This window comes from Sus scrofa, chromosome 6, assembly GCF_000003025.6.
Source record: "Sus scrofa isolate TJ Tabasco breed Duroc chromosome 6, Sscrofa11.1, whole genome shotgun sequence".
NCBI classification, from domain to species: domain Eukaryota; kingdom Metazoa; phylum Chordata; class Mammalia; order Artiodactyla; family Suidae; genus Sus; species Sus scrofa.
This window is the reverse complement of record NC_010448.4, coordinates 168,905,724-169,194,081: the sequence shown is the minus strand read 5'-3', so window position 1 is coordinate 169,194,081 and position 288,358 is coordinate 168,905,724. Positions and strand designations below refer to the sequence as shown.

The window sequence follows — 288,358 nt, the reverse complement described above, 5'->3', positions numbered from 1 at the left end:
GCTTTCATTTTTCCCACCCAGGCAACAACGCCGATGTTTGCTGGACCTTTCCCCACATGACCAGCAGCGGAGGACTGAGTAATAAATGTTTGCTATGCATGTGGAATTTCTCAGATTAAAAAAAAATGACAACCGACCCTCCGTCTGACTTGGAGATTTTACCATTCAGGGGAATATGTGCTCCAGGAACACCTTCCTTAAGCTCTTGGGACGCTGTGCCGCATGTTTTGCCTAAATATGAACTAAGCATCCAGGCCTATCTGTGTGACCCCTCCACCTACAATTTTCCCACGGCAAAATCAAGATTTGACACTTGCCATAAATTCTGAATTGCCCACAATGATATCAGAGAGAGGAAAAATGAGCTAGTGCCATTCACATATTTTTCCAGAGCTTTTGTTTCAGGCGGAACCACAGACCTCCTCTCTAGCAAATGCTAGTTGCAGTTTCCCTTCTTCTTATCGGGAAAGCAGGAAGGGCGTTAAAGTCTCCGCTTTAAGGAGAGTGGAGCTGTTTGGGATGTGAGGAGCCCAAAAGCAAGATGCGCCAACAAGAAGGCATAGAGGAATCGCCGTCCTAGCGTTTCATCACCTGGGAGTCTAAGAACTGACCAGAAAAAAACTTGAAAAGACTTGGATGAGGAGGCTGATTAACAGATAGTTACCAGGAAGCTGATGCAACTTAAATTTCAGGGCCACCCCTTATGAGTAAATCCCTGTGAGAGTGGCAGGTGTTGGAAGTAGCAGAAGGTTCCAGAAGGGGAGGGGAAGAAGGGTGATCATCAGAAACAAGTTAAAGGTATTTCTGGTCAATCACCTGAAGACATCTCAGAAGAAAGGGACCTACAACTCCTGGACCCAGCAAGTTGTTATGACTTTTTTTCCTTCTAAGAAAACACTTCGTATTTGTAAAGCACTTTTAGTACTTAATTTTATAAGTCCTTTTACCTAAAAAGGGCAGCCTGAATGGTATAAACAGAGGCCCCATTTGACGTGCATTGGTGACTGCGCTGACTGTTAGGATGTGCACTGATGATGGGGACTCGACATAAACCAACTGTAAAGTCCTCCTTTCACCCGTCCCACTTGCTCCCTTCCCACTCCATTATTCTAACTGTCCCGACCTTGCCAAGGTCAAGCTCCACCCCGTCTCTACCCTCACACCCTGCAGGTCTTCTCATGTCTCCTCATCAAAACCAGCAACCTGTCCTTTCTCGTTCTCTTAGGACTATATTGCCCCACCCATGAGTTTCCAAAATGACAAATTAGTTTTCTAATAAACTAGAGTTCTACCAAGGTGTTACAGACTGAAAAATGGGTTGAAATAATGAATTATATTGAAGATACAGAGCCCTAAACCAAATGAACAAATTTCAGTTGAATTAATTTCTTTTCTTAAGTTTCATGTTACCATGCTCTTGGATTGGAAGAGTCAATCAATATTATCAAAATGACTCTACTACCCAAGGCAATCTACGGATTCAGTGCAATCCCTATCAAATCACCAAGGTCATTTTTCACAGAACTAGAACAAAATATTTTAAAGTTTGTTTGGAAGCACAAAAGACCCAGAATAGCCAAAGATATCCTGAAAAAGAAAAATGGAGCTGGAGGAATCAGGCTCCCTGACTTCAGACTATACTACAAAGCTACAGTCATCAAAACTGTGTGGTCCTGGCACAAAGTCATAAATCTAGATCAGTGGAACAGGATAGGAAGCCCAGAATTAAACCCACACACCTACAGTCAACTAATCTATGACAAAAGAGGCAAGAATATACAATGGAGAAAATACAGTCCCTTCAAAAAGTGGTGCTAGGAAAACTGGACAACCACATGGAAAAGAATGAAATTAGCACACTTCCTAACACCATACACAAAAATAAACTCAAAATGGATTAAAGACCTAAATATAAGATGAGGTACTATAAAACTCTTTGAGGAAAACATAGGCCAAACACGCTCCAACATAAACCATAGCAACATCTTCTCAGATCTACCTCCTAGAGTAATGACAATAAAGACAAAAATAAACAAATGGGACCTAATCAAACTGAAAAGTTTCTGCACAGCAAAGGAAACCCTAAACAACACAAAAAGACAACCCACAGAATGGGATAAAATCTTTGCAAGTGAATTGACGGACAGGGGATTAATCTCCACAATTTATAAACACCTTCTGCAGGTCCATACCAAAAACACAAACAACCCCATTAAAAAATGGGCAGAAGATCTAAACAGACAGTTCTCCAAAGAAGACATACAGATGGCCAAGAAACACATGAAAAGATGTTCAACATCACTCATTATTAGAGAGATGCACATCAAAACCACGATGAGGTACCACCTTACACCAGCCAGATGGCCATCATCCAAAAGTCTACAAACAGTAAGTGCCGGAAAGGGGGTGGAGAAAAAGGAACACTAGTACACTGTTGGTGGGATTGTAAATTGGTGCAACCACCGGGGAAAGCAGTATGGAGATTCCTCAGAAAACTAAACATAGAACTACCATTTGATCCAGCAATCCCACTCCTGGGCATCTACCCAGAGAAAACCATGACTTGCAAAGACACATGTACTCCAATGTTTATTGCAGCACTATTTACAATAGCCGAGACATGGAAACAACCTAAATGTCCATCGACAGAGGAGTGTATCAAGAAGATGTGGTACATACACACAATAGAATATTACGCAGCCATTAAAAGGAACGAAATACCAGCATTTTTAGCAATGTGGATGGACCGAGAACTTATCATGCTAAGGGAAGTTGGTCAGACAATGAGACACCAGCATCAAATGCTGTCACTGACATGTGGGATCTGAAAAAAGGACACAATGAACTTCTTTGCAGAACAGATACTGACCTCCTTTGAAAAACGTACGGTTTTCAAAGGAGAGAGATAGGGGGGTGGGGGGATACACTGGGGGTCTGGGATGGAAATCCTGTAGAACTGGGCTGTGATGATCATTGTACAACTATAAATGTAATAAATTGAGTAATATAAAAAATAGATTTTAAAAAAAGCAAGCAAGGGAGTTCTCCTGTGGTTCAGTGGGTTGAGGATCTACCATTGTCACTGAAGCAGCTTGAGTCATTGCTGTGGCGTGGGCTTGATTCCTGGCCCAGGAACTTCCATATGCCACAGGAGTGGCCACAAAAAAATCTTTAAAAAAAATCACTAACTATTGCAAAAAATTACATCTTGCTGAAGGTTCAGGTGATGGTTAGCATTGTTTAGCAATAAAGTATTTTTAAATTAAAAAATGTTTTTAAAGCAATGAGTTCCCTGATGGCCTAGAGGTTAAGGAGTAGGCATTGTGACTGCTGTGGCTCAGGTTCAATCCCGGGGCCAGGAACTTTTGCATGCCATGGGTGTGTTCAGGAAGAAAGAAAGAGAGAGAGAGAGAGAGAGAGAGAGAGAAAGAGAGAGAAAGAAAGAAAAAAGATAACTTATAGAATGAGAGAAAATATTTGCAAATCACATATCTGATAAGAGATTAATATCCAGAATATATAAAGAATTCTAAAACTAACAACAAAAACCAAACAACCCAATTCAAAAATAAGCAAAGGATTTAAATAGGCATTTCTCTTAAGAAGATATACAGATGGTCAGTGAGCATATGAACTAATGCTCAATATCATTAGTCACTGATGCAAATGACTGCATTTGTAAATGCAGATGAAAACCACAATGATACACTATTTCACACTTGCTAGGACAGCTAGAACAAAAAAAAAAGAAAAAGAAAAAAGGTGGAAGGAAGAGAGGAAGGGAAGGAGGAAAGCATTGTGCGAACGTGGAGAGATTTGCACCCTCGTGCACTGCGGGCAGGAAAGCAAAGTAGTGCAGTCACCGTGGAAAACTATCCAGCAGCTCCTCAAAAGGTTAAATGTAGAGAGACCCGAGGGCCTGGCAATTCCACGCCTAGGTATACATCCAAAAGAATTGAACGGAGGGACTTAAACCATTATTTGTACACCAATATTCACAGCAACATTATTTGCAAGGGCCAAAAAGTGGAAACAACCCGTGTCCATCAAAAAATTAATGGATAAACAAAATGCGGTCTATACATAACCTTGAAAATTTCTGCTTAGTGACATAAGCCAGATGGATGAGGACAAATACTGCATGATTCCACCTGCATGAGGTGCCCAGAAAAGGCAAATTCATAGAGACAGAAAGTGTGACAGAGGTTGTCAGGGGCTGAGGGAAAGCAGAGGGGATTTACAGTCTAATGAGTACTGAGTTTTCTTGGAGATGGCAACAAAGTTTTGAGTGTAGATAGTGGCAATTGTTACACAGCACGGCAAATGCATATGCCACTGAATTACACATTTACAAATGGTGAAAGCAACAAATATGATACGTACACTTCACCAAAGTATTTTTTTCAATTAGTAACTTTCATTCCTCACCAAATGCCATTAAAAGAATGAAAAGGAAAACCACCCAGTGGGAGAAGGCGTTTACAGACCATGGACATGACAAAGAGCTCACGCCAGTAATAACGAAGAATTCTCACCCATCAGTAAGAAAAAAGACAGAGAGCACAGTAGGAAGCTGGGCAAGAAACTTGGAAAGGCACCTCACAAGGAGCTAAACAAATGGCCCTCATAAACCTTTAAAAGGATGTTCAACTGCTTTAGTCATTTGAGAAATACAAATTCAAATTACAATCTCAGGGGGACTAGTCTACATGCTCACCAGGGTAGCTAAAATTAAAAAGGACTATTACCACGTATTGGCAAAGATGTGAAAAAAACTAGAGCTCTCATACACTGGCTGGGGAGTGTGAAATTGGTGTCATCATTTCTGAATACTATTCAGCAGTTTCTAGTAAAGTTGTATATACCAGGACCCAATATTCCCATTGCTAGGCACACACAACAGAAATATGTACACACGTGTACCAGAAGACATGCACAAAAATGTCTGTGGCACTATTAGTCATACCCTAAGTGGGAAAAAAAATGTCTAGAGATGGAATGAAAAAAATAAGCTGCTTCAAGTCTTACAGACACGAAAATGAGCAAATGATACACAACAGCCTAAATGAGTCTCACATACGTAATGCTGAACAAAAAAAAGGTAGTCACCCCCCAAAAATACATATTATGTGTTTCCATGTATTTGAATTTCAAAACCAAGCAAAGCATAATCAAAAAGAACACAAGTATGGAGTCCCCATCATGGCTCAGCAGAAAAAAACCTGACTAGCCTCCCTGAGGACGAAGGTTTGATCCCTGGCTTTGCTCAGTGGGTTAAGGATCTGGCATTGCTGTGAGCTGTGGTGTAGACCAGCAGCTGTAGCTTCAACTCGACCCCTAGCCTGGGGACCTCCATGTGCCGCAGGTGCAGCCCTAAAAAAGACAAAAAAAAAAAAAAAGAAGAAGAAGAAGAAGAAGAACACAAATAACAAATGTTGGCGAGGACGTGGAGAAAAAGGAGCCCCCATACCCTGTTGGTGGGAATGTAAATTGGTGCAACCACTATGGAAAATAGTGTGGAAGATTCTCAAAAAACAAAATAGAACTACCGTGTGACCCAGCAGTTCCATTCCTGGGCATGTATCTGAAGAAAGCAAAACACTACTGCAAGGCGATACACACAGCCTAATGTTTTGTTTGTTTGTTTGTTTGTTGGTCTTTGTGTCTTTTTCTAGGGCCGCTCCAGCGGCATATGGAGGTTCCCAGGCTAGGGGTCCAATCGGAGCTGCAGCTGCTGGCCTACGCCAGAGCCACAGCAACGAAGGATCTGAGCTGCGCCTGCGACCTACACCACAGCTCACGGCAACGCCAGATCCTTAACCCACGGAGCAAGGGCAGGGACCGAACCCGCAACCTCATGGTTCCTAGTCGGAGTCGTTAACCACTGAGCCATGACGGGAACTCCACACACCCTAATGTTTACAGCAGCATTATTTCCACCTGTTGAGGTATGGACACTAAGTGTTCACCAACAGATGAGTGGATAAAGAAGAGGTAGTGCACAGCCGGTGGAATACTACTCAGCCAAAAACAAGCATGAAATTTCCCATTGGCATCAGCATGGAGAAGCTGGAGGGCATTACGCTAAGTGAAATAAGTGAAAGAAGGACAAATACTGTACGTTATCACTTAAATGTGGAATCTAAAAAAAATACAACATACTAGTGAATGTGACAGAAAAGCAGCAGACACACAGACCTAGAGAACAGACTAGTGGTCCCCGGGGGGTGGGGGGCAAGATAAGAGTAGAGGAGTGGGAGGTACAAACTACGGGGTGTAAGGCAGGCTCTCAGGAGATGTTATACACTATGGGGATATAGCCAATAGTTTTTAACAGCTGTAAATGGAGTGTCGCCTTTAAAAGGTATTAAAATTTTTTAATTTTTTAAAAAATTAAATTTTTTAACTTTTTTTAAAAAAAACAAGCAAAGCTATCTCTGGTGTTAAAAGGCAGAATAGTGGTGGGTTTGGGGGTGAGGGGCTGGGGACTGCCAGGAGTCAGGGCCGGGATCTGCTTCTTGGCATGGGAGCCACACAAGAGCATTCACTTTGGGATGAGTCCCTGAACTGTACCCTTAGGACGCGTGTGAGCACACGCTAAGTTTCTCTTCAGTGGAAGGGCTTGAAAAACAAAAGTAAATGTATTTGCCTACAACGGCATCTTCACCCCAAATCCATCCCGGTGGGGTGCCCCTGGTATCCACGGACCTGCTTCCTCTGGTCTAGAGAAACCCACTGACCAGCTCCTTAAAACCCACCGAGAGCCAAGTACACACTGAGGTTTTGGCTCACAGCCCCAAGTCCTCACTGCCCACGTGCCGCGATGCCTACTCACGAGGTAGATTTGGGGCTTGGTAGTTGAGTCCTGCCACATCTTGCCTTTCCTTGGCCCCAAAGCCCTCTAGATGGACGGCTTCTTGCCTCTCCAACCCTGCCTCCTCCAATCCTAAAATCACACATGATTTCCCACCGAAACATCTAAGCGTTTTGGCCCCCGTGCCCGAAAAAGCTTCCCACCTCATTAACAAGGAGAGATTATCGCAGATGCCACACCCCAGCTCCTAAGCAGCAGCATCCTGTATTTGAATCCCACCCTGGTGACTTACTCGCTGGAGTCGTGGCCTTGATTGAATCACATAACCTCTCGGAGGCTGAGGATTAAAAATAATACCTGCTTTTCAGGTTTGTTCCACGGATGAGATGATATATACGTAAACACGAAGCACAGAGCTTTGCGCTTTGCTTGATAATATTCTATGTTTGCTAAAAAGCAACAGCAGAAGCAAAAAACAAACAAACAGAACCACCCCCTTGCTAAAACCCTGAGCTTGTCCCCGGCTGAGGAGTTACCTCCTTATTGGCAAGGTGAGGAAGCCCGTGCCAGGGCTGAGAGGGAGCAAAATAAGAGGCAGGAGGGAAAGGGCAGCACCATCTGGCAGGTCTTCCCAATAAAGCAGGGCCCTCGTGCCAGTGCACCTCAGGGACCACCTGCTTCCGTGCTTCCCATCACAGGAAACTGCCCTTCCCACGGCAGCCGGCTCAGCTTTATTAATGTCAGTCATTTCCTTCAGCAAACATTCATGGAATACGCCGGACCCTGGCGGGTGTTGAAGACGCAGGGATGAGCAAGACTCACCAAGATGGGGGCGGGTGGGGGCGCCACCCTGTGCTCTGGGCACTTAGGACCCAGAGGGGTGAAGAACGCTCACGTTCGGAAAGTTCTTTACGTACCTGTGTTGAACAAGCCGGACGTGTGGCAAAAGCAGCCGGATTTGTGTTTCCACTGTTCCTTCAGGTTCTGGCCTTGGCTCTTGGGTGACACAAGGTCCCCCGTGCATCAGTAACGCCACCCCCTCCGTGTGGCATAGTTAGCAGCCCGCCTTACAGCTCCTCACTGCCCCTCTGCCTGGCTCAGGCCAGCCGCAGCGAGAAAGCCCAGCTTCTCTCCATCTTCTCCCTCCCCCTCACCAGCAGCTTCTATTGCCTCCTGCTGAGGCTCGGAGGTGGGGGGCCGGGGGTGCAGAAGGGAGGAGGGGTCCTATTTGAAGGGCGCTGTGCATGCTGCCTCTGGGCTCTCCGGGGCTCGCCAGTGTTTAACGCTGACCCTTCCTCTCGTGGTGTTTCTGTGGTTCCTCCAGGGATGGAGGGGCCTCACCTGACATTTTCTTGGTCCAGTGTCCCTGGCGTGTTTGCGACTCCAGGGAACCTCCCACGTGGGACTTACCTTGACGCCATGGCCACAGCTTGTGCGTGAGGCCCAACGCTGGTCTCTGCAAAACGCTCAAACATCCTTTGCCCCGACGGCGGGGTGGGCAGGCGGGGGATTCACCTCCTGCGCCTGCCTCTCTGCCCGCATCCGTCACCGCTGAGCAGCCAGGTCCTTCCCCTTCGCTGGAGATTTCTCAGGTGGGAATCCGACTCTACTGCCCTGCCCCAAAGGGCAGGGGTGGAAATTAAGTGTCTGAATAGCCCCTCTCTCTTACGTCGAGGAAAGCAGAGAATTGTCCCAGCAGCTGCTTATTAACATGGGGGGCGGGGAGCAATTCGCCACAGCTGAGTCAATAGGCGGTGCAGTGATTGTAAGAATTTAAAAATCACAGTAAAACCTACCCAAGGTTGACCTAATTTTTATTACCAACAAGCTCTGACAAGGCTCCACCCCACCTGTGATCAACCCTTCTCCCCGCCGGGGCTGCCCACTTCGGTGGTTGGCCATTCTTTAGTCTTCGCAGTCCCTGGCTCTCCCCTTGGCCTTGGCGGGCCACTCAGAGCACACCTACAGCCCTCTAAAAATCTTCTCCACCGAGGGGTCCACAGTCCGGCCTTTGAGAAGCCTGGATGGGGGTGAGGACAGCCTGGGCCGTCCAGCCAATCCTGTGATGTCGTCTTTGGAAATGAACGTCTTCCACTGGCCTCGCCTTGCGAAATGGGTCCCGAGGCCTCCCTTGAAACTTCCGAGTTAACAGGACACTGCCCGCACGTCAAGCTGGAATACAGCTTCCTGAACTCCTACCCTATCCTGCAGATAGTAATACCTCCCGGGGGGCAGGAACAATCCGAGGATTCAGAGTTAAGAAGCACCTGGCTCAGGGTTTGGCACACAGCGGGTGCCCACTCCCCCACCCCCAGCCTCCAGGGACTCGGGGGAAGGAGGGCCAAGTGGTACCTGTCTCACCTGTGCTTGGGTCTCCCCCAGAGTCTCACCTGTCCGCCCATCTGCCTGCCCACACACAGATGGCCTTCGTGTTCTTTCCCACTGGTTTAAGCATCATCTATTCTTTTATTTTTAATTATTGGGCTAGAAAATAAGATAAAACCAGGAGTGTTTTATAGAAACTTGGAAAATACAAATATAAATAAAGAAAATTAAAGCACATATCTCACACAGAGAGCCAAACGCTGTTAATAACAGCTGGGGCTATGACTTTCCCGGGTACTTTTTGGGCATTTATCTGTATTGATAGATTATATAGATAGAGATGGGCAAGTACCCACCTCTCACTAGAATCAGATTGTGCACAGACGCTTATGTTCAGGCCATTTGCGTGTAATCTCTCTGCTTCTTCTTCAGCCTCCCTCGCCTGCTTCCATGCTGAATGCCCTCTCGTCCCCTTGCGGTATTCTGAGGAATCCCACAAGGACTCCCGTAGTATTTTGAAGTAAGACTTTTGGCACCTAGTCACATTTCCCGTGATGATGTTTAACCGTTTAGTGTCATCAGATGTCCTCTTTTTCAGAGGTCCCTCAACTCCGTGTCTTTTATTGCAAAGGTGATGCACGCTCATAAAAAACCACGCACAGGTACAAAAGGGAAAAGTGAAGACGGCTCCCCCCGCTTTCCACCTCTGCCATGCCCTGGAATCACCTCGGCTACACTGCAGCCTTTATGCATTTCCCACGTATTGACAAATGACGTAAAGTTCTCTCATGTAACACCTCCGCCTCCATTACCGCAGGCGAGGTTGCCCAGACTGCCCTTCTTGCTGTACACAACCAAAGGTAATAAGCGAAAGATTTCTAAAAATTGCTTATGAACACGGCAGCACCACCAAGGAGAGGAACGGGTTATTAGGCCAAAACCAAAGGAATTGTCAGAACCCAGGCAAGTAAGTGAAGACTGAAACTTCCATTTTAAAAAGGCATTTTCAGGAGTTGCCACCATGGCTCAGCAGCTAATGAACCTGACTAGCATCCATGAGGATGCGGGTTCGATCCCTGGCTTTGCTCAGTGGGTTGAGGATCCCGCGTTGCTGTGGCTCTGGTGTAGGCTGGCAACTACAGCTCCGACTGGACCCCTAGCCTGGAACCTCCATATGCCACGGGAGCGGCCCAAGAAATGGCAAAAAAAAAAGTTACTGCTTTTTTAAGCCACTAGGGCTGAGGGTGGTTTGTTATTACAGAAATAGATAATTAACAGAAGCGATATACTATGTGCACGGAGAGAAGACTAAATAGTCCAAAGATGTCAGGTATCACCACGTTGATCTATAGATTCGATACAACTCCAACCAAAATTCCAGTGGGCTACTTTTGCAGTGAGCTGATTCTAAAAATTATTTGGAAGTGTCCAAGGCCAAAAATATCTGTGTCACTTGTAAAGAAGAACCAGGTGTGACAACTTCGTCTCTGCGATATCAGGGTTTATCACACCCCTGTGTTAATGAAGAGAGTTTGGTATTAGTACAAGATTAGATAAAGCTACGGAAAAGATTAGAGAGCCCAGAAACACACACACACACACACACACACACACACACACACACACGTGATTGATGATAGTTACAGAGACGCTGACACTGAAGAGAATAGGAGAAAATAGCTTTTCAAATAAATGGTACTTTGGGACTTGGACATCCATAGAGGAAAAAAATCAACCTGGATCCATACCTCCTAATGGGCACAAAACATGAATCACAAGTGGACTGTGGCTCTAAATGAAAAAGGCAACAAAAGTACTTTTAGAAGATGATTCAGGAGAAGATCTTGTTGCCAAAACAGTCTCTGTCTACCGGGGCCAAATAGAAACATGAGACAGAATTTGGGGTGAAGGAGAAAAAAAACAGCTTTATTGTTTGGCCAGACAAAGGAGGCCACAGCCGGCTGATGCCTTGAAGACTGCCCTCCTTTGGGAGAGATGGGAAGTGGGGTTACAGTTTGGGAGTGGAAAATAGGGCCACAGGTAAGGATCAGGATGGATGCCGGCCTGTATTCTCCTTCACGGTTGGTGTTCAGTGGCCCCAGGACTGGTTGTGGTGGTCCTGGAATAAAGGATGCCTCATGACATTTGCACTTTGGGGGGTTCTCGTTCTGCAGAAGCGCTCGAAGACAGTACGTATATTCCGTGAGGAGAAACCAGGGCCCTGTCCCAAGGCTGCCCTGTTGTTCCTTTCTTTTTTCTTTCTTTTCTTTTTTTTTTTTCTTCCTGTCTTTTTTTTTTTTTTTTTTTTTTTTTTTGTCTTTTTGCCATTTCTTGGGCCGCTCCCGTGGCATATGGAGGTTCCCAGGCTAGGGGTCGAATCGGAGCTGTAGCCGCGGGCCTACGCCAGAGCCACAGCAACGCGGGATCTGAGCCACATCTGCGACCTACACCACAGCTCACGGCAACACCGGATCCTTAACCCACCGAGCAAGGCCAGGGATGGAACCCGCAACCTCATGGTTCCTAGTCGGATTCGTTAACCACTGCGCCACAACAGGAAGTCCCTCCTTCCTGTCTTTTTAGGGCATGTGTGGCTTACGGAGGTTTAATCAGAGCTACGGCTGCCGGCCTCCGCCGCAGCCTCAGCAACGCCAGACCCTTATCCACTGGGCAAGGCCAGGGATCAAACCCCTGTCCTCACGCATACTAGTTGGATTCCTTACCGCCAAGCCACGATGGGAATTCCTGCCCTGTTGTTTCTTGGCTGCCCGCTCTTGTCTCTGTCTCCTCCCTTCCCTGATTAGCAACTGTTTGAACCTGCCCTTTGAACATCAGGGCAGGTCATGGAGGCTGAATGAGGCCTGTTTCCTACAAACAAGAAATGGGGGACCCAGAAAGGCTTCTGTGCCCAGGAGCCCCACCGGGTCCTGCTCAGTTCAAATCTTCCTAACGTCAGGGTGGAGAAAGCTTAAGACGTAGGACGTGCAGAGGACTGCCCGTCAAGAAAAGAGTTACGATTTGACTACATTTCTAGAAAAGCATCTCTTCCTTGCTGGAGAGGAAGACTTTCCTCTCCCCTTCTAGGTTCTTCTGGCTCATCTAAGAATTAAATTTTCATGAGACAGATCAACACGATAAAAATCACACAAAGGTTTAATAACACATATGCGTGGGAGAGAACCAGAAAAACTGAGTAATTTGCCCCAATGGCCAAACCCCTCCATTCAAATACTATCTTCAGCCAAAGACAACAGAGGATGTGCGCGCGCGGGGGGGGCGGGGGGGGGCCTTCAAACTGTAGGAAGGCCGTTCATAGGGAGATGGAGGAGTTCCCATCCTGGCACAGCAGAAACGAATCCGACTGAGAACCATGAGGTGGCTGGTTCAAACCCTGGCCTTGCTCCGTGGGTTAGGGATCCGGCGTGGCCGAGAGCTGTGGTGTAGATCGCAGATGCAGCTCAGATCTGGTGCGGCTGTGGCTGTGGTGTAGGCCGGCAGCTGTAGCTCTGATTAGACCCCCTAGCCTGGGAACCTCCATAAGCTGCAGGTGCTGCTCTTAAAAAAAGGGGGGGGGGCATAGAGAGATGGAAAAGTAAGTGTTTGGTAAATAAATTTTCCCGCTCCCTGAAGAGACCATGAGACCAGAGTGGACTCCAATCTCTAAAATTCTCCCCCACACACCTGGCGCATAATCCTTGCCAGGACGTGTGGTGACAGCTCTCGTCCAAGAAGGGGCCCTCTCCCTCAATTCTTTCAGGCAGTTAGGGAGAAGGTCAAAGTTTCTTCCCGAGTCTTTGGGTCTCCACTGCTCTTAGATCAAAATAAACTGCATGCCAAAGAGATATTGGGGCTGGCAAGTTTTGTGCAGCCATCCCCGCCATCCATCCCAATGATTTAAAACTAAAATGTATCTTATAAAACTAAAATTCTGTACCTACTGAAGGGCCACTTCCCCTTCTCCCCTCCCCCCAGCCCCTGGCAACCACCATTCTACCCTCTGTCTTTCTGATTCCGACTACTCTAAATATCTCGCCCACATAAGCAGAAACACTCAGTGGCTTTTTGTGTGTGTGACTGGCTATTTCACGTAGCCCAATGTTCTCAAGATTCACGCGTGCTGTGGCACATGGCAGAAGTTCCCTCCTTTTTAAGGCTGAATAATATTCCCTTTGTGTATATACCATATTTCGCTTGTCCATTCATCTCTCAGTGGACACTTGGGTAGCTCTTGTGAATAATGCGGCGATGAATAAGGGGGTACACCTATCTCTTTGAGACCCTGCTTTCAGTTTTTGGGAGAAGGAATTGCTGGGTCACGTGGAATTTCTACTTTTAATTTTCCTGGGGAAACTTCACACTGTTTTCCGCCGCAGCTGCACCATGGCCCATGCAGGACTGGGCCCGTTCTTACCATCCCTCCACCACGGGGTGACCTTTGATTACTGTCTGTCTCCACCAGGAGACTCTAAGGCACTGTGAGGGCAGCAGTGACGCAGGGGTTTTTGTCCCTTTTATCCCCTAGTGCCTGGAACAAGTGCCTGCCCTGTAATGGGTGCTCAATCGCTATTTTAGATCCGTCTGATGATGTTACTGCCTGAGCTTCTGTGTTTCTATGTCCTGTTTTTCCCGATGAATGTCAGTCAGGTTATCAAGGTCACGCTGATGCTTGGTTAACTTTAACTTTGCATCAGAAAAATTGTTTATGGGCATAACTTGGTCTCTGATGATGACCTCTTCTGATAAGCAGATAGATGTATGTTTGCTTTTGCCAAGCGTGTGTTTCGGGGGGGATGGTGAGGAGTGGGTACCAGGAATCCAGGACCATCTTGCCCCAGTTGCAGAAACAGATTTTCAAGGCCTTGGAGATGGGGTGCAGTGCCTGGGCAAGAGCTGGCTTATTCCTCCAGTACAGCAGACTCACTTGAATAAGTCCGGCTTTTTCCTGTCTTTAGCAAGAGGATTGACCCTCACCCTCCCTCAATAAATATTTGTTCAGCGAGACACTGGATAAATTTAAGAGTCTTCATTCTTGGCCTTTTTGCAATATTTAAACATTATGGGAGGAATGAAAACCTTGCAGTTTTCCAAGATGCCTGCGGCTGTTTCTGCATACTCTAGTGGTGGCAGCAAAACTCACCTTTGGGAGAAGACTGTTCTTTTGTTTGCAAAATGTTTTAATGAGCGTCTGGGGTATGCAAAGGTGAGGCCCAGAAATTAGCCTGGAAGGAGAGGTCAAGACAATGAAGACACACCTGCACTGCCAGCAGGCGTAAAATGTTCCGGGGTGCAGAAGTTGTAAAGATGCAAACTAAATTCTTGCTTTCTTGGGTGGGAACAAATGGAGATTTGGGTGCCCTGGGGCTGGAGAAGGAGGATTCTGGGTGTAGCAAGACTCTGCAGGAGGGAGAACTTGAGACCCCCTATGAGAGGGCACGGCTGGTCCTGTACTGTGATTTCTCTGTGTTCCATTCAGGTCTCTGCTTTGCTATTTCTGCAGCCTGCTGTCTGCGGCACTGAAGGCAACGGACTGAGCCACACCTGGGGCAGCCTGGGTGGAGCCGCATCTCAACAGAGGGGCGGAGCCCCCACATTCCGCCAGCCCCGAGCAGCCGTTCAGAGCTGGCAGCTGCAGATGGACCCAAGTTACACGTCTCGGTCACTGAGACCCCTCGTCACCACCCCTCTATGCACCACATCCAATTGCTCTCCGAATCCTGGTCATTTTACTTAAATCGCTCTTCAATCTTTCCCCTCCTTTCCAGCCGTGGATCCTGCCCTTCAGACTTCGCCACTGTAACCTGGACAATTGCAGCAGCCTGAAGCCAACCTCCACCTTCTTCTGCCCTGGGTCAGCATCACAGCTGCCAAGGTGCTTTTTCCCAAGCATGGATCCGGTTGCAAACCCTCCTGTGCGGGGCTCCAGGGTGAATTTCAGCTTGAGCCTGAGGCAGACAAAACTTTCCACCATCCACCCCCTAACATGTGTTCCGATCCTGTCCACATGGCTTTCCTCTGCCTCTGAGTCACCTGCTCAGGCCACATGGTGACACAGTGTGGTGGCCAAGAGCACAAATTCAGAGCCGGCCCAAAAGGGTTTGAATCCCAGCTCTCCCAGTAACAAACACTGACCATGGGTAAGTAACCCCATCGCCTCTGTAGCCAGGGATGTAGGGATTAGGCGAGCCCCTAAACCTGAGAGGACCGTCTAAGGATAGGGCTACGTGAGGGTTTGCTGATGTTACAGCCTCGGTACTGTGGTCCCTGTAAACTCACCGCTGTTTCATGCCTTTCCTTCCCTGCCGCCCACCCCATGTCCTTTTATCTCACATACGTCACAAATTCCTACTCATTGTCAAGGAATGACTCTGTCCCCTTCTGTCACCCCCCCCCCAAAGCTATTTCTGCTCCTTTGAGCCCCTGGCATTCGCTTCTCTGGTCTCGTGTCTGTCTCCCGGTCAGGTCACGGGCTGCTAGTGAACAGGGCCTCCTGGTCGTATTATCTCTGTTGCGTAGGCCGGGCACACAGTAGATGCGTAACAGATGCTTCTCATGGTGACGGCCACCGCCTGTCCCAAACTGCAGGATACTCAATGCGCAACAACGTCTCAGTCGCCTGCTTCAGTTCTTTTCTGTCTTTTCTAGGGCCGCACCTGCGGCATATGGAGGTTCCCAGGCTAGGGGTCTAATCGGGGCTGTAGCCACCGGCCTACGCCACAGCCACAGCTACTCGGGATCCAAGCAGCATCTGCGACCTACACCACAGCTCATGGCAATACCCGATCCTTAACCCACTGAGCGAGGCCAGGGATCGGACAGCAACCTCGTGGTTCCCAGTCGGATTCGTTAAGCACTGCGCCATGACGGGAACTCCTGTTCCTCGGTTCTTAACCCAGCACCTTAGGCTTCACCTTCCAACCTGTGAGAGCCCCAGATCTCCAGGCAGTCTGAGGAATTCTGACCTAAGATACTGGTTCTTGCCTGGTAAGTGCCAGAATAGGTCATGTGTGACCTGTTATCCACTCCTGCTATGGGCCAACCCTCGTGCTCCTTTGCCCATAGCTTGCAGCCCTAGGCAGAGAAGTCAGAGAGTGTTTTGAGGAAACAGGCCACTTTGGTTGTGACCCCAGTTTCCACGGAATGCCCACATGCGCGTGACTTGTTCACACCAGATCTGGTTTAGCCAGAGTCTAGAGAATTCGACGGGAACATGGAAACAGCCAAATGGTCATTGACCACAGAATGCCTCATTGCAAAGGAAAACCACCACTTAAGTAAGAGAGAAAGCAGCATGCCAACTTCATGGTCTTGAAGATTTCTTATTTCATGATACGTCGGAATTTGAGCACCACGCATGATCTCAAAAGATGGTCAGGGTACCCATTTCTAACACGTATTCTTGGTCCGGATGGAACTAAGGAAAGAGACAAGTTCAGCAGATGTTGAAAATAATAAGTCCTTTGTCCTGCCAAATGGCCTGACTGTAACGTAGACCACCCACCGTCAGTGAGCTTATGGAAGGCACACAAGCCCCCAATCCCAGAAGACGTCTTATTGCTGGTGAGAAGAATCCATCTGTATTTTCTATCACGTAAGATTCAGAGGACTGATTACTCTGGCTTTCCACCCCTGCCCCTTTTTTCCAGTTTTTTTTTTTTAATTAAGGCAATATTGGTTTATAACGTTTTATAAATTTTGTGTGTACAACATTCTATTTCTATATCCCCTACCATGTGCTCACCCCCCAAAATTTCCTTTCCATCCATCCCCACACTGCTGATCCCCTTACCCATTTTGGGAATCACTGCTTCCCCTTCCCCTCTGGTAATCACTACTATGGTTGAGGATTTGGCGTTGCTGTGAGCTGTGGTGTAGGTCGAAGATGCAGCTCGGATTAGACCCCTAGCCCGGGAACCTCCATATACTGCAGGTGCGGCCCTGAAAAGACAAAAAGACCAAAAAAAAGAAAGAAATACAACAGATTTTTGTAGGTTGATTTTGTACTTTGCAACTTTACTGTTTCATATGTTATTTCTAATGGTTTTTTGATGGAGTCTTTAGGGTTTTCTATACATAAAATCATATCATCCATGAATAGTGACAGTTTAACTTCTTTCTTTTCCAATTTGGATGCTTTTTATTTCTTTTTCTTGCCTAATTGCTCTGGCTATGACTACCCTGGCTTTTCTTAAAAGCGATAGCTCAATATTTCAAATATCTCTTACCTGCATAAAAACTGGATAACAGAAAACTAGGGCGTTTTGAAAAGCCATTCGTTGAAGTAAAACAAGCACCAATTCGGAGGAGAACTGGCTGCTCCCAGGAGTTGAGGGGACCATGCTCCCTTCCTGGGTCTTGTCCCTGCTGGGGACCCTCTTGCCTGAACATCAGCTCCCAGGTGGTCGCTCCGTAAACCAGAGCAGCAGGACCCACAACGTGGCCCAGAAAGCCGGCCGATTTGTTTCCCGTGGGGACTGGTCTTTCCAGCCATTGACCTGGCTTCCCAGAGTTTCTGGAATGTAGGCTTCATGGAAAGAAGGTGGCCCATAGAAAGGTGGCTTAGTCTAACTCGTGGAACTATTTTAGGATCCCTCACACTTCAGCAGCACAGTCTTACGAGCCCTCCATCTTTCTTTGTCTATCAAGCATGGCCAGCCCATAATATCTCCACCCCCTTTGTCTTAGAATCCCCTCCACCTGCACGTATGAGAAACAAGGAACTCCGTTTCTCAAGGAACCCCGGGAAGGGAAGGGAAACTGGGTGTCTGGGGCACCTTTCTATTGTAATTCTTTTTTTATTTTATTTTTTTTTTGTTTAGGGCCACCCTGGAGGCACATGGAAACTCCCAGACCAGGGGTCAACTAGGAGCTCCGGCTGCCAGCCTATGCCACAGCTCACGACAACACCGGATCCTCGACCCACTGAGTGAGGTCGGGGATTGAACCTGCATCCTCATGGATATGAGTCAGATTTGTTTCCACTACACCACAACGGGAACTCCGCAACTCTTTTTTTTTTTTAACTGCTTGATCTTTGGGTCATGCGAATATATAGCATGTTCAAAGAAGAAAGTGCAATTACAAAAAGAGTACCCATACCCTTGGCCTTGGGAGCCGTTCTGGGAACTCACATGCCCCCATGGTTCCTGGAGCCCGGGAGGGAGCCCTGCCAGCCCTCTCCGATGATCACCCACAGGCCACCCCCGCGTGGCTGGGACTGCCAGGGGGAGGTCCCGCCAGAGAGGGAACCTGACGCTGGGGACAGTGTCGGGACATCCCCACCCATGCTCCTCCGAGGTTTTCAGTACAGAAGCCTTGTCTGCTCCAAAAACAAAGCAGTCAAAAGAACGTGTCTGTCTTACAAGTCCTGAAGGACTCTTCAGCTGGCATAGCTGTCGGCCCAAACTTTGGGGGCCATCAGCGCAAAGAACATGCATCTTGGCGAGGGAGACGTTCTGGAGTCAGAGCTCTCTGGACCCGGACGTTGGCCTGATCAGTTCCTAGGATCTGGGTAAATTACTGGGCTTTGCAGAACCTCACTTGTTTAAATTACCAGTCGGGGCTGATAGTGGTGCCTATCCCTGGAAGGTAAGCTCCAGGAGGGCAGGGACCTGTCCCTCCGGATCTCTCTGTACCTCGGGGCCTGGGCAATGTCTGACACGAGGAGGTGCCCGGACCGTTTTATAGTGAATAACAGTATCTCATAGGGTTGTTGTCAGGATGAAACAGGAAAATACAAGCCAAGTGCTGGGCAGCGCATCTGGCCCTCCTTGAACACAAAACAAATGTTGCCTTTTGTTGCCATTCTTGATTTGAGTAGCAGCTTGTCCAGATTATGTCCTTGTCCTTTTTTTCACTGCTTTGCATTGTTATGGAAGTCAAATAACCCAGGACTATTTGAATTAGTTGGCCACAGCCCACCAGGCTTCCCTTTGTCTAAGGACCCTCTGCCACACGATCCCTCGGCAACACATTGTTTCTGATCTCCTGTGCAAGGGTCACCCCTCAAGCTAACTGGTCCGTTTAAATGACGGCCAGTTGTCTTCCACTTCTCCAACTTAGAAGCCGAAGTAGAAGTCTCTGTGCTCGGCAGGCACCCGCCACAGCCGATTGGAGCTGTTCGGTAACGGGTCTATGTCAGCGCAGACACTCCAGAATCAAGAGCACATCTTACTACTGACGTCTTCTGTGGTGTCTGAGTGCTGCCTGCAAATGCAGCCACAAAGACAGCGGTGCTGTCACCCCCTCTCGTAAATGGGGTGCCTGCGTTTCCTAATGATGGTGCCCAGAGCAGCAAGCAGGCAGCAAGCAGGTAAAGAAAACCTAGGGCGTGTGGTCTCTCAGGTTATTGCTCACTCATTCATTCCCTGCTCTCCAATTCATTCAGTGTTACCGCTGGGTTCCGAGAGGAGGATAAAGCCACACACAGGCATGGGCCCTGACTCCACGGAGGTCCGGTCAGCTGAGCGGATACTGAAGGGACAGCTACCGGTCCAGAGCGTGTTCTGAAAGTAGAAGGCTGGTGTTCTCTGTAGGTATACGAAGGGAAGCCAACTTCGTGGAGTTGGATGAGGCCTTCCTGCAATGTTGAGGTTGTCCAGGCAAAGCCGAGGGTGTGGGGCCAGATGAGGCTGCTCTTGGACGCCTTTCTAAGGAGTCTCCCTCAGCCACTGCTCGGCAGGTCCCAGGGAACCATGCAATGCAAGGCTTTTCTGGGCGCCCTGGCGTTGCCCAAGCAGTTGGAAGTTCTGACCTTGAGGGGAAGCCAGGACGGTCCCATCTGAAGCCCATCCCGTCTTGCCTGCCTCAGCCCTAGAGGGGCCTTCCGCAGCCCCGTGTGGCCAACACGTTCCTGGTGAGAGACCTTCCTTGTCCTTCCGACTCTGAGCTAAGTCTTCCAAGCTTTGGATCTTGATAAGAAAAACTCCGCTTCAGATGTTCCAGGAAAAATGCCCCTCTCTCCAGAGTCTGCCTCTCTAGACTAGGTGGACAAATTTTCCTATAAAGGACCAGCTGGTCAGGCTCCTCAGGCCACAGAGTCCTCATCACAACGGCTCAGCTGTGCTGCTGTCATGCAAATGCAGCCGCAGAGACCATCAGTACACAAGGGAGCAGAACTGAGCTCCAACAAAACTTTACCGAAATAGCCATCGGATTTGGTCTGCATGCCGTAGTTTGCTGCCCCTCTCCTAGACTGTCTGGCGACGGATTTAGAAAGTCTAGGGTGACATTTACAGCTAGGAGAGTTCCCAGTACGGAGCAGGGGATTAAGGATCTGGCTTCGTCTGCGGCAGCGTGGCTTCGATCCCTGGCCCAGCGCAGTGGGTTAAGGATCCCACACTGCAACGGCCGTGGCATAGGTCACAGCGGCGGCTCCGATTTGATCCCTGACCCCTGGAACTTGCATACGTCCCAGGTGCGGCCAAAAAAGAAAAAGAAAAGAAAAGGAAGGAAGGAAGAAAAAGAAAGACACAGCGAACAATGATTGCTTTGTTCTAGGGAGTATCTTCCTTCCGTTCTCCTGGAGCAATGAACTCTGTCTCCTGGCTCAGCTTTAAGGGCAGCTAGGGAGCAAAAAGTAAATTACGAAGAAGGGAAATGAGTCTATCATGAGGTTCTTTGGTGTTTCCCTGTGGCTCAGCAGAAAACTAATCTGACTGGCATTCATGAGGATGCAGGGTTTGATCCCTGACCTCACTCCGTGGGTTAAGGATCCGGTGTTGCTGTGGCTGTGGCGTAGGCCGGCGGCTACAGCTCCGATTTGACCCCTAGCCTGGGAACCTCCATATGCCGCAGGTTTGGCCCTAAAAAGACCAAAAAAAAAAAAAAAAAAGTTCTTCAAAGCGTTTTCCTGCAACATAGGAAAGCCTATATTAAAAAAAAAAATTTATAGCAAATAGAATGAAATTCTATCTGACTTCATTCCCCGTTAGACAAGCTCGGACAGCTTGGAATTGATCTCCTCACTTCTCTTCTTGCCTCCTTTCAACCCCTTCTCCACTCTCCTGCCAGACTCTCTTCTAAAAACACAAATCTGATCATGTCCCTGCCTTGCTGAAAGCCCTACAATGGCTCCCCATTGCTCTTAGGAGAAAGACTCCGCGGGACACCAGAGCTCCCATCCACCAGCCGCCCTGCTTCCTCCTCGCCACCAAGCCCAGTGCCCTGACCCAGGGCGTGAATGGTGGCTGATTGAAGCCAGTCGCAGCAGCCCCACACCAGCGACTGTCTGGGGGTGGACTCGTGACACAATTCTGATCAATACGGCGTAAGAGGAGGTGTGCTGGGGACCTTGGAGTCAGTTCTCAAAACTGCCCCCCACCTCTGACTTAATTTCAAATCCCAGGCTGTCCCCCGTCCTTCTGACCCACTGGCTATAAATCAGGAGTCCCCACCACCCCCTTTTCAGGTTCAGTAATTTACTGGACCATCTCAAAGAACTTCGAGAAACACTCACTTAGTTTACTGTTCGTTACGAAGGATATTGCAAAGGTACAGATGACCAGACAGAGGAGCGAGGGCATAGGACAATACGTGGGACAGGGGAGCGGAGCTTCCATGCCCTCCCTGGGGCACCACGCTCCGAGCACCTTCCTGTGTTCACCAACCCAGACGCTCTCCATAGTGTAGGGATGTTATGGTGGCTTCATCGTGTAGGCACAATCAATGACTAGCAACCTCCAGCTCCCCATCCTCCTCAGAGGTTAGGAGGGGGGCTGAAGGCGCCAAGCTTTCCATCATGGCTTGATCTTTCTGGTGACTTCTGAAGTTATCTCGGGGGCCTCAGTCACAAGGCATCACCTTAATATTTAAAAAAAAAAAAAAGGCACTCATCACTCTGGAGACGCCAAGGGTATTAGAAGCTCTTCCGTCGAGAACCAAGGTCAAAGACCAAATATTAAAATAAAAGATGCTCCCAGCCTCCCATCACTCAGGAAATTATCCGGGTTTTAGGAGCTCTGTACCAAGAACCAGAGACAAAGACAAATGTATCTTCCACTACACTACAGCAAGCAAGGAGACGCTGTCTGCAGCTCTTTCTGTTCTGCTTGGGAAATTGTCATAGGGGATGTGACACCTGGAGCTGCAAGAACACACTGGATCATTCCACCCCCTGGCTCTACCTTAGAGAGAATGAGGTGGATCCAGAATCCTTTGGAAGCCCTAAAGGATCCAGCGTCCAAGCCCTAACCCAGGGTGCGGTAAGTTTCGAAGAAAGTTGAACCAAATTCAGTTCTTTTTTTTTTTTTTTTTTTTTTTTTGGCTTTTTAGGGCCATGCCCACAGCATATGGAGGTTCCGCAGGGTAGGGATCAAATGAGAGCTACAGCTGCCGGCCCAAACCACAGCCACAGCAATGCAGGATCCCAGCCACATCTGCGACCTACACCACAGCTCCGGCAGTGCCAGACCCTAAACCGACTGATTGAGGCCAGGGATCGAACCGGCGACTTCACGGTTCCTAGTCAGATTTGTTTCCTCTGCGCCACAGCAGCAACTCCCAAATTCAGTTCTTGATGGTTAGGGAACAGGGTGAATCCAAGACTCCAGCTGCCGCTGGTGCACACAGCAAACCTGCTCTTGAGGTGAGCTCAATGGATTGTCACCAAAGCTGGCCACTGATGGCAGGTCAGGCTCGTGCTGAGCACCGTTAGCAAACTTCTTCTGGTTGAATGAACATGCAGAGCTGCAAAAGTACTTGCTTTTACTTACCCAGCTCAGCACCCAGATGGATTTTCAAGATTTTGAGCCCTTATGTATACATGTCAGGCTGCCAAAGTTGCTGTAATTCCCCGGGCGATTTGCAGTATATCCGAGACCCATCCTGGCTCCTGGGGGTCACCCTCCGAGAAGGCCCTGCCGGGTTCTTGGAATGTGGTCAAAGAACTTACCAAGGACTTTTCCAAATATGAGCATGAAGTTGTGAAAGCCGGGCCTTCTCCCCGCCGTGGCCCAGCAGCCTGGGCTCTCCAATGGGCAAGAGCCAAGGGCAGGCCATTTTTCTTTCCCTTCTTTCTACAATAGCACCTCTTTTTCAGACTGACTTTAAAAGGTAGCCGAAAACCGTAAGGGAGCCGCTGCTGGAGAGAAGTTGAAATCACGGCTCCGAGGGGAATTCTCTCCCTGTGTCCCTTGACGGCCTCTCAGCTTCTTCCTTTGTGTTCTCTGGGTCTCCATGTGCCAGGACCCAGGAACAGAAGGCAAGAATTCCAACAGAGCTGGCGTTTCCTCCCGGGAGAAAGACAGAAAAACACGAGGCGTATTTGTACGTGCAGCCAGAATGAGGGAGAGCCAAGATTTCTAAGGCGCCATCGTCCCCGCACACGAGGTCCGCAGTGAAAAGCCCGAGGGGTGCTCGGCGCCCAGCCCTGGGCTGCCGTGACCCTCACGTGATAACCCGTGTGGTCACCGCCACAGCCCAGTGAAGTAGATGCCACCGCCGCCTTCCCATCTGACAGGTGTGGCCATGGGCACTAGGCGTGTGTTACTCGCCCACCACTACAGAGTGAGTGAGTGACAGAGCTCTCAGTGGGACACAGCCGTCCTGTTCCAGAGCCCTCTGTGGCTTCACAGGCGTGGAGATAAAATATCAAAGACGGGAGGTCCCTGGTGGTCTAGCAGCTTTAGGACCTGGCATTGACACTGTTCATCACCGGTCCAATCCCTGGCCCAAGGACGTCTGCACGCTGCAGGCACAGCCAAAAAAAAAAAAAAAAAAAAAAAAATCTAAGGCAGAGTGAGTTTTTTAAGGTACAAATTATGAGTTCCCATTGTGGCACAGCGGAAACGAATCCTACAAGGAACCATGCCGTTGAGGGTTTGATCCCTGGCCTCGTCCGTGGGTTAAGGATCCAGTGTTGCCATGAGCTGTGGTGGAGGTCGCAGATGCAGCTCGGATCTCAAGTTGCTGTGGCTCTGGTGTAGGCCGGCAGCTGTAGCTCCGACTGAACCCCTAGACTGGGTGGGAACCTCCATATGCCGCAGGTGCAGCCCTAAAAAAAATTTTTTTTTAATTAAATAAAATCCCTTCCATGGCTTCCCACTGCCTCCAGGACGGAGACCAGCCCCTCGCCCAGCCCACAGAGCGCTGTGTGGTCCAGCCCTATGCTCCACATGCCCCCTGTACCCTGGGCACCGTGCTCACCCCCACTGCAGCACCGCGGCGATGGCCGTTCCCTCTGCACGTGATGCTCTTCCTGCCCCTCCTCGATCAGAAAGTCTCCCCTTCATCACTTCCTCAGGGGAGCTTTCCTGACCCCCGACCCCGACATCCCGCAGTCCACGCCCGCATCTGCCACATCGCTTTCTCAGCCAGGGTTCTCTCACGTCGACGGAGTGATTCTTTGATGAATGTTTGTCCCTTCGCTACACAGACTCTAATAGAAGCACGGTGGGGGGCACGTGGGTTATTTCAGATTTTCTCACAGCCACATTTTAAAAACCAAAAAAGAACTGGTGACATTAATTTCAATCGTATATTTGATTGAGCCCAATGTGCCCCGAGTATCCTTTCAACATGTAAACACTATGAAAATCACTAGTGAGATATGTCAACCCGTTTTTATGAAGTAAGCAAGTCTTCAGAATCCAGCCTCTGCTTCACACGTGCAGCGCACCTCAATTCTGACCAGCCATGTGGCAAACGTCGGAGCCACGAATCTAGTCCAATCTCCTGCCCTCGGGAAGGTCAAGTGTGGATGAGCAGTGAGATCCCGCTGTGTAGCCCTGGGAACTATGTCTGGTCACTCGTGATGGAGCCTGATCACGTGAGAAAAAAGAATGTCTGCATGTGTGTGTGACCGGGTCCCCTTGCTGTGCAGGAAGAATTGACAGAACACTGTAAATCGGCTATAGTGGAAAAAATAAAAATCATTATAAATTCAATTAAAAACAAAAGATGGTCAACTGAGGCCATTTTGCAGGTGATGCAGCTAAGATCCAAAGCGGCTGGGCTGGTCCCATGGCTCTGGACCAGGGGTGATTTCTCCCTATATCTTTCCCTGGGTGGGAGGTTGGGGTGGAGGCCAGGGACGCTGCTAGAGACCCTCCAAGGCAGAGCGGAGCCCCTAACGATGAGCAACGACTCAGCCAACAGTGTCGGTAGGGCCCGGCAGACGCGGGCTCCGGGAGTGCACCTTGAGGGCTCATGGTGATGCCCTCATTCCCTCCTGCTCCTGGAGCCTGCTCCTTCTGTACCCTGGCCGCCGTGTCTGCTTGAGACTCATGGCCTCAGGTCCTGGGGAGGCCAGACTTTACCCATCAGTCCTTCCCAAGCCAGGAGAGGGACTTTCACACTCGTCTCCTGCAAGAGGGTAGGCAGCCAAGTGGCACTTGCCTTGGGTTTGAATCATACCCCCCCCCCCACACACACACCCAAGATGCTGGAGTGGGATCTGGTGGTGAGTTTCACTGCAAACCGTTTCTTTCTTTTTTTTTTTTTGGTCTTTTTGCCATTTCTTGGGCCGCTCCTACGGTATATGGAGGTTCCCAGGCTAGGGGTCCAATCGGAGCTGTAGCCACCAGCCTATGCCAGAGCCACAGCAACGCGGGATCTGAGCCGTGTCTGTAAACTACACCACAGCTCATGGCAACGCTGGATCCTTTAACCCACTGAGCAAGGCCAGGGACCGAACCCGAACCCGCAACCTCATGGTTCTTAGTCGGATTCGTTAACCACTGCGCCACGACGGGAACTCCACTGCAAACCGTTTCTGAGCATCATTTAAAAGCTCAGCTTGGGCGTTTGGAAGGATGGCGAGAGCGCCAGACCACGAGCAGATGCACTGTCTCTGCCTTTCCCGATCTGCCTGTGCGGTTTGCCTCCTCGAGAGACAAGCCGGATTATGCAGGAGACAGCGCCACACCCCTGGGGAGCTTAAAAGGGCAAGCACACAGCCTGGGAGAGAGAACAAAGCCCCCGGGGCCCTTGCCTCTCTTAGCTCAGAGACATGGGGCTGTGCTGCCAACTGAGGGCTTCGCAGAAACACACCGAGGCCTCGGCTCCCTCCCATCACTTCAGGAGAAGTTTAAGGAATTTACTTTCTCACAGGGCCCAAACTACCCACTTGGAAGGTGGAAAACCGGCTTGAGATTTGAAGGACGTCCCCAAGCCCTCCCCATGCCCTCCTGGGGCACATGTCCTCGCACAGACTCTACCCCGGTGCTGGTAGAACAAAGTGAAAAGCCCTGGTATGGGGCCTGCCCTCCACTGGAGGTTTAGTTTTTAAAAATAATTTTTTTAAAGGTGGCATCATATGGTGTCTGTCTTTCTCTTTCTGACTTACTTCACCCAGTATGAGAGTCTCTAGTTCCATCCATGTTGCTGCAAATGGCATTATTTTGTCCTTTTTTATGGCTGAGTAGTATTCCACTGTGTATATGGGCCATATCTTCTTAATCCATTCATCTGTGGATGGACATTTAAGTTGTTTCCATGTCTTAGCTATTGTGAATAGTGCTGCAGTGAACGTACAGGTGCATGTATCTTTTTCAATGAAAGTTTCACCCACTGTAAATCATTCATAATAAAAAAATTTAAATAAATAAATAAATAAGAGGCAGCACCTTAGCAGGAGCCTGAGTTGAATCACTTTGGCTCCTCTAATAACTCCCAAACCCTCATTCGTCACACCTGCGTTTCTCTCATCAGTGTATTGAAGCATAGTTAATATAAAAACCTGAAGCTATTGATAGCTTACAATTTGGTAAGTTCTGGCATATGCACACACCTGTGAAAGCACCGCCAGACTAGACATAGTAAACTGGTCCATCTCCCTACACTTTCACCTGCCCCTTTGGGGTCCACGCCCCTCTCCCCTCACCCCCAGGCAACCAGTGTTCTGCTTTCTGTCACTATGGATTCCTTTGTAGCTCTGACAGTTGGATGCAGACGGAATCGTGGAGAACCTGCATGATTCTTTTCAAGCTGGCTTCTCTCCTTCAGCCTCGTTAGTGAGAGATTCATCCGTGTTGAAGAGTACGTGCCGAAGAGTATTCCATTACACACACGTACCAGAGTTAATCCTCTACCACTGGATGAGCTGTTACAACCAAAGCTGCTGTGAGACCCAGTATGTCTTCCTGTGGGAATGTCCCTCCATTTCTCTTGGCTAAATATCCAGGAGTATTTACCTAGCAATGGCTGGGATCTTAAGGTAGGTGTAAATTTAACTTTTTAAGAAATTGCCAAAATGTTTTCCAAAGTGGTTATACCCTTTTATGTTCCAAACAGCAGTGTTTGAGAGTTCCAGCTGCTCTACAAACGTGCCAACACTTACGACTGTCAGTCTTTTAAATGTTAGCTATTCTAGGGCACGTAATGTGGTATCTCAATGTGGTTTTCATTTGCATAAAACCACACCAACTGATGCTAAATTTTTTCTTTTCTTTTCTTTTCTTTCTTTTTTTTTTTTTTTTTTTTTTTTTTGTCTTTTTGCTATTTCTTGGGCTGCTCCCGCGGCATATGGAGTTTCCCAGGCTAGGGGTCTAATCGGAGCTGGAGCTGCCAGCCTATGCCAGAGCCACAGCAACTCGGGATCCGAGCCGCGTCTGCAACCTACACCACAGCTCACGGCAATGCCAGATCGTTAACCCACTGAGCAAGGGCAGGGATAGAACCCGCAACCTCATGGTTTCTAGTCGGATTCGTTAACCACTGCGCCACGACAGGAACTCCTGATGCTAAATTTTTTCAATGTGCTTACTTGCCATTCATTTAGCTTCCAAAGTGTCTGTTCAGATGTTTTTGCTCATTGTAAAAAATTGAGCTGTCTTTTTATTATTGCCTTTTGCATGCTGTTTATGTAGTTTGGATTCAAGTATTTTAGCATATATGGAGTTTGCAAATATTTTCTCCCAGTCTGTCCCTTGTCTTTTCATTTTCTGAATGGTGTCTTTCAAAGAATAAGAGTTCTAAATTGTTCATTTAAAAAAATACTCACCTTGGAATTCCATCCTGTCTTAGTGATAACAAACCCACCTAGTATCCATGAGGATGCAGGTTCTATCCCTGGCCTTGATCAGTAGGTTAAGGATCCGGTGCTGCCATGAGCTGAAGTGTAGGTCGCAGACACAGCTTAGATCCCACGTTTGCCGTGGCTGTGGCTAGGCTGGCAGCTGCAGCTCTGATTCGAACCCTGGGAACCTCCATATGCTGCAGGTGCAGCCCTAAACAAACAAACAAGCAAAACCCTCTGGACTTTTTTCTTTAAAAGCCCTCATTAAGCACATTCTTTTTGCTGGTGCTGGTTTAGGCGTTTGAGAGACACAAAAATGAAATGAATAAAATATAGACCCTGACCTTGAATAATTGGGGCTCATGCTTTTGTAGCTTTCAGCATATGTCAGGCTCTGCGAACATGCTTTGTGTGTGTGAACTGGTTCATTCCTCAGAGCAGCCCTACGAGTGGGTATTCCCATAATCCCCATTTTATAGCTGAGACAACGGAGGCAAGGAGACAAGAAGAAATCTGTCAGAGATACCACGTTTGCCAAGGAGCAGGGCCAGGCTTTGGACCCAGGGAAACTAACTGCCCAGCCCGTCTTCTCACTGGGGGGCCACCTGAGAGCCTGAGCTGGGTGCAGGTCTCCACGGCAGCGTGGGTTCCGTCCCTGGCCTGGGAACTCCCACATGCCGTGAGCACAGCCAAATAAAAACAGAGGGGGGAGCTTGAGAGAAAAGTGAATCTACAACTGGACAGCATCCGTGGAGGAGAAGCGGGTCCCTCCTAGGTCCTCCCAAGCTCGGTGGTGTCCTGTTGCAAAGCCTTGGTAACCCTAGTCCAGAAAAACGTCACCTACAGCAGCCCATTTAGTCAGAAACACTGCCTGAGCCTGTCCCGTGTGCCAGCTGTGTGGCCCAGTGGGAGGGTCCCACCTCGAGCGCCCAGGACAGGTTCCTGCCTTGTGATGGAGAAGCCACACCTGGGCTGGGGTCTCAAAGGCACTGAGTGCCAGGAGGACGTACACAGGGATTTGGGACCAACTTGACAGGGGACTAGTCTCCTCTGAGAACTGGAATAACCTTGCCAGAAGAAGGGGCGGCATTTTAGGCCTGAGTTAGCTATGCCATGTGGGGAGAAGGGGAGTGCTAAGCAGACGGGAATGCCCATGAGATAAGGCCACAATTTTGGACACTGCCTGAACCACTCAAGGACTTGAGGGAAACCCAGTGCCACCAGTGCGTAGAAAGAGTCAGGGAGAGAGGAGCCGGCTGGAGCTGGAAAGATTTTTCTGGATCCTTCAGCCTGAAGCAATGGACACACCATGCAAGCAGTGAGGTGTTTAAATCACGGTGAAGTCAAACTTCCTTCACCAGACAAGGGTCTCTCATATCACGGTCAAGACATAGATTCACTCCTGGTTGGTCGTGCCTGTCACCTAGTGCCCTGATGCTGCGTAACAAGCACCACAAAACTTGAGTGACACGCAAGAGGAAGTCCTTAGTGCATGGGCATCTGGAGTCAGGTGGGGCTCAGCCAGATGGCTCTGCTGATCCTGCTGGGCTCCTTCACATGTCACAGGTTGCTGGTCAAAGATGGTCCAGGCTGGGCTTGCCTGCACAACTGGGGCGACTTGGCCAACTCCGTGCGTCTCTTCTCCAGCAGACCAGTCGGGAGTGTTCACGTGGAGACGGCAGGATGCCAACAAATAGGCAGAAACACGCGGGTCTTAAGTCTTCTTAAGTCTTAGGCTTGGAACTGGCACACCATCCCTTCTGCCTCGTTTTCTTGACCAAGCACACACACACACACACACACACACACACACACACACACGTATATGTTTGTATAGGTATGTACTCGGTTGATTTGACCAGTGGACTCCACCTTTACCGGAAGCACTCCGAGTTCACATGACAGTAGATACAGGAAGCGGTAAGAAGCAGAACCATGAAATGTACTTTATTCGGATGTGGCCCCTATCCTGAAGGCGCTGATTCAAGGACCCTGGCTCCTCCCACCCTGCGACTCTGCCAGCCTGCAGAGCCTTGTCAGCCTCTGCACCCAATCAGCCGAAGGGGGAAATCGGGATGGAGGAGGCATGAGGCTGCTTAGGAGACTCCAAGTGTAAGGAGCCGGCATTACTCCTCTCACATTTCAGTGATGAAGGCTGGTTCTAGGACCAAGCCTCATTGCACCTGGCCGGCCAGGCAGCTGCTTTGCAGCCAGGACTGCGCAGCATGAGAAGGGAGGGAAACGCTGATGGACAGCCAGCCACCGCTGCCGCATACTGCGCGAAATTCCTAAAGGAATGAGGAGAGGAAACACCTCCTGCATCACAACGCTGCACCAGGTAGAGCTGACGACAAGCCCTCTGATGTAACCTGTCACCAACCAGATGTTGCAAAGGGGCATCGGACAACAGCCTATGTTCTGGGGCATCCGTCTGTGGGTTTGCAGCCAAGGTGCGAGGCTTTGCAGATCCCAGGGCAGCAGATTGAGAAGTAGAGACCAGACGTTTCTTTGTCCCTGGGCTCCACCAACTCTCCTGAAGCCACACCCGGGCTCCAGCACCAGCGCCGCTCATGTGAGGGCGTGTGGCCCTCCCTCTCAGCAGACCACCCTCTCCCACAAAGAGGCCGCCACCCAGGTAACCCCAAGCTCAGCAGACTCAACCCAGGGGCGGCGGCGGGGGAGGGGGGTGCTCCCAGCACCTTCTGGCCGCCCCCTCCCGGAACGGTGCCCCAGGGGCACACGCCTCTAGAAAGTGCGGGTCAGCTCGTCAAGCCTCCTCCAGAAAGCCGAGACAACAAAGCGAATGCCAGCGATCCCCCACACCCACAAGGAGGGAGACGCAATTACAGCAAATTCTGCTTACAGTTCAGATTCAATATTTGGAAGGGATAATCCTGAAATAAGAGATTGCCTGATTTCTCTCCCCAGCCCGTGAATGGTTCATTAGCTCCTATTTGACATTTGATGGTTGAGTCTGATTGGCCTTATTGTGGGATTGGACTTTAAGAAGTCCCCGAGACAGAGCAATCAAGTTTCACAATGATCCCCAACTGCAAATTTCAAAACAGAAATGGCAGCTGCGCCTTGGACATCAATCCCGTGAATGCTGCGGGGAATTTGTATCGCATCCCCACTTAATGAAACTCAAGCCTGCTCGGCAAAGCGGGGGCCCTGACTCAGCACTTAGGATTTCCTCAGCGGCTCAGCCTGGGTGCTGCGAACAAAGAACTCCCGCTGGGGCGTCCGTAAAAGTGAGGTGTGCCGGGCTTGTGGGGCCACCTGGGCACAGGGTTCTCTGAGGAATGTGAGATGGAGGTTGTGCCCTGGAGGGGGCGCAGTCTGACTGGCGATGGGTTCCTTGCACCCAAACCAGAAACGGTGACGGTAGCAGAGGCCAGGTGCCATGGGGGGGAGCACCCGGCCCAGAGGGCTGCAGGAGTTCCCAAGAAGAGGAAGCACCAGGGTCTGGGCTGGCTTCCTGGAGGCAGGGTGCTGGCGCGGGACATGGGAGAGGACTGGCAGAGGCAGCCCGGGCGTGAGATGTGAGCAAAGGACTGGCGGGCCACCCACAGCTCCCCCACCTCTTCGCTGGAGGCAGGTGTCCCCGCCTCAGGACTCCTGCCCCTCCGGGGCTCCCCCACTCCCCGCGCCTCACGTGTGCCATGCGGCACGGACCTCGCCCGGCCCCATCAACCATGAACTCCTTGAGGGCAGGGGCTGTCTTGTCCATCTCTGAGCCCTAGTGCCCAGCAGAGAACGGGTGCCCAGTAAATGCTGCCTGCAGGAAGAACCACATCTAACCGCCTCACACGCTCTCGGGTGGTGCCACGTTGCTGGTGGCACCGCGACATGGACCGTCATCCGCGTCATTTCTTTGAGAGATGAGGATTCCGGCATCCGAGCCTCTGCGAGGCCGCGTTCAGGAGAACGTGAAGAGGCCTCCCTTCCTCCCTCCATCGTTCCCTTGAACCCCTGGGAGGGACGGGGGCAGAGGGACGAGGGGACATGCGGGTCTAGGATGTGCCCAGCACGGTGAGGGATGACTTACCTCCACTCCCTGCCCGTCCAGCCGGCTGTATAGTGCTTATGACCCAGCTCGGGAGCGCTGCCGTGTGTGAGCTGTGTGTTCTCAGGCAAGTTAGTAAACCTCTCTGTGCCCGGGCATTCTCTACGAAAGGAGAGCTTTCTACCACTGAGGGTTGTGTGTTTGTGCTTGTAAAGCCCTTAGAGGAGGGCTGGCTTGTCGTCGGCCCCCAGCAAACACTCACTGGCACTCCTGGGCCCTTACCACCCCCCTTCTGCGGCCATGGTGTGCTGTTACCGTCTCACCATCAAGAGGGCTGAACCCAGAGAAGCGAATGAGGTGCCCGGCAGCGTGACCTCGGCTCTGCCTGACTTCAAAGCCACAGCATCTGGGCGGCTGCTGGAGGGAGCCAGGGGAGGTGAAGAAGCGAGAACATTCCGATCCCACTGCCCTGGGCTGGACGCCTTCCCGGGCCCCCCATTAATCCCCCAGCTTCCAGGCCGCTGTGCACAGGCCTGCTCCCCTCTCCGCGACTGAGCCCCCCACGCCCCATCCGCTCAGAGGGGACCCTGGCGGCCACCAGCCCCTGTCCCACAGCCAGGCACGAGGGGCCTCCCTTCCAGCACCCAGCACACACTTACACACCCTCGCTTACACACTCGTGCAGACACAAACACATGCACATGCTCGCAGGCCCAGGCTACACACACTCCCACACACACATCCACACGTGCCCACACGGACACAGACGCCTTCCCGTGTTCGCTCGCACCCACATTCATGCCCACGCCAGCGACAGACACAGACCCAGCGAGCCCCCACGTACACTCGTGCTCCCACACCTTGGGCCGCTGGGGGAGGAGGGCGGAAACGCAGGCGGAGGCCAAGGTCAGGGACTCCAACCCCCTCCTCCCAAGAGAGCAGCCCAGCTCGGTCCACGCCCGACGCTGGAGGCCCCCCCGTCACCCTCCCTGCGTCCTCCGGCTGCTTCAGGCGGCCCCTCGGCTGCCCCCAAGACCCCTTCAGGGCCAGGTCCCCCCGAGACCCAAACACTCTCACCCTCTCAGCCCCGTTTCCGGACTCGGACACCAGCCGGCGAGCAGGGGCCCTTCCCCAAGGACCGCAGGCGGGTCCCCTTCTGGAGCCCATCCAGATCCCGTGGGCAGGACCCCCACCCCGACCCCTGGGCAGAGACCTGGGGACAGCGCTTCCCGCTGCCCCTCACATCGGAGAGGCTGCGGCTCCTGATCCATTTACGCCCAAGGGCCTCGCCGGAGCCGGGAAGGACCAAGGGCCGCGGGCTTCCCCTGCCTGCAGTGCTCGCGGCCCATCACCAGGGGGCGGCCCCGATCCACTTACTTGCCTTTAAACATCGTGTCCAACCCCCAGTCCATCAAGACGAGGCTGCAAAGGGTATAAACCTGAAAAGGGAGTGTGTGCACGCGGGCGTGCGTGCGTGCGTGCGTGCGTGCGTGGGTGAGGATCAGTCAGTACAATATGGGCAGACGGGGGACAATGAGTCAAAAGGGAAGACAGGCTGAATGAGATCCAGTGTCCTTCCTAATGCTGGGCACCAACGCGGTTCTGCGTCTCCCTTTGCCCACAGCAAAAGCACAGCCATTCACTAAGTCGTCCACTGCTTCAGGGAAGAGCCAACACTTCATGTGGGGAGATGCTAGAAAACCACCTTAGTTTATACACCTGCTTGTGTTCTACACCCAGTTGGCTGATTTGTCTTTAAATTTGCCGTCTCTTGGAGTTCCCTTCGTGGCGCAGAGGAAACGAATCCGACTAGAAATCATGAGGTTACGGGTTCGATCCCTGGCCTTGCTCCGTGGGTTAAGGATCTGGCGTTGCCGTGAGCTGTGGCGTAGGTCACAGACGTGGCTTGGATCCCACCTTGCTGTGGCTGTGGTGTAGGTCCCTAGCCTGGGAACCTCCATACGCCGCGGGTGTGGCCCTAAAAAGCAAAAATAAAATAAAATAATAAATAAAATAAATGTGCCATCTCTCCGTTTTACCCTTTAATTTAAAGCGAAAGTTAAGAGCCCTGGCTCTAAGTCGACCTCCCCTCTCACGGGTCTGCCCTCTGTGCCCCTCTTCTCTCTTGATCCCCCTCCCATCAGGCTTATCGCCACTGCTTCCCTGAACGCCGTCCCGCCAAGGTCAGCAGCTGCTTCCAAGTTGCCGAATCCAGGGGCAGTTCTGCCGCCATCGCACCCGAGCTAACGCGGTGCTCGACCCTGGGGAGCCTGCTCTTGTTCCTGAAACACTTTCTCCACTTGGCTTGAAGACACAACTCTCTTTTGGGGCTCCATTTACTGCTCCTGCTCCGTCAGCTTCGCTGGCTTCTTGTGCTCTGCTTTTCCTCCAAATGCTGCAGGGCCCTGTTAGAACTTGGCCCTGGGACCTGGCCTCTTCTCCATCCAGTCCCCCGCTCAATCCAGTTTCAAGACTCTAAGATACTCCATGGTGACAACAACATGTCCAGGGAGTTCCTGTCGTGGCGCAGTGGTTAACGAATCCGACTGGGAACCATGAGGTTGCAGGTTCAATCCCTGGCCGTGCTCAGTGGGTCAAGGATCCAGCATTGCTGTGAGCTGTGGTGTAGGTCGCAGACGAGGTTCAGGTCCCATGTTGCTGTGGCTCTGGTGTGGGCCAGCAGCTACAGCTCTGATTTGACCCCTCGCCTGGAAACCTCCATAGGCCACAGGTGCAGCCCTAAAAAGACAAAAAAAAAAAAAAAAAAAAAAAAAAAGCAGGACATTTTCCAAGGCCAAATGCATGAGTGGTTGGTGGAGTGAATATGTGAATCGTATTCAGCTCCTCAACTCACTGGGTATTTATGCAGCACCCGTTATGTGCCCAATATTGATGTTTTGAGGGAGGACAAAACAGACAAATTCCTTGATTCTAGTAAAAGGAGAGAAATGCAAGCAATGACGTGTGTGTCCAGGGAGGTGCTGCCAGAAAGCCGGTTAAAGGCCCAGGAGTGAGGGAGAAGCTCTCGGAGGCAGCACGGTCAGGAGAGATCTCTTTGGGGAAGCGGCGTTTGAGCAGAGACCTGGAGGAAGTGAGGGGCTGGGAGCCACACAAGTAAGTAGGTGGAGAGGGAAGCCTCTTCGGCCTGTTTGGCTGACAGCACAGAAGCTCGTGTGGCTGGAAGCCAGAGGGTGGGGGCAGAACTTTTGGAGATGAGCCCAGAGGAACCTTGGAGGCCAGGGGAAGCCTGTGGATTTTACTCTGAGCGAAGTGGGACGGCGTTGGGAGGTTTCAGCCGAGGAGGGGCGTGTTCCGACTTAGCTTTTAACAGGATCTCTCTGGCCGCCGCCTGGGGGCCTGAAAAGGGGCAAGAGCGGACGCAGAGCGGTCCACTTGGCGAGCGCCCTCGGCCGGCCTGTGCTGCCCGGGTGCTTGGTCAACCACCCGTCCAGATGTTGCCGTGAGGACAGCTTTTCTGACGTGCTTAAGTTCCACAGCCGGTAAAGTGAACAGTTGGGGGGGGCGGGGCTTTATCCAATCCGCTGAAAGTCTTAGAACAAAGACGGAGGGGTCCCAGAAGAAGCAGAAGGAATTCTGCCTCCAGACCACCACAAGGGAACCTGCCTGAATTTCCCACCTGCTGGCTTGCCCCGCACTTTTCAGACTCATGACGGCACCTGAATTCTCAGCTTGCCAGTCTGCCCCACAGATTTCAAACTTGCCAGCCCCGACAGCCTTTCAAATAAATCTAGAGTTCCCTGGGAGTGCAGCGGGTTAAGGATCCAGCATTGTCACGGCTGTGGGTCTCGGGTTGTTGCTGTGGTGTGGATTTGACCCCTGGCCCCGGCACTTCTGCATGGCATGGGCATGGTCAAGATAAATAAATAAAATAAATCACAACAGATAGAAATGATAGGTAGGTAGGTAGGTAGGCAGATGAGAAGGAAGAACAGAACAGACAGATTATCTACAATAGGACAGGAGATACATACGTATATGTCCCACGTTAGTTCCGTCTCTGGAGAGTCGTGACTAATACACGGCGGTGGCGATAATCCGTGGGACCCGTCATCCGAGGTGATGGCTTGGACCTTGGCCGTAGCAACGGAGATGATGAGACACGACCGGAGTCTAGAAATATTTCGAAGGTAAAGCCAACTGGATTCGCTAATGAATGGAATTTGGCAGTTAAAACAAAGAGAGGAGTTCCCATCGTGGTGCAGCGGAAACAAATCCGACGAGGAACCATGTGGATGCGGGTTTGATCCCCGGCCTCGCTCAGTGGGTTAAGGATCCGGCATTGCTGTGGCTCTGGGGGAGGCTGGTGGCTACAGCTCCTATTGAACTCCTAGCCTGGGAACCTCCATATGCTGTGGGTATGGCCCAAAAAAGACAAAAGACAAAAATAAAAATTAAAAAAATGGGAGGTATCGAGGGTGATCCCCAGATTTTTGGCCTGAGCAGCTGCGTGAAGGGAGTTCCCACACAGGTTCTGGGAGATGCTGAGGAGCCAGAGAAATGAGCCTGCCGCTGAGAGGAGAGGCCGGGCTATGGAGCGAACAGCGCTCCGGTGGCAGTAGCGTCCTTGAGGCTGGATAAGATGCCCAGGGGGTGCCTAAAGACAGAGGAACGTGGCCCAAGGACCGACCCCTGGAGCCCCGGGGGCATCCCAGGCTCTAGAGGCCCAGAGGAGAAGGAACACAACACGGAATTCGAGATGATGGGCCCGCGAAATTGGCAGACAGTCCAGAGAAGGTTTGCCCCGGACGCCAGGTGGAGAGGGAGGATGGCCTGGTCAGTGCAGACCAAAGCTGCCGGGGAAATGCGGGCTTACGGGGCAGGGAGCTTCCACTGTGGTGGTGGGCCCTGGGCGGGGAATCCTGTGCAGAGAGAGGAGCAGCCCAGCTACGCACACAGACAAACTGCCACCCGCTCTGCCTCCGTGTTCGAGGCTGCCACACGGAGACCGGAGTCCAGGCTGGCATGACAGTCGGTTCCCATGTCCCCGAGGAAGGCCGTGCCCTGAGAAACGTCAACAGACGCCTGCTGAGCAGGGGCAGGAGCAAGGGCTGCGTCTGTGCCTCTGGGGTGTGATGGATGATGGGTCATTGCTGAAGAGATTAGGAAGAGAAGGGCCGCGATGTGAACTTGAGTCAGATGAGGCAGATAGGGAAGTCAGACCTTGTTCCCAGGGAAAGGGTGACACAGGATGGGCCCGGCCGGCAGAACCAGAAGACAGAGATGGGAAGGTCACGGCCACGGGGCTCCAGACCCTCCTCGTCTCTTGGACTTGGACCAAGGGGGCTGAACTTGACTGATGGAAAGAGCAAGGATTGGAGATTCAAAGATCAGGACTGGGGAGCTCCGCTCGTGGCTCAGCCACAGGAACCTGACTAATATCGTGAGGATGTGCCTTGGGTCCCTGGCCTCCATCAGCGGCTTAAAGATCCGAGGTTGCCGTGAGCTGTGGTGTAGGTCGAAGAAACAGCTCGGATCTGGCGTTGCCGTGAGCTGTGGTGTAGGCCAGCAGCTGCAGCTCTGATTGGACCCCTAGCCTGGGAACGTTCATATGCAGCACAGCCCTAAAAAGCAAAGCAAAAAAAAAAAAAAGATCAGAACTGTTTCCGTGGCAGGTTCTGAGAAGGGGCACGTGGGGGTGGACTCCGTGGGGCAGGAGAGGCGGGGAGCCCAGCACGCGGGAGTGGCCCCCAGGGGGCCAAGCCCTTTGTGCAGGGAAACCGAGCTGGGGGGTTGGGCAGTTGGGGGACGGGGCGAGTCAGGGTCCCCCTGGGATGAGACAGTCCAGTTGCTCCTCACAGTGGCCACCGCGAGGTTGCTGATACTCTCCTCCGCTTACGGATGGAGACGTGGGGACTCGGAGAAGCCACCCCGGCCACGCCGTTAAGAAGCGCTGGAGTCCAGGCTTGAAGCCAGACCGCCTCACCTGCAAGGCCTGGGCTCCTCTTCCTCCCAAACGGTCCGCTGAGCAGAGGCAAGGATCGCGGAGAGAACCCGCTTTGCTGGGTCCGTAATGCGAGCGCCATCTGTCATTACCCAGAGGAGACGGGATTTGCGCCCAGAGGCGAGCGTGGCGCCCACAGCACGCACTGCGCCTTCGGGGCTGCGGGTTACTGTCACCCGTGACTATTTCCCGCTTGCAGATAAGAAACCACAAACAAGAGTCTATCAGACGTTCCGTACTTGGAAGAGCAAAGGTCAAAGTTTGGATTCAAACCAAAACAAAAGAGAGACCATAGTTCAAGTGAGCTTTAATCATTTCGCCCCAAGATAAGAAAGGAGATGAGCATTTCAGGCAGGTGCGAAGCAAAAGCGAGAGCATATACGGTGGGCCTCTGCCCGTGCAGGTCGCTGGGCCGCAGGAAACACAGGGGCCTCAGATGTCCGCCACAGCTTGGAGAGTGGGCTCAGATACCCACAGAGGCCGGCCGAGCTTCTCTGCAGTGTTATTTATGGGGGGCCTACCTCATGCCAGGCCCTGTGCCTGGTGGAGCAGAGCCTGGGATGGACGCCGTTGACGCTTTGCCCACTCCTCCCTGACCCAGCCTTCAGCCACGGAGGAGGTGGTAGGTCAGGCACTGCCGCAAAGGTCAGCCGTGAGAGGGAGGGCCCGCTCTGGCAGGCCTGCCCCGTCCCTTTCCCAGCGACCTGCGGTGGGGTCCACTGTCACGTCCATTTGACGGAGGAGGAGACGGAGGCACACCTCAGAGTTGGTGTGACCTGCCAAGATCAGGCGGCCACAGCCTGATCAGGATTCGAGCCCGGGGCCATCTGTCTCCGCAGCAGGTGCTCTTTCACCCACAGGCAGGGTTAGGCTTCTGAAAGACACCGACAGGTGAAATGGGGCAAATGACCAGCGTGTACCCAGGTGCCATGGGAGGTGGCAGGCAGAGGTGGGGGCGAGGATCTGGGCAGGGACTGAAAGAGGATGGCGCTTAAACAGAACTGAAGAGAAGGGAGCGGGGGAGACATGGCTCTGGGGGCACAGGGACCCTAGGTCAGCCTTGTACCACCCGCCTTGTCCTCCGCCAACCTATTTGCGTCTGTGGACCCGAGAAAGAACCCGAGGCGGGTCTGGGTCAGCGGTCTGAGCCCCTGCTCTGCGCGGACTGGCTCTGGCACCTGGGAGAAGACGCCGGTTACCTCCGGAGCGTCCCCCACCCTGTCTGTGAAGTGCTCCCCTCTCCCTCCACTCACAGAGCATCGTAGGCGCCAGGCAGGCGTTTAACACACAGCATCGTGCTCCCCTCTGCTCTGGGGGCCTCCCCCCATCCCCCCCAGCCCCTTTCCTGGGAATGGGCTCTGGGCTTGTCAGGTTGCCAGCCAGCTGTCAACCCCGCCCTGCCTGGCCAGTTAATGAGTGACCAGGGCGCTGGAGCCTGGCCTATAAAGAGCTGCTGGCTCAGGAGGCAGGTGAGGGCCAGGTGGACGGCAACAGCGGCGGCAGGATACAGCGGGAGCGAGATGGCCAGCAGGGCGGCGGCAGGGCTCCTCCTGTGTGGGGTTGCCCTGGTCTTCCTGGTGCTGCTGCAGGGCACACAGTCCGTCTACATCCAGGTTTGTCCCTCCGGCACCATGCCCTTGGCGCCCCACTGTGAGAGGCTGGGATGGAGAGGGAACCCTGGGAAATTCACTGAGGACCCCGGGCTCAGCCCAACACCCAGTCTCCCCAGGTGGGTGGGAGCAGCTGGAACGCGAATGCCAGCGAGGAAGGGGAAGATGACAATGGACTGAGCCCCTTCCGCTTTCCTGTCCAGGAAGACCGATCCCCCTCAAGCGCAGAGCGCGGAGGAAGGCCTGGTCCGGGCCCTTGAAGCGCCGGCCGGGCGAGGGGGGTCGGGGTGTCACCAGAAAAAGTTCTCCTGACATTGCAGGAGGAGCAGGAGGCAGCCAACCAGGCACAGGGGCCAAGGACTGCTCCAGGCAGAGGCGCAGCCTATGCAAAGGCCCGGAGGGAAGGCTGCAGGGGATCTGGGTCTCCTTTCAGGGCAGCTGCGAGGCTGGAGGCAGCGCCTGCCCGAGGTGTGGCCGGATGCACCGGGCTCCTGGGTGGCAGGTTCCTGACTCTGTGTGGGGCCTCCTTGGGAAGGAACGAGGGAGTCCCGGGGAGGGGCGTCAGCCTCCCTGCTGCAGCCTTGGCCTTGAAGCCCGGCCGGCTAGACTCGGCATGGCCATCATATTGCCGTGTCCACTCAGGGGCAATCGCGCAGTTCTCAAGGGTGCCCAGGGTGCCAGGCGCCAGAAAGGAGTGGAGTTTGATTATCTCCATTTGTCAGATGAAGCTCAGAGTCGGGAAGAGACACGCAGCCAGTAGAGACGAGGGCGGATTTGAACTGGAAGTTGTCCAGTCTCCAAAGCCCACCTCTTTAACCACTGTGCTCCCGGCCTTTCCCAGTTAGCCTGCGGCACTGTGGGGTGTGACGTGTCAGACGCCACCTCCTACCTCCCAGGCGGTGTGGCCTTGACTCTGCAGCTCCGTGAGGACAGGGAAGCTCTGTGGGGTCCGGGGAACCCTGGTCCTGGCAGTGCCCCAGTCCCTACCCCCCGCCCCGTCTCCTCTCCCTCCCTCCCCCAGTACCAAGGCTTCCGGGTCCAGCTGAAATCAGTGAAGAAGCTGAGCGACCTGGAGGGACAGTGGGCGCCCAGCCCCCGCCTGCAAGCGCAGAGCCCCCAGCCCTCCGTGTGCCACCACTCGGCCCTGCCACCGGACCTCCAGCCCATCTGCCAGTCTGAGGAGGCGGCCAGCATCTTCCAGGCCTTGAGTGAGTGCCCCGCCCCCGCAGAGGCTCTTGCCTCTCATTCCCTCTCCTCCCCACACGCCAGCTCCTCTACCCACGTTGCTTCTGCTAAGCCTCCGGGCTGAGAAGAGGAAGACTCAAGAAGCTCAGCTCCTGGCCTCCCTGGTTTGGGCCCTTGGCATCAAGCATGTCCGCCCGGCTGGGGTGATCACCTGACCCGCCGGACTTCGAAGATGCGAGGGAAGGGGGGGCCCTGGAAACTGACCCCGGAATGACCGCACTGCAGTGGGATGGCAGAGGTGACACGATGGGGACACAGGAGAGAGATGGCTCCCATGTGGGAAGGCAAAAGAGAGTGTGAAAGGCCCCAGGAGCGGGTGATGACGCCTGAGCCGAAATGGGGAGGATGGAGCAGCAGGCCGGGAGCGCGCCGGCACCGGCTAGTAGTTACTGAGCACCACTCAGGGCCAGGCCCTAGGTCAGTGCCTTTGCCTGCAGCAGCCCTACCAGGGGCTCACCGAGCAGGCGGAGAAACTCAGGCACGGCGTGGAAGTGACTCGCCCGGTCACTGCCAGGAGGACGGACCTGGGGCTTGAGCCCGAGCTGCTCACTCTGCTTCTAAACGTCCTTGCTCTTCATCTGTAGGAAGAGCCCCGGCCCCTCCCTCAGACCCTGGCGGAGGCAGGCCTTCTCTGGCTGCCCGGTCAGCGGCTCCTGGGACCACAGACCGTTCGGGCTCAGGGCCAGCTGACCGGTGCTCCCCCCTCCCAGGGACCATCGCTGGCGACGACTGTGAGCTGTGTGTGAATGTTGCCTGTACCGGCTGCAGCTGAGAGGACCCCGGGCGCCCCGAGCCCACCCTGGACCCCTTGCCCCCCCAGCCCCCACCCCCACCCAGGCTCTGCCCCCCCGCAGCCCCGGCAGGGCGGGCATCCCTCCCCTCCCAGGGCCTGAGCAGCTGGGTCTGGCACGAAGCCGTTGGACCCAAAGTTGGAGGAGATTCGGGGCCCCCCAAGGCAGCCTGGCTGCTGAATAAAGATTCCCACCCACACCCAGAGTCAGGTGTCCAAGTGTTTCCCCTGCGAGCTATGGGCGGAGCTTCCTGGGAAGCTGGGTGGGTGGCAGAGAAAGGTCAGACTGTGAGTCAGGCCATCGCCTGGTTTCCGCGCCTCAGGACTTGTGTTCTGGAAGCTCTGGTTCACGTGGAAGGAGCGACGCTCTGGGTGGGAATGAGTCACCTGAAGCCCAGGGCGTCGAGGGCCATCTGACCCCCAGGCTCAGCTCCAGACCTGGCCTGGCTGTGGAGCCAGAGCTTCTGCGCCCCTGCAAGGGGTCCGACAGGGCGTGGGATGGGGAGATTCTCCTGCAGGCGGGACCTCGGCCGGCAGGTGGGAGGAACCACGCGGCGCCCTTCCCAGCCCGCCCCCCCTTGTCAGGGCTGATCCTGCCCCAGGCCCACCTGAGTTCACCTTTACCCCGCTTTTCGGGTCCCCAAGACCCCGTGGCCGGCTCCAGGTGGGAGGCCTTGCTTCCCTCTCCGTCCTGGTGGCGCCGAGGAGCCTTTGCTGGGCCCTAGGCGCTGTTGGACACTCTGCACACAGCAAGTCACCGAGTCCTCGAACAGGGCGGTGCGGCAGGTGTTAGGGTTGTTAACATCCACGGTGTGAATGAGGAGACGCAGGCACAGAGAACTAGAGGGTCCCGGGTCACAGGCTCGGCAAAATGGCAAAGCAGGCTGTTCCCCAGGAAACGTGGGCCAGAGTCCTTGCTCCGAACTGTCATGTCACTGAGGCCAGGCCTTGGTCCCAAGGGCCTATGCCCTGCGACCTCCGCCTTTCCCCAGGGGCCTTCAGTGCTGAAGTCAAGGCCAGGAGCCACGCTGGGCATTCCTGGGAGAAGGGCTTCTCCAAGGGTGGCCTCCGCCCCGCCTCCATCCTGGGCAGCCAGAGAGCAGAAAGGCCAGGTCCGAAAGGACTGTTCTCTGATCTCGGCTCCCAGAGCCCAGGCCGCGGTGACTCCCCAGACCCCAGCTGCCCCTCCTGGCTGCCCAGCCCTGCTCATGAGTGCTGCAGCCTCCCAGGCCACACACCCCAGAGCTCTAGCAAACCTGCTCCCCCGCTCCCACAGGCAAAGCTGGCTAGGGGCCTTCCACGACTCTCCGGACACCCCCCCATCCCTCTGTCACCACTACTTCTCTCCCCTCCCGTCCAATCCCTCACCCCCAAGGCCAGAGCTCCCTCTTGGCCCTGCATCCTTCAACGTCTCCACGACCAGAGGAATATCACAGCAGTGCCCCGACAGTGCTCCTTACCCTTCCGTGGCTCCCCAGTACCACCTCACAAGTCTAAATGGAGCCCATGCACCATCTGGCCTGGTCCCGCACCTGCCAAGGGGGGAGGCAATAAAGGGAACTGCCACTGACCGAGCACCTGCTGTGGCTGGACACAAGGCTGGGCTATCTACACAGAAGCAATAATAATAATAATAGTATTAATAATGATGGCAGCACTGGCGACGTACTCACGCGGGTTCTGTGGAGCTCTAAGGGATTTTCCTCACTTAATCTTTTTTTTTTTTTTTTCTTTTCTTTAGGGCCACCCCATAGCATATGGAAGTTCCCAGGCCAGGGGTCGAATCAGAGCTACAGCTGCCGGCCTACACCACAGCCACAGCAACTCAGGATCCAAGCTGCATCTGCAGCTTACACCACAGCTCACGGCAACGCCAGATGCCTGACCCACTGAGCAAGGCTAGGGATCGAACCCACATCCTCATGGATACTAGTCAGATTCATTTCCACTGCGCCATGATGGGAACTCCCACCTCATGTGGTCTTCACTTGTTCCCCATGAAGTAGGGATTCTTGTCATTCCGTTTCACAGCTGAGGAAACTGAGGCACGAACAGGCTAAGCACCCTGCCCAAAGTCACGCAGCTGGTTGTTACACAGCCGGCAGCGCCCCTGGAGTGACACGCAGAAAGATGGGCTCCAGAGTGCGGGCGTTAAATGACTATGCAGCCCGCCCATCCCACCGAGTCCCCCTGCAACCTTGGGAGGCAGGATCTGTTACCACCGCAACCTCAGACGAGGAAGCCAAGCCTCCGAGCGGGGTCCAGGGCTTCTCAGTGACGTGGTCGGGTCCCGTCAGCTCTCCCAGGCTCCACCCGGTCCAGGCTGAACCATCTCAGTGCCTTGGGCCTTCGGATTCCGCATCTGCACCCAGCGCGCCTTCCGGAATGCCCTCCACCTCCCTCCCTTCACACCGGTTTTGAAATTCCATCCATCTCCATGCAATTCCCGGGGGCAGAGGGCAATGCCCCCCATCCCCCAACTCACGAAGCCTTCCGACCTGCCCCGAAGACGCCTCACCCTCAGAGTCCTGCCGCCCAGGAGGCCTGCCTGAGTCGCCCTGTGGCACTTCTCCCGCTTTGCCCTCCGCAGCGAGGACCCCGGGCGCCTCCTCCTTCCCTGGGCCCTGGGCACCTCCACCCCTGCCTGAGCCGCTGACCCGCATCCTCTTCCTCCTCCCTTTATTCCTTCCCATCTTTCTTTCCTTTCCTTCTCTTTCTTCCTTTCTTTCTTCCTTGGTTTTTTTTTGGGGGGGCCATGCCCACAGCATATGGAGGTTCCCAGGCTAGCGGTCCAATCGGAGCTACAGCTGCCAGCCTATGCCACAGCCACAGCAACACGGGATCCGAGCCGAGTCTGCAACCTACGCCACAGCTCACAGCAACACCGGATCCTTAACCCACTGAGTGAAGCCAGGGATCGAACCCGCAACCTCATGGTTCTGAGTTGGATTCGTTTCCGCCACGCCACAACAGGAACTCCCTTTTCTCTCTCTCTCTTTCTTTCTCTTTCTTTCTTTCTTTCTTTCTTTCCTTCTTTCTTTCTTTCTTCCTTCCTTCCTTCCTTCCTTCCTTCCTTCCTTCCTTCCTTCCTTCTTTCTTTTTCTCTTTCTTTGTTGTTGTGGTTATTTTCACAACCTTTATTGAATTCCCACATGTTTGTGCTTGGCCTGAACTTTGCCTGCACCACACATTTACCTGCACTACTTTCACCTTGCCTGCCAGGCAGCTCCCATCACTATCCCAGTTTCTCAGGGGAGGAGAAGGAGGCTCAGAGGGGAAAATGTGACTTTCCTAATGTCACGCGGTATGTGGCAGACCTGGGCAGGAATGCAGGGCTGGATCCAGGCTGCTCTTGTTTGCCCCTGTCCACGTGTTATGGAGGATCCGTCTCGTGGCGGGCTCCACCTGCCCTGGGGTCAGAGAGACGTCCCCAGACACAGAAGCCACTCCACCACAGGGCAGCCCGGGCGGAGCGGGAGGTGCGGGTGATTGACGTGCCCAGAGAGTAGCAAGGATGGGGGTGGGAGAGCAAAATTGCTCCTCCAGGGAGGGTGGGGGAGGCCACCCTCTGAGGAGAGGCAGGTGGGGAGGCCTCGCGCCTGAGCCGGAGTCACGTGGCCAGGAGTGTGGGAAGTGGAGCAGAGCAGAGGTGAGAGGAGCGGAGGACATGCTGAGAGCTCTGGGTGGGGGCGTGAGCCCTGGGGGAGGGCAGGGGGCAGTGCTGAAGTGGTCAGCAGCGGGGGCAGATCCCGAGGCCCCTTGAACACTCTTCAGCTAGGGGCTTGTGTCAGAACCCCTCAGGGTCGGTGTTGGTCATTCAAACCAGCTCACATGTGGCTTAGTGGCCTTGGGGACCCCAGGGGTCATGAAAGAAAAGCAGAGGTTCCACCTGCCCCCTTGGTGGTCTGTGAATTCAAGTCCCCTCCGTGTCTGTGCCTGGGGACCTCCCCCGGAGGTAGTGGCTTAGCAGGAACAGTGGGATCCTGGCACTTGGCACAGTAAACCCTGAGCTGTCGAGGGCGGGGCAGGCATCCATAAAATGGGATGATGATAGACGGATGGAGGAAAGAAGGAACGAAAACCACACCAGCAGGACTCTAGAATCTGGTTTATTAGCCATGGGTGGGGGAATGGATCTTGGGAAGCACCGGCAGCTCGGATGGGGGCAGGGCCTGGGCCGCCCCAGCCTGCCCCCTCCTCGCTCCTCCCGTCTGGGCAGGTGGAGCTGCGGGGATGCGAAGCGCCCTGCGGGGGTGGGAAAGAAGACAGCGAGCCCTGGCCGTCCTAGCATCCCGCGCAGGCAGCATAGGCACAAATTTCACATGTGCTCGGGTCCTGGGCGATGGTCTCTGGACCGGAGAGATGGAGGCCCCGTGAGAAGAGCGTCCCCTCCCCAAAGCTGCCGCCCTCCCTTGAGCCAGAGGTCGGGCATCCGCCACCCAGGAGACACCCAGGCCCGTCCTCTCTGACCAGCGGGGCTCTAAGTGCCACGCGAGCCGGCCAAGCAGAGCGGAGATGCTGCCCTGAAAGGTGCTGCAGCAGAGACCAGGAGAACCAAGACCTGACAGCGGGAGGCTTCGCAGACCCACCAATCCGAGCAGAGCCCGTCCTTGGCACCCACCAATCAGATCACGCCTTCTCCTTGCAGTGCCGCCAATCAGGGAATTCCCGGACCACACCCTTCAGAGAGGAGGCGACTCACCCAGCCTTTCGAGGATCTCCTCGGCGTTGGGCTTCTGGCAGATGGGCTTGAGTTCTTCGGGAAACTTCGGGGAATTACAGAGGACGGGAATGATGGGTCCATCAAGATTTCTTGGGTTCCTGGGCTTCTGGAGCTCCTGGAGGTCCTTGAGCTTCTTCACTGACTCCAGGGAGAAGGAGAACTCTCCATCCTGAGAGACATGTCGGGAGGGTGAGGCCAGGCTGCAGCCCGCTCCCCGGCCACTTCCCCGAGGACCGCCCCTCGGCAGCCCCAGTGGCGCTCAAGCAGTGTGTGCAGCACATGGGAGTCAGGTGCTCCCCTGCGAGGCGGTGGGAGGTGACCCGCGGTGGGTGGGCAGAGTTGAGGCCTTAGAGTGGGACACTGGGGTCTGAGTGCCGCTTTGGCTCTGCGACCATGACCATGGGTAGGGCATGTGTTCTGGGAGCCTAGGTTCTGCATGTTATATGAGGAATGAAGAAAGCAGATGTCAAGTGTCAGGGAAACAGCAGGTGACTATTAGTGGGCACTGTGCTGACTTTGGGATCAGGCATCCTGATCCCACGTGGCCATGCCCAGTCTGTCTTCACCCTGCCTGAGGGCAGTGTGGGCGCCTCACCTGCCCCCCAGCTCCAGCCTGTGCCTGGGTGATGTTTGAGAAGCAGTAACAGGCCTCCTGGAGCCTGGCTGTGACAGAGAGTGGGGACCCTGCCAGGTACCAGACTGGCCTGCCACCCGCCCCAGCGGGCACACCCTTCTGTCAGGACCTCCAGGATGTCCAGGTGATTCCTGAGATCCAGGCCAGTGCGCTGGCTGAGGGCAGGAATGAAGAGGAAGATCTGGAGCTGAATCTATAGCCCCTCGACTTCCCAACCAGGTGCCTACGGCCAGTTACAGAATCTTTCTGAGGCTCTGAAAAAAAGGGATGAATAACCCTCTTCCTATGGCTGCAGTGAGGTCCTGGAGGAGCCTGACCCAGGGCGAGCCCTGTAAATTGGCCAACCTTTCCACGTTGTTAGTTCTCTTCTCTCTACCTGATGGTCTTTCTCCTTAGCAAGATGGAAGTGGAAACTGTAAGAGGCAGGACTGCGAATAGGGCCCCTGAGGAAGAACCAAGCCTTAGCCATATCCCCCCAACTCCAGCCCCCAGGAAGGGGTGTTTTCCTCTGGGCCTGGAGGTAGAGCCGGCTGGGGCAGAGAGCCAGCTGGGCCACCTTAGAGGCAGAGAACGTACCTTCACCGTGACTCCACCTGCCAGGGCAGCCCAGACCCCGAGGAGGCACAGTGTGGGGAACAGGAAGGTGTTCATGGCAGCAGCACCCGGGAGAGAGGAGTGGCCAGGTCTGGCTGCAGGGGAAGGCAGTGGGACTTTTAAAGCAGGCGGGGTTACTGAGTAACTCAGCGGTCTTTGTCCGCATCTCATCTGCTGGCTTATCAACTCCACTCTTATCAGATAAGCCTGGAGACAGCCCTGGCTGATAAGGGATCAGAAAGTGGAGGCTGGCAGAGCCCCGGCCCCTCCCTGGGCTCCCACTTTCACCCACAGCTGAGCTGGGTCCTGCGTTCATCCACTCCCTCACGGACCACTGCTCTGGGCTGGGCCAGGTGCCAGGTGCCAGCCCTGCTCTTAAGGAGGGAGGCCCAGGCAGTGGCAAAAGGCAGGGTGCTGAGCAGGGAGCCCATGGGCACGGGGAGTGGAAGGGCCACTCACCCAGCCCCGGGGGCAGGGCAGTTCAGAAAGATTTCCCAAAGGAGGGTGTGCCAGGGCCAAATTTGAGAGCACGGGGGCGGGGCGGGGGAGCGTTTCTTAGAGAAGGGGCTGAAGGTGGAAGGCCGCTTCGCGAAGGATGCTTAACAGGCGGACAGCAGGGAGGTGGGTAAGCTTGGCATGATCAGGGAAATGGGAGCACATCGGCCTGGGGGGAGGAGGAAGTTGCAAGGGGGTCAGGAGCTGAGAGGTGAGATGACCGACCGAGGCAGGTACTAGGTTTGGCCACCGGGGCTTTGAGGGAGGACTCAGCTCGGCACCCACAGGCCTGGGTTCAAGTCTCACCTACCGCCCCACTTCGAGGTGTGTGGGTTTGGCACACTGCCTCCCTCTCCGAATGTCATCCACACCTCTTGTGTCCTCTGGGGGAACCAATATAATGATACACACCTCAGGGGATTATGTGAGAATGAGTTGAGGTCATAAAACTGCTTTCCCCGCCACACAGAAAGCGTTCCATAAAACATCCTTCAGTTATGATTACTTTGATCAACAGCGGTGGCAGCTCCTGGTCCCCGTTGGCCCCTCTGTGGACCACCTGCCCGTCTGAGCCACAGCCTGTGCTCATCCTGTGCTGAGCCTACCGTCTTGCCTGTCCTGCAGCCTCAGATCATCCTCCAATGAGCCCTGCCCCCCCCAATTCCCTTGCCCCTGGCACCTTGAACACCCCCCTTGTGCTCCGCCTCCCCCAACTAAGCCAGCCTACTCTCTCCCACCCTGGCCCTTCCTGGGAGGCTCGACTCTCCCACCATCCCTGCCTTTGAATATGCTGTTCCATCTGCCTGCAAGGCTTTTCCTTCCTTGTCACGAGGGGAACTCCTACTTAAACTTTAAGACCCAGATCCAATAACCCCCACTGCATCCTCAGCTAAATGCCCTTCATTCCCACGGAACCAGATACAGTCCTCTACGGGGATGTTGCTGAGTTGGGCGACTCGCGCGTGTGTCTCTGCCCCTCTAGACCCGGCCTCCGTGAGGACCGAGCCCTGCCTGCCGCCTGTGTCCTGTGTGCTCATCGTGTTCTTTTGCGAGCAGAGCCCCAGGACAGGGAGAAAGGGAAGCCTGGGAGCAGCTCTGTTCTAATCCACAGACCGGTTTGGCTGGAGGCCAGGACACCTCTGAAGAAAAGGGCTCGGGGTGGGAATGCCCGAGTGGGGAGTCAATCCCGAGGGGGAACGGGAGGCAGCTTCCAAAGGGGTCAGCCCAAGGGAGGGGCAGGGAACACCTGGCCTCCCTGCTCTTCTAGGCCAGTCCTCAGAACCAGCCTGCGTTTCCCCCCCTTCTCGTGTGTGTGCGTGTGCGTGTGCGTGTGTGCGTGTGGTGTGTGTGTGTGTGTGTGTGTATGCTGAGGGCTACAGGTCCAGTCCACACATGGTGGCCTCTGCTGGCCGAGAGTGGGTGGGCGTGAGCACCCGTGGAGGGTTAGGGATGGGGTCGGGCATGTTAGGGTTACGGATGGAGTTTGGGTTGAAAGCGAGGCTAGAGACGTGTTTAGGGTAGAATGTACTGTGTTCGGGATGGAGGCAGCCAGGTATCGCTCCGGAGTGCCGCCGCGGTGGGTGCTGGGACTGGACTCGGACTCGAGCTGGGTTAGAGGGAAAGCTGGGCCCAGGTCAGTCTTAGGCGACGAGCTGGGATGAGGGTTATGTTAGGGCCAGACCAAGGAGCAGATAGTGACTGGAGTTCAAGTTGGGGTTCCGGCTGGGGCTGGGGCTGGGGTCGGGGTCAGGATGGAGCTGAGCTCGGGGATGGGGCAAGCGTCAGGCTGGGGTTTGGAATCTGGGGGTGCCGTGAGATTGGGCCGACGTGGGAATGTAGCCGACGTGGAGGTTGATTTGGGGTCCGGTCAGGATGCTTTGGAAGACTGAGGTTGGCGTCAAGTCTGCGGTTGAGCTTGGAGGTGTGGGTGGGGGCGGGTCTCTGGCGGGTTGGACCTGGGGTTATGCGCGAGACTCGGGCTGGATTGGGATTTGGTTTGGCGTGAAGGATGCGGCTCCCTGAGGCCGCTCGGGGCTGAAGGAGCCCTGCCTCTGGCTCCCTTTGGTGTTTCAGTCCTTCCACTCCTGAGGGACAGCGGGATTTGGTTAAAGGGCAGGGGCGCTTGGGTTCTTGAAGCTTCTTTCTCGCCTACCCCCTCGGCCGGGCTCACCGGGTGGGGGGCAGGGGTGGGGTGGGGCGGGGGTGTGCGCAGGAGTGACGTAACTCCACACTGTGGGAAAGAGGAAACGGCTCCTGGGCCTCAGCCCTTGAAGGCCGTGCCCTGGCCAGCCCTCCCTCCAACACCTACCCTGGGAAATGGGAACTGGCACCCCTCCCTCGCTGCCTCCCCCGCCGATGCCCTGGCCCAGCCGGGGCCCAGGTGTGCGTTCAGGCCCCCTCCCTCCTTTCCTGCATCGAAGCTGCTGGATCGTGGGGCCTTCTCGAACCTCAGGCTTCCGGCTCCCTGGCCCACACCTGAGTCCCGTGGCCTTGGTCCCCAGCACCCCACGCCCCTCATCATTCCTTACGGGTAGCAAGTGGGTCTGGGTTGTCTGAGCTCCCTACACCCAAGACCACCTTTTTTGGCAAACCCTTGAACCGCCAGAGCCTTCCAGGCCGGGCCTCCTCTGCCTGCCTTTCCACCTGTGAAAACCCTTTGATGGTTACCCAGTCTCCCTGGCCTGGCATCCACGGCACATCATGGTCAGACCCTGCTCGCCCTGTAGCCAGGATCCCAAAAGACTCCCCAGGAGTGGCCAGGAAGAAGGGGCCCAGACCCAGGGTGCTGTAGCGGGGCAGCTTCAGCTCTGGAGGGGGGAGCCCCGGGTTAGAGTGCCGGCTCTGTCCGTGCATAGCTGTGGGCCCTTCCCAGACTCAGTTTTTGCAGAGGGACTCTGGAGACAATAAAAACTACATGGCAAATTTGGGACTGTCTAGAGAGCTTCCCTCCCTTCCAAGACCAGCAAGCTTGTGTCAAGACCAGCCCAGCTCCTCTGGGCTCCGCCAGCCTCCTGTGCTCTCCCATTCTAACCCTTCCCAAACCGTGTCCTGCCCACCCTCCTGGGAGCTCCTGAAGGCCCAGCCTGGCACGTGCCCCGTCCTGGCCCCAGGCCTCCCCCAAGGCCCAGCCCTTAGCGGCTTCCGCCGAGCCCTCCGGAGACCAGGAAGGGGGCGATGTTGTAACAGTCACAACATGAAAAATAGCAGGGGACGTTTCTCAGGCGCCTGCTCCAGGCGAAGTGCTTCCCAGGTGTGGAGCCCAGACTCGCCCCTGCAGCCCCGCCACCCCTCGCCCACTCCCGGCAGCTGCCGAGGTGCTCCCTGCTCTCGGGGTGCCCTCTGGTCTTGGGGAGGATGCTCTTGGTCTGGAGGCTGTTGAACTCTTGGGTTTGGGTGACCTTGACCTGGTTCCAGCGTGTCCGTTAACGTCGGGTGACGAAGGGCCAGGCCTCCTGGGCCTCGGTTATGCTTCCCTGCAGGCTGGAGGCCTCAGCTGACCCCAGAAGAAAGGCCTGGAAGGCATGCGGAAGTTCCCAGGCTGGGGGTCGAATCCTACACCACAGCCACAGCCACAGCCACCAGATCTGAGCTGCACCTGCGACCTGCACCACAGCTCACAGCAATGCTGGATCCTTAACCCACTGAGTGAGGCCAGGGATCGAACACGCATCCTCACAGACAGTAGTCAGGGTCGGTACTGCCAAGCCACAACGGGAACGCCTAGAGCTCCGTTTTCGAGGTGGGTGCACCGAAGCCCAGAGAGATGAAGAAATCGTGGCTTTCCTGGAGTTCGCATCGTGGCGAAGCAGAAACGAATCCTACTAGTATCCATGAGGATGAGGGTTCAATCCCTGGCCTCTCTCTGTGGGTCAGGGATCCGGTGTTGCTGTGAGCTGTGGAGTAGGTCGCAGACGCGGCTGGACTCCCACGTTGCTGTGACTGTGGTGTAGGCCTGCGGGTGTAGCTCCAATTCAACCCCTAGCCTGGGGACATCTATATGCTGTGGGGTGGCCCTAAAAAGCAAAAGAAAGAAAGGAAGGAAGGAAGGAGGGGGGAGAGAGAGAGACAGACAGACAGACAGACAGAAAGAACCCACAACTCTCCTGAGGATTTGGACAGAAGCCCAGGCCCTTGTTGTACCCGTGGCATTGGGCACCAGGGCACCCGGCCAGCAGAGAGGGAAGTAGAGATTCACACGTGAGGCTGGCTCAGCCCATAGGGAGGCACAATCTTTCAGACCCATTGCCAGGTGGACTTGGCACCAGCTGTAGTCACAAAGCTGTAAATTCCAGAACAGAGACCAGTTCTCACAAGTGCCAAAGAAAAGCTTAAACTTCTCCTTGGTTCATACCTCCTGCCCTGTCTTCTGGGCGCTAGAACCCCGTCTCTGGGGAAGCGGAAGGCGAAAGGCACAGCCACAGAGTCAGACAGGACACGGGTCTGCGATGCCCCATTTTACAGAGGAGGAAACTGAGTCTCCCGGGAGAGCGTGCCCAGCACCACAGAGAATGTGGATGACTGAGTGGGAATTGGAAGGCTCCTGGCTGGTGCCCAAGTCCAGGTGGCGGTGGAGGGTCCCCTCCCCTGCCCCAGGCGCTGGGGTGGGCAGGTGTTTCCCTTGATGCTCTGAGGGGCAGCTGGGGAGTGGACAGAGGGCGTGTCTGACTGTTTGCTCAGCGGTGTCATCTCACATCCCTGTGGCCCGGGTGGGACAAGGTGCTGGGGAGCCCCGTTCACCATCTGCTCCCCACATGTCGGGGCAGCAGCTGCCTCCCCCTGCCCCGCCCCCAGCCGGCCCTGGGCACTGGCCACCGAGACAGCCGACTGCACCCGAAGGCTGTCAGGGAAGGAGGGCAACCTGCACAAGCCCTGAGCCTGCCGGCAGGTGGGCAGATAGGACACGGGCACAGGCTCCCTGAGGCTCTGGGGAAGCATGGGAGAGCCAGGAGAGAAAGTCCCCAGGCCTTGGTCCGGGGATGTCACCAGATGAGGTGGCATTTGAACTGGGCTTTGGTCAGTGGGAGGATCTGAACCCACAGAGAGGGGAAGGGAGGGCGGACAGGCTGAAGCAGGGAGGGTGTCGAGAGGGCTGTGGGTGAGCAGCCAGGTGGCTTTAAAAACCAGGAAGAGGGGACTTCCTGTCATGGCTCAGCGGGCAACGAACCTGACTAGGATCTATGAGGATGCGGGTTCAATCCCTGGCCTCGCTCCGTGGGTCAAGGATCCGGCGTTGCTGTGAGCTGTGGTGTAGACCAGCGGCTACAGCTCCAATTAGACCCCTAGCCTGGGAACCTTCATATGCCATGGGTTCGGTCCTAAAAACACAAAAGACAACATAAGGGGAGGGGGCAAGGGCCTTTTGCCCTTTTCCTCGTGACGGGGAAGCCGGCGAAGGGGGTGCGTGCATGGGAAGAGCTGGGATTTAGAAGCTCCGCCCGGGCCTTGGTGTCGGGAGCAGGGAGCAGATCGTCGGGGCGCGGCAGCCGCCCGGGGCCAGGAGGGCAGCGGTGCGCTTGGGAATGTGTGGGTCCCGGCCCGTGGGAGAGGCGTGGGCGCAGCCAGGGAGGTAGCTGGGTCCTTGGGACCTTCCACATGCCAGGGCCCTGCTGGCTGCCTCCGTCTGATTTCTCACGGCCCTTCCGTCCACACTTTGAGGGATGGCCTTTCATCCCATTTTACAGACGAGGAAACCGAAGCTCAGAAAGGGCCATGTCTTGCCCAAATGCAATTCTAGATTCTTCTGACTCCAGCGTCAGTGTTCTTTCCATTGCCTCATGTTTTGTTGTTTCGTTGTTTTGTTTTTCCTGGCTCTGAAGCCAGCAGGGGCCACACTCCGCCGCCGATCGGCAGCTCACAACGGACCGGCTTCTGGCCAGGCCAGGAAGCTTGGGCGACCTGGGGCAGAAGCAGGTGTGCATAGACGTGGGCCTCCAAAGGGCCACGGGCGGAGGGGCAGAGACCGGGCAGGGCCAGGACGTAAGGAGAAAAGGCAGGGGTTCATCTGTGCGGGACTCACGGGCCCCGATCTTGACAGCTCCTGGGAACCCAGCTCTGTCCCAGGCAAGCGTCTCCGAGGGCCTGGGCCACTGGGGAGGCTCGAGTGGCTGACAAGGCGAGGGAGGGAGGAGGCAGCCTGCGCCCAGTGTCGCGCCGTCTCCCACCCTCCCTCCCGGCAGAGTGCTTCCACTCCGGTCCGCGGCTTACGGTCCCTCGCAGACGTGCCAAGGCGCACGCCGCAGTCACACCGGTGACCCAATCACACCGCCAGGCACAGACACACGCGCTCACACACACTGACACCCAGTGCTGTGTGCACGCAGGACCGAGTGCAGTCACACCAGCACCTGCAGTTACCCTGACTGCCAGGACACGCACACACACAGAGCTCACGCGCTCACACACTCGCACGCAGAACCAGAGGACTGTTCCCAGGAGGGCGTCTGCCTGTGCTCGTCACTGAGGCACAGAAAGCGTGGGACGTGTCCTCTGCTGTCTTTACTGCCACTGTCTGGGACAGGAAGTGGCCTCTCTGACCTTTCGGGGGCTGCATCATGAGAGGGGTGGCATTCACCCACAGTGACGTCAGCGCAGGCCCTGTGCCAGGGTGGGGTGGGTGGGTGGGGTGGGGTGGGGTGGGTGCGACGACTGGTCCTGAGGGAGGTCAAGGGCGCTGGGGAGGGCGGAAGGGGCCGTGGGCCTCGGGGCGAAGAGCAGCCCGCAGCGAGGCGGCTCTGGGTTCCCATCCCCTCGCCAGCCGCTCGCTGTGACCTTGAGCAGATGACTTCACCTCTCTGAGTGGCCATGTCCAGCCGTAAAAGGGAGATAATGACACCCACCTCCAAGGCAGCTGGGAGTGTGCTTACTCAGACCAGGGCTGGCAAAAACCAGGCACAGGGCCTGGCAAATGGTGGCAATAACCATAACGTGCACGGCGGCCGCGGGAGGTGAGGGGGCGGGGGCGGGGGGCGCAGCGGCAGGGCTGGGAGGACAAGGGCAGCCGCCCGCCGCCAAGGTGTGTGGCTGGCCCGGCCGCAGTCCTCCCCACACCTGCCTCAACGAGGCATCGACCCGTCCTAGCAAAGCAGCGCCTCAGGAGACTCAGAGCGGGGTGGATGGTGGGGCGACTGTCCCCCCGACCTCGGAGTAGGTGGCCGTGGGCCGCGGGAGGGCTGGGCAGCAGCTCAGAGGCCCCTCTGCAGAGGGACCCACCAGGATGTCCACTGCTGAAACCTAGAGAGGCTCCTCGGCCCCTCCAGCAAGCCCTGATGCGGGAGCAGATTCGGAGCGCTGGCCCCTGGGGTCCCTTCCCGTCTGTCTTTAGGAGCCCCCGGCTCTGGGGACTGCGGAGGAGGGATCACAGCCCCGGTGGGAAAGGACACCTTCCAGGGTGCACAGCTGGCAGCCCTGCGCCCTCTGGTGGCCTCTGATGCTCACTGGGGCCTCACGGCCTGGTCCCAAGGCCTCGTCCTCGGCCCGGTGGGGACTGAGAGCACGGCGCAGTGCAGGGTGTAGACACTGGGGCTGGATGGCCTGGACCTGGAATCCCAGCTCTCCGGCTCCAGCTCTCATCACCTCTACCCCTTATGAGCTGACGGCCCAGGACAGGTGACTCAGAGTCTCTCTGCGGCTCAAGACCATTCACTTGCAACAGGCTGATAACAACAGTAGCACCACGCAGCTGATGTGAAAGGCAGATTTGATCACCTCCATCGAGCACCTGGAACAAGGAATATGAAGCAACAAGGAATACAGGGCGGCTGTCCCTCCCTGGACTTCTGGGATCCGTGTTGCTCCAGGGCACGGCTTGAGGGCTAGGGTCCGAGCAGCCCTGGCCTGGGGTTGGACTCTGGCTCTGGTGCAGATGTGTGCTTTGCATATGTTGACTAGTTGTTTTATCACGTGGAGGGAGAGACACAGGGAATTAAGTCCAGAATTTTCTGGAAAACCTTTAGGAAGGCAGCGTGTTAGGATACACATGGCATCTCAATAACCCCCACGCGGCCACTTGCCCTGCTTCTTGGTTAGTCCTGCATCCAGGGCAGTGTTGTACAGAACACGGCATCTTTATCCACTGAAAGGACACGCGGCGGTGAGACGCTCGGGGGCGGAGAGCTGCACGGAAGCAGCATCAGCTACAGCCTCGGCTCTGAACCCTCCCCCACACTCACCGAGGGCACGTGTTCATCACGGGCGTACCTCAGTTTTCAGATGGTGCAGCAGGTTAAGGATCTGGCATTGTCACTCTTCTGCGGCTTTGGCACAGGTTTGATCCCTGAAACTTCTGCAGGCCTCGGGTATGGCCAAAAAATATATATACATACTTATTTATATAAATTTGCATATATATATATTTCCATTTTTCCTCTTTCTGGCCAAGACTGTGTGTGTGTGTGTGTGTGTGTGTGTGTGTGTGTGTGTGTATTTTTCGGTCTTTTTAGGGTTGCACCCACGGCATATGGAGGTTCCCAAGCCAGGGGTCAAATCAGAGCTGTAGCCACTGGCCTACACCACAGCTGTGCCAGATCTGAGCCACCTCTGGGACCTACACCACAGCTCATGGCAATGCCAGATCCTTAACCCATGAAGCGACGCCAGGGATCGAATCCGAGTCCTCATGGATACCAGTCGGGTTTGTTACCCACTGAGCCACAACGGGAACTCCAAGGTGGGTATAATTAAATTTGCTGCTTTGATCGAATGCCTTCAGGATGCCACCCCCTCCCTCTCTGAAGGGTTCCTTCTCTGTAAGACGGAGCAACAGCTGCAGGGACCACTCCCACAGCCGGTCCTTGTGTCCGTCAAGTAAGACAATGCGGGTAGGAACTTTAAATCCCTGACAGGGAGAGACATTCCCCACTTCTCCCTCCCCCCAACGTCCCCAACTAGATGCGTGATTAAGCAAAAGTCACTTCCCTCTCTCGGTCTCCGTGTCCTCAACAGCAAAGTGGGGTCCTCTATTAGAGGATTTCAAAGGCCCCTTCCAGCTTGAGGCTTTTGAGGTAGTTCTGTGCTTCTGGGGCGTTTCGATGCAGTCAACCCTTCTACCAAGGCTGACACTCAGGACTGGTTAGTTCCACAGGTAAAGCCACATCTATAAAGAGCAGCCCTTAATACATGGTAACGCGGTAAAGCCTGAAGAATTAGACACGCATCTTCACTTTTCTCACGTGATCAGCTCAAAGGTACACTTCAGCTGGGCCTAAATCAGCCCCAAGTGACCAGATCTAACTGTGCCCCCACTACAGTCCTTCAGAGGCACTGATTTACATGTGACAGGAGAAAAGCAGAGCTCCTCCGGGTCTCTCTCTCTCTCTCACACACACACACACACGCGTGCGCTTGGTGCGGAGGCACTATCCCTGCCCTTTTGGAAGGCAGTGGGGGCAAGAGGAAAGGAGTTTTGGCCGGAATCGCCCCAGGTCCTCTCCGAGCTATGAGCACTTGGGCAGGTTAACCTTTCGCAGCCTCGGTGTCCCATCTATAGAACTGTACGGAACAGGTTAACCCGACGGGGTTGTCGGGTTAGGTCAGAAAGAGCCAGAGGTCTTGGGCAGGATCACGGGGTTGGTGGGAAGCTCTCCCCTTCGTGAGACAGGCTGCAGCTTCGAGTCCACTTCCACCAGGGTGGTTGGTCTGCCCACTGTCAGCCCCCCGCGCCTGTTTCCGCATCATTCAGGTCGGGACAGCGCCGCTCATCTCATAGGACTACTCGTCCTCGGTTCTTTTTTTTTTTTTTTTGTCTTTTGTTGTTGTTGTTGCTGCTATTTCTTGGGCCGCTCCCGCGGCATATGGAGGGTCCCAGGCTAGGGGTTGAATCGGAGCTGTAGCCACCGGCCTACGCCAGAGCCACAGCAACGTGGGATCCGAGCCGTGTCTGCAACCTACACCACAGCTCACGGCAACGCCGGATCGTTAACCCACTGAGCAAGGGCAGGGACCGAACCCGCAACCTCATGGTTCCTAGTCGGATTCGTTAACCACTGCGCCACGACGGGAACTCCTCGTCCTCGGTTCTTAACTAGCAATCCATCGATCGCTTCCCGTCCGCCATGCCAACCTAGCTTCCGTGCCCGGCTCAGAGCAGCAGTGGAAGTGGAAGTGCCTTCTCCTGTCTAAGACCTTTGAAGACACAGTTGGAAGAGCCCACGCCCACCCCGAGGCTTTCCTAAGCGAAGGCTCCAGCCTCAGCCTGACCTCGCGGCATGACCTAACTGCTCACCCCCAGAGCCCGGCCTTGCTAGGGTGCACCTTCGTTGTAGCTTCACTGGGCCGGGGAAGTCTGCACCCCCGCCAGAGAGCAACTGGGGTTTCTCATCTCTGGGTCTCTCGTGGGAAGGCCTGACGCAGCGTGGACGCAGCCCACGTTAAGAAGTTCCACTTTCACCTTGGAAGGAGCGTTCTTGGAAGGCAGTGCTGGGAGCGAGACTGGGGTCTAAGGCGAGTCCTCTAAGTAGGGAAGGTGTCAAAGCCGTTGGGCTCAGAGGACCTGGATTCAGACCTCGGCTCTGCCACTCGCCAACAAAGGACCTGGGGTGGCCACTACCCTACGCCTCTCCCTGACACGCGTGCGACGAGGGCAACAACACTTGGCACAGCACCTGGCGCACAGAGTGAGGACTTTTCATGTTCCGGCTGCTGTTTTAAATGCCTTAGTTAATTTAACCCTCTACAACTCTAGGAGGTATTATTCTCATTTTACAGGCACTGTAAACGAGGAAAATGAGGCTCAGAGCTCTTCAACAAATAGCAACGTGACCGTTCCGAGGAGCAGCACATGGGACACAACCTCCAAGATCCCCAGGGATGGCGGACTGCAGGCGCTCTGCATCTGGACAAGCTCCAATCTTGTTCCCTCAACTGCGGCAAATGACTCAGACCAACTGGTGTTGTGAATAGAGTTAACATGATATATTTATTTTAAGTGCCATTCATGCATATCACTGGCAGCAACAATCCTAATGACACTTGGAATATTTCTTTACAGCACTAAACAGTTACAAAGAATGGGTGCCGTTATGAAATCGTGCAATAGCAAAACGGTAGAAACATTAAAACACTGACTGTCCAACAGCAGTACAGAGAGCAGATTGTGTTTGCACAAAAAGCCAATGCATTTTCATCACATATATACAATATAGATATGTACACATCACCCTCTGAATGAACAATATCAAAATACTCTATTCCATTTGAAATAATCCCCAGATTGATTCCCTCCCACTTCAAAGGACATCGGAGAGACAGGTATTTACAAGAACACACATGAATACATTGACGTTTCAGAAACTGCCACAAATGCCAGTCGGATTATTCTCCTGGACAGAGTACCCCTGTTTGATTATATGCAGTTATGATTCTTCCCCCCAAAAGTCTTCAGTCAATTTAAGCCCAGGACAGAACTTGCTCTGCATTAGCATCACCACTGGGACTGATGCACTGCCTCACCAGGTAGCCCGGCTGGCTGGAGCCCACTGAGAAAGGCCTGTCCTGGGCTCCCCGGACACCACGTGCATCACAAGGGAGGGATGGGTCTGGCTGGAGGCTCTGCCTCCAGGGCCATTCATGCTAAGTTTCAGTTCTCACAAAAATACTGATCCCTGCAGATCAGTAAATGATTGCCAAATGGGAAATGAGCTTCACACAACTTGTAGAGTCTTCACCAGTGGTTTCTGCTGGAGTCACTCAGCACGAGCAACTGCATTCTAATACCAAACTGTTTAAAGTGCACGCTGCTATCCACACAACGGAAAGTTTCACAACAGCTATTTGGTATCTAGAGAACAGTGACTTAAGCAGACTACTGAGAACCACCCCCCCTCTTCAAGCCTTTACTCTGCAGGCTGCTATCTCATCTCACCTCGGATCCATCTGAGAAGGGCCTATTGGCTGCCTTTCCAGAATCTTCTGATATTCGCTGATCCAAGGGGCTGGAACTGAGCTTCCTTCTTCACACCAAGCAAGGTCCCAACCACAGGAACATAAAGCCCTTCCTTTCTCCCCAGCTCGCCGGCCTTTGCCATGGTTATAGCTTCCCAGTGATTCATTCAAGGCCACCCTCTACTAAAAAAATACCCACACGCATCCACAAGCACACACACGCACACGCACACACACACACACACACACACAGACGTCTGTTTAGTTCAAGTCGAGATTACTCAACCACGGAATCACTAAAGGGTAATTAAAGTGACTTAAATAAGCTTGGCTGATCAAGACCAGAGATGCTAAAAAGCAACCAGTGAGCAGTTATTACTCCTTGATTTGATGGAACATACCGTTTCCTCACTAGAACTGGGAAAAAAAAATTTTTTTTTTTTTTTTTGTGGTCTAAAGAACAAATTCAAAATCTCTTCATTTAAAAAAGAAATCCCATTTCTAGAAAACTAAGACAATCAATCCATGCAAAGTAACTGTGATACGATATAAAACAAAACAAAAACAACTAATAAGAACCCCGAAGAGGCAGGCTGCATTTCAAAGAAAGGACCCAAACGTCATGCACACACAGACACCCAGGACTGGAGAAACAGCAGGTCTCTCGACGGCAACTACGCTGAAGACGGAGGCAAACACAACCCACATGCAGCTCTACCCTCCTTTCAGTGCTTCCTAAACGGAAACCGAATGAGTGGGAAACTTGCTGTTCTGCTGACCAAGTGAACTCTGATTCAAATTCCAGAAAATCCTATTTAGCTAGTAAGTCTCAATCAGCAGGAAGATAGAGAAATACACTCACATGGCGGAAGAGTAACGATAAAGAGAATGACACAATCTCTCTCTGATTGTCTTGTCTGTAAACTCTTATCAAGAAAAATAATTCTGTGCTTTCAGACACTGCATTTCTCCTCAATATACCCAATAGGCGCTGAGTATTCACAGAAGACAGCAATAAATATTAAAATAACACTTCTGAATAATAAATACATAAGTGAATGTGGAGACATTGATTTGTTTTAAGTGCCAAGCGATGCCCAGCTTCTAAGCAAGCACACCTTTAGAACTGTCACACGATGTGGATTTCGAAAAGCAGCCGCTGACAAAGCACAACATCGACTCTAGAATCCTCCGGGCATCAAAAAACATTCGGTCAGTTTTTGTGCTACCAGGAACCACAGCCCCTTTGGACTGTCTGGAGACTATCCAAGCCTGAGTTCTCCGACCTGCTGCGTAGAACTCAGCACTCCTACTTCTGAAAGAGATTAAATAAGGGGACTGGGCTTTGAAATAATCTACGTCCTTTCAGCTGCCTCCGTCAGTGAAAAGCATCCTGCAGAAAACAGCCTAACAAGGAACCCAAACTCACGGTAACTGCCTTTTCCAGACATAATAATCCAACTGGAAAAAACTGAAGCCTCTCGGTCATTTTTGTACATGTATTTACACGTAGGCATCTATAAACTGCTGGGAGCAAAACAGGCTCTGTCTGAAAAATCAGTCTGGCACTTGTGGTCGACATCAAACTGACACAAATATGCAAAAGCCGTTCAAACCACACAACAGTCCGGAGCTACAGAGGGCAGCTGGCAGGGAGACGGACACGCAGTACTCGTCTGGGTCAGATAAAAGCAGTACGCCATCCGGCTAAACTCTTCTTGATTGTCTTCAAAGAAACTTCACTAACATCGGTAAAATGATGAGCGACTCTGTCTCCTCAACTGTGTTCCCCAAACGTCCCTCCCCGCACAGAAAGGTGGCGCTGGGTCTGGCGCCTCGGGAAACAAACTCTACACGATGGAGTCCCAGTCAAAGTCATCCTGGATGTCATCCGGGGGCAGGGCGCGCCGCATCTGGAAGGCTTGGGACGGCATCACGTGCTGCTGGTTCAAGGCTCCGTGATGGCCTGGAAGGAAGGCGGCGACGTCAGCGGCGACGTGGGCAGAGGAGGGAGGCAGACGGAAACGGAACACAGGCCCAACACGCGCACGCTTCCGCGACCCACCGGAGGATTTCCCTTCCACAGGTCTCCGCATCCCATCCCTCCGAAGCAGGGCGTTCACGCCTGCGGCCGCCTCCGTCACTGCCGGGACCCCTGAAGCCTTTCAATATCCCACTCTGCGTACCCACCACACCACAGCCCCAATTACCTGCCATCGTTGTTCCGGGAGTGCTAAGTGCCTGTGGGATGTGAGGATATCCAGGGGTTGGCATCACCGAAGGAGGGAGATTTTGCCTGGAGTCCATGTACAGGTTTCCTAATCAGAATGAAAACAAGGAAGAAGCAAAACCTATTACAAACAAGCATTAAAATCTAACTGCTACCTAAGATTAAATTAAGCAGGGAAAGAGAGGAAGAAAAAAAAGGAAAAAAAAAAAAAAATCACTCCTTTCAGATGTTAACACTCTACCAAAAGGGGGCGCTGGATTTTCAATACGGTGCCAGGCTGAGTGCAGGTGCCGGGCCAAGTGGAGGTGCCCTGGTACTGATCCTGGCAGAGCCTGAACTCTCTGGAAGCTTCTAGGCAAGTCACGCCTGTCGCTGATGTAACAGGCTGAGTGCAGGTGCCGGGCCAAGTGGAGGTGCCCTGGTACTGATCCTGGCAGAGCCTGAACTCTCTGGAAGCTTCTAGGCAAGTCACGCCTGTCGCTGATGTAACAGGCTGAGTGCAGGTGCCGGGCCAAGTGGAGGTGCCCTGGTACTGATCCTGGCACAGCCTTGAACTCTCTGGAAGCTTCTAGGCAAGTCACGCCTGTCGCTGATGTAACGTACCTCACTGCATGCCAAGAGTATCTTCACCTCCATTGCTTCAGCTGAGCCTCCCTCTAAGACCACGACGAAGGCAAGACAGGGACGACCCCCATTTTATGGATGAGGAAACTGAGGCTCAGAAGGCGAAGCTGACCTGCCCAAAGACCCATCAGTCTGAAACGGCTAGGGCTGGAATCCATTCTCCTAACACGGCTCTTTCCAGTAGAGGCTCTCTCCACTGCCCTGCTCTTCTCAGCCTCAAAGCAGACCCAGGTGTGTCCTAGCTGATTAACGAAGTGACTACAAGTACAAAGTGACAGGAAAGAGCTGCAGAAGGTAAGAGAGCTACACGGAGCACCAGCGATTAAAAGTGTGTTCTGTGACGTGTGCAGATGGAAAACAGAGATCTCATTTAAATAGCATTTCAAAAGAGCATTTTTTCTTTCTTTTTCTTTTTTTCTTTTCTTTGTCTTTTTGCCATTTCTTGGGCCACTTCCTCGGAATGTGGAGGTTCCCAGGCTAGGGGTCGAGTCGGAGCTGTAGCCGCCGGCCTAGGCCAGAGCCACAGCAACGCGGGATCCCAGCTGCGTCTGCAACCTACACCGAAGCTCATGGCAACGCCAGACCCTTAACCCACTGAGCAAGGGCAGGGATCGAACCTGCAACCTCACGGTTCTTAATCGGATTTCCTAACCACTGAGTCATGACGGGAACTCCTCAAAATAGTATTTCAAAAGATTCTTAAGTTAATATGCGTTCACTGACAGCAGCCATCAAGTATCAAGTATAAGAGCTCCAAAATGTTAATTACATTACGTCCTAATGCAAAACAGAAAAGAGGGAGGAGGCATGTGAGGGACCACGACGGCAGAGGAGTAAGACGCAGCGCTCACCTCTCCCGCAAACACACCCCAAACCCACCTACAGGCAGGACAATTCTCACAGAACATCCGCTCAGCGCCACTTAACCTCCAAAAAGGACAAGAAACCCTCCACATAACTGGGTAGAAAAAAGGGGAAAAAGGAGAGAGACGAGAGAGAAACAAAAAAAGGAATCAGGATGGGGCCAGAACTCCTGAGAGGGAGCAGTGAAAAAGTAAAGGAATCTGCATCCTGGGAGGCCACCTAACTGAAGGGGAGATCAGCCGAGGTGGAGAGGGAACCCCAATGCCTTGGAGAAACGCACAGCAGCCGGACCGAGGAGGGCAAAGCAGAGGGAGCACTGGTACAACCGCTGGTACCACTGCCCCTGGACAGCACAGCCTGAGATGCTTGGGCGGGGCTGGGCGCCAAGGCTCAGGCTCTGGACGTCAGTTCTGGGGAGAGGACTGGGGCTGGCTGCGTGGAGACAGCCTGAGGGACGAGGGAGCAGTGTGCCACAGCTGAGGGAGCGTGGCGGGAGGCCTAGGCCTGCAGGAGAAGCAAGGTGCCGTTGCTGGGGGCGGTGAGAGACGTGGGGCAGGACAGCCATAGGAACATCTTTCTCTGTGCAAGCCCAGGCGCTCGGGTGGCGGGGCACCTCTTGCGTGGGCTATGGGAGGCAGGGCACCTCTTATGCAGGATAAGGGCAACAGGGGCCAACTGCCACAGCCATCTCAGACCCCAGAGGCCGGTGTGGCCCACTGCCACCAGTGGTCCGTGAACAGGGACCACCTGCGGCCCCAGTCACCTCAGGGCTGTGCAGAGGAGGACACTGCAACAAAGCTCCACCCACGCACGGTTGCTCTCACTCCCCTGAGCACGCTCAAGCCCTGCTGCTGCCACTGCCAAAGGCTCTGGGCACCACCTCAACCTATCTGAAGTTACGGCCACTTCCCTGGGCCCTGCAACCAGGAGCAGCCTGCGTCACCTCCCCGTGGGTGCTTGCCACTGTCAAGGGCCAGTAACCAGGCACTGGTTATAGGTCCTGCCCATTGCCTCCATCTGCCTGGAAACATGCACAGGCCAGACGCCAGCAAGCCCCCGTCGAGAGGATAACAGCCTGCACACACTGAGGAAAGAGACAGCAAGCATTCAAACCAAAAGCAGCCCTCGTGCCAAAGAAAAAACCATAAGCCCTCACAAACTACCCAGGGTGCCCTCACATATAAACAGCCCTCCAGGTCTACAGCAGTGGTTTTCCCTAAACTCAAGAGAATTAAGAAAAACATACACAAAATGAAGAAGCTCGGGTACCATTCCCAGTTTGAAGAACAGGAGAATTCCCCTGAAGGAGCAAATGACAAAACTGACCTCTGCAGTCTAACAGACACTGAGTTCAAAAAGGGGACAGTGAGACTTCGGAAGGAGTTAGGAGCGGATGTGAAGGAATTACGAACGGATGGGAAGAGTAATGCATATTCCTTTAGAGAGGAACTAGGAAATATGAGGAGCCAAGAAAAATTAGAAAATTCACTTGCAGAGATGCAAGCTGAGTTAAAGGCACTGAAGAGCAGAGTGAGCAAAGCAGAGGAAGGGCTATGTGGCCGGGCGGTGGGCGGGAAGACAGAACAAGGGAAATCACCCCGTCAGGACAGCAGACAGAAAACAAAGGAAAAGACATGCAAGCAATGAAAGAGATCCATGGGAAAATACAGAACAGGCCAATCCACACACACTAGGGATTCCAGAAGGAGAAGGAACGGGGGACTGAAAACACATTTGAAAAGACTGTGGCTGAAAACTTCCCAAACCGAAAGGAGACAGACACTGAGACATAGGAGGCCCGGAGGCCCCAGACAAGGTGAACCCGAACAGGCCCACACCAAGACATGTTATAACTAAAATGGCAAAAGTTAAAGATAAGGAGAGGATTCTACAGGCAGCAAGAGAAACACCAAGACTTAATTATAAGGGAACCCCCATAAACATTACAGGCCAGCCAGAAGAGAGCAGGAAAATATATTCAAAGTTCTAAAAGGGAAAAATTTGCTGCCTAGAAACTCTACCCAGCCAGAATATCATTTAAAATAGAAGGAGAAATAAAGCATTTCTCCAATAAACAAAAACTAAAAGAATACAGCAATACTAAACCCATTCTAAAAGAAAAACTGAAACGTCCCCTCCAAATAGGAGGGAAGTATGAAGCTGCAGGAGGGAGGATCACCACTGGAAAGCGACTGCCTGAGTAAGCCCGCACACAGACCTAAAAGGGAAACAAACCTGCTTGGAAGAGAGATGATAAACACAAGGAACAGCCAAAGGATGAGCATGAGGACGTAAAAAAGGACATCAAACTCATAAAATGTGGGGAAGGGAAGAAAGAAAATCTACACTCTTTTTTTAAGAACGTGTTTGAGCCCATACGACTGTCAGGCTAAAGCAAGCAGTTATAGGAAGGGGTTAACATACTTGCAAAACAGGGCAACCACAAGTCAAAACTAAATGACACATTCACAAAAGCTAAAAAAGAAGAGGATACAGCATAACATAAAAGGAAATCATCCAACCAAAAAAAGAAAGGAACAAAAGAGGAGCATAGAATCAAATGGAAAACAAGGTTTAAAATGGCAATAAATACATATTTACCAGTAATTACCTTAAATGCCAATGGACCAAATGCTCCAATCAAAAGACACACAGTGACAGACTGGACAAAGAAACAAGAGCCTGCAACATGCTGCCTTCAAAAGGCACATATAAGCTGAAAGTGAGGGGATGGAAAAAGATATTTCGTATGAATGGAAAAGACAGGAGAGTGGCAGTTACAATATCATATCAGACAAAATAAGACTTTAAAACAAAGGCCAGGGAGTTCCCGTCATGGTTCCGTGCTTAATGAATCTGACTAGGAACCATGAGGTTGCGGTTCAATAGCTGGCCTTGCTCAGTGGGTTAATGATCCCGCATTGCCTTGAGCTGTGGTGTAGGTTGCAGACGAGGCTTGGATCCCGCGTTGCTGTGGCTCTGGCGTAGGCCGGCAGCTACAGCTCCGATTGGACCCCTGGCCTGGGAACCTCCATATGCGGAGGGAGCGGCCCTAGAAAAGGCAAAAAGACAAAAAAAAAAAAAAAAAAAGGCCATAAAGAAAGACAAAGGACACTATTTAATGATAAAAGGATCAATCCAAGAAAAGGCTATCACACTCGTCAATATATATGCCCCTAATGCAGGAGCACCCAAATACATACAACAAATACTAACAGACATAAAAGAAAAAACTGATGGGAATACAATGACAGTAGGAGACTTTAACACCCCACTCACATCAACGGACAGATTCTCAAGACAGAAACCCAATAAGGCAACAGAGATCCTAAATGACACAACAGAACAGACTTAATTGATATTTTCAGGACATCACATCTAAAAAAATTAGAATATATATACTTTTCAAGTGCACATGGAACATTCTCAAGGACTGACCACATACTGGGGCACAAAACTAACCTCAACAAATTTAAGAGAAGAGAAATTATTTAAAGCATGTTCTCTGACCACAAAGACATGAAACTAGAAACTAACCAAAGGAAAAAAAATGAGAAGAAACTGACTACATGGAGACTAAACAACACGCTATTAAAAACCAATGGGTCAATGAGGAAATCAAGAGGGAAATTAAGGAGTTCCCATCGTGGCAAAACAAATCCGACTAGGAACCATGAGGTTGTGGGTTCGATCCCTGGCCTCGATCAGTGGGCTAAGGATCTGGCATTGCCGTGAGCTGCAGCATAGGTCGCAGATGTGGCTCGGATCTGGTGTTGCTATGGCTCTGGTGTAGGCTGGCAGCTACAGCTCTGATTAGAACCTTAGCCTGGGAACCTCCATATGCTGCTGGTCCGGCCCTAGAAAAGACAAAAGGACAAAAAGGCGGGGGGGGGAGAATTAAAAAATATCTTAAGACAAATGACAATGAAAACACAACCATTCACAATCTATGAGATGCCACAAAAGAAGTTCTTACAGGGAAGTTCACAGCAATACAGGTTTTCCTCAAAAAAGAAGAAAAATCTCAAATCAACAACTTAACCTATCACCTAAAAGAATTAGAAAAAGAACAAACCCCTCTCCCCCAAGTCAGCAGAAGGAAGGAAATCATGAAGATCCAAGAGGAAATCAATAAAATAAAGATTCAAAAAAAAAGAAAAAGAAAAAGAAAAAAAAATCAATAAAACCAAGAGCTGTTTCTTTGAAAGGGTAATAAACAAAATTGACAAACCTCTGGCCAGACTCACCAATAAGAGAGAGAGAAAGAACCCAAATAAACAAAGTAAGAAATGGAAGAGCAGAAATCTCAATGGCTATCGCAGAAATACAAAAAAAAAAAAAAGAATACTATGAACAATTTTATGTCAACAAATTCGACAACTTAAACAAAACTGAATCAGGAAGAAATAGATCATTTGAACAGACCACTCACTAGAAATGAAATTGAATATGTAATAAAAACACTCCATACAAACAAAGGTCCAAGACCAGATGGCTTCACAGGTGAATTCTACCAAACATACAAAGAAGAAATTATACCCATCCTTGTTAAACTTCTCCAAAAGGTTGAAGAAGGAACACTCCCCAAAACATTCTATGAAGCCACCATTACCCTAATGCCAAAATCAGATGAAAATACTACCAGAAAAGAAAATTATAAGCCACTATCTTTGATGAACACAGATGTAAAAATTCTCAATGCAATTTTAGCCAATCGAATCCAACAATACGTAAAAAAGATCATACACCACGACCAAGTAGGATTCATCTAAAGTTCACAAGGATGGTTCAACACACACAGAGCAGTCAACATCATACACCACATTAACAAAAGAAAAGTCAAAACTACATAATCATCTCAGGAGTTCCTGCTGTAGCTCGGTGGAAACGAATCTGATTAGCATCCACAAGGATGCAGGTTTGATCCCTGGACTCGCTCAGGGGGTTAAGGATCCGTTGTTGCCATGAGCTGTGGTGTAGGCCGCAGACACGGCTCAGATCTTGCTTTGCTGTGCCTGTGGTGTAGGCCAGCAACTGCAGCTCTGATTCAACCCCTAGCCTGGGAACTTCCATATGCGGTGGGTTCAGCCCTTAAAAAAGACACCCCCCCTACCCCCGAAAACGACATAATCATCTAAACAGATCCAGAAAAAACATTTGTCAAAATCCAACATCCATTCATGATTAAAAAGCAAAAACAAAAACAAAAACAAAAAAACTCTTACCAAAGTTTGGTAAGGTATGTATAGAGGGAACATACCTTAACATAATAAAAGCCATTTATGACAAAACCACAGCCAATATAATAACTTGACAGAGAAATGCTGAATGCCTTCCCACTAAAATCTGGAACAAGACAAGAATACCCTACCCGCCCTCACCACTTTTATTCAACATAGTATTGGAAGCCCTAGCCACAGCAATCAGACAGGGAAAAAAGAAATTGAGGGAGGGAGGGCGGGCAGGGAAGGAAGGAAGGAAGGAGAGGGAGGGAGGAGAAAAAAGGAAGAAAAGAAAGACAGACAGAAAGAAAAGTTGTCCAAAATGGAAGAGAAGAGGTAAAACTGTCACTATATGCAGATGACAAGATACCACATACAGAAAACCCTAAGGACTCTACATAAAAAAAACCACTCAATCTGATAAATGAATTCAGCAAAGTAGCAGGACACAAGGTTAACTTTCAGAAATCAGCTGCATTTCTGTACACTAATGAAATATTAGAAAAGAAGTATAAAAATACCTTTTATTTATTTATTTTACATATATATATTTTATTACTCAAATGAATTTCTCACATCTGTAGTTGTATAATGATCATAACAATCTGATTTCACAGGATTTCCATCCCACAGCCCAAGCACATCCCCCGCCCTAAAAAACCCCTTTTAAAATCACACTATAAAAAATTAAATACTTAGGAATAAGACTTACATGCTGAGAACTGTAAAGCATTAATAAAGGAAATGAAGGAGGATCCAAAGAAATGGAGACACATCCCACGCTCCGGGATTTGGCAGAATTAACAATGTTAAACTGGACAAACTATCCAAAACAACCTAGAGATTTAATGGGATCCCTATCAAATCACCTGTGATATTTTCCACAGAACTAGAACAATCCAAAAATTTATATGGAACCATAAAAGACCAGGAATTGCCAAAGCAATCCTGGGGTGGGGGAAAGCTGGAGGCATAATTCTCCCAGACTTCAGACAACATTACAAAGCTACTGTAAGCAAGACAGTGTGGAGCTGGTACAAAAACAGACACAGACCACTGGAACAGAACAGAGAGTCAGAAAGAAACCCAGACAGTCAATTTGACAAAGGAGGCAAGAATACAAAATGGGAAAAAGACAGTCTCTTCAGAAAGTGGTACTGGGAAAACTGGACAGCCGCAGGTAAATCAATGAAACTAGAACACACCCTCACACCGTGCACGAAAACAAACTCAAAATGGCTTAACGACTTAAACATAAGACACCATAAAACTCCTAGAAGAGAACATGGCAAAACATTCTCTGACGAAACAGACAAATGTTTTCTTAGGGCAGTCTTCCAAGGCAACAGAAATAAAAACAAAAATAAATAAATAAGTGGGACCTAGTCAAACTTACAAGTTTTTTGCATGGCAAAGGAAATCATTTTTAAAAAAGGAAAATAGTGCTGCAATGAACATGCGGGTGCATGTGTCTTTTTCAAGGAAGCTTTTGTCCGGATAGATGCCCAAGAGTGGGATTGCAGGGTCATATGGAAGTTCTATGTATAGATTTCTAAGGTATCTCCAAACTGTTCTCCATAGTGGCTGTACCAGTTTACATTCCCACCAACAGTGCAGGAGGGTTCCCTTTTCTCCACAGCCCCTCCAGCACTTGTTATTTGTGGATTTATTAATGATGGCCATTCTGACTGGTGTGAGGTGATATCTCATGGTAGTTTTGATTTGCATTTCTCTTATAATCAGCGATGTTGAGCATTTTTTCATGTGTTTGCTGGCCATCTGTGTATCTTCTTTGGAGAAATGTCTATTCAGGTCTTTTGCCCATTTTTCCACTGATTGATTGGTTTTTTTTGCTGTTGAATTGTATAAGTTGCTTATATATTCTAGAGATTAAGCCCTTGTCAGTTGCATCATTTGAAACTATTTTCTCCCATTCTGTAAGTTGTCTTTTTGTTTTCTTTTTGGTTTCCTTTGCTGTGCAAAAGCTTCTCAGTTTGATGAGGTCCCATGGGTTTATTTTTGCTCTAATTTCTATTGCTTTGGGAGACTGACCTGAGAAAATATTCATGATGTTGATGTCAGAGAGTGTTTTGCCTATGTTTTCTTCTAGGAGTTTGATGGTGTCCTGTCGTATATTTAAGTCTTTCAGCCATTTTGAGTTTATTTTTGCGCATGGTGTGAGGGTGTGTTCTAGTTTCATTGCTTTGCATGCAGCTGTCCAGGTTTCCCAGCAATGCTTGCTGAATAGACTTTCCTTTTCCCATTTTATGTTCTTGCCTCCCTTGTCAAAGATTAATTGACCATAGGTGTCAGGGTTAATTTCCGGATTCTCTATTCTGTTCCATTGGTCTGTCTGTCTGTTTTTTTTTTTTTTTTTTTGATTGGACTAAGTGGCTTTATTAGTGAAAGCTGGGATTACAAAGGACTTAAGAGTTGGCATTGGGTCCCTTCTTCTTGCCAAAGGTGGGCACGACATTGACAAAGCGCCGGTTGTATTGCATACGTCTCTTGGCCCGGCCGGTCTTCTTCTTCTTTTTCTCTTGTTTGGCCACCTTGGGAGTCTGACCTCTGACTTTCCCAGCACGGGCCAGGGAACCATGAACTTTACCTCCAAGCATACGGCCGGCTACTTCCAGAGTGCTCAGGGCCTCCACCCCACACTGGCCGAGGATGGCATCATCCTCCAGGGGCGTGCCTGCCAAGAGCAGGACTTGATCTTCTGGAGCGATGCCCTCCAACGAGGCTACATGAGCCTTGATCTGGGCGACCGTCTCCTGGCCGGTCACCTCGAGAGTATGTAGCTCCTGGGCGCGGACAAAGAGCTGCATGTTGGCGACTGAAGCGCGGACACCCCTGCCGCTACCGCGAAGATGGAGTTGAGAAAGAGGAAGGAGCGAGGGCGCGCACGTCCTCTCCGCCTGCTGCGTGCCACGTCACTACTGTCTGTCTGTTTTGATACCAGTACCATACTGTTTTGATGACTGTGGCTTTGTAGTATTTCTTGAAGTCTGGGAGAGTTATGCCTCCTGCTTGGTTTTTGTTTCTCAGGATTGCTTTGGCGATTCTGGGTCTTTTGTTGTTCCATATAAATGTTTGGATTGTTTGTTCTAGTTCTGTGAAAAATGTCATGGGTAATTTGATAGGGATTGCATTGAATCTGTAGATTGCTTTGGGTAGGATGGCCATTTTCACAATATTGATTTTTCCAATCCAGGAACATGGAATATCTTTCCATTTCTTTACATCTTCTTTGATTTCTTTGATTAAGGTTTTATAGTTCTCGGCATATAGGTCCTTTACCTCTTTGGTCAGGTGTATTCTGAGGTATTTGATTTTGTGTGGTACAATTTTAAAAGGTATCGTATTTTTGTATTCCTTTTTTAATGTTTCATTGCTGGTATACAGAAATGCAACTGACTTCTGAATGTTAATCTTATATCCTGCCACTTTGCTGAATTTATTAATCAGTTCAAGGAGTTTTGGGGTTGAGTCCTTAGGGTTTTCTAGGTATAGAATCATGTCATCTGCAGATGATTGGATTCGGAAGATGTGGTATATATACACAATGGAATACTACTCAGCCATAAAAAAGGATGACATCATGCCATTTGCAGCAACATGGATGGAACTAGAGAATCTCATACTGAGTGAAATGAGCCAGAAAGACAAAGACAAATACCATATGACATCACTTATAACTGGAATCTAATATCCAGCACAAATGAACATCTCCTCAGAAGAGAAAATCATGGACTTGGAGAAGAGACTTGTGGTTGCCTGATGGGAGGGGGAGGGAGTGGGAGGGATCGGGAGCTTGGGCTTATCAGACACAACCTAGAATAGATTTACAAGGAGATCCCACTGAATAGCATTGAGAACTATGTCTAGATACTCATGTTGCAACAGAAGAAATGGTGGGGGAAAAACTGTAATTGTAATGTATACATGTAAAGGATAACCTGACCCCCTTGCTGTACAGTGGGAAAATAAAAAAAAAATAAATAAATAAAATAAAAATAAAAATTAAAAAAAATTAAAAAAAAATAAAAAAAGGAAAAGACAACCCACAGAATGGGAGAAAACAGTTGCAAATGATGCAAGCAACAAGGGCTTAATTGCTAAAACATACAAACAACTCATAAAACTCAACAACAAAAAAACAACCCAATCAAAAAAATGGGCTAAATAGACATTTAGCCTAAATGTCTAAGAACTAAACAGACATTTCTCCAAAGACGACATACGGATGGCCAGTAGGCACATGAAGAAATGCTCAAGATCACTATTAGAGAAATGCAAAACTACCATGAGATACCACCTCACACCAGTCAGAATGGCCATCATTAACAAGTCTACAAATAACAAAGGCTGGAGAGGGTGTGGAGAAAAGGGACCCCTCCTACACGGTTGGTGGGACTGTAAATTGGTACAGTCACAACAGAAAACAGTATGGAGGTTCCTCAGAAAACTGAACATAGAAATAACATATAATCCAGCAATTCCAGTTCTGGGCATATATCCGGACAAAACTACAATTCAAAAAGACACATGTACCCCTATGTTCACAGCAGCACTATTCACAATAACCAAGACATGGAAACAACCTAAATGTCCATCGACAAATGAATAAATGAAGATGCCGTACATACACACAATGGAATACTACTCAGCCATAAAAAGAACAAAATATTGCCATTTGCAGCAACATGGGTAGAACTAGAGATTCTCATACTAAATGAATTAAGTCAGAAAGAGAAAGAAAAATACCATATGCTATCGTTTATAAGTGGAATCTAAAATATGGCACAAATGAACCTATGTACAAAACAGAAACAGACTCATGGACACAGAGAACAGACCTGTGGCAGCCAAGGAGAAGACAAGGGAGTGGGATGGACAGGGAATTTGGAGTTAGTACACGCAAACTATTACATTTAGAATGGATATGCTTGGAGTTCCCGCCCGTCGTGGCTCAGTGGTTAATGAATCAAACTAGGAACCATGAGGTTGTGGGTTCAATCCCTGGCCTCGTTCAGTGGGTTAAGGATCCGGCATTGCCGTGAGCTGTGGTGTAGGTTGCAGACGCAGCTCGGTTCCCGTGTGGCTGTGTCTCTGGCGTAGGCTGGTGGCTACAGCTCCAATTCGACCCCTAGCCTGGGAACCTCCATATGCCAAGGAAGTGGACCTAGAAATGGCAAAAAGACAAAAAAAAAAAAAAAAAAAAAAAAAAAAGAAAAAAGAAGAATGTATACGCAATAAGGTACATCAAGGGAATTATACCCAGTTTCTTGGGATAGCCCATGATGCAAGATAATATGAGAGAAAGAATGTATATATATATATGACTGGGTTACCATGCCATACAGCAGAAATTGACCCAACACTGTCAATCACCTATACCCTAATAAAGAAAAGAAACACAAAATGGCCACAGGCTCCAGCAATGCCACTTCTGGGTATACACCCAAAACAACTGAGAGCAGGGCTCTGAAAAGATTTGTACAAACATGTTCACAGCAACATTATTCACAACGCCTAAAACATGGAAGTTACCCAAAAGTTCATTAACAGATGAATGGATAAGCTGTATATATATATGTGCACATATATACATATACACACACACCTAAAAATTTAAGATATTTAATTCTCATTTGATAACTGGAAAAACGAAAGATCGCAAAGGAAAATCAATTGTAAACAATAAAATAATAATGTAAATCACAGCAGGAGAAACACAGCCTCTCTATCTCAATGTTTCTAAGACATCCCTTAAATAAAAGGTATAAATGGACCACTGTTACCACTAACAACATAGCAAGAGACGCAGAGTCTCTTTACCTCCATTTTTCTAAGACACACCTTAAATAAAAGGTATAAATGGACCACTGCTACCATTAACAACATCCCAAGTTGCCCCAGCTACTGAATTTCTTACGAATGAGAACAAGAAAGAGGGAAGATCATTAAAGCCATACCTGTTCCGATGTGTTGGGAGGGTTTTGTTGGATGCATGGCACCATGGCAGACATTCTGCTGAACGTTACTCTGTGAGTGGATAAGGCCAGTTTGTGTAAAGAACTGATTAAGAGAAGAACAGAGATCAGCAAATTGAACCTGATCTAAAGACCAGTTCTTGAGATCTGCCTGTCTCATACTCTCCATCAAACCTATGAGGAAAGCATTAGAAACTCAGTTAGCATGGTTCTGCAAACACTGCAAGGAAAACAGCAAATTTTTTTCCTGCCCTCAAAATTTCCACTGGTAATCTTCTGCCCATGCAATGAAGAATGACATTTTTAAACTGCTCCAAGTCTGACTCCTTTTTTTTTTTTTTTTTTCCCAATTTACTTATTTTTGGCCAGTCTGAGGCATATGGAATTCCCTGGCCAGGGATCAGATCTGAGCCGCAGCTGCAAACTACTCTGAAGCTGTGACAACATCAGATCCTTAACCCACCGTGCCAGGTCAGGGATTGAATCTGAGTCCCAGAGCTCCAGAGACGCCACCAATCCCATTGAGCCAGAGCAGGAACTCCAAGCCAGACTCTTTAAAATGTGGTCAAACGTCTTGCCAAACTCTTGTCTGTGACCCCCTGCTACACCAACTGGCCAGAAGACTTAATCATGAATTTTGCAAAGTGTGTTTTTAAGCATACTACCAACCGCAAAAGAAACACTATCTACGGAGATGCCTATTTCCACTACAAAGAAACTCATAACCTATTTGAACAAACAAGATCATGTGTATTTAGTTACAAGTCAGAAGGAACCCACACCCACCTTGGAACTGTGAAAGGTCTACATCTGACCAATTGACACTGCTGGCAATTCGACAGCTTTCTTTCAGCATATCAAGTGTTGCATACCAATCATTTGAAACACCTGTAAAAATAACATTCACAATATTATACATCTTGGAGAGCAAAAGTCTGAGCTGGCCTTATTCATGAGACTGGCCGATCCAACTCCAGTTTTACAAATGGACTTAAGCCCACTGGATCATGTGTCGGGGCAATCTGCTCTGTGAGACAGGCAGGAAAGGTATTATTTCTCTGCATTTTACAAGTGAAAGAAATTGAACCCGGAGAGGCGGCATGACTTAGAGCGAGGTCTCTATGATGAATCTAAGACTTGAAGCCAGGGCTTCCAAGCCCTGGTCTGGCAGCTTGCGAACTGCCACATCACTTCACAATGTCAAATCTAGTAACTGCTCTTTACATTTATATAGCACAAATAAATAACCAGGCAAGACAAATTATGCAAGTAAATATTTCCTGCTTTACAAAGTTTATTCTCCTACCTTGTTAGGACCTTAAGAGATAGGTTCTTTGTCACTCAGAGGTAGGTTCACATTTAGAAGCAACACCTATTAGAGCACTGACTTAAGGGAGGTAAATTAAATTATATAGCAAAAGATGTTTCTTACAAGGCAACCTTAGGAAAAACAAATGCCTTAACAGTGCTTCTGCCAAGGCACTGAGGAAAAGGCTGCAACTCCTGTAAGAACCGCTGATGAATCCAAACCAGGGCACTTCCAGTCCTCCGATGTGACACTACCAGCAGCATGAAGACTCATATATAGTCTGTATGTCAGCAAAGAGTCACCACTAGGGACGCGGGACAAGAGCCACACGCAGCGGGAGCGCTGAACAGAGGAAGAAAATCCTCCAATCGGTGACGGCCGCCCAAGTCACGCTGTTTTCAGGATCATCCATGGATAAGTGAAGAGCTAATAAAAGGATTGTTTGCAACATCACAGAAAATTCTCCATCAACTGCTGGCTACTTCATTTACAAAATTCTGCCAATTACAGGTTTTTAAAAAAATAAACAGTAAATAAGAGATAACATGACCCTGCCCTCAGGAAACTCATAATTGAAGGAGAACATTGTTGAGAAAAAAAAAAACATGCCCCAAATGAGCCACAAACATTCAAGTCTATCAGACTTTCAGATCCTCTAATAAATGCTAACCTGACAACACAGAATAAAGCAATGTCTGCAGAGAATGTGGCCGAGCACACCCTACCCACACAGTAAATGTCAGCTGATTCCGGTCCTTGTAGAAGAACTGGTGCTAACGTCTGGCAGGCCAGGATATAAACGCCAGTGCCACGCGCAGCAGCAGGACGCTCTTGAGAAAACTGCTCACTTGTTTGGGTCACACGTTCCCATGTGTTCAGTGCGGTACTCCCACTTGATTTGAGAGGATAACAGGAGACAAGGTGTCCACAATGACCCTCAAGCAGCCCGGTGGTTCCCTCCACCCTCCCTGTGAAAAGACAATCTCCTAGGTCTGATTCACAAAACGAGGACTTTCTAACTCAAGGAGATTACCGTCACACCCACAACGACTACTCTGCTAATTCCCAGGTGGAACTTCATCTTCCTTCTCTGGCAAGCTCTCTTTGGCCTAAGAGGCCCCTAAGAACATCACGGGTTGTTGCAATCATGAGACTTAATGAAAAGAAAGCTGTGAACAGAGCATCAGATTTCTACTGACATCCAGTCTCTAGAACCAGCGGTCAATCCTCCAAACTGCATTAAGAACAAGCTTAACTTTCTATAAAGAACACACTGGCATTAAGTGGCAGTAACAGTACCTGACATGAAGAGCTACGAAGAGGGGATATTATACACCTTTTTCTCTAGGCACAGATCTAGAAATAATATTACGATGTTTTAGGAGATAGTCCATCCACGCAGGGACTATACCAAATTTTCCATGTTATTCTAGAACCCACCTAGAGTTCGGAACTGGGGAAACAAAACTGTTGAAAGGAACTTGCTAAATTCCAAATCCCCTGCTATGCGTTTTTGTACCTTATTTAATTCTCCCCAAAATCTTACTTTTTTTCTACTTTGGAAATAGTTTCAGAAAAATTTAAGATTTACAGCAAGTCAGAATATAAGAGACAGCATGCATTATCCAAAGCTCATTTCCCTGACAGTGAGTTAATGCCTAAAACAATGGTCAAAAAAAAATTTTTTTTTTTGGTCTTTTGTCTTTTCAGGGCCACACCTGCAGCACATGGAAGTTCCCAGGCTAGGGGCCAAATTGGAGCTATAGCCACCAGCCTACCCCACAGCCACAGCCGCATGGGACCTGAGCCTTGGCTCAGATCTGTGACCCACACCACAGCTCACAGCAATGCCGGATCCTTAACTCATTGAGCAACGCCAGAGATTGAACCCGCATCCTCATGGTTGCTAGTCGGGTTTGCTAAGCACTGAGCCATGATGGGAACTCCTTTTTTTTTTTTTTTTTTTGGTCCAACAATGGTCAATTTTTAACGGATGAATAGGAATTAGCCATCTACCACTTAGAAACTGTCCCTTCAAGATACATATCTCCTTGGTGACATGGCTGTGTCAATGGACAGCCAGGAAAGCTAAGGGAAGGACCTGGGCTCTCCCAATTCCAGGAGGCCCATTCACCTTGCAGTCCTGGGATGCAGAGACTGCCTGGTCTGTGAGCAATACCAGTCAGGCGTTTCAGTGGAAGCCATTAAGACCTATCATCATAAGAGCAACAGTTTTTTTTTTTCCCTTAAAAACACAGCATGAAGAATGTTTTCTTCCTTTGCAATCTTTCATTCTAAACGAAATACGTGGTGTGAATAAGCAAAGAAAGAAAGGGTGGGAGCATTCCCTGAACACATAAATGTACTAGACGAGGCATTTCATATTTGAATTCTCCATGGGATCCTCACACGGTAGAGCAGGGTTTAGTTTCTTTTGACAGATGAGAAAACAACAAGACTACAGCCGGTACTGCACCAAAGCTCACAAGAGCCATAACGTGGCTTCAAAACAGGTCTTTCAGACATAAACCTACACTCTTTCTTCCATCACACTGAGCCACAGCAGACTGCAGAGAGACCATGCATTCCTCTCCTCTTTCAAACGCTCACAAAACGCTTATTTTCCGGAAGGACAAAACAAGAGTTAAAACCAAAACCTGCACGGGTTGCTGAGTTTACCCATGTTGCCACAATAAAACTCATCAAGACAATCTCCAGGTAAATCTAGGGACTGAGAAAGTTACAACTACAGGATTACGGCAAAGAAAACACTAAAGAAGGCAGATGAGTTCTGGTAGGAAAAAACACACACGCTCCAGATAACAGAGCTTAATTCACAGTTAGCCAAACCCAAGTCCGGAGACAAAAACTTACCAGAATTACAGGATACCTGTTGTGGGGGTGGGGGGGCCTGATGTGCTAACGTCTGGTGCTGATGGTTCGGATGGTGCTGCATGTGCTGATGTGGAGAGGGGTGCTGGGGGTGAGGAGACTGGAGCTGGCCGTGCTGCTGCGGGTGTGCTGCTGGGTGCTGGGGACGCTGCGGATGCTGTGGTAAACCATGCGGTCGATGAGGCGGGTGTGGAGAGGGCTGTGTGTGCATCTGGGGGTGGGACAGTGAGACTTGTGCAACCGAATTACTGCCCGTTGCGTTGAGACCACTGCCATGGCTGTTGGACAGACTGCTTTGGTTGCCGTGTGGGTGAGAGCTCACTGTGCTGCTAGGAGAGTGCTGATAGGAACACGAAGTGTGGGACTGCTGGGAAGATTCGGAAGGGATGTTCATCAAACCTAAAAACAGAGAAAGCAAGACAATTCATGGTCAGCTTTGTTACACTGTATGACAAACACTTGCAAAATTATTTACAGAGCAAAAGTGTATGCTGTGAGGAAGCAATTTTGGTCCAGTTTTTTGCTGTTGTTTTACTCTGTTTTGTTTCGGTCTTTTTAAGGCTACAGCCACAGCATGTGGAAGTTCCCAGGCTAGGGGTCAAATTGGAGTTGTAGCTGCCGGCCTACACCTTAGCTCACGGTAACATGGGACTGGAGCCACATCTGCAACCTACACCACAGCTCACGGCAACGCTGGATCCTTAACCCACTGAGCGAGGAAGGCCAGGGATTGAACCCACGTCCTCGTGGATACTAGTTGGTTCCATTACCGCTGAGCCACGACAGGAACTCCTGGTTCAGTTTAACAAGCGTTGATGGAATACGCACCACAGTCTGGGCTCTGGGGTTACCAAGAAAAACTATCATTCTCTGCCCTCAAGCAGTTCGTACCCGGTGGGAGAGACAGACACGTAAGGCGATTACGTCCACGATGACAGGTACTAAGGCAAAAGCACACAGAGCGGATACGGCACCTCTGCTTCTTGCCTGTCTTAGGTTAGGAAGGCACTGAGGATAGAAGGAAGCCTGCCTGGAAAAGGTGGTATCTGGGCGAGTCTTGAAAGAGGGGAGGAAAGTGGGAAAGGCCACGTTCAGGATGGTTCCTACAGGTCCGAAGACTTCTGACGGAGGAGGAGTGTGGAAACAAAGCCCAGTCATTTCTGATCTCCTTCTCTGACTACTCCAAACACTTTTAAGTCCACGGTGGCCAGAATCCTTAAGACCAAGCAAAACAAAACCGCTATCTCCACTGTTCCTTTTCATCACCCTCCACCAGAGAGTAAGCATTCGCAGTAAGACAGCCACGGCTTAGCAAATAAGATTACATACGTTGTTAATACCAGAGAAGAATGATTAAAATCTGCGCACTCCCATTTACACATCTGGTAACTCTGGAGAATTACTAATCTCTCCAAGCCACAATTACCTCAAATACAAATGGGTATGATAATAGCATCTGCTTCGCAGAGGTGCTGTCAGGACTAGATGCCGAGGGGCAGGGAGAGACTGCCGGCTGAGCTCAGTATACATTAGCTGCTACTATGATGACGACTAGGCCAAAAGTGCCTGATGTTAAAAATAAGGCATGTTATTTAATAAATCTTAAGGCAACATGTGGTTCTACAGAACTAGGATATGTTCTTATCTTAAAGGATAGCTTATATAATATTTTGCTGAACCAAACACAAAAAGTTTTGTTAAATGAAAAATAAAATCCTATAGCATAGTGTCAGTCAATAAAAGAATCAAACTTTTTAAACAAAAATAAAAGTAGTCTCACTCGTCATTAGGAGTAAAATTAGAGTACAGTGTAAGATAATCTCAAAACATACTAAATTAAGGTTTCATAGGTTAAAGAGTTTAAAAGTTCTTGCCTTACCCCTGAGAAAAATGTCATTTATAGGGAATCTAAAGGGTTAGTACAATGAGATGAAAGCAAGCAGTTATTTCATTATCTGTTTCCAATAAGTCTTAACATTTTAAGAGGGAAACATGATATAGTCTATACCAACATTTTTTTTCCTTTTACGGCCACATCTGCAGTATACACGTTCCCAAGACAGGAATCGAATTGGAGCTACAGCTGCTGGCCTATACCACATCTACAGCAGTGCCAAATCTCAGCCACATCTGCGACCTATACCACAGCTCGCAGCAATGCCAGATCCTTAATCCACTGAGCAAGGCCCAGGATCGAACCCACATCCTCATGGATACTAGCCAGGTCTGTTTTGGCTAAGCCACAAATGGGAACTCCTATACCAACATTTTAAATCACAAATTGTTTTAAAATAAAACAAAACAAACTGTCTTTCAGAAGTCCATATGCATGCAAACTGACAAGTGTAAAGCTGCTTTACTGGGAAGCCACAAAAAGAAGTCTGCTGGGTCTCCCTCTTCATCTAATACTCCTGAGACCCCCACAAAAGCCAACAGCTCCAAAGAGAGCAACTGGAAGCAATGACCCGGTCTAGCCTTTTTCACTGTATAATGGAGATCCTACAGTCTAAAGAGGTGAAGTTAACTCAGACGCCTTTGTGGTAGAACCTGGACTAGAACCCAGAATTCCTACCAACACTCTTTCTCTCCTTTTACTGCGTAATAAAATAGCACTACAGGCTTCAGAAATTGACGCCATTGTTATTTCAAAGCCAGTATTCTCCTACTATGATCAGCACAGCTGGATGTTCGGCAAAGTCTTATGTCAGTTTTTTTTTCCCCTTTGGTACTTTCATAGATAGAAAATTTATCATAAAGGCAAGGATTTTTGTCTATTCTGTCTACTGCTGTGAACAGGTAAGCTCTCTGAATTGGGATATAGTTAATCTGCCAAACAAAGCAACTGGGAAATGCGTCAACAGTAGAGTCCCCAACAATTTCTGAACAGTGTTCTACAGGGAGGGAAAGACAACGAGACACCATGATCCCGTCATGCGACTCGTGAACATCAACCCTGCCGCTAAGAGGACAGTAACACCTAACAGCAACGATCTGGCAGCTGGCTGAGAGGCAGTATCACCTCTAGCGTTCCATCTGGCGTAAGTATACTGTGTAAAACAACGACTGTTACTCGACGTGTTCGGGTTTAAGTGCCACATGTGAATTGCAAATGTGGTGCTACCATGTACCAGCAGGGATCTCTCTGGTAACGGCAGTCAGAAAAGAAGAGTTAGGCACACGGATTCTTGTGGGGCCACATTTACCACCCAAACACTTGGCACGCCAGACACCACTAGTTACGCGTGGCAGTATTTCCGCACGGCAGGTATGCAGCGTCAGAGCTCCCTAACACAGAGCTCCAGGACACCGTCAGTGACCAAACGAAGCACGTGGGTGTGATGAAAATGTATCTGCCGCTGCTGTGCTATGATAAAAACACAGACGGACTATAGAGAAGGCGCAAAGAGCATTCAGTCCGGGTCACGACGGCAGTGCTCCAGGACTGAGGGAATGTGATAGCAGCTATGGGAAAATAATTATCTCTAAAATTTCAATAAAAAATTCACGAGAAGGTATTTCAAAAACTTACCTTGCTGACTAAGTGACTGCTCAAAAACTGACTTATAAAGGCTCCGAAATGAGGCACTGAGATCTTCAAAATTGTATTCTGAGAACAGCAGCTGTTTGTCTCGTTCTGGAAGGTTGTACTGTGGCTGCTGCTGAGGAGTTAATGACTGAGAGACCGGTTCTGGATGATTTGTCACCTAACATTAAAAGAAAATACTACTAATTTAATAGCTCTCTATCACAATTAGTGTGTTACATAAAACATACAACTGAAAATATGAGAACAATTTCTACAGCCCAAAGGAATTCAATTCCCTGTCTTGGGCTTTCTTATCGTCTGTTAAGTTGGGTGCACAATTGTTAACTTGGGTCTTGAAGAATCAGAAATCGAATGCAGCCTCTACACTTCACAGACGGGGTAAAGAATCCAAAGACGCTAAAGGATCGCCCCAAGGCCATACAAACGGTCAGCTAGGCCAGGCGCCCTTCTAGTTTCTGCGGAATGTTTATCCTGATTTCCGCAGAAGCAGTTTCGTCTCAAACTCACTGTTCTGTGAAACCACTAACATTTCTCTTTCATTTATTCAATCAATCTCTAAGTATTCCAACTCGAATACTGTGCGTCAGGGTGCATGGTCCTGCCCAAAGAAGCAAGGAACTTCAACAAACCTTCATTTGTAGGTAAAAATTTCTTTTTTATTTTTATTTTATTATATTCTTTTGTCTCTTTGCCATTTCTTAGGCCACTTCCGCGGCATATGGAGGTTCCCAGGCTAGGGGTGGAATCGGAGCTGTTGCCACCGGCCTATGCCAGAGCCACAGCAACACCAGATCGGAGCCGCGTCTGCAACCTACACCACAACTCACGGCAACGCCGGATCCTTAACCCACTGAGCAAGGCCAGGGATCGGACCCGCAACCTCATGGTTCCTAGTCGGATTCGTTAACCATTGCGCCACGATGGGAACTCCAAAAATTTCTTTTTTAAATGGAAGCGTAGGAGAAATGAGAAATGAAGGGTAAAAGAACAACAGAACAGATTGGGGCCTTACGCTATGTGAGGGGGAAAAGCACCATGAACACCTAAAAAACAAGCACTCTCTCTGAAGAGAGCACAACTAGAAATAAAATTAATAGATCATCATCAGTGATCTCTCTCAAATTCACAAGAAGGAGTGGAAAACTACTATTTGTTTGAGCATTTTGAAAAGTTAAGATAGGAACACTAACTATAAACGTATGCAGCCATTCAAAATGATGCTCAGGAGAAGGCTACAATAACATGGAAAAATAGGAATTTCGTGTAGGGCAACGGCTCCAACCCTGGCACTCTGGCGACTACACATCTTCACACAGGTCACGCAGGCAAATCTCACTGGCAGGATGACCCGAGCCCGGGTGGAACATCCTGTGACTGTCCCAGAACACGGGATGCCGAGGGATCTTATGGGGAACAAATGAGCGTCTGCCACTTCTCATCTGTCTTCCTCCTTGTGGGATGCAGCCATGGAGCAGTTTCTGGTCTCTCTCTCTATTGAAAGAGACAGTTTCTCATCTGCCTCCATATTTCCAGTGAGGGGGGGGGACTTTCTATCTCTTAGGATAGAGCTGCAAGTTATACAACTGCCTAGCTGAAGTATGTAATTTGCTCTTCCACTCTAGGGACCCATCACTTGTGCCGTCTGTTATCTGGCTCCTCTGGCTTGGTATCATCCTGTAGGATGTAGGGAGCTGACACCATACTGGCGTGGCTTTTGCTATATGCCTAAGTAATAAAACTGTCTCAATGCATTTGGGCTTACTGTCCGTACAGGCTCAATCTATGAGCATGTGATAAGCCCAACCAGCAGCTGTCACTGTATTGTTGCTTAAGGAATGCTTGATGACTGTTTGATTAGCTTGTCATTAAAGGGAAAAAAAAAAAGCAGTCTACAATACCTAGTTTTCAATAAGAGAGTTTAACCCTCTTACATATACTGGAATAATAGACATTTTTGTTCTTACATCTGCCACCTGTTTCTATAAAGATTCTCATACTCTGTGATATTGGATTCAGTGTTCTTTGATTTCATTTGGTTTCAAGATTTTCTACATTCCAATTATTTTAAAACAACTTACAATTATTAAATAATTTCTTAGTTTGCTTCAATGTTCCAACTAGTCCTTTTATATCTATGACTTCATCATTACTGTTTTAATTTACTTCATCACTTGATCAGCTAAGTACATAATTTTTTTCCAAGAAGGACACATGAAAACAAGGTAGGATGCTAAACAGACCCTCTAGGTTCTCTTATCCAGGACTGTAAAATAATCATCAAACATAGTTTTGCCACGACTAAAGTATAATTTTTTTTCTCTTCCAATTGCTTTTCACTTGGACACAGAACAGACAAAGTTGACCAAAACATGTAACACAGTACAATATATCTGCATCTAATTGGTAAAATATAAATCTGCTCTACTTACCTAAGTTAATGATCATTAACTGATCAGTGAGAAATATACATCTTCTCTTTTTACTTGCATTTCAATTCCATTTGGTTCAGTTTTAGGCATTAAATTAATACTCAACAGAGGTTAACTTCAACAAGACTTACCGGTGTGTAGCTATGCACACTTCCAACACTGTTCAAATTAACAGACGCCAAACTCTGATCTGAGAGACTGTTGTTAAGGCTGCTACGTGGGCTATCGCTACCATCCTGATCGGTGTTGTACAATGTTACCTAAAATGAAAAGGACAGCAACACCTGAGTAGGTAGTTTCTCCTGCGACAGCACTTTTAAAGCAACTCTACAAAAACACAACTAAGTTGGTATACGGCAGAACAAGTATGTCAGCGGTCTTTCCTTTGGTGCTTACCTACCCTATCTCCACGCCCTACGCTGCTAACTCCACGTTCACCATGAAATAATGTACTTTCAAACTAAGGGATGTAGCCCACTCAGAGGTAAGTAAATTCAATTTTCTATCATGTATAATTAGTTCATCAACATTTAATAAGACAGGATTGTAACAGATTTTTACTGGGTTTTTTTGGGGGGGTGAGTGGGTGCAGTTTGCTTTTTAGGGCAGCACCTACAGCATATGGAAGTTGCCAGGCTAGGGGTCAAATAGGAGCTGCAGTTGCTGGCCACAGCCACAGGCACAACCACAACCACAGCAATGTGGGATTCAAGCTCTGTCTGAGACCTATACCACAGCTCATAGCAACACTGGATCCTTAACCCACTGAGCAAGGCCAGGGATAGAACCCACGTCCTCGTGGATACCAGTTGGGTTCATTGAGCTAACAACAGGAAACTCCCAGATTTTTACTGTTAAATATTTCTACAATACAAAAACTTACTTTTACTCAAGTTTTAAGCAAAACCACTGCTCCCTTTCAAATCTTAGACATCAAAAAAGCAGCCCCACAAAAGAGAATTTTAAAAAAATCACAGGCATCAGTGTTTATAATATTGCAAACTTGACACTTAACTATCCAATACAGTTGCGAAAATCATAAGTATTGATGATTTTTAAAAGAGCAAGAGTAGGCCAACAATAGCATGCTAACACATGCAGTAGATATGAAAGAACGATGCTGCAAACTGAAACAGTGGTTAACTGGCAGAGGGCTGGGAATTCCTTAAGATTTCTGTCACTGATAGTGGGTAGATTCACAGTGCTTATGTTTGTTTACAGCATCTGTTATCATTTTAAATCAGAAACAACAACAAAAAAGATATTTTTAAAACAGAAAACTAGCCTAACTACCCTTCAAGGTTCTATTCAGATGCTACTGCTAACCCTCCTTCCTATGCTCCGACTTTCTTGCATCATATAAACATATTTGCTGAATTTAAGGACCAATGAGCTATCACCACCATTCTGTTTGGTGGGGCTGAAAATGGGGTCATGCTCACCGCGCATTTGCCATTCTTAATCCCCTACGCCACAAATACTCTGGAAAACTGTGCACACACGCCTCTATACTTAAGGCAAAACCCAAATGTCCACATTCACATCAGCTGGGAACTATGTGTCTAGGAACTAAGAAGGGGAATGAGTATACGGAAAATGAGATGAGCAAAGAAAGCTGTTGCAAAGATTTTTCTGGTCAATACTTCCAGTGTAAATTTCACCTAAAGAAATCAACCTTATGAGCCCTTAAACAATATAGTATCAACAAATTACAAGCATACTGTAGTCACTTCGTTAGCTGCTCATTCTCTCCTGCCCATTCTCAGTTCTCGGAAATACTCCCCTTCATCTTGGACAAGTCCTCGTAGCTCCTTAGCTATGGACAAACATTCGTTTCTGTTTGTCTGTTTGGTCGTTTTAGGGCCCCACCAGCAGCACATGGAGGGTCCCAGGCTAGGGATCAAACAGGAACCTAGCTGCTGGCCTACACCACAGCCACAGCAACGTAGGATCCGAGCGTTGTTGCATTTATTAAAATGTATCATATTATAGAGTAAAATGCAGAAATTATTACTTTATTAATTACAAAACTCTTACCATCAGACTCATGTAATAAATAGGAGTTCTCAAAAGTTGACCTGGAACCCTTTCACAGTCTCAAAAATTGAGGAGTCAAGAAGCTTTTGTTTATGCTGGTGTATCTATTAATAACTGGCATATTAGAAATTTTTAAATTTTGAAATACTAATTTAAAAATAACACTTATAACCCCACTATATATTAACATTATGTTTTATATGAAAATATAAAAATATTTTCTTGGAGTTCCTGCTGTGGCATAGGGGGTTAAGAATCTGACTGCAGTGGCTTGGGTCACTGAAGAGGTATAGGCTCAAGCCCAAGTCCAGGGCAGTGGGTTAAGGATTGGGCATTGTCACAGCTGTGGCACAGGTCACACGAGAGGCTCAGATTTGATCCCTGGCCTCAGAACTTTCATATGCTGCCCAAGTGTTTCCAAAAACATACACAGTACACACACACACACACACACACACACACACACACACACACACACACACACACACACACACACACACACACACACACACACCTTCTCTCAATAACCAGGTAAAATTAGAAGAGTACCATTGTTTTAAATTTTTGAAAATCACAATGCCTGGCTTACTGGAAACAGCTAGATTCTCATATCTGCTTCTAAATTTTGAAATATGTTGTTCAGGTGGCAACAACATATTTCAAAATTTAGAAGCAGATATGAGGATAGAAAGAAAACCCAGCATCACATATATGTATGTGTGCCCACGTGGAAAAGAAAAGGGAAGACTATTTTAACAGACTTTTCCGGTAATTGTGGATAGTCTTTTTTGATACTTCACACAAACAGGACCAGTGACAACCTTTTTTTTTTTTGGCTGCACCTGCTTTAAAAAAAGGACAAGTGAAAATTCTTTAAAGATTGGTTGCAATGTGGACTCTGAAACCATACCAATAAATTTTCATACCCTGTTACATTAACAGCCACCTTGTACTTTAACGAATCACTTATCTATGCATGATTTTGTAACATTAGGCATTAGTCATTTGGAAAATACTGCTTTACCAAGTTACGCAGATCCTCCAGATATCAATGTACCTCATTACACGACATCAAAACATCCCACCTGTTAACCTCACCAATCTTCTCACCGGAAAAGTCTTTAAAGACTGTAAAGCTAAGACTCAATTTGGGGGGACATGTTTTCCAAACTTATATTTTTTGATTAAAAGTTCAAATTTTATCACTGACAAGAAATACTGTCAATTGTTTTCCTTAAAGTGAGAGGCTAACTGTTCTTTTTTTTTTTTTTTTTTGTCTTTTTGCCTTTTCTAGGGCCGCTCCCTCGGCATATGGAGATTCCCAGGCTAGGGGTCCAATCAGAGCCATAGCCACTGGCCTACACCACAGCCACAGCAACACGGGATCCGAGCAGCATCTGCCACAGCTCACGGCAATGCTGGATCCTTAACCCGCTGAGCAAGGCCAGGGATCAAACCCGCAACCTCATGGTTCCTAGTTGGATTCATTAACCACTGAGCCACGACAGGAACTCCTAAATGCTCATTTTTAAGAAAATATCCGTCAAACACCCAAGTCGAAATAATAGTGTCAGTTGTCCTTTCAAATAAAATCGATGCTTCATGAACAAGGCAGCTACTGCAATATTCAGCTCAAGCAATCACACAAATGCTCTTCCCTGAAGCAACCACTGTATTTTGGTGCACAGCGTTTTTATGCGTACTTCCCTTTTCAACACACAGACTCCTAGAAGATGGGTACTCAGAGGTCACAATTTAATAAAGTTATTACTTCTCCTGCATTTCCAAGGACTTTTTTTTTTCCCTTTTCAGCCACACCTGTGGCATATGGAAATTCTCAGGCCAGGGATTAAATCCAAGCCACTGTTGTGGAAACGTCAGATACTTAACCCACTGAGCCATGCCAGGGAATGAACCCGTGCTGCCTCAGAGACAATGCAAGGTCCTTAACGCGCTGCACCACAGTGGGAACTCTCACCAAGGATATTCTTAAGTGAAATTAACATTTTTTAAATTTGAAGGGTATGTGGCAGTGAGGAATATAACGACTACTGGCACAGTCAAGTGTTACCGCCTTGATTTGTGCTAATGTTTACATGCTGTTGCTTTTGCTACACCAGCGAAAACACAAAAATAAATGAAAAGACAAATAAGGTTTTACTATTACCATGAAAACAGTTTCGACCTCCTGGAATCCCAAAAGGGGATCCCAGGGGTCTTGGTTATTACTCAGGTGCCCAGAGATCACAGAACCACTGATGCAGAACAAACCAGCACACCAGAAGACCTGCTCATGACCTCTTGGAATCATCATTCACCAGCCAGTCTACCCATCTGCACATCCCCTGTTACAGGTAGCCACGCTACAGACGTCTACCATTAATGACTGGTTTCATACAATGCACGTATCTTCTTCTGTTCTCCTGCAGTAAATTTAGCTAAAGGATTACACAATGCTTTGTCTTCTACTGCATTATTACCCACTCTACTACTTCCTTCATTCCATTTAAAAAATTTCATTTTATTCTTTTCCATCCAATTGAGAATTTCATTGTTTTATCACTTATGTTAAGGTCCCAGGTTTTTGTGAATGGAAAACCTGATTTTTCTATTGTTTCAGCACCACTTGTTGAAAAAAATCACTAAATTCTGTTTCATAAGTCTGTTTACTCTATGCCAGTACCACATGTTTAGCTACTGCAGGCTTCCTCTCGATATTTGAAAGTATAAATCCTCTTTTATATTTTCTCCAACATTTTCAGCTGCTGTTTACCAGAGTTTCCACTTCTATTTTAAAATCAGGTGCACGTTTCCTACTATCTTCCTTCCTGCCAAAAAATCATCACAGAATTTTGACTGGGATATTAAATCTGTAGATCCACTTAAGAAACCTAAGTTCTTTACAATAATCCTCTCTATAAAAATTATATATCTACTTACTTACATCTCCTTTGTATTCTCTTAATAACTTTTTACAGTTTTTGTGTGGCGCTCATCTTTCATTTAATCCTAGCTACGGCATACCTTGCAGGTTTGGTTCCAGACCACAAAATAAAGCGAGGGTCGAAATAAACCAAGTTATACAATTTTTTTAGTTTCCCAATGCCTACAGAAGTTATGTTTACACTATAGTGTAGTCTGCTCTCCTTGTAAGGTGTATAGGTAGCAACGGACCAGCATTTTGGACTAGGGCCAATTTATTCCACTGGTGAGGCAAAAGCCTGAGCACTTTACCAAGGGGCCTGCGAATGATTCAATGATTCAGCATCTCGCGCTGGTGGGATTCAGCATCTCGCACAGTAGTGACCAGGGCCACAGCATGACAATGCTGGATCCCTAACCTACTAGGCCACCAGGGAACCCCATAAGGCTAATACTTCAACTGTGTCCCACAGGCTTTCATATTTCCTATTTCTGTTTTCCATCAATTCAAAGTATTTTCTAATTTCTATTATGATTCTTCCCTGATCCCTGGGTTCTTTATAACAATACTGCTTAATTGGCAACCTTTGGGAGATCTATCATTACCTCTTTGCTATTATTTCTACTTTTAATTCCACTGCCTTTGAAAATACACAGTATATCATGTTGGCTTCTGAAATCCGTTGAGAATTACTTTATGGTCTAGCACAAATCAGTACTTCAGGATCGATTTGGGTACTTACTTCATGTGCATGTCATAAATGTACATCCTGCAAGTGCTGGAACAACATTCTATCTATATCCCAACTGTGTCAAATTCTTTAATTTTATGGTTCAAATCCTCCATGTAACTTGAATAGCATTTTTTTATTTTGGTGTTTTGATTTTGATCTGCTACTTCTTACGAGTTCTAGAGACACATGTTAAAATCTACCTCATTGATCAAGAATTTGTCCATTTCTTCTTTCAGTTCCGCCAGGTTTTGAGGCTGTTATGAAGCATACACAAATTTAGAACTGTTATAATTACTTACTGAAACGATCCTTTTTCATAATAAATCGTCTTTGTTTTAGCAACGCGTCTTCTCCTTTCATTTATAATGCATCTCATTTGTGTCCATAGTTGGATTTTGCTTTTTCATGCAGCCTGACGTCTTACGGGTTTTGATTTTGCTTTTTTAACTGAAGTATAGTTGATTTACAACGCTGTGTTAGTTTCTGGTGTACAGTCAAGTGATTCAGATAGATCTATATGTGCATTCAGAGACACACATAGATACAGGTACGAATTCTCTTTTCCATCATGGCTTACTACAGGATATTAAACATAGCTCCCTGTGCTACGCCGTAGGGTCTTGCTATTTATTTCATATACAGTAGTTTATAACTGCTAATCTCAAACTCCTAATTTATCCCTCCCCTTCTTCCCATGTGGTAACCATAAGTTTGTTTCCGATGTCTGTGAGTTTCTCTCTGTTCCATAAATAACTTCCTTGAGTCACGTTTTAGATCCCACATATAGTTCATATGGTATTTGTCTTTCTCTAAATTACTTCACTTAGAATGACAATCTCTAGGTCCATCCAATATTCCTACAAATGGCATTACCTCATTCTTTGTTATGGCTGATCGGGATTCCACTGTGTATGTACATGGATGGATGGATGCATACACACACACATCTTTTTATCCATTCGTCTATCAATGGACATTGAGGTTGCTTCCAGATACTGACTATTGTAAACAGTACTCTATGAACATTTGGGTACATCTATCTTTCTGAATTACAGGTTTCTCCAGGAGCAGGACTATTGGATTGTATCACAACACTATTTTTAGCTTCTTGAGGAACCCCCATATCATTCTTCATAATGGCTGCACCAACTTACATTCCTACTAATAGTACGGCAAAGTTCTCTTTGCTCCACACCCTCTCCAGCATGTGTTATTGGTACATTTCTTAATGATACTCATTCTAACCTGCGTGAAGTAGCACCTCATCGTAGTTCTCATTTGCATTTCTCTAATACTGAGTGATGTTGAGCATCTTTTCATGTGCCTGTTGGTTATCTGCATATCTTCTTTAGAGAAATGACTGTTTAGGTCTTCTGCCTGTTTTCTTTACTGGGCTGTTTTTCTGTTATCAAGTTGAATGAGCCATTTGTATATTTTAGTAATTAAGCCCTTGCTGGGTGCACTGCTTGCAAATATTTTCTCCAAGTCTGTAAGTTGTCTTTTCGATTTGTTTATGGATTCCTTTGCTATGCAAAAGCTTATAAGTTAATTAGGTCCCATTTGTTTATTTTTGCTTTTATTTCTATTGCCTGGGGAGACTGAGCTAAGAAAACAGAGAATGTTTTGCTATGTTCTCTTCCAGGAGCTTTATGGTATCATGTCTTACTTATGTTTCAGTCTTTAAGCCATTTCAAGTTTGTTTTTGTGCATGGTGTGAGGGTGTGTTCTAACTTCATGGATGTACACGTGGTTATTCAGCTTTCCCAACACCACTTGAAGACACTGTCTTTTCCCCGTTGTATATTCTTGCATCCTCTGTGGAAGATTGATTCACCATAGGAGTCTAGGTTTATTTTGGACTCTTCACTCTGGTTCATTGATCCGTATGTCTGTTTTTGTGCAAAACCATGCTGTTTTGATTACTGTAGCTTTGTAGTATTGTATGAAGTCTGAGAGAGTTATGCCTTCCGCTCCGTTCTTTTTCCCCAAGGTTGCTTTGGCAATTCCGGGTCTTTTACATAAACCTGAGGACTGCCTGTTCTAGTTCTGTGAAAAATGCCAGGGATAATTTGACAGGGGTCACATGAAACCTGTAGATTGCTTTGGCTGTGGTCATTTTAACAATATTAATTCTTCTAATTCAAGAGCCCGAGTTATCTCTCTATTTCCTTGTAGCATCTTCAATTTCCTTTATCAGGGTTTTATAGCTCTCAGCATACACATTTTTCACCTCCTTGATCAGGTTTATTCCCAAGTGTTTTATGTTTTGGATGCAATTTTTAAAAAGATTGTTTTTTCACATTCCCTTTCTGATATTTCACTGCCAGTGTAAAGAAATGTAACCAATTTCGGTACGTTAATCTTATATTCTGCTACCCGGCTGAATTTATCAGTTCCAATAGCTATTTATGTGAACGCCTTAGGGTTTTCTATATATAGCATCATGTCATCTGCATATAACACTTCTGCCTCCTCTCTACCAATGTGGACGCCTTTTATTTCTTCTGTCCGATTGCGATGGCTAGGACTTCCAACACTATGTTCAAAAGAAATGGTGAGGGTGAGCATCCTTGTCTTATTCCAGATTTCAGCTTTTCACCATTGAGTATTTTGCTGTGGATCTGTCATAAATAGCTTTTAATGTGTTGAGATATACCCTCTATAGCCGCTTTGGTAAGAGTTTTTATCATGAATAGATGTTGAATTTTATCCAATGCTTTTTCTTCATCTACTGAAATGATCATCTGGTTTTTGTCTTTTCTTTTGTTGCTGTGATGTATCACAGCGATTGCCTTGCATATACTGAGCCAGCTCCGTGAACTCTGGATGAATCCAAACTGGTCATTTGTATGATCTTTTTATGTATTGCTAGATTCGGTTGGCGAATATTTTGTTGAGAATTTCTGCATCTATATTCATCAAATCAAATATTTTGGCTTGTAATTTTTTTTGGTATTGTCTTTGTCTGGTTTTAGTATTGGGGTGACGGTGGCTTCACAGAATGACTTTGGGAGTGTTCCCTCCTCTTCAATCTTTTGGAATAGATTAGAATCTTTTGTCTGGTTTTAGTATTGGGGTGACGGTGGCTTCACAGAATGACTTTGGGAGTGTTCCCTCCTCTTCAATCTTTTGGAATAGAAAAGAGTTTGAGAAGGATCTGTGTAAGTTCTTTGTATGGTGCGAATTCCCCAGGGAAGCCCATCTGGTGCTGAACTTTTTGTTTGCAGGGAGTTCTGGTTTTGTTTGTTTTTTTTAATTATAGATTTTATTTCATTTCTACAGATCGGCCAGTTCAAATTATTTATTTCTTCTTGATTCAGTTTTGGTTGGCTACATGTTTCTAGAAAGCTGTCCATTTCTTCTAGGTTGTCCACTTTGTTGGCATATGATTGTTGATAGTATTCTCTTGTGGTTTTTTGTTTTTTTTGTATTTCTGCAGTATCAACTGTGATTTCTCTTCTTTCACTTCTTGGTTTGTCGATTTTATCTACCCTTTCAAAGAACCAGCTCTTGGCTTTGTTGATTTTTTTTTTTCTATTTTTTTAACCTCTACTTATTTCCTCTCTGATCTGTATTACTTCTTTCCTTCTGTTGACTTTAGGTTTCATTTGTTCTTACTTTTCTAATTCTTTTAAGTGGTAGGTTAGGTTGTTGAGATTTTTCTTTTTCTTTTTTTTGAAGAAGGCCTGTATCGCTAGGAACTTTCTTCTAAGAAGTGCTTATACTGCATCCCACAGATTTTATATGGTTGGGTTTTACAGTCACTTGTCTCAAGCTTTTTGTTTGTTTGTTTTTGGCAGCACCTGTGGCACATGGAAGTTCCTGGATCAGTGATCAAATCCAAGCTACAGCTGCGGCAACACTGGAACTTAAATTAACCCACTCTGCCAGGCCAGGGATGGAACTAGAGCCTCCACATAGACAAGCCAGATCATTAACCCACTGTGTCACAGCAGGAACTCCCTCCTCAAGTTATTTTTTAATTTCCCTGTTGATTTCACCATCAATCCACTGGTTTTTAAGTAGCATAGTTGCTTAGTCTCCATGTAATCTTTTTTTTTTTTTTTTTTTTTTCATTCCCCTTTCTGCAGTTGGTTATCTCCTTTCATTTGGTTGTAGCTGGAAAAGATTCTTTGGCTTTTTTATTTTCCCTTTGATTTTTTTCGTCTTTTTTTTTTTTTTTTTTTTTTTGGTCTTTTTGCCTTTTCTAGGGCTGCACCCACAGCACATGGAGGTTCCACGGCTAGGGGTCTAATCGGAGCTGTAGCTGCCAACCTACACCAGAGCCACAGCAATGCCAGATCCGAGCCGTGTCTGCAACTTATACCACAGCTCACGGCAACACCAGATCCTTCACCCACTGAACAAGACCAGAGATCGAACCCGAAACCGCATGGTTCCTAGTTGGATTCGTTAACCACTGAGCCACGACAGGAACTCCTTCCCTTTGACTTTTAAATTGAATGTTTAGTGCATTTATATTTAATGAATTTCTTAATGTAATTAGATTTAAGTACTATTTGTTTTCTGTTTTCCCCATCTTCATTTTTTTTCCTCCTTTCTTGCATACTATTGTATTAACCAAGGATTTATTATTTTTCTTCCTTACTTGGTGTATATATTTTTTTTTTACTATTTTCATAGTAATCTAGAATAGTGATTCATAAGGTAAGAAACCTGAACCCATACATGACCAGTATCCAAGAACTTATTAGAAATGCAAAATTTCAGACCCCAATCCAGACCTATGGCATCAGAAACTCTGAGGGTAGGGCTCAGTAGTCGGGGTTTTAATAAGCCCTCCCAGTTATTCTGATACATGATGAAGTACTAAGAATCACTGCCCTAGATTTTACCACATACCTTTGACTTAGTACTTTTTACCACTTCCCATACAATGCAAAAACATTAACTGCATGTATCTCCTCCTGTTTATTCTAATACTGTCATGTATTTTTTTTTTAATTTATTATAGTTGATTTACAATGTTGTGCCAATTTCTGCTGTAAAGTGACTCAGTCATACGTACATATACATTCATTCTTTATATTATTTTTCCATCATGGTCTGTCCCAAGAGATCGGATGCAGTTCCCTGCGCTGTACAGTAGGGCCTTGTTGTCTACCCTTTCCAAATGTAACAATCTGCATCTACTAATTCCAAACGATCAGCCCACCCTCTCCCTCCCCGCTCAGCAAGCACAAATCTGTCCTCTGTGTCTGTGAGTCTAGCACAGTTTTGTAGATAGGTTCATTTGTGCCCTATTTTAGATTCCACATAGAATTGGTATTGTATGATGTGTGTCTTTTCTCCTTCTGACCTGATCCACTTAGCTGCGCTGTCGTGCACTTTAACTTCGACAGTATTTTCGACTCCAAAGCAAGCGTGTTCTGCCGCAGCCCTGCTACTGTTTTCATCACTCAATGCACCCAATACATGTTCATATTTACTGACATACAAACTTGTTTGTTGTCTGTCATCATGTCCTGCACAGAATAATTTTCCTTCTATCTGAAAAATTAACCGTGGTTAATTTTAATTTTTTTAATACTGGTGTACCTTTTTCATAGAAATTCTAGTTTTAGAATTCTGGATTGGCAGGCATTTCCTTTTGGCACTATAAAAATTTCATTCTGGTAGTGTCTGCCTTTTATCATTTCTATTCAGAAGTCACGATGTTACTTTGAAGTTGTCTTTTTTCCCTCTGATTTGAAGATCTTAAATTTCTTGTTTTTTAGCAGTTTGATTTTTACTTGCCTGATAAGGTTTTCTTTTCATTAGTCCTTCTCGGGGTTCTCAGAACTCCTTGAACCTGTACTGTGTTATCTTTCATCAGTTCAGAAAATTAAAATACTATTTCTCCTCTATCCCTTTTTCCTCTTTTCTGGAACCCGAATGAAAAGGTTGTCAGAACTTTTCCCCATACCCCCCTTATCTCTGAAGCTTTTCTGAATTTTCCACCATTTTTTCTCTGTGTTTCAATCTGCGTATTTCCCACTGACCTATCTTCCATTCACTGATCTTCTCCTCTGATATGTCTAATCTGTTGTTAATCCCATATACTGAACTGCTAGTTTCAGATATTATATTTTTCACTTCTCTTGATTCTTCCATACAGATTCCAATTCTGATAAATTCTTTATCTATTTCCTTCAACATACAAGTCATAATTATTTAAAAATCAGTATCTAAATCACTTGTGGATACATTTATACTGTCTTCCCTGCCTCCCCCAATTTGGTATTTAACTATTTGGTTTTGTTTCTTGGAATGCCTGAAAATTCTGACTAAAAGTGAGGCCTTACTTACGAAAGTCTGCAAAAGCTCAAGATATGTTATCTTCCTGAAAGAATTTAGTTTTCTTTTGGAAAGCCGAATATTAGAATGCCACCCTAATAACAATTTGAGATTGGTCTATTTTTATTTGCTCTTATTCATAGAACATAATCTTTCTAAAGTATCAATATGAAGGCTGGACGTGTTTACCATGGCTCCTTCCCTGAAGAACTACAATTTCTGTCCCCCCTTCTCTAGGAGACTGCTGAGCTCTGGCTAGTGAAAAATCTACTTGATTTGTCTGTGTCTGAGGCCAAGCATACACAGGCTAGGAGTTAGCAAATGCCTTAAGTGGACATTGCTTGCAAAAAGTTGAGGTCACCTCTGAGATTCCTAAGGATGCTGGCTGTCAAGGCTTGGCTGTTTGGTAGCCTGAAATTTCAGTTTTCACCTCCCTAGCTCAATGACTGCTCTAGGTTGCAGCTTTCTGTTCAGCCTCTATGTCATGCACTGAGAACTGGGCAATGTCCCAAGGGAAAATGTTTAGGGCTTCTCTCAATGTGCTTTCCTTTCTCCTGAGATCTTTGTGCCTGAAGTCCTGCCTCTCTTTTTCCACATAAACACACAAACATCCCCCAACCCTCCCCTGAGTGATTCTGATGGAATCACTCCATGTATTGATATTTGGGAAAAATTATTCTTCTGTACGTCAGATGCCAGTTTCCTATCTAAACTGGAAATCTGATTAGTGACTCTGACTATAATTTTTGGCTCACTACCTCTAACAAATAAAAAGATTTCATGAATACTGTATCAGTGCAACTGAGTATGTACAGGTGTTTATGTGTGTGCACAAGAGAGGAGAAGAGAAGAAAGAGATAAACAAGAGCAAGCGACAGCAAGGGAGACAGGGAGAGAGGTAAAAGAAAGACTGACAGGCAGCATGAGCACAGGGGTGAGAAATGCGTGGCTTCACGGTGCTCATTATGGTCTGGGAGGGAGAAATAAATGCACAGGACCTCGCGAAGCCTCAAAGGTTTGGAGGTGTGGGAGATCAAGGACTTACCGTGTAAAGAAGAGAGAGCTGTATCCCACTAGGTATCTAATGAGTTGGCACAAAGTTCGGACCCCTGCTTAAAAAAACTGGAGACCACCACATACTATTGCTCCCTATGTCCCTAGACTTGGATATTGTGAAACAGGCTGACCACTATTCCAACGAACTCTATGAGTTTGTCCAATTTATTCATTTTACTGGATTCTGCTGACTCCCTGGGAATTTTTCAATCTCTCTCTTTTTAATCATGTATTTAGAGAGGTAATCAATGATTGTGAAATAAACTGATTCAATAAAATGCTAGACTAAAGAATTCTATCAATGGGACTGGCAATGTCAAGAACCTGGATTAATACAGAGCTTCCTAATAAGCACCTTCCAATTTTCCCAAAGAACTATTTATTTTCTTCTACCTTGGGTAAAGCTAAATGCACTATGGATTCAGCTTTTAAATTGCCATGTACGGTTTGGCCAAATTTATATCATCTTTAAACTCAACCATACAGAAATCTAATGTTACTATAAAAGCAAACTGAATGCATTACTCAATAACATTTCGAAAGTGTTCAAAAAAATGGAATTACTTTGTTAGTCACAGTGTTGATTGCCAGAGTTGGAGAGGCACTTCCCGAAATAATACACTCCATTCCCAAAGAATCTGAATCTATGCTATATGGAGTTGAGGCCTAAAATACAAGAACAAAATACATAGTCATTAGCTCATAAAACCAGCAACTTTTAACACAATTTGAAGTTACTTCAAGTTCTCTAACATCCAATGTTGTGATCTGTTTCTAAAAATAAACAAAATCATCATTGAAATCTCTTCTACTGTATTTTAATATGCTACTGACTTGATAATCACAAAGTCCTTTGGTATGGTTACTCCTTACCAACTCTTTTAACTAGCTGTGGGATGGGTTTACAAAGATTGGACATTAGCTTCTGTAGTGGAGACTGCGAATCGTCTGATCATGCCTATTCTCCCTTTTAGTAACAGCTCTCCACAGTCATCAGCTCATGGCTGCCCAGCTAAAGACCACATTTCCCAGCCTCATGTGCAGGTAGTTACAGCCATGTGATGTAGGCCGTGACAGATGGGACATGAGAAGCGTGATGTGTGCAACTTCTGAGTCGTGTCTGTGAAAGGAGCTTGCTTGCCCTCATTCTCTTTCCCTCTTCCTGCAGAGGCTGAGACCCAACCACGGGGGTGGTGACCGTGCACAGCCAGAAAGCTGAGGGTAATGCTCTGGGGAACACTGGAAAGAGAACATTAATGAAAAAGGAGACAGTTTTGGTATAAGGACTGTATTCCCATGAGACCAGACTCACAGCTTCGGCTATCATAAATCAGACAGTAGACTTTTAAAAATCTCTTAACTGGATACTCTTCAGATACTTCAATTCGATGTGGTCGAGAGACACAGTACGTTACCTTTACAGGCTTCGACATGCTCAGGAGTATAGGATACGTTTTCATTTGCAGGTACATTGATTCTTGTTATTAACAGACAAGTGCTCTGATTAGCACAGTGAATTTAACTTGGGAACTAGGTACCCCAAAATGTATTTGGAGAACTGTTATTCATGCAGCCAAACCAAATTCTAGACAAAGAGAAGTACTGACGAATCTAATCCAGGTGGCACCAGTCAGCTTGTGAAAGATCCTTTCTGGAGTAGCCTCATATCATATCAAAATCCTACCCACTCAAATTCCCCTCCCAACATGATAGTGTGATACCTACAGACCAACCTTCTTCTGATATCAACGACCCACTGGGGTGGGACATGGGATGACAACTAGCAGAGGATCCTAAAGAGTACACAAAACAAGCAGACTGCGGAGAAAGTCAAAACTTGGGAGAGACCGGCTTGAGTTTCCTGTTTGAAACTCCCAAAGTCAGGTGGCAGATATGGCGTTTGAATAGCTGAAGTGGTCTCTGTCAGGAGGAACCAGGGAAAAGAGCCCAGGTGAACACAACCTGCTACTAGAGACAGAGAGGAACCCCACAGAGGATAAAGTCAAAAAAGACTGCCTAATACTGCACATGAAAACCACAAAAGCCTCAGGCTGACCCTGGAACCATGTGCCGATTAGAATAAGAGGCTTACATAATCAAACTGAAATTGGAACCACTGCCCACAAAAGGCGAAAGAGAATTTATAGTTTGAGTCTAACACGGCTAACTGCCAGCTAAAATAAAACTATCAATATTCTACAGACTATAACAGAACCCAGAGTCTCTATAACATTCATAATGTCCAAGACACAATCCAAAACTACCTGAAATAGCAGTGATGGAAAAATGAAACCCATTCTCAAGAAAAAGACAATCTATAAAAGCTCACAAGAAGATTAAAATCTCATAAAAAAATTATATGAGACAAGGATTTTAAAGTAGCTGCTATAATTATGCTCAAACGGCGGGAAATCCGAATGAAAAAACATAATAATGGAAATCTCAGTGGAGAAATAAATGTAAAAGAACAAAATCAAGATTTACAAATAAAAATACAATATCTGAATTTTAAATCACGGATGGACAGTATCAGAATGGAGACTGAAATGGAAAGAATCAGCGAACTCAAAGGCAGATCAAAAGAAACCACACAATCTAAAGAACAACAAGAGAAGAGCCTTATTAAAAGAAAAAAGCCTCAGAGAGCTCGGGAAAATCTCAGAAGGCCTAACACGTGTGACTTGGAGCTAGAGAAGAACAGAAGAGAGCGTCAGCAGAAAACCGTGAGGACTTCGGGAATTTATCAAAATCCAAGAAGCCCAGTGAGCCCCGGTCAGCGCACATGCAAAGGCAACTCACACGTGGACACTACCATAACCGAACTGCTGAACCCAGTGGTAGAAGCAGCCAGAGAAAAACGACACTTGGAAAATGACGGCGGTTATTAGCTAATGAACATCTTTGAAGCACTAAAAGTAAAAAAATTTCAATCTCAGACTGCATATCTAATGAAAATATTCTCCAGGAACGCACATTTTGAGAGAAAGTAAAACTAAGAGAATTTGTTGCCAGGAGATCTGCAACATAAGCAAGTTTACTAGGCTAAGTGGATTATAGCAGAGGGAACCTGAGACCATAAGGAATGAATTAAAGCACCCGAAATGATACACACCTAGGTAAATGAAAAAGACCACCGTGCGTTCCTCTTAGATTTTAAAATTCACATGTAATTATTTACGGCAAAACTTATAAAACTGTCTTGCGAGATTACCCATAGACGCAGATGCAGCATCTATCACAGCCATGGGGAGTGGTGAGGAAAGGGGGAAAGGAGACTATGGTTGGAAAATTTCCACAGCTCTTACGACGTGGTGTGATATTAACTGGGAACAGACAAGAGGTTAGGAATGTACGCCGAAATCCCAACATATACATATACAAAGAAGTATAGCCAAAGAGCTAGTAGATAAATTAAAATAGAATACTAAGACATATCCAAACACTCTAAAAGGCACGAAAGAGGGGAAAAAGGGACTAAAGTACAGTGCTACCTGAACAACTGGGTTCACCTCTCAGTGGGGTAGAGCCAAAAGACACAACCAAAGCAAAGAGCGGGAGAAGGAAGAATTTTATTATTGCAGCAAGCGAGGAGAACCCCACAGATCTTCCCCAAAGCAGTGTCACTACCACCAACAAAATTGGGACGTTTACAAGCATATTCATGAAGGGGCCTGAGCAGGCCCACCAAGTCCACGCTTCAGCCGACTGAAGCTGCATGAGCCAGAAAGGTCAACATCCTCCTTCCCTGGGTTCCAGTTAGTCTAGTGGCTGAGCGCCCTTCCAAGGGCACCAAACATCCCAAGAAAGTGCTGTGCACTAGTCTTTACACATGAACTGGGAACGTCACAACTGATTCGGTATCTCTGCAACTGCTACTTCTTTTGCCTGGAAATACTTTGTTCTTTCGTTCCCTTAAAGATCATTATTACTGAGCACTGTTCAAGAGCAAGCACTGTCACCAGAGATCACAAGATGGTTTAGGCCAAAAATGATCTCTCTTATGTCAAGAAAGCCATGCCTGGTTCTCTTTCCCTGGGGACCCTCTAACCTTATCTGCCTACGAGAGGTCAGAGAGAAAACAATACCAATAATTACATTAAAAAAAAGACTGAGCTAGGACTTCCCATCGTGGTACAGCAGAAACAAATCCAACAGCTAGTATCCATGAGGATGAGGGTTCAATTTCTGGCCTTGCTCAGAGGGTCAGGGATCTGGTGCTGCCATGAGCTGTGGTGGAGGTCAAAGACACAGTTCAGCTCCTACGTTGCTGTGGCTGTGGTGTAGGCTGGCAGCTCTATCTGCGATTTGACTCCTATCCTGGGAACTTCCATGTGCCGCGGCTGCAGCCCTAAAAAGCACACACACACAAAAGACTGAGCTAAACGCAGCCTGTAAGAGTCACAACCTCAAATGAGACTAACAACAGAACTTTAAAATATATGAAGAACTGACAATTAAAAATCAGTGAAGAAAAAGAACACTGGAATACATTAAATCCTTGATCTAACTGGTGTAAGAGAAAATGATACTGAAGAACATACAGAACATGCATTCTTTTTGAATGCACACAGACATTCATCAGGCTATAGCACATGCTAAGTCACAAACCAATAAACATGTAAAGCCTGAAACGGGAAAAAAAAAAAAAAAAAACTGTACCAAAAATCAGTAGATATCTAGGAAAGCCCAATATTTGGAATACTTGGAAATAAGTAATTCATGAGTCAGAAAAACTCAAAAGAGAGTTTTAGAAATATTCTAAACGAGATGATAATGAAAATGCAGTATACCAAAACTTTGTAAGATGCAGTTAAAGCAGTGATTAGAGCTAAATCTATAGCTTCAAATTCTTATATTCCAAAAGAGGAAAGATCTCAGATCAATTATTTAAGATGGAACATAAAGAAGTCAGGAATATTTAGTAAAAAAAATTAGTAAATAGAAGTAAATGATAAAGACAGTAGAAATAAACAAAACCGAAAACCAGCCACAAAAAAATGTGAAAGACAACACCTGGTTCTTTGATGAAACTGACAAAACTGACAAATCCTTAGCAATATTGAAGAAAAAAAGAGAAAAAAATCAAGAATGATAAGAATTATTTTTTACTATAGATTCCATAAATATAAGCAAATATTATGAGCTGTTTTACACCGAAATCCAACAACTTAAATGACAAACTCCTTAAGAATCTAACAAAACTGAAATAAAAAGAGAAAATTTGAATAGTCCCATAACAAATGAATTAAATATCAAAAAAACCTCCCCACAGGAGTTCCCATTGTGGCTCAGCAAAACAAAACCAACTAGGAACCAAGAGGTTTGCACATCCAATCCCTGGCCTCACTCAGTGGGTTAAGGATCTGGCATTGCTATGAGATGTGGTGTAGGTTGCAGACGCGGGTTGGATCCCAAGTTGTTGTGGCACAGGCCGGCAGCTGTAGCTCCAATCTGCTTCCAAGCCTGGGAACCTCCATATGCCTCGAGTGCAGCCTTAAAAAAACAAAACAAAACCTCCCCACAAATAAACCTTCAGGGAATTCCCACTGAGGTGCAGTGGGTTAAGGATCTGGTATTGCCACAGCTATGGCACAACTGCAGCTGTAGCCTGGATTCGATCCCTAGCCCAGGAACTTCCCATGGCCAAAAAATGGAAAAACAACAACAAAAACCCTAACTTTAGGTCCAGATGGTTTCAATGTTTTCTCAAACATTAAAGGTAGATATACCAACCTACAGAAATTTTTTCAGAAAATAGAGGAAGAAATACAGCCTAATCAATTTTACGAAGCCATCATAACCCTAATATTAAAATTTCAGATATTTACTACAGATGAAAAATGTCATCTAACAAATCAGCAAACAAAGGATGCTGAGACTACCACACCGTCAGCTACCACAGCCACAGTGCACCCTGAGGAGATTCAGAAGGGAGGAAAAAAGAGGATACTGGCCCTATGTACTTAAGGCACAAATCAAAGGAACAACTTCAACAAGCCCAGACTCTTGCATCTTCCCAGGCATAGAAAAGAGCTAAATTCATAAACTTGAGGTGTCTGGCTTTCCTTAATTTGAGCTTCTTCTTGTTCCCTGAGGTAGGCCTGTATTGCTATAAACTTCCCTCTTAGAACTGCTTTTGCTGCATCCCATAGATTTTGGAGGGTAGTACCTTTGTTGTCATTTGCTTCTAATAGACATTTTTTAATTTCCTCTTTGATTTCTTCAGTGATCCATTAGTTTCAGTTGTACCGTAGCATGTTGTTTAGTCTAAACATGTTTGTGTTTCTTTGCAGTTCTTTTCTTGTGGCTGATTTCCAGTCATATAGTGTTGTGGTCAGAAAGATGCTTGATATGATTTCAAACTTCTTAAAGTTACTGAGGCTTGACTTGTAGCCCAGAGTGTGATCAATCTTAGAGAATGTTCCGCGTGCACTTGAGAACAATGTGTATTCTGCTGCTGTTGGACGGAATGTCCTATAAACATCTATTAAGTCCATCTGGACTAATGCTTCATTCAGGTCCTGGGTTTCCTTACTGATTTTTTGTCTGGATGATTTGTCTATTGCTGTTAAGTGGGGTGTTAAGGTCCCCCACTATTATTGTGTTATTGTTGATTCCTCCTTTTAAGGGTGTCAGCAGTTGCCTTACGTATTGCGGGGATCCTGTGTTGGGTGCAGACATATTTATAACTGTTATATCTTCTTCTTGGATCATTCCGTGATGTCCTTCCTTGTCTCTTAAAATAGTCTTCATTTTAAGGTCTATTTTGTCTGATATGAGTATTGCTACTCCAACTTTCTTTTGATTCCCATTTGCAGAGAATATTTTCTTCCATCCTCTCCCTTTCAATCTGTATGGGCCCCAGAAGTGAAGTGGGTCTCTTGAAGACAGCACATATATGGGTCTTGCTTTTGTATTCATTCAGCCAGTCCGTCTTTTGGTTGGGGCGTTTAGTCCATTGATTTTTAAAGTAATTATTGATATGTATGTTCTTACTGCCATTTTATTAACTGTTTTGGATTTGGTTTTGTGGCTCTTTTTTCTTCCCTTCTTCTCTTGTTCCTCCTCTTGTGGCTTGATGACTATCTTGTGTTGTATTTGAGTTGATTTTTCTTATTTCTGTGTGTATCAATTGTAGATTTTTGGTTTGCATTTACCCTGAAGCTTTGATATAGGAGTCTCTCCACACACACACACACACACACACACACACACACACAAACACACACACACGAGGTTGTTTTAAGTTGTTGGTCTCTTAATTGCAAGTGCTTCTCCACTGTCCTGCATTTGTACCCTCCTCTTCTCACGATGTCTGATTTTGGTGGCATAGTTGTGTGTGGATGATTTCCTACCTTTACTGTATATATGCCTTTACTGGTGAGCCTTGTCATTTGCGGTATTTTTGTTTCTAGTTGTAGGCTTTGCTTTTCTGCCTAGAGAAGTTCCTTTAGTATTTGTTGTAAAGCTGCTTTAGTGGTGCTGAATTCTCTTAGCTTTTGCTTATCTGTAAAGATTTTGATTTCTCTTTCAAATCTGAATGACAGCCTTGCTGGGTAAAGTAATCCAGGTTGGAGAGTTTTTTAATTCGTTTGTTTTGCTTTTAGGGCTGCACCTGCGGCATATGGAGGTTCCCAGCCTAAGGGCTGAATCAGAGCTATGGCTGCCAGCCTACACCACAGCCACAGCAATGCAGAATCTGAGCCGCATCTGTGACCTACACCACAGCTCAGGACAATGCCAGATCCTTAACTCACTGAGCGAGGCCAGGGACCGAACCTGCAACCTCAGGGTTCCTAGTCAGATTCGTTCCCCACTGTGCCACGATGGGAACTCCCCTGGTTTGAGGTTTTTCCTTTCATCATGTTAAGTATATCATGCCACTCCCATCTGACCTGCAGAGTTTCTGCTGAAAAATCTGCCAATAACCTTATCGGGGTTCCCTTGTATGTTATTTGTTTCTTTTCCCTAGCTGCTTCAATATTTTCTGTCTTTAATTTTGGTCAGTTTGATTAATATGTGTCTCGGAATATTCCTCCTTGGGTTTATTTTATATGGTACTCATTGCGCTTCCTGGATTTGAGTGAGTGGTTCCTTTCCCATGTTAGGGAAGTTTTCGGCTATTATCTCTTCAAATATTTTTTCTGTACCTTTCTCTCTCTCTTCTCTTTCTGGCACCCCTATAATAAGGATGTTAGTGCATTTAGAGTTCTCTTAGACTGTCAATCTTTTTTCTTTTCTGTTCTGCATCAGTGATTTCCACTAGTCTGTCCTCCACTTCACCTTATTCATTCTTCTGCCTCCTGTATTCTGCTGTTGCCTGCTTTTAATGCATTTTTTATTTTAGTTATTGTGTTTTGCATCTCTGCTTAAGTTTTAAATCTTGTATTTCTTTGCTCAATGTTGGCTGTAAATTATCAATCTTTGCCTCCAGTGTAATTTCCAATGTCTTGCATCATCTTCAACCATCAGCAGTCTAAAGTTTTTTTCCTGGAGGCTGATAACCTCCAGGTCACTTAGCTCTTTTTCTGGGTTTTTTTCTTGCTCCTTTTCTGAGTTATAGTTCTCTGCCTTTTCATTTTTATAGGTTTTTGGTGTGGTCTCCTTTTTGCAGACAATAGGGTTGTAGCCTCTCCTACTTCTGGTGTCTGCTCCCCTTGAGGCTGAAGTTGGTAGGGGGCTTGCTCTAGGCAACCTGATGGGAGGGACTGGTACCTGCCCACTGGTAGGTGGGGCTGATTCCTATCCTTCTGGTGGGTGGGGCTCTGTCTCTGGGTGAGATCAGAGGAGGCTGTGTGCCTGGAGGGCCTTTAGGCAGCCTGTTTACTGCTGAGTGGGGCTGTGATCCCATCTGGATTACTGTTTGGCCTGGGGCTTCTCAGTGCTGATGGGTGGGGCCAGATTTTCCCAAAATGGCCACCTCTAGAGGAACACAGGCTGATGAATATTCCGGAGACCTCTGCCTCCAATGTCCTTCCCCCACAATGAGCCATAGTCATCCCCTGTTTTCCCAGGAGCGCCTCCAAGAACTGCAGTCAGGTCTGACCCATATATTCCTATGGCGTCTCTGCTTTGCTCTGGGACCCAGTGCATGTGAAAGTCTGTGTGCACCTTTCAAGAATGGGGTCTCCGTTTTCCCCAGTCCCATGGAGCTGCTGTGCAGAAGCCACACTGGCCTTCAATGCCAGATGCTCTGGGGGTTCTTTCTCTCAATGCTAGATCCCCAGCCATGGGAACTTGACATGGGGCTCAGAACTCTCACTCCTGTAGGTGAGTCTCTGTGATATAGTTACTTTCCAGTCTGTAGGGCTTCCCACCCAGGAGGTATGGGGTTGCTTATGTGGCCATACCCTACCTCTTGACATGGCCTCCTCTTCATCTTCTGGAGTAGGATATCTTTTTGAAAGTTTCCAATCCATTTGGTTGAAGGTTGTTCAGCAACTGCTTGTAATTTTGTTGTTTTTAGGAGAGAAGTTGAGCTCCAGTACTATTCTGTTATCTTAATCCCGTCTGACTTTCTTTGTCTTTTTGTCTTTTTAGGGCCGCATGCGGGCATGGAGTCCCAGGCTAGGGGTCCAATCGGAACTGCAGCCTCCAGCCTATGCCAGAGCCACAGCAACGTGGGATTCAAGCCAAGTCTGAGACCTACACCACAGCTCGTGGCAAGGCTGGATCCTTAACCCACTGAACAAGGCCATGGATCAAACCTGCGTCCTCATAGATGCTAGTTGGGTTCGTTAACTGCTGAGCCATGACGGGAACTCCAGGTCTGCCTTTCTTTAATTAATAGCAACCTTTTGATGGTCAATTACTTGGGTTTTGTTGCAAAAACTCATATATATCCTGGATCCTCCCTTACCTCTTTGGAGCAGTCCCTCGGATCTATCTGAGAAGCTGCCTTCTGGGCTTAAGCCCTCAGCAATTCCACCAAACAAAAGATACTGCTCAACTTCAGGTCATGCATTTTTTTGTTCAGTCAACATGACAAAAAAAATTATAATTCCATATCCCTCATGATTTATAGATGCAAAAATCCTAGTATTAGCAAAATGAATCCAACAATATATATTAAAGGGAATATACACTGTAACTGAGTATGACTTATTCAAGAAATACAAGGTTTAACATTCCAATGCAATCATGAACAGAGTATATTCAATATGTGAACAGAATAAAAAAGAAAAGACATAATCACTTCAGTAGGTACAGAAAAAGCACTTGACGAAATTCTACCTCCACTCCTAACAACTCTCACCAAACTGGGCTTACCAGAGAACTTCCTCACTCTGAGCAACGGCATCTACAAAAGCCCCACAGCTTAGTCACACTTAGGGATGAAAAACTGAACAACTTTCCCCCTAAGAATGGGAATAAGGCTAGGATACCCACTCTCACCACACTTCACACTGTACTAAAAAGATTCTGGTCACTGCAATAAGGTTCTAAGAAGGAACAGAGGGGAAGGAGGGAAATCACAGGAAAACACAGTCTATCTGCAAATGACGTAACTGTTTATACAGAAAATCCCAAGGCATCTTTAAAAAATAAATTCTAGCACTAACACGATTGTAGGACACAAGATTAATATACAAAAATTATATTTTTATTACTAGCAGTAAGCAACTGGAAAATGCATTTTAAAATATACAGCATCCAAAGCCAAAATATCCAGGATTAAATCTAACTGAAAATGTTGAAGTCCTCCATATTAAAAACTAAAAAAAAAAAAAAAAAATCCAGAGAGAAATTAACACCATAATGAATAGAAAGATTCTATACTTTCACGGCTCGGAATAATCAATATTGCTAAGATGTCCATTCTCCCCAGATCATGTTGCCTGGGGATAAGAATGGAGGGAGGCACAAGTTACAAAGGAACCTGAAGAAAGTTTTAGGTGTGACAGATATACTGCCAACCAGTAATAATTTCACATATCAAAAATCTTCAAATTAAAAACATTAAACATTCAATTAATTATACAAAAATGACCATTCAGTAGTATTGTTAAAAAACAAAAAACTAAACCCTACTCATTCATCAAATTAACCCCTATGAAACACTTTCTGGTCTACAACTCTAACTGGATAGCATTTTCCCCAACTCTCAGGAAATTCTATTCCTACATTTCTTGGAGGCAACATGTAGTGCCTCCCACACACTGTACATGTTTGCCCAATTGAAATGTCTTTCCATTTCTAAGAATTCTAAGACTAGGCCTGTAGATGGCATTCCTTTTCCTCTGCTTTAACTGGACCCTCCTTCATTCAGACTCAGACTCAGAGAAGGAAAGGGGGGATCACTTAATCAACAAAACCACTCTATATGACAATGGAAGAAACTGAGTCACAAATAACAACACAATGACAGCAATCTCAAATATGCAGCAGGATGCAGAGTCCAGAGTCCAGGTGAATGTTCTCTTTTCTATTTATCCATTCATCCTTCAGTCAGATTCCAAATTAAACTTGTAATCACCTTTGAACTACAGCACACAATTCAGGTCTCTTAACTTCAATAAAAGGGGTATGTATGTCTCTACTGCTCTAATAAAGGCTGGATAACTACACATTATATGCTTTTTGCTGAGGCCAACATCTGTGTCACCTTTACTCTCTCAAATGATTTCCACAACAATGCATTAGAAGATGTAAGCACAACTATCCACAGCAAGTCTGTCCTGATCTCCCTGCTTCTTTGTTCTCTTATAAAACTCAAGTCTTCATAAGGCACACAAGGCCCTCCACAGTCTTTCTCCAGCTATCACAGCTTACTGCCCTGACACTGAGTCCTACTGCTTAGGACTACTTGTTCTTCCTCGCACACACTGAACCAGCCAAGCTAATTCTTCACATGCCACGTACATTTCAGAGCCTCTTTAACTGTGGGATCTCAGAAGTGAGGTTCTCTCCCAGGCCTGTAGAGCTTATGCATATTTATAAAAACTACAGCCAGGAGTTCCCGTTGCAGCACAGTGGAAACAAATCCAACTAGGAATCATGAGTTTGAGGGATCGATCCCTGGCCTTGCTCAGTGGGTTACGGAATCAGCGTAGCCGTGAGCTATGGTATAGGTCGCAGACGCAGCTCAGATTTTGCACTGCTGTGGCTGTGGTGTGGGCTGGCAGCTGTAGCTCTGATTTGACCCCTAGCCTGGGGACCTCCATATGCAATGGGTGCAACCCTATAAAGCAAAAAATAAATAAAATAAAATAAATAAAAAGACTCTATAGCCAAACAAATTCAACCGGAGTTAGAACTTTAAAACTAAGTCTCCTAACTTGCAAGCTAATACTATTTCCCCTAAATCCTGTACTTAATAAAAATGACATCTCATGGCTTTGTAACATGACTTGGTTTTGCTCATAATTTTATTATGTTCTTAAACTGACAGAGGAAGTTCAGATCATCAAAATATAACACAGTCTGAAGGGTACTTTTGTTTTTTTAAGAATTTTCTTTTCCCGTGGCTGTGGCTCTGGTGTAGGCCAGTGGTTACAGCTCCGATTCGACCCCTAGCCTGGCTGGGAACCTCCATATGCCGCAGGAGCGGCCCTAGAAATGGCAAAAGGACAAAAGAATTTTCATTTCCTACCATGGGCAGCACTCCAACCTCACTAGCAGTTTTTTCTTTTCTTTCTTTCTAATTACGGCCACCTGCAGCATATGGAAGAACCTGGGCCAGGGATCGAATCCGTGCCTCTGCAGTGACCCAAGCCGATGCAGCTGGATCCTTAACCCACTCTGCCACAGTGAGAACTCCACTCCCAGCTTTAAAATGTTCCTAAATTTTGCATTTCTAACAGGGGTATTACTTCTTCTTTATAATTCCTTCAAAGTACCTTACTGCGCTAAGCATACAACAGAAACACAATAAATATGTGACGTCACTACCCACAAGCAAGAGTTACATACAACCATTTCATATGCTTCTGTAACAATACTAAATTTGTCCATTTATATTTTAAAACTCTAAACGAGGCACTCAGGCAACACTAAGCAGTGACCAGGAAGACTTTCAAGAAACAATTTTCAAGAAGCAATATACCCAAAAGATGCGCTGTTGGTCTACTAATTTAAGAGGACAGTTGTGCCCATATGCACCTTGAGGAGACAAAAGGTGTTTTTTTGGGTTTTTTTTTGGGGGGGGTCTTTTTTTGCCATTTCTTGAGCTGTTCCCGCGGCACATGGAGGTTCCCAGGCTAGGGGTCGAATCGGAGCTGTAGCCACTGGCTTACACCACAGCCACAGCAACGCGGGATCCGAGCCGCGTCTGCAACCTACACCACAGCTCACGGCAACGCTGGATCCTTAACCCACTGCGCAAGGCCAGGGACCGAACCTGCATCCTCATGGTTCCTAGTAGGAATCGTTCACCACTGGGCCACAACGGGAACTCCAAAAGGTGTTTTTTAAAAAGGATTCCTGGGTTGGGATCCAATTTTAGAAAAAAGAGGTTATGAAAACATAGGAAGCTGTGACAAAAAAACAAACAAAAATGGGTACACACAAGACTGAAAACCCAAACATACATTCCCCCAGTAGAAAAGATACGCGGCAATCACTGTCAGAACTCAACCATACCCCCTTCTCCACTCATCGCTCCACCCTAAAGGCTCATTAGTACAAACACCTGCAACTCTCTGCTTGAGGGGTTTGTTATTGTTGTTTTATTTTTCCTGGGTGGAGAGCATGCTCTGCACAGAGCAGGTCAGAAGTGCAGAAAAGCTTATGTTCCTAGGGAACAGGTGGTGGATAAACATCCCAACTCGTTGCCCCACAGTTCTAAACTGCAGCCCAGGGGGACCGAGCTCTTAGTACTCATAGCAACGCCTGACTCTTAACTGCCCCACTTTCCTAGGACCACCGCTAAACTACCCGGTCTCCAGCCCTTGTCTACTTCTAGGAGAACTCAAATCACAACAGGTACCTTTTCTTTTCTCAAAACAAATGCTGCCTGAGATAGACTGGAAATCTTCCTATTGCACAAAGTTCTGTCTTTGAGTGTCTTATCTTTGTGGGGCTCCTTTACGTACCTAGACAATACATTTGTTTTTCTCCTATTAACCTTTTTAATACACGGGGTCTCTCAGCCAACAACCTAGAAGGGGCTCCTCTGCAGCATCTTTCTCCTGCAATGAGTTATTTTGTGAAGAGCAAGTGTCTTAACTTGTTTTGATTTCTTTCTCAACACTACAGGCTATCAATAAGTAACTTCGATGCCACGACGTTCCAGCTTTCTACCCAAATCTTCCTACTCCTCCTCTAAATGTCCACGCCCTAGCCAAAACTCTTCCTATTAGTTTAAAAGGTCCTCAATTATGTCCACCTCTACTTCTTACTTACCAATCCGCCATGGTAGCTGTGTTCTCCAAGCTGAACACCGACTGCTCTCTGCTATGCCAAAAGTTACACTTCTGCATCAAAATTCTAAGGCTTACTCCTCTTCCTATAGGTTTTCACAGAGCAGTATTGTCTATTTTGGGTCACTTTAATTACCACTACTTGATCTAACACATAAATTACTTAGTAATTTGCTCTGTCATTTATAATAATATTTATGACACTTTAAGAATATGTAAGTTAATGTGGGGGACTCTTTTAAAATCAAGGACCATCAGAGTTCCCGTCATGGCTCAGCGGTCACAAACCTGACTAGTATCCTTGAGGACACAAGGTTTGATCCCTGGCCTTGCTCAGGTGGTTAAGGATCTGGCATCACTGTGAGCTGTGGTATAGATCACAGACACAGCTCAGATCCCAAGTTGCTGTGGCTGTGGTGTAGACCGGCAGCTACAACTCCAATTTGATCCCTAGCCTCAGAACGTCCATATGCCACAGCCCTAAAAAGACAAAACAAATAAATTAATTTAAAACATTAAGTAAAATAAAATCAAGGACCATCAACCAAAATCGAAGAAGGAAATCAACCAAAATCAAATCAAAAAAAGACAATTATAGGCCAATATCTCTAATAAATATAGATGCTAAAATACTCAACAAAATATTAGCAAACCAAATTCAGTAACACATAAAAAGACACAGAAAAAGCATTTGACAAAATTCAACATCCACTCATGATAAAATCTTTCATCAAAGGGGGCACAGCCCCCTTTGAATTACAGAGGTAATGTAATTCAACATAAGAAAGGCCAGGCATGACAAGCTCACAGCCAACATCATACTCAATGGTGAAAAGCTGAAAGTTTTCCATCTAAAATCAGGAACGAAACAGTAATGCCCACTCTTGCCACTTATATTTAACACAGGACTAAAGGCCTAGCCACAGCAATCACACAAGAAAAAATAAAAATATGAGGCATCCCAATTGGAAGGAAAGAGGTACAACTGTCACTACATGCACATAACATCATATTCCACATAGAAAACCCTGAAGTGTCCAGCAAAAAACTATTAGAACTGATAGAAGAATTCACCAAATTTGCAAGATGCAAGATTAATATATAGAAATCTGTTGCTTCTCTACATACTACTATCAAAGAGAGAAAGCAAGATAACAATCCCATTTAAATTTCCATCAAAAAAATTAAAATACCTAGGATTACATTTAAACACAGAAATGAAATACCTGTACTCCAGAAATGAAAAAAACACTGATGAAAGAAACTGAAGATGATACAAAGAAACAGAAAGATATCTTGTATTCTTGGATTAAAAGAACCAATACTGTTAAAATGACCATACTACCCAAAGCAATATACACATTTAATGGAATCCCTATTAAAATACCCATGACATTTTTCACTTAAGTAGAACAACAAATCCTAAAATTTATAGGGAGACCCTGAATTGCCAAAATAATCTTGACAAAACAGAAACAAAGCTAGAGGTATCATGTCCCCTGGCTTCAGACCATACTATAAAGCTACAATAACAAAAACAGACACAGAGAACAATGGAACAGAATAGAGATTCCAGAAATAAATCCATGCATTTATGGTTAATTAATCTATGACAAAGGAGGCAAGAATTTACAACAGAGAAAAAGAGTCTCTTCATTAAGTGATGATGGGGAGTTCCCGTTGTGGCTCAGTGGTTAACGAATCTGACTAGGAACGATGAGATTGCAGATTCAATCCCTGGCCTCGCTGAGGGGGTTAAGGATCTGGCATTGCTATAAGCTGTGGTATAAGCCACAGATGCAGCTCGGATCCCCAGTTGCTGTGGCTCTGGCATATGCCAGCAGCTGTAGCCTGGATTTGACCCCTAGCCTGGGAACTTCCATATGCCGCAAGTGCAACCCCTAGAAAAAGACCCCCCCCCCAAAAAAAGTGATGATGGATTTTTCCCAATGACACAAAAGGATTAGCGGCATCTCTGGAGCAATGGGATGCAAGTTCGACCCCCAGCCTGTCACAGTGGGCTTAAGGATCTGGTGCTGCCACCGTTGCACTATAGGTCACAACTGCAGCTTGGAGCTGATCTCTGGCCTGGAAATTCCATATACCACAGTGTGGCCAAAAAAGAAAGAAAAAAAGAATGATGCTGGAAAACTGGACAGCTACATGAAAGAAAGGAAGGAAGGAAGGAAGGAAGGAAGGAAGGAAGGAAGGAAGGAAGGAAGGAAGGAGGGAAGGAATTAGAACATTTGCTCACATCATATACAAAAATAAACCCATGGATTAAAGATCTACAGGTAACACCAAAAACTATAAAACTCCTAGAAGAGATCACAGGCAGAATACTCTTTGACATAAATCACGACAGCATTATTTTCGATCTGCTTCCTAAGGCAAAGGAAGCAGAAGAAAAAATAAGTAGGACCAATGTACAAAACAAAAAGACAACATACTGAATGGGAGAAAATGTCTGCAAGTGATATGACCAGTAACAGGGTTTACAGCCAAAACGCATCAACAAGCTCATACGCTCAATCTAACGTCCAAAAAAAAGGAATTCCCAATGTGGCTCAGCAGGTTAAGAACCCAACACAGTTGTCTATGAGGATGCAGGTTCAACCCCTGGCCTCGCTCATCCAGTTAAGGAACCAGAACTGCCACAAGCTGTGGCATGGGTCACAGATGCAGCTCAGATCTGGTGTTACCATGGCTGTAGCATAGGCCTGCGGCTGTAGCTCCAATTCTACCCCAGCCTGGTAACTTGCATATGCCTCAGGTACAGCCATAAAAAGAAAATGGGCAGAACTGAATAAGACAATGTTCCAAAGAGTCGCAGGTGGCCAACAAGCATGTGAAAAAATCTAAACATCACCATCATCAGAGAAACCAAATCAAAACCCTAAAAAGATATCACTGCACAGCTGTCGAAAGTGGCAACCATCAAAAGAGTCTACAAAGAAATGCTGACAAGGATGTGGAGAAAAGGCAACCCAGGTACACTGCTGGTGGGGTTATAAACTGGTGCCACCACTACGGGAGACAGTACGGAGATCCCTCCAAAACCAAAAAAGAGAATTACAATATAATCTAGCAATTCCACTCCTGGGTATGTAGCTAAAGAAAACGAAACCACTAATTTGAAAAGACACATGCACCCCAATGTCCATAGTGGCATTATTTACTACAGGCAAAATATGGACGTGTGTGTGTGATTCTGCCATGTGCAACAATGTGGATGAACCCAGAAGGTGTTATGCTTGGGGAAGTAAGTCAGAGAAAGACAAATGTTCTGTGTTATTTTATACACACACACGCACACACACACATATATGTCAAATCTAAAAAATAAAATGAATGTATGTAACAAAACAGAAACTGGCTCACAGCTATAGAGACAAACTAATGGCTACCAGTGAGGGAAGGGGAGGATGGAGGGCAAGACAGGGGTATGGGATTAAGAGACAGAAACCACTATGTATAAAATAAATAAGCAATTAGGATATATTGTACCACATAGGGAAACACAACTATTATTTTGAAATAATTTTAAACGGAGTATAATCTAATCGTTATGGTGTACCTGAAAACAATGTTGTGTCTCAACAATACTTCAGTTTACAAATCTTTAATCAGCATTCAGATCTAAACCCGACGGACCACTGTCTCACAAGAAGACGTGCATACAGAACAAGAAAGTTGACTCGGGCGGTGACCTTTGGAACATCCAACACCAGCAGCATACGGTGCCGCTGCAAACAGCGCGGCCTCTGAGGGCGGACGACCTGAGCTCAGAACCCTGGCTTTGGTACTTATTTTCCTTGGTACCCTTGGACGACTTAACATCCGTGCCTATCAGTTTCACATTTGGAATTACTATAAAAGTAACCTGAGTTAATATATATATATATAAAATTCCTTTAAAAATCTAGCACATAAACTCAATTATCTATTATTATGCTGTTATCTTAGTTCAGATTGCTGCAACAGAATACCACAAACCGAGGAGCTTATCAACGCAGGAATCTGTTCCTCGAAGTTCCGGAGGTTGGAGTCCAGGATCACGGTGACCAGCATGGTCAGGTTCTGACGAGAGCCCCTTCCAGGCATCCTCACTGGTATTCTCACACGAGCGGATCAGAGCCGTGGCCTGTTCTTACAAGGTCGCTAATCCACTTACAAAGGCTTCATACTCCTGATCCGATTACCTCCCAAAGGCCTCACCTCCAACACCATCACACTGGGGTTAGGGTCTCAACATAGGAATTGCGGACTAATATTCAGTCCATAGCAGCGGTTAAAACTTTTAGCCTATCTTTTCCTTTTTTTTTACACATATAACTTTTTTTTTGGGGGGGGTCTTTTTGCTATTTCTTGGGCCGCTCCCGCGGCATATGGAGATTCCCAGGCTAGGGGTCTAATCGGAGCCGTAGCCACCAGTCTACACCAGAGCCACAGCAACTCGGGATCCGAGCCGCGTCTGCAACCTACACCACAGCTCACGGCAACGCCGGATCGTTAACCCACTGAGCAAAGGCAGGGACCGAACCCGCAACCTCATGGTTCCTAGTCGGATTCGTTAACCACTGCGCCACGACGGGAACTCCTCTTTTCCTTTTTAGTTGGGGGTCCTAAAGTTCAAAAGTCACTGAAGGAGTAACTTGTAAAGCCAGAAGAAAAACAAAGAAAGAACTCCCGGTCAAGGAGCCCTTCATGGTCACCACGTTCAACTTCACTCCATCGTATTCTCTTTAGCAAGTCTTCACATCTGCTTTATGATAAAGAAACCATGGTACCATGACAGAGATGAGCCTGCCCAGCTGCGTGCCCCGCAGGCTCTGCAGCTCCACTGGGACCAGCCCCGGGGCCACGGTCCCCAGCCTGAGCGGCTCAGCAGCTGGGTCACGGGCTGCAAAGCAGGAAGTGACCCGAGGTGCCAGGGCCGCTTCACTGAGATTCATGGGCATGTTGACAGGCAGCCCAGGGCTCCAAGCGCAAGACAGGTGGTCACAGTGGGCACAGATGCCCAAGTGACCAACATGCCACGGTTCTCAAAAAAAAAAAAAAAAAAAAAGAAGATGAAAGAAATCAGAAAAAGGAAAATGAAAGGGATTTTATATCCAAGGATTAGGAAAAGAGGAAAGGAATAGCACAATGACCAAGCAAAAACGAGGGTTTGTGTTCATGGAAATGGAGGGACCGGAAGACAGTCCAAACCACTCAGTTAAGAGTATTAGGCTAGAGAAAACAATCAGGATTTACTTTTCACTGAGGAAATGAAGATACTGTTACTTGCATTTTTAAAAATTGCTTCCCTTGGAGTTCCCACTGTGGCTCAGTGGGTTGAGAACCCAACACAGTCTCATGAGGATGAGGTTTCAATCCCTGGCCTCGCTCCGTGGGCTAAGGATCCAGTGTTGACTCAAGCTTCAGTGTAGGTCCCAGATGCAGCTTGGATCTGGCCTTGCTATGGCTGCAGCATGGGACGGCAGCTGCAGCTCCAATCTGACCCCTACCTAGCCTGGGAACTTCCACATGCTGCAGGTGTGGCCTTAAAAAGAAGAAAAAAAAAAAAATTGCTTCTCTTTACATTAAAAGCTCTTCTCCAAAAACGTGTGGAATATTTTGATTTTTCCATAGAACTCTGTTGTTTACACAAAGACCAGGGAATAACATTTTAGAAATTTAATAAGTAACTTTTAGGAAGTCAACGTATTTACCATCTACATTTTAAAATCTTTAAAGTTTCAACTTATGAGTCATATTTAGTTTTTGACAAAATTTTAAATATATATAAGTATTAGGTGTTTCCTTAGGTAAAACCCAATGGTTACTTAAATACAAGTATACTTAAATTCAAACTCTTTCCTCATAAAAATACTACCCCCTCCAAAATAACCTCTAAACAAAAACATACAGAAATATCAGTTATCAGGACACAAAATTCTCTTTCTAAGAACATGACCTTTCCGAGTATTTATTGAACAGTATGTCTCCCTGATTAAATGCACTCTCCTTACATCTGTCCTCTCTCTATAGCTTCCTCTCCTACAGCAGCAACCAACAATTAGCTCAGCCAACATAAATTATCAAAATACTAACTGAAAGGCTCTGGTACTGGGTATTTTATGGAACTATACTACAAAGGCAAATCACTGAAGCTTTTAGATGCTTTAAACTTAAAAGATAAAGGAGATAAACACCATAAAATAAATACAGAAAATATATGCACAAAATGTAAACTCAAAAACATACAGTTAGTATATAAAACATAATTTTGTAATCAGAATCCTATATTTCTAAAGACTTCCATTATAAAACTGGTTATATGGTCTTCAGAAATAGAGAAGGCCTCTCAGATACAAAGAATTGCTCTAAAAACCATGAAACAACATAAAAGAATAAAAGTCAGGCTTCTATCCACAAGGAATGCATACTTGTCAACTCAACTACCAATTCAAATTTCCAAAAAGAATTCAAGTTCCAGGAGTTCCCGTCGTGGCTCAGTGGTTAACGAATCCGACGAGGAACCAAGAGGTTGCGGGTTGGATCCCTGGCCTCGCTCAGTGGGTTGAGGATCTGCCGCTGCCGTGAGCTGTGGTGTAGGTCGCAGATGCGGCTCGGATCCCGCGTGGCTGTGGCTCTGGTGTAGGCCGGCAACTACGGCTCCGATTCGACCCCTGGCCTGGGAACCTCCATATGCCGTGGGAGCAGCCCTAGAAAAGGCAAAAGGACAAAAATAAAAAAAGAATTCAAGTTCCAGGAGCTTCAGGAGGAGGGAGCAAATGGTAGAAAAGACCCTTCAAGACGCACACCCTTACTAATACTCGGGGTTAAACTATGTGGATTCTTCTCCCCCCAAAATTCTTGCAACAGACAATAAATGTTTTGCACTCCCCGCTTCCACACAAGTCAAGTCCCTGTGCTAAGTCCGTTTTGAAAAGCAGAAGCTGGGGGGCAAGAACTGAGTTCGCTCCCCCTCAAACCATTCCACATGAGCTCATGGACATCTCATCACAGGGAGTACCTGCCATGGTGCAAGCGGGTTAAGAATCTGACGACAGTTGCTCAGGTTGCTGCCGAGGTGCAGGTTTGACACCTGGCCTGACGCAACGGTTGCAGCTGTGGCTTGGATTCAATCTCTGGCCCAGGAAGTTCCACATGCCACAAGTGCAGCCATTAGAAAATAAACAAACAAACAAACAAACAAAAACGTGTCTTACCAGAAAAATACTAAACTCCATTTTCTTAAAATTTGGTCTGTATAGAACCATAAACCATTCCAGCCTCAAAGTTCACTTTAATTCTGCAGAGTTTAGTAAGCGGAGGTACTGAATTTCCTCTGCTGGCACCATGACTCTGCCTGACTAAATCCCGTCGCTGCTATACCTCATGGTTTACTCAATCCCAACTCAAACCCTGCCTGAGGCCCTCTGAAGTTGGAAAGTTCTCTCCAACAGGAATGGGCATGAAACAAATTTATCTGACCAAACATTTACTCAAGTTTCCTTCATCTTATCTTATTCCCTTTGTCCTGATTTATTCTGCAAACATTTACTGGAACCTATTATATGCTGTGAAAAACAATAAAACTGGAGGTAAAAACATGTTTTTTTCTTTCCTTAGGGAACTGAAGTCCAGTAAGGAGACAAATACAGAAACATAAATTTCTGTGTGTGAGAAATTCTACAAAAGAACTTTGGAAAATTTGCCTAAGAATATAAAAATACAGAAAGGCTTCGTAACACAGTCAAACATTTGCGATGGATCTTGAAGAACTGTAAGGGTGAGGTAGGCTGGGGTGTGTACATAAGCGTGCATGTGTGTGTGCACACTCACGTGTGTATGTGTGTGTCTTAGTGGAGACACTGGAAAAGCTGAAAGGTCACGTTCATGTCTGAGGACAGGCAAAGTATTGACGACAAATGTTTCAATAAACAACTCAGGACATCAACTAGAGCTCCTTCTCTCTTTCATTCTTACAAATTAATTTTAACCATGAATTCTCAAGAAAGAATTACCTTACAAGCAAAACATACACACTCAGAGATTTTGTATACAAAATAATTACTACATGGTTGGAAACAGGAAAAAGCATTTGAGGATAATCAGGATAATTCAATGTAATCAGACTGACTATCTGCAGTGAAAGGAAATGGTTTTGTTGTGTAAAACCACTTGTCAGACGCAGAGGAAAGAACAAAGTAAAACTGGAAAGACCTAGATTCAAGTCTTAGTTAGGCAATAGCTGGTCCCTAAATACAAAAACAAACCAAAAACCCTTTCACTTAATTCCTAAACTGTCTCCCTCACTCAAAGAATTGTTAAGACCAAATACTAAGTCTGAAAGTGCTTTGGAAAAAAATAGAAAATGCCATCCAAATGAAGTAAGTACCCACATTACAGCTGTACTGGCTGCAACGGAAATGAACTTCTAAGATCTGCATTTCTGACCTAAGGGCCCATCCTACTGCATACTGTGATAAAGAGCTTTTACCCGTTCTACAGATCGCGCTCTCTTCTTTGGCCGAGTAGGCAGTGCATCTTCCTTCGGATTGGTGTCTATTGCCCAATAGGACCCCTAAAGGTAAAGACATAAATTATGTTAACAATGTATCACAGCAACTCAATAACATTAAAATGGACTTTTACAGTCCTCTGCTTCAAAAGCAAGCACTGTGTAGACACGACAACGGAAAGTGAGCATCACAAGAAAACACTAGTTTTGAACTGTGAAAAAAGGTCCATTTATAACTAGATTATTAAAGAGAAAAAACTCACAATCTGAAGAACCAAGTCAAGAAACCTGCCATGGGAATTCCTGCTGTGACTCCGTGGGTTAAGAACCTGACTAGGATCCATGAGGATGCAGGTTTGATCCCTAGCCTCGCTCAGTGGTTTAAGAATCCAGCGTTGCTGCAAGCTGCAGCGCAGGTCACAGATGTGGATCGGACCGGCACTGCTGTGTCTATGGCATCGGCCTGCAGCCACAGCTCTAATTTGACCCCTTGCCTGGAAACTTCCATAGGCCACAGGTGCAGCCATAAAAAGAAAGGGGAAAAAAAAAAAAAAAAAAAAGAAATCTGCTACAGCCAAATTAAAAAGGGAACCCAATTTTTAAAAATATTCTAAGTAACTAATAAATTAATTAATTCTTTTTTTTTTTTCTTTTGGCCTTTTTAGGATGCACTCACAGCATGTGGGAGATCCCTGGCTAGGGGTTGAATCAGAGCTGCAACTGCCAGCCTACACCATTGGCACAGCAACACAGGATCTGAGCCATATTCGAGACTACACCACAGCTCACAACAATGCCAGATCCTTAACTCACTGAGTTTGGCCAAGGATCAAATCCACATCCTCATGGATACTAGCTGGGTTCACTGCAACTGAGCCACAAGGGGACGTCTAAAAAACTAAATCTTACTTGAACACATACGATGATAATTATAATAGCATACGACATTCAAATCTCATAGCATTTTATCACAAAGATATTATATTACCTGTATCCTGGGACCTCACAAAATTAATAAGTGAAACAATTTATAAAGACAAATTTCCTGACCACATTTTATACCATAAGTACATCCTGGGAAGCAATCATGCATATATAAACTTTTTATTGCTTATTCTGTCATAATTAATTTTAACTATTTATCTTCTCTTTTTTTTTTTTTCTTTTTTTAAGTCTTTTCTAGGGCCGCACCCATGGCACATGGAGGGTCCCAGGCTAGGGGTCTAATCGGAGCTGTAGCCACTGGCCTAAGCCAGAGCCACAGCAACACAGGATCCGAGCCACATCTGCAACCTACACCGCAAGCTCATGGCAACGCCAGATCCTAACCCAGGGATCAAACCCAAAACCTCATGGTTCCTAGTCAGATTCGTTAACCACTGAGCCATGATGGAAACTCCTTCTCTTACTTTTTGATACAAGTTCTCAGACCACTCTTCCAAAAATACATACTGAGGACCTACTTTATTCCAGAGACTCAAAAATTGTGACTCCTTTTAAAACTATTTTGAAAAACATAAATCATACAGTTTGCACATACACAAATGAGGAGACCAAAGCTTAGAAAAATAAAAGTGGTCTGCTCAAGCAAGGATATGAGAGCCAGGACCAGAATTAAGTTTAACCTTTGCCTCCATTAACTTCAATATCTTCCTAAGCTGCTTTTTCAGGCAATATTTGACAATAAGAGGAAATACAGCTCTCATCTATCAATTCTCACAATTTGTGCCCGACATGAATTATTCGCTCACACTTCCTTAAACACACCGTGTTTTTTCATCCGGGTCTGCCTACATGCTGATTTCCCTGCCTGCAATATCCACATAACCACTGACAAAGTCATAGCCCATCCTCAAAATTTAGCTCAGATGTTATCTAAAAGGATACTTCTCTGATCCTCTTACAGTATTCAAGAATTCATCACCCTCTCCGTCTGAAACATCTCTGTATTATTTACGTATTTAGAGCACTGACTGCAGTTAACATCACAATTTTTACTTACAGGCTTGCATCACACCGTTTAGGCTTACGAGTTCCCTGAGTGTAGAAGCTCAGTTCTAGACTCAGTGTCAGACACAGAGCAAGCGCTAAAAAGTCTGTTCAATGGCGGGGGTGGGGGGGAGATGTGGAACAAATGGCTCCAAGAGTGTCAGGGTACAGGGTACGATGCCAGGTCTTCCCAGGCCCTCATCTAGGCAGTGCCTGAACGCAGCACTCACTGCACACAGCCCGTCTGGGGCATTCTTCCACGTTATCTTTTCTATGTGGTCACAGCTAATGAGCCTCCCAGACCTGATTCAACCGTGCTAAGAACCACATAAAATGTAAATGCATAAAAATTAAAACAATGCTTTCAAGAGCATGGCTTATGCAGGCAAATTTCAAAATAACTCAGGAAGAAGTTCTACACTCTGTTGTCACTAAAGGTGAAAGTGAAGTAAAAAGAAAAATACCACAACTCATTGTATGACAGTTTAAAATTCACTGTTCGTGGAAATTATAAATTTCAGTGTTTAGTTTGTTTTGCATGAATCTGTGTGCTTGTTTTAATCTGGGAAACCACTCACTGACCAAACTTTACACTGATTTGTTATTAAACATTTTATATTAGCTTACCACAAATAGATCAACAAAAGAAAAAAAATTGCTCATAAGCTTAACCCTATCCATTATGTACTTAAAAAATCCAATGCACAAAAAGCCCAAATGCAAATGCTAACAACTGAAATAATTCACAACAGAAGCTGTAAGATCTTCTACTCAGTGGTTCTTGCTAAACTATTATCTGAGTTTCATCTGTGAAATCACAAGTTTGGATTAAATAACTTATAACTTTCCTTCGCAAATCAAAACTAACGCTACCACTTGACACTCAACAGGACAGGATGCCTACTATCAAAAAAAATGGAAAATAAGTTCTGGCAGCAAAACATCAACTCGAATCTTTGAGCATAGCCAGTGGGAATGTAACGTAGTACAGCTATTGTGGAAAATGGTATGGCAGCTGCTAAAAAAATTAAAACACAGAATTAACATACGATCTGTCAATTTCATTTCTAGGGATATACCGAAAAGAATCAAAAGCAGCGACAGGTATTTGTACCCTTATATTCATAGCAAGTTGGTCACAACAGCTAAAATGTGAAACCAAGCCTCCATCAATGGATACATTTTTAAAATGCAACGTTACTCCGTCTTTAAAAGGAAATTCTGCCTTTCATATGCTTCTCACGTAAGTGAACCTGCACGACATCACGGTAAACGAAATGTCGGTCACAAAGAGGAAGCTACTGTGTGACTGACTTACACGAGGCACCTAGAATAATCAAACCACAGAAACACAAAGTGGAACGGCGGCTGCAAGGAACTGGGGAGGGGGATGGGGAACCACCATGCAGTGAGCACAGCAGTTCAGTGTGGGGAGGTAACTTCTGGAGCTGGATGGTGGGGATGGATGCACAGCAGTATTAATGTCCTTGATGCCACTGAACTACACACTGAAAAGCGATTACAACGGCAGATCTTACGCTATGTATATTCTACCACACACACACAATTCCCTTTAAAAGCAGGTACCAAAACAGGCATACAGACCAATGGAACAGAACAGAGAACCCAGAAATAAACCCATACATCTACGGTCAATTAATCTTCACCAAAGAGGGCAAGAATACAAAATGGAAAAAGTCTCTTCAGCAAGTGGTGCTGGAAAAACTGAACAGCCGCATGTAAATCGATGACACTGGAGCACACCCTCACACTTTGCACAAAAATAAACTCAAAATGGCTTGAAGACTCAAACATAACTAAGGCGAGACACCATCAAACTCCTAGAAGAGAACACAGGCAAAACATCTCTGACATCAACCAGACAAAAGTTTTCTTAGATCAGACTCCAAGGCAACAGAGACAAAGAGCAAAAATAAACCAACGGGACCTAATCAAACTGACACCCTTTTGCACAGCAAAGGAAACCATAAAGAAAAAAAAAAAAAAAAAAAGATAACCTACGGAATGGGAGAAAATAATTTCAAATGATGCAACCGACAAAGGCTTCATATCTAAAATACACACACACACACACACACACACACACAATCCTGGCGTTCCTGTCGTGGCGCAGTGGTTAACGAATCTGACTGGGAACCATGGGGTTGAGGGTTCGGTCCCTGGCTTTGCTCAGTGGGTTAATGATCCAGCATTGCCGTGAGCTGTGGTGTAGGTTGCAGACACGGCTCGGATCGAGAGTTGCTGTGGCTCTGGTGTAGGCCAGCAGCTACAGCTCTGATTGGACCCCTAGCCTGGGAACCTCCATATGCCGTGGGAGCGCCCAAAGAAATAGCAAAAAGACAAAAATAAATAAATAAATAAATAAAATATACAAACAACTTATACAACTCAACAGCAAAAAAACCCAATAACCCAACTGAAAAATGGGCAAAAGACCTAAATAGCCATTTCTCCAAGGAAGACATACAGATGGGCAACGAACACACAAAAAAATGCTCAACATCACTGATTATTAGAGAAATGCAGATCAAAAACACCTCACACCTGTTGGAATGGCCATCATTAATAAGTCAACAAATAACAAATGCTGGAGAGGGTGTGGAGAAAAGGGTACCTCCTACACTGCTGATGGGAATGTAAATTGGTACAACCACTATGGAAAACAGTATAGAGGTACCTCAGAAAACTAAATATAGAACTACCATATGACCCAGCAATCCCACTCTTGGGCATCTATCCAGACAAAACTTTCCTTGAAAAAAAAATGCACCTATATGTTCATTGCAGCAACTATTTGCAATGGCGAAGATATGGAAACAACCTAAATGTCCACTGACAGAAGAATGGATTAAGAAGATGCAGTATATATACACAATGGAATACTACTCAGCCATAAAAAAGAACAAAATAATGCCCTTTGCAGCAACATGGAACTAGAGACTCTCATACTAAGTGAAGTAAGTCAGAAAGAGAAAGACAAATACCATATGATATCCTTACATCTGGAATCTAATATAGATTAGATTCCACAGAAAAGAAAACCATGGCCTTGGAGAACAGACTTGTGGTTACTGAGCAGGAGGGGGAGGGAGTGGGATGGACCTGGAATTTGGGGTTAATAGATGCAAACTATTGCCTTTGGAACCGGTAAGCAATGACGTCCTGCTGGATAGCACTGGGAACCATATCTAGTCACTTATGACGGAGCATGATAATGTGAGAAAAAAGAATGTATACATGTATGTGTCACTGGGTCACCTTGCTGTACAGTAGAAAACTGACGGAACACTGTAAACCAGCTATGATGGAAAAAATAAAAATCATTTATAAAATTATCAGGGCAAATATAAATTAAGGTGATGTTGTAGGAAAAACAGTGTCTTCCTACAGAATGTTTGTGTCTGATGAAATAGTAAGTATATCAGTAGTATAAATGAACACCATGTATTGACGAACAAAGACGTGTGTAAAAAGAAAAAAAAGATAAAAAGGGTATTTCCTTCACCCTAAAAAGTTCCTTTTTGTGTCCCAAGAAACCCCTCTTCCTTTGCATCCCATATATACAACCACTGATCTGCTCCCTATCATTATAGTTTTGCATCTTCTAAAGTTTCATACAAAGAAACTCACACTATCAAACCATTTTCTATGACCATCAGCAATGTATGAGCTGAGCTACTCTGTGTCTTTACTAATACTTGGTATTTTAAGCCTTTACAGTTACAACCATTCTAGTGGACGTGTAGTCGTACCTCAGTGATTTTCATGTGCATTTCTCTAATGAAAAATGCGGGTAGGCATTTTTACATGTGCTTATTTGCCATCCATGACCCATCTTTTGTGAATCAGTTTTCATAAATTTTGTCTCATGTTTTATTTGGGTTATAAGACTTTTGGTTATTTGTGCTATAAGAATTTTTATACTTTTTCAACAGCAAATTCTTTGTCAGAAATGGATGGGTGGATGGATAGAAAATATTTAATCCCAATCTATGGTTGTCTCTTCATTTTCCTGGCAGTCTTCTAAGGAGCAAAAATCTTTATCAATTTTTATTTTGTGGTCTGTGTTATTTGTCTCCTAGCTAAACAGACACACACACACACACACACACTTAGATGTTCCTGCTCCATCAGGGAAAACACCTTGCCCCATGCTCTCTTTCAGAAGTTTACTGTAATCTTTTTATGATCAGGTCTCTGATCCACTCATAGTTAACTTTCTGTGTGTGAGCTAAGGATCAATATAAATTTCTCTTCCAAAAAGATATACACCATTTCTTGGGAATTCCTACCATGGCACAGTGGGTTAAGAGTCCGAATGCAGCATCTCAGGTTGCTATAGAGGCATGGGTTCAATCTCTGTCCAACTCAGTGTGTTAAGGATTCAGCGTTGCTGCAGCTGTGGCACAGGATGCAGCTATGGCTGATTCAATCCCCAGTCTGGGAACTTCCATACACCACGGGTGCAGCCATTAAAAACAAAAAAAGATATACACCATTTCTTGAAAAGACTGTATATATGCTTTCCCCCAGTGAATTACACTGGCACTTCTATTAAAAACCAGATGAATGGAGTTCCTGTCGTGGCGCAGCGGAAATGAATCCAACTGTGAGGTTGCACCTTCGATCCCTGGCCTTGCTCCGCGGGTTAAGGATCCAGCGTTGCCGTGAGCTCTGGTGTAGGTCACAGACGTGGTTCAGATCCCGTGTTGCTGTGGCTGTGGCACAGGGTGGCAGCTGTAGCTCCAATTAGACCCCTAGCCCGGGAACCTCCATATGCGGCAGGTGCAGCCCTAAAAAGCAAATAAAATAAAAATCAGCTGAATCTATGTGAGTCTATTTCTAAACTCTGTTCTGTTGATCTACACTTCTAACCTTACACCAATACCATTTTGTCTTTACTATAGCTGTATAGAAAGTCTCGAAATCAAGCACTAAGTTCTACAAGTGTAGCTGTTTTCAAAATTGTTTTGTGTATCCTAGGTCCTTTGTATTTCCATACAGCAACGAGAACCAGCCTGTCATTTTAAAAAGAAAAAATAAGTCTACTAGAATTTTCACTGGGATTGTATGAACTCTGTAAACAATGTGGGGCAGACTGACATCTAACGATGTGTCCGCTAGTCCTTAATACGCTATATCGCACCATTTACTTAGCTGTTTTCTCTCTCTTAATGTTTGAGAGTTTTCAGGAAACATGTTTGCTTATGTTTTGTTAAAATGTACCTCCCTGACTTATTTCACTATTTTGGATGCTATTATAAATGAAACTGCTTTTTTAAAACTTCATTTTCCAGCCATTAATTGGTAGTATAACAAAATTATATTGACCTTGTGGAGTTCCTGTCGTGGCACAGCAGAAACAAATCTGACTAGGAACCATGAGGTTGTGGGTTCGATCCCTGGCCTCACTCAGTGGGTTAAGGATCTGGCATTGCTGTGAGCTGTGGTGTAGGTCGCAGACGTGGCTTGGATCCAGCGGTTGCTGGGCTGTGGGGTAGGCCAGCAGCTGTAGCTGCGATTCGACCCCTAGGCTGCAAATCTCCATATGCCGCAAGTGCAGTCCTAAAAAGACAAAAGACAAAAAAAAAAATTTTTTTTATCGACCTTGTATCCCATGACTTTGCTAAACTCACTTATGAATTCTAGTGACTCTTTAGGATTTTCTACACATGCAATAAAGTTGTTTGCAAAAAGTTTCTACTTATTCCTTTTCAACCTGGATGTTTTCTATCTTTTTCTTGCCCTACTCCACTGGCTTGGACTCTAAGAGAATGAATAACAATGAATGCAAACATGCTTTGTTCTCAATCTCAAAGGAGAAGTATTCACTGTCTCACCATAAAATACGAATTGTAGGTTTAATAGATGGCTTTAATCAAATAAAAGAAATTCCTTTTATTCCTAGTTTGCTGAATGAGTATTAAATTGGTCAAACTTTTCTACCCTTGAGATATGATTTTTCAGATTTTTCTACTGACATGGTGAGTTAAATCAATTAGTTTTCTACTCTTAACCTGCATCGCATTCCTGGAACAAATCCCAACTGGTCATGATATATTCTCCATTTTACATACCAATAAATCTAATTTGCTAATATTTTGTTAAAGATTATTAGTATTAGTTCCCAAAGATACTAGTCTATAGTTTTCTTGTTATTTCTTTGTCTGACTTTAGTAATAAAGTGATGTTGACCTCATTAAATCAAGTGAAAACTGTTTATTATCTACTATCTTTTTTTTTTGGTAAGAGTCTGTGTAAAACCAGCATTGCTTTTTCCTTAAATATTTTAGATTCTTGTTTCATTGCTGTTTGTTCATTTCTAGTTTTATTTATCTTTATTATTTCCTTCCTTCTACTTACTTTGGACTCAACTTGCTCTTATTTTTCTAACTTCTTAAGATATGTGCTTAAGTAAATGACTTCAGACCCTTCTGATTTTTCTAATTAAATTTTGGTATCGGAGTTCCCGTCATGGCGCAGTGGTTAACGAATCCAACTAGGAACCATGAGGTTGTGGGTTCCATCCCTGGCCTTGCTCAGTGGGTTAAGGATCCGGCGTTGCCGTGAGCTGTGGTGTAGGTGGCAGACACAGCTCTGACTCAGCTCCTAGCCTGGGAAGCTCCATATAACACGGGTGTGGCCCTAAAAAGGAAAAAAAAAAAAGACTGTGGATTTGCTTATTTCTTTTTGTAGTTCTAGGAGTTTTAATTTTTTAAACCTTATTTTGGGCACACATGTGTAATTCTTAGATATTCCTGATTAAGCGATCTCTTCTTCTGCTGTATCCAACACTCCATTTAGGCCATTCAGTGGATTATTCATTTAGTTACTGTACTTTTCAGCTCTCTAATTTTCATTTGTTTTCTTTTATAGTTTCTATGTCTGTATTCAAATTCCTCATCTCCTCATTCACTAATTATTGGAATATGTTTACTTTTAATTTTTCGACATATTTATAATGGCTTTTTCGAAATTTATATCTGCTAAATTCACTATCAGGGCTACTTGTTCCACCTGAGTCAGGGCTACTTGTTCCACCTGGTATCAGTCTCTTTCACTTCCTACCCTTCTAGGCAACGCCCCATAAAAAATTTCCAGAGTAATACAGCATGATGAATTTCAACAAAAGCATCACAGGCATATTTCAAGACATACTGAGGGTTCAACAGTGGATTATTGCGATAGAATAAATACTGCAATAAAGCAAATCACATTTAAGTTTCCCAGTGCACATAAAAGTTATTTATACTATACTGTAGTCTATTCAGTATTTGATAGCATTATATCTAAAAAAAATCAATGCACACATACCTTAATTTTAAAATACTTTATTGCTAAAAAATACTAACCACCATCTGAGCCATTAGCTAGTCTTAATTTTTTGCTGACAGAGGGTCTTGCCTTGATGTTGGTGGCTGCTGACTAATCAGGGTAGTAGTTACTGAAGGTTAGGGTAGCTGCGGCAATGCAATAAAATAAGACAACAATAAAGCCCGCCACATCAACTGACTCTTCCTTTCATGTATGATTTCTCTGTGGCATGTTATGCTCTTTGTTAGCATTTTACCCATAGAACTTCTTTCAAAACTGGAGTCAATCCTCTCAAACCCTGTTACTGCTTTGTCAACTAAGTTTATGTAATATTCTAAATCCTTTGTTGTCATTTCAACAGTCTTCACCTTCACCAGGAGTAGATTCCATTTCTTTGCTCATCCTGAAGAAGCAACTCCTCATCCATCAAAGTTGATGGACTTTGATGGATGAGGAGACTGCGGCAATTCAGTCACATCTTCAGGTTTCGCTCCTAATTCCAGTCCTCTTACTATTCGCACTCCATGACTACAGCTCCTCTCTCGGCTGAAGTCCAGAACCCCTCAGAGCTATCCTTAAGGGTTGGTTCAGCTTCTTCCAAACTCCTGTTAATCTTGATGTTTTGACCTCTTTCCATGAATCCATGTATTCCTAATAGCACAAACAATGCTGAATCCTTTCCAGAACAATTTCAATTTACTCTGCCCGGATCCATCAGAGGAATCACTGTCTATGGCAACTATAACCTGATGAAATGTATCTCTCGGTATCTCTTAAATAATAAGATTTGAAAGTCAAAATTGTTCCTTTGTCTATGGGCTGCACAATGGATACTGTGTTATTATTAGCAGGCGTGAAAAAAACATCTCTGGATTAGGCTTTGGCTTAAAGGAATGTTGTAGCTGGTCTGATCTTCCATCAGACCACTCAAACTTTCTCCACGTCAGCAAGAGGCTATTTTGCTTTCTTTCTTTCTTTTTTTTTTTTTAATTTTTTTATATTTTTGGCCGCGCCTGCGGCATACAGAAATTTCCAGGCCAGGGATCTAACCTGTGCCACAGCCGTGTCCCGAGCCATTGTAGTGACAATGCCAGATGCATCATCTACTGAGCCACGCAGCAACTCCTCGTTTTCTTACACGTATGCTCACTGGAGTCGTTCTTTTAATTTCTTTCAAGAACTCTTCCTTGGCATTCACCACTTGGCTAACTTTTTTCCACAAGAATTCTAGCTTTTGGCCTATCTCCGCTTTCAACACACCTTCCTCGTTAAGCTTAATCATTTCTACTTTTGATTTAAAGTGAGAGAATATAACCATTTCCGTCATTTGAACACTTGGGGGCCACCGCAGGGTTATTAGTTGGCCTAATTTCATTATTGGTGTGTCTCAGGGAATAAGGAGGCCCAAGGAGAGGAAGAGAGAGATGGAGGAAAGGCTCGTAAGTGAAAGAGTGATGATAACAAACAACCTTTATCAGTTAAGTCTGTGGTCTTATGTGGGCGCAATTCATGGCATCACAAAACAACTACAATATGTAACAGCAAAAACCACTGATCACAAGTCACTGTAACAAAAATACTAATAATGAAAAAGTGTAAAGTACTGAGAGAATTGCCAAAATGTAACAGAGAGACATGAAGTGAGCAAATGCTATTGGGAAAATGGTGCCAAATAGATTTGCTTGACATAGGGTTTCAACAAACCTTCAATCTGTAAAAACTGTGGTATCTGCAAAGCACAATAAAATGAGGTACGCCTATACAATGTTTTGAAGGTCATGTGCTATCCTGAAGAGAATATCTATTAACCAGCTATGGTTCAACAATCTGGGACAAGTTACCAAACCCTTTATCCACTTTCCTCATATCTTATTTACTTATTCATTTATTCATTCATTCATTTATTTATTTTTACGGCCACACCCGCCACATACGGAGGTTCCCAGGCCAGAGGCTGAATCGGAACTGCAAGTGCAGACCTACACCACAGGCACAGCAACACAGATCCGAGCCGTGTCTGCGACCTACACCACAGCTCATGGCAACACTGGATCCTTAACCCATTGAGCAAGGCCAGTGGTAGAACCCACATCCTCATGGATCCTAGTCAGGTTTGTTAACCACTGAACCCATGAAGGGAACTCTTTCAGAGTTCCATGACAATTAGCCCTAAGTAATAAAGCAGGAAAACTAGCCATTAGTATTTATTTGCTATCTGTGTCCAGACACTGCTTGTTTATAGTTTAGTCATTTTGCAAATAATTTACAGAATAAGTAATATAAGGACAGTGAGAAACAATCTTATGAGATACTGGCATAAGACACAGCTCGGATCTGATGTTGCTGTGGCTGTGGTACAGGCTGGCAGCTGTAGCTCCAATTAGACCCCTAGCCTGGGAATCTCCGTATGCCACAGGTGTGGCCCTAAAAAGACCAAAAAAAAAAAGACGGAATTTGAACATAGCAAATACAAATTTTCTGTATTACATATGTAATGTGCGTTATATTTAATATATTCAAAATCTTCTGGTTTTGAAGATATGTACATCAATTGGTCAATATCTTTTGAATGGGACTAACTGCTCAAACTGCCAGTACAATACATTTGTAATATTTGATGGCTCAGAACTTTGCTGAAGGATGGCCATCTCTGCTCCATAAATGTAAAAAAAATCTTTTATATTTGGTTTAGAAACCCAAAACAGAATGATGAATCCAATAAATGTTTGAATTTCTATATCATCTAATTCCCTCTAAGTACTTTTGTATACACATTAGACTTCAGGATTTGTTCATTTATGACTGTATCAAGTGAATTTTGGTGCACAAACACCTTAAAAGATAAAAAATACTGTAATGTGACTTTCTACGGAAAAAACGGGATGCCTCAGATTCTAGTCACAAATACTGCATGATGAAGACCTTCCTGAATGGCTAAATGGCTGAAAATAGCAAGTATCTTTTTGTCCTTAGGAATGTATCACTAACTCGGTATTTCTCGGGTTCGGGAAAACTAATTACCAATACCATCAACTCAATTACGCCATCATAATTAGAGTCTAGGGTGCTGCTGTCCATCTCTGTATTCCTCTTCTGATTCTACTAATAATAGTACACCATTTCCTTCTGTCAATTTTCATCTTTTTGTCATTATAGGCAGAAAAAAATATCTCAATTCTCAACTATGTTCAATGAAAACTAAAAGAAAAAAAAGACTTAAATGACATTTAAAGACTTTATTATGCCTTCTTGAAAGATGCAAGACTTTTGGGCAACACATGATGGATAATAGTGATAATCTCATCATGGCATCATTCTTCTATGTCACTCAATTACTCTGCTGCATCTTGTAATTTTGATGCTTGCGCATGATGGAGAAAAAATGATGGGCAATGATGAAATAATTCTTAAGATGATATATTTTCTCTTTGTTCTTTGGAAGACTTATTTTATATAAAGAATAAAAGTCATAAAATAATCATCTTAACAAATTAGAACTACTCAAAATAGATAGGCAAAAACAAAATTGAGTCCAATGGACCCTGGTGATATACTGAGGATTAAATATAACACATATAAAATATTCCCTCTCCCATTATATGACCACATTTTACTTTGTACTAATCTCCCAGTATTCTTTCTCATCTCCAACAATTTCTAACAAAAGGCAAGTCAGTATGCACACAAAAGGGCAATCATCATTCTTTGCCTTCAGGGCAAATGTAAATCAAACCCTTGGTACAGAGTTACCACTTCACACCCGGGATGCTATAATCAAAAAGGCACATACGACAAAAAGGTGTTGGCAAGGGTAAGAAAAAAACTGGAAGCCTTCATAGTTTGAGACTGTCAAATGGTGCAGGCGCTTCAGCAAACAGTTGGGCAGTTCCTCAAAAGATGAAACACATGACCCAGCAATTACAGTCCTAGAGAAATGAAAACATGTCCAAGAGAAATGAAGACATTATGCCCATACAAAAGCTTGTACATAAATGATCAGAGCAACATTTTTCATAACTGCCAAAAGCGGAAACAGCCCAAATGTCCGTCAACTGATGAAGACATAACCGTGATAAATCCATACAATGAACTATCCTTCGGTCGTAAAAAGGAATAAAATACTGCTATATGCTGCAATACAGATGACCCTGAAAACCTTATACTAGATGAAAGAAGCCTGATGCAAAAAGTCACATTATATATGGCTCCATTTATCTGAAACATCCAAAACAGGCAAAGCCACAGAAATGGAAAGTAAATTACTGGTTGCCAAAAGCTTGAGGCACGAGGGAGGGTGCCTATTAATGAGAAATGGGTTTCTTTTGGGGCTGATAATATGAAAATGTTCTGGAATTGGATACTAGTGATGAATGTACAACTTTGCAAATATAGTAAAAACCACTGAATCACACACTTTTAAAGGGTAAATTTTATGGTATGTGAATTATAACTGAAAAAATTTTTTAACTGAGAAAGAACAGGAATTAAAGAACTCTAATCTAATACACTGGTATGCCCAATACAGTCAAAAGTCGCTTGTCACAAAGCAGTCAGTGGTCATGCCCAGAAACAACTCAAGTCTTGATTTCAAACTCTTTTCTGGCTTTCCTTTGGACCATGTCAATCTTAATCGAAATTCTAAATAGTTACTAAGGTCAGAGCAAGTCAAGTAGTTAACCTGCCTGAAGAATAAGATTTCCAAAAGTCTCTCAAATTTGAAGCATTTGGGAGTTCATATTAAGAAGGGAAATAAACAGTCTTGATCCTTGCTCTACTGATCAACAGAAAAGGTAGAAGTGAAAAGAAGCAAAGAGGCAATTTCTAAAACACCTGAAGACCAGGAGAATTAATATTCAACTAGAAAAGTTCCCTTAAGAGCAGAACTACGTCTTTTTTTTTCCTTTTTGTCTTTTTGCCTTTCCTAGGGCCGCTCCCTCGGCATATGGAGGTTCCCAGGCTAGGGGTCTAGTCGGAGCTGTAGCCACTGGCCTACACCAGAGCCACAGCAACGTGGGATCCGAGCCACTTCTGCGACTACACCACAGCTCACGGCAACACTGGAACCTTAACCCACTGAGGAAGGCCAGGGATCGAACCCAAAACCTCATGGTTCCTAGTCAGATTCATTAACCACTGAGCCATGATGGGAACTTCGAGAGCAGAACTACTTCCTAATTAATTAAGAAAAGATAAACATCATTCTTGTGAAAAACATTTATTAAACTCTACTATGTATCACATATTATGCTAGATGCTAAGGGCCGATGAAATTGAAAAAAATCCTTGTCAACAAAAAACTCACAACTGGATGGAAAAGATCAAACTACAGATAGCTACATCATTCAGGAGCTGTGACAGCAGAATGCTCAAAGAAGTATGGTAATAAAAAGAAAACAGGTGAAAACAGAGAGGGAGGGATGGTATCCATGAGGACTCAGGTTCGATCCCTGGCTTCACTCAGTGGGTTAGGGATCCAGTGCTGCCAAGAGCTATGGTATACGTTGCAGATGTGACTTGGATCTGGCGTTGCTGTGGCTGTGGCATAGGGTAGCGGCTACAGTTCCAATTCGACCCCTAGGATGGGAACCTCCATATGCCGCAGGTATGGCCTTAAAAAAAAAAAAAAGAAAGACTACTTAAATACAATGAAGAATATGAACAAAAATATTAAGATATTTAAGTGCATCATAAATCTAAGAAAAGTGGTGCAGTATAGCATCAGCATAAAGTTTAGAAACATGAAGCTGAGGGCTGAAGCTGAAAATGTGACCACAGAGGTGTGCTTATGTGCTTATCTGTGTACCATACCTTAAGGCAGCCATGTAACAAACAGACGGAGCAGAGGTGAACAGAGATTAGAGGTAGTAGACCATCTGGAGGTGATACAGTAATCCAAATTATTTACCACTGAAATAACTGTTTAATCTCATTTCTTCTCATTGTTTTGTTTTCATTCCCAGGATCTCAAAACATCAATGATGATGAAAGGAATCAGATGAAAGAATGGATTAGGTTCAGGGGATTTTTACACCCTGTGGAGATCTGGACAGTGCTACGTACCTTCTTATAAAAAAAAGGTGACGCACAAGCTCCTGGACACGTCTCATGTTGACAAACTTTAGAGACAACACAGAATCCCGAATCCAGCATCAAAGCCAATGGCTGAACTCAATTCACCAATTTTCTCTTTACACAAAAAAAGGACCAAATGGAAACTCTAAAATTAAAAAGCCCAATAATTAGACTATAAAGTTCACTAGATATGACAGAACAGGATACAGAGAGTCAGAGATCTTGTAGATCAGTAAAAATTATCCAATCTAAGGAGCAAAAAGGAAAACAAAGAAAGCCTCGGAGTTCCCGTCGTGGCGCAGTGGTTAACGAATCCAACTAGGAACCATGAGGTTGCGGGTTCGGTCCCTGCCTTGCTCAGTGGGTTAACGATCCGTCGTTGCCATGAGCTCGTGAGCTGTGGTGTAGGTTGCAGACGCGGCTTGGATCCTGCGTTGCTGTGGCTCTGGTGTAGGCGGTGGCTACAGCTCCGATTCGACCCCTAGCCTGGGAACCTCCATATGCCTCGGGAGCGGCCCAAAGAAATAGCAAAAAGACAAAAAAAAAAAAGAAAGCCTCAATGATCTAGGAAACAATGTCAAACAGTCTATCGTACTTTAATTGGACACTAAAAGGAGAGAAATTCTTATAATTGCTTATAAGAAATAATTATCAAAAATATCCCAAATGTGGATAAAAACCAAATTTGCTAAGCCTCTTCTTATTAGGTCAAACTGCTCAAACCTAAAGATAAAAGACAAAAATCTTGAAAGCTACCAAAGAGGAGATGGGGTTGGAGATGGGTATATTACACACGGGAGAATAAAAATATAAAGGACAGGTGACTTTTCTCCAAAAATAAGGGAGGCCAAGGATAACAGAATAGCTTCAAAGTTCTGAAAGGTGAGGAAAACCCAAAAAAAACTCAAGATTCCACAGCCAAATAAAGTCTAAGGATACAATAAAAACCTTTTCAGATAAACAAAAGCCCATACAATTTGTTGCCCGCAGACCTGCACTACCAGAAATGCCAAAGGATGCTGTTAGGCTTAAAACCTGGATTTGCAGAAAAGAGCATCTTCAGCATAATTTCCTTAAAAAAAACACAACTAACTTTCTAAAGCAGAAAAAAAAAAAAAAAAAGAGCCCAAACCCTATGATGAGATTCATGAGGCAAGGAGAAGTACAAGATATGACAAAAGCACAAAGAAAGGGATGGGCAGATAAAGGGAATTACACTGCTGTGAGGTTATTACACTTGTGAGGTGGATGGGAGGAGGCTGTGTGGCAAGTGGCCTGAAGCACAAGGGGTGAGCTGAGAGGTGGTGTAACATCAGCTGTGAGCAGACCTAGATAACAGCACAAGTTGGTATGCTCTGGAATGACTACTAAAAAAATGAATAAAAGGAGCGTAGCTAAGAAGTCACCAGAGAGAATAAAATAAAATACTATAAAACTATGTGATTAACTCCAAAGGCTGCAAAAAATGAGGCAACACAGAAACAAAAGAAAAACAAAGAGCAAGCAAATCACTAATCATATTAGAAGGCAGAGACTGTCAGACTAAATTTAAAAAGTCAATGGTTATAGCTTGTTTATAAGATACACACTTTAAATAATTTATAGACTAAAAGTAAAATACTAAGAAAACTACAGTCATTACATTATATCAGACAAATAAAGTTTCAAAAGAAATATTCATAATTTAAGAGCATTTTATAGAGATAAAAGAACAGTTCAACAGAAATATTAAATACTCCATAAACAAATATTAATTTGAAATGCATCATAGACCTAAATGTAAAATCTAAAACTATAAAACCTACAGGAGAAAATATTTATGACCTTGTTTGAATTCCTGGACAGGACATAAAAGTCGCTAATCACTAAACTAAAAATTAATAAATCTCATTTCGTCAAAATCCAAAGCTTGTACTCTTAAGACACTGTTATGAAAACAAAAAGGCAGGCCACAGTTGAAAAAAATGTTTACACAATATAAATCCAAGAAAAAATATATCCAGATTATACATAAAGCTCTTACAACTCAGTAATGACAACCAAATTTTAAAAGGAAAAAAAGACAAAAGACTTCAAAAGAGCTTTCAGAAGAGAAGAGAAGATACAAAGACGACAAGGAAGCACACACGAAAAGGTGCTCAACATCAACAGTCGTCAGGAAAACTCAGTAAAACCACAGTGAGACACTACATCATGCTCAGTACAATGACTAAAATTAAAAAGACAGGTAATACTAACTGTTGGTCCGGATACGGAGCAACTGGAATTCACATGTCTTGCTACTGGTAATGCAAAATACACAACCACTTTGGAGAAAGACTTGGCAGTTTCTTACCAAGTTAATACTCCCTTATTCAAGAGAAACAAAAGCATATGTCCATATAAAACCTGTCTAACAATTTCCTAGTAGTGGACCCAAATGTCCACTAACAGATAAATGGACCAAAAACCCATGGTACAGGCATACAATGGAATACTACGAAGAAAAAAACACCTGACAACGCAATAGCATCACAGACATTATGCTGAGTGAAAGAAGCTAGTCACAAAGTATATACTGAATGATTCCATTTATGTGACATTCTGCTATGTGAGACTTAAGTGACCTGATCTGCTATAGAAAAATCTACTACGGGCTTAAAGATCACTATCCAAAACTGGGGCCTGAAAGCAGGTTTGTTCTAAAGATTGAGACAGTGCCTGGAAACGAGCGCCCTAGGCTGTAAATATGCAAAGGGACGATACACAAATGCAGACGTTGTGATGAATCCATACCAACAACTCCGGCACAGCAAGTTAAGGTCTTCCTAAGGCACAAGACTGTCTTAGTCCACAAAATCCCAAAGAAAGATCACAAGTTAGAACTGTGTAGCCCTGAACACATCTTCCAAAACTAAATCGCCTATAAACTTCAAGATATCCTAAAACAAAGATTAATTCTAGAGAGAGGGGGCAAAAAGCGGCACCCAAGTGAAAATTAGGCAGCATTCTTAAAAGTGATCAAATCAATAATAAAGATGATTAATACGAAAATTTCTTGCTTTTCTTAAGTACAGAAAATGCATCAGAAATAAAGATGTGTCAGAGACAGACTTAAATGCCTTTATTTTCATCATTACTAATATTTATCACTTCAAATAAAGTATACTTAATTATTCCAATAACTTCTGACTGAAATTTTAGGTCAACACACAGCACCCTGGCCTATTACACACTGATGTAATATGAGTGGAACATCCTTGTTGAACAAGTAATAGCTTTTTATTAATGTTACACTGATTATCAAGTTAATCTAAGTGTTGCTCAGGAAAGAGTGTTAAGGAATTTACTCTTAACCAACGGATTAAAAATAATATGTAATTAGCACACTGACTGTAGCATAGTAAAAGGTTTCTCTAAATGTTAAGGATACTTAAAAACAGTATGTTCTATTAAATGACTAACAGTTGGCCACATCTTGTTTTTAAATCATCAGTGCCTTAACCTAATCCTTTTGGAAATTATTTAGGGAGTTCCCGTCATGGCTCAGTGGAAACGATTCTGACTAGCATCCACGAGGACACAGGTTCAATCCCTGGCCTTGCTCAGTGGGTTAAGGATCCGGCATTGCCATGAGCTGAGGTGTAGGTCACAGATGCAGCTCGGATCCTGCATTGCTGTGGCTGTGGTGAAGACCAGCAGCTACAGCTCCAATTTGACCCCTAGCCTGGGAACCTCCATATGCCACAGTTGTGGCCCTAAAAAGACAAAAAAAAAAAAAAAAAGAAAGAAAGAAAAGAAAGAAATTATTTAAGTTGAAGATAAATAAGGTTTTACTATGTCACAACTGCTTTCCAAGAGATAGCTCACCTATATTTACTATAACTCACATATGACTATTAAATGTTACTATGTTAATTCAACATTGTCTTGAATCTCAGTGTTTGTCAAATTAATTGCTGAATCTAAGCGTTAAAAAAAAAAATCTGAGGAGTTCCCGTCACGGCACAGCAGAAACGAATCCAACTAAGAACCATGAGGTTGCAGGTTCGGTCCCTGCCCTTGCTCAGTGGGTTAACAATCTGGTGTTGCCATGAGCTGTGGTGTAGGTTGCAGACGCGGCTCAGATCCCACGTTGCTGTGGCTCTGGTGTAGGCCGGTGGCTACAGCCCCAATTCAACCCCTAGCCTGGGAACCTCCATATGCCGCGGGAGCGGCCCAAGAAATAGCAAAAAGACAAAAAAAAAAAAAAAAGTCAAATGCATTATGCCAAGGGAAAGAAGGCAGATGCAAAAGGCCACCTCCTGTGAGGCCCACTTACATGAATTCCCGGAGAAGGCAAAATTACAGGGATAAAAATGGATGAGTGGTTTCCAAAGCTTGGGGGGGGGCAATGCTGTTCTATGTCTCAATCATGGTTATGCTCCTGCTGTGTGCATTTGTCAAAACTACTAGAATCACACCCCAGAGAATGAATTTTACAATACGTAACTTAAAAAAATGTATCTGAGGGCAAAACACTATTTTGTAAAAAGCAATTTAGATCTGGAAAAGAGAAGCCAATAACAACCTTATCTCCCACCCTCGAGAGGAGAGAGAAAACTGCATATGCAAAGAAAAGACCGCTCTAATTAAACTAACTGCTTTGACTAACAGTGCACCGTGAGGGTTCCGGGAGAGCTCTTCTCTCTCCGCAGCGCTGTCTCGTCTCCATCCAGCGCAGCCTCTCCCATCCTCTCTGAATGCCTCTCCCCGTGCTCACTCTGGGCTCTCTAACCCTGACGTGTCTGACGGACCGCCTCACACTCACGATCCACTTGAGCCTCGACTCGCACTCTCGGCACCAACTCACGTCTTCACCTCAAGGTGGTACTTACACGAACTCCCTTCACTGCCGAGTCCACCTCCACTTTGCTCTGTCCGGTCCCTCGGCTAAACTGGACCATGCCCTCTTCTGGCGTCCCACTGGGGTTCTCACCTTTCCTGAGTTAAAACTGCAAAGGTTAAGAACTTCTTCTCTCCTTGAAGTGCTTTAGGAATGGGAAAAAACTCTAAAGCCTTCCCTGAGGCCCCTAGGAGTGTTTTCTCACTCCAATAAATATGATGTGCTTATTCTGGTCCAACCTTTAAATTCTACTTTCCGTTGGTTTTTTTCCAAGACACAGATGAGAGGTCAACTTCTTCCTCACAAAAATTACGCACCTACTTTAAGAATTAAAATCTACTGTCTTCCTTCTTCAGGGTACAGACCTACGGTTCCGCAACACTGCTTATCACCTAATACTGTATCTTATGTTCTCTCAAACCCCTCCAGTTCTCTGCATCCTTTTACAAACCAAATGACCAAAACAGGGTATCAACAAAAACAGATAATCTACAAATAAATACAACCCCATACGAACATGGCCAAAAAAGAATACCCTTTGAAAAAAAGCCATCAGTCACTATGTTACAGTTTCATATTATGACAGAGGACAGCAGTAGAAAATAACCACAATCTCAGAACCTCCAAAGGCTAATTCTCTAGCAATGGGTCAAGTGTTTCCCCACACACCCGGAGGCCCCCAGGCTCTGACCAGTAACCACCCCTGGCCTCACTCAGTGGGTTAATGATCTGGAGTTGTCAGAAGCTGTGGTGCAGGCTGCAGATGTGGCTTGGATCTGGTGTTGCTGTGGCTGTGGTGTGGGCCAGCAGCTACAGCTCTGATTCAACCCCTAGCCTGGGAAATTCCATATGCTGCAAGTGCAGCCCTAAAAAGACAAAAAAAAAAAAAAAAAAAAAAAGACATTCACCAAAAAAATTAGATTAAAAAAAGACAAAAATATAGAAAATAAGGCTAGTGATAAGAGAGGAGATAAAAGACAGGAATCTAAAAAGAGAGAGACTGGATAGAGAAAAAGGGGTGTAATCAAGGGAAAACAGGACTCTGTCCCCAAGAAGCTGCAGGATGGAGGCAAAACAGAATTTCATTTTGTTTGTGTTTCTTTTCAAAGAAAGCAATAATGTAGCTGTTTGAACTGAGTTTCAGGGAAAAGAACGTGGACTTCAGACCATCAACATACATGGGCAAGTACAAAGACAAAACAAAGGCCCAAGTCAGGAATACACAGCTGTATAAAAGCACCTGTAACTCAACAGTACTTCTCAAGTTTATGCTGGCCCCACACCTCTCTGGTAATACACTGAACAGGGAGTTCTACCCTAAAAGTATGGGAAAGAAGATGCTCTAGGAACTCCTTCCACCTCTACCTCTTGGACCCATCTGGGTCACGGCAGCAGCTGGCAAAATCCTAAGGGGACCCACAGCCAAAAACTACTCCCACCCCACCCTGGCTCAATGGTTTTCTCCCACTGTGGTGAGGGTGGTTTTGGAAAAGCTCCTCAAATGCCAGGAAACACTGTAATACAAAAAGAAAAAACAATTCATAAGTACCAAAACTTAGCTAACACTTTGGCTTCCCTTTCATGGAAGACTGGTAGAATGGAAAAAGCACCAGTATATTCTGATTGTTGAACATTCATTATCAGAAGATGGCTGGACTCCAGTGGCCTTGGTGGGGAGGGCACCAAACACTCTCTGCTAAGGGTTAACTGATCTAGTAGAATATATGCCATAAGCTGCTGATGGCATCTCTGCCACGAATTGGGCTGAAAATGAAGCCGTCAGAGAAGCTAGCAGAACCAAAGGAGCGGAAGATACATTCCTGGTGATGCAGTTTAAGAATGTGGCTCCAGTTCCAGTCCTTCTTGCAGCTATTTTCTCCCTCGAGTTAGTCTGTAATAGATGTCTGTGACTTGCAAGTCAGTCTAGCCAGTACACTTGGGTTCTAACTCCACACCCAACTTGAGGAAGTCATTCCCCCTTTACTGGCCTTAGTGTCTCTTCTATAAAATGGGCTAGATCTGAGGTTTTCAAAATTTTTAAGCAACGGAACCTTTTTAAACAAAAATCTTATTTTGGCATCAAAAATTAAAATAACTTTATTCACATAATTTTTTTTTCTTTTCTTTTTTTTTTTTTTTTTTTTTTTTTTTGGTCTTTTCAGGGCTGCACCCGCAGCATACGGAGGTTCCCAGGCTAGGGGTCCAATCAGAGCTGAAGCCGCTGGCCTACACCACAGCCACAGCAATAAGGGATCTGAGCCACATCTGTGACCTACACCACAGCTCACAGCAATACCGGATCCTTAACCCACTGAGTGAGGCCAGGGATCGAACCGGCATCCTCACGGATCTTAGTTGGGTTCATTAACCACTGAGCCATGACAGGAACGCCTAAACGTACTTTTTTATAAGATCAGATTTACAACATTTACTTCTGACCAAAATCAGTGAGCATAACGGGTATTTAAATATCACCCTGAGACTAAAATAAAAGTATACTATAAGTGTCCTTTATAATGGTCAAAATCAATGAGAACAGTGATGTGCTTAGATTAAAAACAGCATTTTAAAATTACAGAGTAATGGTAAAAGTTGAAAGCTTTCATTAACCTCCCGGGATTCCATTTACTTCTGGATTCTGTTTTGGTCACACATAGAAATACAATCCTGATTCGAGAAGAACAGCTGCAAAGAGGAACAGGTTTTCCGTATCTGCCTCACCCCGGGGGTGTTATTTAGTTAAAGCTGGAGAAAAGCTTTTACGTTTTGCACAAAAGAAAACTTGACAGCACAGTGTTTTTTAAGTAGGTCTCCAATTGGTTACAATTTAGTACATAAGATAGTTAAGCATTCATGAGTGCTGGTTTTCTATCTTTTAATGACTTAAACCTCATTTAAAAATTAAGTCTGAACGGATGTTTACAGATTTCAATTAGTATTTTCATAGAAATCTAACAAAATAGAAATCTCTAAACTCTACTAAGCAGACTTTGAGTCAGATTCACATACACTAACCATCAGCGATTATAATAAAACAAATACAAAAAGTTGTAATTCTTCTTTTGTATAGTAAGCCTGGTTTAAAGGAAAGAAAAATTCAATTCCTGTGCACAACACTAGAGAGTCACGAATGCACACAAATAATAAATTGGGCCAAATAAGAAGACCACTGCCATAATCTACTCAACCCGACTGAGAACCAACTTGAAAGGACAGGTCACAGCAGGTGCTATAAAACATCCACGACTTAAGCGTGCCTGCTTCACAACTGAGGTGAGTAGCTCTCCATGTCTAAGCTCAGCGAGTTAGCGGTACAGCGAAGGATGAAATACAGCGGATCGGGAACAACACAGGCTTGAACTGCAGAGGCCTGCCCACACACGGGTTTTTCCAACAGTAACCACTACTCCACAGTCGGCAGCTGGCTGACTAGAGAGGTAGCACGGAGGGTCGCAGGAACCATGGAAACCCAGGGCTGGCTATCAGTGATACTTGGCATTTTCAGCTCTGCAGAGAGTCAGGGCCTCTAAGCTGCACACTGTTCAAGAGTCAACCGTACTTCCACTGACTCAAGAGTGTCTCCTCAGTGCCACCAGCCACTGTGCAAGCAACTGGGGTTGAAAAGGGAACAACATATCTATTATCCCTACCCTCTTTAGACCTAAACCTAATGGCAGCAGATAACCAATGAAGATTTTAAACACAGAAATCATATGATTAGTTTAACATTTATGAAAAAGGGCTGGCTCCTAAAAGTAAAGACAGCAAGTGTTAGGATGGAGAGACCAGTTAGGAACCCACTACAATAATGACAGAGCATCCGGAACTCAAAAGATGGAACAACAAACCCAGCTGAAGTATAGGAAAAGAAAAAAGCTCCAGAGGGCAGATGGCGCAGCTCAATCTTAAAAGGCAAGGAGTACACCAGACAGAGGGAGTTTGTGCAATAAGAGAAAACTATATGAAAAGTGCATTCATAGTTCCTCACAGTGGGTCATGAATGAGGTGAAATCACAGCCAGAAAGGCAGATTAAAGAAAGATAGTAAAAGATATTTTATAACAAAGAAACATCTCCAGGACACTGTTAAGCAGGGTGATAACATAACCAACCTTATACTCTAGAAAAATTCTTCCAAGGACAGTAATCTAAAGATGACAAGAAGTCTAACCATCCAAACAAGATGAGTGCTAGCCAAAAGACACACTGTCTCAAAGTCCTAATCCAACTAATAACTTATCACGACAACCACATACGGTCCAAGCAAGTACTCTGAGTTTTAGAATCCTGGCAACTAGTACCCGGTTCAGGCCACAGTGGAGTTGACACAACCTGGAAGCAAAAGCGGGCAAGTTTCTGCAGATAAAATACTAAAAATGTAATGATGGCAAAAGATAAACAGAATGAAAAGGAACAAACAGAAACTAAGAAGACAAGGAAATAAAAGAAAATTCTATTTCGGGGTAAGAATTACTTCCACTTATTGTCAATTACACACAGACTCACCTCTTACGCTGTGGTTCCAATGAGCAATTCAAAAGCCAAACTGAATTTAGTACATAACACTTAGGAGAGTAACCCACAAAAACTAGATTAGAAACCGCAAACTGCAACAGAGGGCAGGCTCTACACTAGCCAGCTTCTCACTGCCTAAAAAGAAACCTCTCCCCGGCTGGCTGGTCCTTGGAACATATCAACCAAAAGACGGTGAGGTGAGGTGGGGTGAGGTGAGGTGAAGTGGGGTGAAGTGGGGTGAGGTGGGGTGAGGTGAGGTGAGGTGGGACGGGGCGGGTGGGGTGAGGGAGAGCTTTGCTATTTCACAATGGTTCCTGATCACTGAACTAGGCAAGTTCTTGAATGCTTTCACTCCAATTCTTTTAAAGATATAGTTCTGATTCAAACATGCCAAGAGATACAATGAAGAATCCAATACTTTTATCTCAAGAAAACAACTCCTACCTTTCCGGGGTCATCCTTGGATCGAGGCACTTTAAGGAAACACTTGTTCAGGGACAGATTATGTCGAATGGAATTCTGAAATTAAAAAGGAAGAAAAGCCATAGCGTCATTGGAATCCAAAAACCAAAACCCTCCTTTAAATACCCTAAATATCTCTATGCACTGGAATACAATTACAAAAGGAATAACCTTTAAAAACGAGCTTCAAATTTAAACCTTTCTGATTTTCAAATTATGAATGTTGCAAAGGGAAGTAGTTATTGGAAAAGACAGAGTCTACTGCATTTTACAAAATTCCAAATAATGGAATATATGTCCCATTTTAAATGTTTATTAAGACCTTTTAAGGATATAGGAAGATGTCAATAATTAATGTTAAATATTACGTGCCAAATATAAAATTGTATGCATATTATGATTTTAATTGTGATATACATATTTGTTAGCTAATTTACTTATTCTTGGAAAGAAGCCAGAGGGTAAAGTGCTAAGCGTTACCCTACACGGCATTAGAGGGAATGACCACCATCCTCCTTTAACTTTTAAGCAAGGTTCAAATGCTCTACCAGGCATGTGTCATCACTTTTTAAGGAGTTTTGAAAGTTTTAAACAAAAAAAATCCCACTACTCCATTACAAGAGCACATAAAATCCAACAGATTCTCCCTACAATATGCAAGAAAGAAAACCACATGGGATGACACTGGCTACAGAAACCAGCAAGGATACGTAGGTTCCTCAACGCAGTAGGAAAGAACGGACAACTTGGAGAAGGAACCTGGACAATCTAGGAAACATGAAATCCTCCATGAATAAGTAGGACGGTGCCACAACTTTCACAGAAAATACTCAAAGGCAATTTCTTCTTAATGAAATGCTCCAAAATCCATTTTATAATTTTGTTTGTTCCAAAATGGCCAGGTATTTGGCAGAAGGGCTCCAAATGCATGTAGCTACTACTTGGAATTGGGGGTGGGTGGGTCATCTTTTGGTATAATCATATTATTTTCGATATAAAATTCAGAACTCTAACAACAAAGCCTACAATAAAACATGCCTCTCCTGGGGGCAATACTGGGATTAATGAAGTTTTTAAAATATAACCAGAGAACATAAATTCAAGCCCATCTCACCACCACCTATCAGTTTAAAGCTTACGAATGAGAGCTCCACCTCTACTTGGAAGGTAACAGTTATAAAGACTAACGTCCCTTCCCCAACAATGAGAAACCAATGGATAAGGGGGAAAAAAAAGGCTATTTTAAAGCCACATCAGACAGCTGAGGGTGCAAGGCAGCCCAACAAATGAATTCCTAAGAACAGTAAGCCCATTCAAAGAGAAAGAAGACAAACTGTCTTACCTTTTGGCAGAACATGGGAGAAGGAGGTGGCCCACCGCCCAAGCACCCAAGAAATTAGCCACAGTGTGAAAGGCCAATCGTGGGCTAGTGCATCAGTTTAAGGTAACAAGGACCCCAGACACAAGGGAAGTTTCCAGTCATTCTCAAGTTAGGAAGACGCTCTTGGGCCTTCACCATATGCTCACAATGAAGATTAGGGGGAGGAAAGGAGACCAAGGAAAGTCTTGCAGCCTAAGCAGGAAGGAGGAAACTGATGGCCAACGTGAGGGAAAAAAGCCACACCACTTTCTACAGATCTCACAAAACAAAAAACTTAAGTCTGAGGTAGGAGTAGCCAAACCTCTATCCACAGGGCTCTGGCAAAGACTGAAGAATAGAAACAAAACCCTTCTGCCTCTAGGGAAGGACAGGAAACACTTTTCCAGGATAGAGGCAAAGACTCACTGCTGATGGACGAAGGACAAAAGCAAAATCCTTTTACCTCTGGGACAAGTTCAGAAACTACCCAGGGGCCCGTATCCCACAACAATACACCATGCTGAGGTGGAGGCTGGCTCTAGCTGGGAAAGGGGCAGGAACCTCCCACACAAAAGAGGGAAAGAAGCACTGAAAAAGCCCCACCCCCAATCCTAGGGCCTGTGTAAGACTAAGGCTGGATCAAGACAACGGAAAAACAAAACAAAACCAAACAAAACCACCCCTTATCACAAGCCTCGCAGTAAATAACAAGTAATAACGACCTACTGATAGAGGAGGGAAGACAAGGTAGGTAGAGACAAAATCTAAAGAGAAAGTGGGGAAACCAGGAAAACTCTGCAGCGCCCAAGTCCCCCCGCTCCAACCACAAGGGAAGAGGAATCTGCTGCAGGAGGAATGTCAACCTGAGGTATGCTGAAAGGCAATACACTGACAACAAAACCTAAATTCAGCTCAACCAACGGAGTAATGCAGCTTCCCACACAAATGGCCTGTGAAAAAAGATGCCTGACCGTTTATTATAAATACTACTTAGCTTATCTCTACAATTCTTCTACACATATATTAGGCGCTCAGTCAAAAATTGCAAGACACAAGGAAAAGAAAAAAAAAAAACATTGTCAAGAGACAAAGCAATCAACAAAACCCAACTGAGAGACGACTCGGGGGTCAGAAATATCAGGCAAGAACCTGTAAAAACCATGACTGGTGTGTGTGCTCAAGCACCAAGGAGAAAAAGTACACGACTTGCATCAAGAGATGGGACCCTCAATGGAGGTGTACAAGCTCTAAGAGTGAAATGTAAGCGATAGAGGAGTGCCCACCGTGGCTCAGCAGTAACGAATCTGACCAGTATCCATGAGGATGTGGGTTCAATCCCTGGCCCCGCCTAGTGAGCTAACCATCCGATCCGGCAATGCCATGAGCTGTGGTGTAGGCTGCAGACACAACTCAGATCTGGCGTTACTATGGCTGTGGTGTAGGCCTGCAGCTACAGCGCTGACCTGACCCCTAGCCTGGGAACTTCCATGTGCTATGAATAAGGCCCTAAAAAGACCAAAAAAAAAAAAAAAGGGATAGAAATTAAAAAAATGATCAAAGATCAAGAATTCCCTAGATGGCTCATCCGGATTGGACACAACTAGGGAAAAGCTCAGATATCCTGAGACAAGAGTAACAGAAATTACTCAAACTAACACACACGCACACAGGCCCCAAAAAGAACATCCGAGAACTATGGAACAACACATGTGAGTCTCAGAAGGCGAAATGAAAATGGGGCAAAAGAAAATTCTGAACAAGTCACAGCCAAGAATCTCCCCAAAATAACGCAAGGCATCAAACCACAGATGCAAGAATTTCAGAGAACATCAAGCAGAAGGAATTAAAAATCCACACACCTATATTCAATATAGTCAAAATGCTGAAAATCAAAATGAATAGAGTATCTTGATAGCACCAAGAGAAAAAAAAAATATTATGTATAGGAAAATAATGATAAGAATTACAGCAGATGTCTCAAAAACCATGCAAGAAGACAACAAAGTGACATCTTAAAATACTAAAAGTCAATTCTATATACGCGGTGAAAATCTCTCTCAAAAATGAATTACAGATGAACAAAAGCTGAAAGCGTCCATTTCTTGTCCTGCCAGGTGGCTGGCAGTGCTATAAGCAAGTTCTTCAGAGAGAAGGTGGATACCAAATGGAAACCTGGATGTACGAGAAAGAAGAGCTCCAGAGAGGGCGACGATGAACGCAAGTTTTTAAAAGTTACTTTTTCTTGCTTTAATGCCTTTAGAAGATAACCATCTAAAGCGAATAGAACAGTTTTATTATGGGTTGGTAACAGGTAAAAGTAAAATATATGACAACACTAACACAAAGACTGGGTCCGGGAAATTAGACATACAGTTGACCCCTGAACATAATAGGTTTGAACTCCATGGGTCCACTTACATGAGAATTTTTCTTTTTTTCTTTCTTTTTTTTTTTTTTTTGCTTTTAGGGCCACACCTGTGGCATATGCAGGTTCCCAGGCTAGGGGTCAAATCGGAGCTACAGCTGCTGGCCTACACCACAGCCACAGCAACACCAGATCCTTAACCCACTGAGCGAGGCCAGGGATGGAACCCACAACCTCATGGCTCCTAGTCGGATTGTTTCCGCAGTGTCACAATGGGAACTCTGAGAATTTTTTTCAATAAATACATACTGCAGTACTACACCATGCCAGGATGGTTTAATCCACGGCTGCGTAACCATGAATATGGAGGCCCCATCGTAAAGCTATACATTCAACTGTGCGGGGGTCAGTGCCCCTCCTGCCCAGGCTGCTCAAGGGTCAACCACGTAAGGCTGGTAACGTCCGTGGGCTACATGTAAAACGGTCCACTGAAGGCAGAATGTGTAAGTTAAAGACGTGTGTGGTAAACCTGGAGTAATCACCTCCTAAAACAAAATTTAGAAAGAGGTACAACTAACAAAATAGGAGTGAAGAGAAAATGTCATTACTAAAAATACTCAGTCCAAATTAAAAGACAAGGAAAAGAAAGACCGCATTGGAAAAACTTGTGTTCACCCACCCACCTAAAAAGTGCGAGATGGGAGAGCTCCTGTCGCGGCTCAGAAGTAACGAACCTGACTGGTATCCATGAGGACAAAGGTTCAATCCCTGCCCTCCTTCAGTGGGTTAAGAACCCGGCACTGCCACGAGCTGTGGTGTAGGTCACAGAGGCTGTGGCTGTGGTGTAGGCTGGTGGCTGCAGCTCTGATGGGACCCCTAGCCTGGGAACCTCCATATGCCGTGGGAAGCGGCCCTAGAAAAAGACAAAAAAATAAATAAATAAATAAAATAAAAAGTGATCACGGCAAGTTCTGGGCTCCTAAAACTGGGCAAAAAGAACCTTTTTAAAAAGAATAATTATGAGGAGTTCCCAGTGTTGCACAGTGGGTTAAGAATCAAACTGCAGCGGCTCAGGTCAATGCAGAGGAGCAGGTTTGATCCCCGACCTGGCACAGTGGGTTAAAGAGTCCAGCTTTGCCACAGCTGCAGCACAGGTCAGTGCTACAGCTCAGATTCAGTCCCTAACCTGGGAACTTCCATACGCCAAGGGTTCAGCCATGAAAACAAAAGAAAAAAAAATGGTAAAAAAGGAAAAAAAACCAGAATAATTATGAAATAGCAATCCCTGGAAATGTTAAAGGTCCATCTAAAGCAAGAGATTGGACCAGATAATCTCCTCGGCATATTTTGTTCTAAAAAGCAACAGCATGCTTCCCCACCTACTCCCATTTTCCTCCTTCCATCCCTCTTTCTTTATTATGTCCAAACTATGTATCTTCCAGATGCAACTGTATCACTACTTCCAAAGCAGTTTCAGACTATAACTTGGGCTGGCCAACAGCAAGAAATCCAGCAAACTGAATCTCAGGTGGACTTACATGCAACAAGATCTCAAACAGAAATCTGTAAGTTCTATAATGAAGTTACTACTAAAACATATGCAAACATAAAAGATTAATTCTACTGGGAGAAGAGAGGTTAAATAGGAGCTTAAAGAATAAACAGAATAGGAGTTCCCTGGTGGCTCAGTGGGCTAAGGATCTGGCGATGTCACTGCTGTGGCTTGGAGTGCTGCTGTTGTGTGGGTTTGGTTCCTGGCCTGGGAACTTCCACATGCCATGGTCATGGCCCCCCCAAAAAAAAAAAACACAACTAAAAAAGAATGAACAGGAGTTTCTGTTGTGCCTCAGCAGAAACGAACCTGACTAGTATCCATTAGGGTGCAGGTTCAATCCCTGGCCCTGCTCAGTGGGTAAAGGATCCAGCATTGCCATGAGCTGTGGTACAGGTCACAGACATGGCTCGGATCTGGCATTGCTGTGGCTGTGGCGCAGGCCAGCAGCTACAGCTCCAATTCATCCCCTGGCCTGGGAATTTCCATATGCCGTGGGTGCTGCTCTAAAAGGCAAAAAAATAAATGAATAAATAAGTAAACAGAATAATGCCAAATAGAACAATGGCAAGATAGAAAATAAAAGGAAAACAAAAGCAAGAAAGAAATCAAGTGTTTATTTCTGGGACAGATAACAGGCTGGAATAGCCAGGAGAAAGAATACATGAGAGGGAACTAGCATAAAATAAAGCTAGGAATCCTAGGCTGAGACCAGGATTCAGGCTCCCATTCAAACCGTATTCACTGAGGCTTACTAAATGAAGTATGGTGCTAGGGCATGGAATAGAAAGATATAGAAAAAAATCCCTTCCCATAAGGCACTTGATCATCTGGCAGGGTACACAGCAAATCACTGGTACACAGTAATGCAGTAAATGTCTTTAACAAATATATTCAAACAAAAAAAGACTAAGGTGGGAGTTCCCATTGAGGCTCAGGGGTAACGAGCCTGACTGGTATCCATGAGGAGGCAGGTTCAATACCTGGCCTCGCTCAGAGGGTTAAGGATCCGGCGTTGCAGTAAGCTGTGGTGTAGGTCTCAGACACGGCTTGGATCTTGCATTGTTGTGGCTGTGGAGAAGGCTGGCAGCTGAGCTTGGATTCGACTCCAAACCAGAGAACTTCCATATGCCGTGCATGCAGCCCTAAAAAGCAAGAAGAAAAAGGCGAAGGTGTTAAGACAGAAAAGCTTATGAGGAACATAAGTAACTACCAGCTGATGGCAGACCTAAAGCTCCATAGATCTTCTTACACACACACACACACACACACACACACACACACACACACACAGCCCACAAATGGGTAACCCCTACATAAGAATATGAACATAACAGTGCACACAAAAAAGAAAGCAAGTTGAGCTATTTCTTATATAACGTAAGTGAAGTAGCAAACTAATTTGATGGTATGTCAAAAGCCTGGATGAGAAGTTAGGGCCTGATTCTAGAGCTAGGGTACGGAAGGTGAACCTGGACATCTCGTGATGCCAGAAAGTTACTATTAAGTGCTTAAAAAAAAAAGAATGGGACCACATCCAAAGGTACAGGAGCCAACCTATAAGTGCTCCCAATGGCCAAAGCAGCAATAATTTGAGCAGCAAATAACAAAGCACAAAAAAAATACACTAAATATCCATGAGTGCATACCATAACTACAAATATATGATTAAATAATTAAAAGGGGAAGGAACAAGCCTTCCTTACAGAAGAATCCCAATTAATATGGGAAAAAAAAATGAAGGAAAAGAGAAAGTTACCACTAGAAAATAATAAAAACTACTGCAAGGATCTACCGATGAATGCTAAAATTAATGAACAAAAATTAAAAAAAAAGAGTACTTGCATACCCTCAAAGTATCTCCCCTAAAACATTTCATAATTTACAAAGCAATAGGTAGCAATTTTGTAGTGGAAAAACCTAGCAGACACTCCCTTAACCAAAGAACCAAAGTTTCCGTCTCCAGTAGTAAGACAAACTGACGTCAAGTTCCCCCGACGTGATGTACAGAGAAGAGCAGGTCACCGCTGCACTGCTCTCCCTGCAAAGCACTATTTCAACCTACCCAAGGAAACATTAGCAAAGTGAGGAACATTCTACAAGACCCCTGACAAGCAGCCTTCCACACCGTCAGGGTCCTAAAAGACAAGGGAAGATGAGGAACTGGCACAGACTGGAGAAGACTAAGAAGACAGGACAGATGGCAGCTAAATGCCACGTGGATCCCAGATTAGATCCTGAATTGAATCTGGAAGATCAAAGGACACTGGCGAAACCTGAATAAAGCCTGCAGTTTACTTAGCGGCTTACAGTGCTGTTTGGTCAAAGCGTTACGCCAGCATTCATTTAGTTCTGCTCACAGTACCACGGCTATAGAAGATAGTCCCACAGAGGAAGTGGGTGAAGATACGCGAGACCCCTCTGTACTTAGGTAACTCTTCCATAAATCCAAAATTCTTCCAAAATAAAGTCTGTTTAAAGAAACCTGGATGATAAAAACAGTACTAGTTGCAATAATACTAGGTTGTTTTTCTCACTATCAACTTACCTGAACTGTGGGTATTGTTTTCCGGTGAATCTACGTTATTGCTGTTTCTACTTTATGCTTTGTCGGTCTTCTAACATCATAAAGCTATAAATAATTAATATTCTACCAAAAACAGTTACTCCCTAATCAAGAGCATTTAATTTCCTTTTTTACATCCTAGAAATGACTTGTAGTCAGAATTTCATCTTTAATTAGGTAGGTTTCCACAAAGCTTTATCTTCAAGAGAAGCCAATCCTGCTGTTTTTCACAGCATAAAGATAAACATTTAAATAGAATCCTTACCTTCCAACCACTGCCAGCCTCTCTATAATATGGGAAGTTATCACAAATCCACTGGTAAATCTCACTTAGAGTCATTTTCTTTTTGGGTGAGCTATTAATCGCAAACGTAATAAGGCTGGCGTAACTGTATGGAGGTTTCCCATCTTTGTGCTGCTGGACTTCCTCCTGGTCCAGGGTGGTGTTCGGGTCAAGGAGTGCACTCTTCTTGGAAATCCCTGTCCCATGTGCATTTTGCGTAGCATCGGACTTCTGGATGGCCGCTCGCATGGTGAGCTGTGGTAACCAGTCCATAGACGTTAGGCTGCTCTCCAGTTCTGACGTCATCCTGAAGGTAAACAGACCCCTTAGTCAGTATCAAGGAAAGCACCCCTGCTTCTTAAAACATCCAGTAGTCACAAATCTAGGGGTTCCAAAGTGAGGGAAAGCCCGAGTTAAATCTGGAGGAAAACACTGAGTGTATTAACGACCACACCAAAGATTTGAGGGATTAACATTTCCAATCTTTTTTCTTAATTTCTTCCTCTCCACCACACAACAAATTTGGTTTTAAAGTGTTTAAGAAGCAGAATAAATACACATAAAGTGATTCTGATGCAATTTTCTTAAAAAGACTATCTTGTGACTTTAAGTAAGGTGACAGGATCATCTAATATGAAAAAAAAAAAAAATCAGTCTGTAGAGTCCAGTTCTTTACTCATCAACACCACGGGCCCTTTAAAAACTTAAGACTGTATCTGGCATTTCTTTTACACAAATTTTAGGGAAATCATACAAAAGAATACCAAAAGCAAAGTGTAGGCAAGAAATCAGATCAAGATACAGAGAAACAGGCACAGGAATTTGCATAGAGGAAGAAGGCAGAGTAAAGCAGGGTAAACAAGAATAGCACGGAGACAAGCCAGTTGGGGGAGTTGACCAAAAAGAGGAATGCAAACTCAAGGACACTGATGAACTAGAGAACAGAATAGGCAGTACCAGGCAGTTTAAAAAAAAAGAAAAAAAAAAAGAGCCAAGGAACAAGCTTAAGAAAACTAACTAAATATCTGGGAATGTAGGATATAATAGCGATTCAATCACATAAATGGACAACAAAACTCGAGGACAGGATTACAGAAACATCCAGGGATCCGGATTCTGTAATATACTCCTCTACGAGGCTGAAAAATTCAAACCAGTACCACAAAAAGAAAAAACAAAATCTGCCAGGTAAACACATATTCCAGATAGAGGAGGAAACTGCCCTATGACAGTGGGTTAAGGATCTAGCATTGTCACTGCAGCAGCTCAGGTCGCTGATGTGGCACGAATTCAATCCCTGGCCTAGAAACTTCCACATGCCACAGCCAAAAAATATATGTATATTTTTTTCTCTGTCTGGGGGAGGCGGGGTGGGGGGAGGACAAAGTTTGACACGTCACACAATGGAATCGCTAACTTTCAACAAAAGGTACAAACCTTCCTATCCTGAGACCAAAGAAGCAGGAATAGTGACCCTGACAATAAAGCAGAGAATGAAACACTTCTAAGTGATACGGAAATAAAGGAAAAAATAGAAAACAAAATAAGAAACTTAAAGAATCTCAGTAAAAAGAAAAAAAAAATCCTAGATAAGAAAATCCTGTACATACACTTTATCTCAATGGCTGGAGGCAAAAAGCAACCTAGAGAAGGCGCTTTAGGCCCTGACCATTTGGGAGGCAGGTATAGCTGGTAAAGAACACGGGCTCTGCTGGCAGGGAGACCAGAGTTCAAGTACTTATTCCACCAGTTACTACCTGTGATACTATGAAAGCGCTGAGGTCTCTAAACCCCATCTCATCCGTAAAATCAAATAATAACAGTACCTGTGGTTACAACATTACTCTTGAGAGTTAAGCAGGATAACATGTGCACAGAAGAAACACTCACTAGGCGGTGGTTAAGAGCATACTCTAGGAGCATCCTGGGAGCATCCTAGGCGGTGGTTAAGAGCATACTCTAGGAGCATCCTGGGAGGTACTCATGAACCATAAAGCAAACCAGAGTAAGCAAGAGCAGCTTTAAATCAAGAGACAGCCGTGAGGGTTCTCTCTGCACTGCCAGTAGAGTCCTATTATCTTGTTTTTCAGATATTGTGATCAACAGTTTTACATTTTACATTTGCTTCCCTCCCCATCTCTACCATATGCATTTCTTTGAAAATTAAACTTTAAATTCCTCTATATAGCACCTCCAGAGATTTAAAAAAAACTTACCATCCTGTCTGCAATTTCAGCCAGAAATGCTTGTTCCCAACATGAAATAAGGTATAGACACTAGTGGAATAAGGAGCCAAGATAATTTAGAGATTGCAGAAATGTCAAAGTACCCTAGAGATCAGAGATTAGAGACCAATCCCTCAACCTAAAAATGAAAAACAAGTCTAATGAAGTGCAAGACTTGCCCCAAGTCACATGAATCGTTCACAGCAGAACTAAAATCAGAGCTCAGCTCTCCTGATGCCCCATCCACTCGTTTTTCTACCATACCTCCTCTGTAAAAGGACAATAATAGCAGCTACGCCTCACTGATAGAAGAACTCAGAACAGCGACTGGCAACTAGTAAATATTCAAGAACTGCTGGTCACTGGTGGTGATAATAGGAGTTGCTGCTATTATCATTCACATTTCCTTCTACAAACACTGGCTACTGTCATATCATGCTCTCATTCTTTGTCTCCATTAAGTCTCCACCAAGTGGCTTTACTTTGTTCATATTTCCAAAGCAGCCAGGCACGTACACTTTCAAAGCTAATGTAAAAGCACATTCCAAACTGGAATATAACTGATCTCGCAGATGCTCCTGAGTAAGAACCATCTTTAACTTCTGTTTCCTTTCACTGAGACTTTGAGAATCTCAATAATATGATGTGAACATACACTAAGCAGGTACTTAATACGGCTATAACATTTACAAAGTACTTGAAATTACACGTGTACAAGGCTGTTCTAGAGTAAAACTGTGCATACACACACCCCACATGCACACAAGCACACACACATAGCAAGCATGATACAACTGCAGTCCTCTAGGAACCTCCAAATAGGAAGGTCAAAGACAAGAAAGAGCTGGAAAGGAGCTCTGGGTATCGTACTGGTTCAGAAAAGGGGACAACATGGGCTGCAGGGGTGAGAAGAAGAGAGGGAAGAATTTCAGCTAAGACTTGAAAGAACATTAAGATCTAATAGGCTGGAAAGAAAATGCTGCCTAGTCATCAAAAACATCATGAGTAAGAATTACTCCATGGCTGTGCCTATTTTTGCCAGTTCTCCTATAGCAGATTTGAGGTAGACTGTTAAAAAATCTCTTAAATTTAAACTCTGAAAAAGGAGCTTGTCCTCTTTGCAGTTTGTTAAATTTTACACATTCTTGGTAGTGAGGTAGGAAGTGCTTCCACTGTTGCTGCTTAAACTGACGGCTGAAAACACAAAAAAACAACCATGAGATTTAGCCAGATCATCAGTAACTTTAGAAAGCACTCTCCTGGTGGAATGGTGATGACAGAAGCCCACTTGTATAAGGGAACAGATGGTGGCAGATTTAAAAACAGCATGGGAAGCTCTGAGGAATCTGGTTCTGGAAATCTGGTTAAGAAACTCAGGCCCTCTTTACCTCACCTCATTCCAAAAGCTTCCCAGCTGGTCTCCTCGGTTCTGATTTCTCACCACTCCTCCCTGCGAATCACTGCCAGCGGCCACGTATATACTCCAAGCGAAGTATCAGCATGGTTTTCGTGTCTTTGTGCCCAAAAACCTTCAATGGTTCCATTTTTCCTATTACAATGAATCTAAATGCCTCATTTCCAACTACGTTGGCGTTCACGAACCTCTTCGTAATCCTTCTCTAAATTCCTGGAGCAATTAAAACCTCAGTGTGGCTCTACCACGCTGTCTTGTGTGTATAACTGCATCCTAAGCTCTCCACCCCACTCCCCTTCTCCCCCACCTCCCCACTGAGGAGAGTTTCCCTACACTAGTGTTTCTGAGGCTGCCCAACCCCACGCCAGACGGTATCTGAAAAATAACAGTATTTGGGTAAAAGGAACAAGAGTGTGTTTTCTTTCACGCCTTTTCCTTCTTACTCTGAGCACTTGGCTCTACTTTTTCAAGACTCAGACCAAACACCTCCCTCCCGCCGCTTCTGAAAGCCTGGTCAAGGCACTCTTCCCATGTTCTTATTCTTTCATCTTATTCTCATCTTAGTCATTTCTGTTCCCACAAAGTCTAGGAACATAGGCAAAGGGTCAACAAACGGTGGTTAAGTCATCGGAACAGTGACTGTGCAATGAAGGTGTGGGCATGTGCCTCCTCGAACACTGAGACCCAACATGTTTAAAAGCTGAAAGAGGGAGTTCCCGTCATGGTGCAGTGGTTAACGAATCCGACTAGCATCCATGACGATGCTGGTTCGATCCCGGACCTTGCTCAGTGGGTTAAGGATCTGGCATCACCGTGAGCTGTGGAGTAGGTTGCAGATGCGGCTCGGATCCCGCTTTGCTGTGGCTCTGGCGTAGGCCAGTGGCTACAGCTCAGATTCGACCCCTGGCCTGGGAACCTCCTGGGAACCTCCATATGCTGCGGAGTGGCCCAAAGAAATAGCAATAAATAAATAAATAAATAAAAGCTAAAAGAAAGACGTGAAAGGAAGTTCCCTTGTGGTGACGTGGGTTAAGGATCTGACATTGCCGCAGCTGTGGCACAGGTCACAACTGCAGCGCACGTTCAATCCCTGGCCTGGAAACTTCCACACACTGCAGGTATGGCAAAAAAAAAAGAGGTACAAGAGGATTCAATAGTATGATGTAAGGGTAACCACAGAATTGAGGTCCTTTATGAACTGGAAAAAAGGAGACTAACAAGGAGCACTAGACAAGAAGAGAGTTCTACTGAAAGACAGAGAAAAATGGGAAGACAGAAACCAACATAAAAAGATAGTGTTACTTGTGGGATAAAGCCAAATACGAAGAATTTGTCTGAAGTGCTTAACTCTATGATGGGGTCTGTTGTACAAAAGATGCTCCATGAGGAATTTTTTTCTGTATACAGTAAGAAGGTCAAGAGATAACAACTCCACACTAAGCCATGACACAGGAGGAGGGAGGTGGTTCCAAGTCCCCTTTATGAAACAGCGCCACTGGTATGATCCCAAATATGCATTTTAGCTACTTGAGCACAATGTTTGGCCTCCCCCTGTACCTTCCCTAACTCCTAGGAGCAGTCGAGGCTTACTTAAAAAGTTTTCAAGTTTTTCAATAGTATCAAAGAGGTGGGAAAAGGGTAGAGATATTACTGACTTTCCTAAATAAAGGTAAGAGGAAAATAGTACAGAAATTAAAAGAAATAAGAATAATGAGAATCATGATGTTGGCACCTAGATATTTCTGAGTCCTTCCTACCTCCATTCCTAGCACTTGGCATTTCATCCTAAGACTTGGCATCATGTGAAAAATTGAGCGACTGGGACCTCAAAAGAAACCCTTGTGATTTACCACAGCAGTAATTCTGATCACATGCACCTCAAAGAATCTACCTATCTATAGATAGACAGACAGATAGATATAGATATCTACATATATATATATATATATATATATATATATATACAGATATTACATATACCTCCTGTCGCTGCAGCTCAACACCAAAAGCAACCAGAAGCAACTCTATGGCAGAGACCACTAACTGCCAACTAATATCTATCTTGGCTTCCTTCCTTAAGAATACAACCCCAATTTTATTCTGAACAGCATTACACCTCTTGCCCTCCCTGCTCTCTGGAATGCGGATATAATAGCTGTTGCTCCAGCAGTCATCTTGGACCATAAGATCTTTAAGAACATAAGCCACGGGACTTCCCATCGTGGCTCAGTGGTTAACGAATCCAACTAGGAACCATGACATCGCGGGTTCGATCCCTGGTCTCGTTCAGCGGGTTAAGGATCCAGTGTTGACATGAGCTGTGGTGTAGGTTGCAGACGCAGCTTGGATCCCTCATTGCTGTGAGTGTGCCGTAGGCCAGCAGCAGTAGCTCCAATTAGACCCCTAGCCTAGGAACCTCCATATGCTGCAGGTGAGGCCCTAGAAAAGACAAAAACAAAATAAAACAATACAAAAGAATATAAGCCACATACTAAGAACATGAGCGTAGAGAGGAAGGATCTGGGTCCCTAATTTTTTGGTGAAGCAATTGTGAAGCTGCCTTCCAGCCCTGAACTCCCTACCTTCTAGACTTTTTTTTTAAATGGCCACACCCACAGCATATGGAAGTTCCCAAGCCAGGGACTGAACCCGCACCTCCACAGCGAGCAGAGCTGTTGCCGTCGGCTTCTGAACCCATTGCACCACAGCAGGAACTCCCTACCTTCCAGACTTTGTATTTGATTAACTACTATAAAAAGCTCTCAACCAGGAGGTGAATACAATTCCTAACAAACACTGAATGCGGGACACAGAAGTGAAGTGATACAAATAAGAGGACCTAAAATAAGATACTCTCTTTAGAGGCGTAGATTAAGTAAACATTAGAAATGCTAATACTGCAGGATGAAAAGCTAGTAACACTTATTAAAGAATGACAAAGGATATGATCAAACTGTCACCTACTACAACTGGAAAACAAACTATATGCCAGCTGAGGATAAATAACAAGGAGAGAGATAGAAACTATAGGGAAAATTGAGAATACTGGCATGTGCTGGCTCCTTTGAAGCACTTAAAGTCCTACAAGAGAAAAGTTACAAGGAGAGATGGAGAAAATGCAGATTTGCTAAGAGAGGTTCTCCCTGCCTATGGCCTGCAATTCAAGCTAAAGTCCTATAATTTAAAGCCCTACATGGCTGAAAAAACACCAACTGCTTCTGCAGTAGCAAAATGAAGTTGCTGAGTGACAGGTGCAAAGCTGCAGGCTTAGCAGGAGAGAAGACGGGTGCCTTTGCCTCAGAAAAGCGCTGCCGTGAAGCTGCTGACTTTCTACCCAAGACCATCGTTTCAAATGGCTCACCCAGAGCCATCGCTCCTCAGGAGCTACAAGAGCTGGATAAACTTGGATGGGGGAGAATACATTCTTTATTCTCACTGACTTGTAACGAAAACTTAGAATTCCCTTTAATTATGAAAGTAGACAACAAATCAGAGCAGCATTAACAGTACCTGTGACTTTGCCGTCAATAAAAATCACAGATTCTTACCACATGGTAAATATTGCAGAATCTCAACTTTTTATTTACTCATCAACTACTTCAAATGTATGGTAGTGTATCAGGCTTGCCACTAGATCTTTTATTTAACGTGTTAATTTAAAGGCACATATATTATTATGTCAGAAAGTTCATGTTTTCCTAACCCTATTTACTGTGATTAATTTATCTCTTTTGTAATCCTAAGTATTTTATGAATACTGAGGTATTATTCTAAGAAGGATCCACAGGTTTTACCAGATGCTGAAGGGGCTCCATGGCACCACCACAAAGTTAGAAATCCCTGGGGTGAGTGGAGTACAAAGGGAAGGGTCTTCATATTAAAAACTGCTGCCTGGGCATGTCCCTTGGCTTAAAGTAGCAACAAGTCTAGAAACTAAGTTTTTAAGATAACTGTATTGGATGGGGGGTGGGAGAGGCATGTGTCCAGACTGCAAAGCCTCCTAGGTTTCCCAAATAATAGCCAAGCTCCCCAAGAGCAAGTGAATATAAAACCTGTGCACTTTCCAGAAAGGGGATCTTCACTATTCCCCACCTCGGATGTGGCCGTGGAGGATCCTGGACAAGGTAAGGCCTTTCAGAGGGCACAGGGGACAAAGGAGAGCCCAGCACAGAGCAGAATCGAAGAGTTTATTAAACTGTCACCACTACCTCATAGGATTTTATTATCAGTTTGGCCTAGTGATCATTTTGTGCCCCGCCTCTTTCTGAATAACAGCTTTTATTGCTATTATCCTATTCCTTCTCCACCACTACAAACAAAGAGCCACTCTGGGATCTAATGAAAAATGAAAGCACTCAGAGAGCTTAGAATTTCAGCTGGATATAATCATTGGATGAAATTCTAGGCTGTTTCCCTTGGAAAAAGGGTGAATGAGTTCTAGTTACTAGGAAGAAGGTGACAGTGGATATTTGGGTACCCAAGGCAGATTGTGGCAGAAACCTAAAAAGGAAGAAAATAATCTACCACAGATTGAGCTTACATTTTGAAAGCATGCGACAAATGTTTAAATATTATAAATGAAGTAATAATTTAAGCTACTTCCAAGCAAAAACAACTGCTATTGCTTTTTTCAAAATTAGTTATCGTAAGAGTTCCCACTATGATACAGCAGGTTAAGGACCTGGTGCTGTCACTGAGGCAGCTCAGGTCGCTGCTATGGCATGGGTTCAGTCCCTGGCCTGGGAACTTCCACAAGCCACGGGCAGGGCAAAAAAAAAAAAAAAAAAAAAAAAAAATTAGTTATCATATATCAGCAAAGCTAAAGTTTCTATTCTTAATTCAATGTCAGGGAAATAACACAGTCAATGTCCTACATTAGAAAAGAATACAGTGATTAAGAATACAGGCTCTGGGAGTTTCTGTTATATCTCAGTGGGTTTAGAACCCAACTAGTATCCATGAGGATGCAGGTTTGATCCCTGGCCTCGCCCAGTGGGTTAAGGATCAGGCACTGCCACAAGCTGTGGCATAGGTCACAGATGCGGCTCGGATCCAGCGTTGCTGTGGCTGCGTGTAGGTCTGCAGCTGCAGCTCTGAGTCGACCCCTAGCCTGGGAATTCCCACATGCTGTAAGTGCAGCCCTAAAAAGAAAAAAAAAAAAAAAGGAGTACAGGTTCTGAGCAAGACTGACTGGACTGGAATCCAAGCTCTTCACTTTTAGGTCTATAATCTTAAACGAGTAAATGAGCCTCTCTATGCCTGCGTTTCCTCATTTGTAGCTGAAGATAAAAAGAGGACCCACCTCGAAGGATTACTGAGAGGATTAAATGAGCTAATACATACAAAGCACAAAGAGTTTCTAAAATATACTAAATAAGCACTCAATAAATATTAGCTATCATTACTATTAAATTCACACTCAGAATTTCCATATTTAGAAAATTCATATTCAGGAGTTTTGGAGTTCCCGTCGTGGTGCAGCAGAAACGAATCCGACTAGGAACCATGAGGTTGCAGGTTTGATCCCAGGCCCTTGCTCAGTGGGTTAAGGATCCAGCGTTGCTGTAAGCTATGGTGTAGGTCTCAGACGCGGCTCAGATCTAGCATTGCTGTGGCTGTGGGGTAGGCCGGCAGCTTCAGCTCCATTTAGACCCCTAGCCTGGGAACCTCCATATGCCGTGGGTGTGGCCCTAAAAGACAAAATGACAGGAAAAAAAACCTGAATTTTCTAAATCTTAAATTGTTACTTTTATTCAGCGGCTTTAGACTCATATGCCCTAAATCACACAATAACCATTTATCAACCTCAATGGAAATGAGCCCCTCATTCAATCATTTACTCTAAAGAAGTGACCCAGAAAGGGCTGGGGGTTTCTGGCCACAACGATAGATAGCATGTGGACATTACTGAGTCAGGGATCGAACCCATGCCACAGCCATGACCTGAGCCACAACAATGACAAGGCTGGATACTTAATCTGCTGTGCCACCAGTGAATTCCAAAAGGGCTGTGTTTTTAAACTGTTTGTAGATTGCATATAATTTATATCTGGCACACTTCCAAGCATTTTCTCTACCTTGGATATCCCAACCCACACTGCCTAGGACCTCCAATACTGCTCCCCAGAGTTGGTATTATAAACTCCAAAGTTAATTACTTGCTCTTCTTCTGCAGTAAACTCCTACCTTTTCAAAGCAACGGCTCTCTGCTCTACTTAGGAGGAAAGTGGATGGCATCAAACTAATCACCACTAAGTAAGGTCTGAATAACTGAGCCCTTATACCACCTATGAGCAACGAACAATCTCTTTAAAAGACAAGCCCAAAATATCCTCACGGAAGTGAAAATTACAGAAACATAACTTAAGATAGGGAATCCAATACATAAATAGTAAAAGTTCACAATTCAAAACTCTTGCCTTTCACAACTTTTGTTTCACCCCTAAAATTACAAGAATATTCACAATATGGCTTATGAAAAAACTGGGGTGATTTTGTGAGACAACAGCCATTTGTTAGCACCATTGTGATTTCAGAGCTATTTATCATAAAAAAAGGAGGGATGAAAAAAGAACCTCATTATGTCATTTTTAAAAGTCCTGGAGTTCCCGTCGTGGCGCAGTGGTTAACGAATCCGACTAGGAACCATGAGGTTGCAGGTTCGGTCCCTGCCCTTGCTCAGTGGGTTAAGGATCCGGCGTTGCCGTGAGCTGTGGTGTAGGTTGCAGACGCGGCTCGGATCCCGCGTTGCTGTGGCTCTGGCGTAGGCCGGTGGCTACAGCTCTGATTCGACCCCTAGCCTGGGAACCTTCATATGCCACGGGAGCGGCCCAAGAAATAGCAAAAAGACAAAAAAAAAAAAACAAAACAAAGTCCTGATATTACCTGTTTTGGAGATCCACATATTATTTATCTCCAAGGGAAGAAAAGTTCACAAAAGGTTATGTCATAATTTATTATATTTAAAAACAATAATAGTAAGTTTTAACAGGCTAATCTTTATCTCCCGTACTACAAAGAAGAAAGTTTCTTTAATTCCCATCTTGGAAAATGAGAACTGGTCAGAGTTCTCTTTGTTAACGATGCTTCATGTATTTCACAATACTAGTATCATCTGGGTTCCTTCTCTAAGTTTCAAGTACACAACTTCAACAGGATCTATTTTAAGGACCATAATATACTTATTGCTCTTGCGTAGAATCTCTCAAAATTACTCTATTACTCAAATATATAATCTTAGATTCACAAACTGTATCTAAATTCATACAAGCCATACTCACGTAATTAGAACTCCATTAAAATTTAGGGATTATATGGTCAAAAGATATTTTTATGCTACATATGTAATTCTCATCTTAAAAGTATTTTATTCTACAATTTAGAGAATAAAAATAAATATTTTGGACATTCACCACTAAACTACATTCTGTCATGAAGTAAGTCTTGTATTTTGCATATAAGTCGCACTGCACCTTTTGGAACCCCTGAATCTTGAGGGGCTGGAAAGACTGATAACTACAGCCCCTTTGACAGAGGAACATTCCAAGTCATCTTTGCAGATCCTACTTAAAACCCAGACAGAATCTGCTATAAATACGTCTTATACTTAGCTTTTAAAAATATACGTGCAGGGGAGTTCCCGTCGTGGCGCAGTGGTTAACGAACCTGACTAGGAACCATGAGGTTGCAGGTTCCATCCCTGGGCTTGCTCAGTGGGTGAAGGATCCGGCGTTGCCGTGAACTGTGGTGTAGGTCACAGATGCAGCTCTGATCTGGCGTTGCTGTGGCTGTGGTGTAGGCTGGCAGCTGGAGTTCCAGTTAGACCCCTAGCCGGGGAACCTCCATATATACATATGTGTGTGCATATACTAAAAAATGTCCTCTGAGTAACACGTATCCACTGGTTTACTTTGTTTCATTGAAGTGTTTCTCCTGACCTCTCTACACCCACACTGCTTCAGCTCGCCATACATTCACTGGATAGCCCATCTTCCAAGCATGCTGCCTCCACAGCTTTCCATCAGTAATATGACATCGTGGAAGGTGATCCTGCTTCATCTTTTGGTGTTAAGTGTGATACACAGGAAGTACGAAAGTAACAGCTTAAGCTGCCACATACAATGTATGCAGCATAGTACGGTTCAGTGGTCCGCCTAGTGTGGTCCAGAGACACTTTCAGGGGATCTGAAGGGTTACAACAATGTCTACGGTAAGATATTACTGGCCTTTCTCACTGTCATCCTCTAAGTGTACCGTGGAGCTTTTCAGCTGCTATGTGATGGGTACTTCCACAAGAGACTGAATGCACAGACACAGAAAAGAATTCAGCCGCCTCTATTTAGCCAGATATTTTTAAAACATTCAAAGACATAAAGCAACACCAATCTTCTAATTGTTTTGCTTTGGAAAATACAGTTATTTTTCATAAACGTGTTGTCTATGTTAACCTATAACGGGTACATTATTATTTCTACATAAATCAGCAACTATTTCAATTTTTTCTTAGTGTTAGTACCTAATACATTTTGACAGCTGTAACTCACACCCAAATACTCTTTGGACACCAAATAAATTTTGAACATGGAAACAACCTAAATGTCCATCGACAGATGAATGGATAAAGAAGGGACACACTCAATTCTAAACAACATTCACTGAAGGAAAGAAAAATTAGAGAACTATACAAGTCAAAGGCACATTCACTGAGGCTGTTTCGGAATTAAATGGGAATGAGTCAATAAGCTATGACTTCTGCCATTAGTCAGCTGACCCTACCTATCAGTGAAAATCTAAACAAAGAGACCTTCCTTCCTAAGAGCCAATCACTGCCAACTAATGTAATGCATCGATTCTGACTATCATTCCACGGTGGGAAATACTAACTTCCATAGAAATTTCAGTGCAACTGAGGGTGAAATGTTGACTAATAATCAATCTGCATAAGTTGTTGCAACTTAAACTTGTTAGATACTAGAGGAGTTTCTCTGCCTAGAGAATCATCTTTCTTATTCCACTACTGGCTCATAAAAAACCTGTATTTTTGTTTCTACTTTTTGCTTCTTGCCATTATCACTTCAAAGCTTCTCAGCTTTGCTGTCTTTAACACAGATTTTAGCTATCTTCTTCTCATCAAGCATAGCGACTTCCATGAAGAGCCACCACCTTATGGTAATGGAGCTTCCCATTCCCTCCCATGTGCTCAAGAAGTCATAGTTCTTAACTATCTTCTAAAAATTCAGTCTGTAATTTATAAATACGGAAATTTTTCTTCACATCAATGTTTAATCCACCACTAAGCAAATACACGATTATCGCGGTATTTTCTCAACCTGTAAAGCAGGGTGTACTTAATTAATTTAAGACTATCGGATTTCAAGACTTACTATAAAACCACAGTAATCAATACCAGTGGTTCCAATGAAAGAACAGACATATAAACAAAAATAGACCTATCACATATAACCCAATGATTTTCCATAAAAGGGCCAAGACAAGTTGGTGGAGAAAGGAAAAACTTCCCAAAAAAAGCGATGCTCAAACAACCGCCTAGCTATCTGCATGGGAAGAAAAGTTAACAACGACCTTCGTCTCACATCATACATAAAAATTTGAAAAATGAATCACAGAACGAAACATAAAAGCTAAAACTATACAACCTATAGAAGAACTCAGAAGAGAAAATACAACATTTGGTTAAACATTTCTCAGCTATGATGTGAAAAATTAAAATTCATAAAACGTCTGATGAATTGGACTTTATCAAATTAAAAACCTTTGTTCTTTGGAGTTCCCGACATGGCTCAGTGGAAACAAATCTGACTAGTATCTGTGAGGACGCAGGTTTGATCCCTGGCCTCCTCACTCAATGGGTTAAGGATCCGGCGTTGCCGTGAGCTGTGGTGCAGGTCGCAGATGCGGCTTGGATCTGCCGTTGCTGTGGCTGTGGCGTAGGCCTGTGGCTACAGCTCTGATTCAACCCCTAGCCCGGGAACCACCATATGCCCAGGGTGCGGCCCTAAAAAGAAATTTGTAAATTAATTAATACCTTTGTTCTTCAATAGACACTGTTAGGAGAATGAAAATACAAGCCACAAACTAAAAGAAAATACTTGCAAAGCATTTGTCTTAAGAATTTGTGGGAGTTCCCGTCATGGTGCAACGGAAATGAATCCGACCAGAAACCGTGAGGTTGTGGGTTCGATCCCTGGCCTCACTCAGTGGGTTAAGGATCTGGCATTGCCATAAGCTGTGGTGTAGATTGCAGATGTGATTTGAATGAAAACATAAAGTAGTCAATAAGCCCATGAAAAGATATTCAACATTTATCAGTCATCAGGAAAATGCAAATTAAAATCAAAATGAGATACCACTCTATACCTGTGGAATGTCTAAAATCAATTTGAGAAGGAGTAATAATGTTCCTTCATGAATTTAGTTCAAGCCACTTTTGTTTCTTCTGGAGAGCAACGAAGATAGTCACTGTCAATAAAAATAACTACGTTTGTGCTATAAGGTAAAGAAAGCATGACTGACGATCCCCATTTTATATGGCTTCCCATTATACTACACAGGCTTCTTTTGTTTTGTTTAGTTTCTCCTTGAATTAACTGTAGACCCACCTGTAAAATATCAAGGAGCACTATGTGCTTCTGCGTCTCTGCCTCTATTTAGTCAAATGAGTCTCATCCGTCCATAATCTCCACGAGTTGTAAACTGTTACAGTTAATACGTACTTTTCAAGTTCCATACATATGTGGGCGATGGGGAGGAAGAATATTACACATAACTGGGAAAAAATGGGTCACTTATACTTTAAACCTCCCTTCAGCACCACAACTTTCCCTGGACCTGTCCACAGCACCTATCCCTCAGGCTCTCAAGTAAGCACCAGTATGGGGCAGAATAATCTGATTGCTGTCCTTTTCTTTTTGCAGCTTTTATGAGAATCTTGAATGCTCTTAAACACATAAGTATTCAAATACGTATCTGTCAAATTGATTAGAACTAAAGCAGAAGTTCAATTTCAAATCCATAATTCTAAGGAGACTCTTCTCTGCTATGAAGATGGGACTCAAATCTTTCATTCACTATCCACGTGACCGTAAGGAAAGGCTCTGCGTCCTCAAATACCCTTCTTGAAATCCTAACTCAGTGGGTACAGAGAGAATATATCTCAACATAATGAAAGCCAGGGAGTGCCCATCACGGCACAGTGGAAACGAATCCAACTAGTATCCATGAAGATGCAGGTGAGATCCCAGGCCTTGCTCAGCAGGTGAGGGATCCAGCATTGCTGGGAGGTGTGTGTAGGTCACAGGCTCAGCTCAGATCTGGTGCGGCTGTGGCTGTGGTGTAGGCCAGCGGCTACAGCTCTGATATGACCCCTAACCTGCGAACCTCCATATGCTGTGGGTAAGGTCCTGAAAAGCAAAAAACAAAAAACAAACAAAAAATAATGAAAGCCATTTATGACAAACCCACAGCCAATACTCAACAGAAAAAAGCTGAAAGAATTCCTGCTAAAATCTGGAACAAGACAAGGATGCCCACTCTCACTTTTATTCAGACAAAAAAAAAAAAAGAGAGAGAGAGAGAGAGAGAGAGAAAGAAATAAAAGGTATCCAAAATGGAAAAGAAGAGGTAAAATGTTCATTATACACAGATGACATGATACTACATATAGAAAACCCTAAGGACTCTACACAAAAACCGCTCGATCTGATAAATGAATTCAGCGAAGTAGCAGGATAGAATATTAACACTCAGAAATTGGTTGCGTTTCTGTACACCAACAATGAAATATTAGAAAAGGAGTATAAAAAAATACCTTTTAAAATTAAATACCTAGGGAAACTTGACCAAGGAGGTGAAAAAGACTTAGACGCTGAGAACTACAAAACATTAATAAAGGAAACTAAAGAGGATTCAAAGAAATGGAAATATATCCCATGCGCCTGGATCAGAACAATTAATATTGTTAAAATGGTCATACTACCCAAAGCAATCTTTAGATTTAATGTGATCCCATCAAATCACCCGTGACATTTTTCACAGAACCAGAACAAACAATCCAAAAATTTATATGGAACCATAAAAGAAATAGAATTGCCAAAGCAATCCTGAGGGGAGGAAAAAAAAAACAAAGCAGGAGGCATAACTCTCCTTCAGATAATATTCCAAAGCTATAGTAATCAAGACAGTATGGGAGTTCCCGTCGTGGCGCAGTGGTTAACGAATCCGACTAGAAACCATGAGGTTGCGGGTTTGATCCCTGCCCTTGCTCAGTGGGTTAAGGATCCGGCGTTGCCGTGAGCTGTGGTGTAGGTTGCAGATGCGGCTCGGATCCTGCGTTGCTGTGGCTCTGGTGTAGACTGGTGTCAACAGCTCCGATTAGACCCCTAGCCTGGGAACCTCCATATGCCGCGGGAGCAGCCCAACAAATGGCAAAAGACAAAAAAAAAAAAAAAAAAGAGAGAGAGAGACAGTATGGAACTGGTACAAAAACAGACAGATAAACAGAACAGAACAGAGAGCCCAGAAATAAACCCAGACACCTATGGTCAATTGATCTTCGACAAAGGAGGCAAGAATCTTCAGCATGTGGTGCTGGCAAACTGGACAGCTGCATTTAAATCAGTGAAACCAGAAGACACCTTCACGCCATGCACAAAAATAAACTCAAAATGGCTTAAAGATTTAAACATAAGACATGACACCATCAGGCTTCAAGAAGAGAACACAGGCAAAACATTCTCTAACATAAACCACATAAACCGTACAAACGTTTCCTTAGGGCAGCCTCCCACAGCAATAGAAATAAAAACAAAAATAAAGCAATGGAACCTAATCAAACTTACAAGCTTCTGCACAGCAAAGAAAACCTTTAAAAAAATGAAAAGACAACCCATGAAATGGGAGAAAATATTGCAAACAATGCAAGCAACAAGGGCTTAATCTCCACAATATACAAACAGCTCACAGAATTCAACAACAATGACAAAACAACCCAATTGAGCAACTGGCAGAAGACCTAAATAGACACTTCTCCAAACAAATAGCCAACGGGGACATGGAAAAATGTTCAACATCACTAATTATTAGAGAAATGCAAATCAAAACTACAATGAGATACCACTTCACACCAGTCAGAATGTTCACCACTAATAAGTCTACACGTAACAAAGGCTGGAGAGGATGTGGAGAAAAGAGAACCCTCCTTCACTCCTGGTGGGGATGTGAACTGGTACAACTACTATGGAAAACAGCATGGAGGTTCCTCAGAAAACTAAACATAGAAATACCATGCAATCCAGCAATCCCACTCCTGGGCATATATCCAAACTACAATTCAAAAAGATGCATGCATGCCTATGTTCATAGCAGCACTATTCGCAATAGCCACATGGAAACAACCTAAATGTCCATTGACAGAAGAATGGATTAGGAAGATGTGGTACACACAGACCGTGGAACACTACTCAGCCATTAAAAAAAGAACAAAACAATGCCATTTGCAGCAAGATGGATGGAACTAGAGATTCTCATACTAAGTGAGGTAAGTCAAAAAGAGAAAGACAAATACTATGATACCATTTAGATGTGAAATCTAAAATATGGCACAAATGAACCTATCTATGAAACAGACTCACAGACATAGAGAATAGACTTGTGGTTGCCAAGGGAGAGGGTGGAGGGAGTGGGATGGATGGGGAGTTTGGGGTTAATAGATGCAAACTATTACATTTAAATGGAAAAGCAATGAAGGCCTACTGTATGGCACAGGGAACTAACTATATTCTGTCTCTTGGGATAGACTATGATGGAAGATAATATAAGAAAGCAAATGTGTGTGCATATATATCTATATATATCTTGCTGTACAGCAGATATTGGCACATTATAAATCAACTATATTTTAATAAATAGATCAACAAACTCTAACTTTTCTCACCCAACATTGGACACATGCTGCTTTGTACCAGAAACCTTTTTTATAAGGTTTTGCCTAGCTCACCAAGCCATTTCTCAGTCTTATTTCCCTCCCCAAAGCCCTGAAAGTCAACACCACCACAATAAATTAAAGGATTTTAATGAGGGTTGGTTTCTGATTCAAACTTTTCATCTGAATTTTTTTTCCAAGAATTTAGAATTAGAACTGAAACAGTTTGGGCTGGTCCTCTTGAAAAAGCTGTAAATTTAAGAGGTATCAGATGGCCATATGCCAAAAAAGCAAGGAAAGTTGGTTTGCAGAAAAGAATAGATAAGTTACATTCAGAGCAAAACAACAGAGAAGAAAATATACTGCCAAGGTTCCTAAAAACCTAAGTTCTATTCCCTTAGAGATCTGGCTACCCCTGGGTTCTGTGAAATACCCTAGAGTATCCACCAAATAAATTCCTTTTCTTTTTTGTTTGGTATAATCCAGTGCTGGTTTCCTTTACTTACAACCACGCAAAGCCTGACTAAAATAAACTTACTGAATCAAACTGAGATAGATTGGGACCTGGGACCCTTTGCTGCAGTTCTTGCACCTGGACAAATATCTCCTCAAGATACAAAATACAAAGAAACCATAAGGGACTAAAAATAACTGTGTGCAAGTCACAGTTGGGACAAAACTTTCTACAACACCAGAAATGCCTGTGTGCTATCAACATGATAGTCAGTAGCCATGTGTGACTACTAAGCACTTCGACTGCGGCTGGTGTGACTAAGAAACTGATTTTTTTCCTAATTAATTTAAATGTAAGTAGCCGCGTGAGGCTAGTGGTTACCATGTCAGTCCATAACACTTTAGAAGATAATCCCAAAAAGTTCAAGTTTCTGTAATGGTCAAAATCAAGAGGCTTTCTCATTTCTCTCCATTTAACTGGAACATGCCAAAACTAAATATATGAGTTAATACATTTATCAAGTCCAAAAAGACTGATAAAGATGACAATGATGAACTATGGCACAAGGCAAAAGGTGTTTTTGCCACTGTGTGGGACTGAGAAAGAGGGGAAAAGAAACCCTCTTCTACCCCATGTTCTTGAGCTGACAGCAGAGGATACAGGCATGTTCTCTTCTAGTCTCCAAATAATTACCCCTTTTGCTTTCTACTGCTGGAAAATGCAAAAGAGAGAAAAATATGCCAGACGCCTTACGTATATATTCTATCCCCTGAATCCTAACAGGCCAATGAGGTAAGCATTAACAACCCTATTAGAATAAAACTAGGAGAAGTCAAGTAACTTGTCCATGACCTTACGGATAATACATGGCAGAGATGTGAACCTGTATCTACCTGATTCTAAGACTATATACCAAAGCTGCCTTAACAATACCAAGACTGCTACTAGAAACAAGACATCAAGAAGCCTTTCACCCTCCTCTGGTCATAGATGGACTATTTAGAATACTACAAAAATGAAAGATTAGGATATAAGGATACTAAATATCTCAACTCAAATGCTACAGAGCTTCTCCACTTATTAACTAAATTTTAAGCTTATATTCTAGCCACAAAAATTTTATTGTAGGATATTATACACAAGAATTAGAATTAAAGTCATAAAATAACTCATAGTATCTCTTCTCTTTCATCATTCCTTCCAATTATATAATTCTATCAAACAAAAAATTATGCATATATTATTTCTAACCCAATGTCATATATAAGCTTCACCTAAACATAACTATTCCTATACAGGGATTTAAAATCTCATTGAATGACTTTAATATATGACTGTCAGCATATTCCACAACTAAGATAACTTGAAGTCTACAACCAGTGGAAGATTAAAATTCACAAAAATATCCTGATAGACCCATATCTAAAGTTTTAAATATTTAAAAAAAAAAAAAGGTAAAATGAATCTTCCCATCACACTAAGCAGAAATCACAGTGTTGCATGAAATTAGTTCTACAATAGCTTTGGAGATTAAAGAAAAAATAAGAGTCTTTTTTTTTTTAAGTTCTTTTCAGAGTTACATCCGTTGTTGGGTCAGGGTCAGGGGGTCAGGGCACATGGACTCCAACAAAGAAGAAAAGCAATCACTCTACCTACTTCCATTATAAGCAGGAAGATGCATTCTCAGGGAAAGAAATGTCATAATGGCATGAAGAAAAGCTTTCCTACTGAGGAAAAAGGACAGCCAGTCTTACTCTGATAAAAATTCTAGTATATACAAACTAAAAAAGAAACTTTATTTTTCTTTTGTAGCATTCTGAACAACCAGAATTTCCTTCAAGCCTAAGGATTCTTTGACTTCGTATTCATGGCTCTAATAATTTTCTATCATCTCTCCTGCCCTCCAAAGCTGGGCAATTCCAACTCTGGTCATTGCTTACTTTTTTCAAGCCACGATGACCTCGGTCACTGTTCCTCCAACATTCAAGGCACGTCTCCTGCCCTGAAACTTCCTGGGTTCCCTCTGCTAGGAATTCTCACCTTCCACCTACACAGTGCCTACAGCTCATGCCATCACCCTTTCACATCTTCATTCAAATGTAATCTTTTCACCAGGAAAGCCTTCCCAGACTACCTTACCTAACATGGACAAACACCCCTCTATTTCCTATCACCTTCTCCTTTATTTTTCACCCTAGCTCTTATCACTGACACGCTCAGATATTTCTTACTTTTTTTGTTTTAATGTAAGCCCAGTAATTACAGGATTTTTATCTGTTATGTTCACCCCTGTAGCCCCAACATTTATAATAATTCCTGTTAATATACTAGGTGCTCAATATACTGAATGAATAAATGATACAGCTAGCTGCAACACCACAGGTAACTGGCAGGTGCTGCCATCAACACTTTGTATTCAAGTCTGAAAGATTTCAATTAACAGATTATATTTAGGTTATTTTTTCAATCTGTGCTCTGAGAACTACAGTAATCCCTCAGGGCATCTGTGAGGGTAGAACACAGAAGTCTAAGCAAGCAGAAAAGCTCCACATTTATCTTTTATTCACAGGATTTCATATAAGATTTAATTTACACTATTTAAAAATAATAATAATAAAAAAGTCAACCTTAGAGCTAGAAAAAAAAGATTTAATTTACATAAAAGATTTAGCAACTTCAAAAAAAAATCTAAAGCCATTGGGCTGAATACAACTTAATTCCTACTTTTTTACATTTTACTTATTTATTGTACATGGGGATAAGTTAGGCATTATGTTTATATCATTCTTTGGAAAGAGGTTTAAATTGCCATCCAGTCTTATTTAATAATCTGCTATAAAGGCAATAAAAATTTACCATGGAGGTCCAGTCGTGGCGCAGCGGTTAACGAATCCAACTAGAAACCATGAGGTTGCGGGTTCGGTCCCTGCCCTTGCTCAGTGGGTTAAGAATCCGGCGTTGCCGTGAGCTGTGGTGTAGGTTGCAGACGCGGCTCAGATCCCCCGTTGCTGTGGCTCCGGCATAGGCCAGTGGCTACAGCTCCGATTCGACCCCTAGCCTGGGAACCTCCATATGCCGCAGGAGCGGACCAAGAAATGGCAAAAAAACAAAAAAATTTAAAAATTTTAAAAAATTAAAAATAAAAATTTACCATGTATTTTCTAGTTAAAACAAATAGAAAGCAGATTAGGGTTTTTCGCCTTTTTTTTTTTTTTTTTTTTAAGAAAAAAAAAAGGAATGACGAAGTGTAAAATGTCATTTCATGTACAAGAACATATATGTACATTCACCAACTGGAGATTAATATCCAAATCCCACTACCACAAACGTCTCTGTAAGCAAAAACAACTCCCAGCCCCACAAAAGAGGACTATTTAAGGAAACAAACTACAGTATTTTATTCTGAACCTTAGAGCGAAACCAATTTAATGTGACTTCACCAGCGTAACTTTTCAAATGTTGCATATGCTCCAGTAAAAAAACAGCGCACTCACCTTAATGAAGTTACAGATGGACAAGCCTGTCCATACAAACCCATCTGGCCACAAAGAGAATCTGAAAGGTAAAGAAGAGTTAGTTATCAAATGCTCCGAAATAAACTCAACTACAAATCACACCAGCATTCTATAACATAAATAGAACGCTAGAAGATTCACCATTATTTGAACACATACCCACATAATTTTAAAATGCTATTAGAGTTCCCGTCATAGCGCAGTGGCTGACGAATCCGACTAGGAACCATGAGGTTGCGGGTTCGATCCCTGGCCTTGCTCAGTGGGTTAAGGATCCGGCGTTGCCGTGAGCTGTGGTGTAGATCGCAGATATGGCTCGGATCCCACGTTGCTCTGGCGTAGGCCGGTGGCTACAGCTCTGATTTGACCCCTAGCCTGGGAACCTCCATATGCTGCGGGAGCGGCTCTGGAAAAGGCAAAAAGACAAAAAAAAAATAAAATAAAATAAAATAAAATAAAATAAAATGCTATTGAGCAATAAAATGAAGATACTAAGGCAGACAGACATACCAGGAAGCGTAAGAAAAATAGGCACACTGTAACATCCAAAGAAGCTAAAAACTCATCAAATTTAGCAAACTCTTATATTTAGTTAGAGTGTCCACACTGTTTAGAAGAATCCTAAGGATTCCAGAGAGAAGCCTAGAGACTACCAACGAGCTGAGCACGCAGGCTCCCATCCCCACATAACTGTCTCCCACCTCATCTGTACCAGTGCTGTCTCTGTGGGGTTTACGGACTGGACTTCACTACAGTTTCAACTGAAGAACAGTCCCACTGCTTTAAAAATAGTTAAGAATAGCACTGTTCAAATTCTAGCTGTGACACTATGAGACCCTGAAGAACTGATATAACCTCAATGAACCTCCATTTCGTCATCTCTGACTTGGGGGTTAATACCACCTACACAACTTTTTTGGGGGATCCGAGCTCCGTCTGCAACCTACACCACAGCTCACGACACCACCAGATCCTTAACCCACTGAACGAGGCCAGGGATCAAACCTGCGTCCTCATGGATGTCAGATTCGTTTCCGGTGAGCCACAATGAAAACTCCCACCTATACTACTTCCTTTCTTCATCAGGGGTAAACTGCAGGTGTGCTATTAGAATTAAATAAATCAATGAACAATATGAAACTGTCAGCATGACTCCCTGGCACAACGATGATCCACGAGTGTCTAGAGGTCACCAGAATGAGAGAAGCTGGACCGGGTATAAGTGTACACATACGCCTACACTGCACAAACGGAGTCTGTGTGTGTGCACCTAAGGAAAACAGGTTCACGCTCAAGCGATCATCTGCTATTCCCAGTTCTAGCCACTGTTACTGAGCAGGACCACACGCCTATCAAGAACGTCTCATTTTTCAAGGAAAATAATATCCAAAATTTTATTTGAAATCTTTTTTTTTTTTTTTTTGAAGTTCTGGGGCCAGTGGGGGCCAGGGATCAATCCCAAGCCACAGGAGCTATCTGAGCCACTGCACTGACCACACTGGGTCCTTAACCTGTTGTGCCACAAGGGAACTCCAAAAGCTGGATATTTTTATTTTATTTCATTTATTTATTTATTTATTTATTTATTTTGGTCTTTTGACTCTTTAGGGCCGCACCCGCAGCATATGGAAGTGCCCAGGCTAGGGGTCGAATCGGAGCTGTAGCTGCTGGCCTATACCACAGCAACACAAGATCCCAGTGCATCTGTGACCTACCCCACAGCTCACAGCAACGCCAGATCCTTAACCCACTAAGTGAGGCCAGGGATCGAACCCTCGTCCTCATGGATACTAGTCGGGTTCATTAACCACTAAGCCATGACAGGGACTCCCTGAAATGTCCTGACTTTTATTTTCTAAATACTATGTGGGCCAAACAAAACACTGAATGTCGTCCCAAGTTTATAACTTTAATTTAGAGGCTGACTGAATTCCCTGCATCTACTTGTCCTTGCATGCACTGAACAGAGACAGACACTTCTACTTCTGACAGAAGACAGGCTGATCGACATGCCCACTAACAATAAGAAACACAGGATAGACTTTTTTAATCCTTATAAGTTAATCAATAACCTGAAAGAAAAGAAAGCATGATCAAGGCTAGAAACCAAGTAAAAGAAGGAGTTCACCAATGGCACAGCAAGCTAAGGATCCAGTGTCGTCACTACTGCTGTTCGGGTTGCTTCTGTGGCATGTGTCCCATACCTAGCCTGGGAACTTCTGCATGCCACACAGGGGCATGGCCCAAAAACAAACAAACAAACAAACAAACACTAAGTGAAAGATACTAAAGAAGTATGCTGGGTACTAAAAGCAGCTTTGATTCACCTTCAGGGCGTTTTGCCAACCCTATGAATTTCAGCCTGTGATTCCAAGGTCTATTAGGGCTCAAGGTACAAGAGGCAAAGTCCAGGTGTGACCCAGGAAAACTGCAAGGAAAACGTCTTAACCTTGGCACTTGGCGCTGGTAAGGACCGGGGGACGACGACAGCAGCTCAACAGGATCTCCCCCGATACTCGCAACCATAAGCTGCCCCTCACTCAAGATTATGGTTTTAAAAGCTTCGTACTTAGAATGCTGTTTAGGGTAGTCCTAGAATGGTACCATCCCACATCCAAACTTGACAGAAGCAAATGCAAATCCTCTCTGGGGAAGCTGCCTGTGATCTAGGCCTGGAAACATTCCCAAGTATAAAGTCCGAAAGTAAATCAATTCACAATCAAAAATCACAAAACCCAAAAGGAACAAGCTGCTCAGAATAAGATACAGCTGATAAACATTTCAGTTGGCAGAATCAAAAACCTCAAAGCGTTCCGATATGGGAATTACTAGACACGTTCCTCTTTTTTTTTTTTTACTTTATGGGTGATTTATCAACTCCTGTATTTCAAATGCCTGTAAACAGCTGAAGTATCTCAAATCTCCCTCTCTCACAGGGATCTACCTCCTGATCTGCGTTCTCCAGAAATATCTCCCGTCCTCCTGAAAACCCCCAAATTGCCACGTCCAAAGCTGAACTCGTCATCTTTCTTTCATGTATTTCCTAACTTGATAAAAGGGCACAGCCTCTTATTTAAGAATGGCTTTCAGGTTTCTAGCCTAACTCCTTTCTTTTCCTTTGGTAGAGCCGAACACTTCTTTCTAACGCCTGATTTCTAAGAGGAGTGACTTCTCTAAACATGCCTGGGCTCTTAGCCCACTCCTCACCAGAGAGGTAAGTAACTTGGTTAGTGGGCGGAGCTGATTCCAGGACTCCACATCCAGGATTCTACAAGGTAGTTATGCTGGTGTGTCTGCTCTGCTGACTCTAACAACGAAGACATCAGACCGACTGTCTAGACTGGGTGGGTAGGGAAAGAGAATGTGGAAAGTTAGCCCATTTGGCTTTTAAACTTAAACCACATTTGACAGCAGTCAACAACATCAGCTTTAAAAACAAAGGTAATTTCTACAAAAGCTACCCTATGATCCAACAAGTCTACTCTTAGGAGTATGTGTGTGTGTTTCTATATAAAAATGTATATAGAGAGAGATCAAATATATATACATATATAAAATCCTCTTTAGAACACACATACATACACATACCCAAGAGAACTTAAAACATGTTCACACTGAAACTTGCACACGATGTTCACAGCAGCATTACTTATAAATCTAAAAAGTGGGAATAGGAGTTCCCGTCGTGGCGCAGTGGTTAACGAATCTGACTAGGAACCATGAGGTTGCAGGTTCGATCCCTGGCCTTGCTCGGTGGGTTAAGGATCCGGCATTGCAGTGAGCTGCGGTGTAGGTCGTAGACTCGACTTGGATCCCACGTGGTTGTGGCTCTGGTGTAGGCCGGCAGCTGCAGCTCCAATTAGACCCCTAGCCTGGGAACCTCCATATGTCAAGGGAGCGGCCCCAGAAAAGACCAAAAAAAAAAAAAAAAAAAAGTGGGAGTAAACCCATATGACCATTAATGAACAGATAAACAAAACATGGCATATCTAAAATATTCATATAATGTACAACAGAATATTACTTAGTCATAAAAAGGAATGAAGTACTGCTACAGGCTACAACATGGATGAACCCTGAGAGCCTTATGCTAAGTGAAATAAAACAGACACAAAAGGCCACTTATTGCATGAGTCCATTTACACATTTCCAGAATAGGTAAATCCTAGAGATGTAAAGTATATTAGTTGCCAGGAGATGGGGGAATAGGAGAAGGGAGGAAGGTAGGCAGGCTTACTAACAGGTTTCTGTTTGGAACAATAAAAATATTCTAAAATAACATTGTGGTGATAGTTGCACAATTTTATGAATGAAAACCTTTACTATGGAGTTCCCATTGTTGCTCAACAGGTTAAGCACTCAGTGCTGTCTCTGTGAGGATGTGGGTTCAATCCCTGGCCTCGCTCAGTGGATTAAGGATGGCTTCAAGCTGTGGCATAGGTCGCAGATGTGGCTTGGATCTGGTGCTGCTGTGGCAGAGGCCACAGCTGCAGCTCCAACTCAACCCATGACCCAGGAACGGCCATACGCAGTAGGTGCAGCCATAAAAAGGAAAAAGAAAAAAAAACAAAAACCTTCCATATAAAACCACCAACGTTTACAGTTTAAAATGGTGATTTTTATGCTACGTGAATTTTTACTACCAACTCCAGCTCCTGGATCTCTCTCTAATCTACTGTGCCCTCAATGCCTTAGTTTCAGTTTTCTCGTTTTTAACTTAAGACTGTTGCTCCTAAATGGTATCTTGAATCTCAGGCTGTTTAACTGAAAGAATATGCCTACAGAGGCAAATGGCCAGCAACATGGAACACTCACAAAAGAAGGCTAAAGTTCACAGTGAAATAGGGAAAATCTCAAAGCGTCCTCCAAACTACAAACTCACATTTCTGAAGCCAACCTCAGTTAAACAATTACATTAATTCAATCACATCCAAAACTTATACAGTTTAAGTTCGTGCCAACAGCACCTAGTAGCATCCTCTGCGAATCCTCTGAAAATCAATATGCCAAAAACCTTTGTGCAGAATGGCACAACCCGAGTGTGGGAAGTAAAAGCCAGTCACTCACTGATGGGTATGCTCCAAGAGAAACTGCTTGATCACGTCCCACCACGAAGAGAACATGGAACTCTTTTTAATGTAAAAGCAGAGTCTTCAAGTATCCATTAAACTGAGCTACCAACTATTCACTTTTAGGAAGCAGATGTTCAACAAACCTAACAGCTATATAACAATACATTACTTGGGAGAAGGTGAAATGGGACCAAGTATTTTGAAAAAGCTCCCAAGCAATTCTCGTGAGTGCTTCTCTCCTCTCTCCCTCTACACAGAGACACAATACTTCACAGTTTACAAAGAACTTGCAACACTCGTAACCTTGAGTCAAGACCCTGACTGGAAACCCAACTGTGACCCTGGGTATATCATTAACCTCTGTAAAGTTTAATTTGCCTCTCTATACCAAAGAGAAAATCCATGCCTCTGTTACTATGACAGTAGCCTGAATGAGAGCACCATCATACCAGATAAAAGAATTAAGTTTGTTGAAAAGAAATACTATACCACTAAGAGATGACTCCTTTTTCTTACTTCTGAATTCAGCTCTATCTTTCAAAAGACTTGAAAGAAAAAAATTTACTAGCATCCAGGAAGGAACAACCGCTCTAAATCAGATTACTTAACTGAACATTGTAAATTGTTATACCATTAGTCACAGGTAATCATTAAAGCAGTCATGGAAATAACCTGTGCCTTAATCAGCCTAAACAGGAAAAATCTGCCAGAGGAAGGCGTAAAGGGAAAAGAATCCTGCTGAGTAAGTAGCAATCAGCTGTTCATCTCAGTTCCACCAGTTAAACCTGAAGGCAATGGTGCAGCTAGAGCTAAAAAGTGAGAACTCAGAGCCACATGCTCTCAGAAAGCAATTAAAATCATGTGAGAATGATCAATTCACCACAGAAATGTTAGAGGAAGAAGAGAAACCAGAACCTAAATTTGGAGAACTCTTATAGATTTAGAGAAGAGAAACCAGTTTAAAAAAATTTTTTTAATGTAAAAAAAACTTGAGAAAATTATACTGGAGAGAGCAAGAAGTGATTTAATGGGGAGAAAGGCAATAGTGTTACAGATTAGGATGGATATAAACTGAAAAAATAATATTGGTTATTTTTTAAATTTTTTATTATAGTTTACTTACAAAGTTGTACCAATTTCTGCTGTATAACAAAGTTACCCAGTTATATATATATATATATATATATATTTTTTTTTTTTTTTTTTTGTCTTTTTGTTGTTGTTGTTGTTGTTGCTATTTCTTGGGCTGCTCCCGTGGCATATGGAGGTTCCCAGGCCAGGGGTTGAATCGGAGCTGTAGCCACCGGCCCACGCCAGAGCCACAGCAACGCGGGATCCGAGCCACGTCTGCAACCTACACCACAGCTCAAGGCAACGCCGGATCGTTAACCCACTGAGCAAGGGCAGGGACCGAACCCGCAACCTCACGGTTCCTAGTCGGATTCGTTAACCACTGCGCCACGACGGGAACTCCCAGTTATACATATTTATACATTGTTTTTTATATTCTTTCCACCATGACCCATCCCAGGAGACTGAATATTAATTTCCTGTGCTGTAGAGTAGGCCCTTCCTGTTTATCCTTTCTAAATCTAACAGTCTGCATCTACTAACCCCAAACTCCCAGTCCATCCCTCTCCCTCCCCTCTTCCCCTTGGCAACCACAAGTCTGTACTCTTTTCGCTTCTGCTTCGTAGAAAGGTTCATTTGTGCCATATTTTAGATTCCACATATAAGTGATATCACATGGTATGTGCCTTTCTCTTTCTGACTTCACTCAGTATGGGAATCTCTAGTTGCTGCAAATGGCATTATTTCACTCTTTTCTATGACAGTAATATTCTGTTGTACATATGTACCACTAATACTGGCCTGTAGAAGATCGTTAATACTACAGAGGCTGCGTTTTGGGGACTAGTGAGAACAAAAATTTAGACTGCAAGGGTGTTAAGAATTAGGAGAGTGAAATAAAAGTTTAGCTACAAACAATATAAAATGAAAATAAAGGGAAAGTGCGATAAGGTCAAACAGAGCAGAGAGGAACAGATCAGGAAAGGCGAAGGATTTGTTAGGAAACCCACCACACTAAGGCCACTACACTGCGTTATTCTTCACAGGTCTCGTCTTCATCGATATGACCTGATAGGACTTTTGTTTTACTTTCTCTACCCCACTAGGAGGCAGATAAAAGTCTGTTTCATTCTCTGTTATACCCCCAAATCGTGGTACATAGCCTGCAGTCATATTTGTTCAATGAATGAATAAATCAGGTCCCTCGAGGGCTGGAAAAAAGAGAGTAAACCTAAAAGAAGGACAACTAAGATTGAACTGAAAACTCATCAGATCTTTTTAATACAGTCTTTGTATACATGACTTCTCTCCGCCTCCAAGGAAGTACGCAGAACCAATCCACACTTAGAAGAGGAAGTTAGGTATCCACAGTACATAACAGACCCTTACAACTCAATAATAAAAAGACAACCCAACTTAAAAATGGGCAAAGATTTGGCACTATAGCTCAGAAGCAGAGCACTGGACTGAAGAAAAAAAAAAAAAAAAGCGGACATTTGAACAGACATTTCTACAGAGGAGCTATCAAAATGCCCAATTAAGATAGGAGAAGATGCTCAACATCACTAGCCATTGGGAAATGCAAACGAAACCACAATGAGATACCACTTCACACCAGTTAGGATGGCTATAATCAAAAAGACACAAAAACAAAGATTACAAAAATGTGGAGCAGACATGTAAAATAACGCAGCCGCTCTGGAAAACAGTTCGGCAGTCTGTCAAAAGGTTAAACACAGGGTGACCATATGACACAGCCATTCCACTCCCAGGGAAGATACCCAAGAGATGAAAACATACTTCGGCAGAAAAATCTGTACATGAATGTTCACAGTAGCATTATATCATAACAGCAAAACAGTGGAAACATCCAAAAGCCCAGCAACTGATGAATGGATAAGATGTTATAACCATATAGCAGAATATTTGGCCATAAAAAGAAATGGTACATGCTGTAACATATGCGACCCTTGAACACATGCTAAGTGAAAGAAGCTAATAACAAGACTATACATTCATGATTCCACTTATATCAAATGTCCAAAACAAACATATTAAGGGTTCGATCACAGATTGTAGTTTGATTAGATTAGTAGTTTCTTAGGGCTGGGTGGGGCAGGTAAAGTGGACTGATTGCTAATGAGTGTGAGGTGTTTTTTTCCCCGAGGGAGAGGAAAACATTCTATAATTAGACTGCAGCAGTGATTTCACAACCCTATGGATATGTTTGTTAAAAACTGAATTTTTATATACACATACACACATGTATACTTTCTTTTTCTCTCTCTTTAGGGCTGCATCTGCGGTACACGCATGGAAGTTCCCGGGGCAGGGGTTGAATCAGAGCTGCAGCTGCAGGCCCACATCGGATCCTGGCCACATCTGTGACCTATGCTGCAGCTTGCAACAGTGCTGGATCCTGAACACACTAATCAAAGCCAGGGATTAAACCCACATCCTCACAGACACTACATCTGGTTCTTAACTCACTGAGCCACGATGTGAACTCTGAATTTAATATTTTAAATAGGTGAATTGTATGGTATGTAAATTATATCTCAATGGGGCTGGGGGAGGGTTCCTTTTTTTTTTTTTTTTTTAAGAGCAAGCTTAAGAACCATCGCACACAAATATTCTCTTGTTCTGTTAAGTTTCTGCTTCTTTGCTCACCAGTGCCGCAAGAGCCAGCCCCACCCTAAAAACTGGAAAAGGAAGGGGAGGTTAAAAATAATGGTGTCACCAGAAAGCAACTCTATTATAACAATTATTTTGAAATCTATAACCCCTTGAACCATTAGTAGTTCAGGAAAGTTTGTTTTCTGATGGGCTCCATCATTTCAAAAGCATATTGTTTATTAACTAACCGTGTTTAATGAAGATACACTTATGTATACAACCCTGTATACACCCTGAAAAAATTCGACACGAAACCATGCCCCCGCATCTATAAATCAACAAGTTAGGCTATAACCCGCTCTTTTACAAACATGACTAGGGACAAGTCTTATTCTCTAATAACAGAAGATGAAAAAAAGCACGCCAACTAACAATCAGCTTCAGCTTTCTACGGTTTTTAAGAGTCGGAGTTTAAGTCAGTTGCTGTTCCTTCACCTTCCATGGTTTAGGACTGGTGTCAGTAAAACAGGTAGTAAATGAGGGAGAGGGAGGTTCCTGGCCAAGCATCGCAGAGCTCTTAACTTCTTCCAAACCCCAAACCTTACTTACTTCCTGCAATATACGTAAAGAGGTCACAGGCCACCCTCTTCAAACCAAATCAGAACCCAAGCAAACAGCACAGGATTCTATTTCTGGGTCTGTCATCAACTCACTGGATAATTCTGAAACATCAATCTCTACTTTGCCCAATAACCTAACCACGATTTCCAGTCCAAAAATCAAATCATGTGGTCTAATAAAGAACGTTTTCCCGATTTGCAGATTTACTTTCATGGAAAATCTGACAATGGTGTTTGAAGTTAAATCACAGTATATGTTCAAATCGTCTCTAATGAATATACATGAAATAAGAAAAATTCAAGACTGTTTACTCCAAAAATGTTGAGTTCTTCCATTTCAAATTTTTAAAGGTGTTCACCAGAGAAAGAGTAAGCTACAGAGGGCTGAAGGGTTCTGAGGTTTTAAATTTAAGCTGTTATATTTAGAAAACCACGATGCCACCTCTCTGGATCTCATATCTTTATCTTGGGCATTTGATTCATGTGCTTTGCCTGGTGTAATTCAAAGCGAGAGAGCCTATCATATCCCTGAAGTGTAAATTGAACATATCAAAACATTGATTGTCAGAGGAATGAGATACCAAAGAGATGGGCAGGTATAGTCGCCACTGCTAGAGCTATTTAACAAAATATGAACTACCTGTCTAGTCCCTAAAGCCGTCTACAAACCACTGCCAACTTTACAAGAAACATTTCTATCCCATTCCTGGAAATCCTGATTCAAGAGTCTAGGGTGAAATCTAGGGAATCTACTAATTACAAGTTATCAGGTGATTCTACAAACTCATGGACTTGGAGAACAGATTTGTGGTTGCCAAGGGGGAGGACGAGGGAGTGGGATGGACTGGGAGTCTGGGGTTAGTAGATGCAAACCATTGCACCTGGAGTGGATAAGCAATGAGATCCTGGCGTATAGCACAGGGAACTATATCTAATCACTTGTGATAGAACATGATGGAGGATAATGTGAGAAAAAGAATGTACGTGTGTGTACATATATTATATACACATATATGTAAGACTGGGTCACTTTGCTGTACAGCAGAAATTGACAGAACAATGTAAGTCAATAATAGAAAAAATAAAAACCTTACAAAAAGTGTCAGGTGATTCTGATTTACAGCTTAATTCAGGAACTACTGGTTTAGGACAAGGATAGCAGAAAGGTTTTCTATCACCTGCCAATTATCCTTGATAGGTGGTAGCCGCCTGAAGTGCTACACTGAGAAGGTCATGTCTAAAAACAATGAGTAAAAAAAATAAAAAAAAATAAAAACAATGAGTAGTTCGCCACTGACATGGTAATGGGGAAGTGGCAATATGCAAACCTTGTATCTGTTGCCTGCGATTTAGACCACTGAATGGGACTGCTTTTTTTTAAAGGAGGCTTTGGGGATAAAAGAAGAGACTCAGACCGGGACGATGTGCTTCTAACTGGCAGAAGCTCTGAATGTCTCTGGGAAGGTAGCAGGCAGCAGTAACAGGCCCACTGACATATGTACCAGGACGCTCGAAAAGCTTTCCATTATTATACAGAAAAAGAATTCTGCTCTCAAAACGTCTACAACCTTGTTTGAGAAATGAAAATTCTACAGGATAATATAAATTTGGTCTAAAAAAAAATGGAATGCTTGTGCTTCAGGGAGTTCCACTTCAGGCACAAGCAGGAGCTAATGGAGCGTACCCCCCAGAACAGCGTCGTCTGAACTGATTCAAGCAGGAGTCAACTGTGGGCTCCTGATAAGGACACAACTAAAGAAGATTCCACGAGCGGCGTATTTTAGGAAAATAAATGGAAAGCTATACAATTAAGGCAGGGCCCCCTGGAAGGCAAATAAATCTGTTTTGGTTTGCTTCTGTAAACACCTGTCTCTGCCACAGATAGGTAGGATTGTGGGCCTCAGCCTTTCTACCTATCATAACGTCTAGTACATGTTTTGTCATAATAATTCAAAATGTTCGCGAAATTACTGTGAAAGAAGAAAACTATTAGACCTACTTCAAAAGGCACAGTAACAGAACTTGGTAGGAAAGGAGGAGACAGAATGAAACATGCCAGAAAAGTAAGGGGGACTGTGTTAGGTTAGAAGAGACACTAAGCACATCTAAATGCAATGTGTAGACTTTGTCTGGATCTTGATTCAGTTAAAAACCAACTGTAAAAAGACACTTTTAAATAATCACAGACATTTTTATTATAAACTGGATATCAGATAACACCAATAGGAAATACTATTAATTTTGATAGATACAATAATGGCATTTAGTTATGTAAGAAAATGCCTTTGTAGAGATGCATACTGACATTTGCAGAGGTAAAAAGACAATGTCTATGGAGTTTCCACTGTGGCACGATGGGTTAAGAGTCTGACAGCAGCGGTCTGGGTCACCGCAGAGGTTCGAGTTCAATACCCAACCCAGTGCAGTTGGTTAAAGGGTCTTGTGTTGCTGCAGCTGTGGCTCAGATTAAATCCCTGGCCCAGGGAACTTCCATACGCCACGCGTGCAGCCATAAAAAATAAAAAAACAATGTCTACGATCTTCTTTAAAATACTTAGGCAGAAGAGAAAAAAGAAATAAGACAGTTTAGTCACATATGGCAAATAGCTTAATAATGGTTGATTTTGTGATGGGTATAGGGGGATTCATTAAATTTTATTTAGTTTTGAATTGGACTTTCATGTAATTCCGGTGTTGTAAATTAATTCTTTTTCTTTTTTTTCTCAGACTTCAGAAAGCTTAAGAATGACGAGTACTTCTGAGAAAACAGCCTAGACTCAATCAGAAAAAAACAGACATTCATTTGTTAGCTCTACTAATAGGAAATCTCTCTGAATCTACTCAAAGAACTTCTTGTAAATTAATATGAGAACTGAATATGAGCCAAGGCAGTGACTCAGCTGCTAAAAAGAAAATACAATCTTAGGCTTCATTAGAAGAAGAGTATCCAGATCAAGGACGGGAGCAGTCCCATTCCCCTTCCCTGATGAGCTCACAACTGGAGGATTGTGTTCTGTTTTGAGGACCACATTTTAAGAACACATACGAGCTCGAATGCTTGCAGGGAGAGAGACCAGACGAGTGAGGAGTTTAGAAGCCGAAGGTCAAGGGGAGAACGACTGAAGAAAATGGGTGTGTTTAGCTTGAAGAAAACACTTTCCGGCCTTGCGTCGCCTCTACCACAGAGACCCCAGCGTAACTTCTCAAGGATTTCAAAGGAGCTCTTAATAGGCAAGATTCTATAATCAAAGAAGTCTGAGTCAGGAACTTTTTTTTTTCCTCCAAAGGGTTTATCAAAGTGTTCAGTATCCTACAGCACTTTATGACTCTGCAAGAAAAATTTCAGTATTTCCCAAATGTGACCATTTACTCATTCATTCAACGTATATTTACTGAGCCCCTATTATTTGCCAACACTCCTCCAGGTGCTGAGAATGCAGCAATGAACATTTTTAAAATCCTTGAGAAGAATCTGTGGAACAGTCAAGCTGGGCCTCTTGCTACCTCTCTAACCTGCACTGTACTTCCTCATCCCTAGGTTTTGATTATGCGTTCCATCCAGACTGCCCCATCCCTAATCTAATTTAAATGTTATTGCTGCCAAGAAGCTTTCCTGATCACAAGCAAAACCACTCTTTTCAATAAACCCATGGCTCTTTCTCTGTTCCAGTTCTTTGAAAACAGACTACGCCTCTTAATTACCTCTGGATCTCTCACAATGCCTAGGACCACATCTTGCATGTGCAGGTGCTAAAGAAATATCTGCTGAAGGAGTAATCACATTCAAATATTTAAAGGGTTATCCTGTGAAAGAAGACAAACTAGTTCTCTAATGTTCCACAGAGAAGGACTAGGAAAAAGGGATGAAGTTACAAGCACATTTTTGCCTCAATTAAAGCTATCGGTGACTACAGGTACTCTAAGAGTAGCCCAATAATTCTGTATCAAATGTTTTAGTGGGACAGCTCACTGGCCTGAATAAGATCTTAAGATTCTAAGAAAAACCGTAAGTCTATATATATTTAATATTTGTGTGTATATATGTACTAGACAAGAGGTAACTTTTCATACAATATAATGCATCGATATTAAAGTTCTTAAAAGTAAGCTTAAACATGAAATAGCCTTTCGTTTACTGGCACAGCTGATCCTTAAAGATGGGGGTGAACTCAAGCATGACGTACAGGTGGCCCTCCCTATCTGTCGTTTCCCCACATCGGCTGGTTCAACCAACCATGGACCATGTAGGACTGCAGTAATCACTACTGTACTGTAGTAGTCACTGTCGGAAATATCCATGCATAAGTGGACGCGTGCAGTCCAAACCCTTGTTGCTCAGAGGTCAACTGCACGGAGGATACAAGGCAAAGCAAGACAGTATCTCCATCCTAAAAGTCAATACAAGAGTTCTTAATTATGTCCCCAGAGCAAATCTGATATAAATCCGAATGCCTACGTCATCTACCTCAGTAAGCAATACTCCTTAGAGAAGCAAATTCTTTAGGTTAATGATTTTCAATACTTTTGCAGTCAGAAAAATAAGTATGAAGTCATCAGCTCCTCTTAAAATCATCAAAAGCATTAAGTTCTTCATACAAACAAATTAGTCATGCTGCCTTTTTAGTTAAAAACTAGAAAACGGGGGGGGGAGGGATACCTTCACATACCTAGGCTATCATCTCTGTGACTGCTCTCCCAAACCAAAAGCTATAGTCTTTACTGGCAGGGACACTATCAGTTACTTGTGTCCCCAGCATTTAGTAAAGTGCCCAGGACAAGACAGACAGTGAGTCAATGAGCAAACAAATGAGAGAAACTAATGAGCCCAATGTCCCTGGATTAAAACAACTACCTTAAAGAATCACTAACGATTTGATTTTTCTTATTTTATTTTTCTTATCGGATCCCTGCCAAGGAAACAGAAGCAGATGAGGAGATCCTTAAATTTAGTTTTCACTATAAGTCAGAATGCTATTTTTTGGTCATTTATTAATAAGTAATTACTATATGTAAACCTAGTTTTAACCATATGTAAATCTAGTTTTCACTATAAGTCAGAATGCTATTTTTCGGTCATTTATTAATAAGTAATTACTACATGTAAACCAAGTTGCTTCTCAGGGGGACTAAAATTAATTTACTGATCAGGAGAGCTAAATGACCAACTTCTAATGCAAAGAAAAACCCCAAACACTTAATTCAGGAGTTCTCTTGTGGTGCAGTGGGTTAAGGATCTTGCATTTTGTCTGAAATAAAACAAAAAACAAACCATGATACACCCACAACTTGACCCATAAGATTATAAAAAATAGTTTATCAAACTGATTAATGTAACTGCCTAAAAAGCAAAATACTTTGATATCACCTAGTGTTTAAACTACTCTTTAAAAGTGCTATGGTTCACATTTTTCCAAACTCTCATTTGAGCAAAAAAAAAAAAAAGCATATAAACATTTACTGTTTAAAAACTAGAAAACAGAAGACTATAAAAATGATATATGCTCACTCTAAAGAAGTTGGGGACTATAAACAGGTTCGACAGAGAAAATAAAGACCACCCGATGTGATGTCTTCCAGTCTGTTTGTTGGTTTCCTGTGGAGGTGTAACTTCTTTATATACTATCACACTTCCTACCCACTAGGCAAGAGACAGCAGATTCACACTACAGCAGTAACCCAAGCACCCTCGGTAGAATCATGTTCCAGGTACAATTTCTCCATCTCTACATTTTACAGATGTACACTTCCATAAAATAAGACCAAATCCACTATTTAGTAATCCTTAAAAGTTTCCCTTCCGATTCCATCTCCTCCTCACCACCACTATTCACAAAGAATGCAGGCTCAAGTAAAAGTACATCCAATGACTAGAAATGAACCCCAATTCAACAGTGGAAGAAATTGTTCCCAATAGTTTTATGTCCCCAGTCTGACACGATCACAAGACAAGTTCTGCTCCAAGGAGCCCAGGGCCAGTCCTCCGAGGTCCTTAAACTTTACTTTCTACCTCAAAAATCCAAAGCACCTTCTTCATAAAAACTGTCAGATTTCTTCTATCAGCAGAACGCAGGGCCCAGGCTCCTGTCGCGGGTGCGGGTCCACCGCTCGGTAACTGAGTGACACCAGGTCGGACTTGGCTTGTATCTCACATTCTCCATTTGTCAACAGCACCTGCCTTACCTACATGACAGGACTTCCGTGAGGGTCCACAGTGCGACAGACCAGAGAAAAGGCCTCCATCCACTGTTCCCACGTTCAGCGGGAATCTTTCCAAAACACACAGGCCTGTGAGAAGACATAAAACCTGACTCCCCCGATGTGCAAAGACGTTATTTCTGACAGTGATCACTACCCACATACACACCTGTGGGACAACACCACCAGCAGCTCCTTGTACAGTGCGGACAGGTGAAGCATGCCACAGACTCACAAACCCAACCACACTGGCCAAAACCGATGCCATGTACTATTTATCTTCTGCCACGACAGCCTGCTCCATCTCCCTTCAGAAGAGTCAACCTGTTCCTGACTGTAGCCTATCTGTTGCATCTGTAATTAATTTCCCAAAGTTCTACAGCCAAGCCACAGAAACTTTTTAGTTCTTTTCAATAATTTAATAGGCATCCATGCACACACCCGCCAAAATCTGGCATCTTAATAACTTATTTCTCCCCTACTGTGCCCCCCAATCCTATCTCTCTGTATGTAAACAGAATTTGAAATTATTAATGAGTTCCAGCAGTCTCCCTCCCCTCATCCATTCTCTCACAAATTTGTGTGTCACAATAAGACCAGGTCTCTAACTTAGGAAAAGGCCAATTCCAATCCCCAAAACCTTTTTTTTTTTCCTTTTGTGACTGCACCCACAGCATATGGAAGTTCCCAGGCCAGGAATGGAATCTGAGCCACAGCTGTAACCCACGCCACAGCTGTGGCAACACCATATCCTTAACTTGCTGTGACATAACAGGAATTCCCAACCTCCAAAATCTTCAATAAGGTCACACTGGCACCACACTTCACCAATCATTCAGAAGACCAATCACAGTGACACCACTGTACCACCGGACAGGACTCCGTCTAGGTAAACTGCATTTAGATTTTAGCTTTGTACTCTAGGTGAAAATTTTACCTACAATCAGTTTACCGGGTAAGGTCTCCTTCAGACACAGGGTCATCCTAGAATAATCATTCAACTCTTCCATGGAATCCATGACTTCCTCTACACTTATTTGGAAATAATGAAAAAATAGACAATGCTACAGTTTAAATGTTTACGTCCCCCAATATTCCTACGTTGAAACCCCAACCCCCTCCTCACAGATGTTGTTAGGAGATGAGGCCAGGCCTTCACGAATGGGATTAGCCTCTTATCAAAGAGGCTCCAGATGGACCCTGCCCTTTCCACTACGTAAGGACACAGCAAGAAAGCACCAGCTATGATCCAGGAAGGGACCCTCACAAGGTGACCACGCTGGCACTTGGTCTTAGACTCTCCAGCCCCCAGAAGAGTGAGCAATAAATTTCTGTTGTCTATGTAAGTTACCCAGTCTGTGGTATTTTGTTATGGGAGCCCAAACAAAGACAGCCCACAAGCCAGGTTCCTACACTCTCTCTAAAACTCCCATCCTAGGACTTCCCCCTCTCCAAACTGTTAACATTCAACTCAGGACAGTCCTCCAGGACTACTTTCTAATGATAGTTCCTCTTATTATATCCCTTTCCAGACAACTTTACCCCGATGACGGGAAATAAGTCAGACAAGGCAGTGTTACTGTAGACCTGATTATACCAAAGTGAAACTGCTTTAGATTTAGAGAGTAAAATTCTTAAAGCCATCAGAGTGGTTTAGTAATTATTAGAAACTAAGCTTAAAAGTAAGAATTCTTATTGCATATGATCCTAATTATCTTGTATCATATTCATACAGTTTATCTTGTTACAGTACTAAAGTTTGACACCATGAGTCTCATCTGCTCTCCATTTCAGTTGTGTTATATCAATTGCATAGAAAAGTAATAACCACTTTGAAAGACACTGCATTTTCGGATTATCAGCTGATACATCCAGTAAAGGTCATAGCAGCCAAAGGTACCTAACTACGAAAGGTTACTTAAAATAAGTAGAATGCCAGTGTTATAAATATAAATACATCTGGTTCCATATAACAAAGCTATTTCCATATCCCAGCAGATGGCCCACAGTAATAATACTTTGCTGATCTGGTTATAACAAATTCTATTAAATCCAAAATCCTGTATAGCAGATGCCTTTTCCAATTTCAGTATAAATCAATCTATTTAACCAAAATACCGTGCTTTGGTTCTTGTTACTTGTGCACTAAAATCCAGTTGTGCCAATGAAGAGGGTCGAATTTTTTGACCGTTGTTATAAAATGCCACAGAGGGTTTCTGAGTTTGGGGGGGGGGGGGTAAAGAGCACCTCCATCGAGGACTGAAAGGCTGACTGTTCAAAACAGAAAACAAAGATTCACAGTTACAGGAAGGCTGAGGAGAGGTGAGCGTAAGCTTCGGCGGTCTCAAGCCAAGGGTTCTGAATAGCGGCAATGTGGAAAGCTAAGTCACTAACAGAGCTGACAGTGAAGAGCGCTGCAAATAATACAATTTCCGAGTGGAGAGGCTATGAGCAGGGACAAACAGCAAACAGGCACCTGGATGCCTAAACAACACGTCTCTGTACACCGAAATGTCAGACTCCTATTTACAAGACATGTGGATGCAGTGTGAACCTAATTTGCTGTTTGTTTCCCCAACTATATTCAAAATCCAGTCTTTACACTCTGGCCACACTCTTACTTGAAATAACAGTACGGCACAGTGACTAAGAGCCACCGAGTGCTAAAAAGACAGAGGTTCAAATCCTGGCTCTTTCCATCCCTAGCTACATACCCTCAGGCAGGTTTCTTAACCTCTCTGTGCCTGTTTCCTCATCTATAGATTTCTGATAACAAAACCTACCTTTCAGAGTTATTATGAGGATTGTATGACTAATAAATGTGAAGCAGTAAGAGTACTTTTGAGCAGAGCACAGCCTTGGAAAATATGAGCTGTTATCATTACCACTGCCATCGTGGTCACATTAACCCCCACTCAAGGTCTGAGAGGCAGAAATAGGTAAAGATTTATCTAAATCAGCAATGACAAAACGCAGTAAGGAAAACCTATTTTAAGTGCTGAAGATCAAATATTAAAAGTTACTGATTCCCTACGTAAGATGATTTTGATTTTCCAACCTCTTTAATTCTCCAGGAACTCGCATGAGGCTCCTTTAAGTTAAGAGTAGCAGCAGAGAGAAGTGGAAATAGCAATGGACACGGACTAGGAGGACCTAATTGCTCCATCACTGACTTAAGTGTGCATGTGCAATCTTCGGTCAAGTCACCTAATCTACACTTCAAACTGCTCACCTTAAAAAACGCCATGCCCACATCACAGTCTCGTTGAGTGATCAAAGGAGGTAACATATGAGAAAACATGTAAACCACAAACACACCATACGAAGGTTCGAGAGCCATGTCTTACTCATCTCTGTATGCCCAATGCCTAGCAGAATGCGTAACAGAGGTCATAATATACATGAAACGTCCTGAGGGATGGAGTTGGCAGGGCAAGAATTAAATTAACGTGAACACAGGGAAGCGTTTCTAAAAGAGAAACCCAAATGTCTGTCAAATGGTAAGTGAAGTAGAAGGAGATCCATACAATGGACTATCAGCCAGAAAAAAGAATGAGATACTGACACAAACTACAAAAATGGGTAATGGCTATGCTAGGTGAAAAAAGCCAGACACAAAGAACACACTTTGCATGATTCCATTTACACAACATGTCCAGAGCAGGCAAATCTGTGGAGAGCGTGAGTACACGAGCGCGTGCCTAGGACAAGCAATGAGAAGGAAATGGAGAGTGACTACCACGGAACAGACTTTCTCTTCTGGGATGACGACCACGGCCATGGCTGCCCAATTTGGAGACTACACTAAAACCTGCGTAACTGCATAACTTAAATGGGTGAACTGTATAGTGTGTGAATTTTATCTCAATAAAACTGTTTTAAAAAAGAATAACAAGAAAAGTTTGAGAGAACCTCAAGGTATAAAATCAGGGCTTTAAAACACAAGTTTCTTCCTTTTTTTAGAGGAAAAAAATGAGTTTTCTGATATTTGAATAGCTGTGATACGTGGACAAGAATGAGACTGGAGGATGCATTGAAGAAAATACTAAGAATTACCACCCCAGACCGTCACAGTTCTACAAAGCCTTCTGTGGAAAATAAACCCAGCATCCATTCTCATTCTTCCTTTCAAAATTCCACGGTTACAAGTTAGCCCCCCCACCCCCGGCCCGGTGTACCAGTCTTTCCATCACAACCATTGCTTCTGAACTTTAAGACCATATTCGACACTGGCTGCCACACTGCCCTTCCCATCCTTGGCTTCGGTGGCACTGATGTACTTCCTGGTTCTTCTCAGAACGCTCTACCTTCCAGCCGATCATGTCACCCGCTGTTGCAAACCTCAAGGCTCTTTCACCACCATGCTACTAACCTGCCGACACTCATCTACCCCTATGTTTTTACGACCGTCTATGGCCCTGGCCAGTGCACAACCCACATTGCCTCTCTTCATTTGATAAGGATGTACAGCATATAGTGGTAACAGGATTACTCTAGCCAATTCTTGATTACCTTCATCAAGGCTGGGAAACAGCGGTGTGGCTCAGCCAAAATAATTCCTATACACTTTCCTTTTTTTTTTTTTTTGCTTTTTAGTGCCTCTCCCGCGGCATATGGAGATTCCCAGGCTAGGGGTCGAATCAGAGCTACAGCCGCCGGCCTGAGCCACAGCCACAGCAACGTGGGATCTGAGCCTCGCCTACGATCTACACCACAGTTCACGGCAACGTTGGCTCCCTTCCTTAACCCACTGAGCGAGACCAGAGATTGAACCTTCGTCCTCATGGTTCCTAGTCAGGTTCATTTCTGCTGTGCCACGACGGGCAACTCCACATTTTCTCTTTTGAATGGATCTATTTTTCTGTTTGGCTCAGATTAACACTAAAGAGCCAAACTAGCAAGGAGAAAAGGCTATCGGGAGTGGCAGAAGGCTTGCCTTTTATTGAAAAATAGATTGTATACAACCTAATGTTGACCATAACCCACCTTAGCTCATTTGCCTTCACAGTGACACTTCCCTAAATTCCTAAGCCTTATCAGCCATTCTCCCAGGATTCTAGACTTGAATCTTTCATGTTTAATTTGCTCTCTTTCCTTCGCCCATGTTTAATCATCACTGAGTTCAAATTAATTTTTACTCAAAGATACATCTTCTTATATATTCTATACACTCTTTCACAGGACAGTATAATTTAAGGATTAAATGCTCAAGCTCAAAGGCAAGACTGCCTGGGTTCAAATCCTGGTTCTGAGGGATTTGAGGCAAGTTACTTAACCTCTGTGTAACTCAGTTTCTTCACGGGAATGATAAGACCTCACTATGAAGATTTTTATACATGCGTTAAATACATGCAAAGAGGTTAGAATAATATGCCTGGCATATAGTGCTATAACTGCTATTATTTTATTTCGATAATTTTATCCCATCATCTTCTCATTCCTAACATCCCCCAAGAGCCTTCTAGTCAGCCTCCCCGCTTCCAGTCACTCAAGTGATACAAAACCTTCCTCAGGGAACAATGCGCATCTCCTTAGAACCCACTGCAGTACCCTGGTCCCCCAGCCCTGTCTCCCTGACAAGGTTCTCCAGCAAGGCCCACCCACCAAGCCCAGACGCACTTACACTGTTATTCACTAACACCGTTTCCCTCTGCCAGTCACGCCGCATGGTGTCTTCGGTACATGGCCACCTCTATGTCTTTGCAAGTACCCCCCCCCCCACTCTCCTGGAAAACATCCCTTCTCCTCTGAAAAGTTCAATTTCTCCAAATCTTATTTATACCTTAGGCTTTAGCTGCACCGTTATCCCAACCCCGAGCTCGATGCTTCTTGGAACTATGAATGATGCACGTTGTGCGTTGTTTCCCCAAAAGAAGCTGAAACTTTTGAAGAGACCACATGTTTTATCCCTTGGGTCTCTTCGTGCAGACTACTTTACACAAAGCACAGTATTTTGCAGAAGTGCACAATGAAGACTGACTTAATAAATATGTCTCAGGATGTATGGGAACAACATTCTCCACTTTCCACTGCCCCACCCATACTTAGCATAGTGAGGGCAGATAAAATCTGTGTTTAAATATTTCTATTTTACACTGAGGGAGAATATACTAACAACTGTACCAGATAAAAGAAAAAATATATGAATATACCCTAAGAGAATGCGCATATGAAAAACAAAGAAAAAGTGAAATGCTGGCCACTTTGAAATCTAAACTTCAAAATATTAAGATTTTCATTTCACCCAAACGAACAAACCAAAAAGAGCCAAAATAAATACATCCCAACCCCACCCAAAAAATACCTAATAAAAGCATGAGAACATCCCCAGTATCTTCAGCAGCACCAAACCAAGACCGAGATTCACCTTAACTCCAAGAAAACAAAAAGAAAACAGAAATCTAAAAGACAAAAAACCTCAATCATCTCCAGCTGCCACCCAGACAGAAAAACGGGGAGGAGTTACTGCTTTTCTATAAATATTTGCTAAGGTCTAGGAAGAATAACAGGCTTCTCTCACTGCTCCTGTGGCCGGTTCCCTGTGAAGGGAGCAATCTATGGTCACCAAAGAGCAAAACACAGGAAGATGGACACCCTCACCTGGAAAAGACATTTAGGAAGTAAACTACTCAAAGCACGTTCCAAAGACCAAAAAGTGCGATCCTACTCAACAGAAAGAGTGAGAACGTGCAATAAACGAGCTCCCACGAAATAAGTGACTCTGGGAAACTATTTAGCGCTGCCGTGCAAGTAAAACGCTATGCATGTAACACATCTATGACACGCAGTTTGTTTCGCCGGCAAACTCAACAGGAGAAAATAAAGTAAATGTCAAGAGAAGACACTAAAGATGCCCACCAACCTCTACCCCCGCCCCCCAGCCAGCCCAACTCAGCGCACAGAGGAATCCAACTAGGAACAACAGAGACGTGGACTGCGCCACACAGAAAAGAAAAACCTTCGCCAACCTCACACACACAGTAGAATAGAGAAGTGAAAACTATACACCTCAGTGCATCAGCAGCTAGAGCTTGCTATTCGGTCTGCAGGAAAAAGACCAGGAGCAGCGAGAGGAGAAAAGACGTCCATGAAACCAAGACCCTACCAGCCCCCGTTTCAGAGGACAAGTCTTGCTGGTTCCAGCCGACCAAGAGTCCGCCGCAGCAAAGCACCCTGACCCTAGCACCTTCCACGCCGCGCCAAGGAACTCGCAGAGGAAAAACCACCCCACTTTCACCTCCCTCCTCGCCAGCTGCAAAAATGGAGGGGGGAGGGGGAGACACCCTACCACGTGGGCAGGATGCAACACACACAGGACAGCAACACGTCCGCACGGAACGGCTGCCTCTGCCCCAGTGCCGGCAAAGGACACGGCGACAGGATGGGTGGGAACGCAGGCCCCCCGCACGGGCCTCCTCACCCCGAAGGGCACCCCAGACACGCAAGGTGCTGGCCGCCTCGCCGCCCGAGAGCCACCCCGAAGCCTGAAGGAAAGAAGCTGCATCGCGCCGGGGGCAGCGACCAGCTCAGGCCACGGGCAGGTCACGGAGAGAAGCCGGCCACTGCCCGCGGGCGCGACGCCCCGGGAGCCCCGTCTGGCGCCCCCGGGCCCCGCCTGGGGGAGGGGCGGGAGGCGCGGCGCGGCCGCCGCTCGGCTGAGGGGCAGCAGCAGCTGAGAAGCGCCGCGGGGGAGGGAGGCACCCAGCCCTCGCCGCCCGCCAGGCCTCGGCCCGGGCCCGGGCCCCCCGCCCCGCCCGCCGCCCGCCCCGCGGCGCGGCCGCTGCTCGGAGAAGCCGGAGGGCGTCCCGCGGAGGGCAGCCCCTGCCTCCGTCCCGGGAGATGCCCCGGCCCCGCCTCCTCACCCGCCGCCCCGGCCCGGCCGCCCCGACGACCGGCGCTCACCTCAGGCTGCGCAGGCCGGGACGGCCCGGCCGAGCCCCCGGCCGCTGCGTGCGTCTCCCACGCCCGGGGAAGGTCCCAGCGGCCCCTGGAGCGAGCGGCCGAGGCCCGGAGCAGCGCCGAGAGCGGCGGCGGCGGCAGCGGGAGCAGCCAACATCCGGGGCCGCGCACCCGGAACTACTTCCCGACCCGCTCCCCCTCCCGCCCCCGCCGCCGCCCCCGCCTCCCGCGACGTCGCTGCGCCACCGGCGCGGCGTCGACGGCGTCACGGCCCTTCACGGTCAAGGCTACGGCGGCGCGCGCGGGATCCCTCCGCTGGGACAAGTAGTGCCCAGCGCGGTTGGGGCCCCGCCTCCGCGCAGCCCGTGTCATCCGGCGGCCGGCAGCTCCGGGTGGCTTGAGCTGTGCGCCCCAGCGTGGCGACCCGGGAGTGAGGGCGGCGGGGGCAGCTCCGAAGTGGAGGACGGCAGGGACCTCCGCCTCGGACCCTGTCCACGGAGTCCTGGGGCCCCGGGCCCGGAAGGACGGCGCCTTGACCTCCCCGCAAAGCCCCTCTACCGCGCCGTAGCGACAGGCCCCTTCGCCTCGCCGAGAGCCCGGCCCCCTAGTCCAGCTCGGCGCCCAGCGGACTCTGCGCGCCCCCACAGAGGCATCTTAGACCTTCAGGCCACCTCTCCTTCTAGAACGTCCCAAGTCCCGGTTCTAGACCCATCTCTGCCGAGGCCTCTCCCGTGCCTAGGCTTGGTTTCCTTCTCCTTAAAACAAGGCAGTTGGAACTCCAAAGGCCTTTCTGATTCTCAGGCAGCTGCCCAGGTTATGGTCCTTGCTATCAAAAGGTGGCGTCTTTAGCAGGGTAGTTGGGCGGCTTGTGAACTTTGGAATTTATTTCTACGTCCATCTTTACTAATTCTTTCTCTAAAGTATCAGCACTGCAAATCTGCCCTGTAATTTCACATTTAGTTACATTCAGAGCACCAAGCATGCTTTTGAACTCACAGTAGGTGCTCAATACTTGGAAACTCAGATAATCTGTTAGATGAATACTAGGTTGATTGAATGAGATGGAAAAGGGAGGCCCGACTGAATTGACTCCGGGAAGGTCCTCTGACGTAGTCCCATAGGGATCAGATAAAGACCTCTGGGAAAGAGCCGAGTACCCAATTGCTTCAGCAAACATTGAACACCTGCCATTTGCCAAGCATTTGTAGGCACCGGGGGTTCAGAGCACTCCTATGTTCTCATGGTACGTAGGACTCCAGCAAGACTCTGAAATTAAGAGATTCATTCACTCATTCATCCAACAAAGGTTTGCCAATCACTACTGAGGTTGTCAGACACTATTTTAGTGTTTGGGTTGGATCGGTGAATAGAAGCGGGGCATTGGTGGGAGGGAATATCCTTCTTATTGGAGCTGCCATCTAAGTATGGAAAGAAAGATGATAAATGTCACAGGAAACTAATCTGGTATGATGGGAAGCGTTTAGTGCCTTCCGGGAAAAAAAAGACCAAGGTAAGAGGTATGAGGAAAACTGGAGGAGGGAGCAGAGGGGGCAGGACCTTTTTTTTTTTTTTAACATCAACCATTTCTTTATCAATAAAATGTTTGTTTACTTCCTTTGAAGTACATGTTAAATGCTGGGGCTTCAGTGGAGAATAAGCCAAGGTTCTGACCTGATGGATGCCCCAACTAGTGGAGACCACATGCCCGGTGCTGTCACATGTCAGGTTCCTAAAACAGGACTCCTATGTTCCTTTTTGAAAAATTTTTTTTGAATTTTTTTTTTTGGGGGGGCCGTCCCTAGGCACATGAAGTTCCCAGGCCAGGGATCAGATCTGAGCTGAAGATGCAGCAATGCCAGATCCCCCAACCCACTGCACCAGGCTGGGGCGCGGACCTGTGTCCTGGTGCTCCAGAGATGCCTTTGATCACACTGTGCTACGGCAGGAACTTCGCCTGTGTTCATCTATATAGCTGCTGAAATTGAGGTTGAGAAGAGGTCAAAGCTTGAGCCAGGACTCAAACCCAGTGTTTTCCCAGTCCAGCTCCCTTTCCAGCTCTACCTCGGCTGAGATGTCCTGTTTTTCTGTTTCGTTACACCTCATCTCTTTTGTCAAGTAAACTCATGCATGAATCTAGGCAAATGGCCTTAGGCCTGCACGGGGGCAAAGAAGAGGAAGCAGGGAAGACATTTACAAGAAAAGAGGGAGGACTTAATAAAAGAAATATGTAGACATGCAAAGCAAAGTCACAGGGGTAGCACAGGCGATTTAGTGAAAGAGAAAGGAGGGTAGATTCATAATAGCTTATTCCAATTCCAGTTTTACAGAATGGGATTTTAAATAGAGCCAGCAGGGAGAGCCCAATTCATAAGGTGACTTTAACGAGAAACTTGAAAGAGGTGAAGGCGTGAACCAGGTGTTGTGTGGGAAGCAATGTTCCAGGCAGAAGGAACAGCTAGTGGAAAGACCCTGAAGTGAAAGTATTCCTGGACGTGTTAGGACCAGAAGGGCAGGCCCACTCGAGCAGGGTGAGCAAGTGCGAGAGGAAAGGCGAGATGAGATCGGAGAGTTGGGTCTTGTTGGCCGTTGTGAGAATCTTGGCCAAAGTGGAACCACTACAGAGCTTCGAACAGACCAGTGAGTAATTGATTCATGCTTTCCAAAGATCATTCCGGCTCTGTATGGAGAGGAGATGGTAAGCAGGCATTGGTGGAAGCCAAAGGCTCCATTACCTGGGTGCCAGATGATGGCTTAGACCGGGATGGTAGCAGGGAGGAAGATAAATAAGATGCAGTGTCTGTACTTTAAGAACTCAGACTAGTGGGAAGGAAGAGGTCATTAGAATACACTGTGATAAAGGAAACCGGATCCTGAAGAAAAGGCCGCCTTGCAGCAGTCCTGAGAGAGGTTAAAGCTTCCCTCTCTACCAAGTGTCCAAGGGAATTGGAAGTTCCTTGTTCTTTGTTGGGCCATCGGTGGCTCCTTGATCACGCAGCTAACATTCGTCTTCTTCCCCGCCCTTCACGTCTCCGAGCCCACCATCATCTGAGTGGTGTTACATGCAGAAGGATGCTAAATATCGGCCAGGGTCATGCATGTAAGGAGATGGGCAAAACTGAGGCCATTGCTCTTTGCTAAAGGAAGAACCTGAGGCCTGTAGTCACCAGGTTTTAGCCTGAGCCTGGGGTCAAGGTCACCAAAGCCCCAAACCAGGAATCTCTCTGATCCACTTGAGTGGAGCCAGCCAGATGGTGGAGGGAAAAAGTACAAAGACACTTGTGGATCCCCGCCAGCATGCGGGTAGGGGCTTGGGGATCAGCAGCCTTTGAGAAGGAAAGGATCACAAGCCCCAGATTGTCCAAGGCTGAGGAGGACCTCTCCCTCTGACGCCCCCAAAAGGTGTGGGGTCCATAGCAACGGTGCGGGCGGTGTCTCGTGGAATAGTGGGGGCCGTGGGGGGATGGTCAGGAAAAGCCTAGAGCTCAGATTGGGAAGGCAGACGGGTTCAGTCTTAGGTTTTGCTTCTTACTCCCCTGCGTCTACATCATCACTTTCTTTCTCTTGGTCCCTGTTTCCTTGCCTGTTAAATAGGAATGACCGTCATAGTTACACGGCAAAGGAGATCAGCAGAGCGGCCGTAAGATACACACCCCCAAGGACAATTATTATGCACACGTTCCCGTGTCCCCACAGAAAAGAGCAGTCTTGAGAGACGAGAGTAGAGATGAGAGACTCCAAGGAGAAGGAGAGTGTGGAGCAGCAGGACCCTCACAGGGAAGACAGTACCCACCTCGGGGCAGATCCTCAAATGAAACAGATTGCTCAGAGCAACAAGACAGAGGCTTTCATTCAATTTAGTTTATTAAATTGTATTGTGTTGTTTGCACTCTTTTCTCAGCCTCACCTGGATTATACATTCCGTAAAAGAAACACAGTCCCGAAATGGACTGCAATAGCCTTACAGAACTTGATTCGGCACTGGCAGTGCATCCACAGCTGGGCGCTCAACACTTCACGTGACCCGCAGCCGCTTAGACAAATGAGGCTTTACCTGATCCTTCCTCCCTCTTGATTTATTGTAAGAGGAAAGCAGAAAATAAGAAGTGAATTTTAAACGAGCCTAGACCTGCAAAAGGGAAAGAGAAAAACACAAAGAGAGGCTTTCTCATCACTCCCCGCTCTGGAGGAGCCTTCCAGATTCTCTGAGTATCTCTATATAATAATTTAAATGTTATGTATTGGATTAAAAAAAAAAACTATACAGAGGCCATAAGAAGCTCTCAGCACCACTAACTGCTATTTAATGACAACACTTGGACGTTAGGTCTTGGTCACGGTTCATACTTCAGTAGCCTTCAGTAATCATTTATCTGCCATTTGCAGCAACATGGACAGACATGCATATTACTATGCTAAGTCAAGTCGGAAAGAGAAAGTGTGATACCACTTATATGTGGAATCTAACATATGACACAGCAGTTCCCATCGTGGCACAGCGGAGACGAATCCAACTAGGAACCATGAGGTTCGATCCCTGGCCTCAATCAGTGGGTTAAGGATCTGGCATTGCCATGAGCTGTGGTGTAGGTCACAGACGCAGCTCAGATCTGGCGATACGGTGGCTGGGGTGTAGGCCGGCAGCTGTAGCCGCAGCTGTAGCTCTGATGAGCCCCCAGCCTGGGAACCTCCACATGCCTCGGGTGCAGTCCTAAAAAGCAAAAAAAAAAAAATAAATAAAAAATAAAAAAAAAAAATATATATATATATGACACAAATGAACTTATTTATGAAACAGAAGCAGACTCACAGACATGGAGAACAGACTTGTGGTTGCCACGGAGTTGGGGATGTGGGAGGGTTGGGGTGGACGTTGGGGTCAGCACCTGCAAACTATTACGTATTGACTGGGTAAACAACAAGGTCCTACTGTATGGCCCAGGGAACTCTATCCGATATCCTCTGATAGACCATCAAGGAAAAGCATATGAAAGAGCATGTCTGTGTGTGTATAAACCGAATCGCTTTGCTGCGTAGTAGAAATTAACACAACAGTGTAAAGCAATGTACATCAGTAAACTTTAGAAAAGCAAAAGAAGACAGAAAAAAATTATTTATCAGGCAATTACCCCATACCAGGCACTGGGGTAAACACTAGAGCGTCCAAAGGGAATAAATTTCCTACCTTCTACAAGCTCCTAGGCTTCCGGAGACACAGGTCAGCAACGGCAGCACAATGTGTACAGATTTATACTTGGACCATGGGAACAAAAAGAAGCAAGGCTCAACTCTGTCAGGTGGGTGGTGATGGGGACACCAAAGAAAGCGTCGCCCTTAAAAGTAAGGTTAAAGCGAAGTCTGAATAAATGAGGAGGAGTTTACCACAGAGACAGAAACGAAGCTGAGAGTAGAGAAAGAAAAGGTAGGGCAAAGGAAGAAAGTCAAAGAGGATGGGTGGATAGGAGAAAAGCAGAGGCCACGGAAATTACAGCCTTATAGGTGGTCATTAAACACTAGCAGCTGATGAAAAGAATGACCTCATGCATCTGGACCACACGTTCCGCATAAAACATCCACACGGAGCTCCTGCCCTCTAGGGTCTTGGTGGGAACTTCTGAGTCTACGAGTGAGGCAAGATGTGGTCCCTCCCTAACACGCTGCTGCTCAATCGTTCCCCAAAGGAGTAACTTGGACTATGTCTCCCCAGCGGAAGGCAGGAGCCTCGATTTTTTCCTAATCCTGTCAGTGAACACTCAAACCACCCACCTCCCCGACACCCCCTTCCTGGTCATCCTCCTTGCAAACACCTGGCGCAAACTTTAGCCTCCCTCCACTCAGAATCTGCCAAGCTAATCAAAAGCATGATGAAAGACACAAGGGCACCGAGGCAGCTGAACAAACATGAACAAAAGCATAGATTCAATAGAGTACGTGCAGTATGCACTTCATGGTAAAGATGAAACTTGGGTGGTGCTAGGAAGAGTGGGTCAGAAGATGGTCAAATAGAGCGGGGGGCAGAGGAAATCTGCCCTCTTCCAGTGAGTTGGCCGTTATCTTGTGGAATCACAGAATGAAGGGAACCTGGTGAGCGGGAAAGAGCAGCGAAGCTTTGCAGCCCAAAGGAAGCCTGAAACTCTGGCTACAAACATGGTACTTAAGAAACAATTGTTTGATTTCAAGTTGTGAACTTATTGACCTACTGTGTGCCGAATGAGCTGAATAAGAATGATCAAGAAACCCCAATGCTGGGGAGAGAGTGGTGGGGAGCGGCCAAGATTTACGGGATGTTTCTTGTGTGATTAAAAACATGATAGACCCTTTGTAAACGTTTTCATTTAATCCTTAGAGCAAAACTTTGAGACACTTATCCCCATTTTAAAGAAGAAGGAAAGCAGAGGCCCAGTAGTTTGAGAATGGTAGAGTGAGGATTTGAACCCAGGACTATAGCTCTAAGATTTCGCCTTCAAAGACCCCCTCAGCCATCAGTTACACTGATGGGAGAATTGTAACCTCCTGGGCGCTCGTCCCTGCAAGAGGGTGTGTTTACATCCAAGTCTCACTTCAAGAGACCTTTCAAACCTTGGTAGAGACGCAGCTGAAGTTGGAACTCACCCAAAGTTGCAAAGAATTCTCCTCGTTTTTTTCTATAGACTCAAACTCAGTCCAAAGAGAGAGCAGGAGACTGAAAATCTGTTTGTTTTGCAACCAAATAAGGCTAAAGAGATCACCACCTTGTTTCTCAAACATTCACTTCGCCTTGAGCATGGATTGTACTCCCCCCCCCCCACTCCATCGACCGCAGGCTTGGCCTGTGACTTGCATTAGTCAAGGAAATGGGAATGTTTGCAGCAGGCACGTCTGGGTGGAAGCGTTGCGTCCACCTGGAAGCTCGGAGTCAGGGTGCTTCACTACGTTTTCTTTCCTGGCTGCCCTGATGACCAGCAGGTTCCAGACCAAGGCTGATCCGTCTGCCCTCTGTCCCAGAGTGAAGACAAAGGGCAGCAAAGCTCATCTGGGAAGGACACACGGCCTAAGGAAGACCACGACCCTGCTGACCGAGCCGCTGAGAAGTGGGAGTCGCTGCCAGGGTGTGACAGAGCCTATCCCAGCAGGGACTCTGAAGGTTTTTCTTTTCATCCGAGTATCTGATGTCATCCCCAGGGGAAAGAGCTTGCTTGGGAATTAAGAGAAAATAAAGGAAATGGAATGGTTGGTGCCATGTAGTGAAAGGCTTTAAAATATAAGATTTAGAAGGCATCTATGCTCACCCCTCTACCACCAGTGCTTAAAAGAAGGATTTGAAACTCCTGAGTCTGTGAGTTCAGACAAGCCTTTATAAGACAGGTTCCGCGGACCATGTCATGTCCCAGAGGAAGTTATAAAGAAGGTTAAGATACAGTCCCTGTTCTTGAGGCAAGGGCTACCTTTTTTTTTTTTTTTTTTTTGTCTTTTTTTAGGGCTGCACCCACAGGACATGGAAGTTCCCAGGCTAGCCGTTGAATTGGAGCTACAGCTGCCAGCCTACAGGCATAGCAATACCAGATCCACGCTGTGTCTGCGAAGCATACCTCAGCTCACTGCAACACTGAGTGAGGCCCGGGCTGGGAACTGTGTCCTCATGGATACTGGTTGGGTTCGTTACCACTGAGCCATGACAGGAGCTCCCACCTCATTCTTTTTTTTTTTTTTTTTTTTTTTTGCCATTTCTTTGGGCCACTCCCGCGGCATATGGAGGTTCCCAGGCTAGGGGTTGAATCAGAGCTGTAGCCACCGGCCTACGCCAGAGCCACAGCAACGCGGGATCCGAGCCGAGTCTGCAACCTACACCACAGCTCACGGCAACGCCGGATCCTTAACCCACTGAGCAAGGGCAGGGACCGAACCTGCAACCTCATGGTTCCTAGTCGGATTCGTTAACCACTGCGCCACGACGGGAACTCCCCTCATTCATTTTTAAATCGAGCATCCTGTGAGTACCTGGCGCCCACTATGCCGTCAATAAATTTTTGTAAATTTTTGTGAAGCGTATGCTAAGGAATGGTCTGGAGGCATAACTCAGGTCTCCTAACTCCTCACAAAGGCTCTTCCCATGCTGCGGGGTGTTGCCCACTTGGGTTAAGGGATCTTGGAGGAGAAGGCTTTGGTAGCATTATTAGCTGGCTTTTATGTAATACTTTAAACTTTGCTCCTCATTTATTGGAAATGCCACATAAATGAAAAAGAGCTGGAACATCAGAACCTGCAGGGCTAGAGCATAGTAGGCGTTCAGTAAAGACACGCACACCTCCCTGAAGAAATTCCAGAGAGTAGTAAACCGTGAGGAAGAGCTCGGGGGACTTGGCAATGGGAGGCCTGGCTTGAAGTGCATCGTGGGTCACATTTGTAATGGGCCAGATTAAGACAACATGCAGGTGAAGTTTCAACTCAGACAAACAAAAGTGCACAGCCCCAAGGCATCGCCTAAGAGCAGTAACTGGAAAACCTTCCGTGAAACATCCTTGAAGCAAGCTTTGAAGAAGTTCCTGCAAATGAATTAGGACGGTCCAGATCCAGAGTTCCCTTTGTGGCTCAGTGGTTAGCAAACCCAGTGAGGATCCATGAGGATTCGGGTTCAATCCCTGGCCTCACTCAGTGGGTTAAGGATCTGGCGTTGCCAAGCTGAGTAACTTGCAAAAAGATTCTTTTTTTTTTCCTTTTTTGCCAGAAAATTACATTGGGGTTTCTTTTGGTTTGAAAAAAACAAAACAAGCAAACAAAACAAAACAAAACAAAAAAACTCTTGCCACAGAAATACTTAGGCTGCATTGACAAGATGTCTGAGATTTGCTTGGAAATACTGCCGAAATAACATGTGGGGGAGACTTATGTGCATCAAGACAGGTAAGATGTTGACATCTATAGTTCAGAAGAGGGAACAAGGGCTTCGGTCAGGAACAGGAAGTAGGAAAAATAAGTAACATTTTACCTTATTAAACCCTCAGAATGATCCTGAAGTTGGAGATCATTGTCCCCATTTTACAGGCAAGAAAACTGAGGTCGTGCTGCTAGTAAAAAGCAATGTAAAGACTGGAGCCTCAAATCTATGATGTCCAGATCTTTCCTTTTGCTAACACCCCACGCGGATTGGCCAAACATATGTTCTCAGCTGCTGATATTTTCATGGAAATGGAGAAAAATTGTCTATGTAGCAGATATAATTTATAATTCCTACATCTTCTGCCTTTCCTTATAGGTTCTCATTTCCACTTTGGGGCAACTCTTCTGAAGACTTCTTGACTCAGGAAGTTGTTTTGTTTCCTTTCGTCTGAATTCACGCTCTGCCTGTGGCTTGCTCCCCCTCCTCAGTAAAGCAGAAAGAATGTGGACTGTTTCTTTTTGTAATGATTCTCAAAGCAAGAGGTGGCAAAAGGCCTGCATGCACACACAAACACAAAGCTTGTATTCAAGTGCATAAGCACAGTTTTCCCGTTTCAATCATTTAGCAGTTAATTATGGCCTATATGCCCCGCCCCCAAACCCAGTCCAATCTCTTTTTCTGCCATGTTTTTTGGTTGGTTTGGGGTTTGTTTTTTTGTTTGTTTGTTTTTTTTTGTCTTTTTGTCCTTTTAGGGCCGCACTCATGGCACATGGAGGTTCCCAGGCGAGGGGTCTAATCAGAGCTGTAGCTGCTGACCTACGCAATGCCAGATCTGAGCTGTGTCTGCGACCTACACCACAGCTCACGGCAACGCCAGATCCTTAACCCACTGAGCGAGGCCAGGGATCGAACCCGCAACCTCATGGTTCCTAGTCAGATTCATTAACCACTGAGCCATGATGGGAACTCCTCTTTTTCTGCCACGTTGAGTATAGCCAAGCTTATTCCTTCTAGTGGGGTTTCCTGCTCCTTATTACCTTGAAAGAGGTTATCCTTACGCCTATAAATTACATCTGGATTTGATCTGTTTCTAAAATGAAATTGGCTAGAAATGCTGATCCGATGGCTGTCCGTTCATGCAGTAAACATTTATTAAACGCTCATTCTGTGCAGGGACTGTGCTCAGGGCTTGGAGTACAAAGACCAGATCGGAAGCTAGGGGGCAGACCAGCATAATGGTGATTAGTTGAGGGCGCGCTAGTGAAAAGTGCGTAGTAGTGATACCTGACGAGCAAGGATCCCTTGCCTGGAGCTAAATCCCACTCACTAGCCCTACCACGCACTAGCTCAGTGGCTTTAGTTGCACAATGTTGCTTAATTTCTCTGAGACTCATTTCTTTATTGAACTTATTATGTAAATGCGGATAATAACGGCACCTACCGCAAATGCACCTGTAAAGTGCTTACCACCGTGCCCAGCACGTAACAAATGCTTCAAGTGTGAGCTCTTCCTGTGCCCCTGCATGGCTCGTAGAGAAAGGAGAGAGGAGGAAGGAGCTGGATGTGCCTGGACAGGGATGTTTTATGGAAGCGTTCGCAGACGTGGAAACATCTGGCCTCAGCCTTGAAGGTGAGTTCAAGTTTGTTGGGACACAGTAGGCAGGAAGGTAATTCCAGGTATAAAGACCTGGCCCCATGGCTCAAGGCAAGACATATTTGAAGGGACCCTACAGATTCTAGGTGAGATCTGTTTGGCAACTGTATCACCACTCAACAACTTCCTCTACCCAGTCCTCTTGATCTCACTCTTGGACTAGGACTGATCCCCAAAGCCCACCTTTCACCCTCCCCCCCAAAACCTATCTTGCCAATTCACTCCCTCTTAGGGAATGTTTCTGCTAGGAATCTAACTGAAACACCGTGAGTGATGCTGACTGTAGTCTGAAGTAGAAAAATATCACTGATGTGTCCAATGCAGAAGCTTCCCTTCGGAGGACATATAGGGGGATACACACTAATTTATTCATTAAATCATTGCAGTGCATTTGTCCACAACTGGACCAACGAATATTCTGAATTTCCTTTCATCTGAGCCTGTTTACTGTGCATACAATCTTGGATGAAGGCACTTAATGTTTTAAATACGATTCCTTGTCTTTTCTTTTTTTTTTTGTCTTTTTGTCTTTTTGTCTTTTTGTTGTTGTTGTTGTTGTTGCTATTTCTTGGGCCGCTCCTGCGCCATATGGAGGTTCCCAGACTAGGGGTCGAATCGGAGCTGTAGCCACCGGCCTACGCCAGAGCCACAGCAACGCAGGATCCGAGCCGCGTCTGCAACCTACACCACAGCTCACGGCAACGCCGGATCGTTAACCCACTGAGCAAGGGCAGGGACCGAACCCGCAACCTCATGGTTCCTAGTCGGATTCGTTAACCACTGCGCCACGACGGGAACTCCTCCTTGTCTTTTCTAATCTTCTTTATTTTCCATGAAAAAACTTCGAACAGATGTGCAAATAAGACAAATAGCACAATGAACCCCCACATCCATCATTCAGCTTCAACAGTTATCCAGTAGTGGCCAGTCTTGTTTCGTCTAGATTTCCACCCCCCATTTATAGCGTCCCACTTGCAATGAGTTATTTTGAAGCATATTCCAAACATCATACTTCATCAATATGCACATATTTTAAAACTGTAACTCCAAAAGATAAGAACTCTTTTTTTTTTTGGCTGCATCCATGGCATGTGGAAGTTTCGGAGCCAGGGATCCAACCCACGCCACAGCAGTGACACTAGCAGTGTGGTCGCCATTATATGCTGCACCACAAGGCAGCTCCGAGAACTTATATTTTACCGAAACAAACCATTTTCTTCTCTAAAAATTAATAAGAATTTCCAAAGTCACTGTTATTAAGATGTGTCTTAGATCCATCCTGTCAGCTTTCAAATTTCTAATTGCTCTGAGTGTTTTATATATTTCTCTGTTTGAAGAATCAAGGCTCAAGTAATGCATGGCAATTAATGATATGTCCCTTAAGTCTTTTTCAATTTCTAAGTTCTCTCTCTGCTTTCTTTTTTCTTGCAATATGTTTTTTGAAGAATCTTCACTGTTTTTCCTACAGTATTTACCACAACAGGGATCTTTTTTAAAAAATTGAAGAATAGTTGATTTGCAAAGTTGTATTTGTTTCTGGTGTACAGCAAAGTGATTCAGATAGATACACACACACACACACACACACACACACACACACACACATATATATACATACATATATCCCTCCTTTTTCAGATTCTTTTCCCATATAGATTATTACAGAGTATTGAGTAGAGTTCCCTGTGCTGACCGGTTGGTCTTGTTGATTTTATATAATAGTGGGTATAGGAGTTCCCGTCGTGGCGCAGTGGTTAACAAATCTGATTAGGAACCATGAGGTTGTGGGTTCAATCTCTGCCCTTGCTCAGTGGGTTAAGGATCCAGCGTTGCCGTGAGCTGTGGTGTAGGTTGCAGACGCAGCTCAGATCCCTAGTTGCTGTGGCTGTGGCGTAGGCCGGGGGCTACAGCTCCGATTCGACCCCTAGCCTGGGAACCTCCAAATGCTGCAGGAGCGGCCCAAAGAAATAACAAAAAGACAAAAAAAAAAAAAGTGGGTATATATTAATCCCAAACTCCTAATTCATCCTTTCCCCCCACTGTTTGGTAACCATAAATTTGGATTAGTCTGTGAGTCTATTTCCATTTTGTAAATAGGCTTATTTGTATCATTTTTTAGATTCCGTATGTGATATCATATGGTATTTCTCTTTCTCTGACTTCACTTCGTATAATAATCTCTAGGCCCATTCATGTTGCTACAAAGGGCATTATTTCATTCTTTTTTACAGCTGAGTAGTATTCCATTGTGTGTATATATACATACACCACTTCTTTTTTATCATGTCAGTGGGCATTTAGTTTGTTTCCCTGTCTTGGCTATTGTAAATATTGCTGCTATGAACATAGGTGGCATGCATCTTTTCAAATTAGAGTTTTTTCTGGACATATGCCAAGTGGCACTGCTGGATCATATAGCATCTCTATTTTTAGTTTTCTATGGAACTGCCATACTGTTTTCCGTAAGGGGCTGTAACAGCAATTTACACTCCCACTAACAAGGTAGGAGACTTCCCTTTTCTCCGCACCCTCTCGGCATTTCCCACAACGTGGATCTTTCTGATTGTTTCCCTAGGGCAGTCTTTAACATGTGCTCTTCCCTCTGTGCTTCCTATAAATCAGTAATTGGTCTAGAGGCTGAATTAGAGTCGTGTGATTTTTTTTGTTTTGTTTTGTTTGGGGCATTAGTTCATTGTAGCACATTCCTCCATTAAGGAGGCTCGAAATATCTGTTTATCTCTTCTCTCATTTTTCCTAATAAAATACTTAAAAAATTTTCTTTCAAGATGTTACAATCGGCATAATTTGAATCGCTAGTTAAGACTTGCAGCTGATGGGAGTTCCCGCTGTGGTACAGCAGGTTAAGCTCAGATTGCTACTGAGGCGCAGGTTCGATCTCCAGCCCCGCACGGTGGGTTAAGCATCTGGCACTGCAGCAGTTATGGCATAGGTCTCGGCTGTGGCTTGGATTTTTTATCTCTGGCCTGTGAACTTCCACATGCCATGGGTGCAGACAAAAAAAAAAAGAAAAGAAGGAAGAATTGCAGCTGATTGCAGTTGGGCCACCATAGGAAAACTAATCTTTAAGGACCCCAAAGATTAAACCTAGTCTTACTGTTACCCTATCATCTGTCGTCATTACCTCATCACTCATCAAGTAAGTGCTAATCATGACATCGGGACTGGGTTCGGTACCATGTTATAGGAATTGGGAGCATTTATTGAGTCCCTAACTCTAGGCCAGCTACTTTCTGTAGGTTTTCTGTAATTGTCACAGCAAAACCTCATAGTACAAGTTTATTGTCCTCATTTTATAGAAGAAAACAAACTCTCAAGAAGAGTAAATGACTTTCCTAAGACCACACAACTGGCAGATGGCAGAAGCAAAGGTGGTATGTCAATGCAGATATGTCTGGCTCCCAAAGGTCTGTTTTTCCCCACTAACCCCCAGTCTTTTGAAAACACAACTGAATTATAAGATATCTGCCTTCAACAGGATTATATCTGTGTAGGAGAAAGAGTTAAACTAATAAAACAAAGACTATCAGATAAGAAATCAGTGCATAGAACATGAACAATGAAAATGTGTGCATTTTGCAAGAGATGATTGCTGTAAATGAACCGGGAAGGAAGAGAGAGGACGTGGATGTTGACTGAAGTTCCTGGGGGAGGTTTTATCAGGCAATGCAGAAATTATTGCAAATATAAAAGCTTTACCAATGAGCAAAGGGTCCTTTGCACAAGCATCCTCTCCCTTGGGATCCATGTCACACTGACACAAAGATTTTGTCACCATGGCAACTGGTCATTGGACCAATGAAATAATCAGTTGTCATGGTAACATGATCTCCATCTTCCTCCCACCAGGCACCTGTTCCAAATCATCACATCTTCCAATAACTCCATGCCACCTTAGTGCTCCAGGCTTCTTTTCCCGAGTCACCCTGTTATCCTGAGCCACCTATAGCTGAGCCCCCAAATTTATAGCTAGATGTAGATACATGAGACTATTAAAGGCAGAGTAAAGGAAAATGCAATGTAGAGCTTCACTACAGACAGGGGGAATACCTCTAAAATGTGAGAGCTGAATGAGCCAGAGCACTGAGGAAAGAAAGCATGTGGTGCTTTTTCCCCACAACCTTTTCCTAGGGAAAATGTCTTTGGATTTTGAAACACTGCAGTATTCTGAGTCTCCTCCTACCTCTTTGAAACACTGCACTATCCTGAGCCTCCGCCTACCTCTGTCTGTTCCTTCGCTGGCTCCTTTCCCTCCTCCCAGCTCCTAAGTGCAGGTGTCTCCTAAGGCTCCACCCCTTGTGCACTTCCTCTAAACTGTGCTGTCCCGCATAGTAACCACCAGCCGCATGATGGTTGGAGCCCCTGAAATTAATTACAGATGGGTTGGACCGAGGTGTGCTGTAGTATAAAATGTACACCAGACTGTAAAGCCATCACACCAAGAGAAAGAATGGAAAATATCTCATTAATAATTTTGATAATTACATGTTGTAATGATAATAATTTGAACATGTGAGTACAATAAAATATATGACTCAAATTTAATTTCGTCTTTTCTCTCTCTCTCTTTTATTTTTCATCTTTTTAGAGCCGCACCCGCGGCATATGGAGTTTCCCAGGCTAGGGGTCGAATTGGAGTTACAGCTGCTGGCCTACACCACAGCCACAGCAACAAGGGATCTGAGCCACATCTGTGACCTACACCACAGCTCATGGCAATGCCGGATCCTTAACCCACTGAGAAAGGGCGGGGATCAAACCCACGTCTTCATGGATAGTCATTCATTTCCACCGAGCCACGACGGGAACTCCTCCATGTTTTTAATGTGGTTGCTGAAAATTTAAATTGCAGATCCGGCTCACCTTCGTGGCTTGTGTTGTATTTCTACTGGACAGCAGCGCTCTAACCTTAGCTCCTTAAAGCCACCTCACCCATGTTCTGGGTGTCAAGTACCTCCTCCACGAGATGATTCTAGAATCCCAGATCCCAACCTCTTTTCTGAGACCCAAACCCGCCTTTGCAGTGGTCACCAGCAAAGCCATGAACTCTCCCTCAAAACATGTTCTTTTTCCTGATCTGCTTTATTACTAAATTTTTGTATTACTTTTTTTTCTTTTTATGGCCACACTTTCAGCATATGTAAATTTCTGGGCAGGATCAAATGGGAGCTGCAGCTGCCAGCCTATACCACAGCCACAGCCAAACCAGACCTGAGCCACATCTCTGACCCATACGGCAGCCTGCAGCAACACCAGATCCTTAACCCACTGCGCAAGGCCAGGGATTGAACCTGCATTCTCATGGAGACTATGTCAGGCTCTTAACCCAGTGAGTCACAAGGAGAACTTTCTTTTGTATTACTTTTTTTTTTTTTTTTGGTCTTTTGTCTTTTGAGGGCTGCACCCGTGGCATATGGAGGTTCCCAGGCTAGGAGTCTAATTGGAGCTGTAGCTCCCAGCCTATGGCACAGCCACAGCAACTCGGGATCCAAGCCTCATCTGTGACCTACACCACAGCTCACAGCAACACCGGACCCTTAACCTACTGAGTGATGCCAGGGATTGAACCTGCATCTTCATAGATAGTAGTTGGGTTTGTTAACCGTGGAGCCATGACGGGAACTCCTTGTATTATTTTCTTATTGCTACTGTAACAAATTACCACAAGCTTGGTGACATTAAAGAAAAATTTATTGTCTTAGGGGTCTGCTGGTCAGAAGTCTGAAGTGGGTCTCGCTGGGCTAAAGTCAAAGTGCCTCAGGGCTGCATTCCTCTGAAGGCTCTAGGAGAGAATCCATTTCCTTTCCTTGTCCAGTTTCTAGAGGCTGCTCTTTGGCTCATGACCCCTTCCCACTTCAAAGCTGGCAATAACTGGTCAAGACCTTATGCTGCATCACTCTGGCACTGACTCTCCCGCTTCCTCTTTCATGTCTAAGGACCCTTATGGTTACACTGGGCCCATCAAGATAATCCAGGCTAATCCCCACATCGTAAGGTCAGCTGATCAGCAATTTTGCTGCATCTTCGATCTTGATTCTCCCTTGCCATGTAACGTAACACAGTCACAGTTTCCAGGGATTAGGGGGTGGACATCTCACAGGAAGGAGCTGGACACAGAGGGAGAATCTGTGCATAAGGCCAACAAGAAAAGAAGTGATCATCAGAGTAGAGCAGAGGATAGCTCTTGCTGCTTTCCAGGGAGGAGTTAAAGGGGCTACGGGTATGGACACCCAAGATCAGTCTAACTCCTTTCACTGTTCACTGCAGACTCTACCTCCTCTTAGAACCCTTCCTGATCACTCTTTTCCCCCAGTCACACCTTCCCTCTATCATAGCTTTTGTCCTTCCCTGGTCAGACTCTTTCTGTCTCATCATGATGTGTGTACACACTTGGTCTTAACCTCTCTACTAGACTGGGTGATATTTTATGGACAGGAACTCTGTGCTTCACCTTCGTGTTGAACCATGATGTACAGTCATTTCTCGGCAACAGTTTCTTGGCTGTAACCGAATGGAGACAACTCATGCTGACTTAGAGGGGCAGGTGCTTCATCACCACAGCCCCTGACCCCGTAACCATCGAATACCTCATTAAGTGACACTCTCCATTCTGTCCTACAAGAACCGCCAGCGTCACCCTGGTCAGTAACAGGTACTGTGCACTTGAACGCTATGTCCATCCGGGGCCAGCTGTATTTTATCTCATAATCTATTGATGCCTGGTGCACTTGATATTAGAATGACATAATTTAAATTAAAATGATATAAAGCAATATAATATGAATGTTAAAAGAATGAGGATTGTTTCTGCAAAGACTGAGGTGATTATTCCCCAAAGACAAGGAAGTGCAGAATCCAAACATCTCTTGGCCATGGGAGCAGATGAAAGGAGAAGAGTTGATCATTCTGATAAATGTCCAAACAGCATCAACAAAATCCCACACTTGTTCGTGACTTTTACAAATCTGTAAAATGGGGATTAGAAGGTCCTAATTTATAGAGAATGTGACTGATTACACACACAAGCCCCAAATAACATGCAGAGTAGAATTCAGTAAAGCTGCTCAGGGAGGTGAGCAAACTGCCATATTTGAGATTAACATGAAACAATCCGTAGTCTTTCCACATCAGGAAATAATCAGAAATGGTGGTAAGAACGAAGATTCCACTCACGAGTGAAAAAAAACAAAGATTCCTCGGAATCCACCTGGAAAAAGAAATCTTAAGATCACTGTGAAGACAATTACAAAAACTGAGGCACACACACACAGAGAGACCTGAGGAAATGGAGAAATTTATCAGATTAACGAATGGGAAGATTCCGTATCACAAGGTTATAGATTCCCCCCAAATTCATTTATAAATTCAGTACAATTCTAAATAAAATCCAAATACGACCATGTGTGGAACCAAACAGACGGATCTTAAAATTCATATAGAACAGGAAAAGGACAAAGCAATTCTGAAGATGTAGACCAAAACAGAAAGACCCTGCCAGCAGGTGTCAATTTATTCTCGAGATCCAGGATTTGAGATGGCCTGATATTGGCATAAGGAAAGACAAATGAGTGGACGGAAGAGAAACGAGGCCCCAGAAAGGGGTTCAGGAATATATGCAGACTTGATATAGTCAAAGGTGGCATGACTAATGAACAACTTACTCCATCCATGAGAAAATTGGTTGTTGAGGATCCAAACAACACACCTGGACCCACCGCCCCTGACACGGGGGCGCCAGTAGCTACTGACATTTCTTCCTCTCCCAACACTTTGAGTTGTCTCAGTCTAACCACAGAGCAAGGGCCTGGCTTTAATGTGGCCTCCATGCTCCAAACACAGCAAAAGGCTCTGGTGCTCAGGTCCTGCTCTACCAGACGCATGGAGGAAAGAGCTCTTCCATCACGAAAGAGCCATTTATTTACTCAGATAAAGCAAGAGCACCATATAATAGCTCTGGAGACTGGCTTCCCCACTGGGTTGGTTTAATAACCCAGAAGTGGAGCTCCCAGAGTAGCTCAGTGGAAATGAATCTGACTAGCATCCTTAAGGATGAAGTTTCGATTCCTGGCCTCGCTCAGTGGGTTAAGGATCCAGCGTTGCTATGAGCTGTGGTGTAGGTCGCAGATGCAGCTCAGATCTGGCATTGCTGTGGCCTAGGCCAGTAGCTGTAGCTGCAATTCGACCCCTAGCCTGGGAACCTCCATATGCCCTGGGTGCGGCCCTAAAAAGACAAAAAATAGTAATAATAACCCAGAAGTCACTTAACTTCCAATGGAACAAACCCCAACCACGAACAGGGAGGAGAAAAGAGGAGCCAGCGGATAGTCTGCCCATCCTTCCTCCTTTCTCGAATGGACGGTTCTGCGGGGCGGGGCTTCCACAGCGCTTGACGGCAGGACATCCTGGTGACCAAGACTGGGTCTGTTTGGGACACTGTGGCCAGCTTGGTAACGTGTCAGCTGGCATTTGCTTTCTTTTCTCCTAAACCTCACGTCCCTTCTCCCCAACTATTGCTCCCCTGGCACTGCCCCTCCCAGTACCTTAGCAAGCAGGCGATAACTCACGTTCTGGGGCCAGATGACTGTATACGCAGAGAGACAGACAGACAGACAGAAAGAAAGAAATGAAAAAACGGGAGGAATGAAAGAAGGAAGAGAAAGAAAGGTCCCTATCCCCACGCCACACCAAAAACCATGTCTAAGTGAATCCGAGACCTGCAAATGAAAAGTAACTTCAAAACATTAGAGAATTCTGAGAATAAGCAAGTATTTCCTAAAACCCCAAAGCATAAATCATGACAGAAAAGATTGATAACGGTGATTACCGCTATTTTTGAAGTCCAACGCACTATCCACTGTGGCACAGAGCCACCTAATTACCTCTATTTTAAAAACATTTATTCAACAAAATATGACATGAACAAAGATAAATTACAAGCTGCAATCTGGGAAAGATATTTGCAATTCACCTAATTTGCAAAGACAGGTATCCAGAATTTAACAAAATTTCTACAAATGAAGAATACAAGATAAATAACAGCAAAACGGGTCAAGGACAGAAGCAACCAGTTCCCGGAAGAGGACGCCTGGACGGCCAGTAAACTTATGAAAAGATGAGGAACTTCATTAGAGACAAAGCAAATCAAAATAAAACCACTCGAGATACCGTTCCACACCCACCCAAGTGGAAACACAGTTAGAGAGTAATAACGTGAGGGTTGGATGTAGAACAATGAACTCAGTCTCTGCTAGTGACAACCACATTGTCACCTTAGCAAATCATTTGGGGAGTTCCCATTGTGGCCCAGCGGGTTGAGAACCTAACTACCATCCATGACGAGGTTCAATCCCTGGCCTTGCTCAGTGGGTTAAGGATCCGATGTTGCCACAAGCCACGGCACAGTTCATAGATGTGGCTTGGAGCTGGTATGGCTGTGGCTGTGGTGTAGGCCGGCAGGTGCAGCTCCAATTTGACCCATAGCCTGGGAACTTCCATATGCCACAGATGCAGCCCTGAAAAGAAAAGAAAAAAAGAAAGAAAGAAAGAAAAGAAAAGAAAAGAATTGGGGGTTCCTGCTGTGGCACAGTGGGTTAAGAATCTGACTGCAGTGGCTTGAGGCTATGCAGCAGCATGGGTTTGATTCCCAACCTGGCACAGTGGGTTAAAGATCTGACATTGCTGCAGTTGTGGCAGAGCTCTAGCTCCCATTCAATCCCCAGCCCAGGGAATTTCCACATGCCACAGAGACAGCCATTAAAAAAAAATTGATGATATACTTGTGGAGATGTGTATACCCTCCAACTCCCAGAATTCCCTTTCTTGCTACATTTGCTAGGCTAGAGAAATTCTCACATACACACACATACATACATACATACAAGATGTATGAAGGAATGATCACTGCAGGGTTGTTTATAATGGGAAAAATGGAAGTAACCCAAGTAAACACGCAACCAGAGAAAAAAATAAGTTTTGGAACATTTGCAAAAGAGAATCCAATGCAGCAGTTCAAGTGAGGAAACTAGAGCTACGTATATCAACAAAGATAAATCTCGAACACATAATGTTTGAGAGAAAAATACAGTATGATACAGTTTACATATAGATGCAAAACATGTAAAACAAAGATAGATAGATAGATAGATATTTAGGAACATATATGTACTAAGTATAAAATGCACGGGGAAAGCTAAACGCTGAAGTCAGGATGTTATGAATGGAGAGAGTGGAATAGACCTGACATCAGCGGGGAGTGTGCAAAAGGCTTCAACTCTATCTGTCATGTTGATTCCTTTGAGAAAGATCTGAAGCAAGTATGGCAAAATGGCAGCATTCAGACAGCTGAGTATCGGAACAGGTGTCCTTTCTATTTTTCTCCTTGTATGTTTGCAACATTTCATTAAATTGTTTTTAAACTTAGTGGAATGCTTTGAAGAGCCTCAATAAAGACTGAGTTACTAAAAAACCAAAACCAAAAACTGCCATTGAAATAAATGTGGGCAAAACAACTATAAAAAGCTGGGCAAATAATTCTAAGTAATTTAAAGTCCTGCACACAGATTTCTTTCTCAGGTGTGTTGAAGTTCTTGCTCCACTTTAAAGAAACCCAAACTGGGAAATCATAAAACTGCATATCGTGAGTACGGCATGTTCAAGAAAAATAATGCAGGTCTCCAATCCATGGACTTATTCTCAAGCTTGCTTTACATTCAAACGTCGGCAAATGAATGTACATACAGATGCTTGAAGTTAAAAGAAAATATTTAAAGTAAATATGGGTCGCATTTTACGATTTCCCACGTTAAGTGAGTTATTCCATTTCCGGTTCTAATCCGACTGGGTAAGAAGCTCCTACAGCAGACATTCCGGGCCGGTTACCACACACCAAAGGCCTCCACAGCACGCGCCCACCTGGGTGCTGATGGTTCCCGAAGGACGGAATGAACCAAAGCGGTTGGGACGCAAACATCTTGGGCAGAGGATGAAATGAGAACAAATTCAGCAAAACACAGGCAGGAATTAGAGCACATGGATTTTTCCTACTGGAAGGTGGAGGAGGAGGAGGGAGAGATAAGGCTGGGAAGACAGCTTATAAGACTGAAGAAAGAGGTACTTACATTTTGTCCTAATCTCAATTTTAACATACTGTAGTTTCCAAATTAAAAGCATTATATTTATCGTATTTCAAGTTGTCATGTCAAAACGTAGCCATCTGCAGTTTTCAAAGCACTCTGAATAAGCGTATGCTTATGTCTTTTCTAAGAATAGCAAATGAAGTGGGATCAGAGTCATCTCTGTAACCTTCTATAATAATTGGTAAATTGTCACATTTTTTTGAGTACATTTTATTGACAAGAAATTCACACACCTTGAAAAAATAACACCATTACAAATTAGACCTAGTTTCCTTTGACCACCACCCCAAACCCAGCCCCCACTTCCTGCATGTAACCAAAGTGAAGACCAATAACTCTTGGAGCTAGATCACCCCGGTTCAAATCTTGACTCTGCACCTTACTCATGACTTCAGACAGGTTATTTAACCTCTCTTTATCTTACAGAGGTGTGGTAAGGATTGAATAAGTTAAATCTTACAATGAGCTTAGAGAAATTTCTTATTAAAAGAGACTGTTAACTGCTCTCACTCACTATTCTTTTCAGTTCAGTAGAATCTCAGACTTTCATGTTTTAAATAAAACACACCTGCAGATAACATTGTTTTGTGTTTGTTTTTACTAAATGGTATCAAATCGAATATATTGTTCTGCAGTTAGTTTCGTCACCCAGTAATAAATCCTGGTGGCATTCTCTGTACATAGAAATCAATCTTTTCTTTTAAATTTTTGCATGGCTAGCCCACTTCTGATAGATCTCAGGCTTTCAGATTGTTCCAGCTTGTCCTATGATGACAATGCTACATCTTTGCATGAGTGTCTCATACACAAGGGTAAGTGCTTCACTTTGTAGATGCTTAGAGAGGGGGATTCCTAAATCATAGTATACACACATTTTATTTTATTTGCTTTGTAGGGCTGCACCTGCAGCATATGGAGGTTCCCAGGCTAGGGGTGGAATCGGAGCTACAGCTGCTGGCCTACGCCACAGCCTCAGCAATGCAGGATCGGAGCTGAGTCTGCAACCTACGCCACAGTTCAGCAACCTACGCCACAGTTCATGGCAACGCCAGATCCTTAACCCACTGAGTGAGGCTAGGAATCGAACCTGTAACCCCATGGTTCCCAGTTGGATTTGTTTCCACCGTGCCACGATGAGAACTCCGATTATATTAATCTCTTATAAGACAGAAATGTTTTCCTTCTGTAAAGACCCTTCAACGCAATGAAGAAGTAGTAGTTAACAGTGCCGTCTTTAGGGAAAGTTATTTATCCTTTACATGTAGAATTCTTTACATAAGAAAGCATTTTGGCTCGCAAAATATTTCTATGTATGTGACATAAAGTTACAGGAGAGCACCAAGCTGTCGAACTCGACACGACTTGGTATTTCTTGTCTCTGAACTTTTCTATTAATATTAATTGGCTTCTTGTTCGTTTCTCTTTTGTCAGCCAGCATGTGCTGACGGAAAAGCAGGGCGAGGTACTAGGGTTAAGGAAAATTAACAAGGAACATTTTTGGACTGTATAACATTCCATTAATTACTATACCTTTTTTTCCAATGGGGGAAAAACCCATAATTATTCAACTTTAAGACTAACATATTGGGTCCATCTTCTGGGACCCAGAGTTGGAGATTCTCTGATCTATGTGATTGACTTAATGGCGCTTATACTTTCAGTGTGGAAAAGACACAGGGGTCGTGAAATAGGTTTGAGAGCCATCGTGACCCCATGAGCCTGGACGAAGGCTTTAGCCTTTATTGTTTGGAGGTCATTGGGTTAGAACAGGACATCAACCACGTTTAGCCCACATGTTCTAAACTGCTACTGGAGAACACACAACTAGCACTGTAAGAACACTGTGCTACTTTTTTGGGCAGAATACCAAAAAAATGACATAAGTTGTTTAGGAGGGGTTATTAAATAATATTGTTATTATCAGCTCTTTGGGGGGAAAGGAGAAATGATTGAGGCTGTTGAAAATGTTTAGACTTAGAATGTCCTGGGCAGTATAAAGGAAATAGGCAAAACTGTGATTTATCAGCGAATGTCACTTTTTGGTTTTAGGATTTGGGGGTAGATAGAAGAGTGACCCTCCAAAGATGTTCATGTTCTAATCCCCAGAACCCGAGACTATGTTACCTTACCTGGCAAAAAGGGACTGTGCAGATGTGATTAAATTAAAGGTTTACAAATGGGGAGATTATTCCAGATAATCTGGGTGGGTCCAATGTAACAACAAGGATCCTTAAAAGACAGAGGAAGAGGACTGAAGAGAGAGAAAGGTGAGATTGACTATGAAAGTAGAGGTTAGTGTGATGACCCTGCAGGAAGGGGGCCATGAGCTAAGAACAGATAGCAGATAGCCATTAGAACTTAAGCAGAGTTCCCATTCTGGCTCAATGGGTTAAGATCCCAAAACAGTGTCTGTGAGGATGCAGGTTTGATCCCTGACCTTGCTCAGTGGGTTAAGGATCCAGCATTGCCGCAAGCTGCAGCATAAGGTGCAGATGCAGCTTGGATCTGGTGTTGCTATGGCTGTGGTATAGGCCAACAGCTGCAGCTCCAATTCGACTCCTGGCCCAGGAACTTCCATTTGCCATACGTGCAGCAGTAGAAAGAAAAAAAAAAAAAAGAGGAGCATACTTTAATATAATAAAAGCCGTTTACGACAAACCCACAGCCAATATAATACTCAACAGAGAAAAGCTGAAAGCCTTCCCACTAAAATCTAGAACAAGACAAGGATGCCCACTCTCTGTGGCTTTTAGTCAACATAGCATTGGAAGTCCTAGCCACAGCAGTCAGACAAACAAAAGAAATAGGGTCTCCGAACTGGAAGAGAAGAGGTAAAATTGTCACCCAATGCAGATGACAGGATACTGTATATGGAAAACGCTGAGGACTCCACACAAAAACTACTTGAACTCATCAATGAATTCAGCAAAGTAGTTGGTTACAAGATTAACATTCAGAAATCGGGTGCATTTCTGTATACAAACAGTGAAACATTAGAAAAGGGATATAAAAATATCTTTTAAAACTGCACCCCCCAAAATTAAATACCTAGGAATACACCTGATCAAGGATGTGAAAGACTTATATACTGAGAACTGTAAAAAATTCATCAAGGAAATTAAAGAGGATTCAAAGAAATGGAAAAATATTTCACGCTCTTGGGTTGGAGGAATTAGTATTGTTAAAATGGCCATTCTGGAAGCTCCTGCTGTGGCTCAGCAGAAACGAATCTGACTAGTATTCATGAGGATGCAGGTTTGATCCCTGGCCTCGCTCGGTGGGTTAAGGATCTGGCCTTGCTGTGAGCTGTGGTGTAGGTTGCAGACGTGGCTTGGATCTGGCGTTGCTGTGGCTGTGGCGTAGGCTGGCAGCTACAGCTCCGATTAGACCCCTAGCCTGGGAACCTCCATATGATGCAGGTGCAGCCCTACAAAGACAAATAAATAAATAAATTTTTTAAAAAAACAAGGACCCAGTTCTCCCCTAGAACCTCCAGAAGGAATGCAGCCTCACCAACACTTGGTTTTAGCCCCAAAAGACCCATTTTCAGACTTCTGACCTCCAGAACTTAGGATAATACATTTGCGTTGTTTTAAGCTGCTAATAGCTTGATGGAAATGTGTTACTGCAGCAACAATAGCTTATGTTACAGCAACAACAGGAAACAAACTTAGATTTCCAAACTTTTGGAAGGTTAAGTGAGGTAAAATAGTTGAATCAGTAAGAAAGGAGGTCCCACCCATTCTGCTCGCAGCCTTCCTCACCACTTCCTACTGAACTTGTGTTTGATGCAAATAGGCAAATCAAGAATGAACTCTGGCTCTTTGCAAAAGTGGCTCACTCTAGGATTGGGAAAGGAAATACATATGATGAGCCTAAAGCATCTTGTAGTGCCATAAAGCAAGGAGGTGCTAAAAGACAAACAAGACAGGAAAACACAGTAAGACAGGATGAGGATATGTCAAAGGGACCAGGGAACCAATAGAAAGAGCTCCTAGTGGCCAAAGTTGGAACAATTCAAACAATAAAATAATCTGATCAGTACTGGGTTATAACCCAAGGCATAAAACACACAGCCTTAAGAAGGCACATAATGTGAGTGTCTCCTTATGAGCACTAAGCACGTGGCCAGGTGAAAAACTACATGTAAGCAGAAGTCCCCAGGCAATAGAAATAAGTAACTGAATAAATAAGTAAATGGGGGAGAAGAGACGTATCTCCTGTGCAAAAAAATTCCAAATACTTTATGTAGATGCTCTGTCCTCAAGGAGATGGAGCATAACTTCCCACCCCTTATGTGCATGCTGCACGTGGTAACTTCCTTCCAAAGAGCAGAATGGAAAGGGGGGGGGCGTAATTCCATGGTGGAGAAACCTGACAACACTGCTCAGCCAGGAGCTCAAGACTGACGTCACGAGTGACGTCATGCCGGTGCCATGACTTGCGATGCGATGCGATGAAAAACGGTACCTGGCCTCTCTGGGCTTCCTCCCTCAAGGCCATAACCCCTGTCTCGTCATGAGAAAGCCATCAGGCAAATCCAGCTGAGAGACATCCTACAACGTCCTTGACAAGCCGTCCTCTAAATTGTCCAGGTTACCAGAAGCAAAGCAAGTCCGCGAAAGCGGCACGGCCAAGACAAGCCTAGGACTTGTGACAAACACAGGTGGGGTGGCGTCCTGGATGGAGACCTGGGACCGGAGGCAAAAGGCCTTTGGCAACAGCTGAAAAATCCGATCATCGCTCGCCTGGCAGAACTGCCATCATCCAAAGGAGCAGAGAGAAGTGCCGGCACGGATGTGGAGGAAAGCGAGTCCTTGGGTGATACTGGTGGGATTGCCAACTGCTACAGACCTTATGGAAAACAGCACGGAGTGTCCTCAAAAAAGCAAAAACGGAACTCCCACATGATCTAGCGGTCCACTTCTGGGAGCATGTCCAGCGGAAGTGGAAATACGAACAACGAAAGACACCTGCAAACCCGCTGTTCACGGCAGCACTACCTACAACAGCCTCGCGTGGAAACAAAGCGAGCGTCAGTCAATGGATAAATAAAGGCGCTGTGGTCTCCACCCACAATGGAACATTACGAAGACACTTAAAACACGGAAATCCTACTCTTTGTGACAACGCGGATGGGCCCCGAAGGTGTTATGCTAACACGTCAGACGGAGAAAGATAAATACCACCTGATAACACACACCTGCGGAATCTAAACCACCCCCCCCCCCCCCCCGCAATACCAAACTCACGCAAAAAGAAAACAGATGTGTGATTACCAGGGCAGGAAGGAAAGGGTGGGGGAACTGGAGGGAAGTGATCGAAAGGTCCCCACTTCCAGTTCCAAGGTCAGTAAGTGCTAGGGGATAAAGCACGAGATGATCACTGCAGGTGGCGCCGCTGTCTGCTCTGCAGGTAAATTGTGCCGAGAGCAGAGCTTAAGAGTTCTCATCACAAGGAAAACTTTCTTTTTTAAAAATCGTATCTATATGAGATGATGGATGTTAACTAAACCTGTATGGAAGTCATTTCACAATACATGTAAATCAAACCATCATACGTACACCTTAAACCTAAGACAATATTGCATGTCAACTATTTCTCAATAAAACCAGAAGGAAAAAAGCAACAACAACAACAACAAAAAACTGAGTAAGGTACAGACTTTAGTTAATAATAATGTATCAACATTACTTCATTAATTTTAAGGTAAGATGTTACTAATAAGAGAAACTGAGTCTGGGATACATGGGAACTTTCCTTACCGTCACAGCAAAATCTAAAGTTTTCTGTCCATCTAAACTGTTATAAAATATAAAGCTTATTTTAAAAAATAAAGAAGAATGAATCCTGGTTTCTGATGTAGTATCCACCAGGAGAATGGACCAACGATAAACAAAATTCTTAATTTTTTGTTTCTGTTCGCATGTGAATCCAATACTCTTGGATGGTCCCCCTCTATTCCTTGGTTTTCCCTAGAAAAACTCCTCAGGATCTCTGGACAAGAATGCAGAAGCTTCCAAGTAATTATTCAATAACAGTTGACAATCCCATAACTTGTGTCTGGAAGGGACCGGGGAATGCAATTTTGGAAGAAAGCAGGGTGGGCACACTATGTCCTTCTTTGCTTACCAAACAATTTTCTGCCTGGTGTTATGAGTACTTAATTTGTTTAGCCCCAAGGGGTAGAGAAAGAGGGGAACTGTGTCATTTCGCTGCTGAAATTTGAGGCCTTCCTTTGAGCCTGGAAAAAGGTCTTAGGCTTGGTTAACAGGGAAGGGAGGCGGGATGGAGCAATGCTTCCTTCCAATTTCAAATATCCCTTCCAGGAGTTCCCGCCGTGGCTCAGCAGAAATGAATCTGGCTAGCATCCATGAGGTTTGATCCCTGGCCTCCCTGGAGTGGCTTAAGGACCTGGCATTGCCTTGAGCTGAGCTGTGGAGGAGGTCGCAGACGTGGCTCGGATCTCATACTGCTGTGGCTGTGGCATAGGCTGGCACCGGCAGCTCTGATTCAACCCCTTGCCTGGGAAATTCCATATGCTGCAGGTGTGGCCCTAAATTAAAAAAAAAAATAATCCCTTTCATTTGGCAGGAGCAGCATTATTAGTATAACACTGGGAAAGTGAGCAAGACACCTGCAAACCCACTGACTGGTAAGTTGGGAAGGAGAACTGAGGCTTCTGCACAGCAGAACCCCTTCCTATCTCTTTTCGGGGAGTGCGTCTGTTTACAGATAGCAGGCTCTCTGCTCTGCTCCTCTTCGTGTTGTGTGTTCCTTACGGAGGAACCCTACAGAAATTCAGCAACTTCTCTGACCAGGTAGTAAATCCACCTGACTCTCAAGATTCAGCATTAAGAAGACAGTCTGACTCCCACTGAGTCGCATTCTCTAACGCAATGAAATAAAGGTCATTTTGGTCTCGAAACGTCTGCCAGCTCTTTTCTTATGTGTCTTAAGTTGTTCAGAACGTGGATGGAAAAGAAAAATGTAACTGATCAGCCCCAGAAGGACTAAGTTATGGGGTAACACTCCCCAGGGAAGCCAAGGCCGTGGTATACTGGACTCAACTGAAAGCAAGCGATGGCAGTCAGATGCCTTGACTCAAGACTCTTGTATTGGGACATGAGGCTTGGCACATAGACTGGGACTATCTCTCGGAAGTGATGGCATCTAGAGAGGCTTTCCAAGTGTCTCATGTGTCTTACCTGCAGTCTCTGGGTGTGTGATGTATATTACCCGGACCTAGACGGAGCCTTACCGCCTGCAAGCGAGGGCCCTCTCTCCTATTCTCACAGACAACTGAGAGCACATGGAATCTTAGTACAGATTGTACCTTATGAATATAAACAATACTGTAGGTCAAGCAAGGTCAGTAACCTGTAGGCCACACTTTGGTACATCCAGAACCTGGGACATGATTCTTTATACTGCTGTCACCACTGATCTGTTACTTTGTACACAGTTGTATTGTTCTGTGTGGGTACCACAAAGAACTTCACAGGATGAGTGGGTTTTCTGGGGTATATTTTCCTTAAGATGTGATAAAGGCCCCCTCGCCAAAAGCAGGTCATGGGGGACATTCAGATGTATCTCAAATCTCACACCTAGATCGAAAGGAACATTTAATGAGCCCATGACTAAATCATCTTGCAGTATTATCTGTCACTGTCCTTGGGCCCGGCCATCACACACCTTCCTGGAAAACAAGTGCAGACTTTGCAGCTGCACCCCTGGTCTTTACCAACATGGGTCGTTGGTTCAGTTTAGCTAATTTTCTCTTGGCTCCTGCCTATGAGTTTTTGTAACGACTTCCAATGAGACTGTGGAATTAGCACTTTAGAGCTGGCCTTAGAAGTTACTCAATGTAAATAATAGGTTATGTGATTTTATTTATTTATTTACTTATTTGTCTTTTTTCTAGGGCCACACACACGGGATATGGAGGTTCCCGGGCTAGGGGTCGAATCGGAGCTGTAGCTGCCGGCCTACGCCAGAGCCACAGCAGTGCAGGATCCGAGCCACCTCTGCAACCTACACCACTGCTCACGGCAATGCCGGATCCTTAACCTACTGAGGGAAGCCAGGGATCGAACCCGCAACCTCATGGTTCCTAGTCAGATTTGTTAACCACTGAGCCACGACAGGAACTCTGGTTTATCTGATTTTAAATCCTTCATTTTACAGATAAGGCGGGTGAGGTTTAAGTGACTTCCCTGATGTCACATTGTGGCTGTTTAGCAGTGCTAGGCAGGACAAGAACTTGGGTCTTATAGTGCAGGGGTTTTTTCCTACTGCCTACCGCCTCCTGTATATTTCATCTGATCTCGGCTGTGTACAGTATAATCTCTTCCACTGAATATGAACTCCGCTGATGCTGTCAAATAACAATCCATCCTGGGAAGCTACAGCTGGCTTCGGGATTAAAAAAAAAAAATCTGGGAGTTCCCACTGTGGCTCAGCGGTAACAAACCCAACTAGTATCCATGAGGAAGAGGGTTCGATCCCTGGCCTCACTCAGTGGGTTAAGGATCCAGCATTGCCATGAGCTGTAGTGTAGTTTGCAGATGCAGCTCAGATCTGGCATTGCTGTGGCATAAGCCAGCAGCTGTGGCTCCAATTAGACCCCCTAGCCTGGGAACTTCCTTGTGCTGTGGGTGTGGCCCTAAAAGGACCAAAAAAACCCCAAAAAACAAAAAACTTGAAGGCTTTAAAAAGATATGAGCAAATAAATGCAAGAGACTAATAGTATGTTGTCAGTTTCCCAAGCAAGAAGGGGCAGAGCCAGTAACTGTTCATTCTTCCAAGTAACAGGCGTGAGTCATCTAACTTTTGCTTTTCACCAAGGATTTAGCTCAGTAGGTACAGGACTGATTCTAAACCGCAGAGCAGTTTGAAAGTCAGTTATCCAAAGTTGTACAATTTCCATTGCTGAAATTATCTTTTATTTCCTTTAACCTGAGCAGTCAGAGCTAAGCGCCTGTCGTCCAAGTCCTTCACGGTTCTGTCTCCACATTGGGGCCTTCTAATCCACTTTGCTGCGGTCGGTAACTTCTCAGGACACCTCCCTCTTGCCCGCGTCCTATCCTTGGCTAGAACCTCATCTGATCCAGTTTTACTGAGGATGACAAACAAGGAAAACAGAAGAATTCTGCTGGGTGGCAGATTAGGGGGCATGCCTACTTCAGCTTCATGCCCTTCTGCAGAAAACAGAAGTCACAGGGCGCAGCATGAGAGACACAGGTTGAGAAATACGCACATGTGTCCGATCACCTTTGATCTCACCGAGTCACCAGTTCAGAGGACACGCCATGTGACACCAGTGGCCACATTCTCTTCTCTTGCTGTTGAAGGGAGTGCCCCCAGGATGAAACTGGGATTTAGTGCCGTCCAGTGAGATGCCTTCTTCCTGTTTTCTGCTGCACTCTCTGTTTGGCAAGTTGAAAAGACTTCCAGCCAAAGAACTCAAACCATGATTCATATATAGGTATGTCGGAGGAGCTGGGGAAAACAGGTGGGGTAGAGCTGACAGAGGCAAAATACCGGCAGGACTCCAGATTCCTAGGGGAGCACCCATCACAAAGGAAATGGCGTGGTGTGACCAGCCACAACCAGCATCAGGGCTCGAGGACTGGTCAGCGCGGGTGGTCGCGCCGGCATGGTGGTTATTACCTAAACCTGTCCAGATCCAGCTGTTGCCCACTGGTGTCTTGCCTAAGTTCTGAGGGCGGGGGGGCAGGTTTAGGCTACAGGTAACACCGAAAGACCTGCCCTTGAGCCATCGCAATCCAAGCGTGTGATTAAACGTGCACAGGGTTGCTTGGGCGTGTAAAGGTTAGCATCTCCGTGCAACGGGTCTCACAGTTTTTCTGAGCTTTTATTTTCTATCTTGATGAGTAATTTGCCAATCTCAGAAAACACAGAACACAACAGGCCTCACAACGGACAAAGCTGACTTCTGCGTGCTTCCGATAACGCTGTCACGTGGGTGACAGATTTTCCTTACTTTTGGCTCTGGCGTATTGGGAGGGTAGGCGAGGATGTTCGAGTCAGACGGTAGAGTGGGGGTGAGGGTGGGGAGCTGTGATCCCCGCTGTTCTCCCAGGATTACGTTTATGGTGGTGGCACTCCTCTCATACAATGGCAGACAGAAGAAAGGGAGCTATTCCTACCCTTTTCAGAGGAAACAGCAGGAGCTGTGCTGCAGCTAATGCTTAGGGAAGCTTCATCTGAATTCAAAAAAGTCATCTGGGGGGAGTCCCAGTTCCTGGGAGCATGAATTGGTACCCTTGCACAAACAGAAAAAGTGCTTCTTCCTCCCCAAAGTCCACACACGGGAGGGTGTATAACTTGAGATTTTTGAACTGCCTGAATGCCAGATTTTAGTCCTCATGTGTGCCCGTGTGTACCAAACAACCTACATAACTGTGCATGATTGCACAGCTGCAGCTACGGGTCCCTGTCGGAGCATCTGAGAAGCTCACAGGCACATCTCCAAACACAGCACCGAGAGGAAGTCCAGGAAAAAAATGCAGCGCAAGCATTGGCGTGGGTAGCAGAAGAGCCACCAGTCGTCAAGCTAAGTGGTACCGGTGTTAAGCCGCAGCCCAGGGGAACCACGGAGCAGAGAGCCACACAGAAGGTTCGCAGTGCTCAGTGCGGAAGAGTAAGAGCAGAAACAAGCAAAAGTATGAAATAGAGCCTGGGCTGCTTGGTGGGAGCGCTTGAGACAGTTACTGCGGACTCACAGGCATCTGACAGGAGAGTAGGGTGGATGCGTCTTGTTTCGTCGGCCCAAACCCACACACACTGTGCCAGTCTGTAAAGGTGCTAATCACACCATCCCACTTCACAGCCACAGGGCCCAGCCAATCAAGGTACCACATAGCCTTGGCCAGAATGATTGGTCCAGAGTCAACCAATCCAAATTCAGAGGTAGGAAGAAAGGCACCTGATCTTCCAGATAAAGAGCATTGCGAATGTGAATGGGGCCACCTTCTCTGCCACAAGGAGGAAGGTATCTCTTGTGAATGGAATCAACGTACAGAAAGAAAAGTGAGAGTGAGAATGAGAGAAAGAGAGAGAGACAGACAGACACACAACACACACAGAGAGGGAAAAAGAGAGAGTGTGAGAAAGACCAGTTTGGAGAGTGCATTCTAGTCTCTAGATCTAGTTGTGACGGAAGCCCACATCTACACTTCCAAGGATGAAAGCCTTTTTGCTTACGCTTGTTTAAACTGGATGTCTATCCTTTATAAACAAGTGAAGTGAACTTTTGGAGCTGGGAACCTTTAATTCATTACAAATTGCCAATAAATCTTCATCTCATCAAGAACATTTGAGGGCATGTGGCCAAGATGGCAGAGTGGGAAGACCCTGGACTGACCTCCTCCCATGGGCACACCAAAGTTGCAACAATTTAGAGAGCAGCTCTCAATGAGAATGACCTGGAGGCTAGCATAAAAGATTTTCCAGGAGTTCCCGTCGTGGCGCAGTGGTTAACGAATCCGACTAGCAACCATGAGGTTGCGGGCTCGGTCCCTGCCCTTGCTCAGTGGGTTAACGATCCGGCGTTGCTGTGAGCTGTGGTGTAGGTCGCAGACGCAGCTCGGATCCTGCGTTGCCGTGGCTCTGGCGTAGGCCGGGGGGTGCAGCTCCGATTCGACCCCTAGCCTGGGAACCTCCATATGCCACGGGAGCGGCCCAAAGAAATAGCAAAAAGACAAAAAAAAAAAAAAAAAAAAAAGATTTTCCACAACTAAAGATGTAAAGAAAGAACCACAATGAGACAGGTAGGAGGGATGGAGGTGCAGCATAGTCAGGACTCAGGCAGGCAACACACAAAGGGGAGAATAACAACAATTATAGAGATTCTCCCCAAGCAGCAAAGGATCCAAGGCCCACACTGGGCTCCCCACCCCTGGGGTCTGGCCCTGGGAAGACGAGCCCCCAGAAGGTCTAGCACTAAAGGCTAGGGTACTTGCATATGGGAGAGCAGAGGGCTGAGGGAAATAGAGACTCCACTCTTAAAGGCTAACCCAATTTCTACTCTGAGGTACAGTATGGAGGCAGTAATTTGAAAGGGCCCTGGGTCAGACTAAATTGCTGATCTTGGAAAGGCTCTAGGAGAAGCAGGAAGAACTCCCCCTGAGGACGGAGATGCTGGTGGAGGTCATTTGGGGGAGCTTAGTCTACCGTGAGGACACTGGTGCTGGCAAGTGTCATTCTGGAGTCCTCCCTCTACCCTATTAGCACTGGGGCTCATGTATCTAGCAGCCAGTTGGCACCAGTCCTGGGACCCTGTGGGCTACACAGCCAGCTGCCCAGGACCCAGCCCTGCCCACCAGTGGGCTGTCAGCCTCTTCACGAGGTAGGGCCTGGCAACCAACCAGGCCTGGGAGCAGTTCCACTTACCAATGTGCCCAAAGCAATTGGCCTTGTTACGATATAAGGGCCAATGCAGCTCAAAGAGAGGGCACACCTAGAACATATTGCTCTGGTGACCAAAGGGGACAGTGCTGCTGGACATCATAAAACATCCCTACAAAAGGCCACTTCTCCAAGATTGGGAAATAAAACTGACCAACCTAATACATAGAAATAAAAAACAGAGAATTAGGCAAATTAAGGTGACAGAAGAATATGTTCCAAAGGAAGGAATGTAATAAAACGACAGAAAAAAAAAACGAAGCAAAGTGGAGATAAGCAATCCACCCAATAAAGAGTTCAAGGTAATGATGGCAAAGATGCTCGATGATCTCAGGAGGAAAATGGAGGAAGACAGTGAAAAGGTTAACAAACTATTACAAAATACAAAAATGAACAAAATAGAAACAAAGAATAATTAACTAAAATTAAAAATCCACTGGAAGGAATCAACAGTAGATTATATAATGCAGTGGACTGGATCCAGAGTAAGAGGCAGACAGACGAATGGCGATCACTCAAGCTAAACAGAAAAAAAGGAAAAAGAAATTTTAAAACGAGGACAGTTGAGAGACCTCTGAGAAAACATCGAGTGTATTAACACTCACATTATAGGGAACCCAGAGGGAGAAGAGAGAAAGGGGCACAGAACTCTTCTGAAAAGATAATAGCTGACAACTTCTTTAACCTGAGAAAGAAAGGAAGCAGATATCCAGGTCCAGAATCACAGAGAGTCCCAAGTAGGAAGAATCCAAAGAAGTCCACACCAAGCCTCACTGTAATTAACATGACAACAAATAAAGATAAACTCTTAAAAGCAGCAAGGGAAAAGCAACTAGTTATATACAGGGGAACTGCCATAAGACTATCAGCTGACTTTTCAGCAGAAACTTTGTAGGCAAGAAGGGAATATTCAACAACATATTCAAAGTTATGAAAGGAAAAAATCAACAACCAAGACTACTCTACCTGGCAAGGCTATCATTCAGATCTGATGGAGAGAGAAAGGGTTTTACAGACAAGCAAAAGCTAAAAGAGTTCAGCCCATGAAACTGGTTTTACGAGAAATGTTAAAGGGACTTCTCTAAGTGGAAGAGAAAAACCAAAACTGGAAATACAAAAATTACAAAAAGAAAGATACCACTGGTAAAGCTAAATATACGGTAAAGGTAGGAGATCCGCCACCTACAGCACCAGTCAAAAGGTTGGGACAAAAGTAGTAAAATCCTCTACATCCACAATAAGTATAGTTTAGGGATATACAAACTATGTGCATCCCTAAAAAAACAAAAGTAAAATATTAAGTCAGAAACTCTAACTGTGTGGCAGAGGGTAAAAATGCAGGGTTGTTAGAAGGCACTTGAACTTAAGAGATTATCAACTTAAAATAATCACATATATATGGGTTGTCATATACTTACATGTCATGGTAACTACAAATCCAAAGTCCATAATAAACACACAGGAAAAAAAAAAAGGAGAAAGGAATTCAAAATAACACTAAAGACTAGAGTCATTGGATCACAAGGGAAGAGAGCAAAACAAGAAGGAACAAAAAATAACAACAAAAATAAACAGAAAACAATGAACAAAATGGCAATAAGTACACACCTATCAATAATTACTTTATGGGAGTTCCCATCATGGCTCAGTGGTTAACGAATCTGACTAGGAACCATGAGATTGTGGGTTTGATCCCTGGCCTCGCTCAGTGGGTTAAGGATCCAGCGTTGCTGTGGCTCTGGCGTAGGCTGGTGGCTACAGCTCTGATTAGACCCCTAGCCTGGGAACCTCCATATGCTGTGGGAGCGGCCCTAGAAAAGGCAAAAAGACAAAAAAAAAAATTGATTACTTTATATGTAAATGGGCTAAATGCTCCAATCAAAGGCATAGGATGGCTGAATGGATTAAAAAAGAATACCCACGTATAATGCTGCCTACAAGAGATTCACTTCAGATCTAAAAATATACAAAGACTGAAAGTGAGAGGATGGAAAAAGGGATTCCACAAAAAAGGAAACAAAAAGAAATCTGGGGTAGTAATACTGATATCAGACAAAAGAGACTTTAAAACAAAGACTGCAACAAGAGACCAAGAAGGACATGACATAGTGGTAGAGAGATCAACCCAACGAGAAGATATAATGCTGGCAAATATAGATGCAGTCAATACAGGAGCACCTAAATAGATACAGCAAATATTAACGAACATAAAGAAAAAACCTGACAGTAACACAATGAATTTGGTAAAGTTGTAGGATACAAAATTAACACACAGAAGTCTTTCACATTTCTATACACTAACAACGAAAGATCAGATAGAGAAATTGAGAAAACAATCCCACTTACGATCACATCAAAAAGAATAAAATATCTAGGAATAAACCTACCTAAGGAGGCAAAAGACCTGTACTCAGTAAACTGTACTCTGAGAACTATAAGATGCTGTTGAAAGAAATCAAAGATGACAAATGGACAGAAAGATATACCATGTTCTTGGATTGGAAGTGTCAGTATTGCCAAAATGATATACTACCCAAGGCAATCTATAGATTCACTGCAATCCCTATCAAATTATAAATGGCATTTAAAAACTTTTTTTTTCTCTTTTTAGGGCCACACCTGTGGCATATGGAGTTTCCCAGGGTAGGGGTCAAATCAGAGCTATAACTGCCGGCCTACACCACAGCCACAGCAACTCGGGATCTGAGCCATGTCTTCAACCTACACCACAGCTCACAGCAACGCTGGATCCTTAACCCACCGAGCAAAGCCGGGAATCAAACCTGTGTCCTCCTGGATGCCAGTCATATTGGTTTCCACTGAGCTACGACAGGAACTCCTATAAATGGCATTTTTCAAGGCACTAGAACAAGACACTTCAAAATCTGTATGGAAACACAAAAGACCCTGAAGGGACAAAGCAATCTTGGGAAAGAAAAATGGAGCTAGAGGAATCAGGCTTCCTGACTTCAAACTATACTACAAAGCCACAGTAATCAAAACAGTATGATACTGGCACAAAAACAGAAATACAGGTCAACGGAACAGTATAGAAAACCCAGAAATAAACACACACACCTACAGTCAATTAAGCTACAACAAAGCAGGCAAGAAGAGACAATGACGGAAAGACAGTCTCTTTAATAAGCAGTGCTGGTAAAACTGCACAGTCACATGTAAAAGGATGAAATTAGAATACTGTCCAACCATACACAGAAATAAACTCAAAATTAATGAAAGACCTAAATGTAAGAGCAGATACTATAAAACTCCTAGCGAAAAACATAGAATACTCCTACATAAATCTTAGCAATATCTTTTCGGATTCATCTCCTAGAGTAATGAACATAAAAACACAAATAAACAAATGGGACTTAATTAAACTTAAAAGTTTTTGCACAGCAAAGGAAACCAAAAAAAAAAAAAAAAATGAAAAGGCAACCCTCAGAAGGGGACACAATCTTTGTAGAGAAGTAAATGACAAGGGATTAATCTCCAAAATATACAAACAGCTCATGTAGCCCAATATCAAAAACAACCCAATTAAAAAATGGGAGATCTATGTGGACATTTCTCCAAAGAAGACAGACAGATGGCCAAACAGCACATGAAAGGATGCTTAACATGACTCATTATTAGAGAAACGCAAATCAAAACATCTATGAGGTACCACCTCGCACCCAGTCAGAATGGCCATCATCAAAAAGTCCACAAACAAAAAATGCTGGCGAGGGTGTAGAGGAAAGGAACTTCCTACACGGTTGGTGGGAATGTCAATTAGTACGACCACTGGGGAGAGCAATATGGAGGTCCCTTCAAAGACTAAAAATAGAGCTAATCACATGATCCAGCAAGCCCACCCCGAGCACATATCTGGAGAAAACTGTCATTTGAAAGATATGTGCACCCCCCCCCCAAAAGCAGGCAATAATGCCATTTTTAGCAATACGGATGGACCTAGAGATTATCACACTAAGTGAAGTCAGAGAAAGACAAATATCATATGATATCACGTATATGTGGAATCTGATTTAAAATAATACAAATGAACTTTTTTGCAAAACAGAAACAGACTCTCCGATTTTGAAAACAAACGTATGGTTACCAAAGGAGAAATGTGAAGTGGAGGGATAAGTTAGGAGTTTGGGATTCATATACACACACTATTATACATAAAATAGATAGTGAACAAAGACCTGCTGTCAGCTCAGGGAACTCCACTCAGTACTCTGCAATAACCTATGTGGAAAAAGAATCTGAAAAAGAATGGGTATGTGTATAACTGAATCACTTTGCCCTACACCTGAAACTAAGACAATACTGTAAATCCACCACACTCCAATAAACTTTTTTTTAAATTGTCCCCGCTCCCCGCCTCCCCCCAAGAAATAGCTAAGGAACTAGGAAAGGCTGAGATAACAAACAACTATCTTTAACGATTATAGCTGAGCGAGGCTGGGCTGGCAGATAGCAAGACAAGCAATTATGGAGCCTTACCTCAAAAAAGATAGCGAAAGCCCCTTGAAAATTATAAACTTCTACACGGTCCCGAGAGCCCGGTTCATCCAGAGCAGGGCAGCAGCCAGCATCCAAGTCCTCTCTGCACTCTGCTCTGCAAAGCTGTGTCCATTGCCATCTTCAAAAGCTGCCTCCCATAAGCTTCAGATGAGAACTTCATTGACTACCCCACTTCGTCATCGTGTGTTAATTATATTTGCAACAGGGGAAAATGATTAATAATCTCCCTGTATTTCCTGCAGACAATGGGTCCTCTTTTTTTTTTTTTTTTTTTTTGTCCTTTGAGGATGGGTTCTCTTTTTTGGAGTTCCCATCATGGCTCAGCAGTTAATGAACCTGACTAGCATCCATGAGGATGCGGATTTGACCCCTGGCCTCGTTCAGGGGGTTCAGGATCCGGCGCTGCCGTGAGCCGTGGTGTAGGCTGCAGATGCAGCTTGGATCCCCCATTGCTGTGGCTGTGGTGTAGGCCAGCAGCTACAGCTCTGACTGGACCCCTAGCCTGGGAACCTCCATATATGCCGAGGGTGCAGCCCTAAAAAGACAAAAAGACCAAAAAAAGAAAAGAAAAAAGAACAAAGAAAGAAGGGCCTGTTTTGCTAAACACAGTAATTTGTCGGGGGTGAAAGTCTGGACGTAGAAGCTGGGATAGAAGGCATCCCTCCCAGGAATGAAAGGTTGAGGAATCTGCAGAGGGCCCTGGGTGGGGGGGTTAAGAGCCACAGCGCTGGAGACTCAGGGGCGGGGGCGGGAAAAGATCCCCAGAGGCAGAAGCAAAGAGCACTCTGGAAGAAGCAGTATGTTGTGGGGGGTTTCAAGTGACTCGCCGCAGTGTCCATAATATACATCACGTCTCCCCTTCAGGAAGTTCTGCCTTGTCCCCTCAGACCCGGTGTGAGAGGGACTAAGGGGAGGGAGCTTGACCAAGAGGGATGAGGGAAACGCTGACATCTGGACCACAAGACCAAGGAAAGTGGGAGTCAGTGCCTGCGGTGAATAATCCTGGAATTTTAGTCATTAACTCTCTCATTCTGAAATCATGCACACTGGGTTGTCATAATCTAGGAGTTTCCATTCACCTGATAATTGCTGAGAGCCCATTCCTAGAATACAGTTAATTATATTTCAGAAATTAATTATAAATACAGATTAATTATAACGAATGGAAGCTAGCAGGCGGGTTTTTTTTTTTTTTCTTCGCTTTTTAGGGCTGCACCCGAGGCATTATGGAGTTTCCCAGGCTGGGGGTCTAATCAGAGCTACAGTTGCTGGCCTTCGCGACAGCCACAGCAATGCCAGGTCCGAGCCGTGTCTGCATCCTACACCACAGCTCACCGCAACGCCAGATCCTTAACCCCCTGAGCGAGGCCAGGGGTCAAATCTGCAACCTCATGGTTCCTAGCTGGATTCGTTTCCGCTGCGCCACGACAGGCACGCCACCAGCAGTTATTAATTGCTTATGAGGATTCAGAAATGGAGAGATTTCTTCCAGGGAAGGGTAGGGCAAATTTTAGGAAGGGTGACATGGAAGGATTATATCTGAGCTGGGTCTTGAAGAGTGGATATAGGGACTGGCCATGCAAAGGCTTTTCAGGGGAAGGGACCAGCACAGGCGATCTAACCAGAGCCACCTATTTTTTTTCTTTTTTTTTTTGCAAACTATTTATGAATACCCACTGTGTGCCAGGCACTGTGCCAGGCCCCAGAGCTAGAAGGATGAATTTGGTGTCACAGACTTCTGTTCATACATCCTGCCATTTTTCTACTCATTCTGTTATGGGTTTGCCACGTCTGTCAGATCATTCTTGGCCATGTTTCTGCATGGCCAGTTTTTCGCTCTTGAATCTGTATGTGTGTAATGCTTCTTTTGCTCCTTAAATACACTGCCTTCCGTTTATTCTAGTGCATTTTAATCTGCTATTGATGGCCACTTCCCTAATTCATTGAGGTCAATTGACTCTTGATCTTCTACCTTGGCATATCAATCTGTTTGGGGTCACATGTAACATTTATCAAGACTTTCACTTTCTTTCCACTGTCTAGACCCACATCTCAGTACCCTTTTGTGCCCATATAAAGGCGGGAAATAAGACAAGAACTGGGGCTCCAGAATCCCAGGTTACAAAAATCCAGTGTATCTGTTTTTTTTTTTTTTTTTTTTTTTTTGCTATTTCTTGGGCCGCTCCCTCGGCATATGGAGGTTCCCAGGCTAGGGGTCGAATCGGAGCTGTAGCCACTGGCCTACGCCAGAGCCACAGTAACGTGGGATCCGAGCCGCGTCTGCAACCTACACCACAGCTCATGGCAACGCCGGATCCTTAACCCACTGAGCAAGGGCAGGGATCGAACCCGCAACCTCATGGTTCCTAGTCGGATTGGTTAACCACTGCGCCACGACGGGAACTCCTTTCTTTTTTTTTTTGTTTTTTGTTTTTTGTTTTGTTTTTTTTTTAATCCAGTGTATCTATAATTGACCACAGCTTTGTCGACTGAAATTGCAGGGATGTCTCTTACGTGACAGTCCTGACTTCATCAACAGATAACTGAGTATCTACCACATGCGGAAAGGGTGATGCACGATGCACTGGCCAGCGTACTTGAGAGGCTCACAGTCTAGACGAGGAGGCAAAGAGACAATGGGTTCTCATTTCCTTGGTAGGGGACTTCTCTACTCCTTACTAATGGATTAAGAAAGGACAAAGGAGAAGATAGGAAGGAAGTCCGTTTTCCTCTGTCTTGTTCTCTGACTGGCTACCTTTACTCAGAAGGAAGAGGAATCATGAATCTGATTGATCAGAGCCCAGGACACTAACAGCCCACATTTTACCAGTGGCTGGGGTCGCTCTGTGCGCAAAGGTCAGGAGGGCTGCTCGTGCTCCAGGTAGGACCAGCCCAGTCTCCCTCTGGCCCACAGCTGGATGAGTAAAGCTAGTCCATTTGCAGATCGGATCATCTCCCCTTTTTCTGCAGGCATGCCTAGGCGTGACCGTCCCGAACTTGAGAGGGTGGTGGCAGAGCAGGGTGGAGGCATGATGCTTCCCTTCGGCCTTAAACCTAAGCCATGTGATTCAGTCTTTTGTCAGAGTCTGGTTCTAGAGATTATTGGGTGCTAGCTCATCTATGAATCAAATGATCCTTTGGTTTCTATTCCAATTTCTTGCTTGTATACAGTTCCCCTGGGAACCCTAAAGAGAGCAGAGGTGACTAGCAGAGTAGGTTTGGCTGTTGCTCATCCTTGAGTATAACAGGCTATGCTGTGGGTCACTGTTTTTCACAGATTTGTGTTGCCCTTGGCAGGAAAGGATCATAGTTCTCTACCCTGGCGACATCAGACTCTGGCCAGTTGAACTTGTTCTGCTCAAGAAGACGAGAGCCCTAACAAGCAAAAGTTCCAGGCAGAAGTGTTAAGAACCAGTGTGTAATTCACCAGGTCCACCTTTTCCCTCCCATGTGACCAGCAGGTCCCCAGATAAAAGTTACTCTACCAGCCGGGGTCGGGGAGGGAGGCCAACCGAAAATACACTAAACTGACCTGTTACGGGCATGCATAGTGCTTCCAGAAATAAAGCTGTGTTGTAAGTCATTTTGGGATCGCTTGTTACCACTGCCTGCCCTGGCTCGTCCTGACGGATACACTGACCTCTATCAGCATCTGCTTCAAACATCACTATCACGTGGCCTGCCAACATCTACTCTCCCTTCATTCCTCCCAAGAGAACCCCAATCTTGCCCAGGTATTCAACCAACCTTACAAGTGCTTGGTGGAAGTGCTGGGATTCCAGCTCCCATCCACAGGAGGTAGATCGTGATTCATTAAAGCCACTCATGACGGTTTCTCACTCCACGCTAGGGAATGGTTTCGATGCGGGAGGGTGGGAGCAGCCTGCTTGAGGTTTTCCAAGACAGGCTTCCTTGCTAATAAAATGAAGCACCTGGGAAGAAACAGTCTCTCTCCTTTCCCTGGACATTGTGTGTAGGCATGTGTCATTTGGAATTGTGGCCGTCATTGTGTCACTGGGAGAGGTACAGGCCTAAGGCAGTCAGACTCAAAAAATGGAGAGAATCTGGGTCCCCGATAAGGTTACTGAGCTGTTAGACGAAACTTAGCGCTGACTTACCCCTGAATTTCCTGTTAACACGAGACAATACATTTTCCTTATTGTTTCACACAGTTGAATGTAGAATAAAGGTGAAAAGAATGAGTTGAGCTCTAGGGACCTTGAGGCGAGGCAGGAAAGCCTCTTTTCATACTGCTGCAGCTCAAGGGACATCAGGGTTAAAACTGAATGTGGGAGTCATCTGTGGGGACATATCACATAAAGTAACACATCTTAGAAAATAACCCACATCTGGTGCCGTTACCTCTGCTTGAGAATTCTAATAGAACAAGACACACCAACACAAGTTCAGCGATCTCCAACTGGATATGCCATTGCCCAGGTCCTCACTTTCGCCCACCCTAAAAAGCGAGACCACAGAGGGGCAGCAATCTCCTAGGCAGGGAGCGCAAAGACAGTGAAGCCGGGACTACAACACCTGGATTCTCAGATCCTCTTCCCCTCAAGCTTGGGCTTGGGGGATCTTGGTAGCCATTTGCATATGAATTCAACATTCTTAGGAAGATGACTCTGAAAATGGATTGAGCACCTCCTAAATTTGCTGACTCTTATGAACAGTTTGTCGTTCCAGGCAATCACAATCTTCTTACGGACATCCTGCGTAGGATCCTGGAGAAGCCAGGTAGGAAGCATCAGGGTCAACAAAATATACGCCATAGGACATCAAGGACATGGCCACCGTAGAAGACAGAGCCTCTAGTGCCCAAGGCGATCTGTGGTTAGGAAAGTTACTAAGTCATGAGGCACTAGGTTTCTGCTACTTTAAAAAAATACACTGGGGGGGGGCACGTATTTTGCAACACAAAACAATTTACTTGAAATTGCTTGAAAAAAATTAATTTTGGAAATTCCATTAAGAGAGAACTTTCCCAACGGCACATCTAGTGGGTTCACGCAGGCACCTACATAATATATATGGTGAGGCCTATATCTTACCTGAGATACCTTACCCCATTTCTAACTTGTCATTGCTTGGCCTGCTTTGAAATTCCTCTTGCCTCTCTAAGTTAAAAAAACAAAAAGGACAAATATTTTAACAAGCCGGAAGAGCAAAGGCGATTTCCAAAGATGGCTAACCTCCGTCTGGCAGTTATTTAGAAAGTAAAGTCTGGCTTCAAACCTTGTTTGCTGGCAGAATTTGCAATTGGCTAGGACCAAGGACAGTGTTTAAAGATGACTCAGTTGTGTGGCCTGGTGGCAGGGGCGGGGGTCCTTCTAACTAAAAGGAGTCTTAGGTCCGTTTTCTTCCCATTGAGGTTCTGCAGGCCCAGAACAGCTGCATCCTGGGAGGGGGCGTCCCATGAAAGGAAAATCCGAGACCCCGCGAAAGGCACCTTCGGATTATCTGCACCCTCAACCCCACCCCAGCTCCAAGCCAGGATGTGGGCAGAGCACTCCGAGGCCAGGATCCAACCAGGGGCCTAGCCGGGTGACCTTCGCCAGGCCCTGGCATCTCCCTCGGGAAGTCCCCGAGGCCCTGCCCGGGGCGCTGCAGGGGACGGACGATGCTTCCCGCTCCCGGGTGCCCGGGACAGCCGCCTCGAAGCACCCCGCTGCCCGCTGCGCACCCTTGGTCCGCCAGCCGGGTCACCCTCGCCGCCCCCAAAGGGCCGCGGCCCCGCCCGAGCCGGCTGCGCCACGCCCAGCGGGGTCCGGCGCGGGGCAGGGATGCCCTCGCTCAGCCTCGCCGCCGCCCTCCTGCGCTCGGGGCTCCCTGCCCCCGGCCGCCGCAGGCCTCGGCCCCGCCGCCCACCCCCTCCCGACGCCGGCCGCGGCCCGCCGCGCGCCGCGTCCGCCGCGTCCGCCTCTGCAGCCGGCCCCGCGCCCGGCCCGCTTCCGCCGCCGCGCGCTGATTGGCTGGCCGGGGTCGGAGGCGGCGCTGAGTGGCCGGGCAGATTCGCTGGGTCAGGGCTGCAGAGGCGCCTGGCGCACCGGCGGGAGCGGAGCCGCGGCGCGCGCTCGTAGGACGCCGGCCGGCCGCCCGCCCGCCCGCCAGCCCAAGCGAGCGGCCCGGGGCGCCGAGGGGGCCCGCGCCCCGCCGGGCGCCGCCGCCCTGGCCGCCATGTGCTCCCAGCTCTGGTTCCTCACGGACCGGCGCATCCGCGAGGATTACCCGCAGGTGCAGATCCTGCGCGCCCTCCGGCAGCGCTGCTCCGAGCAGGACGTGCGCTTCCGGGCGGTGCTCATGGACCAGATCGCCGTCACCATCGTCGGCGGCAACCTAGGTGAGCCGGGCGGGCCCGGGAGGGCGGGGAGGCGCTCCGGGGTCCTCGAGAGCCGGCGGGTGGGCGCTCGTACCTCGGCCTCCCGCAGTCTCCTTCGTGCCCCCCGAACCTGCCCCTCTCCCCGAGAGACCTCTTCGGGTTGGAGAAAGCACCTAACCTTGAGAGCTTCTTTGACCACTAGCATCTGCCCTGAGGCCAGGATTCGAGAACGGCGTCTCAGGCACTTAAGGGACTTAGTTTGGAAGGAACTCGAATTCACCTGAAGCCGCCTGGAGGACCGAGGAAAATTCAGCTTCTAACCCCAAAGGAGCAAATTCTGCCGGCATCCCTACCCTGTCAGTTGAGATTTATAGAACCCCACACTAAATTTACGAAATTGCCATTAAGATAAATGTGTTTAAAAGTTTTCCAAGAGTGTAGAGGCATCAGTACTGCATTGCATAGAATCTTGTGACCAAACTAGGCACCTGCATTTGGGGAGAAATCTGAGAAAGAGTGGAGTCATTTCTTGAGTGTCAAGTGGGAGAGGAAAGAAACCTTTGCTGGGTTTTCTTTCATTCATCTACCTCCCTGAAAGTGTTGAATTCTGATTCCAGAAAAGCCAAGATTTCAGGTACAAACTGTTCTGGCCTCACTGATTTCTCCTCTGCTGTGTCCAAGAGACCTTTTGGGGTAAGACATGGTTCTCATCTGTGACCCTGACTTCAAAAGTTTAAGTATGTTTGGAGATGTTTATAATTATCCTAATACAAACAGTCCATGACTTAGGAATCTCAGTGTAGGAACCTCTTCCTGGCTTGCAGTCTAGAGTCTCTCCAGCCTCAGCTCTGAAGGTATCCAGTCATTTCAGGGGGTCCAGGACCCAAGGGGCTTTGGGCCCAGTCAGTGTGCCTCTTGGAATACCATTCATATCATTTCAATCATATGAGTTAGATAAACTCATATAAATGTGTTGCTTTGGGGGGGGGCAGGGGAAGGGGGTTCCAAATTCTGTACCTGCTACTTACAAATGAGAGTTTGAATGTGACCTGTTTCTAAGTGGAACATTTCTAGTCTAGATTTTTATCCATACATTTATCTAAACCTTTCATAAGGAACAGCAGATTATAGAGTCTGTTGGAGAAATATACTACAAACATTAGGTATCCTCTGTTTAGTCTAAAACTCGCTGTCACCCATAAAGGGCGCCTTCTCTCTAGTCTTGATTTGCTACAGTTTTCACAGTTGGTTAATGTAGGAGGGGATTCCTGGGCAGGGAATCAGAAGACTTGGATTCTGATATAGCTTTGCTGCGGACAAGTATCTTGGCTTTGCTTTGACCAAGTCACTTTCAAACCCTGAGTTTGAATCTCAGGGTTTCTCATTTATCAAACCGAAGGCTAAAGTTCCTCCATCTCTAAAATTATGTGTCAGCGCCATACTTGAATGGACTAATCTGTCATATTTTACGGCTCTAGACCTAGCTGATACATCGTTCCACCCCGAGAGTCAGTTTGTTCGCTCTTTGCTTTCCAGCCTGCAAGGAAGCCTTTTCTGAGATGCAGCGACATCATTGCGCTGTGTTCCTCTTTGAAGACCCGCCACCCTTTCTGTGAAAGATTAGGGAAGTGCTCTCTGTCTTGTATCTAAAACCTCATTTTAAAGAATCGATCATAGGAAGAGAGAGCGTTCAATTCTAGTGCTGCAAGGTACCATTTCAACCCTTTTGTTTAGTGTCTTAAAATTCTGCTGGAATAACGCGTGAATGTATTGCTATCTATTCAGAAACTAGGGCTGAGTTTTTAAACTACAAGGAAATCTCCGTAGTTATTTGCCTAATTGATGGAGAAACTGAAGACAGGGTATTTTTTTTTGAGCGGTTTTAATTTTTTGCTAACTCAGAGATTGTTCCCCACACATCCCAACGCACAAAACAACCCTATTAGATCGCTGTTTCTGCCACATCCAAAGCAGCTGAAGATGTATTTGGTGCATGGGGGGTGCATTTCCTTTAACACACAAGGAAATGAATTCCATGGGAAGAGTGAGCTTGTTGCTTTGTTCGGTGTTGTGACAGTGTCTAAGTGGTGTCTCACACATAACAGGCACTCAGTAAATATATTTGAATGAATAAAGATACTCAGTATATTTCCTAGTTTCTTCTAGAGTCAACTGTAGAAAACCACTGGCAATTTGCTGAGCCAAAGTATTCCTCTGAAATAAACTTTAGAACTCACTGGCTCTGAAATAGAGTGGGGATGACCCTGATGCTCTTTCCCGTTGGAGGGTTGGTGTGAGAGCTGGAACGCAGTGAGACAGCATCCATTCTGACCCCTTCGTTTCGCACGTGAAGAACCTGATTCGGCTCCAGGCGATGGAGTGACGTGCGCAGCGCCATCCCGCTAGTTAGCGGCAATCCGGTGGCTAAAACCTCATCTCCTAATTCCAAGCCAGTGAAACGGAATAAGTATGCTTTAGGACATAAGCAGCCCACAGTACCTTTCTCAGCAGATGTGGAATTGAACTGAATTGAGGCTGGACAGCGATATTGTCGTTTAGGAAGTTAAATGACGTATCTTCGCTTCTTTCCGTTCCTTCTTGAGATTCCTGTGGGAGGAGGTGACGGAGTCAGGTTGGAGCAGGTGTGAGCAGGGACTCTGCCAGTTGCTTAAAGTTACTCCCGATCTTTCCTCTGTGGAGGCTGGCGGGAACCCAAACCCAGAGATGAGAATTTCAGGCTGTAGCTGAAATGGGATTCAGACAGGAGGTTAGAAATTTGGGGTTTAAAGACTGCACTCGTTTTAAACAAGCTGAAAAGGCTGTGCAACTGTAAGGTTTTGTGGCTGTTGTTTTTAACCCAGTGGTCTGCCCTACCTGGCAGATTTGGGAAGAGTAAATGATCTTCAGGTGCCTGAGACGCTCTTGTAGAAAACACATCGCCTCCACCTTCCTGCTGGATGTAGCATGAGAGTCCTGTCCACTGCCATTTCCTTCTCAGAAACCACACGTTCTTCATTCCACACGTATTTGTGAATTATTCTCAATCCTGGGGACACCAAAAATGAATGGGTGAATGGGGCACCCAAAATGCCAAAGTATAGTCAAGGCAGAAGGCATGGAGTGTTTATGGTGTGCCAGGCACAGGTCTGGGGTTTGGTTTGGTCTTGTTTTGTTTTTACACGTTCATCTTAGAAACATCAGTAAGGACGTCTGGGTGCATCGTGCTGGCTGCCAGTTGGGACCAACACTCAGTCATGCTGGGCTCAGCACTTTCTGTCTCCTCTTCTCCACTCCAGCCCGGGCATCAGCCTGCCGTGATTTCACCCTGCCCCTTGCCCTGACATTGCCCCTGCCTGAGATGCCCCTGGTGTAGCTCCCTCCTTCATGGGGAACATTTATTCACCCTTCATGCCCAGCTCAAGTCGCTCTCCTGTAAAGGTCTGTCTTGAGCTCCTTACCCTGCCTCTGAACAGTCTCTCTCTCTTCCATCTGCTGCCAAATACCATCACGCAGGCCTTCTGGCTAGCATGGCTCATCTTTTGTTGTGACTTATTTATATACAGAGTTTGTCTCTCTCACCTTCTTAATGACTGAGGATTCTTCAAATGGAGACTCTGGCACGGGTGCTTAGTAGGCCTTCAGTTGGTGTTTGTTGGATGACTGAGGGAATTGCCTTAAAAGGCACTGTGATTCCCTCTGCATCTGGGGGGTCAGGAGTGGATGTGTAACTGGTTTTGTGAGGAGGACATGTACTTATTCGGAGACAGAGTCCCGGATGCCGATGAAGTTCTTTGGTCACTCGCAGGTCTTAACATGAACAATTTCAAGAAGCAAGTGTAGGCCCACACTCGGGGCAGACGCCGAGACAGAAGAAACGAGGCCGACCTGGAAAAGAGGGTGCGTTCCAGTTTGGTTGTTAGGAGCAGGATGATTCAGCATTCTTCCCTCACTTTTGGAGCTCAAACCTCGTTAGCCGTACGGCAATTTCTAGGTCAGGTTCTTTACATCAGAGTGTCTGGGTCCTTTCACGTGGCTCTTGAGAACAAGCAGGTGAAGAAGATTTAAGAGGTTTGGGTGTGGGGGGAAATCCTAATTAAATTCGAAGGAGGAAAGGGCCTTAGCCTTCCAAAGGGCAGCAGGGGCCTCCCGGAGAAAGCCTGGACTCCCATCACTGTGCAAGAGGACACCAGCAGGAGGGGTACCGCGCTAACCTTTGTGCCAAAGGGCGGTCTTTAACCTCTGTCCCTGCTAAAGGTGTGCCTGACACCCTGTCATCTGATTGAAGCGCCATCCAGCGCTGGGGGAAAGGCCAGCGAGTGAGGCACAGCCCTGGCCATACAGTGTTACCAAAGGGACGCGAGTGCCGAGTGGATACGCTTTACCCTGTGAGTCCACATGCCTAACTGTGGGCTGACCCCGGGGGCTGAGGATGGGGTGAGGTGTGGCTCATGCTGACATCTCTGGCAGTTGTTTTTAGGGACCCCTTGGGAACTGTGTTGGGAAAAAGTTCTGGAACCAATAGGTTGGGATCCTTAGTGGATCTCGAAGCCCTGCTTATTGATGTCTGAGCCACCTGTTGCTGCTGTCCTGCGCCTCCACCATGTTTGTTAGGCTTGCCTCACGGGAGGGGTACAGCCGTCATCTGGGAGGTCCTTGTCATCTCCGTGCATCCAAACCTCCTTGTGAGTCCCCTTACTAGTGAAGAACCCACTGACGTCCAGGTATGTCACCGCTACTCCCATCTCACTCTGCTCACTTCTCAGTGGCTAAGTGAGCCACCTTACCCACTTCGCAGAGAGACTTTCCCTTGGTAGGGCTTTATACAAATCTACACTAAGAGCTGAAACTCTCAATCTATTTCTATTTGATGCTTCCCTATTAAAAAGGAACTTCCACTATGAGGCAGTGATACATTTAAGTACCCCTCCATTGGGGAAGCAGCAAGAATAATGGTTCTTCATTCCTGTAACTTTGTTATTGACCCTTGAATATATTTTAGGTGCCAGTTAATCTTCACAGCAGTCCTATTCATTCCACATTCATTCCACAGACCTCAGCTGGGTGCCAGGCCAGGCGCTGTGCTAGGTGCCGGAGATTTAAGGGAGAGTAAGAACAGATATGGTCTCCACCTTCGTTATGATAAATTCATTGATTCATTTGCTCAACAGATCTCTGCTGACGACCCACTATGTGTAAGGTACTGATTTAGGCACCAGAACAAAACAGGCAGAAATCCCTGCCTCTCAAGATTACATTCTAGATGGGGAGATAGACTACAAACAAGATAAGTGAGATATATAGTGTGTTGGTGAAAAGAGCTAAGGAGGAAAAAAGTAGGGAGGGGGGGATAGCAGCATCCTGGAAGTGGGGGAGGGGGTTGGAGCTTCAGATACGGCGGCTGGAGCGGTCCCCCCCCCAAGCGTGATGTTCAAGCAAGGACCCGAAGGAGGTGAGGATGCGAGCTCTGTAGATCCTCTGGAGGTAGGGTAGTTCAGGGAGGAGGGAACGGCACAGAGACCAGTGTGGCTGGAGCAGAGGGAGCCAAGGGGCGAGTGCTAGGAAAGGGCGGTGGGAGAGGCGGGGCGGTGGGGGAGCCAATGTATAGGGCCTCGTGGGTCATGGAAGGCCTTCCTGTTACTCTGGAATGAGCTGGGAATCCTCTGCGGAGTTTTGAGCAGAGAGGTGACGTGACCTGCCCTATATTCAAAGGGTCGTACTGGCCACAGTGTTGAGAGTAGACTGATGGCAGCCAGGACAGAAGCAGGGAGATGGCTTAGGAGGTTATTGCCACGATGCAGGCGGGAACCGGCGGATGGTGATTGTTGGACTAGAATGATTCCAGGGGGAGAGGTGAAAACCGACTGGATTTTGGATCTATTTGGAAGATGATGTTGTAAGGACTTGCCTCCTGGATCAGGCATTGGGTGTGGAGGGCAGACCCATCAAGGAGGCTCCAGAGTTTGCTCGGAGCAGCTGCCAGAATAAGGCGTGCCACTTACTCATATGGAAAGGATGTGAGAGCAGTCGGTTTGGGCGGGTGGTGAGGACCAGAGCCCAGTCTGATGCCCACTAAACATCCACATGGATGTGGCAAGGAGGCAGTTCAGCCTGTCAGTCGGGATTCAGGGGAAAGCCCTGGCCTGAGGGCATCAGAAGAACGAGCATCTCCGTACACCTTTCAAGGGAGTAACAGGTGGCAGAAAAGAGGTCCAAGGACTGAGCTCGGGGCCACTCCACTGTGTGGTGCTTGGGGAGAGGCAGAGGAGCCAGCAAAGAATCTAAGTGAAAGAAGTGATGAAACCCAGGAGGGTGTGGTGTCCTGAAAGCCAAGTGAGGAAAGTATTTAAAGGAGGATGGGATCCGACTGTGTCAGATGTTGCTGGTGGATCCAGTTAGATGAGGACGGAGACTTGCCCATTGGATTCAGAGTCTGGACGTAGCATTCGTGGCTCTGATGAAGGCCGCTCCGGTGCCGTGATGGGAACAGCGACTGTATAGGCTGTCTTAGGAGTTTTATTAGAAAGGGAAGGTGCAGGCGGGTTAACTTGTTAGGGACTGAATTGTAGTCCCCAAAAATTCACGTGTGGAAGCTCTGACCGCCCAAATGACAGTATTTGGAAATGGGACTTTTGGGGGGTACTTAGGGTCAGATGAGGTCATTAGGGTGGTTCCTCATGATAGGATTAGGGCCTTGTAGGAAGAGCTCAGAGAACTTGACCCCTCCCCCTTCTCGCCCTCTGACGATACAGGAAGGAGGCAGCTGTCTGTAAGCCAGGAACAGGGCCCTCACCAAAACCCTATAATGCTAGCACCCTGATATCGGACTTCCAGTCTCCATGACTGTAAGAAATAAATGTCTGTTGTTTAAGCCACCCAGCCTATGGTATTGTGTAAAAACAGCCCGAGCAAAGACACTGCTCAAAGATGGATTTGAAAGGCTTTTCTTTAAGGGAGAAGTGGCAGCAGATTGTATGCAGGTGTGGATGATCCAAAAGAGAGAGACTGGTGGTGCAGGGGTGAGAAGCGACTTGCAGGAGCAGTGCCTTAGTGACAGAGAGGGGTTGGGGTCTGTGGTGTATTTCGAGGAGTTGGCCTTAGCTGGGAAGGAGGACCCTTCAGCCGCTTTAGTAGAGAGGGTAGCCCGTTGGCACAGGTGCAGGTCGGTGGATCAGTGTGATAAGGAAGGAGTTCCCGTCGTGGCGCAGTGGTTAACAAATCCAACTAGGAACCACGAGGTTGTGGGTTCGATCCCTGGCCCTGCTCAGTGGGTTAAGGATCCGGCGTTGCCGTGAGCTGTGGTGTAGGTTGCAGACGCGGCTTGGCTCCCGTGTTGCTGTGGCTCTGGTGTAGGCCAGTGGCTACGGCTCCGATTTGACCCCTAGCCTGGGAACCTCCATGTGCTGCAGGAGCAGCTCAAGAAAAGGCAAAAAGCCCTCACCCCAAAAAAAAAATGTGATAAGAGAGCTTATAGAAAAGTTCTCTTCTGATTGCTTAGGAAGCATGAGAATGGGGAGGAGGAAGAAGTGAAGGTTTGAGGCAGGAAGAGAAAGTATGAAATAGCTGCCTGGGGCTGAGGGAGAGTGAATGGAGGAGGGCAAGAGAACGCTTGCCAGCTGCAAGAAGGATGCCCTTGAGACCAGTCAGCAGGTTTGTGCATTTTTTTCCAGACATGCTCCATGGCACAGGAGGGCACGCAGAGCAGGCAGAGAGTTGGATCCAACTGGGGTTCTGTGGATTCGCCAAGCAAGAAGTGGGTGCAAGGGTTTGAGAGTATATGCTGTGGTGTTTGATAGGGAATTTAAATAGAGAGGCAGTGAGGGTGGAGAGGGGGTGAGGGGCCGTGAAGAAAGGTGGGAGGTCTCCGCGTGGGTAGTGCTGGGTAGCATCAACGTGCGGCTGACGTCGGGGTCCTAGAGAGTCTGCTGGGAAGATAGGAGACCGGCTGGAGACTGGAGTTCTGATCGCCAGTGTCAAGTCCAGAAAGTAACGGGGGTGGTGGCTGGGGCGGGCTGGTGGAAAGATCCTCAGAGGAAGGCAAGTCCAGAAACCGAGAGACAGAGGCATTGAAAGAACTCTTCACAGGGATATTGAAGTTCCCCGTGTCTGTGACAGCAAGTCCAAATCCAAAGCTTCAAGGACAGGAAGCGACCGGAGTCCTTAGGTGACCTGTACCACGGGGACACTTGTGGCCTGGTCCGATGCGAGTCACGCTGGCTGTTCTCGGAGGAGGGGAGGACGGTCAAGCTGCGAGGAAGAGCAAGGAGCAAACACCTCTCCTGCCCCGCCGGTGCGAGGCAGAGAAGACAGCCGCAGCCTGCAGGGCGGGCGGGAAGCGTGTCACTGAGAGCCGGGGTTCAGTGGGGCACGAAGGAGGGGGGGAACCCGCGCTGGGAAGGTCCCGGGTGGGGATTCGCTGCCCATTGAGTCCCGCTGATTGAGTCCCCGAGGGCACAGGGAAATGGGCGGGAGTGGCAGCCGGGCATAGACAGGGCAATGCCAGGGAGTTCCCGTCGCGGCTCAGCGGTCTCGAACCCGACTGGGATCCAGGAGGGTGCGGGTTCGATCCCTGACCTCGCTCAGTGGGTTAAGGGTCCGGCGTGGCCTTGAGCTGTGGTGCAGGTCGCAGACGCGGCTCGGATCCCCGTGTGGCTGTGGCTGTGGCGCAGGCCGGCAGCTTCAGCCCCAGTTTGACCCCTGGCCTGGGAACTTTCATGTGCTGTGGGTGCGGCCCTAAAAAGCAAAAAAGAGGAAGGAAAAGGCAATATCAGAGCCAGGTGGGGGTGAGAGTCCAGAGAAACGACACAGCCCTGGAGCCTCGAGACCCACGTAAACGGGGCAGAGGGCTTGACGAGGGTTGTCTTGGTGGCTTCAGGAAAGATTGTGTTGGCGAGGTGGGGAAGGGGCAGGTTTTCAAGCTCTGTGGCCCTTTCGTTGCTCGGAAATCAGTGTGTCCTGCCAAGCTGTTAATAACAGCACAGAGTTCGGTCAGGTCTCTGACCTGGAGGCCAGTACTTTGTCCACATTGCCATAATGGCCTTTCATCTCCTGTGGCCTCAGCTTCTTAAAAGGCCCTTGCAAGTGTGTCAGCCCCGGGACAGCCCTGAACTCAGGGCTGATACGTTGCCTTTGTCGTCACCTTGTTTCCGAGGGTCGACATTCTGCAGATACTAGTTGTAGGCGTTTCTTCTGAGCCCGGAAGTATTTCAAGTCAGCATCTCCTTTCTGCAGCTTCCCTGGACTCCCTCTTAGAGAGAGTCACCTAACTGCTCCCTCCTCCCTTGCTGTCGCTGTTCCCGATATAGATGCCTGCTAGAGCCCTTCCCACATCGTTAGACTCTCCCAGCCCTGCCCAAACCAGGCTGCAAAGGCCTCTGCAAACCCAGGCGCTCTGCATAGAGCGTCAGTGGCGTTCCGGACAGGTGTGTGTTTTCTTGCTTCTGAAATTCCAGGAATATTGTCTGCTTCTCTCATGCGCCTCAACCCCTGTGCCCAGCCCTTAAGACATGCCTGTCCCTTTGCTGTCAGCAGCCCCTCCGCGTCCCTTTGGCCCCTACCATTTGATGGCACTGGGGTCCCCCCATCGAAGCCTCAGCACCCGAATCCCTGCCTGCGGGCTTTCTCTGGTTACAGGAACTCACCTTGCCCCCACATGCAGGGCAAGCCAGAGGGGCCAGGGGCCTGGATTAGCTCTCAACCAAAGACAGGGTGGGTGAAGAAAAATTGCAAGTTGCTTGCTTTCTCCCTCACCCTGGGGTGAGGTAAGAGAGGCGGGGGCACGCTGGGTGAGGTGGGAGAACCGTTTCTCATTGTTGACGGGCAGGGTGAAGCCAAGGGGGCTGCTCCCTTCGTAGCAAACCTTTTCTTTGCCACGTGACCTTCTCTGCTCCCCTCCTCGTGTTTCCTGAAGTGGCCGCCCTCATCACAGACCTCCTGCACTCCAGCCCTTGTGTCCGGGAGGCCTTCTGGGGAAACCCACATTAACACCGGGCGGGACCCAAAGTAGGTGCGAAATCAGTCTTCACCGAATGACGATGCCTGTGTGTGCGTGTCGAGTGACTGACCGAATGCAAATTCTGTTGATCCCTTTCTCGGGAAGGAGACAAGAAGCTCCTGGTAGACAGAGCCTACCTGGCTCTTCTTTGTATTCCTGCCTCATCTCAGTAGTCGAGCAGAGACTGGATGGAATTAAGTAATCTCAAGATAGCGGCTGGTGGAAAGAGAAGGTGGCCACAGTAACTGTGGGTTCTTAATAAGGTGGAGGGGAGACGTCTGGGGCCAGGGTAGCACAGGCCTTCGCGGGGGAAGGAGGAGTGGCCTCGCATCCTCTGGTTAAGGGTGCAGATAACGTCCGGGTGAGAGACACCCCCCCCCCCGCGCGCCGAAGTGAGAAGATGCGGGGGCGGAGGAAAAGGGAGACCCTGGGGAGTGACTGAGGGCAGCCAGCTCTTGTTGGGATGATACCACGTGGTCATGGCAGCACTGAGTGGATTATTACCCACTTATTTATTTAGGGCGTTGATTCCTTTCTGACAGCTTCCAGAGTTTCACTCTGTCCCGTAATCCTGCTCAGATCCAGTGGTTGTAAAAGCAGGCATAACTGAGCTCCGTTATTCCCTTCGTGCTGCAGGGTCCTGCGATTTTATTTCGGCCACTTGCTTTGTGCATGAAGAATGGTTTTTTTTTTTCTTCTCCTAACAGACTAAAAGCCGGGGAAGCGTGTGTGCAGGTGTGAAGCCAGAGATGCTTCACACCTGAGAGCACAAACGAGTGCTGTGTGCCCACAGGTCTGGAGGGGGTGACCCACTATGCAGCAGTTCTGTGCAAGTGCAAAGGCTTTGACAGTCAGGTCTACTGCAAGGATCCATGTGCAAGACTTCTTTTCCTCTTTTTTGGCCACTCGGCAGCATATGCAGTTCCTGGGCCAGAGCTCAGATCTGAGCCGCAGTTACCACCTGCACCGCAGCTGCAGCACGCTGGATCCTTTAACCTTCTGTGCTTGGCAGGGGATCCAGCCTGTGTCCTGGCACTGCAGAGACACTGACAATCCCCTGGTGCCACAGCGGGAACTCCAAGACGTTTTTAATTTAAATGCAATAGCACATGAGAAATGTCTTAGCATCTTAGTGCCTGAAACAAAACAGGTGATCAATAAAACAGCCAAAAAAAAAAAAAAAAAAAAAAGATCTGGATGCCTGTTCCGTTTATTATCCATGCTTCATTCTCTATTGGTATGAATGGTTGAGAAAAGGGTTTTTAATTTTCTGAGTTCTGCTTTCCAATCATGATTTGATTATTTCTAAAGCGATTTCTCTGTATTATTAAGTGCATTTATTTGCTGTTGGACATATACATGTAAAAGTCTTATTTTTAGAATTTAATCCAATATATCGATTAGGGGAAAGGCTCACTTCTTTGGAAACGTTACTCACTTTTTTGTCTTGTTTTTAATACATCAAAATATTTCCAAATATAAATAATAGAGTCAAAAGGAAATCAGGGGAGTTCCTGTCGTGGCTCAGTGCTTAACGAATCCCACTAGGAACCATGGGGTTGAGGGTTCGATCCCTGGCCTTGCTCAGTGGGTTGAGGATCCGGCGTTGCTGTGGCTCTGGTGTAGGCCGGTGGCTACTGCTCCGATTAGACCCCTAGCCTGGGAACCTCCGTATGCTGCAGAAGCGGCCCCAGAAAAGGCAAAAAGACAAAAAAAAGGAAATCAGAACATAATTACTCATGAAAGTATATCATTCTTGTTAGAAGACGGAGAAAATACTGCTGTGGGTGCCAAAAGTGTATTTGATTGGCCTCTGGTCCTTATACTGACTGATTTGGGGTCTGATCTTGTTCACGGTCTTATTGGCCTGTTTGGGGACAGAGTGGTCATTTTAGTTTTTTAAAAAAGTAGTTTGAGGCTAAACACTAAATCTCAAGCCTACTCTAGGAATCTGGGAGACCCCACATACCTCAAAAGCAACTCAGCTCCCTTCCCCCCTCCTTGCTTCCCAGGTCCAGGTGATGCCTGAGAGCACAGGGGCGCTTAATCCCACGAAGCCCCTTGTTTTTGAGGGCAGGAGCCCCTCATTGTCCAGAGGCTTCCTTTCCATCCTCTGGCAGCCAAGCAGAGCCCTGCCCGCCCTGCAGTCCTGCATCAGCCCTTCTCCCTTGGCTTAAGGCCTGTAGATTGCAGTGGGAACGTAAGGGATCCCAGGAAAATTGCCACACTAGGCTCGGTCCTTTTCCTGAGAGATGTTAAAGGGGAGAAGGAGATAGATTACTAAGTGGTTAAAGGCTTCAGAATTGACCGACAGGTTTGCCCAGCACCAGCCTGAAACCCAAGCTGTTCTTGGCCATGGCTGTGTGGAACCGCTATCCCTGCCGACAGCTGCCACGGCCCCTGCTTTTGTCTAGCACTTCAAGAGATGGTGGCTTAGGTGAGGTGCAGATAGCAAAGACAATGAGAATGATCAGGGGACAAGTGACCTTTCCCACAGCAAGGATGCTGGGGCCGGGTCAGTGGGCAGAGAAGTACCTGTTCATGCAGGTGTTTTTGCTAAGCCCATCACGCCCCTCTCTGCATCGAGCTGGATGGCCAGTCCAGCCAGAGACCAGACCTTTCTAACTGCTTGGGAGAGCCTTTTCAGCTCCACGTTAACCCATTCCATTCTTCGTTTATTAAAGGCTTCAGTTGGAATGAGCCAGGCCCAAAGATTTACCTTTGGAGACGAGAGATGAAGTCCTGGTAAGACTTCCTAGGTGTACGTGAACCTGCTCGTTGAGGCTGAGCTGTCTCTGTCCACTTGTGGTTCGCATTTCCAGAAACTTGATCGAGTTCTTTTCTTCCCATTTAGAAGTTTAACTGTTTGTCTGTGGTCTCATGTTGAGATTTAAAAGCCAGACGTTTCTGCTGCTTCTCATCCCTCTAGGTCACTTTTCTGTTGCAAAGCCATTTTTCTCATCAGGTGGTACAGAGGCTCCATTAAAGTGTCCTCCCTGCTCAGTAGAATGTCTGTGCAGGAACAATGCCAGCGCCTTACATATGTAGAGCGTTTTGTAGTTTTCACAGCATTTTTGCATATGCATTATCTCATTGTGTCATGTTGTTCTGGGCTGTTGCTTTTCCCCTGAGTGTTCTGTATTTACTCACCCTTTTCACCAAGAATACCTTTCTTTCTTCTCTTACCAATTTTGACGATAATATTCGGGGTTCGCTTCCCCCTTTTCATGTTATTTTCCCCGGGGGGGCTGTAAGCCGCAAAGGAAAAAGCAGTATAAATGGTACTGTTTTCTGACGGCAAGGTGAAGAGGTCCTGAATGCTCTTTATGAATCATCCCTGTGAAGTACCTTCCCGTTCCTTGGGTTCCCGTGATCAGCAGAAGCACGAAAACAATTTAACTTAAGGATTTCAGCTACTCTCTCTCTCTCTCTTTTTTTTTTAATTGCCAAAACATCTAAAATGGGAGAAACTGAGCAAGTTAGATCCATGTAGTTGTTTTCTGATTGGGGGGGGGGGTTGTTTGCTTGCTTTGGCTTTGTTTTGCTTAGAGGTTTTTTAATGGCTATTATATTGATATGATTCTTCCCGAATAGAGAAATAGTAGTGCCTCTAGTGCCTTTTGTCTTCTTGCAATTATGTGATTGTGCACGCCTATCACTTTGAAATCAAAGCCTATAAGACGGTTCTCAAACTGTGTTTTAAAGGCCACATGCACAGCATGTGGAAGGTCTCAGGCCGGGGATCGAACCCATGCCACAACCACAACCTGAGCCATAGCAGTGACCATGCTGGATCCTTAACCTGCAGGGCGTTCCTAAATGCTTTTCTTTAGAGCATGTTGGAGACTCCTCTTGAGGTTCCCTAAAGCAGACCCAGAATTCCCCGAACTCACTTCTCATTGCCCTGTCCAGTCCATTTCCTGTCTCCATCATTTATCCATCCTCAGATGCTGGGTGCACCACCTTAGAGTCATATAAGCCAAAGGATATCAGGGTTGAAAGAGATCAAGCAGGTTGCTGTGAGCTCATCTAACCTTTGCATCCCTTCTGTGCCATCCTCGGATGACCAGGGAGCCTCAGCTGGTTCCATCCCAAGACAGCAGAAAATATCCCTTCTCTTGAGCCCAAATCTATCTCCCTGTAGCTTCTATACAGTTAAACAAACATGGAGTGCCTGTCAGGCACCAGATACTGTTCTAAGAGCTGGGGGTACAGAGTAAACAGTCAGACAGAATAATGCTCTCCTGGATAGCTCTATCTCTGGATGTCAGAGAAGACAAGCCAAATAATTCCTCTGCATGGACACCTGCAGATACTTGAAGACTGCACTCCTGTTCCCCTGACTCTTCACGGCCAGCCAATTCTCCCAGTTCATCCAGTGTCACATAGGATTAAGTCCTTTCGCTGTGTAGACCAAATATTTTTGGATGCATTCTAGTTTTGTTTATTATTGAATTAATTTTTCGTAGTTTGATTTTTAAGGGTGTGTATTATAAGCGTCATATGCACTTGGAGACATTTGGGAAATACCGATAGGTAGGCAGCAGGATGTCACCTACAGTCCCTTGCCCACCGTTAAAATGTTGGTATCGTTCCTTCTTCTGGCCTTTTCTAACTGGTATTGATAATTTTGTGGTCTTTTTTTTTTTTCCACTTAACATTGACTTTTTTTTTTTCTTTTTATAGGGCTGTACCTGCAGTGTGTGGAAGTTCCCGGGCTAGGGGTCGAATCCAAGCTGTCGCTGCTAGCCTACACCACAGCCACAACAATGCCAGATCTAAGCCTCACCTGCAGCCTATGCTGTAGCTTGCACCAGCGCTGGATCCTTAACCCTCGGAGCAAGGTCAGGGATTGAACCCAAATCCTCATGGATACTAGTTGGGGTTCTAAACTCACAGAGCCACAATGGGAACTCCATAAAATTGACATTTTACATTCGTTATTTTCATGCCATTCTTGATATTCCAGATGGCTTTTAAAGATGAGGTCCTAAAAGAGCAGTGAGGACACCTTAATTGACTGGCACTGCCTGCCTTGTCATTAAGGCCCCAGCCTCCTAAGCAGTACCAGTCACCAGTCCGCGCAATGCCAGTCCTGTGCGGAGGGAAGGTGCAGGACGACGCCATCTCCTGCGGGTTCTTCTAACTTGGATTATTCTTTTGTTGTTGTTGTTTTGATTGGGCTTTTTGTTTGTTTTGCTTTGAGATTCCTTGTCGCAATTTCCTGTCTCTTCATCTTCGTGTCCCCAGGGAACAGGGTCACTGGTCTGTGCACGAGGGACTGTGTCTCTCTCACACCCCTGCTGTGCACCAGGAAGGAGGGGACTCTGCCGTCTCAGGGTTCTCTCTGCTGGAGGGGGGAGCCGCTTTTGCCCTTCTCCGGCGTGGAGGCTGGGGAGTCTGGCGCTGGCACGTTGTCGGGAAGGACCTGTGAGTGGCCAGCTGGCGCTTTCGGAGACGCGGAGGCTGTGGGGGCTTCCTGGTTGTCATCCATGCCCACAAGCCCTTCGAGCCCCTCCGACATCACTGGAGACACGAGAGGATTTGCCCGAGAGATGGGGCCTCGCGTTAGGACTTGAGACAGGGCTTCTAAAGCCTTGCGGTGGGGCCAGGCCGCCAGCCTTCAGATGCCACGGCCGCCACGGGCTGTAACGGAGACGATGCTCGGCGTGCTGCCCTTCCTCCCTCCCCCGCCCCATGCATTCGTTTGTGCTTCTTCAGCATCACGCTCTGCCCGTGCGTGCGGCGTGTCGGCTGGACGGCAGCCTCTCCTTCCAGCAGGAGAGTCAGGTGATGTTTTCAAAGCTGTCTTCCTGCTGCGTTCCGTCTCGGGGAGTCTGTTGGAACCGGTTCTGGCGGGACAGGTGAGGGCCAGCACCGGGCTCACGTTGTCCTCCGATTGCAGGCCTGCAGCTGAACCAGAAGGCGCTGACCACCTTCCCGGACGTGGTGCTCGTGCGGGTCCCCACCCCCTCGGTGCAGTCGGACAGCGACATCACGGTCCTGCGACACCTGGAGAAGCTGGGCTGCCGCTTGGTCAACCGCCCGCAGAGCATCTTAAACTGCATCAACAAATTCTGGACCTTCCAGGAGCTGGCGGGACATGGGGTCCCCATGCCCGACACCTTCTCCTATGGTGAGTGTCCTGAAAAGAGGGTCGGGACGGGTCTCTCCAGATCCCCTGCGTGCTGTGCCCTCCCTTCCCAGACACCTTCCGGCCCCTCTTAGTGGTTTTCAAGGTGAATCTGTTCATTTTAGGCGATTCAGTGTCTTGAGCCTTTACCGTGGTCAATTGCTCTGTCTAAAACGTCTTTGCTTCTTTCTTTCGGGAATTCGTTCATTAAATATCTGCCTGGTACACACCGCCGAGGACCTGTGTGCCACCTGTACCACGTAGCACTGGGCTGTAGCGGAAAGTAAGAGAGTCCTGCCCTCAGCACCTCCTGGTTCATCAGAGGCAGAGGACAGCAAGCAAACAGGCAGGTTCGGTGCAGTGTCGTGAGTGCCACGAGGTGTGGAAATACATAGGGGTGCTCCTACTTTAGGGGGTGCCGCGGAAGGCTTTCCCAAGCGGGTCACACCGCAACGCAGTAAAGTGACCGCGCTAAAACAAGGAGCACAGGGGAGCATCTAAGGAGAAGGCAGAGTATGGAAAGACCAGAGGCACGAGAGAACATGACCGGTCAGTGGTATGTTGAGGGGTTTGTGGACCGTGAGGCAGGCGGAGCTGAGACATGAGGCCAAAGAGCCACATCTTGGGTATGGTAAGTCGCGCCCCATCACGAGCCTCCTACAGTTTATGGAGGCGAGGAGGGGTAATTCTGACACAGGCGTCATTGGAGGGCTTTGAGCAAGGACGTGGCCTGGGCAGAGTTCAGCGTATCATTTGGCCACACTGGGGAGAAGGGATTGGACTCGGGCAGAAGAGAGACAAGGGATGTGGCAGTAGCCTTTACAATCATGCAGACGAGCCACGGTGGTCTTACGAAGGTGGCCGTAGTGAGAATGAAGATAAGGGCACCGATTCAGACTTAGGAAAGAGACGGAACTCTTAGGAGGCGATGACCAATTGGATAGAAGGAGAGCGGAAGAGAGGAATCGGGAGCGAGTCTGTGGGAGTTCCCATGGTGGCTCAGTGGTGATGAACCCAACTAGTATCCACGAGGATGCGGGTTCGATCCCTGGCCTCCCTCAGTGGGTTAAGGATCCAGTGTTGCAGTGAGCTGTGGCATAGGCCATTGGCTGCAGCTCTGATTCGACCCCTAGCTTAGGAACTTCCATATGCTACGGTGCAGCCCTAAAAAGACAGAAAAAAAGAATGCCTCTGGTTTCTGGTTTTGGCACCAGGTGTGAAAGCAAACACTCCCTAAGACTGGAAACCTGGAGGAGAAACAGGTTGGTAGGTGGGGCCACGGGCGGTCGAGAGGGATCGCATCCGCCTGGGACACGTTCTGTTGAGGCGCCTCTCGCAGACGCAGGTAGAAACAGTCAGCAGGCCGCAGCTGGATGGGCCTGGAGCTCCTGAGAGGGTGGGTAGGGCGGTGGATCCGGACACCTTCCATGTGTGAAGTGAAGTCACGGAGTGGATGCGTTACTCGGGGAGACTCTGCAGAATGGAGAGAGGCCTGAGCTGTACACCTGACACATTTAAAATGTGAAGTTTTATTATGTATGTTTTATCGCCATAAAATAAGAATATTCAATAGAAAGGTTCTAGAGGATGATCCTTGAAGGGGGTGGGTAGAGTAAGAAGACCGGATGCCAGGGCCTGCATCGGAGCAGTGGGAGAGGGGCGAGGAGAGGGGACAGAAGCCGAGGGAAAGCGCATTCCAGGAAGGCTGGGATACGGAAGAGCGGTGCTCGATTCGGAGAGGACCTGTCACCTAAGCTCGGAGACGTGTGTGTTGGATTTAGCAACCCGGAGTTCCGTGAATACACCTTCCGTGTGGCGATGGGGAGAGAAGCCAGCTGGTCAGGGATGAGGACGTGACAGGAGGGGAAGAAATGGAAACGCTTCAAGCAGCTCGATCGAAAGGATACAGGGCTGCAGTGAAGGGCTGATGCGGGGTCACAGGGCAGGGCTCTTATTTGTTGAAGAGACGAGACAGTAGTTCCCTGGTGGCTCAGTGGGTTAAGGATATGCAGTGTCACTGCTGTGGCACAGGTCGGATCCCTGGCCCGGGAGCTTCCACACGCCACAGGTGTGGCCAGAAAAAAAAAAGTTGCACGACAACTGAGCATGTTTAAGATGCTGCTGGAATTGGGGACTAGGAGGTTGAAGATGCCGCAGAGAGGGTGCAAGATCTCTGAGGCGATGAGAGGGGAAGGGGTCCAACGGACAGGTGCAGGGGTGGCCTTAGATGAGGAAGCCTCGTGCCCTGTATTACAAGGGAAGGAGAAAAGGATGCTAGAGAGGAGTTAAATTTATCCGTGGGTGTCCGGAGGCTAGGCGTTCCCTTCCTGTAAATGTCCTCTTTGTGAAGATGCCCCTGATTAGACATTGCCTCTTCATGCTTCTTTATTTCTTAAAAATCATTAGCACTTTCGTGACCATTTTTATTAGTATTCCAGAGTATTTGGCTTTGCAAAAATTGGTGAACTATAGTATCACGGGTGGTAGGCAGACTAACGGTCCCCCAAAGATGCAGAAGTCTAGGAAACCAGGAAGCTTATGGAACAATTTAGAAAGACTTTAATACACATTGGTATTCTTTTTTTTTCCCCCCTGCTTTTTAGGGCCACATCCATGGCATATGGAAGATCCCAGACTAGGGGTCTAATAGGAGCTGCAGCTGCCAGCAACAGCCACAGCCACAGCCACTCAGGGTCCAAGCCATGCCTGCGACCTACCCCACAGCTCACAGCCACACCAGATCCCCAACCCACCGAGTGAGGCCAGGGATTGAACCAGCATCCTCATGGATACTAGTCAGATTCATTTCCACTGAGCCACAACGGGAACTCCTATTCATACTTTCTAAGTGAGGCTTAGAGGAGTGTAGTGGAGCCAGTTTAGGCTTTTGACTAACTCTGGATGAGACAAATCCCAGGCTTGGTTTCTTTGGGTATTGGTTTTCTACTGCTATGCAGTAATCTCCTGAAAACTTCACAGCTTAAAACAACACCCATTTATCATCTCACAGTTTCTGGGGGTGCGAAGTCCAGCTGCAGCACAGCTGTGTTCTTTGTTCAAGTCTCACCAGGCTGAAACCACAGGGTGGCTGGGTTGGGATCTCAACTGAGGCCTCCGAGGCTCACTGGTTGGCATTCGGTTCCTTGCAGCGGTAGGACTGAGGTGCCCGCTTTCCTGCTGGGTGTCTGTCGCGCCTGTCACGTGGCCTTCTCTCCACCATGGTGCTTGGGTCCACAAGGCCCTCGGGGGTTTCTCTGATGCTTCACCTTCTTTTATGGGCTCACCTGATGAGGCCAGGCCCACCAAGAATCATCTCGCTTTTGAGTAACTCCCGATCAACTGATTATTAACATAATTGCAGGAATGCTATTCCAGCATAGTCACTGGTCCCTCCTGCACTTGGGAGAGAGGGTTATGCAGGGCAAGTATGCCATGGGTAGGAATCTTGGAGGCCTTCTTAGAATTCTGAGTTAAGTGGCTGGTAACTGCAGCCATGGTACGTGAAAAATCACTGCCCCGCCTGTGGGACCGTCTTGACAATTACATGAACTAGAACCTGTAAAGCCTAAACGTTGCTCTCCTTCTCTCTCTCCTCCTGCCTCTTCTATGACAGGTGCACAATGCATGTCTGTCGCATTGAAACGGGTTCACACTGCCTTCCTCAGAGAGACGCGAGCCCTCCTAAGAAACCCCACGGAGCCCTGGACCATCAGCCTTCCCTCCACTGATTTTCGCTTTTCTTGGCAGGTGGGCATGAAGACTTCTCAAAAATGATCGATGAAGCCGAGCCGCTGGGCTACCCCGTGGTGGTGAAGAGCACGCGTGGACACCGGGGTCAGTGCGGCTCTGCCGCGTCCCGTCGGGGCGTGGATACCGGGGTCAGTGCGGCTCTGCCGCGTCCCGTTGGGGCCGCCGCTCTGCCTGGACGGGCCCTGCCCAACGCGGCGAGAGCGCGGCGGGGAGAGGTGGAGCGCCCCCTTGCGGAGCTGCGGTGTCGACCTTGCCTCTGTCCCTTCCCGGCTGTCCCCACCCACCGGCCTTGCTTTGTCCAGACCCGTCTCAGCCCATCCCTGGACTCTGGCAGCCGCCCGCTGACTCACTTCTGGCTGGTTTCCCTACCTCTGCTGCCAGTGCGCCCTCTAGTCCTTCAGGGGGAGTCATGTCTCAAACAGACCTCTTCTCATCCCCCTTGCTGAACTTGGGTTGCCTGTTAGACACAGTTGCCAGGCCTCACTGTGGCCGGAAGGCCCTGGGCAGACAGCCCCCACCTGCCTCGGCAGCCCGCTCTGGCCGCGTGAAGCCGCAGTGATCCAGTCCGGACTAGACCATGGGCTTTGTTCTCTTTACGCCTCTGCTCCCTTCCCTCTGCTGGAAACGCCGTCTTCCTCTGGCGTCTAGTGAGCTTCTGCTCGTGCTTCAGGCCAGCTCCACGTGTCATTCCTTCCCCCGCTGCATCCTTGCCTCCTTCCCCCTCTTCCAGACAAAATCAATCGCTTCTCCCGTTGTGTTTCCATAGCACTTTGTCCACGTGCCTCTAGCAGAGTACTGCGCTCGGGGATGGTTATAGATGTGTGTGCTTTTTCTGGTTTGACCATGAGCGGCTCAGGGAGCAGGAACCAAGTCCTAGCCCCCTGTCTCCAAGACCTGCTACAGTGCTCAGTTGCAGAGATTATGCGGCAGAAGGCGGTCCCCGGCCCTGCAGGATGTGCGTGGGCACCCCCTGATGGTACCCGGATAGCGTCCTTAGCTGCTTAGGGCATCTGGAGGGAGAGGAGGTACCCGAAAGGACGTGGAAGGAGCAATTCCTATGATACGGGGACTGTGCCGCGGACGTGAACCTGACACGCTGCCCTCAACCTCCAATGTGTAGCGTAGAGATACTGCATTGCAGGGTGACGGCCACTGTGGCAGGCAGGTCCCAGCACCTGTTGGAGCCAAACGGCGGGAGGGGCCCACTCTGCCCTGAGGCAGGGAAGCTTCAGTGGAAGAAAAGGATACCTAAGTTCGAGTGTGGGATTCGAGCTGAGGAAATGGATGAGCAAACACACAGGCAGGCTTGAGTGCGCAAAGCCGCTTCGGGAGGGAGAGGGGATCCTGTTGAGAAGCAAGAGAAGTGAGTCTGGCTGGCAGGGTGTGGCTCTGGAGGCTGTGCGGACACGCCGTAGCGCAGAAAGGCAGAGTGTCCCACGGAATCTCTTCTCGTGGTAGACCTCACTGAAAATCAAATTCAACTTAGTATTTATTGAGGGCCTGCAAGGCGCCAGGCACTCTGCGAAGGCTCTGGGGATGCGCAAAGGAACAGAACAAAACTCCTGCCCTCCGGGAGCTCACATTATAGAAGGGTAAGATGGGTGATTCACAGAAATTAAGTGGAATACATGCTACTTTTAGATGTCTTGGAAATTGAGATATGGTGCACAAAACACAAGGTATGGTACCTGAGGTGACACAATGCGGAGGATTCCAGTGTATTCGCTCCTCTGCGTCTCTGTCGCCACTCATCCATACGGCGTCTCCCTCATCCCAGAAGAAACCCTTCAGTCTCCGAGGTCAGCCCTGGCGGCCCCGCCCCTGGTCCCCGGCAACGGCTCCTCTCCTGTCCGTCTCTCTGGATTTGCCTCTTTCCCGTGTTTCCGACGGATGGACTCACACGATCCGCGGCCGTTGGTGTCCGGCCTCTCCGACTTTGCGTGGCGTGGGCGAGGATCCCCCATGTCGTCGCGTGGACCAGGACTGTACCCCTTTTCCTGACTTAATATTCTGTTGTGTGGCTAGTCCACACTTGGTCTACCTGCTCGTCAGTCGGTGGCCCTTTGGGTGGTTTTCTTGGTGGCGAGATCATGAATAATGCTGCCCTGAGCAGCCGTGGACGCGTTTCGTGTGAACATCTGCTTTCACGTCTCTTAGGTATACGCCTAGGAGTGGCGTTGCTGGGTCGTATGGTGACTCGAGGTGTAGCTCTAGGGAAACTGCCAGGTTGTTTTCCACAGGAGTTCTGCCATTTTCCACCCTGCCAGCCGTGCGGGAGAGGCCCAGCTTCTCCCCATACGAGAGAAAACTTTCAGGGAGTTCCCGTCATGGTGCAGCGGAAACAAATCCAACAAGGAACCGTGAGGTTGCGGGTTCGATCCCTGGCCTCGCTCAGTGGGTTCAGGATTCGGTGTGGCCTTGAGCTGTGGTGTAGGTCGCAGATGCAGCTCGGATCCTGCGTTGATGTGGCTGTGGTGTAGGCCGGCTGCTATGGCTCTGATTAGACCCCTAGCCTGGGAACGTCCAGGTGTGGCTCTGAAAAAGCAAAAAAAAAAAAAAAAAAGAAAAAGAAAAACTTTTTTGTGTGGTATATTAATCTGCCTCAACAAATTATACACACGATCACTGTACCTCCAGAAAAACAAGCTACAAGCCAATATGCATGTCTTCCAAGCATTAATAGTGTATAGGCCCACTTTACATATTTTAAAATATTTATTTATTTTTATTTTTTGGCTGCGCCCAAAGCATGTGGAAGTTCCCAGGCCAGGGACTGAACCCACACCCCAGTAAGGTTCTGAGCTGCAGCAGTGACACCACCAGATCCTTAACCCGCTGAGCTACCAGGGGACTCCTATTTTTAAATTTTTTAAACCTTTTTTTGAAATTGAATGTCATGTTGTATTAGTCTCAGGCGTACAACATAATGAGTCAATATTTGCATACATTGCAAAACGCTCACCGTGAGTCTAGTGAACATTGGTCGCCGTACACAGTGACAGGATTTTTTCCTTTATCACGAGAACTTTTAAGATTTGCTCTTCCAACAACTTTTACGTACGTAATTTGTTTTTATCATCGCCATCCTAGTGGGTGTAATGTGGAATCTTACTATGGCTTTGACTCGTACGTCCCTAATGACTCATGGTGTGAAACACTTTCGTATTATTGGCCATTTGTATTTCTTCTTTGAAGAAATGACTGCTCAGATCCTTTGCCCATTTCTCAGTTGGTATATTAGTCTTTTCGTTGATTTTTTTAGAGCTCTTTTTTCTTTTGTTTCTTGGTTTTTTTTTTTTTTTTTTGCTTTTTAGGGCCACACCCACAGCATATGGAAGTTTCCAGGCCAGGGGTCACATCAAGAGCTACAGCTCCGTCCGACACCATAGCCATGGCAACGCCACGTCCACACTGCATCTGTGACCTACACCACGGCGCACAGCAACGCTGGATCCTTAACCCACAGAGCGAGGCCAGGGATCGAACCCACATCCTCATGGATCCTAGTCAGGCTCACTTCCCCTGAGCCACAGTGGGAGCTCCAGGGTTCGTTCTATGTTGTGGCTACTTAGACCCTTATCAGGTATGTAATTTGAGTGTGATTTTTTTTTCCCACTCCGTAGGTCATTTTTTCACTTTTTTTTTTTTTTTTTTTTTTTTTTGTCTTTTTGCTATTTCTTTTTGGGCCGCTCCCGCGGCATATGGAGGTTCCCAGGCTAGGGGTCGAATCGGAGCTGTAGCCACCGGACTACGCCAGGGCCACAGCAACGCGGGATCCGAGCCGCGTCTGCAACCTACACCACAGCTCACGGCAACGCCGGATCGTTAACCCACTGAGCAGGGGCAGGGACCGAACCCGCAACCTCATGGTTCCTAGTCGGATTCGTTAACCACCGAGCCACGACGGGAACTCCTTTTTCACTTTTTTGATATCCTTTCATGCACAAAAAGTTTTGATTTTGATGAAACTCAGTTTATTCTTTTCCTTTGATTGCTTGTGCTTTTGATGTCCTTTTGTGCTTGCCTACCCCAAGGTCACACAGATTTGCACCTGTGTTTCCCTTCAAGAGGTTTACAGTTTTATCCCTTACATTTGGGTCTCTGGTCCATTCGGAATTAATTTTTGCATATAGCGTGACGAAGGAGTCTGACTCCGTTCTTTTGCCTGTGGATATCCAGTTTTTTCCCAGAATTTTTTGTGAAGAGAGTGTTCGTTCCCCATTGAATGCTCTTGGAGCTCTTGTTAAAAACCAGTTGACCATCTGACCATAAAATGAAGGTTTATGCTGGGCTCTCAGTTCTATTCCATTGCTCCTTATGTCTGTCCTTAGGCCAAGCCCCACCTGTCTTGTTCCTGTAACTTGGTAGTATGTTTTGAAATTGGGAGCTCATCCACTTTGTCCTCCTATTTCAAGATTGTGTTGGCTATTTGGGGGTCCCTTGCCTCTCCGTATGAATTTTAGGATCAGCTGATAGATTTCTGCAAAAAAGGAAGTTGGAATTTTGGTGGAGAATGCATTGACTCTGTAGATCAATTTAAGGAGTGTTGCCGTTTTAACAATGCTAAATCTTCTACTTTCTGAACATGGCAGGCCTTCCATTTATGTCAGTCTTTAATTTCTTGCAAAAATGTTCTGTAGTTTTCAGTGTACGAGCCTTGAACCTCGTTGGTTGAATTTATTCCTAAATTTTAAAAATTGTTTTTGATACTTTTATAGATGGGCCTGTATTCTTAATTTCATTTTCACGTTAGTCGTTGCTAGTATAGCACACAGCATCTTAGGGAAAATGGATAGGGAGTAAACAAAATTAGGGCAGTTGCGAGGCTCTGGTGGGTGGAAATAAGTCTCAAGAAGGCAGCGGACTCGGCAAGCTCTGTCCTTGAGAAAGTTCAGTAAAACAAAAATAACTCTCCTTGTCCTAATGGCTTCACAGGACTAGTATGAAATGCAAAAGAAATAATTTTTCAAAAGTATTTGGCACGCAGTAGATGGTCAGCGGATCTTCGTGCCCTCCCCACTATTTTCCCCTCCTTCCTTTAAAACTATAGCTCCTGTCGTGGCTCAGTGGTTAACGAATCTGACTAGGAACCATGAGGTTGTGGGTTCGATCCCTGGCCTCACTCAGTGGGTTAAGCATCCGGCGTTGCTGTGAGCTGTGGTGTAGGTCACAGACACGGCTCGGATCCTTTCATTGCTGTGGCTCTGGTGTAGGCCAGTGGCTACAGCTCCGATTGGACGCCTCGCCTGGGAACCTCCATATGCCACGGGTGCGGCCCTAGGAAAAACAAATTTAAAAAACTGTAGCTCCTTTATTAGGTGCCAGCCAAGCCCCAAATTAGAACCTCTGTGCCAGGAACCAAGCCCTATTTATTTTGAGTCCCTGTCGTTAGCCCCATCTCTGCTAAACATCCTTCCTAATGTCCAGAGAACCCCCCGTGCCTATAATTGAATCCAGCTGTCTGCTGCCAGATCTCCTGGTGCCAAATGTGCAGTGACGGAGACACGTTTTGAGGTTACTTTTGGGTGTTACATGCCACTAGGGGCTGATGCCCATCTGTCTTTTTCTTAAGACTTCGGCGAGCTTCCATTCCTTGTAAGGTGGCGACACCAATCTCAGGAAAACCATCTCTCTGTTCCTGCTTGCTCACAAGAAGGCTCAGGGCATGCGATGCTCATGTCAGATTTGCAGAGCAAACCTCTCAGGGACCCCGCTCAGATCTGTTAGCGCAGGTGCAAATGGAAAGGCAGGTGTCAGATAATTGCGAAGGCCTCGTGATTCAAGAAGAAAACAAAGCATTTGGAGTCAGGAAGAAATGCTTTGCCCAGAGATCAAAGGAAACAGGGATCCTTCCTTTCGAACCACGGGGGACGGGATGTGGCCCCGTACGAAGTTCCTTACGGTTATAGCCGGAAGATGGACGTCTGGCGGGGGCTCCCTCTTTGAACTCCTGTTGTCTTTCGCACAGGCCTCTCCTAAGGCCGTGCCGTGCCGTGTTGTTATCTTTTGTGGGTTTCTCTCCACTGGAAATTCCCCTAAGGCATGATCAGTTTATTAGGTTCTATGAACGTGGATCGACGCTAGCTTTGTGCGTCGAGTCCAGTGTGAGGTTCAGGGGATAAAGAAAGAGCGAGACATGGGCTCTGCCAAGTCAGCATCCTGGCGTGTTCGGAGATGCTCGCTGCTTCTGGAACCGCCTTGACTAGACCCTTAGGATTTCATTTTGGCCTCTTCTCTGTGTTTCTGGAATGCATTTTGATTTCATTTTGAAAAAATAGTTGTGAAGGGAGCGGGGCATGAGTAAAACCAAGAGAAAAGAAGGCTCGGTGGCCATTTGATAAGAAGCGAGAGTCTGGGAGTTACCACCGCGGCGCTGTGGGTTAAGCAGCGCGCTGCGGTGGCTGGGGCTGCCGTGGAGGCGCAGCGGGTTAAAGGACCCGACGTTGCCGCAGATGCAGCGTAGGCTGTAGCCGCGGCTTGGATTGAATCCCCGGCCCAGGGAACTTCCACAGGCCACGGATGCTGCCATAAAAAAGAAACAAAGCACGAGTCCAGTCCGAGAAGTGGAGGGCCCGCGTGCGGCAGGTTGGGAAGGGACGGATGACCAGGCCGGGCGGTGGGACGGCAGGGACGGCGTTCGAAGCTCCTGCAACCGCCTCTCTCGCGCTTTGTCTTTCTTCTTAAAGGAAAAGCCGTTTTCCTCGCGAGAGACAAGCACCACCTCTCAGACGTCTGCCACCTGGTCCGCCACGACGTGCCCTACCTGTTCCAGAAGTACGTGAAGGAGTCCCACGGGAAGGACATCCGCGTGGTGGTGGTCGGCGGCCAGGTGATCGGCTCGATGCTGCGCTGCTCCACGGACGGCCGGATGCAGAGCAACTGCTCGCTCGGTGAGGCTGCGGGCTCAGCGGGGGCTCCGGGCCAGGGAGGCCCCCGGGCCTCCTCCTTAGGGCGTCCGCACCCCTTTAGGCAGTGTGTGTCCATCCCGCCCGCCTGGTCAGGCCCTCTGCGAGGTGCCAGGGTCACAGGGAGGAGTTAGCGATGATAAGCCGTCCAGGAGCGGGACAGGAGGGTGTCAGGGCCGTGACGGAGGTTGGGCCAGGGTGTCAGGACATTGGGGTTTGAACCCTAGCTGTAGGTGTCAGGACTTGGCAGTCAGGTGTCACCAGAGGGGTGACGTGAGAATCAGAAAAGCTTGACATCTGGCGAGAAGACGGGTTGCAGGCAGAAGAGGGAGGCAGGGAGTCGAATTTGGGAGCCATTCCAAGAGCTCAGGTTGGGAGTAATGAGGGGCTAAAGGCGACAGACGGTACCCCCTTTTCACATTATAATTGGAAATTGTTTTTCTTGTATGTTTGAAGTTTTTGGAAAGCTGCACTTCATGTTTGGGTCAAATGCGTAAGCCCACCCCATTAGCCTATTGATAAAGTTAGTTTTTTCTTTTTTGTTGTTGCTGTTGGCCATGCTCACAGCATGCAGAAAACTCCCTGGCCAGGGGTCAACCTGAGCCACAGCAGGGACGACACCGGATCCTTAACCATCTGGCCGCCAGGGAACTCGAAAGCTTGTGTTCTGTTGTGAATGGAGATGGTCCCGGGGCCGTAAATTCTTGTCTTCGCCACAGGACGCTCTGGTCACGTCGTCCGTGGAATCCGTAGGTTGATGACGTGAACAGAATGCCCATGGCTGTTATTTCCGGAGTTGCCTGACCATGTGCCAGGTCTCGTGTCTAGTGAGAGGCTGAAGCACCAGTCTGGCCCTTCTTCCTGAGCGTGGTTGAGCGGTTTCCCCAAGTGAACTCTGTGACAGGTGCCGACAGGGTAGCCTGGAGGAGAGTCCTTGCCCTCGGGCAGCTTATGATCCAGTAACGAGATCAGTGTAAGATACTGTGATGAAAGTACCGTGGTAGGAGTTCCCACGGTGGCGCAGCAGAATCGGCAGCATCTCGGGAGCCCTGCTACGCGGTTTTGATACCTGGCCTGGGGAAGAGTGGGTTAAGGATCTGGCGTTGCTGCAGCTGCCGCTTAGGTGTGCCCACAGCTTAGATCTAGAAGCGGTGCATGGATCAGGTGGACACGGCCCTAAGAACCCAAGATATCATCTCATTTAATGTTCCCGTTAGTCCCGTGTCTTGCCCCAGCATGGACCGAACCTTACGTATTCGCATTGTGTCCTTTTCCGCCACTCGCACATCCGTTCTCAACTGGGAGCTGCACGGTTTTGTGGCCTGTCCATGTTGCGTTTCGTGGTGAGCTGGTTTCAGGCTGCTCAGTGGTCTTTTCCTTCTACCGTGTAACCGGTGCGGGAGGGCAGCGTCAAGGTTAACCTGTGCGCTGCTGGGCCTGAGGATACAAGCGGTCGGCCTGCAAGAGACCAAAGGGAGAAGCATTAACATGAGGTTTTGGCTTTTCGACAAGTCAGGGCCTCCCTCTGTCCTTGGTGTGGGATTTTTTTTTTTTTTTCTCATTAGCCTCTCTCTTCCTAGAAAATAAGTTAATTTTGTTTTGCCTAACTTTTACTTATTCACTTTTTTGTCTTTTTTGGACGGCCGCACCTGCAGCAGCATATGGAGGTTCCCGGGCGAGGGATCGAATTGGAGCTGTAGCTGCCGGCCTACACCACAGCCCCAGCAACATGGGATCTGAGCCATGTCTGTGACCTACAGCACAGCTTGTGGCAACGCCAGATCCTCAACCCCCTGAGCAAGGCCAGGGATCGAACCCGTGTCCTCATGGATACGAGTGGGGTTCGTTCACCGCTGCACCACAACAGGAACGCCTTTGTCTCACTTTTAAAAGGAGTACATTCTCAATGTAGAAAATTTAGAAAATGCAGCAAAGTCAATGGAAAAAGGTATTGGAGTTCCCTGGTGGCCTAGTGGTCAAGGATCCCAGCATCGTCACTGTTGTGGCTCAGGGCACTGCTGCAGTATGGGTTTTATCCCTGGCCTGAGAACTTCCACATGCCGGGTGTGTGGCAAAAGAAAAGCAAAAAGGTACTTGTCATTAATCCCACCGAGAGACAACCAGTGTTGGCATTCTGGGGTTGTCGTTTCTGACAGTGGTTTTATTTGGGGTTTTTTTTGTTTGTTTGAATAGTTGCGGTCGTACGACACAGCCTTGGTCCTTGTAAGTATTTTCTCATGAGCTCCCAGCCTCTCTGTCAACCTTATTAGTAAAATGGTTGTGACGTGTGCTGCTTTCGCCCACTGTGAGCTCTTTAGTTTCTAATTTCTCATTTATTCATCAGCAAGTAGCAAGTGCCAGTGTTTGCCAGTATTTTGCTTTTCCAGTAGTTTCAGTGATGCTGCCACCCACATCTTTGTGCCTCAGGCTTTTCCCCCCACGGGGTTCGGTTATTTCCTTTGTGGTGGGACGGCTGGGTCCGTCTCTTTAAGACTAAAGGAGACACAGTCATGCTCGTTTCCTAAAGGGCGTCCCGCTGCCCACGCAGACCCTCTGTGAGGGTGAGGATGCCCGTCTCGCCGCCCCTCCCCGCCATCCCGTCTCTGCCTGGCAGGGTCCTTTGACCTGCCTGTGCGTGTCTGAGTCCCCGTGACACCCTGTGCTCTCCCTGCAGGTGGCGTGGGCGTCATGTGCCCGCTGACGGAACAAGGCAAGCAGCTGGCCATCCAGGTGTCCAACATCCTGGGCATGGACTTCTGCGGCATCGACCTTCTCATCATGGACGACGGCTCCTTCGTGGTGTGCGAGGCCAACGCCAACGTGGGCTTCCTCGCCTTCGACCAGGCGTGCAACTTGGACGTGGGCAGCATCATCGCGGACTACACCATGACCTTGCTGCCCAGCAGGCCCACCGGGCACATGGCCGTCCTCCCCGGGCTGTCCGGTCCCAGGGAGCAGAAGGAGCCCGACGGCTGCGGGTCCGCGCAGGGCATCGGCGCCGAGAGCGGCTACGCCGTCAACAGCGGGTCGACGTCCAGCGAGAGCGAGCCCGAACTGGGGGAGAGCCGGGCCTCCGCCGCCGGCTCGGCAGGCGCCCCGGCCCCCGTGCTGCCGGAGCCCGGCTACAACATGAACACCAGGATTGCTGCAGAGTTGAAACTGAAGTGAATTCCTGCTTTTTGGCAGATTGAAACCAAATCCGCCTGCTTCCCTAGTAGTTTTGAGCGAATAAAATCTGGACTAAAGTGATTTCATTTGCACAGAAACTAGAAATCCCATCTGGGCACTCAGCAGTCTTTCTAACAATGATTTAAGCACATGGCCTAGCTTTGTGGTTTTTATAAACACGCATATAAAAGCCCTCACCGAGAACTACGTCCCGACTGATGCACTTGAGACCAGTGTCTGCCGCGAGCCCTCGGATGTGCTGGCTGCTTTAGGCCGCGGACTCTGCGCTGTGCTTCTCGCTTTTAGCCGTAGAGCCCGTGAACTCGCAACAGCTCCTGGAAATGCAGAAAAGCAGCCCCCGGACAGAAGCACGTGCAGAAGCGGTGGAACCTGACCACAGTTGTGTGCTCTCCATTAGGTGTGTGTGTGTGTGTGGTGTGTGTGTGTGAAGAGCGAGAAAGAGGCTCAGAGAATACACAGTCCAGACATCGTTAGAGGATTAGCCTCTGCTCCCCGTTGCCCACCGTCTTGAGCATAGTTCTCTGACGCTAAGGATATGGTGTTTGAGGGAGCTTCCTTCTTAGCATGTTCAGTGAAGCGCTTTGTAGAAAGCGAGCCCGAAGGCCCTTTGGCTTCCCTGGTTGGCACACAGCCTGCCCTAAAACTGGGGCTTTCTACAAACTGCTTTGCCACTCCAGATGCACCGACCCTGCCTCTGTGCACGCAGCCCCAGCAGCCGCTTTGCACCTTTGCTGCCTTTGGCCTCCGCTGGAAGTGCCCTTCACCGAGCTCTGGCCGCACACGTTCTGTCTTAGGCACGTTCCAGAACAGCGTGGGCTTCTTTTCCGTGGACTCTATTCACATCAGAAGCCGGCGGGTTTTTTCACCCAGAAAGCTCCTGGAGGATCGGCGTTTGCCCGTCTGCTCTCCTGAACCCGTGCGTGCTTAGCTGTAGGAGCGCGTCGGGCGAGTTGGTGGCGTTGGCCTGTCGGGGCCATGGAGCCATTGGAAACACTCCAGTCCCCTTGACACTAGTCTTACCCGGGTGCCAGAGACCTGTCCTGACCCACTTTTCCACACCGGGGAGACTCAGGTATCAGGAATGACTCCTTGGTGGGGGACCCGGGGTGGGGGGGAGGGACAGTGTAGACATGACACCAAGTGCTTTTCACTCTAGCTCTTCCAGCAGTAGAGCCTTCCCTTGGGAGAAATCCCGGAGACGGAGTTCCATTTCTGCCCGTGCGACGCGTGAGAGAAACGAGCAAGGCTCCCTTTTTAGCCAAATACGCTGGAGCACGTGCACTCAGAGCCATCACGAACTCACTGACTTCCTTGGGAGACCTTGCTCTTGAGCTGGGGTGTCGCGTGTGCCAGGAGCACCTAGAAGGTCTCTTTGGCATTGTCTTGGGAGCCATGCCAAAACAGAGGCCTCACCACCGTAGAGTCAGGCCTTGTTTCTTACACCACCCTCCCCAGAGGTCATCCTGGGTCATCCATCACCCATTTTATCAGACGTTCCTTCTAATGTTCTTTGACTGTTAAAAAAAAAAAAAAAAGATCATCCCTCAACAAATAAATCTACCCTTAAAGGGCAAAGAACAACATTAACGAAGCTTAAAGCGGATGGTTTCCAAGGAGGGTTCTAGAAAGTTCTGAGTAAGGTCAGCTTCCCTGGACTCAGCGAACGTCCGCCCAAGGTGACTAGTGTGAAGGCATGGACCCCCGGCTGGGTGTACAAATTCCTGCACTTACTCTCCTGTCCGTGTCAAATGTGTGAAAAGTCAAACTCTTCCATGTTTTCACAACACACTTAAATAGAAATTGGCTTTGGAAATACTGTGGGAAACCTCAGACCTCACCAAGTAGCAGTCGTGCAATTGAAAACTGGCGCCGTGTCATGGAGCTGTCACACGACTCAGTCGTAGTTTAAATGCAGTCAACATAGGTGCATGCCACTTAACTGTAACTCCGGTCACGTGTCTGTGCAGTTGAAAAATGAACGTCTCTTACCTTTTATGTAGGTTAAGACATGTACCTTATCTTTACCACTCAGGGTGGGTTTTGAAGGATGGTTCTAGGTCTGGTCTTGTTGGAATTGTCCAGATGCTTTCTATGTGAACCTCTGAACCAAGGGATGACCTTCTGGAAGCTGCATCCATGCCTTCCCACAGTTTAGTGTAAGCCCAGTCTCCTCGCTTTTCTCTAAGTAAATGCTGGCGGGCCCCATCCTGAGCAGAGCAGCCAGAGGGGGCTTCCAGATTTGTCAAAGGGGGCCCATTGTCCAGCCATCAGTGACAGCCGTGGTCACTGGCATCGTTGCTTGGGACGTAGCCCTGACTAGAAGCAGAGAAAGCTGGGTCACAGCTGGACCTAGCCTCCCTCCAGGGTTTCCCATGTTGGCTCAGGGCCCTGGGAGGCGCAGCCAGGTGGCTGGACCGCCCTTGTCACAGCTGCCCGCAAGGCCTACTGGAAGGAATGTGGGGCACAGAGCCCAATCCTGGTTCTGGTTCTCCCCTTAACCAGCTGATGAACCTTATACCATCAAGTTGACTCTGTGCCTTGATTTTTCCATTCTTCTGGTAGGGGAGAGGCCTATTCTATTTGCCCCTTGGAGGGTGCTTTGAGGTGAGTTAATTAATGGAACTGCGTTACGTGGAGGTGGTAGATAACTCCCACATCTGATTTTTAACAGCTTCCTATCACCCCCTCCGGGGGGTGGGGGTTAGTTAAAGGAAGAAGCCACCAATTCTTGGCATGAGCACACTAAACCGTGGTAGGGGGCCTGAAAAAGGATGCAGCTTCTCCAAGGCCTTATGACCTGAAAGGGGTAAGGCGTTTAGTGTATTCAGCCTTCTGGATGTATCGCATATAACCTGAAACTCTTGGCTCTCGTATATCCGCAGTCTTCCTTCTGTAACATAAACTGCAGTGTCTGTATCCGGTCTTCCCATTTATCTGGTAGTAGCATCTTGAAACTGGTCAAAACTTGAATGCCAATAGCTCAGTCACTCAGAATATATATGATTCTGCACTTGGGAGGAATGCCTTCCTGCTGTTTGTCTGATTGCTAAGGGTACGGGGTTCCCAGAAGCTGGATTCGGGGTTTTAGGCCTTGAGGATCTGACCCACAATGTAAGGAGATCATAAGCCATGAGTGTCACAGGCAGACTCCCTGCTTCCGGCTCAGAGGGGATTCTGTGACCCCGGGGGTGGGGCGAGAGGGCAAGAGGAGGAAGGTCTGGCATGGCTTTATGACGTTTCAGTGGGAGGAAATTGGATCATCGGGAACGCTAGCGGGAAGGAGGAAGAAATGGCTCTTCTGTGGGTTGTTGGAATGAAAGAATCATGAATTCTTTGAAACTATCCCTTTTTTTTTTTTTTTTTTTAGCTTTTTAGGACCACACCCACAGCATATGGAAGTTCCTAGGCTATGGGTTGAATCAGAGCTACAGCTGCCAGGCTACGCCACAGCCACAGCCACGCGGGATCCGAGCCGCGTCTTCCACCCACACCACAGCTCACGGCAACGCCAGGTCCTTAACCCGCTGAGCGAGGCCAGGGATCGAACCCACAACCTCATCGTTCTTAGTTGTGTTTGTTTCCTCTGTGCCACAGCAGGAACAATGAAACCATTCTGTATAAGGAAAATGAGATGCAGGGATTCCCGTCCGCCTCCGTGGAGTAGGAGAGCCGCGCTCCATCCTTCTTTAAGTCCTGACGAAGGCTGGTCTTAAGAAGGCGCTGAATGTAATCAGAGGAAGCCGGACGCAGCTATAGCTTCCAGGGTCCGCTGATGACAGAGGACCCTCCTGGGAGGTAATGTCCAGGATGCCACGTGCAGGCCATCGTAGAGCCATGCCAGAGGGCTAGTCTCGTAGAGCCATGCCGGAGGGCGAGTCCAAAGGCAGTGACACAGCTTCTGTCTCCCGTCCTCCATGCCGATGCTTTGGGAGCAGCTCTGACAGCAGCCCTCTTGTCGCTGTCCCTGGAGTTAGAGTTCCTAGATCTGCTGCTGTGGCCTCACAGGAGATGGGGCGCCATCGATGGCAGCCTCGGAGACTCCAGATCAGATGGTGGCTTAAAATGTTGGACCTGGAAGGCCACCATCTCAGAAGGGTGCTGTTTTAATCCTTTCTTAAGACTGTACTAGGCGCCCTCCCCAGCGTGTGGCTGCCCGCAGCCCCGCCTTCTAAAACTCTCAGGACTGACTGTGAGATGCTCCCGTCCCGCCTTTCATTTCCTTCTCCGGGTGTGGGTCCCCTGCTGACCTGTGACACTGCCCCAGGCCCTGTGCCGGCTTCCCGACCCTGTTTGGTGGCCTCGCCCTGCCATTTCGTGTTCCCCGGGGGCTCCAGGGCAGCCTAGGCACCTGTTGAGCCGGACTTGAGGCCCCAGCAAAAGCAGCACGTTGGAAGCAGTCCAGTCCCTGTTTTACAGCTGGGAATCCGAATCCCGGAGGCCAAGGTCACTGAGAGAGTCAGCAGCAAGGCTGAGACCCTGGCAGTCTGATTCCTCACCTGGGTGGCATGCGGTCACAGGTGGCTCTGTTGTCCCATGGCACCGAATACTTGCTACCCTCCTGGATCTACCCTGTGCCCACCCCTCTTTAGCTGACCCATTACTCTGGATCAGAGTGGCGTTGAGGTGCCAGCTGGGAAGGATTTAGCTCTTGGATGGCTTTTAGGTAAGAGCTCTGAAAGCATATACGCGATTTCCATGGTGCGAGCTGACTCACAGCCTGGGCCTTCTGCAGACCAGCCAAGACCATGAGGTCCCACTTACAGCATCAGGGATGGGACGTGAGGGGAAGGCCCCTGCCAAGCTGGCTGACGGCTTCCTTGGCCCCACTTTGGTTCATGTCCCCTCACTGCAGAATGTCTGGGATTTGTGGAGGCTTTTGTGGGCCTCCATGCAGGCCAAGGGCTCGAAGGTCTCACACTTCTCCCAGCACCCCTGAGCAGGACTCCTGATTGATGCCATGTTAGTTGCCATCAGCCACGAAGTCGGTTTCCTCCCACTGGCAGTTCCGCAGCGCCTCCTCCTTGCAGCCGGCCGCTAGGGGCGGACTCTTACCTGCCCAAGCCCATGGTCAGCTGAGGACTCCCTGCCCCCTTGAGGTCCAGGGAAGTCTGATGGCTGTGACTTTTGTATCTCTGCGAGTTTCCTCACTCTCTCTCTCTCTCTCTCTTTTTTTTTTTTTTGGCCATGCCCACAGCATGCAGAAGCACCAGGCCAGGGATTGCACCCGAGCCACAGCAGTGACAATGCCGAATCCTAAACCGCCAGGCTACCTGGGAACCCCTGGATCTCTGTGATTTCTGAGGGCCTTATATCCTAGCTTATATCACTGCAGACTCCAGACTCCTGCAACCTCATTTTAAGCAACGATGGCGTCTCTTCCCTGCACTGCCTCAGCCGAGGGGTGCTCAGTTCCCCCCCCCACAACCACTTCCACACACACCCAAATTCAATGAGTCCGGACGGGCATGCGTGCCTGTGTGTGTTTTGGTGATCTGGCAGGACGTGGGAGACGTTGCAGCAGTGCAGATGTGGCGCCCCCATTCCTGAGATGTTCTCTTGATGCCCCGCAGAGGACCGCGCTTACCTGCCACCCCTTGGGAGAATCCGCTTCCGTTCTCACCGAGAGCAGTATGGCCACGCCTTTTCTTCATTCGATTTCCGCCCACACCCCTGCCTGACTGTGTCCTGCGGACGGCTTATTAAAGGGATCTCCTCCACTAGAGGAACGCGCATGCCATCCTTCAGAGCGATAGATTTCCCATGCCCACGACACTCGCCAGGCGTGACAACACTGTGGTCCCCACTAGCTGTCAGGGTCACCACGCTTGGTGGAAGGCAACGTGCACGGATGCACGGTGGTGCCGGTTTGAGTCAGCCCCGGGGCAAAACCTGACTTGCTAACACACCGCTTCGGTGACCTTGGGGCAAGTCATTTCATCCTGCTAAACCTTTACGGCATCACCTAGAAATGTGAAAAATAAACACAATCGTGGCTGTGACACTCTTGGCCACAGGTCTGGCTTTCAGCAGGTTCCTTTCCGCTTGCGTCCTCCACTGTCAGCAGCCACAAACCGCTCCGTGTTCCAAGGGATGAAAGCTGGCAGACAGCAGCTTTACAGCTGGGAGACGAGATGCGGGGAGGGAGGGGAGGGGCTGTGGCTGCTCAAGCAAGCTGTGGTTTAGGCTTAATGACAGAAGGTCCCTTCCATCCCCGAGATTCTGTGATGCTGAGGAGTAAGATAGAGGGGGGCGTAGCTGGCTGAGAAAAATCCTGGAGGAAAGGCCGCTTCAGACAACAGGGAGGCTGGGGGAGCGAAGGAGCAGCTTGACCTTGGATGATTTAGCACCTGGTTTCTTTGGCTCTTCCCGTGTGATAGTTGCTGGCTTTGCATCCAATGGAAGGAGGAGGTGCCAGGGATTTGAATCCAATCTGTCCGAGGGTGAGGGGAGTGCAGAGGCTGTGCAGGGAACGCTGACAGCCCTTCAGCACCATCTGGACTTGGCAGGGACGAGAGTCCTGAGAACAGATGGAACTGGCCAATAGAGCAGCTAAAATTCTGCTGTCTGGGCCTGTCCCTAGAGGGACTCCCACTTGGAAGGAGTCTAAATTTAGAATCTCCTATTTAGAAGGAACGCTGCTCTACCCCAAGGGGAGAGCTGGAGCTCTTAGTCTGCAGAGATCGTCATGAAGGCCGGGGCCGGCAAGCGGCTGGTTTGTTTAGGTTCTCAGGGTACCGGTTATGTACTGCCTCTGGTGTAGACCAGCCCATGAGAGCAGATTGTTAAATGTTCAGGAATTTTGTGAGTTGGTTGTTAAACGCAGCCATCTATAAAATTTCATGGAGTTCCCATTGCGGCTCAGCGGGTTAAGGATCCACCGTAATGCCTGTGAGGATGCAGGTTCCATCCCTGGCTTTGCTCAGTGCGTTAAGGATCTGGCTTTGCGGCAGGCTGCAGTGTAGATCACAGATGCGGCTCAGATCCAGGGTGACCGTGGCTGTGGCGTCGGCCTGCAGCTGCAGCTCCAATTTGACCCCTCACCTGGGAACGTCCATGTGCTGCAGGTGCGGCCATAAAAAAAAGGAAAAAAATTACATTGTATAAACCCACCGTTAAATAAAGTATATTAAAAACATAGGCAATATCTATTCCAAACTCATCACTTCCGCATTGATTACCACGTTTTAGTCTTGTCTGTGCTCTCGAGGCCACTGGTATCTGCTGCATTTGTGCCGTTGAAATGCCCTATAACGATGAGCAACTGAGCATCTGTTTCCAACTCCACTGGTTCCGTGGCGTCACACAGATAATTTGAAATCAGCCATGGTGAGAGTATCGACCCCACAGAGACGGTTGAATGTTATGTATCAAGTTCTCCCCCCCGGAGAGCTGCCTGTTAAACATTCATCAGCACACCGCTGCCACTGGGTGACCCAGAAAGAAACGGATACACCTGAGCCTTGAAATATATGCGTTCCAGGGAGGTAGCATGTGGGATGGATTTCTCAGAAGCCAGTGTCCTCCTGTAATGTGTAGAAATGACTTGGAAACCCCCGGAAAACACAGCTTCTCTGTGTTGTCTTCCTCTGTTTTCCACATGTGAGCTATCTGCTTGATCTGCCCCTAAACTTGGAGCGTGATTTTTGAGGCCCTGTCTCACTGTGGGCTGTACCTCGGCTACGTTTCCCTGCCCCGAGGAAAGTGAATTGTCGGTTTTCCAGCCTAATTGGCAAACTGAAAATATGCTGTAAAAAATATATCGTAACCAGGCTCCCAAAGAGCTCCCTGCCAAGTGGTTTGAACGGTGGCGCAGCGGAATCAAATCCGACTCGTATCCAAGAGGGCTCGGGTTGGGTCCCTGGTCTCACTCGGTGAGTTGGGGATCCGGCGTTGCCAGGACCTGTGGTGTAGGTCACGGACACAGCTTGGATCCCTTGTTGCTGTGGCTGTGATACAGGCCAGTGGCTACAGCTCTGATTCGACCCCAAGCCTGGGAACTTCCATAGGCCGCGGGTACAGCCCTAAAGAGACCAAAAAAACAAAAGTTAGCTTCTCCTGCAGAGAAGAAATTTTCTAAAGGATTGTTTTGCTGGTTTTACTTTTTATTACAATTACGACCAAGGAACAGCATGCTTCGTTTGCCTTTGCCCCCCATACTCTGTCTCTTTTGGTTTTTGTTTTTTTTTTTTCCAGTAAGAATCACATGCTGAATCTACATTTTATTATTTTCATATCATAAAATGAGGAAAAGTCTTCACAGAAACTTGCATCCTATTCACTTGCACACCAGCTGCCTTCTGAAAAACCGTAATTTTCCTTTCAAACGCAGGGTGCTGTCGGAATTGCCATACTGCCTACTCTCACCTGTCAAGAGGATGCAGTTGGAATGAGCTTGTCGTGGCTCTGCTCGGCGGCGCGCTCTCCTGGACTCGCTTTAGAACGAAGATTCAAACAGCAAGTGAAAGCCATTAGGAGTGGCCCAGCGGAGCAGGCGGGGGCCCAGGGGCCTGAGGAATCTGGGGGCCCCCCCCCGCCCCCCGCAGAGCCATTCGCAGTTGTTTGCCTGACCTCTCCAATGGCCTCCTGGGAGAAATAGTGGGAAGAGTTCTGGAACTCACTCCGGGTCTGCACCAGGCCTGAGGCCCTTGAACGACAGCGGCTCCTCAGCTGTGAGGGGCTCGGAGGTAAGGAGTCGGGGGACAGGGCGCTGCTCGTGTTGTCCTTCCACCCAAACCCTGGGGAGTGTGGCCTGGTTTGCTTTTTTTTATATGAAATTCTTCAAACTACACCAGCGTAGAGAGGATGTGGTTTAGGAAGTTCCGCAGATTTTAAATCCCAACATTGTCTATTTTGGCTGCATCCACCTCCTCCTTTTCCTTAAGCATTTTAAAACAAATCCCAGACATCATATCTTTTCTCCTCTGCATACTCCAGCAGGCGTCTCCGTGCTTTGGTCAGTTTATTTATCCATTTATTTTTTCGGCCAAGCCCTCAGCCCGAGGAAGGTCCTGGGCCAGGGTCAAACACAGCAGGGACAACACTGGATCCTTAACCCACTACACCACCTGGGAACTCCAGGCACCTTGTTTCTAAAAGAGATTTCCTGAGGAGTTCTCGTCGTGGCTCAGCGGTAATGAACCTGACGCGTATCCATGAGGATGCGGGTTCAATCCCTGGCCTCGTTCGGTGAGTTAAAGGATCTGGTGTTGCTGTGGCTGTGGCCTGGGAACTTCCATATGCCACTGGTGCAGCCATAAAAAAAAAACCAAAAAAGAGAGAGAGAGAGATTTCCTGGAGTTTGGGTTGTAGCTCAGCAGTAAGGAACCCAACTAGTATCCATGAAGGTGGGGGTTCGACCCCTGGCCTCCCTCAGTGGGTTAAGGGTCCAGAGTTGCCGTGAGCTGTGGTGTAGGCCGAAGATGCAGCTCGGATCCCGAGTTGCTGTGGCTGTGGTGGAGGCCAGTGCTGCAACTCCAATTCTACCCCTAACCTGGGAAATTCCATGTGCTGTGGATGTGGCCCTAAAAAGAAAAAAGAGAGAGAGAGATGTCCTTACGCCTTTATCATGTCTAACAGAGTTGACCGTCCTTCCTTGCTACCATCTGATTCTCTTGGTCCATGTAAACTTCTCCCCGTTGTCTCAAAAGAACTGAATTGACTCTCACAGACCCGCGTGTTTGGCGGGGCCAGAGGTCTTAAGAAAGGGCAGTGACTGCTTCCCCACCTCCTGACTCTGGGCCTGGCAGAAGCCGTGCGGAGGAGCTGGGGTAGAGAGCTCTTTAGGCTGGCTGCAGACACCTCTCCAGTTGTTGGATGCTGGGATTTCCTCTGCCCAAGGAATAAGCCAATGAGACTTCCGCTTCTGTGTTGCGACGCTCCAGGGTCGTCCCCTGAGACTCTCCCAGCTTCATGCTGCTGACACCCACCTGGCTGTCATGCTGGTTCCCACTGTACTGCTTTTCCTGCAGCTGTGTCTTTCCCTGCAGGAATTTCCTCCAGCAGGGAAGAGGCACCCCCAAGGATTACTGCTCTTCCACTGGCCTCAGATCAACCCACGCACAGCGAATCACAGCTCTCCAGGGCTCCCAAAAGGCCTTGGCTTCTTCATGTGTTACAAAATCGGGGCCGGATTTCTCATAAGTCAGAGAAGACTTGAGAGGCAGCACATTGTGTCACATCCGAAGGCCTAACGAGAGAGCAGCTGAAGGCACTGTTCACTCCTATTCCAGGACCTCCTGACCTCACAAGGCCACTTGCTCAACTGGAAAAAAAAAAAAAATACACTGCAGGAGTCATTTTTAGCTGCTCTATTTCTCATCCCCCACGTCCAGTTTTGTTTCCTGGGGTAAAACTTGACTTTCAAACTCTGAATGGTCTTTATTCCTTGAAAATGTTTCTTCTGTGTTCATTAAAATGGTCTACATGTCCCATCCTTAGATGGGTTTGCAAGCAAGGGCCAGCATTTACAGCAGAATTTTGGTTCCACATCCTGATCTCAATAGTAACCCTGCATATACGCTTTTAAACTCTGCTGCTGTTAAAATGACAAAAATAATAAATAAATAAATAAACAAACCAAACAAATAAAATTAGGAGTTTCCGTTGTGGTGCAGTGGAAACAAATCCAACTAGTAACCATAAGGTTTCGGGTTCTTTCCCTGGCCTCGCTCAGAGGGTTAAGGATCGGGCATTGTCATGAGCTGTGGTGTAGGTTGAAGACATGGCTCAGATTCTGCATTGCTGTGACTGCGGCATAGGCTGGCAGCTGTAGCTCTGATTCGACCCCTCGCCTGGGACCCTCCATGTGCCACAGCTGCAGCCCTAAAAAGACAAGAGACAGAAAATTTTAAAAATGAAAAAAATAAAACCTGCTGCTGTTGGAGTTCCCATTGTGGCTCAGAGGAACCAAACCTGACCATAATCCACAAGGATGCGGGTTTAATCCCTGGTCTTGCTCAGTGGGATAAGGATCTGACATTGCTGTGAGCTGTGGTATAGGTCACAGACAAGGCTCTGATCCTGCATGGCTGTGGCTGTGGCTGTGGCTGTGGCTGTGGCTGTGGCCGGCAGCTGCAGCTCCAACTCGACCCCTAGCCTGGGAACTTCCATATGTCGCAGGTGCCGCCCTAAAATGCAAAAAATAAATAAATTTTTTAAAAACGCACAAACAATCCAAAAATTCATATGGAACCACAAAAGACCCAAAATTGCCAAAGCAATCCTGAGGAATGAAAACCAAGCAGGAGGTATAACTCTCCCAGACTTCAGGCAACACCACAAAGCCACAGTCATCAAGACAGTGTGGTACTGGTACCAAAACAGACATACAGACCAGCGGAACAGAATAGAGAACCCAGAAAAAAGCCCAGACACCTGCGGTCAATTAGTCTTCAACAAAGGAGGCAAGAATATAAAATGGGAAAAAGACAGTCTTTTTAGCAAGTGTTGCTGGGTAAACTGGACAGCTGCATGTAAATCAGTGACATTGGAATACACCCTCACACCATGCACAAAAATAAACTCAAAATGGCTTAAATACTTAAATTTAAGACAAGACACTATTAAACTCCTAGAAGAGAACACAGGCAAAACATTCTCTGACATCAACCTTACAAATGTTTTCTCAGGTCAGTCTCCCAAAACAACAGAAATAAAAGCAAAAATAAACTAATGGGACCTAATCAAACTGACAAGCTTTTGCATAACAAAAGAAACCATTAAAAAAAAAAGACAACTTACAGAATAGGAGAAAATAGTTTCAAACGATGCAACAGACAAGGGCTTAATCTCTAAAATATACAAACAGGAGTTCCCGTCGTGGTGCAGTGGTTAACGAATCCGACTAGGAACCATGAGGTTGTGGGTTCGGTCCCTGGCTTTGCTCAGTGGGTTAACGATCCGGCGTTGCCGTGAGCTGTGGTGTAGGTTGCAGACGCGGCTCGGATCCCACGTTGCTGTGGCTCTGGTGTAGGCCGGGGGCTACAGCTCCGATTAGACCCCTAGCCTGGGAACCTCCATATGCTGAGGGAGCGGCCTAAGAAATAGCAAAAAAATAAAATAAATAAAATAAAATATACAAACAACTTATACAGCTCAACAGCAAAAATCCAACAATCCAATTGAAAAATAGTAAAAAGACCTGAATAGACATTTCTCCAAACAAGATATACAGATGGCCAACAGGCACATGAAAAAATGCTCAACATCACTGATTATTAGAGAAATGCAAGTCAAAACTTCTATGAGGTACCACCTCACACCAGTCAGAATAGCCATCAGCAATACATCCACAAAAAACAAATATGCTGGAGGGGGTGTGGAGAAAAGGGAACCCTCCTGCACTGTTGGTGGGAATGTAAGCTGGTACAACCACTATGGAGAACAGTATGGAGGTTTCTCAGAAAACTATACATAGAACTACCATATGACCCAGCACTCCCACTCTTGGGTATGTATCCGGACAAAACTTTCCTTGAAAAAACGCACATGCACCCGTATGTTCATTGCAGCACTATTCACAATAGCCAAGACATGGAAACAACCCAAATGTCCAATGATAGATGATTGGATTAGGAAGAGGTGGTATATATATACACAATGGAATACTACTCAGCCATAAAAAAGAACAAAATAATGCCCTTTGCAGCAACATGGAACTAGAGACTCTCATACTAAGTGAAGTAAGTCGGAAAGAGAAAGACAAATACCATATGATATCCTTACATCTGGAATCTAATATAGATTAGATTCCACAGAAAAGAAAACCATGGACTTGGAGAACAGACTTGTGGTTACTGAGGAGGAGGGGGAGGGAGTGGGATGGACCTGGAATTTGGGGTTAATAGATGCAAACTATTGCCTTTGGAACCGGTAAGCAATGACGTCCTGCTGGATAGCACCGGGAACCATATCTAGTCACTTATGACGGAGCATGATAATGTGAGAAAAAAGAATGTATACATGTATGTGTCACTGGGTCACCTTGCTGTGCAGTAGAAAACTGACGGAACACTGTAAACCAGCTATGATGGAAAAAATAAAAATCATTTTAAAAGCTAAAACATTTAGCTGTTTAAGTATTTATGAACTATTGAAACAATGTGACTGTGCATGCATATATATTAAATAAAATATTTATCTCCAACTCATCACCATCAATCTTGGTGAATATCAAGAAAGACATACTTTTTCTAGCCAACAAATGATGACATGGTTTGTTATTCAAGTAATTATCTTTTTTTTTTTTTAGGGCCACACCCATGGCATATGGAGGTTCCCAGGCTAGGGATCGAATTGGAGCTGTAACTGCTGGCCTACACCACAGCCACAGCAATGCCAGATCTGAGCTGCATCTGGGACCTACACCACAGCTCACGGCAATGCAGATCCTTAACCCACTGAGCAAGGTCAGGGATTGAACCTGCAACCTCAGGGTTCCTAGTCAGATTTGTTTCTGCTGTGCCCAGACGGGAACTGCTAATTATTGTTTTTGAAGCCTCTGCTTTGCTGGATGTTTGTTTTGTGTGTTCGATTATTCCCGAGAGATACTATGCTTCGTAGACCCGTGTGGATACAGACCCCTCACTTGCCTGATATTTACTTATACAGTAGGGTCTACTGGTGGTGGAGAGCACTTCGATTCTAATCTCGGTCGTCTGAGGACCTACGGCCCAGCACAGGTCCAAGCCGGGCCAGGATGAAATATTATACAGTGGGTGTGCAGAGCAGCTGCTCAAAGTGAATTTTGCTAAATAAAGTTTCATAACCAACATGACACAATTTGTAACAGTACACGTGTTCTTGCCAGTCAAAAAAATTCGCCAGGCCATTCAGAGATGATCCTTCATCTCCACACCTGCCAATTGTGCTGAAGATGCTTGGGAAAGTTTGCCTGGGAGAAAGGTAAGAGACGCTCCTGTCTCCCCAGAACTCCTGGTTCTCTTGAACCTGCACATGCCTTTGCTGGGGGGGCCACAACTAAATCACATTTTGCAGAGCGCTTCAGAGCTGCGACCGT

At 46.2% G+C, this 288,358-nt stretch overlaps 5 protein-coding genes and 3 long non-coding RNA genes across 21 annotated transcripts in view; 3 read left to right on the top strand and 5 right to left on the bottom strand.

Moving 5' to 3' along the window:
• The window catches only part of LOC102166304, a 24,235-nt gene extending 15,790 nt beyond the window's left edge, over positions 1-8,445 (bottom strand). Inside the window, exon 1 of the long non-coding RNA XR_002345532.1 lies at positions 8,225-8,445. This is a non-coding gene — a long non-coding RNA (uncharacterized LOC102166304). The remainder of the gene's footprint in view (positions 1-8,224) is intronic.
• GUCA2B (guanylate cyclase activator 2B (uroguanylin)) lies at positions 39,525-41,910 on the top strand. Of its 2 annotated transcripts, NM_001160275.1 has the most exon segments (4): positions 39,531-39,672; positions 40,691-40,877; positions 41,625-41,724; positions 41,860-41,903. In NM_001160275.1, coding segments are annotated over 3 exon segments (342 nt in total). In that variant the 5' UTR covers positions 39,531-39,579; the 3' UTR covers positions 41,687-41,724; positions 41,860-41,903.
• Positions 45,798-47,746, bottom strand: GUCA2A (guanylate cyclase activator 2A). The gene is given in 3 exon segments (NM_001160274.1): positions 45,798-46,053; positions 46,407-46,596; positions 47,638-47,746. Coding segments are annotated over 3 exon segments (330 nt in total). The 5' UTR covers positions 47,713-47,746; the 3' UTR covers positions 45,798-45,988.
• On the bottom strand, positions 59,044-199,650 carry FOXJ3 (forkhead box J3). Of its 9 annotated transcripts, none has more exons than XM_021096929.1 (13): positions 199,444-199,650; positions 175,947-176,007; positions 154,403-154,727; positions 146,277-146,351; positions 121,038-121,121; positions 98,751-98,852; positions 85,272-85,400; positions 82,694-82,868; positions 79,147-79,563; positions 75,750-75,851; positions 74,946-75,137; positions 62,238-62,345; positions 59,044-61,993 (listed from the first exon to the last, which is right to left on the bottom strand). In XM_021096929.1, the coding sequence occupies exons 2-13, from the start codon at positions 175,988-175,990 to the stop codon at positions 61,878-61,880; spliced, it is 1,869 nt and encodes a 622-aa protein (XP_020952588.1). In that variant the 5' UTR covers positions 175,991-176,007; positions 199,444-199,650; the 3' UTR covers positions 59,044-61,877. The 9 variants fall into 9 exon arrangements, with proteins under 9 accessions (XP_020952588.1, XP_020952595.1, XP_020952592.1 ...); XM_021096936.1 differs by lacking the exon at positions 199,444-199,650 and adding an exon at positions 198,647-199,067; XM_021096933.1 differs by lacking the exon at positions 199,444-199,650 and adding an exon at positions 197,324-198,626.
• On the bottom strand, positions 71,328-72,325 carry LOC110261249 (ubiquitin-like protein FUBI). The gene has a single exon (XM_021096937.1). The coding sequence runs from the start codon at positions 71,793-71,795 to the stop codon at positions 71,394-71,396; it is 402 nt and encodes a 133-aa protein (XP_020952596.1). The 5' UTR covers positions 71,796-72,325; the 3' UTR covers positions 71,328-71,393.
• LOC110261250 lies at positions 184,646-190,843 on the top strand. The gene is made up of 2 exons (XR_002345253.1): positions 184,646-187,231; positions 188,074-190,843. It is a non-coding gene; the product is annotated as an uncharacterized LOC110261250 (long non-coding RNA).
• On the top strand, positions 244,161-284,605 carry RIMKLA (ribosomal modification protein rimK like family member A). 5 transcript variants are annotated; one of them, XR_002345250.1, is made up of 7 exons: positions 244,161-244,394; positions 260,270-260,500; positions 264,245-264,331; positions 270,934-271,137; positions 273,827-274,738; positions 282,671-283,025; positions 284,328-284,605. XR_002345250.1 is itself a non-coding variant. In XM_021096924.1 (5 exons), the coding sequence occupies exons 1-5, from the start codon at positions 244,232-244,234 to the stop codon at positions 274,318-274,320; spliced, it is 1,179 nt and encodes a 392-aa protein (XP_020952583.1). In that variant the 5' UTR covers positions 244,161-244,231; the 3' UTR covers positions 274,321-277,358. The 5 variants fall into 5 exon arrangements, 2 of the variants coding, with proteins under 2 accessions (XP_020952583.1, XP_020952584.1); XR_002345251.1 differs by having other exon boundaries at positions 283,918-284,605; XR_002345249.1 differs by having other exon boundaries at positions 282,671-284,605.
• On the bottom strand, positions 246,239-248,740 carry LOC110261248. Its single transcript, XR_002345252.1, has 3 exons — positions 247,953-248,740; positions 247,248-247,419; positions 246,239-247,117 (listed from the first exon to the last, which is right to left on the bottom strand). It is a non-coding gene; the product is annotated as an uncharacterized LOC110261248 (long non-coding RNA).

What these genes read in the sequence shown, in the direction of transcription:
- LOC110261249 (XM_021096937.1), bottom strand. Translation starts at nt 71,795, where the DNA reads ATGCAGCTCTTTGTCCGCGCCCAGGAGCTACATACTCTCGAGGTGACC.
- RIMKLA (XM_021096924.1), top strand. Translation starts at nt 244,232, where the DNA reads ATGTGCTCCCAGCTCTGGTTCCTCACGGACCGGCGCATCCGCGAGGAT. An exon ending in GCCCGACACCTTCTCCTATG is followed by an intron (nt 260,501 to 264,244) that starts GTGAGTGTCCTG and finishes TTTTCTTGGCAG; the next exon opens with GTGGGCATGAAGACTTCTCA. An exon ending in GCAGAGCAACTGCTCGCTCG is followed by an intron (nt 271,138 to 273,826) that starts GTGAGGCTGCGG and finishes CTCTCCCTGCAG; the next exon opens with GTGGCGTGGGCGTCATGTGC.
- GUCA2B (XM_021093265.1), top strand. Translation starts at nt 39,580, where the DNA reads ATGGCCAGCAGGGCGGCGGCAGGGCTCCTCCTGTGTGGGGTTGCCCTG. An exon ending in CACAGTCCGTCTACATCCAG is followed by an intron (nt 39,673 to 40,690) that starts GTTTGTCCCTCC and finishes TCCCTCCCCCAG; the next exon opens with TACCAAGGCTTCCGGGTCCA. An exon ending in CAGCATCTTCCAGGCCTTGA is followed by an intron (nt 40,878 to 41,624) that starts GTGAGTGCCCCG and finishes CCCCCCTCCCAG; the next exon opens with GGACCATCGCTGGCGACGAC.
- FOXJ3 (XM_021096927.1), bottom strand. Translation starts at nt 181,610, where the DNA reads ATGCTAGTAAATTTTTTTCTTTCAAGTCTTTTGAAAGATAGAGCTGAA. An exon ending in AGGCTGGCAGTGGTTGGAAG is followed by an intron (nt 146,352 to 154,402) that starts GTAAGGATTCTA and finishes TTTTAATTTCAG; the next exon opens with AATTCCATTCGACATAATCT. An exon ending in TCAACACTGTGACTAACAAA is followed by an intron (nt 85,401 to 98,750) that starts GTAATTCCATTT and finishes TTTTCATTTTAG; the next exon opens with GTAACATTGTACAACACCGA.